This window comes from Sminthopsis crassicaudata, chromosome 5 (genome assembly GCF_048593235.1).
Source record: "Sminthopsis crassicaudata isolate SCR6 chromosome 5, ASM4859323v1, whole genome shotgun sequence".
In the NCBI taxonomy this organism is placed as follows: Eukaryota; Metazoa; Chordata; class Mammalia; order Dasyuromorphia; family Dasyuridae; genus Sminthopsis; species Sminthopsis crassicaudata.
Window position 1 is genome coordinate 150,976,330 of NC_133621.1, and position 247,351 is coordinate 151,223,680.

Consider the following 247,351-nt stretch of genomic DNA (forward strand, 5'->3'; position numbering starts at 1 on the left):
CCAAATATTATGATTATGTTATATTATGTTATAGCCTAGTATATCATATATTATACTATTATCAGAAAATATTAAAATTATGTATAATTCATATTTTAAATACCTTCATTTTTATGTTACATGCCACTAATTTAGAGAGAGGAAATAAGAGAGAAAGAGAGATCTGATTACAGAATCAGAGACTAAAATCTGGAAAGAATCTTCATTGAGTCTAATCTCATTTTACAAATGAAGAAACTGTCAAGATAAGAAAAGTCAAATGAGTACAGAGAGGAAGACACAGCATAATATATACAGATGCCTAGAAACAAGTCAGACATAAATTTTCATGGAAATATAAATTTGTAGTGGAACATAAATTCACAAGCACCCACAATGAAATTAAAATAGTTCTACAATAAAGGAAAAAAAGGAAAACATAGTCATGAAGATATGCTTTTATGGAATAATATGCCCATCTGGTGGCCTTTTAGAATATTACTGCTAATGGATTGCTAAAAGATGTTGCATTTTTACACCTACTGTATAAACAGAGAGGGAAATGTCAGTTTTTTATCTCTGCCCTGTACCCTGGTAAAATGAAGCTGAGTCCTAAATTCAGGAGGAAATTCCTGAACCATGCTTTAAATTAGACATTCAAGTTTCAATTAGAATCACTTCAAGGAGCCAAGGTGACTGGTCAAGTAAATAGCAAATTGCTGTAATTCTCTCACATCCACTTCAAAACTACCATAAAATAATATCTCAAAACAAATTCTGGAACAGCAGAAGCAGCAAAAAGATGGAAAGAAACAATCTTTGAGACCAAGAAACCTGAAAATTGACATGAAACATCTGTCTAGGTAAAAGGGAAGCAAAATCCAAGAGTCAAACTCCACCTTGTTTCAGTGTAGAACCAAGAAAATAGGTAAATACTAACTCTATTAGTGCCTAAGCAGATGGGCATTCACAAGCATCTAGTCCCTATGGCATGCTTTAGTATATACCTGGGAAAATAGGCAGCTGTCAGCAGCCAAACCATCAAGTACTTCAATGTAGTAGTCTAGGAAATCCAAAAATACCTCACCAGCCTCTGCACATTCCAGGACTGCAGCTCAGTACTAGTTAAAACTACCAGACTCCTATAGCTTCTGGTGGCACCAGCTACTCCCATCACACTTCCATAACCCAATACCAGACACAAGGGTGTCTTAGAGACTCACAGCAACATCAATGAAGCACTAATAAACAGTCAATGCCTATGGCTCATGGCCCAAGAACCCTGAGACTGGGGCCCTTTCACACTGGGGAATTTAAAAGAAAATTTAATTTAAATTAAAAAAAAAAAAAAAAAAAAAAAAAAAAAAAAACAATCTAATCAGAAAAGTGACCAAGAAATTAGAAAGCTGATTGAGGAAAACATCTCCTTAAAAATTAAAATTAGGGAAGTGGAAGTTCATGACTCTATGAAACATGAAGAATCAATCAAACAAATTCAAAAAAATTAAACATGGAAGAAAATGTAAAATTCTTCATGAGGAAAACAGCTCACCTAGAAAATAGATCCAGGAGAAAAAAAAAGTCAGAATCATTGGAATACCTAAAAGCCATAATTAGAAGGAATATATGGATAGCATCTTTCAAGAAAGTATTAAAAAAACAAAGAAACAAACTATCTCAAAATAAAAATTCAAAGGAACATTATAGCCACATGTTAGAATTATTGGGCAAAGAAAAAAATACTACAAATGGCCTGAAAGAATAAAAAGATCAAATATTGGGGAGCCACAATCAGAATTATACAGGACTTGGCAATTGCAACTTTGAAATATCAGAGATCATGGAAAATAATATTCCAAAAGGTAAAAAAGCTAAACTACAATCAAGAATCACTTATCCAGTAAAATTAAACATGACACATCAAGGCAAAAAAATAGATATTCAATGAAATAGAAGGATTTTAAGCTTTCATATGAAGATAGAACTTAACCAAAAATTCAAACTCCATATCAATACCCAAGAGAAACATGAACAAATAAATAGGAATAAGAAAACATAAAAGAATCTAGAGTTAAACTGTTTACATCCCTACATGATACTTGTAATGAAGATGACGCTTGTATCTTAAAAACTGTCACTAACATTATAGCTAAAAGAAATATACATAGAAAGTTGAGTAAAAAATGAATTTGAGGTAGTGACAAAAATAATTAAAGGATGAAAAGGAGGAGTACCCTGAGTACAGATAGAAGGGAAAAATAGAATGGAAGCAAACTATTTCACATAAAGTGGCATGAAAGACCTATTACAGTGAAAGCAAAATAGGAAGGTAGTTGATGGGCATTGGTTGAGCCTTACTCTCATCAGAATGGAAATAATATATTCAATAAATTGAATATAGAACTCTATCTTATACAATAAGAAAGTAGTGATTATGTAAAGAGTGGTATGGACTGACAGAAGGAAGGTCAGAATGGAGGAAGGTGGGGACTGAATGGAGGAAGGTGGAAGCTAAGCACTGTGGTGGAGGGAAGGGGTGAAAGAGAGAAAGAGAAAAAAACAGGAAGAATAATAGGATATGGGTAATACACAGGTAATTACAACCATAACTGTGAATGTGAATGGAATGAACTCTCCCATAAAAAAGAAAGCAGTTAGCAGAGTGGATCAAAAAATACAGAATCCTACTATATGTTGCTTACAAGAAACATACTTGAAGCCAAGAGATACACAGAAAGGAAAGTTAATGGATCAGGAATTTATAATACTTCAGCTGAAGTTAAAAAAAAAAAAAAAGCTGAGGAAGCAATCTTGATCTCAGATAAACAAAAATAAAAATAGATCTGACTAAAGAGATAAGGAAGAAAACTACACATTGATAAAAAGTACCATATAAAATGAAACAATATCAATACTTAACATATATGGACCAAGTGGTATAAGATCCAGATTCCCAAAGACTTATAGGAAGAAATAGACCACAAAATTGTACTAATGGGAGACATCAACTGTTCCCTCTTAGAGCATCTCAGAATCCAACAAAAAATAAACAAAAATGAACTTAATGAGATAAACAGAATATTAGAAAACTTAGGGCAAAACCTTGGAGAAAACTGAATGGGAACAGAAAAGAACATACTTTTATTTTTTCTCAGTAGCACATGGCACATAAAAAGGGCCACAAAAACTTCAAATTCAAATGTCAAAAGCAGAAATATTAAATGTATTATTTTTAGATGATAATGCAATTCACCAAAAAGGAGTGGAAAAAATAGATTGAACCTTAATGGGAAACTGATTTAATCCCAAAGAATAAGTAAGTCAAAGAACAAATCATAAAAATAATAATTTCATTAAAAAGAATGAAAATGAGACAATGTATTGAAATTTATGAGATAGAGTCAAAGAAGTATTTTAGGAAAAATTTTATTTTTCTGAATTCTTACATCAACAAAATATAAAAAGACCAGATCAATAAACTAGAAATAATACTAAAAGAAAATAGAAAAAGAACAAATTTAAAAACCCTAATTGAACACCACAATGGGAATCCTGAAAATCAAAGGTGAGATTAATAAAATTAGAAAAATAAACTATTGAGCTAATAAATAAATCTAGGACCTGGCTTTTTGAAAAAAGCAATAAGATAGATAAACCATTGTTAATCTGATTTAAAATAAAAAAAGAAGAAAACCAAAAATCCAGTATTAAAATGAAAAAGGTAAAATCACCATGAATGAAGAGAAGATTAAAATAACCACTGGGAAATATTTTGCCCAATTATATGCCATTAAATCTGACAAAATGAGTGAGTAAAATCAATGAATATTTACAAAAATATAGATTACTTTGATTAATAGACCAAGAAACAGAATGCCTTAATTACCATATTTTAGAAACATAAATTGAACAAGCCATTATTGAGCACCCTAGAAAAAAATCCACAGGGCTAGGTGGGTTCACAAATGAATTCTTCAAAATTTAAAGAACAGTTCATTCCAATATTGTATAAATTATTTAGAAAAATAAATAAGAATTCCTACCAAACTCCTTATGACACAAATATGGTGCTGATAATAACCAAGAAGAACTAAAATGGAGGGCAAAAATTATAGACCCCATCTTTCTAATAAATATTAATGCAATTTTTTTTGTTTGTTTCAGAATCATTATCACCTTTATTTTTTTTTTATTTTTTTTTTTGGGGGGGATAAAGTAGATTGTTGTTGTTGTTGTTGTTGTTGTTGTTGCTGCTGCTGCAAAGGAAGGATTGTATTCGCAAGGTAAAAATAATCTGGGAAGAGAAACAAAACAAACAAACAAAAAAAAAAAAACAATGCTCACAGTTTACCCTCATTTCCCAGTGTTCCTTTTCTGGGTGTAGCTGATTCTGTCCATCATTGATCAATTGGAATTGGATTAGCTCTTCTCTATGTTGAAGATATCCACTTCCATCAGAATACATCCTCATACAGTATCATATCAGTATACATTGCAGTGTATAATGATCCCCTAGTTCTGCTCATTTCACTCAGTGTCAGTTGATGTAAGTCTCTCCAAGCCTCTCTGTATTCCTTCTGTTGGTCATTTCTTACAGAACAATAATATTCCATAACATTCATATACCATAATTTGCCCAACCATTCTCCAATTGATGGACATTCATTCATTTTCCAGTTTCTAGCCACTATGAAAAGGGCTGCCACAAACATTTTGGCACATACAGGTCTCTTTCCCTTCTTTAGTATTTCCTTGGGATATAAGCCCAGTAGTAGTATGGCTGGGTCAAAGGGTATGCACATTTTGATAACTTTTTTTGGCATAATTCCAGATTGCTCTCCAGAATGGTTGGATTCTTTCACAACTCCACCAACGATGCATCAGTGTCCCAGTTTTCCCACATCCCCTCCAACATTCATCGTTATTTGTTCCTGTCATCTTAGCCAATCTGACAGGTGTGTAGTGATATCTCAGAGTTGTCTTAATTTGCATTTCTCTGATCGATAGTGATTTGGAACACTCTTTCATATGAGTGGAAATAGTTTTAATTTCATCATCTGAAAATTGTCTGTTCATATCCTTTGACCATTTATCAATTGGAGAATGGCTTGATTTCTTATAAATTAAAGTCAATTCTCTGTATATTTTGGATTAATGCAAATTTTAACAAAATATTAGCAAGGTAATTATATCAATAAGTTATAATGATTGTTTACTATGACAAAGTGGGATTTATACCAGGAATGAAGGGTTCATTCAATATTAGGAAAAATGTCAACTGACCATTTCAGTAACAAAAACAATAGAAATCATATGATTGTTTTAATAGAAAACACATGTAAGAATTCATGACTAAACATGAGGGTACTGCAAAATGTAAAATATCTATAAGTAGCCTCTTACATAGTGAGAAAATATTGGAAACTGAAAATATGCCTGTCCATTAAATGTGGCTAAACAAGCTGAGGTATATCAATATAACTATGCAACAAGAAATATTGAATAGTTAAATTTCAGAAAAACCTGGAAAGAATTTGTACAAACTGATACAAAGTGAAAAGAGCAAAACCAGAAAAACATTGTACACAGTAACAGTGACATTGTGTGATGATCATCTATGACTGACTTAAATCTTTTCAGCCACACAATAATTCAAGACAAGTCCAAAGGACTCATAAAGGAAAATTCTATACACATCTACTGACAAACTCTGAATGCAAATTGAAATTTTTTTTTTTCACCTACTTCATTCTTTTTTGTTAGGATTCTTACAAGGTACTTATGCACTTAGTTCACACCTTTAAAGAAGTTCAAACCATTAAAGGAGTTTAAACCTTTAAAGGAGTTTGCTCATTGGTCCACACATTAGACTCACACCTTTAGAGAGCACATAAAAGCCCACTCTCTGGGAGGAGGAATCAAGATTTCATTCCAACTTTGACTTTTGTGCTGACTAGAAACACTCGGACCAGAGCTCTCGGGAACCAAAGAGATAGGAAGGCCTCCATTGAAGCTAGCGGAGCCCCAAGGGAAGGAGACAAGACTTGAAGGAGAAAAAAAAGGATCTGGAGATAAGATTTGGAAAGAGACAATAAAGGACTTTAACCCCTGGCTGCATTTTGGGGTGATGAAACTGAACTGAAGCCAAGGCTGCCTCCAGAAGCTCCCCAAGAGAAACCTCCTCCCAGACAAGGATTACAATTTAGAGAAAACAGAACATCACACTTTTTCCTTGTTTTTCCCTCCTTTTTATCTGTTTCTTCTTTTACAACTGACTAATATAGAAATATATTTTTTATGAAAATTCATGTATAGCTTATATCAAATTGCCAACCATTTTTTTGAAAAAGTGGGAAAGAATTAAAATGTCAGAATCAAATCTTGTTAAAATCAATCCTAAAAATTGTCTTGACGTAATTGGGGAATAATAAAATACAATTTAAAATACATAAAATAGCAAATCTAAAGAAGAGGCTAGAATGAAGGAGATTTTTTTTTCTTTTTCTGCTGAGAACTGTTGGGGTTAAGGAACATTTGAGAACTTCTATATTGAAATTATCATTTCTCTAGGGCTTTTGAGGTACCAGAGATTAAGGTGCTATTTTCTATCTGCTTTAAATAACAGAGCTTTCCACCTGCTTACTCTGAAATGACTTTGAACCACAGTTATTCATATCTATGCTCTTACTGCTCCCTAGAGAAATGTGCTTCTGTCGACACTGCTCAGAGATAATTTTGAAAATTAGACGCTAACTCTAAACTAGGATGGAAGAACTTAATTCTTGACAGAAGGGAAAATGGAAGTTTTTAATATAATTTTTTTTTTTTTACCTTGGATAAATAGCACAAGACCAAGTCCCAAGAGAATGGGCAAGAAGGATACTTCAAAAGTTGCTAAGAAAGTAATGTTCAAGGTAATGTGATGAAAATCGAGAGCTGAAAATATCTAGACAACAGCATCAAATTCAGTGTCAAAAAGATCAAGAGAATCCAAATTGCAAAGGGTTTAGGAGCAAGTGGGTAGAGAGCTTTTTCTTAGGATAAGTTAGTGGAAGAAGTTTTCTGGGCAATTACCAATCAGGAGCTCTCTATTTTGACTAATTAATATTAAACTGGAGGAAAATGAGGTATTTCCCTGCACTTTTCCAGTCTGGGGGAATGGCTATAGAATTATCAACCCCCTAACCCTACTCAGGCAATGCAGATCAATAGGCAAGGTGATGAAACAGATATTATGAATTTGATAACCAGATTAGTGTGAGTAGGAAATAAAGAGCTCACAACTCTTAAAAGATAAAGCTGATAATTATTATCTTTTAAGATTTGTGAGCTCTTTATTTGCTACTCACATTAATCTGGTTATCAAATTCATAGTATGTAAGGGGCCTTTAAATGGGCGGCGCCACAGTGCATCAGGAGATTGAGGCCCGGAAGTAATTTCTGTGGATATTAGGACTGCCCTTGGGCGGGATCCTGGCCATATTGAGATAGCTTCCTAATGGGTGACTCTCTCGCTGATTGGCTGTGTGTGTGACCTCACAGGCCCTATGTAAGCCCACTGCAGGCAGCAAGCGTCCTCTTTAATCTGACGCTCTTTAATCTGGCGTTCTTGACCTTGGCTTCCTAGCCTGGGTGGCCAAGCCAAGATGGATAGCCCAAAGAGGTAAGGGTTTTGGTAGTGAACACATGGGTCTTCTGACCAGGTGTTCACTCGGGAACCAACAAGTCAGGGCATCAATTAGGGCATTATGTGAGTAGGTATAATAAAGGCTTTTAAGATTACACGTGGTTGTTCTTGAGTGCGCTACCGGTTATTAAACTATAGATTCCAGAGATTGTGGCCAGAGACCTTTGAAGGCCTCAGAGGAGGCGAGCCAGGTAGAGTTCACACTGCAGAGGACAGTGGTCAAAGGTACTCTGGTGGGTCTAGGACAGACTAGTAATTGTAACTGCCAGGAGAGCACATTACAATAGTATCTGTTTCTCTTCCTATCCTTGTATTACTCAGTCACTTTGTAGATCATTACAAGTAAGCTTTGTCTAATCACCATATTTCATTCACTCATCCCCATCTTCCTTAACCTATGCTACTTATGCATCACACTAAACTTCTAAACCTTCACTATACTTTCTGGAATTCCCATTTCATGGTCAATCTATAAGGACTGATTAAATGTCTCCTTTATGTCAGACAAGGCTAAGTGTCAGGGATATAAAGACAAGCTTCCCTTCTTTCTAAACCTTTTTCTTATAAACTTCTTCTATCTACTTTAGTGAGAACTACATTTCCTCCAACTACATTGAATTCTTGGCCATTTTCCAACACTTTCTTATATTCCCAAAACTTTCTAGAAGGGAAGTTGAAATGTTCTGTACTCCCTACTACTATCAGCTTCTAGACTCTCCCTTGATTATTATCATTCAGCATCCTTTCATCTTCTTAAATAACATTTATTACCATTTTAAATATTATGCATATCATGGTGACTATTATATACTGGTCCAGAGATCATTTCCCCACTTCTTTCTAGCTGTTTTACTGTTGTCTTCATCACCATCCTCACTCTAATATATTAAGGTGCTTTCAACATTCATGTGAATGCTTCTTAAAATCTCCCATTTCTTTTATTTCTTCAAAATCGTGTGATCAACTCTTTCATTCTACCCAAGTTATACAAGAATGATCATACCTAAGATTTCACCATTATTACCCACAAATGTTGCCCTTAGTGCAACTTAGTAAAAACATTGGCATTTTTCTAGCTGGTCATTTCTCCTCATGTCTAATACATCCTGAATACATTTTTCAACTGTATCATATAAAGCAATACTTTTAAACTTTCTCATGCCATTACTGCACATATAACTTTACTTTTTTCCCCTTTCAGTCTCAATCCCTGAGTTAGCAAATTCAGGAGTACATTGTCCTCTATTATTAAATTCTTCCATTTGATTGTATTGATTGTCCAATCATTGATTATTCTTTGCCAGACTCTAATCTTCGATTCCCCCAACAACAGATATTTCTCTTCCTCTCCTAATCATGAATGGATGGAAATGTGGGTAGAAAAAATTGCAAATATGATGACTAGGTAGATTAAAATTCATTTCATCCATTTTCAAATGTAACTTTGAAACAAGGCAATATTTTTTTTTTTCTTTCTTGATTGACATAATCTTGTTCCTCATAGAATCTCTTATTCCTCCTTTATTTCTTTCCCACTTCCTTCCTTCAGATGAGCCGGCTGAGATCTCTTTTTTTGAGAAAATGCAAATAATTATTCATAACCTTCCTCTTCTTACCCTTTCTTTATCTTAAAATCTCTCAAAATTATTTTCTATCTTTCCTCCTTTCCCTAATATCTGATAATAAGTCAATCCTTTTTAAGTCTAGCCCTTCTATATGTGCCTTGTTCATATCTGCTTCTATGTTTTTCAGAGATTGTTCCCTCATTCATACATTCTCTCTCTCTCTCTCTCTCTCTCTCTCTCTCTCTCTCTCTCTCTCTCTCTCTCTCTCTCTCTCTCTCTCTCTCTCTCTCTCTCTCTCTCTCTCTCTCTCTCTCTCTCTCTCTCTCTCTCTCTCTCTCTCTCTCTCTCTCTCTCTCTCTCTCTCTCTCGTAATCTTCTATTGGTTCTCTCCTTACTTCCTTCAAACACATGAGTCCCTTCCAAAAAGAAGGCTATCAGTAAACTGAAGTAACATTTTCCAAGTCATCAGTGATTTTGTAATTACCAATCTTTGTCTTTCTTGGCTCCTGCTCCTTCTTGACCGTTTTGACACTGCATTTGATGCTATTGTCTGGATATTTGTGTCTGATTTTCATCACATTACCTTGAACATTGCTTTCTTAGCAGTTTCTGAAGTTTTCTTCTTGTTAATTCTCTTGGTAGTTGGTCTTGTGCTATTTATTCAAGGTAGGAAAATTATCAAATCAGTTACCAAATATTGTCATTTCTACCTCCACAACATCTCTTTCTATACCCACACAGAGATAACCTTTATTTATTTAGGCCCTTACTACCTCTGACCTACATTGTTTCAATTTCCTTTTAATTGGTTTCCCTGTCTCAATTTTCTTCTCCTTCCATTTCATCCTCCTCAAAGTTAAGGAGAATTGCTTTAACTAGAGATCTTACCATATAATTATCCTATTCAATAATCTTCAGCAGCCACCTTTTCCCCTAGGATAAAATATGAACTCATTTGCTTATCTCCGAAATCCTTCAAAAAATTTTCTAGCTTCATTTTGTAATGGCTCAGTTGCCACATAGAGTGTTCTTACTAGATTTTGTGTGTGTGTGTGCGTGTGTGTGTGTGTTTTTAATAACTGATATGCTATCTCCCATCCATATCTTTGCCTTTTTCATCTTCCATATCTAGAATAACTCTGTCCTCACTTTTGCCATATAACATTTCCATCTCCTTTTGACAATTCAGTTTGAGAACTACTTTATACATTGCCTTTTCTAAATCCCACTACATTGCTCCTTGTATTTGTTTGAATTTGCTATTTTCAATTTCTGGCACAATGGATAAAGTGTTAGGCTGAGTAAGGAACATTTCTCTTTATGAGTTTCAAATCTGGCCTCACATACTTACTAAGTATGACACCTGGACAAGTCATTTAACCCTGTTTAGGTCTGTTTCCTCATCTATAAAATGAGCAGGAGTAGAAAATAGCAAATCACACTAGTATCTTTACCAAGAAAATTCCAAATCTAGTTAAAGATGGTTGAAAACAACTGGCCTGAACTGAGTTTTTTTCTCCGCTATTATAATGTAAGGTCCTTGAGAAGCAACTAGTTTATTCATTATATTTATACACTCAGAACTTCAACACATTATCTATTATATAGTAAGCACTTAATGAATGCTGGTCAATTAATTAACAGATACTATAAATTCAGTTATTTCTATATTATTTAAGGACTGCATATGTTTTAAGTTTCTTCTAGGCACATTGAGGTAAAGCATAAATTGTTTTACCTTAGATATGACTGATAGTAATGGTTTCTATTCAATTTTGGCAAGTAATTTTCTTTCAGAAACTGAAGGTATTGACTATACTCTTTAAGGACTTGGGTGTTTTGGACTCTGGATACCTTAGTGATCACCTTTATCCTTGTGTACTCTCAAGATAATTGTGATGAACCTGCAAACCTCTCTTAATGGTTCTCAAATATGTACTTCTGGGACTCAACAGTAGAACCTTTTCTCTAGGGTACTATTGCCAGGCAGGACTTCCAGAGAGTTCTTTGATCTTTAGGGAATAATATAAGACATTTATTCCCTCTTTTAAGTCAGTCTATTCAGATCATGTACTGATTTTAAATTGTATTAGGAGGTTTTAAAATGCTTTTAATGCTAATATGTTGTTTTAAATATGTTTTAATTCCTTGATATTTTTCATAACTTTAAACCAAAAAAGACTAGATTTATTTGATCTTAGTGTTTTATAGTGTTAGATAATTAAAATAAAATTAAATCTGGATTTTTAAAAGGCATTTGAAAAAAGTTTCTTGGATACCTAGGTTGGAGGTGATAGGGAAAAAACAAAAACAAAAACAAAAACAAAAACAAAAACAAAAACATGGACTAGATGATAGGTTAGGTTAGTGGATTCCAAACTAGCTAAACAACCAAATCTAATGAGTGTTTGTTTATGGATGGAAGTAAACATGGAGAGAGATCTCCTGAGAAATAATACAGAGCTCTATCCTTGGCACTGTTCTGCTAAACTTGTTTTTCAATGACTTGGTTATAAAGGCTTAGTTTAGGAAGCGTCCAATGATATAGAGGCAGGAGGGTTAGTTAATACATTGAAAGCCTGAATTGTGATTTTTAAAAATCTTAAGTCTGTAAGGATGGGCCAAATGTAACAAAATATAACCTGATAAAGGAACAAAAAATAGAGAGGAAACAAAATCCAACTGAGATATATCATCAAAAACCACTTATTAATAAAACTACAAGAACAAAATATTTAAAACTAACCAAAGAGAAGATATAACTGAAATATACAATGTACAGCTGATTGCTATTATTTAAATTGCTATAATAATTTCTCTATGAAGTCTTTGTGTTAATAGTAATAGCAAGTATTAATATATCACTTTGATGATTCTAAGATGCATTATAAATAATTTATGACTTTTTTTATTCTCACAACTACTCTGTGAAGTAGATGCTATTATTATCCCCATTTCTTAGGTGAGAAAACTGAGATAGTGATTTGCTAGTGTCACATAGCTAGTAAATTTCTAAAGTTAGATCTTAATTCAGATTTTCTTGACTCTAGATTCAACTTTCTAACCATTATACTACCTGGCTTCCTCTAGTAGTGAGTAGTGAGATAATAAGTGTTGAGGTGTAATAGAAAAAAAGGAGATCTTCAAGATGATACATCAACCCACAAGATTTTCCTGCCCAAACTCTCAATTTTTCAAGAACTAGGAGTTTAAGAAAACATGTTATATATTTGTACAGAGTAGTTGCACACATATATAGGCATATATATTCATATGGGTACATATACATATATATTTATATTTTATTACTGTATTTCAATATAATTGGTTTCCTTTATAAAGGTATGGCATTTTTTACATTAAAAATATAATTTTTAGAAGAGGTCCATAGGTTTTACCAAATAATTAAGGGTTCATGACACTCAAAAATCCTATTAACTTCTAACATGGAAAATGTGATTATAAAATATTTCTCTCCTAATAAGAAAATTAAGGGAAATTTCTGTCCATTCCTCATCTGTGACTCAGATAGTTCTAAAATAGGTCTAGCCTCATCCCTCTAATTTATTTAAACAGATAATCCCCCCTTTTCCTAAATCTCTATCTCTCTGAGCATTGATAACTCAAATAGTTGCTAACTTTTTCCTTTACAACCAGTCACATGGACCTATATGTTAAGTATGAAAGGTGATATAAACAAAATGAAGAAAGAAGGCAAAGGAATTTACTTCGATTAATAGGTATAATTACTTTAATCTCAAATGTTTGATGGATATTTTTCCTCTTTGAGAACCTTCAAAAGGTCCTTATTCCTTATACAATATAGTCAAAATGTTATTAATCATTCATTCATTTTCCAGCACAACTTGATTCCTTTGTGGTGTGATGAAAAGAACATTGTCTTGAACAACAGAAAACCTGGGTTTTCGTCCTGACTTTATCTATCTACTCATATATATTGTATCTATGCATTCATGTAAGCTCTATGGGATAGTTTCATTATCTGTAAAATTAAGAATTCTAATTAGATGGAATGTAGCATTCTTCCTTGCTTAATATAATTCTATGAAACCTCTGATCCAAACTATATATTCTATGAATTATCCCTGGAAAAGCTCAATCCTATTTTTGTTTAAAGGCAGCAAGTTGGTGTAGTGGATATAGTGATAAACCTGAAGTCAAGAAAACTTGTCTTTGAGTCCAATATCAAGAACTTAGAAGTCACATGACTCTGTGCAATTCATTTAACTTTTATCTGTCTCAATTTCCTAATCAATAAAATAAGTATAATAATAGCACCTGCCTCCTAGGATTATTGTACTGATTAAATGAAATAATCTTTGTAAAGTACTTTGTAAACCTTAAAGCCCACTGGCTCTTTTTATTATTTGTTTGTTCCAAACTAGCTTTCTTGCCATTCATTACAAATAACACTGCATCTCTCATCTTCATGCCTTTGCAAAGGTTGTCCAGAATAACTGGAAAGTATTAATTGTCCTTAGATTCCTGGAATCTCTTAATTCCATCAAGAACAAAATTCTGCATGGCATCCTACTAATGCCCTAAATTCCTAATGTCCCCTTTTTCTTCCCAAATTCTTCACAGAATGCATACATATATACATATACGTGTGTACACAAGTACACACATGCATGTCATATATGCATGCATGTACACACATATAGGATGACACAATAAATAGAACATTGAGGATGGAATCAAAAAGATTCATCTTTTTGAGTTCAAATCCATCCTCAGACATTTACTAATTCTATGAGCAAATGATTTAACCATGTTTGTCTCAATTCCTATCTGTAACAAATCAGCTAGAGAAAGAAATGGCAAATCACTTCAATGTCTTTGCCAGGACAAAATCAAAATAAAGTCATAAAGAGTCAGATGCAACTAAAATGATCAATAATAACATATATAATCAAATGCATATATACACATCCATCTATTTATCTATCTTTCTGAGTGCAAAATACACATGAACATCTCATTTTCTCTGGTTAGAATTTAATTTGCCCTGTATCAGGGCAGAAATGCATTTTATCTTTGTATTTCCAGGCACTTAGCATAGTTCTGAGCTTATGGTAGGTGCTTAATAAATTCTTGATGATTGATTGATCAATCAATTCACACCCGTGCATGCGGGCACACACACACATTTTAAACATAATTTTACCTCTTTTCCACTCTAAAACATGCTGAAGTTGTTTCTTTAAGATCCAGACCATATTCCTTGCATCCCTTCCCCTCTTCTAAGCATCCCTGTTCTCACTGATCATTCCTTTCTCTTAACTTCTTATTAACTTGTACCATTTTTAAAAAATATCATTAGCAAGGAAACTCCTTGATAGCAGGGACTATTTTTATTTATATTTGTATTCACAATATGTAGTTTTCAGATGGAGTGTAGCACTTAGTAAATACAAGTTGATTGATTGTGAACATATTTGTGTAAAAATTCTTTCTTCAGAAATAGACCATAAACTTCTTAATCACAGGTAGCATTTTTTAAAAATGGGATCATCTGTACATAATACAGTGCCCTGAACATATACTTACATATCTATTCTTTGGATTTTTCTTTTGTATTTTTTTCTATTATGATGAAAAGCATGGCAAACTCTTTTTAGTCATAATTTTTTTCTCATTTTGTAGAATTAGTGCTTTTGTAATGATATTGTATGTATGCTACTTTATGCTACTTTTCCTTTTCCCCTTTTCATGGTCATAGTGTAATTTTAAATCCTAGTTTTTTGCCTCTTTTCCCTTGCCTAACTTTCCTATCCTGCATTTTCTATCTTGTGCTAGACCTAAAGTCAGAAAGAGTTGCTTACAGATGGAGTTTTGGACACTTTTTGTGGCACTGGGAAAGTCATTTAACCTCTGTTTGCTCAAAGTAAAAAAGGTAACAATAGCACTTACATATTGGTATTGATTGTGAGGATAAAAGAAGATAATATCTGTAAAGTGTTTTGCAAACCTTACAGTGGCATATAAACATTATCTCAGTAGAAACTAAGGGAAGTAGGGATTATTTAGATTTTTATCCTAGTTCCCATGTATTCCAGCCAATGAGAAAACTGGCTTTTGATGCCAGTGCTCATATTCACAACTACTTTAATACATGTTTAAAATATAAGCATATGTCTCATTGATGGAAAGCAACAATGAAGAAAATATTAAGATCTTGATTCTTTGCTTTCAGAAAGTGACAAGTTTCCTTCAGATGAATCAACCTCAATAGATGCTTCTATCTCATATCTGTTTTTGGATAACTCATCCTTCCCCTCCCAGCTCCTGCATATTATTGCTGTGCTTTTGTTTTTCTCTTCTTTATTTAGCTCCTTTCCTTTTCTTTGAAGAATCCACTGATGCATAAGTCTATATATACTGAATTGAGAAATGGAAGAGGGACTAGAAATCCTCTTATCTAACTCTTGTAATTTACAGATGGAGCATTGAGGTTCAATAAACTTGTGATTTTCCCTTTCCTTTGCTTAATTCAGTTAATTAATGGAAAAAATGAAAATGGAAACAGATTCCATTTGTGCTACTAAATGAATCTTAACAACCTTAAAATTCTTGCTGTGAGTAATTAGAAAGCAAAAATTAACATTTATTAAGTACATATTCTCTACATATCCTATGCTAAATACTTCAAAATATTATCTCATTTGATCCTCCCAACAATCCTGAAAGAATATCATTATCTTCATTTGAGAGCTGCAGAAACTGAAAGAGAAAGAGTTTAAGTGATGCTTCCATAGTCAAACAGTACTAAGTATCTGAGAAACATGGATCATATTTTCTCCTTAGAGAGGCAAATAAAAGAAGTTTTATTTTGTGAGGAAGTATCAACATGGCATCAGAGATTCAAGGAAGAATAAAACACATTATATAGCCTCCCCCCCCCCTTTTTTTTTTTCTCTAATTATAAAGGCAGTAACTTGACACTCTGGAGTAAGTAGAACTAACTTGTTAGATAGGCAGGGGATGGGAGAATGTAAGGAAAAAAGAATAAAGTTAAAAAGTGCACAGCAGTGAACAAAAGAACAACCTACAAGGAATCAAAGAAAAATGAACACTAATCAATATTATTTCTTCTACTATTATATATCATTTCTTGAACTGGTAATTATTATATATTTTGAATCCTCCCTGATATTCTGTTGGGCTTATGACAATGTTATGTTTTGTTCTGTTTTCCTTTAATGCTTTTCATTTATCTATTCAGTTTTTTTTATTTAAAAAAGGAAAATTTCTCAGTATGTGTATAAGCCACTTATATGTGTATATAATATATATGTGTGGATGAAAATATACACATATGTGTACATGACATGTATATATGTATGCATACATGATATATATATCTGTATGAATATAGGTGTATAATATATGCATATATTGTGTGTATATGTATCATATAAACATGTATCCCTAGAGCTTAATCAACTCTAAGACTTAACAATTAGATTTAGGAAAAATGTTTTGTTAACTTTGTTGCTGCATTTGGTCTGTTTATTGTATCTATTTTCTATGGAATGTGTAAGGTACAATGCTTTGTAAAGGCTTTTTATTTGCTTGTTCATTTAATCAAGATATCTTGAGTACTTGCTACAAAGGAACCATGATAGGTCCTGTGGGAGATATAAACACTGTAAGTTAATTTAGCTTGTAATTCTTTCTCTGGGTATATATGTGATTTTTTATGAGCTTTGGGATAGTGATTTCACACTGAATCTCAGTTTGGAAATTACAAGGGAAGATTATGACTTTTTTTTAACCTTTTAAAAGTATTACTCTCTCATTTGGAATAGGATTGGAAGACATATTTGTTATTCCCAAAACAAATTCATATAAGGAACAAAACCAAGTATCAAAAATGAACAAGATTCATGCATAAGTTCAGTTAGGAGATTTACCAAAAATATAAGAACCGTAGAATGAAATGAATACTGAATGTGGAAAATGGTGGCCTTGTTTTTAGGCTTCTTTCTCTTCTTAAATCCTCAGTCTTCTTAAATATCAACAAGAAGAAGCTAGATTTGACAAGCTCCAAGTACTTTCCAGCTCAAAATCCAGTCCTGTGTGTGCAAAGGATGATCTTCAGGGAAGATTCTTATTAGGAACATCTCTAACCATGTTGAACCGCAGATCCTGAAGAGTCCAATCCATTTTTACATAAAAGATAAGACTATCATTTTCAATTTTTAACAAAAATAAATTACTAAATTTCTATTTATTTCATATTTACATAAATGTTGCATTGCATGAATTTCTACCTTAGACCACAATTTAATCTGGGGCAAGACTTTGAAATTAGTTAACATCCTTGATAGTATGGTTTCAGAACTCTTTTCCTAAGTAAAGAGCATTGCATTAAATATTTACTATGAGAGATTTTCTTAAAGCTTGGACCTCTGTTTAAAAAAAATGGTGGTGTGTGTTTGTCAGACACAGATGGCTTATTACTGGCAGAAGAAAGTAGCATGTTCTGAGAAATACCTTGGTCCTGCACTGACATAAACAAGCCAAAAAATAAAATAAAATAGCCTTCCAATTTTTTCTCTACTGCTCTTATTTGATTTTCAAAATTGCTTTTGATCTCTTCTGTGTCCTGAGACCAATTCCTATTTTTCTTGAAGGCTTTGGATGTAGGACATTTCACTTGGTTAGCTTCTTCTGGGTGTGTTTTTTGATCTTCCCTTGTCACCAAAGTAACTTTTTTATGGTCAGAATATTTTTCCATTGTTTGCTCATTTCCCCAACCTTTTATCAGCTTTTCACTCTTTGCTAAAACAGGATTCTATTTCAAGAGTGGAGGATGTAATGTCCCAAGCTTAAGAAGTTTTGTGCAACTGTTTTCAGGGATCCTTATAGGGACCCTGACATTTTCATTTCTTCCAAAGTGATATGATTCAAAGAGAAGTGTTTTTAAAAGACTACAGGGATTCTTTTCTGTCCGGGAACTGTGAGGAGGGTCCCTGCTCCATTTATGACCATAAATTCTAGAGTACTAATGTGACAAAGTCCTTCCTTACTGCAAGCTAGTCCTTCCTCCTTATGATCAGCAGTTTGACCTCCTTATCCCTTAGTCTGTGGACTTTTACCTCCAGAATTCATTACAGCTGCTCCTGGTACTGCTGCCACTGCTATTGTAGCAACTGCTGATTCAGTGACTCTTAAGGTTCACTCTTAGTTTGCTGGTTTTGCAAGGTCTTCTATAGAACCTCAGTGGGATAAACTTTTCTAGCCAACCTTCCAAGTTGTTACTGGTGTCTATGGCCTGAGATGTACAGAAACTACTAGTGCTGCCACTGATTCAGATGCCCTAAGGTTCTTTCTTAGTTTGCTGGAGCCTGGGCTGTGTTGACCCTGAAGCTATCCTGGATTCCTATATTGGTGCTTTTCCTTTCCTGCTAATCTTCTGTGTTGTCTTCAGCTGGAAAAATGTTGCACACCATCATTTTGTGGGTTCTGACACTGGTTAAATGAGAAGAAAAGGCAGATCTCCAACAACTTATATGAAAACAAAAATGCTTTAAATTTATATTGATAAGAGAAATTCAAATTAAAGCAGCCTTAAAATATAATTTTACACTTATCAGATTAAGTAAAATGATAGAAGAGGAAAGTTACAAATGTTGATGGGGATGATTGGGACACTAATTCATTGTTGAAAGAATTATGAATTGCCAGGATAGATACAATTTCTGAAGTGTCTTCAGAGATGTTATATTAATTCAAGCTGTTGTTATTGTAGTTGTAATCCCTTGATTCTGGACATTTTTTTCTTATTCTGAATTATGCAAACATTTTCTTTTCTTTTCTTTTCTTTTTTTTTTTTTTTTTTTTTTCTGAGGCTGGGGTTAAGTGACTTGCCCGGGGTCACACAGCTAGGAAGTGTTAAGTGTCTGAGACCAGATTTGAATGCTGGTCCTCCTGAATTCAGGGCTTGTGCACTATCCACTGCGCCACCTAGCTGCCCATATGCAAACATTTTCAACAAAAATAATAATGAGTTTAGTCCTAACATTAAGTCCTATGTGTCCAGAATGTTCTATTTTTTAGATAGTTGACCTTGAGAGTTATGTGCAACTAACTCCCTTGCAGTTTGACAGATATTAATTAGGCTCATAGAGTTAGAATTAGGAGAAATCTTAGATATTATTAAGCTTGCAACAATGTTTAATGTATTATTTGCATTCTCATATGTTTTTCTATGTGTGTGGAAAGTAAAATTCTAGTAAAATTCCAAAAATTTATCATTTCAATGTTGTCTCTTAAATATAATTTTAATTAGCACTTATTTAATTCCCTTAGAGAAAAGTTGTTTTCTTAAATAACATGTTTTCTTTTTCTGGTCTTGTATGTTATGGTTTGGAAGATGGGAAGTCAAAGAGAAGAATGTTTCTTTCAACATTTAATTTTTCCCTCAGTTATTACTAAGAATGCTTGGCAATTGCTCCTTGTCCATTTTCACTATATACCAGCAATCTAATAATCTATTTCCTTTCTACATCCACTACAATATGCTATTGTACATAAAATCATCAAAGATGAGGTCACCTACAGCCCTGAGTGATTCAAATGTCACCAAAAATGATTCCAACCCAGAAATATCACCTGAAGCTAACCTGAATGTCTGCAATTTTCACTGTTAGCAAATATTCCTGGAAATCTATAGTCACATTCCTTGTTGCTGTTATTTTCCTTAGCTACAATATCACAAATACTTGGAGAGAGGAGAGATGATTCAGGAAGAAAGGAAAGCAAATGGCCTTAATTTGGAGGGATATGAAGTATGAAGAAAGAACTTCAGCTAAGAAAATAGAAGATAGAAAAGAGAAATTTGATAAGAGGTTTCCAACAACTTTGGAGAGTGAGATAGTAAACTGCTAAATAAAGAATAGAATGATTATCTTGCTATAAATTTGATGATATAAATTTCTATTGCAACCAGTCAATATGATTTCATGATTTTTTTCAGTTTAATAGTGTATAATAGAAGGCAAAGAAGTATTATTATTATTATAAGGAGTAATCTAGGGTTGGGTTTAGCAAGCTGTGATTGGCAGCATGAAGGGTCAAAGGAATTGAGAGTAGTAAATAGTGTAAAGTTGAACTGATTCACCAAGGGGTAAAAATAGAGAGCAGAACTGAATGTAGCAAATGCAGAGGCAATAGCCTGGGGGAAAAAAAAAGATGGGTCGAAACAGTGAGTCACTATCAGAATGAAGAACATGATTAGGTGTCATAAGGCAGAAATAAATGCTATCCTGCTAAAAATTATGATTTGACAAAGAGTTTTTGAATGTGGAAGTAGAACACTTGTGGGTAATGGAAGATCAAAAGTATGACTACCTCATCTACTCACAAAGTTGGTCAAAATAAAATTGCTGAGTTGTGGTGGGAGAGAATCTAGAAGTAATAAAGGAGCTCAAGGGATATTCTGACTATACCATCATGACCAGAGAGTTGTTCATATGAGGGAAAGTATAGCCAGAACTAGAAAATATTTTTAGGGAGGCAATGTCATCAGGGAGGAATCAGGTTTGGTGAGCATCAGAAGATGAAAGTAGTACAAGAAAAGAAAAGAAAGAAAGAAAAAAAAAAAAAAGAACCATAAGATGGGGAAGTTTGTCACTTATGGAGTAGGCTTTTCAGAATGAATAGTGGAAGTAGTTTCAAACTTCAAGAAGGATATTTGATGATTATGATTAGGATGCATAATGGAACAAGGAATGAGGTTTGTACCTCCACAGACACAGGGGTCATAATCATTGTGATAGGGAGAGTATTAGAGGTGTAATAACCAATGAGAAATATATCCAAGCAGTGTTTCAATGTTTAGAGAGAAATCCATTAAGGAAGCATATGACTGAAGTCTTCCCTTGTGGCAGATGTTGATGTTCTAATAGTGTTAGATCCTAAAAGGCCCACCACATAGGAGGCAGGAGGCAGCGAAAGCTAGTCAGAAGTTATAATGCCTTGTCTTCAATAGAAAAAGCATTGGGTGTGAGAGAAATCAATTTAGTAGGTAGATGAGATGAAACAAGTCAAGCTCCCTTGTTTGAGTTTAAATTTCTTGGTCTAAGGGGGCAGCTAGGTGGTTCAGTGGATAGAGCACCAGCCTTGAATTCAGGAGGACCCCAGTTCAAATCTGGTCTCAGACACTTAACACTTCCTAGCTGTGTGACCCTGGGCAAGTCACTTAACTCCAGCTTGGGGAGGGGGGGGGAATTTCTTGGTCTAGATGAATTATATAAATGAATACTGGAGGAAACAGACGTGCTGTGTCATTCTCAATGTTTTCTGAAATTTTTCAAAAAAATGGAAATTTTTTTGTATTATAGCATTGGTCCTCTTTATAGAAAAGGAAGATAATGGAGTATAAAATGTACTAGTACCAGATTATTATTGACTATCCTGCAGAAGGTAAACTGACAGTCTTAAGATTCTAAAAATTCTAAACTGCCCCAGTACTTTCAGTAATTAGCTATAGAATTCTCAAAGTTTTAGATTATGAAATGAAGGCCTAAGCTCAACTAACAGAACTAATAATAGCACAAATAAAGAGGTTAACCTCATCTACATGAGGTCCTGGGTCAGTAGGTTTAAGCTAAGTTTCAGTCTTTCAAAAGACAGTCAGGTCTCCAACTCAAGTGATTTCACTATATCACACTGTTATCAGAGCCAAAGATAGAGTGAGGAGGAGATTTGGGAATCTTTGATAAGAAAATCTTTGCTTGTCCTATTATTACTCTTAAAAAGGATAATGTTTCCACAGAAAGAACAAGGAAGAGAATTTTTACAACTAAAGAACTAGAAAGCTGCAAGAGAAGTTCAAATAGCAACATGATAAGTCATTGAAGCAATACATATGGAAGACATGGTCTAATGAGATTCCTTACACAATAGACTTTTACACATTTGGGAAGCTCACTTCAGATTTTTATTATTGAAAAGCCAGATGAATCAGTATGTGTATTACCTGTAGTTTGATCTCAGTCTCCTTTTTAGTTGGACAAGAAGAGAAATTGTTTCTATAAAGATAAATTTCCATTCTAATCCACTTCCTAATACAGAACTTCATAGGAGGGAAAGAAATTCCAAAAAAAAAAAAAAAATGATTTTACAGATTTTATGTATGCACTCTCACCTGCCACATCCTGTGACCAGCATGATTTTAGAACAATTAGATCTCACTTCCAGGGTGAAGAACCTGAATGGCTTTCAAGTTTAGATATGGATCTCCCTAGAAACACAACTACACAGGTGTAGGCTGACCAACTGGTGAAATATGAATGGGAGCCTTGGCCTAGGTAAATACTAGCATCATCAAAGTAGGAGTTTTGTGACTGGGGGAAGAAAGCACCTAAGGGTAGATAGAGGGTGATGACACTCAATGTTAAAAGAGAGCTTTGGTTGTGATTTCTGAAAAGAGTCTATGAGTTGGCAATTAATAGCCAGTGTATAATGTTTTTTTGTAAAAATACTATGAAATTAAGTACCAAGACTGTAGGAGACCTCTAGCCCCATCAAAATCCAAGGCACATTCTAGTCTCTACCCCACTTGAATGGAAGGAAGAATTAGAGAGATAGAATAGGAGAGAAAAGAAATAAAGGGAAGGACTATCTTGAGTGCTTGAAAATCAGCATCTAGTCCTGTGTAAGTTATTTACCCTTTGTAGAGTAGGACCAATTGGAAACTCTTGGAAATTCCCAAACCATCTCATGTAGATAACATCAAATAAGACAAGGCCCTTTGGGATCAGTGAGAAAACAGTGAAACAGTCCAGGATGAAGAATATGACTTTATTCACTATTTGAATGCTTATTTCTCTAGTTGTATGATTGATATAATTTAGATACTGCTTTTACCTGGGAAGGGATATGTTATACTTTCATATACTTTTCCCAAGGTCAAATAAAAAAGGTCAGAGACTTTTTGCATCACCCGACCTGGCTATTCCAATGGCTTCTTATTTACTTTTCAAGTAAAGGTCCACAGATATACCAAGAGACCATGAGTATCTACATATTCCTCTGGTGATGAGACACATTTAAAATGCCATATATTAGATATAATTAGGTGTTGCAGTAGATAAAGTACTAGAATCAGTAAGAGCTGAATTCAGATTCAATCTCAGGCATTAACTGTGTGAATCCAAGCAAGTCATTTAACATTTGTCTGCCTCAGTTTCCTCATCTTTAAAATAATGATAACATTAGCATCTGTTTTCCAGAGTTGTTAAGAGGATAAAATATTAAGAAATAATATTTGTAGGGCACCCTTCATATTTCCATCATAGACAACCAGGTCTAAGCCAAGAACTAGAAGAAATCAGTTTAATATCCCTTTTATATCATGGCTAAGTAAGCCATTTTTTTGAATGTTGAATTACCTATAATCAAGGTCGAGGGTGTGTGACATGATCAGACTTGTGATCTAGAAAGATCAGTTTGAGTCACAGTTGGATGTGAGGAGATGGAGTGAGAAGAGATAAAGTAGGGCAACTCACTAGAAGGCTATTGCAATAGTACAATTGGGAAGTGTTTGGGGAGTGTCAGGGAAGAAAAGGAGACATATGGGAGAGATGATAAAAATAAAGTAATATCAACAATACTTGAAAACAGATTTTATATAGGGGAGATGGGTGGAGAGAGAATGAAGAGTCAAAGTTTACACAAGTTATCAGTTTAGATTATTTAGAGGATGGAGGTACTATCAACAGTGATAGGAAAAGTAGTAAGTTGGAAGGGTATTGGGAAAAGACAATGAGTTCAGTTTTGAACTTATTGAGACAGTAGTCAATTGGGAATGTAAGACTGGACATCAGAGATGTTAGAACTGAATAAATATATTGGATTATCATCTTCCCAGAGTTGACAATGAAATCTAATGAGAAAAAAAAGCCAAGAAAAGCAGAGAAATGAGGTAATATAAGGGTCATTTAAAATTATTATTATAAACACAAAAATAGCATATACAACCATATATTTAAATATTAAGTATAACTAATGCGAGAATTATTTTCCTATTTTAAAGAAGAGAAAATTAAGGTTCAGAGGAATGACTTCAAATCCAAGAGAGAGGGAATTGGTTGGTTTGTACCTTTCTTCAAAAGTTTAGTGATTTAGTTTCCTTGCGCCTCAGTTTCCTGATTTGTAAAATACAGTTTAGAGTAGTTGGTTTCTCAGGTTCCTTCTAGATCTCTATTTCTATAATTTTTTTTTTCATATCCATTTATTGATATAATAAAAGTCACTACATTTTTCAAGTTTATAAATAGTGAATTCTTACCACCTGTATGCATTTTTAACCTTATTTGTTGTCAGTGTGAAAGGGAGTTGCCTTTTGGATAAAACCCAACACCCCTGACCTATAATTTACAACATTTACTTAATGGCACAAAAGAAAACAACAAAAGAACATTCCTAAATGTCCTCTGAGACTTTCCCTATTAACATCCTATTCCAGATTGTTTCGATTCCTGCTTAAGGAGACATCCCTTTGTACCTGTCATTTCCTACACCACCTCCCCTGCAAGTGAGTAGGCAATGGTGAAATACCTAATCATTTCAACCTTTCCCTTGGAAATGTAATTAGCATGAGAGAAAATAAACACTTTTTTTTTTTTTTAAATCTACTACTCTACAGGATACATCCTTTCTTTCCCCATTAATGAACAAGTTCCTGATAACTACCTAAAATAGTAAACTGTTCAGTCAGCTTGGCTCCTAAATGCAACAGGGGAAATATATATTATAAATGGAAGAAGGCTATGTTAAAGAAAGAACCAAAAGACCAAAACACCAATCATTCTTATAGATAGGACTTAGTAGTTATTTTTTCCTTGGGTCATAAGATCACATTCACTATGTTAGTACTGCTTTCTGGCATATGCCGAAAAGGGAAAATGTTTTTCTGTCAATCACCAAAATGTGATAGATTCAGTTTGAGAGCCAGGGTTCCAACACTATTTTCTGAATATCTATTCAAAACTCTTAAACTAACAATAGAAAGGGAAATTAAGGAGGGTGGGGGTAAAGGGGTGGGGATGGATAAAATCCCATTTCTGCTTTGCATTGTTACTACTCCTCCCTAGAAAGTGAGAGAAAGGTGAATTCAGGCAGATGACCTGGAACTTCAGGGGGTTTTTTTGTTGTTTTTTTTTTAAATGAATGAAGGGCACATTGCATGAAAGCCCCTGTCCTAATTTTATTTAAAATTCATTTTTACTTCCAAAAGAGCAGAACTTATTCTTTTCTCCTTCTTAAACAACAGGAAAAATGCAACAAGTTTAGAAAATCATATCAGTGTATTACATCTGGAAGTTTACATGTTTTATAATACTTAATCTCTTTCACTTCTAAATGATTCTGGTTCTTTTGATGGATAATTATAATTTATAAAACAAATTCACTTGAATTGAAAGAACTGCCACTTTTGTAGTAGCCGCTAGTTTAATAAACACTATCATAGGAGAAAGGTTTGGTATCTTGGTTTAAAATGTTGTTGATATGTAAGATATCAACATGGAATTGTGGAGGCTGGATTTGGAGACATAAACTAGGTAAAATCTATTACCTGTGTGATCTTCAGAAAATTGTTTAAACTCTCTGGGCCTGTTTTCTCACCTACAATATGATGCCTTTTGATTTCCCACCTTCTTAAACTGTGATCCTTGACTCCCATATGGGGTGTCACAAAAGTGACATGTGAATGTGGGGGGGGTCACAAAATTATGATTTATTATGATATATTATAACATATTAAATATTTGATTTGTATACCTATTTTATATACTTAGATATCCAGGTCCACAGAAAAATTTCTCAGATGAAGAAGGTTTGGGGATGGAAAAAAAAAACTTAAGAAGCCCTGTAGTAGATAATCTCTAATATTTGTTCTGGTTTTAAATCTATTATCATTAAGTGTGAACAAATATTGTGTGATAAACACAATGCCCAACACATAGCAGGTGCTTAATAAATGCCAATTGAATGATTACCTCATTCTCTGCTATGTAGGTAAAAGGTATTGAGCTTGACACTGGGGATAGTTTCAAGTTGTTTTGAAAATGAAATATTTTCTGAACTCAAAAAACTTACATTGGTTTGTGTTTATAGGATACAATGAATTCTCAAATGAGTAAATGCAATAATACTTTTCCTTTTCCATTCAAATAATTTGATTTGCAAAATAACCTTTTCTTTAATATGATTGAATTGGATTTCATCCAATGATTCCATATTAAGTTTTCCTTGAAAAACACATGTTCAACATATTTTATAAATAGATGAAAACATGTACATATACATGTTAGAAATCACATATTGAGGAAGCATTTCTTTAAATATCTACTATATGCAAGGTACTGTGCTAGGCACCCAGGATACTTGAAAATACAAAATAAAGTTATTTGGTCCAGGCAACTGCTCTTCTTACTGTTCTTCAAATAGCTTTCAATAATATACACCACATTAAGCCTTCTGTTACCAGAGAATAGTATTCATGTTTTAAAATGTAAAGAGGAGGAACAGAGTAAAATAATAGTTTTCCCCACTTATGCAGTTATATGTATGTATGTATGTATGTTGTATATGCGTATAACTGATTCTCTGTTTAGTGGCTATTTCTGCCAACTTCAAGATCTGTCCTTAATTGTTTATTTTCTTCCCTCTCTAATGGACACAGGATAATTTGATTTAACTGAGTTATCTCATCTCCCATCTTTATCACTTTTCCTGATTGACTCTTTATATATTTATTGATTGTTATCTATAGTAAGGATTCATGTCAAAGAATTGAAAAATAAGTATAGCATTGTAAAGGTCTGAAACTCTGAATAGGTGCCCTGGAATCGGACAACCAAGGACTTAAGGCTAATTACCTATTGGACAATACTCTATTAGCCATGTGCTTGGAAAATGGCCCTTCTCACTATTCTGTGCTGGCTCAATCTTTTGGTGTATACAGATAATTGTAGGAGGGATTAGGGGGTGGAGTAAGACAAGCCAGAGTCACTTCTGAGGAGGAGAAAGAGGAGAAGGGAGGTTGGTGGGGAGCTTGTGGAGGTTTGTCTGTCTCCTTTACTTCTCCCCCTAAAAAGTAAGGACTTTTGCTGATCCTGACTTTGGCTGATCGTGATGTCAACAAGGAGCTAACTGGGACCTCACATAGCATAGTACTCCTGACTATCCATTTGTTTTACCTCTAGTCACATGATAAGAAAATTAAAGGAGAGTGGGAGAAGGTGACTTTCACAACTATTGAAGAGTTAGGGTGCACAGATTTTTTTAGTCAAAGGGTGATTAAAATCACAAAAAAACTATCAAAAAATATTTAGGATTGGGTGACTCATTAATCCCTGTAGATACTGGCCAAAAAAACCCAAAAAACAAAACATATAACCTCCCATTTTCTCTATATTTCCTGTTAAAATATGAAAAGGAAAACCAGATGCTTAGAAAATAGAAATGAAGGAAAATTACATACATGTTGAACACTCATGTTTCTCAGGACAATCTTACACACTCCCTTAGGTGAGAGTACACTTCATGTCTGGGTCTGTAATTGACAACTTGTAAACATGAAACTTGGGAACAAATCAAGAGGAAAGGTCACCCTGCTGTTTCCTGACTCCCTGCGAGGTTTTGGATCTCTCAAGATTATTATGGTGGATAGAGGTGGACCTGCCCTTGTCTTCCTGTTCCTAGACCAACTTTAGCCCACATTTTAGTAACCTCTAGATAACCTTTTCCCCCCCTACATTTCTCCATCATCACTAGATTAGTAGGCATTTTAACTGCAGAGTTCCAATCTCTCATGTATCTGGAGCACAAATGAGAGAGTTTCCATTGCACTTGTATTCTGGCTATATATAAACGAGTTATTTCTTCTAAGTAATAAGGAGAGGAAAATATTTATCCTGGCAGTCCTGCATTCTTCCAGCTGTGTACTGGAAAGGACCTAGAAATCTAATCCAAACAAGTAGGCTAAGTTCAGGCCACTTAATGACTGTGTAAACTTGGGCAAATCACTTGAATTTTATGAACCACAGTTGCCTCATCTGTAAAATGTTCAATATAAAAAATAGTGTTGGAAGAAGAAACACTTTCTAAAAGGCATATAAGATTATTTACGTGCATTAAATGTATATATCTAATGGAGCGCTATGCTTATTTTGCTTGGATTTGACACCTAAGAGAGAAGCAAGGGTATGCAGAAACTATCGCACTTCATTTTCTTATTTTTTTACTAACTACTCTCTCTCTTTTTGTGGACTTCCTGTCTCAGTCTTTTTTTCTCCCATATCTTTACTTGTTGTTCCTTACATATATTCCATTTTCACTCTTTATGCAATCACCTTGACTATCCTTCATGTTTAAAATGTTCTCCCTCTTTATCTCTACTTCTTTGAATCCCCTACCTTCCTCTAACATTCAGCTCATGTGACACATTTTTCATGAAGCCTTTTATGGTGTCTCCAGATACTAACTTTTCCTTATAGAAACTATTTTATATTATTTTTTTAAAAATTATATGTATATATATGTATATGTGTATATATATATATATGTATGTATATGTATATATATGTATGTATAATTTCATATGTGTTAGGTGACTGGTAAGACCAATAGAGCTTTTAGTCATCTAATGTACCAGAAAATTGTTTTTAACAATTTTCCCTTCATCTGGGCAAAAATTTCCTGATAATTCACTTTTCTTTCCAAATTACTCACCACTCTTTAGGAGTATAATTCATTTTTTCTTTTTTCCTCTTTTCTTAATGTGGCCAGTTTTATTTTTTTCTTTTTAATAGTTTTGATTTTTCCTTAATTATAATATTTAGAATTGCAATTTTTTTCTTTTTCCCTTCCTCCAACCCTTTTTCTTAAAATGTAGGTAGTTTTAGATTATGCTTGTAGTATAATGTAAAACTTATTTCCAAATTATCCAGTTATGAAATAAAAAACATATCAAAAGGGAAAAAAACCAAAAGAATGAAGAGAAAATATGTTTTGATTTGCATTCAGAATTCATAAGTTTTTTATCTGTATATGGATAGTATTTTTGTTTATGAGTTCTTTGTATTTGTCTTAGATCATTATGTTGCTGAGAAGAGCTGAGTCATTAACAGCTGATCGTCATATAATGCTGTTGATGTTATGTACAATATTTTCCTGGTTCTTCTCCTTTCATTGTGTATCAGCTCTTAAAAGCATTTTATGAGCTGATAAAAGTCTTTCTAAGTTTTTCTGAAATCTATCTGTTCATCATTTCTTATTATGTAATACTAATTAGTATACCACGGCTTATTTAACCATTCCCCAATAAATGGTCATTTCCTCAGTTTCAATATTTTTCTACCAGGAAAGGAATTATTATAAATATTTTTGCACATGTAGGTCCTTTTTTTCTTTTTTATGATTTTTTATGATTTCTTTGGGATACAATCCTAATAATGTCTACAAATTGGTTGCCCTTTGGGTATAGTTCCAATTTGGTCTCCAGAATGGTTGGATAAGTTCACAACTCTACCAACAATGATTTTAGTGTTCCAATTTTCTCTCATCTTTGCTATCATTAATAATTTTCCCCTTTTTTATCATATTAGCAGATCAAATTGGTATGAGGTCAATGTAATCAATTTTAAAGAGAATTAATTATCTAGGATAAAAATCACATTTCTATTTGTGCAGAAAGTGATAAAGTGCAATGTTTATACACTCTTTTCCCTCTGCATCATTCAAGTATTAAGAATACCTATGTTCACACAATGGCTACTCAGTCTTAGCTACAAATTAGCTACAAATCTTTCAATTTTGAAAATTATATGAAACATTCTCTTCTGTTGTATTTGATCGTCCTGTTAAATGGCAGGTCCAGGAGAGGCATCTCCACATAAAACTACTATACCATCTGCGAATGTACCAAGTATGCTTTATGGAATGCTCCTTCTATTCTGGTACAATTTAATAATGATGGACTTGTAGATTTTCAATTCTTTTTCCTCTCAGTGGCATTCTTCCTTCCAAGCATTCTGGTTTCTATTTAGCCAGTTGATTATTTCATTACATTTATCAAGGATATTTTGTTTACCATCATGATGAATTTTTACTCACAGTTTCCTATTCTTCATTGTAGCCTTCATATTGAAAATATTAGATCAAAATGAGTTCTTCGAAGACACTTTGTATCACTGATTCTAATTTTTAGCCTTATATTTTTCAGCTTCATAAACCATATAGGCCATTTTTCCTTTCTCAGATACCCTTAATGTTTTGTAATAGTGATTTTGAAAAAAAGGACCACATAAAAAGTATCTGAAAACAGGTGAATTCTGGAATGGAAGGAGACTGATTATTCTGGGCATCTTTCTTAAATAGACATTCTAAAATGAATCCTTCGAGCGGATGGAGAGATCACAGAGTTAGAGATTATTTTTAATGTATAAATTCCTTGGCTGTATTGAGACTTCATTTATGATGAAGAGCTGGAGTAAGCTAGATTAATCCAGAGTAGAAAGTAAAAAAATCATATATATTGAACAAAGAAATTACAAAGAAGTAGATGAATTGGACAGCCAGAAGTGTAGTGCCTTCTATGCATTTCAAGGTTTTGATTCAGGATAGACCAAGAGTGGTGAGAAAAAAAAAAAAAAAAAAAAAAAAAAAAGTCAAGGATATAGAGAAATCCAAAGAACACCATGGAAGAACTTAGTGAAGAGAGGTGAATTAGATCATGGAATGAGCAAGATGGAATGAGATTCTTTTTTTCTTTTTTTAATTGTAGTAAGTTTATTTATTTTCAGTACACATTGCTTTATGAATCATGTTGGGAGAGAAAAATCAGAGCAAAAGGGAAAAAAACATGATAGAGAAAAACAAACAAACAAAAAAAAAGAAATGAACATAGCAAGTATTGATTTATATTCAGTCTCCTTAGATTTTTGTCTGGATGCAAATGCCATTTTCTATCTAAAGTTTATTGGGATTGCTTTGGATCACTGAACTACTTAGAAGAACCTAGCCTTTCATAGCTGATCATTGCACATTCTTGCTGTTATTGTGTACAATGTATTTCTAGCTCTGCTTGTTTTGCTCAGCATCAGTTAATGTAAATCTTTCCAGTCCTTTCTATAATCATCTTGGCAATCATTTTTTATAGGACAATAATATTCCATTATCTTCATGTACCACAACTTGTTCAGTCATTCCCCAATTGATGGGAATCTACTTCTTTTCCAATTATTTGCTACCATAAAAAGAGCTGCTACAAACATTTTTGCACATATGAGTCCTTTCCTTTATGATTTCCTGGGTCAAAAGATATGCACAGTTTTATATGCCTTTGGACATAGTTCCAGATTGCTCTTCAGAATGATTGGATCATTCACAACTCCATCGACTATGCAATAGTATCCCAGTTTTCCCATATCCCTCCAACATTTATCATTATCTTTTCCTGTTATCTTAGCCAATCTGAGAGGTATAAAGTAGTACTTCAGAGTTGTTTTAATTTGCATTTCTCTAGTCAATAGTGATTTAGAGTAATTTTTTCATATAACTATAAAAGGCTTTAATTTCATCAACTAAAAATAGTCTGTATCCTTTGACCATTTATCAGTTGGGAAAGATAGAATGAGATTCTAAGAAGAATCACAGAAAAGGGATTTTTATTTTTTTATATTAGGGTTATTGTTCAGGATAACAGATAATGATAACATGGGAGATGCTGAAACAGAATGGCCCAACATGGTATGCCCTCATGTTCTCTATGAGCAAAGCAGAATTGAATTACCCCAAAAGAAATATGAGATACACAAAATTACAGAAGTACCTCAAATGTTCAATGGGTTTTATTTGTGGCAGGACATTCTGAACTCATATTGGTTTGATCAGCCACAATCAGACACACTGTAACTTGACTCTCACATAGTAATGTCCTTTTTTGAGAATGAAGGATTACAATCAACCAGTTTAGGATGATGGTTCATGATGAGAGATTTAGAAATACTGTAGTTGGAAAGAAATAGGATACTCTAGTGAATGGAGAACTGGTTTTTGTTCCAAAAGACCTCTTAGATAATTTACCCTTATGACCCTGGACAGGTCATTTAACCTCTCTACACTGTAGGCTAGAGGATATGATCCTTGTATCCTAATGTTCACAAGTGACCCACAAAACTCCCCAATGTAGCCCAATCAAATAAAAATCCAACTGGAAAATGTTTTGTTTTTGTTTTTGTTTTTGTTTTTAATAAATAAAAATACAAGGCAACATAGATAATTCTAATTTGAGGTTTTTTAAGTCAGTGTACTGCTACCAGGATCAGTTTCTATTCAAGTATGACTCCATGGCTTCAGATTAATTTCTAAGACTCTCAGATATAAAAAATGAGCCAAACTACATTATTAGTGAAATTTTCCTCAATTGGGATTTTGGTATCAATTGCACCACAAATTAAGCCCCTAAAAAAGCAATTTGGAGGGGAAATGATGGCAGATGAGTGGCTAAGTGAATAGAGTACCAGACTCGAGACAGAAAGATTCATGTGTATGAGTTGAAATCCAGCCACTGATAGGTATAAGCTGTGTGAACTTGGGCAAGTCACTTAATCCAGTTAGCCAGTTCCTCATCTGTAAAAGAAGAGAGGGTAAAGTAAATACCAAATCACACTAGCATTTTTCTCAAGAAATTTCCAAATGGGGTCAGTAAGAGTAGGACATAACTGAAAACACCTGAGCAACAAAACAATCCAATTATAATTGCAGAGTTCAGTAGGATTGGGAGGACAAAGAGGAATGTAGTTGGGGCTTCTATGAATCATCTTCTCTCCCCAGGTAGTCATGGAGACATTCTAAAAGAAGTTTTCAGAGGATGATTGCAACAGCATTCAGATGTTCTGATTGGACTGAAAATAATCATGGCCTGTACTCTATCTTCTCTACTGGACAAAAGAATTGACAGAGCAGAACCCAATCCTTCCTGTCCAAGGATGACCTGCAGCGCTCTGTCTGTAAGATCCCCCAACCCCCAAGGACTAAAAAAAAAAAAAAAAAACTACAGGATGGGAACTTTTCAAACTCATTCTATTTACAGATCATCTAATCCTAATTCATAGAAATTAGAAAAAAGAGTAAGCATTTTCTTTGGCTATGAAATCCATAAAAGCATCTACTATGACTTATAGGACCATAGCACACAAGAAAGATTTAGCACAGTATTGAATTCATGCTTTTTTATTTTGTGCAGTGTTTTTTTCGGGAAAAAAAAATGTTCATTATGTACACAGAACCAGGTTTCCACAATTACTTTCATGAGCATTTCTATATCATCTTCACTCTGTCCATTATCCTTACCCCTCCTCTAATGGGAACCATGGGATTGACCCTTATTGAAAGCTGAGGCTTTATTTATCTCATCTAGAAACATGCTTCCCTGTTATTCCCTGGCCATCTATGTACCAAGCTGCAGAGTGAGAATCCTTACCCCTTGTTAGTTTTCCTTTATATGTAGCCTGAAGAAAATAAATTCCTTATTGTGTTGTATTTCTATCCTCAGACTTAGAAAAGAGCACAGAGTAAATGCTTAGTATCTATCCATGTATCTCTCTCTCTCTGTGTCTTTTTCTCTCCCTCAACCTGCAGTCTCTCTGTCTGCCATCTACTGTACTCTAAAGAGACAAAAACAATAGAACAAGTATTCTCTGACCTCATGGAGCTTAAATTCTAATAAAGGAAGACAAACACTATCTAGAGTAGTAATCATCTAGGAGTATTTTGATCAGGGATGTTTGAAAAATTGGTTATTAGAATTCAGGGGTAAATACTTGACATGTTCTTACTAGAAACTATAGTATTGATCTGATAATGATTTCGAAGCTGGAGATGGAAAAGGTTGAGAGTAGAGTTTTGATATTAAGTGCAATAAAGGGAATGTTCACCAATCAGAACTCACTTATCATCACAGTGATGTGAAGAAGGTCTTAGAGATAGGAAAATGAAAGACATATTCTTAAGATATTTATTTGGAATTTATTAGTGCACTTAATAACTAATATCAGAGCCTTTCCTTTGAGCAGGATTTAACAGTGAACAGAAAGGAAGTAGGAGTGGAGTCTGAGTATATACTGATTTTTGGTGAAGGTTGGGTTTAAAAGTAGACTTGTTTAAATGGAGGGAAAGACACAAAGAGATTAGTCCATAAAAATAAAATTTCTAGAGAAATTCCTTGGATGTTTTATAATTTTGCCTTTTATTTCCCATGATAACTTGATCTTCTTCAAAACATCTTCATATACTCTTATTTGATCTTCACAACAATCTTATAAGAAAGCAAGATAGATGTATCTGAACCAAAGATAATTAGCCAATCTGAGAGATATATAAATAGAAATAGAAACTTGAATCCAGATTCCAAATATCTATCCCTAAACTTCTTTCAGCATTAATTGGCTAAAGAGAATATTAACTATTATTCAAATTTCCATCAAATTAGGAATAAATTAACTGAATATTGTGTTCTTTCTTTGGCTATTTTCATTTTCTTTATCAATACATAATTACATGTGAATGAAATGAAGTGAGATCTTTCAAGACAGTTGTGAAAATCAAATAAGGCTTCATCTACTTCAGAGTTTGAGTAGGCCTAAAAGTCTTTTGAGCATTTATTCAAGGGTATACATAAGTCACCTTCCTGCTATACTCCCATGACATCATTTCCTCCTTATTTCAATCAATGGGCAACTATGTACTTATTGGTCAAGTTCTATTTCTTGGGTAGTTCCCCGTTTACAATGTAAGACCCTCAGCCAATGAGGATGAGGATCAGTGGTGGGAAGGGTATTTGAGTTAGGGATTATTTAAGTTTCAAACCTGTCCTACTCCAAAGGTGGGACACAATTTGATTCTCTGGAGAGTATAATAAACTTTTGCTTTGCTCCTAGAGATCTCTACAACTTTTTTTTTTTTTTTTTCCTTAATGGTGATCCCTCACCATTTCTGAGCCACACAATGCTATATGTTCTCTAGCTGCATGAGAACTGGAGTTCAGTATATTCAATTATAAAATTAGAGAATTGAACTAATTAGCTCCAAGGTCATTTACAGCTTGAAAAATGAATGATTCCAAAGATTTCTCAGTCATATTTTACTTTTTCCAGCATTTAATTTTTCTAGAGAAACTTTCCTTACAAAAGTCTTAGTATTGTATACATTGGTACATCATTTAAATTAAAACAAAACAAAACAAAACAAAAAACTTACTATTCAGTGCCCAGATAGCTGATGGGAGAGTTAATAAGCCCGTCAGCCAGGATATATGCAGAAAATTGTAAAACTGTCTGAGGTATACTAGGAAGTAAGGTGGAAACAGAATATGGGGAACACACACAAACAAATACCAAAGGGAAAAAGGAGCAGAGAGCAGAAAAAGTTTCCATATTAAGGGTTCTTTCTGACAACACAATATAATATTTTTGATATAAACTGTGCCCTCTTTGGGGGAAAAGGTCAGAAAGGTGTTCCTGACCTCCAACTCTCCTGGCCTCTGGGAAGGGCCACACTCATTCATGAGGGTAATTCCCAGTTAAGTAATCTCATTCAACTGGAAATTGACCTGGGGCATGGTCAACTCCCCTGTTTAAGTTGAAGATTAAGTTCCAATCCAGGACAAACCAATAAAATCTAAGGCCTATTAATCCATCTCTGCTAATTCCTATTCAGGAGTTTGCCCACTAAGAAAACTGTTTTCTAAACATAAATAAACCCATTCTTGGCACAAACCTCTCGCCTGTATTCCTTGGGGTTAGCGAATTCTTTTACAAAGCCTGCCACAAGACAAGGGGGATCCCATTGCTGTCAGGGGATCTCTCAACCCTCAATTCTCATACGCCATCATTTTCAGTTTAAGTTTATGAAGCTGTACAGAGCTCAGACTGTCAATGAAATCAAATGCAACACAAACTGTACTGGCATTCTCTTTGTTGTTTGGTGAGATTCAAGATGGGATTAGTCACAGGGAAGGTTAGATTTAGATACCAGTTTGTTTATCTTTGTGCTTTGGTCTTTATTTGCCACCAAGGTAATTTATGATTCTTTATTGGGCTTTTTTTTTTTTTTTTTTGAAGTAGCAAAAAAAAAAAAGAAGATAATTCTTAGACAAACAATATATGATGATAAGAATGCTTTTCTTAGATTTAGAAGTTCTGTTTGGATTTGAGTTCTACCCCTGAAACATACTAGATAAATGACTTTGTAGGCATATTATTGAAAATACATGCTACCTGACTCATGGAATTGTTAAAAATATTACTCTGTGAATCTGAAATGAGTTCATCCAGAAGGTGGATATCTTCTGATGTTGATTCCTAAGAGACTGTTTTTTCTTGTCAATTTCAAAAATAATGCCCTTTCCTCAGATTTACTTTTTTTTTTTTTTTTTTCCCCAGAGTGAATGCTTTCAGATTTGTTTTCTCTTGCATTTGGGCATATAGGGGCCTAAAGGCATAAAGTAGTACCTTAGATTTGTTGCGTTTCTCTAATCAATAGTGATTTAGAACATTTTTTCTATACACCTGGAGGGGACATTTGAAATTATTTCATTTGATACTCTCATTTTACAGAAGAAAAAATGAGAGATGGAGAAATCACCTGATGTAACCTGTGGTACTAAGTCGTTGAACTAGGTTTTTGTTTCAGGTTCTGGACTCCAAGCTAACTTCTTCCATTGCACTGCCCCCCCTGCAGCATATATGAGATCATTTCCCCTTAAAAATCTTCCTCCTCTAGTCCAATTTATTCAGAAGCCTGTTCTCAGCCAAGCTTGCCCAAAGTACTCTAAATGGGTGGGGCACAGGTGTTCCTAATAGAGCAAAGATAAGATGAGTATCTGAAAATGTTCTTACATTTCTGTCTACTCCACCTGAACTTTAACCTTATGCACTCTTTGAAACCCTTGTTCAAACTGTCCTTTCAAAACCTTTGAGGTTGTCTATTTTTTTCAAAGTTTTTGTTGCACCCTTGTAAAAATGCCTTATGGAAATATGATGCAGGAGAGGCATTTTAATTTCACAAGATTAAGGATGTTAGCTCATTCTGCTTAGTTTGCTGCCAAGTTCTAAGGAGGAAGGATATTTCCTTCCTCTCTTTCAGTGAGGTCTCAGGTAAGAGTTCATATACTAATTCATTCTGTCCTACCACTCCTTATGATATTATTTAATGTTTCACAAATCCCAGAATCAGCAGTAGCTCTTAGGAAACCAAAAAATTAATGATATAGGAAAAATAAAGGATAAATTGCCAATTCTTGATCTAAGACAATGACTTGAAATGTACTTCTTTGCTGCCACTCTGAATCTTTAGGGAGAATTAAACCTCTATTTTCTCAGAGTGAACCTATTATGTATATAGAAACGAAGGCAAAGAGGGCAATACTAAGACAGGTAACTTTTTTAAATCTAGCTATATAAAGTAGGCAAAACAAAACAAAACAATAAAAATCTTTGTTAAATAGAAGATGTTGTGCCCTAGTTCCCTTTTATAGTCCTGACTCAGTTTCCCTAATTGTCCTGCCTCTGTTTCACTGAATTGTTCTGCCTTAGTTCTTAATTGTTCTGCTCAGTCCTACAACACTACCCCTTCCTCCTAACCATGAAGATCCAGATAAGGAGAAAGACTTTCTATCTTAGACATTATCAGAATGTTGGGTGCCTCTCCCCATTCTGTATTCCCAATTTATGTATTTTTGCAAATTGTAAAGTACTATGAAAACAATATAACTACTATTAATATATCATCACTATCATCTGAGTCAAAGTAATATCTGACCTCAACATTCTAAAGTCTCCTGAAGATAGCTCAGAATCTAACACTAACTGTTCTTAAAAGATTATCTAGCAACACTCAATTTTTTCTGAGAAAACTAGTTGAGATAATCTAGAAAAAAAAAGTTACTAGTTGATTCATAAGCCATTTATATTTCATTCAGAATCTCAGTTTAAAAAAAAAAAAAAAAAGGAGGTGAGAGAACTGTCTTCCAGAGTAGAAAAGAAGGATGGATTTTCATTCAGGCTCAGATTATCCTAAGAAATATTTGCTTGCTTTACTGATAGTAAAAGAGAACCATCTTCTTCCCTACATATCTTAACTTGGTTGTAGTGCTAGAGAAGCAACAGATCAACATTCTCAGATAAAACAATAACAAGTCTTATTACCTTAGTAGAGAAAGTTGCTCAATCAGAGCATGCTTGCTCATATATCTGCCCTCCATTTGCCATCTTCTTCAGCCACTGAATTTTCAACCCCAGCTTCTCCATAATTTGACATAACCCTGACAGAAGATGTGACAGGGCCCTAACTCTGTTGTTTAGTTAGTTTTTTCAAGTTTCCCACATTCTGAGGCTATGAATATTGTCTAACATTTGCAGACAATAGCAGTATTCTGGTAAGACGGGAAAGTCAGGGAGAAAAAGCTATCATTTCATGAATTTTTTTTTTCTCTCCATAGTTCTAACTATTACTGCTTTCACACTATATACAAGCAATTTTCAGTAGTCCCTTTATCAGCATTTAATCTTATTTCACATGAGCCTAAGAAATCCTGCCTGGTAGCTTGATAAGAGCTAAACTGTTCAGTTAATAATGATGATCATCACTTACATTTGTAAAGAACTTCAAGGTTTATAAAATTCTGCACATATTTTGTTTCAATTAATCCTTATAACAATCTAGGTAGATGGGTACTATATATATTTCTAATTTTACAGATGAGGAAATTGAATCTAGGAAGGATTAGGTGAATAATTCTATCTAGCTAGTAACTGTGAGAGTTGGAATTTCATTCCCACTATTTATAGACTACATGCCCAGAACTCTTTACTGAATACATTTTAAGATTAACTCGGTTGAATAAATATATTCTCAATTTTCCTAGTTATCTCTACTAAATGAGCTGCTATTCAGTGTCAGTTGGATGATTGTTACATGGAATTTAGCTTCATTTCCAAATGTTGAGTAGGCTACTGTAATGTCACTATCAAAATTCTTAGAATTTTGAGTCTTGAGAGACAACATGGACTAGAGGATAGAGGAGGACAATTATGGAATCAGGAGAATTGGAATTCAAGCTGTGCCTCTGGTACATCCAGCTTTTTGATATTTGGCAAGTTGTTTTTTTGTTTGTTTGTTTGTTTGTCTTTCTCTTTTAACTTCTTAGTAATCAAGATAAATGTGACTTTAAATTTTGAATAAATTTTCAATCTGTATTGATGCAGGGAATTTCTATTCTGAAAGTGTCCCACATTATGGTATGTCACAAATGGTATGTCCCCAACATCCCCTACTCTCACTTAAGAAATTTTAGATCAAAAAATAAATAACTACATTCCTTAGATACATATCATATAAATATCTAAAATGAAATTCATCTAACAAAATAAAGAAACAGCAAAACATGAGCTTCAGTGACTCATTGGTACCCATAGGATACTAAAACAATGCAAGGAAAGTCACTGGTTAGATCTTTGAAGGCAAGAATCACACAAAATAAAAAGGATATAATTTCTGTACCACTTGAGGATTAACTAATCCCACATAACCTAAACTATCTAATTTCTAAAGTATTATTAGAAAAGGTTCTTTGGGATTTACAAAGTTGAAGAGTGCCTATTCTCGTTCCTAAGGGAATTTGTGTATATTTACAGATATTTTGTCAAGGACCATCTGCTCTGCCATTGTTTTCTAAGGTCCTCAGAGCTTTGCCATCTGCCCTACTGATTTGCCTGGCAGACCCTAAGTAGGACCTGGCTTTTTCACTTGTCATGAAACTGAACCTTCCTTCATGTGTTGTCACACCCCATTAAAATAGGAGTGCCTTGAAAGTGGAGACTATTCCTTTTCTATTTGTATTCCTAGTACTTATCACAGTGCTTAACACATAGTAACTGCTAAGTAACCATTTTTCTACTCCATTTCATTTCACTTAACTTAAATACAGCCAACTATGAGCAAAGCTTTATGGTAGAAATTAAGGGGCAGAAAATGTATACTGCATGTCTTTTACACTGATGGAACTAACTTAAAGTCTAGCTGAAAAAGCAGGAATATACGTGTCAAAATAATTAATAATTCAAATCAGCACATTTTAATATTCAAATGAGCAGGATGTCCTCTCAGAGGACAGATAGGTTGCTATTGGCTTAGGCAATCAGAATAGCTACACAGAAAGGTGGAGCTAACACTGGCTCTTTAAGGATGAGCAGGAGTTATATTTTGATGTTAACTTTTCCAGATTGCAAGTTTCTAGGATGCTAAATAAAAGCTAAAAAATGAAAGTTCTTCCTTAGTAAGAGTCATCTGGGGGTATTCTCTAGATCTATTTTTTGATTTCACTCTTGTCACATATGCAGCTCATTCATTATTTATTACATTTTAGCTTTTTAAGAGGTTGGAATAGGAATCAAATATAAATAGAGACATATTCACTGTTATTTCCTGAACAGATTTCACATCTGCCTTTTTGAAAAGTCATGCTTTGGAAAATGTAGTGGAAAATTACAGGGACTAATCCAAACTTCGGGGAATGAACACTAAAATACTCACTTTTTTTAGGAAGGAAGCTTCTGGGATTCACCCTTCACATGATAAATCTGGGAGTTGTTGTTACTCATTTGCTTTTAAAAATCACTCAAACTCTTTTCAGATTCAAAGAGTAAAATGGTCTAAAAATATGTATAAATTGAATTTTTCATGATTCACAATAAATAAAAACAGCAAAACAAGACCAAAAATTAAAACCTTAGCAAAGCAGCTTTTTTTTTTTTTTTTTTTTTTTTTTTTTTTTTTAATACTTTCCACCTGTTCCTGATAAAAAATATAATCATGAAATCAGTGTGGTCAGCTTTTGGAATTAATTCCAATTAATGGAAGCATTGAAACTTGTGAAAAAGAGTGCTCTTGTCCTGCTAATAATAAATATTAATTCATTAAAAGATATCTAAAGCACATATTATTTGTTCCTAAGTGAAATGTAGGACATTAAATATTTCTGGATACACATATATATGTATATATATGCATATGCATTATCCATATGATGTTGGATAAGTCACTTTAGTTCTCTAAATTTTCTTTCTTATCAATAAAATGAAGATATTGGACTTAATGATTTTATAGGTCCATTCTGTCTCTGTGGTCCTACTTTTAACGAAACATAATTTTAAGATATCTTCAATTATACCAAATTGAGTAGTTCCTTAATCTCTTGATTACTGACCCAAAATGGGAATATTAATTCAGTCTATCAATCAAAAAGCTCTTCTTAAGTGCTTACCACATTCTAGGTATTGCTCTACATGCTTGGGATACAAATACAGAGAAATAAAAAAAAATCTTATCCTGGAGAAACTTAGTCCTCACAAAATATACACATATGCATGTATATGCATATACACATATGTGTGCATATTTATATGTATATACACATATATTTAATATGTATTAATATATATTATCCATGGTTCTGAGTCTCTCTCACTCTTGCTCTGGTAAGTGCACACAAAATCACAATGACAATACACACATATCCCTCCCTCCCTTTGGATATGTCTCACTTTCCTGCTTGAGGTATCAAGTATTCTTACCTTTTATCTTATTTCCCTCTCACAGAGAAAAAGAAGAAGACAGTATGGGAGAATAGCATTGCTGCTTGGCAGAATGGTAATGGACAATGAAGAAAATGAAAAATGAAAAACTACTTGTCTCATTTTGAGTAGTATCATCATGAGAGCGAATATATATGTCATTAGAATCTAAGATGAAAAGGTAAGCCAGAAGTTGTTCAGAGAGATGTTTGGGGCAATGAAATCATATTAAAGTGATTTAAGTGAAAATAAGAAAATGCAATATGGAATTACTATGCCAAAGGTTTCTCTACATTCTCATTGAGATTATTCCTTTATGAGCTCTCATTTACCAATGAACTGACCTACTAAAATATCCTCCTAAAAGTCATTTCTACTTCCCCCCTCTCCTTTCCCATTCATATTTCACATTACCACCAGACTTATCTCCCTCTGCATACTTCTGGTCATGGCATTCTTCTGCTAAAAATAACTCAGTGACTTCCTATTGTCTACAGAGTAAAGTTCAAGTTCCTTTAGTTGAAATTTGAGGCCTTCCACAAACACACTTCCCTATTATTTTTCTTCATCCTCTTGCCCTTTCATCCTTCTCTTATTATTTTCATTCATGTAATCAGCCCCCTGTCAAAATAAACTGCTTATGCTCTGCATCTCCAAATGCCAAATTTTTTTTTCTGTCAATTTGCTCATGTTACTCCTTATATTTGTAAACTCTATCCTTTCCTATCAAATAAATCCCTACTTAGCCTTATAGTCCAGATCAAATGCTACCTCTTCTATTCCTAATCAGGTACCTTGATTCCCTTTTCTGGCTAATGAGATTTTCCCTTCAAACCTTAAAAAATAATTTGCTTATATGGCTGATATGATTATATGATCTGTATAATCTATATAATCATACACATATGTATATATGTATACATATATAAAATCTGGCACACTACCTTTGACAAATCTCCATAAAGCCCAGGACAAGGATTGTTCTTTTTTTTTTTTTTTTTTAATTTAAATCCCCATTCCCCACTCCTTTCCCACACATACTTGATGTCTAACTAGCACACATTTGTTCTGCAGACATTTGTTTAACTACACTACATTCAGAAGCTAACACTGAAAGACTGCCAATTATGAGAGTGGTTTCATGTGATGAGTTAAAGAAAATCTAGGTCAAAAGTGAATAAATTTCTGATGTATTCCAAGAAGGGCAAAAAAATTTGATTTCAAGATCACGAGATGTGAATGTGTGTCCTTGCTAATCTGGAGAATTAAGAAATTTGAAAGATACAAAATAAGGAACTACTTTTGTGTGGAAATGCCTTCTTTCCCCTCAAAAAAAAAAACAAAAAAAAAAACTTTCTCCTATTTTGCTGATTACTTAAATTCCTTTGTTGATTTTTTTTTTTTTTAATCAAAGCTTAAACAACATAGGACTTTATTTTCTGCTATAATTTAAATATAGAGTTAACAATTAGGGAAATAAGCATTATTAGTTATTTATTGTTCAAAGTGAATATGTTTCTAGCATCCTTTACATACATTATTTGTTCTTGCTCAAGGTGAATATGTTTCTAGCATCCTTTGCTAAAATTTGGTTTGAAGGTTAAGGATCCTAAGATTCTAAAAGAAGAAAGGAAACCAAGGGAGGTTAGGGGAGTATAAAAGTTAATTAGTGTTAGATCCCAATGATTGAATCCCTGATCTTTATTATCTATCTTTCAAGTCTCTTACAAAAAGATATTGAGCTCCATTTAGTCATTTATTTTAAAAGCTCCTAAATATATTCTTTATCACATATTTGTTTTTAGGCCAAGTATTTAAAAGTGATTTGTAAACATTTTCTTTCTAGATATCAAGAGGGTGTTCCAGCTTTACAGGAAGAGGTATGATTACAGGAAATCAATAAGTAAAACCAGTGTTTTTATAAGACTTAGCAAGGTTTCCTTAGCCACAAGAATTAGCTCCCTTCTGTATGAACATACATAATATTGCCCCCCTAATGACTTTTTTCATTACATTTCAGTCATTGAACATTTACTAAAAAATTAGAATATGCAGAACACTGAGCTAGTGCTAGAGAAGACTGAAAGTTTAATTCTATCAAAAGACCAAATTGTGGCATAGTCCAAAGCCTGGAATAAGTGCCTTCTCATTTACATGGGATTGCCAGCACCAATGTGTTTGGACCAGTTTTTATCTGTCAGTGAGTCTAATCTATAAAGGGGATGGGATTGGCTTCTATTCTTGCTCTGTTTAACTCTTGAATCTGGAGCTCTGGGGAGAATCACAAAGTTTGGCTTATATATAGGTGTACACCTGAATGATAGAGAAAGATAGAGAAAGCACAGTAATAGAGTGCTGGATCTTGAATTAGGAAGGCTTAAGTTAAAATTCTCTGTCAATTATTAGTTATTTGACACTGGACAAGTCAATTAACCTTTTCTACCTCAGTATTCTCATCTATAAAACAGGGATAATAATAGTTTCTACCTCCAGAGATGGTAGGAAAAAAAATGAGATTATATTTATAATTTATTTTGTAAACATTAGAGGATTATGTATTAGCTTCTATTGTTATTGTTATTACTTTTTGTTAGATGGAGACAGGAGCCCTGGGAGTGATGGCATCATTGAGACCTTTGGTCCTTCTTCTAGTTCTGTCCCTACACACATAATTAAAGAAAGAAATCATTGCGGGAAAAGGGATCATCTTCATTATCTCTACCAGCAATATAAAGAATTTGCACTTACCAGGGAAGTCAAAACACCACAGTCATCTTGATCACTATCTGCCATCAGATCCTAATAGAAACAAGTCAGGACCCTGTCCACAACAGCCTGGGAACAACCAAATGTTCAATCTACAGCCCTTGGCCATCATCCTGGGAAACAACACTTCGATGGAAACTGCTTATGCAGATGTTACAGGCAAGCTAGGGAAGACCCAGAAAAGAAAGTTCTTCTCACTAAAGTCCTTGGCATTGTCAAATAGTTCTATAGCCAACCTAGTATTATTTTTTAGGGTAACAATATTATATTAGTATTAAATATCTGTTTTGCTGATGCACCTTAAGGGAAATGAAGCTTTTTCATATGATTGCTGAAACCTTCTATATGTATTGTTTCTTTCCCTCCTTAGAAAGAAAACTCTTGAGAGCAGGAATTGTTTACCTTTTCTATTTATATTCCTAGTATTTTGTATATAATAAGTGCTTAATAAATAATTCAATCAATAAATAATTTTTAAAATTTTACTTTATTTTATTTTATATATAAATATTCCCTAATTATGTTTAAAAATTTCTAACATTCATTTAAACTATTTTTAGTTCCAAATTCTCTCCCTCCTTTTATACTTAGCCCTCCTTGAGAAGGCAAATAATTTAAATATTGATAACATACATGAAGTACTAATAAGTTAATTTGATATTAGTTATGTTGCAAGATAAAGCAGACAAAAACACAAGACAAATAAAGAAAAATGTATTCTTAAGACTACTTGCAGAGTTCATCAGTTTTCTCTTTGAAAGTAGATAACATTTTTCATAATGAGTCCATTGGAATTATCTTAGATTGTTGTCTTTATCAGAATATCTTTCTTTCACAATTGATCATCTTTATGATATTGCTGCTGCTCTTATCCTGATCCTGCTCACTTTTTTTCATGACTTCATACAAATTTTACTAATTTTTTCTGAAAATGCCCCTTTAGGCATATTTCCAAATCATTCTCCAGAAAGGTTGGAATAATTAACAAATCCACCAATAATGCATTAGTAACCTATTTTTTTCCTACATGCCCTCTAACATGTCATTTTCTTTTTATGTCATTTTATCCAATTATGTCTCAGAGTTGTTTTAATTTGCATTTCCCTAATTAGTAATGACAACACATTTTTTTCTTATGACTATTCACAGCTTAAATTTATTATTCTGAAAACTTCCTGGTCATTTCTTTGACCATTTATCAGTGGAGATGACTGGGGAATGACTTTTATTTTCATATTGAATCAGTTTCCTATATATTTGAGAGGTAAGGCTTTTAGAGGGAGCTAGGTGGTACAGTAGATAGAGCACCAGCCCTGAATTCAGGAGGACCTGAGTTCAAATATGTCTTCAGACACTTAACACTTCCTAGCTGCATGACCCTGGGAAAGTCACTTAACCCCAATTACCTCAGAGGGGAAAAAAAAGAGATAAAACTTTTATCATAGAAACTTACTATAAAATATTACCCAATTTTTTGTTCTTCTAATTTGTTTGTCTACATTAGTTTTGTGTGCACCAAAACTTTTTAATTTAATATAATCAAAATTATCCATTTAATTTCTTGTGATCCACTCTATCACTTGTTTATCATAAAGTCTTCCCTTATCCTAGATTATGCTCCTCTGATTTACTTATATCATCCTTTAAGTCTAAATTATTTATCTATTTTCACCTTGTCTTGTTATACAATGTGAGCTATTGTTCTATACCAAGTTTCTGCCAAACTGCTTTACAATTTCCCCAATAATTTTTGTAAACTGTGAGCCCTTAAAGAACAGATATTTGTGTTTATCAAACATTAGATTACTATCCTCATTTACCACTGTGTACTGTGGACCTAATCTATTCCACTGATCTACCACTCTATTTCTTTTTAGCCAATACCTGATTGTTTTAATGATTATCATTTTGTAATATAATTTGAAATTTGGAACTCCAGGGTATCTTCCTTTGAATTTTTTTCATTGATTCTTTTGGTATTCATTATTCCAAATTTGAATTGAGTTGTTATTTTTTCCTAGATTTATAAAGTAATTCTTTGGTAGTTTGATTTCTGTGGCACTGAATAAGTAAATTAACTTAGGGAGAATTATAATTTTTATAATATTGACTCAGCCTACCCATAAGGAATTAATGGTTTCTCTAATGGTTTACATCTGTTTTCATTGGTGTGGAAAGTATTTTATAATACTGTTCATATAGTTCCTCAAATTGTCATGGTGAGTACATTATCAAGTTATTTTATTTTAATACTGCAATTATTTTTAACGGAATTTCTCTTACTGCAAGGTTGCAGTGTATAGAAATGCTTATGATTTGTGTATGTTTCATTTTTTATTCTACAACTTTGCTAAAGTTGTTAATAGTTTCAACTAATTTTTTGTTGATCTCTAGTTTTCTATAAGTATACCATATTATCATCTGCAAAGCATGATAGTTTTTCTCCCTCATTCCTTTAATTTTTTTTTTCTTTTCTTATTACTAAAGCTAATATATCTAGTACAAACAATTCCAGTACAATGTCCTTTATTACATTTTTGCTTCATCCCTAGTCCTATTGGAAAGGCTTCAAATTTATTCTCATTACAGATAATGCTTACTTTTGATTTTAGATAGATAGTATTTATGATTTTAATAAAGACATCATTTATTCCTATGCTTTCTAATGTTTTAGTAGGAATGGGTGTGTTAGTTTTTCAGACTTTCCCTGTACCTATTGACATAATAATACATTTTTTTTTGTTATTGATATCTATTATACTTATATTTTTCCTAATACTGAAAGAGTCCTTGTAATGTTTTCAGTTTTAGTTTTCTTGGGGTCTCTGGAAGCAGCCTTCGTTTCAGTTCAATAATCACCACACCAGTAGCGAGGGGTTAAAGTCCAAACCCTTTATTATCTCTTTCAAAGTCCCATCTCCTTCACTTGGGGCTGAGCTAGCTTTCTTAGAGGCCTACCTCTTTCCTTGGTTCTGAGAGCTTTAGCTCCCATTTGTCTTCTCTGTCCTCTGCATCTCTCCGAATGAATCCTGGCTAAGGCTCCTAGCTTATAGGCTCTACACTGAGTGTAAACTAATCATTATATCACTAGGAAAGCATTATTTGTTGTAAGATTAAATCAATCATACTGAACTTATAGAACATCATGCTAAACTAGATAACTATTGTCTCTATCAATTAATTCCACTGACTTAGAACCTTGTAAGAATCCTTTGTTTCAAGTTCAGAATTCTGGCCCATAACAAGTCCTAATACTGATTTGAACTAACTTAAGTTCCTTCTGGTCATAGTATATGATCTTTATAATGTACTGCTTTAATCTCCTTGCTAGTATTTTACAAAAATAATAATAATAATAATTAGATTACTATTCATTAGGGAAGGTGGTCTATTGCTTTCTCTTTTTGCTCTTCACAATTTGGGTATGAAAACCATATTTGCAAACCTAAAGGAATTTGCTAGAACTCCTTTACCTATTTGTATAAATAGTTAATATATTATTAGAAATAATTGTTCCTTAAATGTTTGGTAGAATTCACTTGTCAATCCATATAGTCCTGGAGATTTTATCTTAATGAGCACATTGATGGCTTGGTCAATTTCTTATTCTAAGATAGTGTTATTTATTCTATTTCCTCTTCGAATAATCTAGGTCCTTAAGATTTTTTGAATGCTCATCCATTTTACTTAGATTATAAGTATTATAAGATTATAAAGGAACTGGTAATTTGATTTCCTTGTTTCACTTTTTAAAAAAGCCATTTACCTATGAGTTATATATTTTATTTAATTTTTTCACTAAACATCTTATTTTATTTTTTAGTTCAATGGATATTTTAGCTTTCAATTTTCTTAATCTTGCTTTTGATTTCAGGATTTACATTTTGGCATTTAATTGAGGATTATAAGGTGTACTTTTTTCTAGTTTTTTAATTACATGTTCAATTACTTAATCTCTTCTTTCTACCTTTTATTGATGTATACATTAGAGATATAAAATTTCCCCCCTAAGTATTGTTTTGACTGCATTCCATTTTTTTGTATATTGTTTAATTACTACAATTCTCTTTAATGGCATTATTGATTGTCTCTATGATTTTCTCTTCTACCTAAATATTCTTTAGGATTAGATTTTATATTACCATTATTAATCTATGCTTACATGGCCCTTGATTTAATATGTTTTATTAATTATTGTTTGAAAAGGCTGCATTTACTATTTCTCTTTACCTACATTTGATTATAAGGTTTTGATTCCCTAATACATCATTGATTTTTTGAAAGTGTCAGGTATAGCTGAGAAAAAAATACACTTCTTTTTATTCCCAACTACTGCTAGTACAGGAGTCACTCATATTCTCTTTCTGAACAGCTGACAGGTCCCTTTAATTTCTGTGGCTTAAGAGCCCCCAAAGTGCTGCTGTTTCTTTCATGGACACCTAATCCAATCGCTGGTGTTTCATCTACGTGCGCTCTGGCCCACCTCAACCCCTATGTTACAGATCTCTTTTTCTAATCTTTTAAATATTCCTGGACTAGAAGAATATCTCACCCTGACCCTTTGATGGCATTAAAACGCCAGAAAATTGATATGAAGTGTTATTTTAATATTATTTAGAGGACAATGGTGAAAAAGTTTAGCTGAATGCTTCCTCTATATTACCTTCTCTGTTCTGTCTCCAGAAATACTTAATCAACAAATTACTATGTTATGATCTATGCTAAACACCAGGGATACAAAAAGGAAGAATGAATAGGAAGTAATTAAAAGAAAGAAAACACTTAAACTAAGAGGGATGAGGGAAGACTTCTTATAGAAAGTGGGATTGAAGTATTCTCCCCTAATTCTGACTTTATTTGTTCAATATGAAATGTTTGAAACACAAAAGGCCTTTAAGAAGGTTGATAAAGACTTTAATGTGGGAAAGTCAAGTATAACTTCTATTGTACTCTCTAAGGAGGTAGACATATTACAAACAAAACATGAGACATTTTATGAGACTAAATTTATTTTTTGTCTACCTCAGTACTACCTTGTTCAAATGACTTTCTCAAGATAGTCTTTTAGCAAATTGGCCAGGGATTAATTCTCCCTTTCTTCCTTTAGTTATCTTCTCTGAGAAATAGTAGCTGTATGATATACTTTCAGGATTATAATTAAGAAACCCAGAAATTCCAAATTCTTGAATTCACATGGCTACTTTTTCCAACAATATAAATATGTATCTCATATGTCTGCCATTTGTCATATGCCTGTATTCAGGGAAAGAAATACAAAGTAATAAAGACAGTTTAGTAAGGTTCTGGTACATAAGTAGTACATTTGTTTAAAAGTTATAATAATCACCTGATATGGGGAGAGTGCACAGGAAGTCCTAGCAAGAGCAACATTCCAAACAAGAACAATATAAGAAAATTCTAGATGTCTTTCATTTTAAAGTCTAAAGAATATATTTTTTCTACTTCAATGGCCAGTTCTTTTTGATGTAATCCCCTTTCCTCCTCCCTGGGTCCCAAATCATATCAAAGTATCAAATGTTTTAGTGCTCAATCATTCAATGTGACCATCTGGAAAATACAGTGAAAATGTGTCTTTGTTTTTTTACCTCCAAAGAAGGCAGAAGTGGCACAGGATGGAGCCTAGCCATAGATGTGTTCAATGGGCTGTTTTCAAAGACATTCAGTGGATATAACAAATGGTCCTTGTTTTCATAAGGTTTGTACTCTAATAAGAGAAGTTAGCAACACAGAATGCTGCATGAGATATTACTTATCAAACAAGTTCTATTTATGATAAATATATCAGAGAAGTTAAATATAAAGTTCTATGTAATCATCTTCAGAAAGTTGTAATTCATAGTGGGGATTAGAGTAGACTACATGGCAGAGATGGTTTTTATCTTTGGCTTTAAAGGAAAGGAAGAAATTTAAAGATAAAAATAGGAAAGAAGGTAATCCAGAATTATGGAAAAATACAAAGTCACAGAGTTGGGAAAATTCATTCTTTGCTTGGGAAGGAAGAATAGTTTGACTTGCTAGTGTGTAGTGTACTGATAGTATTTTGAATATGTGCTTTGAAGAAAAATCAAGTAATATGAAATAGGGTTGGAAAGGGAGGGCAGTGCTAGTTTGAATGCCTGGAAAAGGGATTAAATTTTATTTGCTAAGTAATAAGAAGCCATAAAAATGTTTTTTGATGAAAGGAGTAATGACATCTGATCTATATAAAAGGCAATTAATCTAATATGAAGACTTTTTGAAAGACTAATGATCTAGGGTAGGTCTTTATAAACTTTCTCCATTCATGACCCTTTTCACCCAAGAAATGTTTACATGATCACAAATACATAAGTTTATAAAATGGGTAAACAAATCAATCATTTATCAATAAAAAAATAGTAATTTCACAATCCCCAAATTCAGTTATATGATCCTATAAGGGGACATGATCCACATTTTAGGGAGCTTTGAACTAAACTAAGCAAATTGTAAGGAGATTATCTACTAGACTGATAGTGATAGCATTACAAAAGTGAAAAGAAATCATAAGTTGTTGCTGAGGTAGAATTTGTAGAAGTGAGATAAAGGGAAAAGGTAGAAATGGCAACAGTTTCATAGAAAGAATATTGTCTCATGCCACTAATGGAAATAAGTGAATTTAGAAAGTTGAGTATATTTAGAACAATAATTGTTTTTCAGATATACTAAGTTTAAGGAACCAAGTGGCTATTAATGTGGGCATGTCCTGTTGGCATTTGGAGATTTGGATATGCAGCACAAAGTTAAGGTCAAGGTTGGAGATAAAGATTGTGTGAATTGCCTAAGGAGGTAATAGGAGAAGAGAATAGGAGAAGTGATGGGAATGAATGAGATTACCAAGAGAAAGAACATAGAGAAAAAAGGAAAGAGGACCAAATACAGTAGGTAGGGAAGAACACATCTAAATGTATCAGAAAAACAAAATGAAGTCGGGAGAATAAACAGAGAAAAAGTAGTTAGGTGAACCAAGATGAACCAAGGAAAATAAAGTCTGAAATCTCGAAAGCTGGCAGAATGGTGTTGTCTTTGATAGAAATAGTGAAAATTTGGAGGGAAATAAAGAATTCTATTTTGAAAATATTTTATATTTTTAAGCATGACAAATTATTATAGCTTGACAATTTTTTTCCTGCCTGGCATTTCTTCTGCTTTGATCCTTTGCTCACTACCTGTAATGTCTATCCAAAAGCAATAGTTTCTCTTAAGGTCCTACTCATTTCCTGATGATACACATTTTTATGTATTTTCAAGCAAATTTACTTTTTTATCTTCATAATATAATATTAGCTCTGATTTCACTGATTTTTAAAGTCATGTAACTGGAATTCCAATAATTACCCTCCTCCATTCTTCAAAATTTCTCATGTTATTCAATACTTATTTGTTCTTCTCTCTGATCACAAAAGAGTCATTCCTACCTCTCACCTGATTCCTTGATTCTATTCTCTTCCACCAACTTGAGGACTTTGGTAGGGCATTATTCCCTCTTTAAAACATTTTAAATTTATTGCTCCCCTTTGATCTTTCCTATCTGCCTTTTAATATGAAGTGTTGTCTCTTTAGTTTTGAATTTGATAATTATGTGATCATCAATGAGATTGACACGGAAAGTTCCATTGATTTGAGCTAACTTCTAATTTTTCATCTCCAGCTGCTTTTGGAAATCCCAAGCTATACTTCTAGTAGAAATACTAAACTTAGCTTGTGTAAAACAAAATTCATTATCTTTCCACTAAACTCTCTCCCATATCTAAACTACCCTACTATCTTCAAAGTTGCTGCCATTCTTCTACTCCCCCAAACTTAGGTGCCATCCTCAGATACTACTAGATCTCCTCTTTCATGTGTCATGACCTTTGATTTCACCTTTGCAGCACATCTCAAATATTCCCCATTCAGGTGCTAAGGTGATTATTTTTTTAAAGCACACTTTGACTATGTTACCCAATTAGTCAATAAATTCCAATGGCTTCCTACAACTTCACTATCAAATACAAAGTCCTCTATTTGTCTTTCAAAGCCATGCTTAAGCTTTCTGCCTCCCACCATTTTCAGTCTTCTTATACTTTATTGTCCATGACATACTCATTAATCCAGTGACACTGACCTCCTTACTCTTCTGTGAACAAGCCTATCTCTAGGCTCCAGAAAGTTTCTCTGGTTGTCATCTATGCCTGGTATGCTTTCCCTCCTCAATTCCACCAAAATCCTATCTTTTATACAAATACTTTGCCAACTCCTCTTAATGTTAATGATTCCCTTTAGCTAATTACTTTCTATTGATCCTTTATATAGCTTGTTTGTATATACATGTTTCCTTAATGTGTCTCCCATTAGACTTTGCCACCTTGAGAGGAGGAACTGTTTTTGCTTTTTATTATTATTATTTTTTTTAAAGTCTAGCTCTTAGCTCAGTGCTTTGCACATAATAGGTACTTGATAGATGTTTATTGACTAATAATAATAGAGACCTATGTTCAAATCCTGTTTCTGAAATGCCACTTATCAGATAATGATCTAGCTATGTAATATCTCAGCGTATTAGCTCATAGTGTAAACTGCAAAAAAGTTTGCTGAAGTGAATTAATGGAGAGGATTTCTGCATTGGCAAACATCACATTCACAAAGTCATAGGTAAAAACAATAAAAAAACAAAAAAAAACAAAAAAACAAAACAAGAATAGGTCAGGAAGGGATATGGACTGAGAAAATTGGGATAGGTGTAAGGACTAAATGCCATAGATAAGAGAGGGTAGTAGGCTTAATAAGAATGAAAGACAAAGGATATAAGAAGAGAAGGCTGTGATCAAGAAGTAAAATTGTCCTTGGAAAGTGCCTTGTCCATGATCACATAAGAAGTCAAATCTGAACCACATCTACTATCTCAAAAGTCAGTCCTCTTTCTACTGCACCCTTTAAAAACCATGATTTTAAAAGTTATGCATCTCCAAGAAATGGTGAACTTTGCTCCTAAAAGGAATATAACTAGTGTTATGCTGGAACTAACTCAAACTAGCTCACAAGAACTGATCATTAAATTGATTAGTGTAAGCATTTGTACATCAGTGGCAAATGGTATAAATCAAAACATGATTTATTGTTTTATTGATTTTCTAGACATAAGAATATGATTTGGAATGTGTTGATAATGTAGATTAAATTTTAAATTGTATCATGGGTACATTGTCTACACCTCAACAATAGAGCTGGTTGTTAAACATTTAGTATATTGCTTATATGATAGTGAGCAGCAGAAGAAAGTTGAAGAAATAGGACATAGAAGTTAAAAAGACTGACCGTTATAATACATAGAAATAATCATTTTATCTCCTATATCTAAAATTTAAGCTTGAACATCTGCCAAATCCAAATATTTAAGCAAACAGCTAAGCCCACCTATCCCTACCTCATGTTCATTGCTGAGGTCTTAAAATCACATTTCTTGGGGTTTGTTTTTAGCATGTCACTAATGCTAACTACCAGATGTTTCCTTTTTACTAGGTTAGCCACTCTTACTGGCTTCCCTTCTTGTCTCTTTTACAATTTATGTATGTCTTTACCATTCTCCATGGTGTAATTGACTGGGGAACATTGTAGTGCTTAGTCCTTGAGCTGGGTTGCAGGAACATTGTCTCAGGGACAAGCACTGAGGAAGGAAGCTTTTAGAGGAAAGATCTAAAACAACAAATGGATTTGCCATATGTGTTAACAAACCACCACCCTCCAAAATCAGGAAAGAATTTTATTTTTAAAAATGTAACTATTAAAAATACTACTACTTAGGATAAAACCTAGACATTCAATTTCATTAACATAGAAATCCATGGATGAGTTCAACTTTATTTTCTTAATTGGATAGAGCATTGTGAAAGCAAGATACTTGCTTAGAGTCATATATTCAGTTTATAAAAGAGGTAGAAACAGAATGTTGTATTTGCTAGGACCAAAGCACTTCATAAATACTATGATAACCAACATTATCATCCCCACCACCACTGCTACTCTAAACTTCTGCTAAAATTAATCTTTCAAAGGCAGAAACTAGGCATGGACCCACATTTAACACCACATACTAAGATAAGATCAAAATGGGTCCAAGATTTAGGCATAAAGAATGAAATCATAAATAAATTAGAGGAACATAGGATAGTTTACTTCTCAGACTTGTGGAAGAGGAAGGAATTTGTGTCCAAAGGAGAACTAGAGAACATTATTGATCACAAAATAGAAAACTTTGATTATACCAAATTAAAAAGTTTCTGCACAAACAAAACTAATGCAAACAAGATTAGAAGGGAAGTAACAAATTGGGAAAACATTTTTACAGGTAAAGGTTCTGATAAAGGCCTCAGCTCCAAAATATACAGAGAATTGACTCTAATTTTAAGAAATCAAGCCATTCTCCAATTGATAAATGGTCAAAGGATATGAACAGACAATTTTCAGATGATGAAATTAAAACTATTTTCACTCATATGAAAGAGTGTTCCAAATCACTATCGATCAGAGAAATGCAAATTAAGACAACTCTGAGATATCATTACACACCTGTAAGATTGGCTAAGATGACAGGAACAAATAACGATGAATGTTGGAAGGGCTGTGGGAAAACTGGAACACTGATGCATTGTTGGTGGAGTTGTGAAAGAATCCAACCATTCTGGAGAGCAATCTAGAATTATGCCAAAAAAAGTTATCAAAATGTGCATACCCTTTGACCCAGCAGTGCTACTATTGGGCTTATATCCCAAGGAACTACTAAAGAAGGGAAAGGGACCTGTATGTGCCAAAATGTTTGTGGCAGCCCTTTTTATAGTGTCTAGAAACTGGAAAATGAATGGATGTCCATCAGTTGGAGAATGGTTGGGTAAATTAAGATATATGAATGTTATGGAATATTATTGTTCTGTAAGAAATGACCAACAGAAGGAATACAGAGAGGCTTGGAGAGACGTACATCAACTAATGCTGAGTGAAACAAGCAGAACTAGGAGATCATTATACACTTCAACAATGATACTGTATGAGGATGTATTCTGAGGGAAGTGGATATCTTCAACATAGAGAAGAGCTAATCCAATTCCAATTGATCAATGATGGACAGAATCAGCTACATCCAGAAAAGGAACACTGGGAAATGAGTGTAAACTGTGCGCATTGTTTTTTTTTTTTTGTTTTGTTTTTTTGTTTTGTTTTGTTTTGTTTTGTTTTGTTTCTCTTCCCAGATTATTTTTACCTTTCGAATACAATCATTCCTTTGCAACAACAACAACAACAAAATTCAGTTCTGCACATATATATTGTACCTAGGATATACTATAAGATATTTAATATGTATGGGAATACCTGTCATCTTGGGGAAGGGGTGGAGGGAAGGAGGGGAAAAATTTGGAACAGAAGGGAGTACAAGGGATAATGTTGTAAAAAAAAATTACCTATGCATATGTACTGTCAAAAAAAAAGTTATAATTATAAAAATTAATAAAAAAATAAATAAAATTAAGCTTTCATTTAGGTAAATAGTCTCCAATTTTCTATTGAATTAAGATGAAATCCCTCAGCCCACAACATAAATATTTATTATACACCTAGGCTATATGCAGAGAACTGGTAGGTAGTGATAGTGATATTATAAAACATATTATCAGCCCTGACAAAAGGCATTGAGGTAAAGTGCATAAAGAGCTAACCATGGAAATAGGAAAAGCTGGTCTCATTCTACCTCTGATACATACTATTATATGATCTTAAGTCTATAGCTGGTTTCTCAAGCTACTTTGCTAAATTATCAAATATCTCCTCATTAATTTTGAGATTAAGCAAATTTTTCTTTCCATTATTCCATGTTATTATTATAATACAGAAATAATATTGGTTTTGAGGATTTATTTTGTAGTTTGCAATTTTACTGAAACTATTGTCTCAATTAATATATCTATTTTTCTCCTAAGTTTTTCAAAGTAAATCATCATATCAGCAAAAAACAAGGGCAGTTTTACCTTCTCTTTATTTTTCTTTATTCTTTTAATTCCATTGTCTTGTCTTATTATTATCACTGGTATTTCCAGAATGATATCAGGTAATAGGAAGAATAATTATCTTGCTTCCCTCCTATATTTCTGGGAAAGATTCTAGTGTATTTACTTTTCATATATTGCTTGGTGTTGATTTAAGATAGATTTTTTAAGATGACAGTAAAAATGGTCCCTCTACATCTGTATTTTGTTAATTTTCAATTATGGAAGTGCAGATTAGTGGTGAAACTAAGATGAAGGAAAGAAGGCAGGAAGTTTCCTGAAATTTCCCAGTTTCTCTCTGAAACAGTCTAAATTCAACCATCTGAACAAATCTTGAAGTGAGAGAACTTACAAATAAATAGAGTGAAACAACTTTGCAGTTTAAGATAGATTGGAAAGATTCAGGAAAGGCCAGTCTCACTTGAGTGAAAGAAACATGTAGCTCAGGACAGATGGTATACAGTCAAACCAGCAAGAGCTCTTAGTCACAGCACAGATAAGGAATGGAGATCTCCCTCAGTTCTGGCTCAATAGTCCAGTGGCACAGTTGGTCAATGGTTGTTCAAATTGAGCACAGAAGGCAAATTGACACCTTCAGAACCCTGACACAACAGGTGTGACTTGGCTGAGCCAGTCCAGTGCAGTAAATAAGTCACCAAAAACCTAAGGTCCCAATGCTAAAAGCCAGTGACCCAACCTTTGAACTCCAGCCCAAGAAAATTGGAGAAGAGCTCAATCTTAAAAGCCATGAAATAGGCCAAAAAATAAGCAAGAAACAAAAAAAGAATCTTAATTATAGAAGGCTACTATGGTGATAAGGAAGATAAAAACACTGACTCAGAAGAGTCTGTATGCCTACATGAACATGCAAAACCTCAAAGATACAAGTTGGTCTCATTCCCCAAATCCTTCTTGGAAGCACTCAAAAAAAATTTAAAAAATCAAATAATAGAGATAGAAAAATGGGAAAAGAAATTAGAGGTATGCAAGGAAGTCAACATCCTGGAAAAAGAAGGACAAAATTTGACTAAATAAAGAAATTCCTTTAAAAATAAATTGAGAAATGAAAAAAAAAATACTGAAAAAAACCCAACTCTTTTAAAAGTACAATTAACTAAATGAAAAAAGGAGGTACAAAAGCTGACTGAAGAAAATTATACCTTAAAAATTAAGATTTGGGCAAATGGAAACTAATGATTCTATGAGACATGAGGAACAGAGCAAACAAAATTAAAAGGAAGAAAAAATAGAAGAAAATGTAAAATATCTCATTGGAAAATTCCTGGAAAATTTATCCAGTTGAGATAATTTAAGAATTCTTAGCTATCTAAAAACCAATTTTTAAAAGAGCCTTTGGCAGCATTTTTCAAAAAATCATCAAAGAAAACTATCCTGATATCCTTGAAGAAAAGGCAAAAATAGTCATTGAAAGAATCCATCAATCACCTGAGGAAATGGATTTCAAAATGAAAACTCCAAGGAATATTGTGGCCAAATTACAGAATTATCAGATTAAAAAAAAAAAATTAACTATCAAGAAGCCACTATCAGGATCCAGCAGCTTCAGGACTTAGAACTTAGCAGCTTCTTCATTAAAGGATCAGAGGGCCTGGGAGATGATATTTAGGAAGGCAAAGGGAAAGGGAAAGGAGAGAGAAGAGAATGGACAGAGAAGACAGAAGTAATAGGGGGAAATGGAAAGAGAAGAGAAGAGGGGTTTTAGGAGGGAAGGAAAATTGAGGGAGAAGATGATCAGAAGCAAAACAATAGTGAGGAATAATAAGTTGAAAAGAGAGAAAAAGTATAAACAGGGAAGAAAATAGCAACATATTACCAGGATAATACACTATGACCAGGTGGAATTTATACCAGAAATGTAGGACTGATCCAATATTAGGAAAACTATTAACACCATGGACCACAACGAAAACTAAAGCAACAGAAATCATATGATTATCTCAATAGATGTAGAAAAAGTCTTTTATTAAATATAGTACCTATTCCTATTATAAACACAAGAAAGCATGGGGATAAATGGGGTTTTCCTCAAAAATTATAACCAGTATCTATCTAAAGCAACCATCAAGCATTATATGTGATGGGAATAAGCTATAAACCTTCTCGATAGGATCAGAGGTGAAGTCAGACTGCCTGTTATCACAATTATTCAATATAGTACTAAAAATGTTACCTTTAGAAATGTGAATAAAAAGAATGTGAATTAATTAGAATAAACCATGAAGAATTAAAACTATCATTTTTTGCAGATGATACAATGATATCTTAGAGAATCCTAGAAAATCAATTAAAAAGCTACTTGAAATAATTAACGATTTTAGCAAATTTGAAGCATATAAACACATAACTATTGGCATTTCTAAATATTACTAACAAAGTACAACAACAAGAGATAGAAAAATACATTTAAAATTATGGTAGACAATATAAAATATTTGGCTGTTTACCTCCCAAGATAAACCCAGAAACTGTATAAATTAAATTACAAAAGAATTTTCACACCTATAAATTTGGATCTAAATAATTGGAAAAAATATTAGTTACTCATGAGTAAGTCAAACTAATATAATAAAAATGACAATTCTACCTAAATTAATTTACTTATCTAGTGTCATATTTATCAGCTTGCCAATAAATTATTTTATACATCTAGAAAAAATAACAATTCATCTAGAAGAACATCTACCCACCCATTTGCCAAATTTAATTGGGTCTCAAACCATGAGGGTTCTTCCCTGGAGAGAACATAGGAACATGGAAAGGAAGGCAAGCTGTACAGGTTTTTAACTATGCTCCTAGCTTCCTCTTTTGTTATCCCAAATTGCAAACGAGCAGCCTGATTATATTTAAAATGAGATTCTTGGACTGCTTGAAATAAAGGAGTATTGGCTAACATTGTTAGAAGTCTATCTGTCTTTAAATTTCCATAAAAATAGGACCTGGAAGTCCACAATGAGAGTGTACATACAAGATATAAATCTTACCTTGACACTTTACTTGCTCCTGAAGTTCCTTAAAGAGCTGATATATATATATATATATATATATATATATATATATATATATATATATATATATATATATATATATATATATATACAAATGTTATGTTTGGATGCTTCTGGTCCTTTAAGAGAAACCTTAGAAACCTTTTCTTCAAAGAATCCATTGCCAATTATGTAATAGCCAGGTTATATTTAATGAAGATCTGTGTGTAAAATTTGGAGCTGTGGCCAATAAAATTTGTCACTCTGGGATGGTTTCACAGCATATATTAATTTGTGCCTTAGTATAAAAGGTCTTATCCCAGATAATTGTACTACTTGCTTAATGGTCTTTAATAAAATTCTAGCCACAAGCACTGGGTAAGGAGTAAGGTTTTGTTCTGGTTGTGTTGGGATGTTGGGAGGGTCATCCACTCTATCACACTGTGTCCTTGATGAAGGACTGCTGTGGGTACCTCTTGTGTAGCAAAAACTGATATTTCCAAAGGTTTTTGAGTAACTCTTTCAACCACATCTATACCTAATGTCACAGTCACTAATACAGCTAGACAATGTGTGACTTATCACCCAGGAGAAGTAGTAGCATCAGGTTTACTGATACAGACTCCTAATAAGCAATCTGGTGATAGTTGCCCAGATTTTGAATCCCAACAACAGAATCTAGGAATACTCTGGACTGCAGCTGTTACAATTGACCCTCCTATGCTCACTATCTATGTAAGTGGCATACCACTGGAAGGGTTGGGACATGGGTACAGATTGTACAGTCATTAGAGATGCCAATTGGCCCAGTCACTGGCCAAAGATAAAGGCAGACACCGATATGATGCCTGACATAAAATGATTAGTAGCAGCTGAAGTTAGTGCTACCCCTTTGAAATGGATATTTGAAGGTGAAACAGGAGTTTTTACTCCTTTTGTAGTTGAAAAGATCCCCATCAATCTATGGGGAAGAGACATTCTATCTTTGACCATCCTTCTGTTGTCTCTCCTGCCTCCTTTACTAAGAACAAACTGGGTCAGACTATGACAGAGTCAGATTGCTGCAGAATACTGTGTCAGACTCAGACTGTGACAGACACAGACTGTGAAGGAAAGAATAAAGACTTTAGATTCTATTCCTGTCCATCCTCGTGGTTACTATCCTGCTGAAACCAAAACCTGTCTGGACTACCTCCAGAAAGCTAGTTCAAACATTACACACATTGGATAAAGCCAGTTCAACTTCTCTCAAAGCCTCTTGAGCTTCTTTTGTAAGCTGGTGTGGTAAGTTTAAAGCAGTATCTCCCCTTAAAATGTCATATAATGATTGTAATTGATGAGTAGTTAAGCCTAACACTGGATGCATGCATTAGATATCTCCTATATCTGAAAGTCATTTAAGGTGTTCAACTGCTCTGTTCTTAAAGAAAGTTTTTGTACTATAAGAACCTTGGGATTTCATATCCTAAATATTGAAAAGGAGCATGCCTTTGAATATTTTCTGGTACTATATGCAATTTGTAGTTCCTTAATGTTTCTATGCTCTTTTTTGTAGACATGCTTCTAACATTTGCTCCTCAGGTGCACACCCCAAGATATCATCCATATAATGTAACAACATAACTTTTCAAAAATGCTTTTCTTACTGGACCGAGAGCAGCAGCAACATACATTTGACACATAATAGAACTATTTTTCACTCCCTGTGGCAAAACTGTCCATTCATATCTTTTATAAAGCTCAGCTAAATTAACACTGAGCACTGAAAAGGCAAATCTTTTCATATCCTCCTTGTCTAGAGGGATAGAATAGAAACAATCCTTAATATCTATAATCCAAAGAGGCCATTCTCTAGGCAATTGAGTAGGAGAGGGAAGTCCAGGCTGAAGAGTTCCCATAGTTTCCATCTGTTCATTTACTTTTCTTAAATCAGTCAACATCCTCCACTTTCCAGATTTATTTTTTACAGGAAATACAGGGGAATTTTGAGGACTTAGAGAAGGTTGTACATGTCCTTGGTCAAGTTGCTACTCAATTGCAGTGAGCATAGGACAATTAGCTATAATAGCTGCAGTCCAGAATATTCTTGGATTCTGTTGTTGGGAGTCAAAATCTGGAAAATATCATCAAATTGCTTATAAGGTCAAGAATGCCAAGAAAATTATGGAAAAAATGTAAAGGAAGGGGTCTTAAATGTATCTGATCTAAAACTATTATAAAGAGGCAAAATTGATTGGTACTAGCTAAGAAACAGTGGTGGATCATGGGAATAAGTTAGGTATGAAAGACACAATAAGCAATGTCTATAGTAAACTACTGTTTGATAAACCCAAAGACTATATAGCTTCTTGGTTAAGAACTTATTATTTGACAAAAACTGCTGGGAAAACTGGAAAGTATTATGAAAGAAACTAGATATTTACCAACATCTCACACTGTCTACTAAGTTAAGGGCTAAGTGGGTACAGGATTTAGATGTAAAGGGTAATACCATAAGCAAATTAGGAGAGAAAGGAATAGTATACCTGTCAGGTATAAGGAGAAAGAAAGAATTTGTGATTAATCAAGAGATAGAGAACATTATGAGATGCAAAATGGATAATTAAAAGGTTTTGTATAAACAAAACCAATTCAACCAACATTAGAAAGAAAACAGAAAGCTGGGAAGCATTCTTTGCAAACTGTTTTTGATAAAGGCCTCATTTCTCAAATATATAGATAAGCGAGTAAAATTAACAAGAATACTAGCCATTGCCCAAATGATAAGTGATCAAAGCATATGGACAATTTTCAGATGCAGAAATTTAAGCCATCTATAATCACATAAAAAATACTTCAAATTACTACTGATTTGGATCTGTACCATTTATTTGTTCATAGTTTTTAAACCTATTACTATTTTATTGCTTTATGGTATATAAAGGAAATATGAACTCTTCCTGCCTTTTTAGATTTGTTTCTAATATGTGCTAATCAGTGCTAAGGCCCTGATTCCTCAGCCCACCATTGTTCTATACCTTCCATTGGTCACCTTTCTCCTCACCTTTTGCCCCACACTCTCCTCTGTAGATCCAGGTTTTTCTATTCCCTCAAGTGCCAGTTCTCAAGAATTTCATCCCATCCCACAAAGTTAAGACAAGTAGATTTTTTTCATGTCTCAAATGCCCCAGGCCATTACCTACAGTCACAGAACAACTCTTTTTTACCTGTAGGATTATTCATTATTGGAAACTCCTCTTACTGGCCCCTGTCTTTATCCTCCTTTATTACTTTCTCCCAAACTCCTCTCCCATTCTCCTTTAGGTTTTTTTTTTTTTTTTCTGAGACCATAAAAATTCATCTTCATCTCATTTCTAGATTTGATATTGGCACATTTCATTTCTATTCTATTGAATTCCCTTCTATTTCCCTTCTATTCCCTCTTTTCATGTACCCAATCATGTTTTAATGTAGTCAAACACACATACACACACACACACACACACACACACACACACACACACACACACAAGCACACCCCACACAGATTAATTTGTTTGCAAAGTGTCTTCAGGGTCTGAATGTAATGACCTAAATCCACCTCTTTCCAGTTACCTCCATGCAAATTCTACTATTATCTCTGTCTCTTTGTGTAAATTTAGAAAGAAGTTTTTTGTTTGTTTGTTTGTTTGTTTTTTATTAGTCTCTCTATTGTCACTCTTTTTTTTGTTGTTGTTTTTGATTAATGCAATTATTTACTCCTGAATATCTGTTGTTTGAAATAGTCAAGAAGGAAATAATATATATTTTTTTATATTTTCTTTTTAACTTGATTTTCTTTTTAATGTCTTTTAATGTCATAAAATGCCTTTTTATTTAGATGAACATCCTTTTTTTCATGTAGGGTGAAGCTCAGAATTTTAGGATAAGACATTTTGTACTGCATCTGAGCTCCATTGTTATTCAGAACACATTATTCTCTCCTTCCTATATTTTTAGTGAGTGCAGAATAGTGATACATTATTTGAATTTCTTTTCTTTTGTATTTGAAAGTCTTTATCCTATTAAATGTAACCACAATGTATCTTGGAGTTTGCACCTTGTATATATATATATATATATATATATATATATATATATATATATATATATATATATATTTTTTTTTTTTTTTTTTTTTTTTTTTTTTTTTCCTGATGGTGATGTATGGATTCTTTTTGCATTTAATTTTCTCTCTTTAGAAGTTCTAGGCAATTACTCTTCTAATATTAAGGTTTTTTGGTCCTGGAATATTTTTCTGGGAGACCTTTGGTTCTTAGGCTATCTGTTCATCCTATATTTAAGAGCTAAATGTTTTCATTTCATAATAAGCACATTTCCTTTTTAATTTTTTCTCATCTAGATTTTCCTTCAGATCTAGATAGCTGCTATTCAGAACACTTTATTTTTCTCTCCTATATTTTTGGTGAGTACAAAATAGTGATACATTATTTGAATTTCCTCTCTTTTACATTTGAAGGTCTTTTTCATATTAAATTTAACCAATATGTGTCTTAGATCTTTAGATCAAAATTGCATTTGTAATTTTTCATCATAGATTCCAAGTTTTATTTTTTAGTTCTTCCTGTTATTTTTAATGTGCAGGCCAAAAATTCTTTCTCAGTTCTCATTCCTTTTTATAACTACTCAGCAGGAATAGTATGTTGTGTTTCCATGTCCTTCTCACATTCTCTATGAGTCTCTGTCTGGTTCTCTATGTCTCTGTGTGGAATCACTTGTTTTTGTTTCACATTATTTATTTGTAAATTCTTAAACTAATTTACTAGAACTAGGGCTACATTTTCTTTTGTTTTTAGTGTTTTCCCTATTGATCTATGTGTGTAGATTATTCCTTTTATCTCTGATAATTTCAGTCTTTTTTTTTTTTTCTCCCTCCTTATCCTCCTGTATTACTTACCTTTTCATTCTCTCCCTTCTGAATATGCTTTATTTGGTGACTATAGATCAAAGTGTCTCAAACTCCTCCCATGCTGAACATTTCATACTTCACTAGCCTAGGTCTCTGTGCCAATTACTTTTAGGTGGTCAGAAGTGCTATATAGTTTTCCCCTTTCCCCTCCACTATTTAGTATTGCCCACTGTTGGGTCCTGCTTTTTTCTTAGATCTGCAATATTCTTATGGGGTTATGGCCTCCAGAAGGCTTTTACTCATAAAAGGCTATCTCTTATTATTGCCTGAGCAAATTCCTAGGCTGAATTATCTGAAGAACCAAAGAGGAAGGCTGTGGAGTTTGAAATTATCTGTTTGTTTTTGCAAATATAGATTCTTATGGTAGATGTTTGTCTATCTTAGGGCAATCTCATTACTGCCCTAGTATAATTGAAACATGTAAGGATGGAGTGCACAGTGTTCAGAATCAGTGAGAATCACTTCACATGTTTTGTTTGTATTTTTTTTTATTTGGTGTATTCCAGAACATGGAGACAGTGTGTTTCTTTATTAGCTCTGCTGAATAATTTCTGATTTGAAGAGGTTTGTGAGGTCATGGGAGCAGAGAAAATGTCTTATCATCTGTCATGTCACTCACCAGACTCAGCAACTATCTGCAATAAACTTTCTACTGATTTTCTTGTTTATAATTTCTCCTCTTTCTAATTCTTCTTTCTCAAATTGATAATTCTTTTTTTTTTTTTTTTTTTTTTTTTTTTTTGACAATCAAATCTCAAGTACAATTTTATTCACTGTTACAATAACTTCTCTTTCTGGGGACACATTATCTCCAAGTGAAACTTTCCTTCAGGAACCCTTTCTTAGTTTCCTTAAAAGCATAGTTCACCTTCAAGTGTTATATGAAGAAAATCTGGTGTTAGAAAATACATTCTCTGTGTATAGTCTGGTTGCTGGTGTTAGGAAGGGTTTGTCTACTACTCTAGTGTTCTCTTCCCAGTTCCTATATCCTAAGCTTTCTTCTATCACAGTAGATAGTCAAAGATGTTACCATAAGCTTTTATTAATAGCTAGAAAGACCTAGCTCTACTATAATTATCTAGAACCTAGATCCCACAGCTAGTAAAACTTTTGTTACGTGTCTGAAATCCAATTTGAATTCAGGTCCTCTTGACCCCAGAATCAAATTCTATATACTACACCATCTACTTTATCCAATATATTTTTTTTAATTGTAAGTACTGTGTGTTTTTGAACATTCTTTTTTTTTTAATTTTTATTTTATTTTGTAATTATAACATTTTTTTTGACAGTACATATGCATGGGCAATTTTTTTACAACATTATCCCTTGCACTTACTTCTATTCAGATTTTTTCCCTTCCTCCCTCAACCCCCTCCCCCAGATGGCAAGCAGTCTTATATATGTTAAATATATTACAGTATATTCTAGATACAATATATGTGTATAGAACTGAATTTTTTGTTGCACAGGAAGAATTGAATTCAGAAGGTAAAAATAACAGTTTACATTCATTTCCCAGTGTTCCTTTTCTGGATGTAGCTGGTTCTGTCCATCATTAATCAATTGGAATTGGATTAGCTCTTCTCTATGTTGAAGAAATCCACTTCCATCAGCATACATCCTCGTATAGTATCATTGTTGAAGTGTATAATGATCTTCTGGTTCTGCTCGTTTCACTCAGCATCAGTTGATGTAAGTCTCTCCAAGCCTCTCTGTATTTCTCCTGTTGGTCATTTCTTACAGAACAATAATATTCCATAACATTCATATACCATAGTTTACCCAATCATTCTCCAATTGATGGACATCCATTCATCTTCCAGCTTCTAGCCACTATGAAAAGGGCTGCCACAAACATTTTGGCACATACAGGTCCCTTTCCCTTCTTTAGTAGTTCCTTGGGGTATAAGCCCAGTAGTAGTATGGCTGGGTCAAAGGATATGCACATTTTGATAACTTTTTGGGCATAATTCCAGATTGCTCTCCAGAATGGTTGGATTCTTTCACAACTCCACCAACAATGCATCAGTGTCCCAGTGTTCCCACAGCCCCTCCAACATTTATCGTTATTTGTTCCTGCCATCTTAGCCAATCTGACAGGTGTGTAATGATACCTCAGAGTTGTCTTAATTTGCATTTCTCTGATTAATAGTGATTTGGAACACTCTTTCATATGAGTGGAAACAGTTTTAATTTCATCATCTGAAAATTGTCTGTTCATATCCTTTGATCAAATTGATAATTCTAAAGTGAAAAAATAATCTTTTTTTTTTTTTGGTTACTTTGTTGCCACTGAATCCTTAAGTAGCTTACTATAAATTCTATAATAAAAAATTCTATGATGAATTCCCACAGGGATATTGCAGATCTATGGAGAAAGCAGGACTCAATATCAGGCAGTACTAAATAGTGGAGGGGAAATGGGAAAACTCCCTAAGACTGAGGGAAAGTGCATAGTATATAGTTGTGACTAGTTTTGACCACCCAAAAGTAATTGGCACACAGACTTAGGCTGGTGAAGTATGAAAAGTCCATCAAGGGAGGAGTTGTAATCACCAAGGAAAGCACATTCAGAAGGGAGAAAGTAAAAAGGTGAGGACAAGTAGGGAGAAATTTATTATAGAATTCTCTGGCATTTAAAAACCTCCCTTTCCTGACTTCTTTCAGATTATATTCCTTCAAATACTCTGCATTACAGCCAAACTGACCTACCAGCTATTCCTTGAATAAAGCTAAAATTGTTTATGCTGTTCTACAGGCTGGACCCCAAAACTGGACTGCACTACCCCTATTATCATTTTCTTTTTAGGCTCTACTCAGGTATCAACCTGGATATGTAGTTTTCTTTGATGCTACCCATTATGTATGTCTTACTTCCTGACTAACTTTATTTTTATTCCTCTGTATATATCCCAAGTAGAAGGTAAGTTCCCCAAGACAATGAGTGTTTCATATTTACATTATGTACCCAGTACCTTTTTACGTAGTAGGCAGTTAATAGTTTACTACCATAGTGTGATAAGCGTGTTACCCATATCTGGATTTTTCTACAGAGAAGCACGAAATAGTTTGATGACATCCCATATAATTTACATATATAATCTCAGAACTTTAAAATATAATAATCTCAAAGATCATCTATTCCAAACTATATCTAGACAGGACACTTTTTCAAAGTGTTAGTCAATAAGTAGTCATCCAGCCTTTTACTCAACAAGTAGTCATCCAGCTTTTATTTAACAGCCTTTAATGAGGAGAATATGACTACCCTTTGAGGCAGTCTATTTCAGTTTGATTTAGTCTTATTATAACCAAACTATTGTCTTATTCTTTTTGTTAAATACTATCTTTCCACAAGTTGTTCCTAAGGTTACTTCTTCAGTCATAATTTTACTTAATTGCACCTTATCTATTCCATTCTAATTATTTGTCACTGGCAATATTATCATTTACGCAGTTCATTTTTATATATTTTATTTTTTTACTGACATTAAGAGATTTAAAAAAGAAGCAATACAGACATTAGACTTTGCTGCATATTCTTTGGAAAACACTAGCCTAGAATACTTGAAGTAATTATCTACAAACTTTCTACATAATTATGAACATGAATTGTTGAAATGCACAAATAAGAAAATAAGTAGTAAATCATGGGATGATACTTAGAAGATTTGTCATGACAACATTGAAGGAAATGAAAATCATGGATTGTCCCATCTAGCAAAACTATATTCAAGGTCAAAAATATTCATGAGAAATAGAGAACTGAAAGTAGTTATTTTTTGATACTCCCATATAAATTTTTTTATACATATCACATGCTCATTGAAGAACTAACTAAAAAGATGGTAACTCAGAAAGCTAGAAAAATTTCACAAGCTTCTTCCCTCCTTCCCTTCCTCTTTCCCTCTCTTTTTTCTTCCTTACCTTTCTTTCTTCCCTCCTCCTTTCTTCCTTCTTTTTTTCCTTCCTTCTTTCCCTTTTTCTTCTCCTTCTGTCCATATAGGGAATCATGGCCTTCCCTGAAAATGCTTTGCCCAAAGGAATATAAGTTTTGATTGATAAAATCTTGGAGTTTATCTATAAGATTTCTTACTTAAGGACTAGGCCTTAAACCAAAATCATTCTGGCTCTTATTGATTGGTAAATAATAGGTCCCAGACCAAGTTTCATTTGGTCATTGCCTGACTCCTGATGGCTCAAAATAAGTATACATAATAATTGTTTTTGTTTTGGCCAGAAAGCCTGGGATTCTTCCCTCTAAGATTGAGGGTTGTTGTTTATTGCTTGTTTTGTTTTTTTGGGGGTTTTTTGACTGGGTAAAAGATACTGTTCTTTTCTTCATTTCTACTCTTAATACTGAATTGGTATTATCTTAGTCAGATTGAGACTTAGGGAAGACCTTAGCTTAAAAAAGGCAAAATCTTCCATGAAGCTCAGCCATTTCCAGTCAATCTGATCAATAGTTTATCCAGTGGACCCAGATAGTTCTGGCAGAAAGAATGTGGTTAGTGACTTTGCAGTCTTCCCTACCTTAAACCCAATTCACTTGCAAGTCATGGCATCACTTTCTTTCAACATGGTCTTCTTTAGAATGAAAGACAAAAAATATTATTCAGCAAAATTTATTCAAACCTTTACACATGCCTTTTCTGATTCCCCTTTAGGTGAATGAGACAATGATAATTTGTTATGTAAGGTTTGTGGAGTACTTTGGACTTTAAATTACATGCCAAGAAATAGTTATGTAATGATATAATCTTATTGCTGATCTTGTACTTCATGAAAGATATACCTTTTCATTTCTAATAAGTGAAAAATCTCTTATGTACTTGCTTATCTTTTGTTACTATTTTCTTTTTATATGCTGAGTCAAGGATTACATGTGGACATGATTACTGTCCAATTTAATACCTGGATTTAATGATAAATTTTCTTTTGATGAGGCACTTCCCTTGTTGATTGCACAAACTATTCCTGATTCTGAACCACTTAATTCTACCCCACACTTCCAAACAAACAAATTACCTATTTCAGAATCTTTATTAAACCCTATATATTCCCAATACTAGGTTGTTCACAGTAAATGTTAGTTGCCAGAGATGTGAGGTAGGAGTAAAAGGGAAGAAAAACATGGAATTTTAAAGGCATGAGGAACTTCAGTGTCTTAATAGTTCAAAACTTTTATTATATATATATGTATATGTATATGTATATGTATGCATGTATGTGTATACACACATATATACCTATAAGTCCTCTATAGCTTTAATCTTCTGTTCTCTCTACCATATGACTATATAAACTTGTGTAGAACTATATGGAGCACATATGCACAGATATATAGATATATATATATATATGTATGCATAGTATATATAATATGTATGTTCATTGTACATGTACATATTCTAACATATTAAAAGCCAAGATATAATGAGACATGTGAATGTTTTATTTTAAAGAATAAAATGAAAAGAGTAGGAAGAGAGAATATAATTAGAAATACTAACTAATCAAAAAAAAATCTGAAAATATATAAAGTGTTCCATAGTTGGTTGATTGTTGTCCTTCCTTTTCAAAGAGAACCAAAATGATATCATGTAGAGGGCTGAAATTACAAAAAAAATATGCTTGAATCAGACAACCAAGCACTTAAGGCTAATTGCCTATTCCATGTGAGACAATGGCTCTATATACATATTTAGATGAGATGGTGATGTGATAGCTCTCCTCACCATTGGTGCTTACTGAATGTTTGGTGTGGAGATAATCTCAGGCAAGGATTGGAGGGTGGAGGGAGAGAGGCCAGAATCATTTGGCAGCAGGATGAGGAGGAGGAGGAGAGAGGCTGGAGGCTCTGGACTCCAAAATCTAGGAGAGATCTTTGGCAAGCCTCATGGCAGCTTGCTTGCCTCCTTCACTTCTCCCTCTAAAGACCAAGGACTTTGATTTATCCTGATTCTGACTGACCCTGAGGCCCTCCAGGGAGGTAGCCTGTGCTTTACAATATCACTATTTTAGAATCCGGTTACAGTGTGTCAGTCTATAGCTGGTCAGACCAATTCAAGCTCCCAATGCTCTACCACAGCCTGAACACAAATAGTCCATGTGAACACTTGGGGATTCATCTTGAATTTCTTTTGAGCTACTTCAATTCTGCTTTGCCCATAGAGCACAGTATCATCTCTGATCAGGAAACACTATGCTGGGCAGAGCTGTGTCATGTCTCCCCTGTCACACAAACAGTTCCAAACTTTTAAAAGAGACCTTGAGAGGGTCCTTATAGTGTTATTTTCTGACCATTATGTGAATGTTTGTGTGAATTCACCATAAAATAGTCTTTTTTTGGCAAGTGTACATTTGACATTTGATCAACATGGCTAGGCCAAAGAGAGTCTGAATGCTTGGCAGTTTAGGTTGAGAAAATACCTCAGTGTCTGGTATCTTATCCTATCAGATGATCTTCAGAATCTTCTTGAGACAATTCAAATTGAAGTGATTCTGTTTCCTTGCAAGGCACTGATAAACTGTCCATGTTTCACAGACATATAGCAATAAGGTTAACACATTTAGCTCTGTAGAGCTTCATTTTGTCAGTTAATCTAATTCATCTTCTCTCCCACACTTTCTTTCAGAGCCTCTTAAATATTGAGAAATCTCTAGCAATGAATGTGTCAGCCTCATTATCAATGTGTATATTCCTGAAAAGTATACTGCCAAGGTAAGTAAACTTGTCCACAGTATTCAAAACTTCCTCATTTTTTGTAACTGATGGTTCCACATATGGATGGTATGGCAGTGGCTGATGGAGGACATAAGTTTTCTTGGTGTTAATCATTAGTCCAAAATTAGCACAAACAGTAGAAAATTGATCCACCCTTTGTGGCATCTCATCTTTGAAGATTACATTGATGGCACAATGATCTGCAAGCAAAAAGTCATGCACCAACCCTTCCCACTTTAGTCTTTGTTGCAATCTTTTCGAATTGAAGAATTTGCCATCTATGTGGTTCCTGACCTTGATGTCTTGTTTGTACTCATTGAAGATGTGTACCATGGCTGAAAACATCATGCTAAAAAGCATGGGATCAAGCACATAGCCTTATTTCACTCAATTAATGACAGAAAATATGCGATGAGCATTTTCCAGGTAATCCAAAAAAGCTGATTTGGGACATGATGTGTGTGAGATGACATTAAAAAAAAAAAAAGTATCCAGACATTTGGAGATGAAGCTGCCTAGTTAGAAGAAATGATTCTGTGTCCATTTTTACTGAATCCTGAGGAGGTGATGGGAGGGGATGAATCAGAACTATTCTCTTTGTTAATTCCCAATCATTATCAATATGAGAGAGAAAGCAAAAACCCTTAAAGGTAAAGGAAATGCAACAGAGGCAAAAGCTGAAACCAAGAATAACTTTGGCAAAGCCTCATTTGGAAAAAAACAAAAACACAACAATTAAACAAAAGTTACAGTAATAGAACTCACTTTCATGATTTGAGTGCATAATCAGAGTAAATATATGTGTGTGTGTGTGTTGTGTGTGTGTGTGTGTGTGTGTGTGTGTGTGTGTGTGTACATACAACAAGCTGAATTCAAACTACCAGAAAAACTGGTTGATCTGTAAAGGCACAGGATGTTCAGAAAGATAAGAGGAAAGTCAGAGATGTGAAACAGGTTGCTTTAGCACAATTATATGCCTGCTCATATCTACTGTTTATTGTATATCTATCATGCTCTTTAAAGATATTTACTTATCAGAAGAGAGGAGCCAGCTAATAATATGACTATGTATATTCATATTGATTTTTTTGTAATTTATATTTTTAATTTTTAGCCAGTCATTTCTCAAATGAACTTTTCATATCCCTCACATCTTCGGTAACAATCCAGCTACCAAAATGACTATATGTGTCAGTATGGGCAACATATCATTTGTCCTCTGGAACTGATATCAATTATCAATTTTCACTTTAATTAATCTTTTTAGTATTTTTAATTATTAACATCATCATAGCAATTATAGGAAGGCAGTATAATATAATGGGTAGAAGGCCAACTATCAAGATAGGAAGACCTCACTTTTCATCTTGTCTTTGACTCATATTAACTACATGAGCTATCGACTTGATCATGATAAAGCTACTGATTTTCTTGTTCTCCAGGCAATTCTCCAAGACTCTAAGTTACAAAGGGTAGCAGGAGGTATAGTGGATATAGCATTCTGATTGTAAAGTGCTGAATTCTAATCTGGCCACAGACATTTACTAGCCATGTGATCCTGGGCAAGTCACTTAATTCTGTTTGCCTCAATTCCTCATGTGTAAATAAAATGACTATAGAATAAAATGGCAAAACACTCCAATATCTTTACCAAAAATCCCAAATAGAGTCAAGAAGAATCAGACACAACTGAAATGCTTAAACTGCAACAGAAATAACTTATAAATGATGGTGATTAGCATTAAGAATTTATGTATCTACATTAAATCACTGAAACAAGAAAAAAACAATCAGGATAAATATATATTCCTGATTCTTTATTGCATTCATTTATGTTTCTTTGACATCTTCATTTCAGTTGTTTGTTATAGCAAAAACATTTTGCTATATTGACTTACACAATTTATATGGTCATTCTTCAATGAGACATATTTAGAGTTTGAAAAGACATCAAACATTACCTAGTTTTACATCCTCATTCTCCAGATGAGGAATGGGCCATTTTTGTTTTTAGATTTTAATACTAAGAAAGTTCTGCTTTTAATATTCTGCTAAATATAAGTGCTTTCTCTCCTATTCCACAAGGTTATAGGAACATCCACAGTCTGGCATGCTAAGGATTCTCAGAGACAGGAATGAAAGGAAAGATTTCTCTATAGTCCTATTTAAAAACATGGAGCTGAGAGATGGATTGTCAGGTTAACTGAATTGTAAAGTAAATAAAAGAATAGCTGCAAAAGTGGCGCCTTTCCCATCTTCTGAATATCAAACTCTATTTCATATGTAGGTAATTTAATTATATGCAGCCTCCTTTCTTCTGAAAAATCACAGAGAAATCATAATGAAGTCTCAATATAGGACCCAGTAACCAACTGAAGAATGTATCAGTCTTAGTCAAAATCATAAGTTCTTAAATAATATTCTTCAAATAATATTTCAAAGTGTCTAAAATAAAACATAGGGTTCCAAAGGAAAGCAATTATACTATGATAACGATGTTTTTTTTTTTGTTGTTGTTGTTTTTTTTTTTTTTTTTTTTTTTTTTTTTTTTTTTTTTTTTTATCGAACTTCACAGATCCCTTGAAATCCCACATTAAAGACTTTTGATCTTAATTCTTGACAAAACTCTATGAATGGGATAATCAAAGCCATCTTAAAAAAAGCTAAGGCTATTAAGGTATAAAAGTGTCAAAGATATTAATGGCTTCCAAAATGTCAGAGAATTATTCAGGCTTTCTGTGTATGCAAATAAGCATCTCAGATTCCTTTAGCAAATCAGCCCTGCAGTCAGGCTCTGGAATCTGTAATTCAGGCTGATGCCTCTAGTCCCACTGACCTTGACTCTTGTGCTACATACCAAGCACAACTGTAGGTCAGTCTTAAAATATACTAGAAAATATAAGCACATGTTCTCATCCTTAAGTGCCCTAGCTAAATGTAACACTCTCCATCTGAAATGTCAACAACATCACTTTCAAAGTAGTTCTACACACACACACACACACACACACACACACACACACACACACAGAGTTCATTTAGTTCTCCAAAATTTGTAATACAAAAATAATTTCTTCCATTCCTCATTCTCTACCCTAAGAAAAGTAAGTGCAGATTTTCCAGATTCCAGGCCTAGAATTCTATTTTTTGCATCACCAGAGGAAGGGCTATCAAGCTAGAGCTCTGGGGATCTCAGAGACCATATAGTCTGTCCTCTTATTTAGAGATAAAGAAACTTAATCACAAGAAGTTGAAATTTACCTGAGTTCAAAACTAGTGTGAATTAGAGATTGAATTTTAACTCAAGTTCTTTGAATCAAAAATGAATCTTTTTCCTCTGAACTACATTGCTTCTAATAAGTCAGACTTATATGTATGTGTATATGATGTATGTATATATACATAAATATAATATTGATATATAAATAGGAATATCTTACATACACACATATATTTATGGTGCAGTGGATAAAATATCAGGCCAGGAGTGAAGAAGACCTGAATTCAAATCTGGTCTCAAACATTTACAAGGTGTATGACTCCAGGCAAGTCACTTAACCCTGTTTGCCTTTTTTCTTCACCTATCAAATTAGCTAGAGAAGGAAATGGCAAACCACTACAAATATCTTTGCCAAGAAAACCTCAAATGAGGTCAGAGAGTCAGACACAACTGAAAAAATGACTGAACAATATTATATGCCTGTATATGTATATAATGTATATGTAGATATAGCTATATATGTATGTATGCTATTATACAGCAGTTAAGAATTAAGTTAGTACATAGGGTCATTTCCACAAAATATATCCAAGGCAGATCATCAAAGAAATTTTTAAGAAAAATTAATTTTGGGGAGAGGAGACAGCTTGGAGTGAGATCTCTGATCTCAAAACACAGGGTCCTATGGAGAAAAAGACCATGAAACACAATATCACATTAGGAGCAAAGACATAGACAAGACTATTTGGAGTGATAATCCTTCCTTTGAGAAAACACTAAGGCTGCACCAAGCCATAATGAGATATACATATTATTAATGCCCTCCTAATTTCACTGTCTTGGGGAAAGGCTTATTTACCTAGCTTTAGAAATGACTCTGTCTTTAGATAAACAGTTTTTAACATTTAAGGCCTCAAAAAAGCTATATTGTAAGAACATGTATGATCCAATCATATTTCACCTTCTGGCTCTGATAATGAAAGCTTTGCTTTTTGCTTATTCCCCTGTAATTTCCCCTTTTTTACAAGCTTCAACCAATATCAGTTTTTCAGTAAGCATTATGTGCATACTATGTGCAGAGTTTTATATATAGAACCAGTCAGTCTTTTCCTAATTTGGCCTCACTACTGCTGATAAATTAAATTCTTGGTTCTCATCTCACCTGGGTGCCTAGATGACAGATCATCATAGATTTTTTTGGAGAGACCTGAAGATCTATGATTTCATTCAAATAGGAAACTTTAGTCCTGAAATTCCAATGTAAATGAGCATTTCCTATGCAATTTTTGGCTTTAGAGAGTTGCTTAGGCCACTGAGGAGAATTTAAGGGTCATACCTACCAACCCATAGCAATTATGTTAAAAATCTACTCCTTGGAATACAGAGAGGCTTGGAGAGACTTAAATCAACTGTTGCTGAGTGAAATGATCAGAACTAGGGGATCTTTATACACTTCAACAACAATACTGTATGAAGATGTATTCTGATGGAAGTGGAAATCTTCAACATAAAGAAGATCCAACTCACTTCCAGTTGATCAATGATGGACAGAAATAACTACACCCAGAGAAGGAACACTGGGAAGCGAATGTAAATTGTTAGCACTACTGTCTATCTACCCAGGTTACTTATACCTTTGGAAGCTAATAATTAATGTGCAACAAGAAAATGGTATTTACACACATATATTGTATCTAGGTTATATTGTAACACATGTAAAATGTATGGGATTACCTGCCATCGGGGGGAAGGAGTGGAGGGAGGGAGGGGATAATTTGGAAAAATGAATAAAAAAAATAAAATAAAATAAATGGGAAGTTTAAAAAAAAAAAAAAAAGCTACTCCTTGTTCCAAGATGACTGTTTTATCCACCACACCAGGAAACTTCTGCTAGTATCATTGTTGCAATCATTCAGATAGTGCTTTAGCATTTTAAGGCTTTTCATATGTCATTTCATGTGAAACTTATACCAACTTTGTAAGTAGAAAGATAATGTTAAAATCCATCCAAGAATACATAGTTATAGAGAAGTTATAAGTTGTAGAGAAGGTACTGACCTGAATATATTAAAAAGGAATTTTTGTTTTGGATGGGGAATTCTTTTATCAATGAAATGACAGCTCCACTATCCTATCCCTCTTCTTTCATATTAAATCTGTTTAAGATTTGTAGCATTAGAAAGATTTCCTTTTTATTTCATTGATTTTTTTTTGTTTTTGATAGAGAAATTCAATATACTTGTAATAATAATCATAATTATTAAAATTTATCTATCCTGTACCAAGACTCTTCTTCAACTCAAATGAGTTTTTCTTGGTAAAGATACTATAATGGCCTGCTGTTTCCTTCTCTAGCTCATTTTACAGATGAGAAAAGTGAACCAAATAAGATTACATGATTTGCCCAGCATCACCTGGTTAGTAAAGTTTGAAGTCAGATTTGAACACATTTTCCTGACTTCAGGCCAATTGGCTCTATCCACTATATTACTTACTTGCCTTCCTGATCTTCTCAAATCAATTTTTTTTTCCCCCAAGCCAATCATTTTCCATTTCATACTGGCAGCTCCCCTTTTGACATGTTCTGGTCTATCAGTGCCCTTCAAATGAAATCTCCAGAATTGAAAATAGTCATGCTACTGTTGCCTTGTCAAGGTTATTTATGGCTGGATTATTACTAACTATAGATATCCAGTTGAGCAGTGGATGAAGCTAAGGGTCTTGACCCAGGAAGACCTGCATTTGAATCCAGTCTCAGAAGCTTAGTAGTTTTATGACACTGGCAATTGGCTTGTCTTCTGTCTCAGTTTCCTCAACTTTATAATGGTAATAATAATAAGACCAGAGATGTTGTGATGACCAAATGAGAAAATATTTATAATGTATTTAGCACAGTTCCTGTCACATAATAGGATCATAATAAATGCTCATTTCCTTTCTTCCTCATTAGCTATACTTTTCTGGATACTATCCCTTTTTTAATTGATCATTAAGTTAAAGTAACTTTTTTAGCTGCCATGTCACACTGTTCACTCATATTTAATTTGAAATAAATCTCCAGTTTTTCCCGATAAATTGTTATCTCTTTAGTCCTGTGCTTCTAAAAATAGATTTTTGGGGAGCTCAGCTGTCCAACTTTAGTTGTAAAACTACTAAATTTTATATTATCAGGTGTTGATCATCAATTTAGTCTTCCTTGCTTTTATCTTCAAAATATGACTTCATGACTCACCTGTGAATTCATAAAGGACAAACACATGGGTTTCATGTGTCATGCTAAGGAATAAGCCAAGAATATCTCCTCAAAAACCAGGAAGAATTCTTCCAATTTTTTTCTCTATTGGTACAAGGTCTTTCATGAAACATAGTACACTAGAGTAAATTCTCAGTAAAAATTTAACTACCAAATTAGCACCACCAAGTTTTAATGTTAAGATCTAATTGTGGATGTCTTTTAATTCCCTGATTATTTTTCCACATCTTTTAAAACCTAATACAGTCCCAAGATGGTGACGTGGTTCTGATAAACAGCCTCTTTCTTTGATTTGTACAATGAGCTGGGATGGATTTGTGTTGCTATTTCCTGATTACTATATTTTGTCATCATCCTTCAGTCTAATGGGTATGAAACAAAGGGGTAAATCTAACAAAGACCATGATAACTAAATAAATTCTTTCTCTGAATTGTTAGGGATGTATTCCCACATCTTTCCTGTCCACTTAATGAAAACATATTTCCATAAGATATTGATTGATATACCACATAAGAGGTCTGTGAGACTTTTAATCACATGACAGGAACAGTTTCCTTTCTTGCTAATGATTTCCTGTTTTATATTAATACTCTGGAAATTCCTTCCATCATCCTCAGTGAATAGATCCAAGTTGTAGGGCTTAAGTAAGTCATGTATCAATTTAGAATGGTCTTGTGTTAAGAAGGGACAACTTATTGTGGGAAGTATCAAGTCTCAGCCAAGTCCTTTTTCTGAAAGCAATATCTCTGATGTGGCCATGTTGAAAATCTTCAGCAACAAGCCTTTCTCATGTTATTCTCCTTCTCAGATATTTAATCTCTGAGGGGAAACATCTAATATAACACTTAGCTTCCTCTTGAATGCCACTGTTCCATTGTGAGTCATTTAAAAAATAAACTTTCATTGGAAAAGAACCTATTTATAATGGCTCTAGGTATAGAAGTTCTTATTTAGGTAAAGAGGTCTATAAAGATATTTTTTCAGCCTAGTATCCTAGTATTTTTATGATTCTATTTTAGTATAATTCATATTCTCTATAATAATTTTACTTTATGTATTTGATTATTTTTTCTGAGAAAGGATCCATAGGCTAAATGATGCTGCCAAAGAAGCCTGAAAGACAGACAAACAGACACACACACACACACACACACACACATACTTTAAGAATGTCTTCTCCAAGAGCTAATCCAATTCCAGTTGATCAATGATGGACAGAATCAGATATACCCAGAAAAGGAATACTGGGAAATGAATGTAAACTCTGAGCATTTTTTTGTTTTTGTTTTTCTTCCCAGATTATTTTTACCTTCTGAATACAATTCTTCCTTTGCAACAACAACAACAACAACAACAAAATTCGGTTCTGCACCTACATATATATAGTACCTAGGATATACTATAAGATATTTAATATGTATGGGAATGCCTGCCATCTAGGGGAGGGGGTGGAGGGAAGGAGGGGAAAAATTCGGAACAAAAAAGAGTACAAGGGAAATTGTTGTTAAAAAAAAAAAATTACCTATGCATATGCACTGTCAAAAAAAAGTTGTAATTATAAAATTAATTTAAAAAAAAAAGAATCTCTTCTCCAGGAGATATAAAATAGCCTATGCCAAACTGAGAAAAGAAGGGGAAAAGATGGCTGAGTTGAATTATGGGATACTGTGAAATAGTTTAAATCATGAGTTTTTCCACAAACTAAAAATCCATTATTAACATAAAGTTACTTCTGAAATTCTATATGGTGGTGAATTGTTAAACATCACCATCTCCAAAGAAGCCAAGTTGTAGATCAGTGCAAGCTAGACAGTCTATAAATAGGCTATATGGCATCTTACTCACATAATACTTATAACAGCTAACATTTACAGAACATTTACTATATGCCAGACACTTTACAATGATTATTTTATTTGCTCCTCATAATAATCTTTGGAGGTGGATGCTATTATTATCCCCATATTACATATGAGGAAACTGAGGCAAACGGGGGTTACTTCACTTACCCAGGATCAAAAAACTAGAATGTGTGTGAGGTCAGATTTGAAGTCTATTCTTCATGGACTCAGAAAGACATGCTGCATTCATTCACAGCTGCTTAAGATTAAAGGACATAGCAAAAGTTTCCCAAGACATTAGCTGGTTCTCCTTCCTCCCTTTGAAGGATTTATGGGAAGTCAAGAACAAAAAGTTGAACAGGTAGAGAAGGCTGGAGTGATTTTGCTTCACTATGAATATCTTTACAAAATTATTTTTCTTTTTCCAAGGAGCAAAAGGAGAAAAAAGTTTGAATTTATTTAAATTAATTAACTAAAATGTAAATTACATTAAAAATTCTTAATTGAAACTTGATAAGTCATGACAGGAATAGGCCTTTGGGATGTTGTCTTTCATATATTCTTTTTTACTCTTTACCCAAAGTTCTATTCATCCAAGAGGAATGAGGTCCCTTTACCATTTACCAGAAAGCAAACCTTTCATCATGCATAAGACTTTCAGTATGTGTAGCTTTAGATATCTAATAGGCAGCTTCTTTGAAATGGGCCTGTGTCAGGAAGCCCCGAGCTCAAATTTGATTTTAGACATTTACTCACTCTGTGATCCTGAATAAGTCACTTTACCCTATTTGCTTCACTTTACTTATATGTAAAATGGGGTATTTATAGCACCCACTTCCCAGGGTTATCGTAATAATAACATGAAGTAATAATTCTAAAGAACTTAGCATAATATCTGACACACAATAGTATTAAATATTAGCTATGATCATGTTAATATTTGGGAGACAATTTTATGAAGTGCTCTTATATGACAACACCTAAGATCAGCAAATTAGGTACTTTCCAGGAGCTCAGGAAAACAATCCTTTTTACATTCAGTATAATTCTGATAAACTTGGCATCACCCTAATTTCTCACATTTTATTGGCTGGACCTTTTACTTATTTGCCAACATATTACAAAAGTCTTTTGGCTCAGTGCAAATTTAACTACTGAACAAGAGGGGAACAAGCTAAAAACCACAGATCCTCCCTTTCTAGTGACTGTGAGACAGTATAAACTTCAATTAATACAATATTTAGGGTCATTAGTTTAGGGCAAGTCAGGAAATGACTAGAAATCAATAAGATAAATAAACATCTGATACAGTAGAAGAACTTTTGATTAGCTCTTCCTACAACTAGAGGATTTGTGGATGATAACATGTGACTTGTTTTATGGCTATAACAATTACCTTTTTTCTAAGCTCTTTTGTAATCATTTTATAGTACCTCATAGTCTAGTTTATATATTAATACCAAAATTTACAAATCAAATAATCAACAATTACTTAGAGATGGAAGTGGGAATGTAAGTGGGGGACATTCACATACAAAAGCAAACAGACTGGACTTGAAGTGAACCTGCTTTCCCAGTATCTTTAGTATATAGAGTCACAACATGTTTTCCATTTTATTTAGATGAACATACAAAACAGAAACAAAGTCCATAGAATCAGATAGATAGTGTAGGAATATATCTTTTTAATTTGGATAGGGATAATTCTAATAACAGGCACCAAAGTGTAGTGGATAGGAGCCCTGCCTTTAGTCAGAAATATTTGGGTTTGAGTACAGCATTTGCTATATACTGGATGTCTGTAACAATTAGCCTTTCAGTAGTAGAGGTAATGCTCTAGACTAAGATTTAAATTGCAGAACAGCTAGTGTTCTGTATTGACAGAAGTTTCTTCATGACGAGATCCCTATACTCAAGAAATAACAGGTCTGGATAGCCAATGATATTTTTAAAACTCTTACCTTATATAATAGTTCAGATTTACCAAGTTTCCTAATATCCCTGATATTACCCAAGCTTCACAACAACCCTGTGAGGAGGATTTAAAGATATTAAGACTCAAGAATATGAACTAGAACTGTGAGGGAGTTCTCAAGGAAGTACTTTGTCTTACAATGCTTGATCGCACCTTATTGGAAAATTTCTTATCTTAGAGAGTTTCCTGAAGGCTTGAGAGTTTGGGTAATTTTCCCAAAATCACACGTACCATATATAACAGAAGCTAACCTTGAATTCAGACTTTCCTTGTTTCTGGGATAGTTCTATAACAACTACCCTATACTTCTGCATCTCTCTGTAAATGCCATCATTCCCATTTTGTTAATGAGGAAATAGAATCTCAAAGATTAAATCCCTTCTCCAAGATACACAGGAATTGAATGCTAAGGACAGAATGTGAACCTAGACATCTCTTAAATTTGAGTAAAACATTTCTTCTTCTTCTTCTTCTTCTTCTTCTTCTTCTTCTTCTTCTTCTTCTTCTTCTTCTTCTTCTTCTTCTTCTTCTTCTTCTTCTCCTTCTTCTCCTTCTTCTTCTTCTTCTTCTTCTTCTTCTTCTTCTTCTTCTTCTTCTTCTTCTTCTTCTTCTTCTTCTTCTTCTTCTTCTTCTTCTTCTTCTTCTTCTTCTTCTTCTCCTTCTTCTTCTTCTTCTTCTCCTTCTCCTTCTCCTTCTCCTTCTCCTTCTTCTCCTTCTCCTTCTCCTTCTCCTTCTCCTTCTCCTTCTCCTTCTCCTTCTCCTTCTCCTTCTCCTTCTCCTTCTCCTTCTCCTTCTCCTTCTCCTTCTCCTTCTCCTTCTCCTTCTCCTTCTCCTTCTCCTTCTCCTTCTCCTTCTCCTTCTCCTTCTCCTTCTCCTTCTCCTTCTCCTTCTCCTTCTCCTTCTCCTTCTCCTTCTCCTTCTCCTTCTCCTTCTCCTTCTCCTTCTCCTTCTCCTTCTCCTTCTCCTTCTCCTTCTTCTTCTTCTTCTTCTTCTTCTTCTTCTTCTTCTTCTTCTTCTTCTTCTTCTTCTTCTTCTTCTTCTTCTTCTTCTTCTTCTTCTTCTTCTTCTTCTTCTTCTTTTTTGCTGAGGCAATCAGGGTTAAGTGACTTGCCCAGGATCACACAACCAGGATAGTGTTAAGTGTCTGAGACCAAATTTGTACTCAGCTTGTCTTGACTTCAGGGCTGGTGCTCTATCCACTGTACCACCTAGTTGCCTCTATAACATTCTTTCAAGAATGCTTTTCTGCAGATTTTTGGAGCAATGTTGAACGAAATTGATCTAAAACATGGGGGTAATGTAAAAGTTCCTCTTTAATATCTCTATCACTCCAAAAAAAAAATCATGATTCCAAATTTTTGAATATACCATCTCTGAACAATTGCCATTTACAAATATCTGTTTTATATTTTAAAACTATTCAGAAACAAGGAGTTGGCAAGCAGAGATTAATAGTGGGTGGTGACAGTTTATTCTATGAGAGCTCAAAGGCTACTGGTTTCTCTGCCACAGATCTCTCTTGAGTTTTAACCTTGTAGAAAAAAATCTTGCTTTTCCTTTTCTTCTCTTCAATAAAACTAACTGCAGAGATTGATTTGTGAAAGAGCTTACAAAAAGGTAACAGCAAAATTTACACATATGTTTTGATAGTCCCTTATGGTGAAAAGACATTTTGGAGTCTTAAGATACTGCACATATGAAAATAAGAATTAAACATGCTCAGGGCTCCAAATCTGGGTGTACACTTGATTTAAAAACCAGTGGGACATTGGCTTGGCTGCTATTGTAATTGGCTTCCATCCTGTTATTTTGTTATTTTAACTACTCTGACGGCTGGGAGAAGGACTTTATGTCCTGTGGATATTATTTGCTCTTACTCCAGAGGGACCCACATTTTCCATTAGATTACAACATGCACGTGGCTTGCAGAGCTAGACACACAAAAGACTTGCAACTAGTAGAGTTTCTAGAAGTCACTTATTTTATATGTTTAAAGTTATATGCTTTATATTTCCTTTTCCCTTTTTAAAATTACTTAGTCACTTCCTTGCCTGCTATATTGTTCCCCAGTCACTCAGGCTTAGGGCCATCTCTACCACTATCTAGTGAGATTTTTCATTATAAAATCAATCAGTTGGCAATCATTTAACAAGAAATCTAGAAAATTGCTGGCTATGGTGGACACAAAGACAAAAATGAAACATCTCATTTCCTCAAGAAACAAATAATCTTGCCAAGGGAAAAAATATGCACATAGTATAATCAATCCAAACAATTGTCCTTCTTACTTTTTCATTCCTGACACTACATCTTCACCCTTTCTATTTACTGGCTAGGTTACATGTTTGAAATGCACTCCATCTTCCCCTTAGAGTCTTTGTCTTCTTTCTAGATATAGCTCAGAGATCAACTACTACATGTTGCTAGTTCCTTTTCTCTGAAGTCCTTCTGTCTCTCTTTTGTGTGTGTATGTGTGACACACATATATACACACATAAATACATATGTATGTATATAATATATAAACATACCTATAATCTATGTATATATTACATGTATTATATCTGTATATATATAAACATGCATATAAAATAAACACATAGACACAATGGATATTACATGTTTTGCCATATACAATTGATGTAGTATGATTTGAGGAAAAAACTCTAGAAACTGATAGAATCAGAAAAATCAGATCGCTCCTGAGCCTAGCCAAGGGTTCTAAGGGGAGGAAGTAATGAATTCCAAACACAGAAATCAGTCAGTATAAAGCCACACAGGCAAAAGATGGAGTGTCAATTTGAGAAGCATCAAAAATGTTGATTTATTGGATAGAAGTGTGAATGGGTAAGGAGTAACATACAATACATCAGGAAAGGTCATTTGGCTACAGAAGACAGCACATGAAATTATATCAATTGTTCGAGAATTGATTTACCACAACCATACTCTAAGGGTTAGGTAACACATAATGGCCATTAAGATTACTCTTTAGTCATAAGTTTACTTTATGGGTTGAGAAAAATGCTCTTCTCTTATTGCTCCCCTTCTGTTTTATATTTCCTTCACACACACACACACACACACACACACACACACACACACACACACACAAACACCATACTCCATGACCTTTCAAGAGTGTCATCCTGTTAATATTCAGTGTGAATTCTTATAAAAAGTATTTTGTGGATTCAGAAATGGAGAGAAAGGAGGTAACTTCAAGGTCCTCTACTCTAACACCAACTTTATAATTAATGAACATAAGACCCAAATCATCAAAATGTTCTTCTTCCATCACCCAGGAGAGTTGAGATTCAATCTAGGGTGCTTCTCTCTAAGTCTCATATCTTTCTACTTTCTCTGATTTTTGTTTTCATTATCTAGATGGCATCCACACCCTTGAAGATAACATACTCTAAGAAGCTAGGAGCCATGTGGCATTAAACTGTTGAAATGGGCTTGTCAAGGTTGATGTTTTTGCACAAATAGAAAAATGATGGCAAGTCAAGTTACTATAAGGATCTCTTCTTTCATCTTCAGTGGTTTTCATCAATTCATGAAGACAAATATATTGTTTGCAAAAATATATTTCTGTGAAGTCAGCAGTCAGCATCCTGTATATATACCCATGCTTTAGCAGACCATCAAATTACTCTCTCAGAAATGAACTGCAGTAATTGCTTGATTGCAGGAGTAAAGACATGTATCTAGTCAGCTGTAGAATCCTGTCATTTAAATCTCCACAAGAGAATGGGCTATGGTACTAGCTGCTGGATTCTCTTAAGTGAGAATTTTAGTAATATATCACAATCCCATGAGCATAGTTCTGTAAATATTGATACTACATAGTATGACTTCTACTTTTAAGCTAGTTCCCTGATTACTCTCTCTTAAGTTATAATACCTCACAGACTCGACTTCTTCCCACCAAATACTAGTTATACAAAAGATCATCACCAAAACAAAAACAAAACCCCACAATTATCCAAATAGTGGATAGTAATTAGGGAGATTATGCAGATTAAAATACATGAGAAAATGCAATGGTTAGTTATCATTTGAGAGGAAGCTGAGGTATTTAAGTTTAACTTAGAGAGATGACAATCTTACCTTAGGTGAAATCCCCTAAATTCTCTAGGGAGATAGCTAAAAATCAGGGACATGTTGAAAAACCAGCTTTTCCCTATGTGTTGGCCTTCTAAAATCTACCTTTCTCTTTTTTATGCAAGAATGAAGGATTTTTCTACTTTCCAAAACTACCAACTCTCCCCTCACACACTACAGAGTCATCACTTTCTCCACCAATTAGGAGGAATAATTAAGCTTAAGCAGCCACTTGCCAAATGTCCTAAGTTTGAAATCTGGATTCCATTAAAAAAAGGTAATTAAAAAAAGTAGTTAGTAAAAAAGATTATTGAAGGAAATGATACAAAAATTTTACAAATATATATCAATTAAAGTGGAAATTACTTAAAATGAATAAAATTTCTGTAGCTTTGTGTGGGAAACATATGGATAGAAAGTTGCAATTTAGATTAAAAAGGTGGGGGTGGTGAAGTTGCTTTGAAGCTGAAATAGATCATGAAATCAAAGGAACATAGGCTGAGAACAGAAGAAATATTAAACATATTAGAATCCAACCTCTCATTTTACAGATGAGGAAATAGATCTAGAGAGGTGAAATTGGTTGCAGAAAATTGTGTGGGTAACAAGTAGAGCTGTGTTTCTATGGTAGACAAGACAATTCTAAAAAGAGTACAAATGGAATGACCCATTTGTTTTCAAAATGCACAACAGACTTTTCCAATTTTGTGTTCCTCTTCCCCACTTTAATTTTCTCTTATGTGCTATCTTTAATCATTAGAATATAAGTTTTTTGAGGTTATACATTTTCATTCCATTTGAATTTATATTCCTAGTGCTTAGTACTGCATGTTTGCTTTTGATTAATATGTTTTTTATATTATTATGAATAACTGCATAGTCGTTCAATTTAATTATCCTTTGGTGATTCTTTTTTCTACTTGAAAAAAGACAAAAGAGATAGCATAACACAGATTCTGACACACTACATTAGTTACTAAGGGTGAGACTTTTTAGTGCGAAGTCATTCTCTAAAATGATATATTTTTCCCCTCCTTCTGTTCCTCCTTCTCTCTTGTAAATTACATATTATGCATATGCATACAAAATGACTATGTGTGTATATGTGTGTGTGTGTGTGTGTGTGTGTTTTTGTGTACACCTTGCTGATCTATATAGCAGAGGAAGTTTTACCACACTAGGAATTCCATACACTGAGAAAAATCACAGATTTAGGCAAACAAATGATAGCAATAAACCTCTAGTCCTGAGATGAAACAAATACTCTCCTAGTCACCTTTTCAATATTCCTCTCAGCAGATGGACAAATGAAGAATTTTTATTAATGGAAAGCTTTGCTAGAAAGATGGCACACCAAGCCTTCTGCAATTGCATGATTTTCCATATGTACCCTTGCCAGCGGCGCACTACCTCAGATACTGCTCCACTGCCCAATACATCAGGAACAGCTCTCCCTGCCTTGCTACTCCATATCAGAGGTAGAGACAAACTTGCTACCCAATGGATGTCCAAAGGGAAAACTAAAAAGGAAATTCCAAACAACCAGCCACATGATCAAGATTATGCTTTAAATAGATTGTTTTCAAATGAGGGTATTACTATAGAAAAACATAAAACTGAAGGTATCTGGAAATTATACCCCCAATGCCTTCCACAAGGCCATACTACCTTATTTTCTCACACAGAAAAAAAAAATAGTGCTATTGTTCACAAGAAAAGAACAAAGAAAAAAAAAACATAGAAAAAATATAAGCACATGGTCTAGATCTATTGCACACCTGGGAAGAATATTCCTATTCACTCCTGCTGATGGAGACATACTATTTTCATATGCATGTTAAAATATAAATATATATCTCAAAAATTGATTGTGTTGACTTCCTCAGTTTCACAACTGCTGCCATTGTCTGTAAATACCCACTTGATATCAAGTTTTAGAAAAGAATTATTATTTTTTTTCTTAATAAAAGGATTAAGTGTCTTTTTTTTTTTTTTTTTTTTTTATTCCTTTCATCTGAGGCACAAAATAAGAGAGATTACCAAGCTAACTTTCATTTAGTGCAGTTCAGGTATCAGGTGTCTGGGTCTATATTTAGCTAGCTTTAGGCACGAGTTAGAAGTGTTGGACTCCCTGGATGTCAATGGCTTTCAAATGGCAGGGTACCCTTGAAACTAGATGAATATCCAGGACCCTCTACCTACTTTCTCAGTGTTCAGCTGTTGTGCTTTGGAAATCAGATGCTTGCTTAATAAATCTACTTGTGAGCAGTCTTTCAAAACTCAGTACTGAGAGGCTACATCTGGGAAATGAGTGTTCTGTAAGAGTCGGTGAGCAGATTTTATTTTGGGGGCACAATGCTGGGGGTGGTTAGAATTATATATTTTTTAATTTGGAAATTTTTAAAAGATTAAAGACTAAATCTAATAGTGATTATGAAAATAAGCATTTCAAAAGAATTCAAACAAGAAAAACTATTAAAATTCTAAAGTATTAAGCACATTTTCAAAATACATAAAGTCACTGATGCCTTATTTGACATGTAAATGGCATTCTTCAAATACTTAGGTTTTCATTTAAAATTTATTTTTTTTTAATTATTGTCTTTGTTTCTACATTTACTGTAAAATTTGCCTTTTTCCTTCCTTTCTTTAGATGGGATTTTGCATGTTTTTTTGACTTTTCTATATCTAAATTTAATTTAACTTAGCTATTTGTGCATTTTTGAGGCTAAGTTGGCATGTCTTTAAAAAAAATTTTAAAAATTAAAAAAAAAGCTTACTACCTGTTTCCTCTCTGCATCTCTCCCTCACTCTATGTATATATGTGTACATATATATACATACATATATACACATATATGTATGTATGTATATATACATATATGCATATACAACAATTTTATTTTAGAAAAAAAATTCTCCCTGAATTTGATCAATTATGATAATGATTTATTGTGGAATTTTTTGGTCAGATTGGAATAAAATATTTAAAAGAATAGGATCCAAGTAACCCTGATTTTGCAGGTTTAATAATGGCTTTCTTGGTTTTCTATCAAGTTCAAATGAAATACGTTTAAGAAAAATACTGAAATATGCCTAATTCCTTTTATTCTATCAACTTCTCTACCATTTAGAAGAAAATTTAGTAATTCTACACAAAAGGATTTTCTCCAAATTTCATCTCTATCAGTTATGGAAGATATATATTACTAGTACTCACATTACATGAATGTAATATGTCTTTTATTAAAGTATTTTATTTAAAATGTATACAATAATATAACTGACTTACCTGCAATACTTATGTAAAACAATAAGAGCCATTTAAAATGTGATATACAAGTTAAATGATCTAGAAAATGGACTTATGTGCAGACTTATCTGAAATAACATTCACTCACACATTCACACACACACACACACACACACACACACACACACACACACACACACACACACACAAAGCACACACAAACTTGTTGGAAGAAATCAATCCTTTTTTGTCAGTATGCCCATATAAAACTTTGAAATGAATTATCAGCAAACTTGTACTTGAAAGTTTTTCTCTGTGTTTCTATATATCTGTCTCTGTGTGTCAGGGTTTATGTTTCTCTAATATCTCCTCTCTGATTCACATGGGTACACATGTGTGTGCACAAACACATGCACACACACATACACACCTTTAACTTACTCTTCTCCAAATCTTTAGAAAATGACTGGATCTAGGCAAAATCTTGAGTTTGACACAGAGACACAGATATTTGCACTTTGGGAAAGATATTCTGGAATGGAAATTCTTAGGAATTTAAGATTGTCCTGCCTTCTCCTTCTCCTGTAAGTACATATACTTGTTCCTAACAATTAGGTCACAGATCTAAAGATAAAAACCACCTTCAAGACCATCCAGTTTTATAGTTTAAAGAAACTGAAGCCCAGAAAAATCAAGGTCCCAAAAGCAGTAGGCATCAGAGGCAGGATCTGAACACAGGTGGTCTTTCTCCAGAACCATGTGTTTTCATTGTACAATGCTGTTTTTTTTATATAGGAATCCTGCTCTTCCTAGGACAGGAATATGATTTTACAATAAATTTAGATTAGTTGGGTTACATTCTCTAAACTTTAATATAGCTGGTTTAAACTTCTTTGTATTACATTCTGAACCATTATCCCAGGCAAATCTGGGTGAATAATAAACATAGCCCTTGTGGGAAAATATGTGAGATGCTAACAGACCTGAAAAGCCAGGGAAATAAATCCAAATGATAGACAACATGAGCACCAATTAGTTGCAATTGGAGCCGCCTGTTAGGGACAGTGATTACTTAATAATGAACTGGTTTGAGGATTTAAGTAAGAAAGAAAACTGAGCAGTTCTGGGGATAACAGAACAATTTAACTAAAAGGAAAAGACAAGCTGTCAACCTCAGAGGAAGCAGTTCCAACCAGTAAAAGACATATGCTTAATATATTGATAAACAAAAAGCAAACAGTATGGTTACAGTTAATGCTTTATAAATTAAAGATACATATTGGCCTTATTGAATAGAGACAAATAAATGTTATATTGCTATTAAAACAATGAGTTATGTTTCTGATTGTTGAGCTAATTATTTGTTTATTTTGTTTGATAAATGCTACAATTAATTCATTCATAAATTATTTATTGTACTAGGTACCACATGCCAAGTACTGTACCAGTTGCTTGTGATTTAGATCAGAGTTATCAAATTCTGATAGGGAAAACTAGAAAATATCTGGGAATTTTTAACATTGGGAAATGTTTAACAAATTAATTGAAAATATAACACATGAAAAATTCTAATTTGTGTTTTTAAGTGAATATGCTATCCAGGACAGGAATCTGTTTCTCTATGAATCTGCCAACACTGGTTTAGACTATTAATTCACTGAAGTTTTTTGTATTTAGAATTTTCACAAAATTATTTAAAAATGAATGGGAAAGGAATGAACTGATTTTTGCTTTCCTTAGTCATTTTTATATTAAATATTCATCATGAAAAGAACACATTACCTTACTAAAAGGAATCATAAAGATTTGTTACAGGTTGATCAATGCATAAATATTGAAAGTAAAAGCAAGGGTATGACTAAAGTAATGAGAGATGGGCCTCATCATATTTTACCATCATCATATTTTACAACAAAATGAACAAGCTACATTTTCAATCTTATGTTAAAGATTATGATTTCCTTCAAACAGATGTCTACATCAGAAAGCACTATACATTTTTAATCAGTAAAATAAAATATTCTTTAGAGCTGGTAAAAGGCCTTAGACATTAAGACACATAAATTAGGATAGTGCCTGACACAAAGTAGTTTATTCCTTTTTCTTCCCCTGACTCCTTTTCCCCCAGGTTCTTTGTACTTCAAAACCATATTATCTGCATTTATAGAAAACAATTACATGCTAATTAAGGATAACAAAAATAAAAATTATAACATTAAAAATGAGTTTTGTTACTGTTTTTAAAATGATATAGTATTAATAAGAATTTTGATCATTTTCTTATAATCAGTCAATAAGCATTTACTAAGCAATGTGTTCCCTCAAAAATAGCAAGACCTTAATAACTGCTTGTTGACTGACTGCTCTACATTATGCTAGACATTGAGGGAATTGCAATGTGTTTTAGAACCTTGTGTTCTAAACAGGAGGAAATAGCATTTCCATACAACAATATGTGAAATCTCAACCAAGTAAATGTGCAGAAGGGTTTTTAAACAGTAATATGGATTTTAGGTTACAGAAAATTGCATAGTAAATGAGAATGTTAGTTTTGAATGTGTGTTTCGAGATAGTCCTCCAAATTCTTTAAGATAGTTTAAAACATGAATGGAGGCAATTTGTCACATGGTTGCCTGTGACAGAAAATTAGACCTAATTTATAGACAGGATAATGTTACTTCTCAATACGGATACAGAGACAGATTTCTCCTGACATGGAAAGAATTATGAACATTTTAATGCTTGAGAAAAAATAATTATTAAATAATTAATAATTATTAAAAATCTCTTCAAGACATCCTTTAAGAGATATCCTTAAAATGGATCTTGAAGAATTTTTTCCCCTGACAATTTAATTCATTTAAATTCCAACTTTATCCATGACATCAGATGAATGCAAAACTTAGCTTAGTCAAATGTTATAGCACGAATGAACTGAAATGACTAAAAGCCAGCAAGATTCCTATTATAATCTTGAAATTCTTTCAAATACTTTCCATAATAAGAATCCAAATATTGTTATTTGGTAGATCATTCTAAGTTTCCTTGAACCAAAAACATAAAACAAAACAAATAACCATCTTTGTTCATAACCCATATGTCAGGTTTATATCTTAAGTGATATCTTTGTGATAGCAAACAATATGAAAATGAGAAGGGAAAAATTCCACTGATTCTAAGTGGTAAACATGAAGACAAATTCTGATTCCCTTAACTGTTACTGTTCTCTCTGCCAAACAATGTTATTACTTTATATATATTTGCATTTATTTGCTTTCTGTTGTTTTATTTAATTTTTTTCTTCTGCAATAGAATATAAGCTCCTTGTGAATACGGCATTTATTCTTGCATATTTAAAAAATTCAATTAATAAATATCTAGTTTTTCTCCCTCTTATCTCCCTTCCACTTCAAGGAAAAAAGAAAAAAAATCCTCGTAATAAATATGCATAGTTGAGCAAAACTAATTCCCTCATTAGCTATGCCCTCCAAATAATTATGTTTTAGCATTAATTGAGTTTATTTTCTCTCTTTTAAAAATTAAGAAGCATGTTTCATCATGTATATTCTGGAATTCTGGTTGTTCACTGTGCTTGTTAGAACTTTCATTTCAAAAATTGCTTGGTTTTACATTGTTATTGAATTCATTGTTCTGGTTCAATTCATTCACCTTATTTTGGGAAAATTTATTCAAATTTTCCTGCTTTTTTTCTCCTGAAATTATATCTCTCATCATTTTTTCATGAAATACTGTTACTCAGTTACATTATATGTTCAGCTGTACTATGATTGGTAGGCATGCTTTATGTTTCTTTTTCTTTGGAACCATAAAAATTGTTATTGTAAATGTTTTTATGTGTTCTTTCCCTCTATACTTGAATTACTTTGTAGATTTGATCTAGTTGTTTTATTACTGAAGCAAATACATATTATAGTGACTTTTTAGGAGCTTAGGGTCAAATTACTTTTCCAAATGACCTCACCAAATTAAATGACTTCTCACTATCCTTAAATGTATCTATTTTCACACAGCCCCTCTAGTATTTGTTACTTTTCTTATTTGTCCATTTTTCCAATCTTAGGGATATAAGACAGAACTTCAGAGTAGCATCAATTCATGTTTTTTTTTTAATTGTTAGTAGTAGTTTGGATCATATTTTCTTACAACTATTAATAGCTTGGATTTTTTTCCTTAGAAAACTGCCTGTTCAAAGTGGCTTTAACTATTTATCAAATGATAAATGGTTTTTATAACTTTAATAATAAGTATTATATCAAGTGATTCACACAACAAACCTGGGAGATACAATTAGAATCTCCACTTTAGAAATAAGAACATTGAATTAAATAAGGTTGAAGTGACCTGCCCTGGGTTAAAATAATGAATGAATTTGCGTATTTCAGACACCAGGCTTGATTCCTTATCCACTGCACTATCTAGCACCACTAATTCCTTACACAGTGAGTTCCCTCCACTCTCAAGATTTGTGTTTTAATAGCACTCATGCTTAAAAGTACCTAAGACTTTTGGAGCATCCAGTAAATTTTAAAAATAAAAACCTTATCAGATACTTGTTATAAATATAATTTTTCCTCCCACTGTATTTGCTTTCCTTCTAATTTTAATTGCATCTGTTTTGTCTGGGAATAAAAGTTTAGTTTTATTGGTCAAAATTGTCCAATTTTATTATCTGTCATTCAATTCATCATTTCTTTTTTTTTTAATTAAAACTTTTTATTTTTCAAAACATATGCATGGACAATTCTTCATAATAGCCCTTGCAAAACTTTGTATTCCAAATTTCCCTCCCCTAGACAGCAAATAGTCCAATATATGTTGGCTTTCTTTTTTTTTTTTTTCCCCTGAGGCAATTGGGATTGTGACTTGCCCAGGGACACACAGCTAGGTAAGTGTTAAGTGTATGAGGTCACATTTGAACTCAGGTCCTACTGACTTTAGGACTGGTGCTCTATCTACTGCACCACCTAGCTACCCCTAGTCCAATATATATTTTTTTAATTAAAGTTTTTTATTTACAAAACATATGCATGAGTAATTTTTTCAACATTGATCCTTGCAAAACCTTTTATTCCAAATATTCCCTTCCTTCCTGCAACCTCCTCCCCTAGTTGAAAAGTAGTCCAATACATGTTAAATATATTTAAAAACATGTTATATTCAATATATGTATACATATTTATACAGTTATCTTGCTGCACAAGAAAAATCAGAACAAGAAGGAAGAAAAGGAAAAACTGAAAAAGAAAACAAAATACAAGCAAATAACAACAGAGAGAGTGAGAATGATATGTTGTGGTCTAAACTCTGGTCCCACAGTCCTCTCTCTGGATGTAGATGGCTTGTTTCATCACTGCATAAATAGAAATGATGAATCATCTCATTATTAAAGAAAGCTACATTCATCAGAATTGATCATCATATAATCTTGTTGCTGCTGTATAATGATCTCCTAGATTCTGCTCATTTCACTTAGTACCAGTTCATGTAGATCTTTCCAAGCCTCTCTGAAAAAATATTGCTGGTTGTTTTTTACAGAACAATAATATTCCATGACATTCATGTACCATAATTTATTCAGCCATTGATGGGCATCCACTCAATTTTGCGTTTCTTGCTACAAAGAGGGCTACCACAAATATTTTTGCACATGTGGGCGCCTTTCCCTCCTTTAAGATGTCTTTGGGATATAAGCTCAAACACTGCTGAATCAAAGGATATGCAGAGTTTGATAACTTTTTGAGCAAAGTTCCAAATTGCTCTCCAGAATGGCTGGATCCATTCACAATTCCACCAACAATGTATCAATGTCCCAGTTTTCCCACATCACCTCCAACATTCATCATTATCATTTCCTGTCATCTTAACCAATCTGAAGTGTGTGTAGTGGTATCTCAGAGTGTCTTAATTTGCATTTCTCTGATCTCTAATGATTTGGAGCAATTTTTCATGTGACTACAATGGTTTCAATTTCCTCATCTGAAAATTATCTGTTCATATCCTTTGACCATTTATCAGTTGGAGTATGGCTTGAGCTGTTATAAATATATAAATTTGATTCATTTTTCTATATATTTGAGAAATGAGGCCTTTATCAGAAACTTTGGATGTAAAAAAGTTTTCTCAGTTTGTTGTTTCCCTTCTAATCTTTTTTGCATTAGTTTTGTTTGTACAAAACCTTTAACTAAATATGATCAAAATTATCTATTTTGTGATCAATACTGATCTCTAGTTCTTCTGTAGTCACAAATTCCTTCCTCCTCCTCAGATCTAAGAAATAAACTATCTTATGTTCTTATAATTTGTTTATAATATCATTTTTTATGTCTACATCATGAATCCATTTTGATCTTATCTTGGTATATCGTGTTTGGTGTTCATAAATACCTAGTTTCTGCCATACTAGTTTCCAATTTCCCCAGCAGTTTTTGTCAAATAGTGAATTCCTATCCCCAAAACTGGGGTCTTTGGGTTTGTCAATTACTAGATTGCTGTAGTCATTGACTATTTTGTTCTGTGAATCTAACCATTGAACAACTCCCATTTTATGGGAGAGTTCACCCCACTCACATTTACAGTTAAAACTACTAATTCTGTATTTCCTACCATCTTATTAACCCCAAATTATACTTTTGTCTTTCCTTTTCCCCTTTTTCTCCTCTCCAATATTTTACTTATAAGCACTGCTTGCCTCAAGCAGTCCTCCCCCTTTAGAGACTCTTCCCCTTTCTTATACCTTTCCCCTACTATTTCTGTTTTTCCTTATATTTAATCTTCACCTTCCCTTTTCCCCTTTCCCCTTCCCACTTTTCTATAAGGTGAGAGAATTTTCTAGGTGAAACCATATATATCTAATATTCTTTCTTTGAGCCAAATCTAATGAGAGTAAGATTCACACAATATTCATCTCCCTTCATTCTTTCCCTCAATTATAATAGATTTTCTTTGCCTCTTCATGAGAACTAATTTCCCTTATTTTACCTCCACTTTTCTCTTTTTCTGGTACCATTCCTTTTCCACCTCTAATTTATTTTTTATATTATAACAATAAAATCAGATTATACATATAGTCCCTATGTATACTCATAACAGAAATACAATTCTCAAGAGATTTTTTTAAAACCTTTTTTATGCTTCTTTTGTGTTTCTATACTTGAAGTCAACTTTTTTGTTTAGCTCTGGTCTTTTCATCAAAAATACATGGAATTCGTCAGTTTCATTGCATGTCCACCTTCTTCCTGGAAAAAAAAAAATCAGTTTAGCAGGGTAATTTATTCTTGGCTGTACTCCAAGTTCGTTCACCTTTTAGTCCTTTACAATGGAAGCTGCTAGGTCCTGAGTACTCCTTATTGCAGCTCTTTGTTATTTGAATTGTTTCTTTGGGCTGCTTATAATATTTTTCTCCTTGGTCTAATAGTTCTGAAATTTAGCCACAATATTCCTTGGGGTTTTAATTTTGGGGTCTCTTTCAGGAGCTGTTCAGTGAATTCTTTCAATGGTTATTTTACTTTCTGATTGTTTGATATCTGGGCAGTACTTTTTGATGATTTACTGAAAAATCCCTTTTTTTTCATCATGGTTTTCAGGGAGTCCAAAAATCCTTATATTGTCTTTCCTAGATCTATTTTCCAGGTCTGTTGTTTTCCCAATTAGGTATTTTACATTTTTTTCCTATTTTTTTCTTTTTTTGGGGGGGTGTGAAGGTTGCTTGACTGATTCTTGTTGTTTCATTGAGTCATACATTTCCATTTATTAAGTTCTGAATTTTAGTGAATTATATTCTTCATTTACTTTTTTTTAAACTTCTTTTTCTTTTTGTCCAATTGAATTTTTAAATGAGTTTTTTTGTTCTATGGTATTTTTTTCCCTATTTCACAAATTCTGTTTTTAAGGAGTTATTTTCTTTTTCTGTTTTTGTGGAAGTTGTTTTCCATTTTTATCAAGTCTATCTTTTAATGGGTAATATACCTTTTTCAAACCTTCTTGCAAAGTTTTCATTTCCTCTCCCCATTTTTCTTCTGGCTCTCTTTTAAGATCCTTTTAAATTTCTTCTAGGAGAGCCTTGTGTGATGGGGACCAGATTACATCACCTTTTGGAGCTTCATCTGGAGATGATCTGCTTTTAGTCTCTTCAGGATTTGAAATCTGTTTTTGTTTGTTTGTTTGTTTGTTTGTTTCCATAAATGCTGTCTATGGTCAGAGTTTTCTTTACCTTTTTATTCATTTTTTTAAAATGTTTTGGGACTTTTAGGGCATGGGAGATTTTTCCAAGTTTCCTCTACAAGCAGCAGCTTCCTCTATAAGTGGGTACAGTTGTGCTGGGTTAATGCTGACTCACTCCCAGTTCTGGGTGGGCACGACCAGGTCTTTGAGACTTTGGTATTTTGGGGTTCACTATTTACCTTTTATTTTTGTGTTTGATGTTTTATAACTTCTCTGCTGATCTATTGGCTTGTAGTCAGAGCAGAGTGGCCAATACTGCTGCTGTAGATTCGCCCCATTAGATTCTCTGCCACATGAAGTCCATACCACCCCTGGATTCTGCAGTGTCTGTGCTGGAGTCTATGCTCAGCCTGCATGCACTGGCTGCCTCCCTTACGTTTCCAATTGAAACAGACATTTTCTGGCAATCTTCAAAATTATTTTCAGCTGGTAATTTGTTTCATTCCCAATATTCATGGATTCTGCTGGTGCAGAGCTAATTCAGAGGCTTAATTTGCTAATTGTTCTGAGGGTTGTAGGAGATGATCAGAAAGAAACATGTGTCCTCTCTGCCATCTTGACTCTGCTCCCAGGTGGCTTGTCCAATATATGTTACATGGTAGAGATATATGCTAAATCTAATATATGCATATATGTATATGTATATGTATATGTATATATATATATATATATACATATGTATATATATATATATATAATTATTGTGCTTCACAAGGAAAATCAAATCAAATCAATAAAAAAAAGAAAAAAGAAGCAAAATAAAATGCAAGCAAGCAATAGCAAAAAGAGGGAAAATGCTATCTTTTGAACCACATTCATTTCCCACAGTCCTCTCTGACTATAGATGGCTCTCTTCATCATTGAACAATTGGAACTGGTTTGAATCATCTCATTGTTGAAGAGAGCCACGTCCATCAGAATTGATCATTGTATAATCTTGTGGTGGTGGTGTATAATGATCTCCTGTTTCTGCTTATTTCACTTAATATCAGTTCATGTAGGTCTCTCCAGGCCACTCTGAAATTATCCTGCTGGTCATTTCATATAGAACAATAATATTCCATAACATTCATAATACTATAATTTATTCAGCCATTCTCCATCAATTCATTGCTTCATCATGAATTCTTTATTCAGAGATCTCTGAACAGTAACTTTAATATTCTCACTACTCTAATTTGTTTATGGTATAATCTAAATCTAAATCTATGTCTGCTATGAATTTTTAAGGCACTTTCTATGGTATAGGTGGTTGTTAAGTCCAAGCTAGCTCTCTGCAGGTATCAGGATCAGCTAGAGTCAGGATAAGTAAAAAGTCCTTGGTCATTAGGGGAAGAAGTGAAAGAAGCAGGCAAACTGCCAGGAGTTTTGCCAAAGATTTCTTCTAAGTTCTGGAGTCCAGAATCTTCACCTTTCTTTTCCTTGTCCTGCTGCCAAGTAACTCTGGCCTGTCTCTCCCCACCCTCTAATCTTGCCTATGATTAGCCAAACATTGAGCCAGCACTGATCAGCACAGAACAGTGAGAAGAGCCATTTATCCAAGTATATACTTGGTTATCATAATTAGCCTTAAGTGCTCAGTTGTCTGATTCAAGTACACCTTTTCATAGTTTCAGACCTTTACAGTTGGTTGTTTAATAGAAGAAATTATATTCATGAGTGTCCATCTTTTCTTTGTTTCAGTTTCTTTTTCAAAATTTATTTTATTATAGATTTTTATTTACAAAAAATGTGCATGAATAGTTGTTAAACACTGACCCTTGCAAAACCTTCTGTTCCAAATTTCCTCCCCTTTCCCCCTACCCCCTCCCATTGATGGCAGGTAGTCCAATGCATGTTAAATATTTTAAAATATATGTTAAATCCAATATATGTGTACATATTTATACAGTTATCTTGCTGCACAAGAAAAATTGGATCAAGAAGAAAAAAAAAAAAAAAAAAAAAAAAACCTGAGAAAGAAAACAAAAAATGCAAGCAAACAATAACAGAGTGAAAATGCTATGTTGTGTTCCACATTTATTTCCCATAGTTCTCTTTCTGGGTGTAGATGGCTCTCTTCATTACTAAACAATTGGAACTTGTTTGAATTATCTCATTGTTGAAGAGAGCCATCTCCATTAGAATTGATCATCGTATAGTCTTGTTGTTGCTATGTATTATGATCTCCTGGTTCTGTTCATTTTAATGAGGGAAAGGAAAGTGGGAACCCCATTTCTCGGCGCATAGATCCCATGAGGTGCAGTGTCCCCTATAAAATGAATTTACAGGCCCGAAAACCTAGATTGAGAAATAAAAGGTTTATTGTAGGAATTTTGAAGTAAAGCTCAGTTAGAAAGACACCAGGGCCAAAGGTGGCCGTTGGCAGCAGGGACCCTTACATGGCTGGAAGGATATCATGTGTTGGCTGGGAGGGCTCCTGCAATGAGGGTGTTACAGCTTGTTTCTTTTATACCCAAAAGATGATGGGCGGTACCCAGTTCTGGCGGGCTTTTCAGTTAGCCCAGATCAGGTGAGGGCTGGGGGAAGCTGAGCTGAGAGTGGGGGGCTGGGCCCGGATATTCAAAGGGTGCCTTTGACCAGAATTTGTGAATCAAGGTGAGTCATGGGTTGGGCAATTAGGAATCTTAAAGGGACCCCAACCCTCATCAATTTCACTTAATATTAGTTCATGTAAGTATCTCCAAGTCTCTCTGAAATCATCCTGCTGGTAATTTCTTACAGAGAAATAATATTCCATAACATTCACATACCATAATTTATTCAGCCATTCTCCCATTGATGGGCATCCATTCAGTTTCCAATTTCTTGCCACTACAAAGAGGGCTACCACAAACCTTTTTTGCACATGTAGTTCCCTTTTTCTCTTTTAAGATCTCTTTGGGATATAATCCCAGTAGAAACACTGCTGAATCAAAGGTTTGCAGAGTTTGATAACTTTTTGAGCAAAGTTCCAAATTGTTCTCCAGAATGGCTGGATCCATTCACAATTCCATCAGCAATGTATCAGTGTCCCAGTTTTCCCACAATCCCCTCCAACATTGGTCATTATCATTTCCTGTCATCTTAGCCAATCTGACAGGTGTGTAGTGGTATCTAAGAGTTGTCTTAATTTTCATTTCTCTAATCAACAGTGATTTGGAGCACTTTTTCATGTGACTACAAATAGTTTCTATTTCTTTATCTGAAAATTGTCTGTCTGCTCATATCCTTTGAGTGTCTTTTCTTAACTTTCTTGTAAATTGTTCTTTTTTTTCTGCTGATTTCAATGCCTTCTTGGTTTCTAACCCTCTGGGGGAGGGGTAGTCTGATCTAATTATTTCACACTTATATATGTTGGTGTTAATAAAATGTTATCTTTCCCCCAAAAAATTTCCCTTAGTTTATTTTTGCTCCATTTTTACTTACTTTTACTTTACAATATCCTGTAGTTATTTTATATTGAATTTATTTTTATTATATTTTCTTGCTAAGTTTTTTGGTGTTACGTAGGAATGCTGATGTTTTCAGTGGCTTTGTTTTTGCGCCAGACAACTTTGTTGAAATTATTTAATTAATTTGTGATTGATTTCCTGGAATTCTTTAAGTATACTAACCATCATATCATTTGCAGAAGGTATTATTTGATTTATACATTTCTATTCTTATTCCTTAAATTATTTTTTCTTACATATTTATATCACATTTATTTTACCTAAATAAATACTTTAGATAGAATTATCATGTCTTTTATATATCTTAGCTGATCCATGAGCAATATATATTTTTTTGAATTGTTCATATTTGGCTTTATTTGTGTGTTTTGTAATGGTGTTCATATAGTTCCAGGCTTTGTCTTGGCAAGGCTCTCATACATTTTATATTATCTATAGCTTTTCAAGATAGTTTTTTTTTTCTATCTCATTTTACTGAGTTTTGTTCATAACATATAGAAATACTAATGATTTGTGTGAATTTATTTTATATCCTGCAACTTTGCAATAGTTGTTGTTTCAAGTAGCTTTTGGTTGATTCCCTAGGATGGTCTAAGTAAAACATTTCATCATCTGCAAATAGTGATCATTTTCTTTCCTACTCTAATTCCTTCTGCTTCTTTATCTTTTCTTATTGCTAGAATCAACCTTGAATAATAATGGTGATAATGAGTATCCTTGTTTTACCCCTGATCTTACCTGGAAAGTTTCTGGCTTTTCCTCATTGCATATAATGCTTGCGAATGGTTTTTGATACTCTGCTTATCATGTTAAAGAAAACTCCATTTATTTTTATGCTCTTCAGTGTTTTTAAAAGGAATGAGTGCTGTATTTTGTCAAAAGCTTTTTCTGCTTAATCATATGATTTCTGGTTTTTTTTTTTTTTTTTTTTTTGGTTTTTTTGGTTTTTTTGTTGTTGTTGTTGATATAGTCAATTATGCTAATACTTTCTTTATATTGAATCTGCTCTGCATTCCTGGTATAAATCCCACTTGGTCACTGCATCATCTTGCTGATAACTGTGGTAATTTCTTTACTAATATTATATTTAAATGTTTTGCATCAATATTCATTAGGGAGATTGGGCTGTAATTTTCTGGGTTTGGCTTTTCTTCATTTGGGTATCAGTACCATATTTGTGTTTTAAAAGAATGTGTCAGGACTCCTTTGTTTATTTTTCCAAATAGTTTATATGATATTAGAATTAATTGTTCTTTAAATGTTTGGTAAAATTCACTTGTAAGTCCATCTGGCCCTAAAATTTTTTTCTTAGCGAGTTCATTGTTGGCTTGGTCAAGTTCTTTTTTTCTAAAATGGGTCTATTTAAGTATTTTATTTCATGTTCTATTAATTTGGGTAATTTTTTTTATTTTTGTAGATATTCATCAACTTTGCTTACATTGTCAGATTTGTTACCATACAGTTGGACAAAATAATTCCTAATTACTGATTTAATTTTGCTTTATTTGTTTTAAGTTCATTTTCATTTTTTGATGCAGGTAATTTGGTTTCCTTCTTTTCTTTTTCTAATCGAAGTTATTTATTTTTTAAAAATACAACCAACTTAGTTTAGTTTATTATTTCAATAGTTTTCTTACTTTCAATTTTATTAATCTCTCCTTTGATTTTCAGGGTTTCTAATTTGGTATTTAATTGGAGAGGTGCTTTTTTTTTTTTTTTTTCTTTTTCTACCTTTTTTAGATGCACTCCCAATTCATTGATGTACTCTATCTTTGTTTTATTCATTTAAGTTTTTAGAAATATAAAACTTCCCCTAAGAACTATTTTGGCTGCACCCCATAAGTTTTGATATGTTGTCTCATTACTGTCATTCTTTTTGATGAAATTATTGATTGTTTCTAAGATTTCTTGATTGATCCACTCTATTTAATTTCCAATTGATCTTTACTCTATCTTTCCTTGGCCTCTTCTTGAGCATTCTTTTTATTACATCATGATCTGAAGAGAATGCACTTATTATTTCTGTCTTTCTTCACTTGATTATGAGATTTTCATACATTAATACATGGCTATTTTTTTTATGTTGGTGCCATGTACCACTGATGAAAAAGTTTATTCCTTTCTCTATCCCTATTCAATTTTCTGCAGACTTTTATCATATCCAAGGTTTCTAAGATTCTATTTCTTTCTTTGTTTTAAGAATCTAATTTATTTATTGTTTATTTTGTGGTTGTCCTTACCTAATTCTGAGAAGAGAGGAGCCTAAGGACTCCCACTAGTATAGTTTTGCTGTGTAATTCCTCCTAAAATTTACAAACTTTCCTTTAAAAATGTGGCTGCTACACCATTTGGTATCTATGCATGTATATAGCATAGACCTTTTAACAAGATGAAGCTTCCTTCTTTACTTCTTTTAATTAGATCTAGTTTTAATTTTGCTTGACTGAGATCAGAAATGCTAATTCTGAATTTTTTTCCTTCAGCTGAAGCATATTATATTCTGCTCCAGACTTTTACCTTTATTCTGAGTATATTTCTCTCTTTCAAATGTGTTTCTCCTAAACAACATATTGAAGATTGTTTTTTTAATCTTCTCTGCTTTCTGTTTCCATTGTATGGGAGAGTTTATCCCATTCACATTCACAATTGTAATTACCAGATGTGCATTTACCTACAGCTTAGTTCTCTCCTACATATACTTTTTTCTCCTTTCCACCCTGTGCTTCCTCCTTAATATTTTGTTTCTGACTAATTCCTCCCTCAACCAGCTCTCCCTTCTGTCATTCTTTCTTTCTCTTACCCCTTTCTCCTACTGTTTCTGCCCTCCCTTCTATACAGCCTCTCCCTTTTCTTTGTCCATTCTCCTTCTACTTAGAATAAGATAAATTTCTGTATTCTTCTGAGTGTATATGTAATTCCCTCTTTGAACCAAAACTAATGATGTTAAGCTTCAGACAATGCTCATCCTCCTCCCTTCTTTCTGTCTACTCTAATAGATCTTTTCTGCCTTTTCATGTAATTTAATTTATCCCATTAAATTTCCCCTTTCCTCTTCTCCCATTACTATCTTTTCTCCACCCCTTAATGTCATATACATACATACACATACACACACACATACACACACACATCATCATCATCATCATTATCATCACATAAGAGTCAAATTTTGTTCATATTCTCTATTTATATATACCCCTTCTAACTGATCTAATAAAATGTATGGTTCTCAAGATTTACAAATATTATTTTCTTATGTAGGGATATAAACAGGTTAACCTGCAAATAATACAGTTTTTTTTTCTTTTTTCACTATTTTTTTTAATGTTTCTCTTGACTTTTGGATTTGTAGATCAAATCTTCTGTTTAATCCTGGTCTTTTAAATAAAAATTATGGTAAATTCCCTACTTTGGTGAAGGTCCACCTCCTCTCCTGAATGGTGATTCTCAGTTTCATTGGGTAATTGATTCTTGGTTGTAATTGAAGTTCCTTTGTCTTTTGGATTTATGGTATTCCAGGCCCACTGATCCTTTAGTGTAGACACTGGAAATTCTAGGTAATACTGATTGTAGATCCTTGATATTTGAATTGTTTTATAATTTTTTTTTCTGCCAATCTGATTTTTTTGAGCTTATAATTCTGTAATTTTATAACAATTTTTGTTGTTTTCCTTGTGAGATCTACCTCAGGAGGTAATTAATGAATTCTTTCAATGATTATTTTGCCCTCTGGTTCTAGTATATCAGTGCAGTTTTCCTTGATGATTTCTTGTAGAATGCTGTCCAGACTCTTTTTTGGTTTTGTTTATAACTTTCAAATAGTTCAATGATTTTTAAATATTCTCTCCTGGATCTATTTTCAGGTCAATTCCTTTCTTCCAATGAGATATTTTGCCTTTGCTTCTATTTTTTTCATTGATTTTTAGTTATCTTACCTGATTTTTACTGTCTCATAGATTAGCTTCCATTTGCCAAGTTCTAGTTTTTAATACATGATTTTCTTCAGTTGGCTTTTATATCTTCTTTTCCATTTGGTTAGTTCTATTTTAAAGGTGTTTACTCAATGGACTTGTTTTTCATTTGGATAATTGTATTTTTTTTAAGGAATTGTTGTCCTTTTCCAAGCTGTTGATTCTCTCTCACGTACCTATTGTTTCGTTTCCCATTTTTTCCCATAACTCTCTTATTTATTATTAAAATCCTTTATAAGATTTTCCAAGATGACTCTTTGAGCTTGGACCAATTCATATAATTCTTTGAGATTTTACATGTGGGCATTTTGTCCTCTTTTTAGTTGGTTTTTTGACCTTCTCTGTCACCATAGTAGTATTCTATGCTTAAGGTTCTCTTTTTTTTTTTTTCCTTTTTGCCCCTCTCCTTTCTTTCCTCCCTCCCTTCCCCCACTTTCTTATTTCCCCCCTTTCCTTTCTCTTTCCTTTCTCCACCCATACTCCATCTTACTCTCCCTCCCTTTTCCTCCTTCCCCACTTACCTTCACACAGACACACACACACACACCCCTTCCTTCTTTCCTTCCTTCTTTCCTTCCTTCCTTCTTTCCTTCCTTCCTTCCTTCCTTCCTTCCTTCCTTCCTTCCTTCCTTCCTTCCTTCCTTCCTTCCTTCCTTCCTTCCTTCCTTCCTTCCTTCCTTCCTTCCTTCCTTCCTTCCTTCCTTCCTATCTTTTTCTTTCTGTCTCTTTGTGTGTGTGTGTCTCTGTGTGTGTGTGTGTGTGTGTGTGTCTATCTCTGTCTGCCTCTCTATTTCTCTCTCTCTTGTTACTTTTAAAGTTGGGCTCTGCTCTTGGGACACAGGTTCTACTGTCCCAAACTTCCTGTGCAATGCAGTTTGAGCCTTGGTTTTGAGCATAGGATACCTTTATGTTTGATGTCTTTTAAAAAATTTTATTATATAGCTTTTAATTTACAAGATATATACTTGGGTAATTTTACAGTATTGACAGTTGCAAAACCTTTTGTTCCAACTTTTCCCTTCCTTCCTCCCACTCTCTCCCCCAGATGGCAAGTTGACCAAAACATGTTAAATATGTTAAAATATAAGTCAAATACAATATATGTATACATGTCCATACAATTATTTTGCTGTAAAAAAGAATCAGACTTTGAAATAGTGTACAATTAGCCTGTGAAGGAAATAAAAAATGCAGGCAGACAAAAATAGAGGGATTGGGAATTCTATCTAGTGGTTCATAGTCGTCTCCTAGAGTTCTTTTGCTGGGTGTAGCTAGTCCAATTCATTACTGCTCTATTGGAAATGATTTGGTTCATATCATTGTTGAAGAGGGCCACGTCCATCAGAATTGATCATCATATGCTGAGTGAAATGAGCAGAATCAGAAGATCACTATACACTTCAACAACAATACTGTATGAAGATGTATTCTGATGGAAGTGCATATCTTCAACATAAAGAACATCCAACTCACTTCCAGCTGATCAATGATGGACAGAAACAGCTACACCCAGAGAAGGAACCCTGGGAATTGAATGTAAAATATTAGCACTATTGTCTATCTATCCAGGTTACTTATGCCTTCGGAATCCAATACTTAACTTGCAACAAGAAAATTGGGTTTACACACATATATTTAGGTTATACTGTAACACATGTAAAATGTATGGGATTGCCTGTCATCTAGGGGAAGGAGTAGAGGGAGGGAGGGGAAAATCTGGAAAAATGAATACAAGGGATAATGTTATAAAAAAAAATTACTCATGCATATATACTGTCAAAAGTATAATTATAAAATTAATAAGAAAGAAAGAAAGAAAGAAAGAAAGAAAGAAAGAAAGAAAGAAAGAAAGAAAGAAAGAAAGAAAGAAAGAAAGAAAGAAAGAAAGAAAGAAAGAAAGAAAGAATTGATCATCATATAGTATTGTTGTTGAAGTATATAATGATCTCCTGGTCCTGCTCATTTCACTCAGCATCCGTTCATGTAAGTCACTACAGGCCTTTCTGAAATCATCCTGCTGGTCAATTTTTTACAGAGCAATAATATTCACAATTTATTCAGCCATTCTCCAATTGATGGGCATCCACTCAATTTCCAGTTTCTGACCACCACAAAGAGGGCTGCCACAAACATTCTTGCACATATAGGTCCCTTTCCCTTCTTTAGAATGTCTTTGGGATATAAGCCCAGTAGTAACACTGCTGAATCAAAGGGTATCCACAGTTTGATAACTTTTTGAGCATAGTTCCAAATCGGTCTCCAGAATGGTTGAATGTATTCACAATTCCACCTTTGTTTGGTGTTTTACTCACAGTACTGGGGATAGCTGGCCTAATCTTGACTCTTTTTGCCTGATTGAGCCAGGATCAAGGGAGGCTCCCATTTGTTGATCCACTCATTTTCTTCAATACCGTCTGAGTTGTGCTGTGTCCTTTTGATACAAGAGAGACTGACTTTTCTTGTAGTTCTTCCAACTTATTTTTGGCTGGAAAATTGTTTCATTCTGCTTCTTCATAGACTCTGTCATTCCAAACCCAGTAAAGTCTTGGTTTCCTATGGTTTTTAAGGGAAACTTAGAGAGCTTGAGCAGCTTCCTGACTTCACTCCATCACCAGAAGTTCCCAATTAGGTTTTTGAGTTGATTCTATGGATTTTTTATGTATAGGATTCTATCCTCTTCAAAGAGTGATGTTTTTTCCTCTCATTGACTATTTTTATTCTTTATTTCTTGTTTTTTCATTGCTACTTATCTAGCATTTTAGTACAGAGTGAATAACAGTAGTAATAATGGAAATTCTTACTTCCTTGTTGATCTTATTGGAAAAATCTTCAAAAAAAATCTTCCTTTATAATTATTATTTGCTCTTGTTTTTAGATGAATACTAGTTATAATTTTAGGAAGAATTTCCTTGATTCTTATGCTTTCTAATGATTTTAATAAGAATGGATATTGAATTTTGTCAAAGGCTTTTTCTACATCTACTGGTATATGATTTTTATTGTTTTTGTTATTGAGGTGGTCAATTAAGTTGGCAGGATTCAGGACTGGTTCAGTGTTGGGAAAGCTATCTGTTTATAATGATATATTGCTATAATTTTATTGCTAGTAGTATATTTTATATTGATATTTATTAAGAAAATTGGTGTGTAATTTTCTTTCTCAGTTTTTTCTCTCTCTGGTTTCAGTACCAAAACAATATTTGTGTAATAAAAAAATTCAGGACTCCTTTTTTATCTATCTTTTAAATTATGTTATTGGGTTTAATCTGTCTCATTAAGTATTTGGTAAAATTCATTTGTCAATCCATCAGATATTTGAAATTTTTTTTATTAATGAGCTTGATGGTTTATTGAATGCCTTTCTCTAAAACAGGGTTATTTAATAGTCTATTTCCTATTCAATAATCTGGGTTATATTTTTGTAAATATTCATCCATTTCACTTAGATTGTCAGTTTTACTGGTATTTCATTGGGCAAAATAATTCCTTGCAAATACTTTAGTTTTAGCTTAATTAGCAGTGCTCTCACCCTGGTTTTCTTGTCTCTTTTTAAAAATTAAATTTCAGAATAATATATTTCAAACTCTTCAATTCTTTAATATGGTGCTAAATCTTGTGTGAAACTGACTATAGCTGTTCAATTGTCTCATTTCTTTCTGACTGTGTGATCCTATTTAGGGTTTTCTTCTTAAATATATTAGACTGGTTTGCCATTTTCTTCTTCTACTTATTTTACAGATAAAAAAAAAATTGAGGCTTGACCTAAGTCATACCACTAGTTAGTATCTGTCACTGAATTTGAATTCAGTTTTTCCTGACTCATCACTGTATCTACTTAGCCACCTGCCTCCCTTTGATCTTGACTGTGAGGTAAAAATATTTGAATGATGCCTTTATGGCTGCTTAAAGGATTTTTTTCCCCCTTGATCTGGGAGCTCTAGAATTTGGCTATGCTATCTCTGGGAATGTTCAATTTTTGATTGGTAGATGCTTTCTATTTCTATTTTACCCATTGTTTCTAGAATATCAAAGCAGTTTTCATTAACAATTTCTTTAAAGATGATCCCGATACTTTTATTTGATCATGGCTTTTAGATAAGCCAATACTTCTTCTTTTCTTTTTTTTTCAATTTTTATTTTTATTTTTTCTTTTATTTATTTATTTTTATTAATTTTATAATTATAACATTTTTGACAGTATATATGCATAGGTATTTTTTTTTACAACATTATCCCTTGTACTCCCTTCTGTTCCAAATTTTTCCCCTCCTTCCCTTCACCCCCTCCCCTAGATGGCAGGCATTCCCATATATATTAAATATCTTATAATATATCCTAGATACAATATATATGTGCAGAACCAAATTTTGTTGTTGTTGCAAAGGAAGAAAGAATTGTATTTGGAAGGTAAAAATAATCTGGGAAGAAAAACAAAAAAAAAAAAATGCTCACAATTTACACTCATTTCCCAGTGTTCCTTTTCTGGGTGTAGCTGTTTCTGTCCATCATTGATCAATTGGAATTGGTAGCTCTTCTCTGTGTTGAAGATATCCACTTCCATCAGAATACATCCTCATATAGTATCATATCAGTTTACATTGCAGTGTATAATGATCCCCTAGTTCTGCTCGTTTCACTCAGTATCAGTTGATGTCTTTCCAAGCCTCTCTGTATTCTTCCTGTTGGTCATTTCTTATAGAACAATAATATTCCATAACATTCATATACCATAATTTACCCAACCATTCTCCAATTGATGGACATCTATTCATTTTCCAGTTTCTAGCCACTACAAAAAAGGGCTGCCACAAACATTAGGACAATACTTCTTAAATGATCTCCCTTCAATCTTTTTTTTAGGCTAGTTTTTCCCTGATATGCTATTTCACAATTTTTTTCCATTCTTTGATTATTTTATTATTTTCTTTTCTGTCCCCTTTTCTGGTAATTATTTTATTCATTTTAAATTTAATTATAAAACAACAACAAAAAAAAGAGCATTTCCAGGTATACGGATAACATAAGAGATAATACAATAAACATGAAAATTTTCCATTTCAAGTAAACCTATGTAATAAAAACTACACATTGTTTTCAAAATTATCTAGATTTTCTTTGCTTCCTTTTATGGTTTTTTTGTTCCCTGCTGTGCATTGTATACTTTATTTTTGCCACTCTCTCCCCAACCAACCCAAGAGAATGTTGTAATTAAATATAGATATTCAAACATACATGCATATAGACATATGCATATATATTCATACACATATATGTAAGAATGTACTATAGCTATTTCCACTTGCCATCTCTTTTTTTGTAGATAGATAGTATCTTCCTTCATAGGTCCAAGACTTTCCATTTTTTTTTTAATTTTTCCTAAATCAACTGATTTATCATTTCCTGTACCAAAACAGTATTCCATCATATCTTATGTGAGAGATTGTCTATGTCTATGAATGTTTTAAACCAATATCATAAATTCCTTTTATTCTTGGTTACTTTGGTTTTATTTATACAAGAAAAATTTTATTTATAATATCCAAATGATCCATTTTATGCTTCAATAATGTTCTCATCTTAAAATATAATTTAAGATCTCACATTATTTAGTATCCTTCCTTTAAATTTCCCCCCTGAGTTTCTTTGAAATTCCTTATCTTTTATTCTTCCAGATGAATCTTGCTATTATTTTTTCTAACTCAATAATTATTTTTAGTAATTTAATTGAGATGACAAATAAATAGATTAATTAAGTAAAAAAAATTACATTGGCTTTACCTACTGTTGAACAATAAATGACATTTCATTTATTTACATCTGACTTTATTTGTATAAAAAGCATTTTATATTCATATTCATTCATTTCTGTTTGTTTTTTGATGTCTCATGGTGTCATTAGCTTTCACTTGCCCAATAATAATTTTTATGTCATTATTTTCTCCACTGAATTTTTGTGCCTCTTATTCCTTTGACCCATTCTGGATTTTAGGATATTATTTTTAAAATATTTTTCTGTCTCTTTTACTGACATGTTTATTGTGTTTTCATAATTGTTGAGTAGGAGAGTACCAAGATCAGACCTGCATCCAAAGAAAACCTTGTAGTTGTGTGGAGGGGCTTAATCAAGAGAGAATTTTGAAGTAGTGATTATGAAGTTACTGTAATAGTATAAGTGATGAAGGTTTATAATAGAGTGACGGTTATATGAGCAAAGAGATAAGGATATGTGTGAAAATAATATGGCTATACAAACATGAAACTATGGGAACAGATTAGATATATGGGATGAGAGAGTGAAGAACAAGAGGACTATGTCAAAACTATAAACTCTGTGAAGACAATATGTGTCTTTGTTACATATGTAACTTTAATGCTAAGTACCATTTTCTGAACCAAAGGACAAAAACCAAGGGATAATATAGGGAACTCTCAGAAAAGGAAAGACTTGTATAAATCAGTCAGGACAGACTGACATTTTACTGTAACATAATTTTGGAGAGTTTCTAGCTCTATTTGTGCAAATTGGCTTTAAAGGCAAGACTTGAACTCATTCCTCCTTGCTCCAAGACTGAGTCTCTATCCATTATCCTCTGTTAGGTGCTTAATAAATGTTTGCTCATGCCAGGGTAGTGAAATAGAAAAGGCACTTTGCCTTTGAGATAATTGACCTAAATGCCTGGAATTTCTTAAAACCTTTCTTCAACTCTATCTTGTATAATTCCTTGTTTCATTTATGTTACATGTATCTATAGATATATATTTTGTCTCCACTAATTTGATATATACTTTGTCTCCACTAAAGCAAGTACCTTGAGGACAGGGGATGTTTGTCTTCTGTCTTTGTACCTTCAGAGCCTAACATGGTGACTGTCACTAAATAAATGCATTTTGGTTGATTAATTAGCATAGAAATTATCCTGCATCTTTTAAGCCATCCATTAAATGTTCAAAAATATGTGTCCTCTAAGTAACTGAAGATACTCACTAAATAGATAAAAGTCTCTTGGGATGAGGAATTGATTGTCTGTATTCTGCACCACTAGAAAGACAACCTACATTGATATCACAGACTCAATAAAGTATAAATGTCATCAAACTATGCTAGAGAGTAGTCTATCCTCATCACCTTTCTATCCTTGACTCCATTAACTCTTCAAACCCCTTTTAAATAAGTTCCCAACAATGCTTCTTTACTGAAATTACTTTTTCTTTAATGTTAACCAGTCATCTCTTAACCTGAGACTGATGGCCTTTCACTATCTGTTTCCCTTATTTGAATTTACCATATATATTTATTTATATATTTGTTATCATTTATATTACTTATCAGTTTGATCATCTGAGCTAATTAGTATGTGAGTGAAGCAAAGTTCTACAGAAATTTTAGATATTATAATTATTAATATTAATCCATTTGGTTATTTTCTATATAAACTGTTGGGCTGAAATCTTTTAAGTCCTTTTGAACTTCACTGAGGACCTTCTAAAATACTCTGAGGTTTCACATAATCAGCATTACTTCACTTTCAAACTATAACATCTTAAAGACTTCTCCATCTTCAACAGATTGTTCTTCTGCACTATAACATAGTTCCCTGTTTCCCCTCAATTAATTTTAGTATCAGAGCATTGAACAAAGATTCCTCTGTAGTTATATTCATAGTAAGATCCTATAAGATCCAAATATATGCAATAGAGATATCTTGTTGGGGCAGAACCTTTAAAATTAAATTTTCTCAGAATTTAAAAAGTTGATTGCTTGGGATAATGTTTAAACATTTCTTTTTTTCTTTTTTTGGTTATTCTGTATATGGGAAAGAATAATATAGCTTTTTTCCTTTTAAATTACAACTATATCATGTTATTTTAAAATAAGCTTATTGATATATTGTTTTAATATCATTTAAATTTCTCCCTATATTTTCTCCCTGTTACTCTCTCTCTCTGATTTCACAGAGAGCAATCTCCTAAGGATATATTGTTAGTCCAATCTCTCTCATTTTACTGGTAAGGAGACTAAAGACCAAGAGAGCCACTAAGAAACACACATTCTAATAATTATGAGTCACAGTTTATAACTTATGTCTCCTAGCCCTTCTATCCAGTGTTTATATAAAAATGGAAAGAAAGTTCTCATACAGCTGAGGAGGAATGTTCATAACTATTGCATTTATTCAAGAATGATCACAAATCATTGATTTTTCCATTAGCGACACACACACATTTCCTTACTTAAGAATATCTAGAAAATTATTATAAAATAGATTCTTGTCACTTAGAGCATATATTGATGTATATACTTATATATATGAATATGTATATACACACATATATATGTATATGTATGTAATATTTCTCTTCCTCCCCATTTCTTTCCTTGAGTAATTAAGGAAAATAATGTTTTTTCCCAAGATCTATTCATGGACTAGTATTTGAAAAAGAAGATCAAAGGATGAGAAGTCAAAAAGATTATGGAAATAGGGGTATAATATTTGCTGCCAGGATAGAAAAAAGGGAACCACAATGTTTTCTTTGTCATTATATTGTGCCTTGGAGAGAGAGATAAAACAACTGTATAGTGACACCCAGAATTGGATTGGGAAACTGAAAAACTAAGTTGCTGTGCTATGCAGCCATTAGTAGTATCCAGCAAAAGGAGAGAAAGATATCAAGAAATATTACTCTCTAGTTTGAGTGGAAAATAATTTATGACTAAAGCCCTTTAGCAAAGCAATCCTTGTATTCAGAACTTTAAGTAACCCTTCAGATTTACATAGATCTTTGGAATTAATGTTTATTAATTCAAGAAACTATCTTGCTTTCCTCTTTTTAAAGTAAACTTTTATTTATAATCTCATGCATTATGCATCTATAAATGGGGGGGGGGGTTGGAATCTGAACACCAGAGGTACCAAATATATTATCCTTAGTTTCATAAATACTGGCTACATTAGTCAAAATTATGGGGAAAAAAAGGCTCAAAGAGTGACTGGGTCCTTCAAGTCATGAGCAAGTATATAAGATAACATTTTATTGATATCATCCTACAGCATACTTATTTAAGCATATATCTAGCTCAAACTGGTCAATTTGGATAGTTCCTTTTGCCAGTATTATGGCTTGGATTAGAGGGTATTATACTTTTGTGTACTGGAGTGTGATCATGAGGTGTGGAAATGGTTTCTCAGTTGTTAGAAAATTAATGCATAATGCAGTAAGGACTCTACTTAAAACTTAGCTCTGTTAATAATATTAACAGATTTTGAAGACATTTTTAAAGGAAATTGAAAAACGGGAGTTTCTGGGCAAGCCAACTTTTTCTTTTTTTTTTTTTTTTCTTTTTTCTTTTTCTTTTTTTGGTCTAGGCTTAGGATTTATCCATCTGAGAATGACATTTTATGGAAAACTCTATCTACTGATATAGACCAAATACACCTGAAAGTTACAGTCAGGGGTCCTCAAACTATGGCCCTCAGGCTAGATGCGGCCTGCTGAAGACATTTATGCAGCCCGCCTATGGCAAAATCAGACCCAAAGTGATATTCGACCTAAACTCACGTTAGCAATGCACACTTCTGGCACTGGGCTGAGGTGGCAGAGACAGTGTGAGGTGCTCCAACAATCTGAGGGACAGTAAACTGGCCCTCAATTTAAAAAGTTTGAAGACCACTGGTTACAGTCTTAGAGTTGCCCCTGGCATTAAGAATTTAGATAGTTTTCCCATGTTCCCACAGCTGTGTGTGTGTGTGTGTGCGCGTGTGTGTGCGCGCATTAGAGAGAGAGAGAGAGAGAGAGAGAGAGAGAGAGAGAGAGAGAGAGAGAGAGAGAGAGAGAGAAGAGGCAGAGACAGAAAGAGGCAGAACCTGAGGCTATATATTTCTGAAACTAAAGCTTGTACTCTATTCAATATGCAATAAAGTTTCTTTTACAGCTCTGTGAAAGGATAAATATGAATTAGATATGAGAGGTAAAATTTGGACCCAAATTATCCTGGGCTCTAAGAGTAGCTTTTTAGACATGAGACAGACAGGAAATAATGATAAAACCCCCTCCATCAAACTGGTTTGGAAGAGATTGAACTTCTCAGCTAAAGGAAAAACCCATAATAATAGACAGTATTTCTCTAGTTCCAAAGATAGAAATTTTAGCAGAATGAATATAATTACTTAGTCAAGTACTGAGACAGCTTATGAATGGATGCTTACAAAAATTTCCCATTATTCTCAGGAGAGGTTGATCCAGGAGAGGAGAAATTTGAGCCCTCTGTGCTACTGAGATTAAATAGATAGATGTCAGACAAGAAAAAGTAAGCACATTTACTCAAAAGCCTCAAGGTACCTATATTTGATGACTTGCATAGCTTAAAAGTGGAAAATATGAATTGCAGTAGGTGAATTCTTTAGGGTACTCAGTAGTCTCTTTGGAGGGATGGGGAATTTTGAGAACTTGCTTTGCAAGGTCTTAGCTACAGCTAAATACAGGGTGAAAAAGTTTCTGGAGATATAGAGAAGTTGACAAAAGTCCCTTTGAAAATGATGATTAAAAGTTCTTAACATTAAAGAGAATGAATTATGTTAGGCTTGTAGGGTTCAAGGGACCTTAAATGATAGACTATTGATGTATCAGATATTGTCATCTGAAAAGCAACACCAGCCTTCCAGTTACAGACCTTTGATTCAAAATTGATAAATAAAAAAGAGCAAGAAAAAGTCATTAAAAATAGTTGTTGAAAGAAATAAAAAATAGTTCAAAAGATTCCCTTGTTTTCAAATCAGATATTGATTACCAGTATGAAATAGGAACTGAAATAAGTTCAGGTTTGAAAGGTTAAAATTCAGAGGAATTTTTCAAAGTCAATTGTCAAGATCAAGTCTTGAAATTGTAATAAAGAAACATGCTAGAAGTTAGACTAGAGTTGACTAATCTTGTGGGCAGAATGGTCACTATGTCCTGAGGACTAATTCTTGCTATACACTGGGAACTACAAATCATGGTTGTAAAGAACAAAAGGCCAAAGATACCCAAAGGATGACATCAGAAAAAGAACCTACCAGTCTGCATTTTTTCCTGGACCCATACCTCCAGAATTCAAGAATCCACAAACTGAAACTACCATGAAGACTGAAAGGATTGAAGATTTGGTTGTATTTTGTAGCAACCGACAATTAACTTTTATATTTCTATTAGACCTGTTTTATAATCAAACTTCAGGCTTTTTGAGCCTTTGAAGCTATAGAAATTCCAGGCCTCTATGGAGTCAGTCAAAAAGACTACCCATATCAAAATTGAAATTCCCAGTGGATCTCAGGAGTATGAGCAAAGAGGTGAATAGAGATAATTGTTGATGACAAGATTAAGAGGTATTTCCAGGATTACCATTATAACTTTTAAAAATTCAAGTCTCTTTAAAATTATTGCTAAATACTACAGGTAGAAAGCAAGAGTTAAATACTTAAATACTCTCACCATTCTTTTCTTTCATGCAGACTTTTATAAGAAGTTGGAAAACTGTTGGTAAGATATATAGAGGTTCTCTGCAACCCAATAAAATATGTTTGTACTGTCTAAGTCAACAGAATCACTGATAGATTCTGACAGATTTAATATACCAGACCCCTAGAACTTGGTGGATATAAAGATTATCTAAGGAAGAAACTAAAAACTAGGAGTAGAGGGCCATTACACAGTAATCACCTCTATGACTCCTGACTATTCAAAAAAACAGTATTTAAAAATTTCTCTTTCTGAGATTAGGGATCTAAAGAACTACCTGAAAAAAGCTTCTGTTAGTAGTATTTTTATGAATCTTCTTGTCTTGATTCTTTGAAATGGCATGGCATAATGAATAGTCATGGCTTATGTTCTGTTTTTGAAATATGTTGGCTATTTAATTTCTCAGTTCTCAAGGTATTGACACTGAAAGTTCCAGAGAAAATGCTAACTTGCATTCTTAGGGGTAGTTTTCTTCTTTATATTAATGATCAAAAGGAAACTGTTTTTTTTTTTTTTTTTGTCTATTTTAGTTTTATACATTTGAATGTTTTTCAGTAGATCATAAGAAAATTTGATGTGTTTTAGAAACTAATTGTGTACCTGAATTCTCTAATTGTGTTTCAAAAGAATGGGACAAAAGATTACTAAAAATGTTAGAGAGATTTGGGACTGTGGGTCTAAATCTATCTATTTACAATTGTCAGGGTTTTTTCTGACTTATCTTTCAAATATGTGAACCAGTCCCGGCCAAGATGGCGGTGTGGAGGCAGACAGCTGCTTGAGCTCTGTGTTTTCTCTCAGGACTTACTTCATGACAAGCCTCAGAGTTAATGCTTGACTGGAAAAGAAACCCAGAAATAATCACCAACAGAAGACATCCTTGAAATTCGCCAGAGAAGGTCTGTGTTTGCTCAGGGGAGGGTCGAACAGACTGGGTGCAGACTGAGGGAAGGCAAGCCAGAGCAAGACAGGCAGCTCACACAGTTCAGACCAGAGTGGGGAGGGGTATGATCTCTGCCGTTTCTGTAAAAAGACTTTTACCCCATCTTGGGAGCAAGCCAGGAGCAGCAGAGAGGGTGTAAACACCAGAGGTGAAGAATAAAACCCTGGAAAGCTAGTGTCTCTCCGAACCCGGCCACCCCAACCCCCACCTGGAGTGACTCTGAGTTCTCAGAGCCTCAGAGTGCAGACTCAGCACAGCCATCGCTGTCCTGTTAATGGCTCTCTGCTGCCCTACCCCCAGTCTGTACAGGAAGCCCATTAACACCATCCAGCCGCATTCTCCCCCAAAACAGACCTATTGTTTCTCTTGTCAATTTATTTTCTTCGATTCCGCTCTTGACAACATGAACAAAAAATTCAAAAGGGCTCTAACCATTGACAGCTTCTGTATGGAGAGAGAGCAGACTTCAAATACTGAGGAGACTAAAAACAGACTGTCCCCAAAGGAATTCCCTAAGGGGGATAGGATCTGCTCCTCAATACAAAAGAATCTCATAGAGGAAATCAAAAAGGCTCTCACAAGAGAGCTAGAAGAGAAATTGGAAAAGGAATGGGAAGCTTGGAAAGAGAGCCTGGAGAAGTTAGCCAGAGTGGATAAAGAGATCAAATCATTGAGAAACAAAATTAGTGAATTGGAAAAGGTAAACAACTCCAAGGAAAACAGGAGTAGTGAGCTAGATAAAGAAATCAGCTCTCTAAAAAATAAAATTAATAAAATGGGAAAAAATTCCATAGAAGAAAAAAACTCACTTAAAAACACAATTGGACAATTACAAAAAGATATAAAAAAAGTGAGTGAAGAAAATACATCATTGAAAATTAGACTCGAACAAGTAGAAATGAATGACTCAAGGAGAAACCAAGAAGTAGTCAAGCAAAACCAGAGAAATGAAACAATTGAAAAGAATGTCAAGTACCTTATGAGAAAGACAACAGACCTGGAAAACAGATCCAGGAAAGGGAATTTGAGAATAATTGGACTCCCTGAAAAATGTGAGGAAAAAAAGAGCTTGGACACTATTTTCGAGGAAATTATCAAAGAGAACTGCCCAGACGTTTTGGAAACAGAGGGTAAAATAGACATTGAAAAAATTCATCAATCACCTACTGAAAGGGACCCTAAAATCAAAACACCAAGAAATATAGTGGCCAAGTTCAAGAACCATCAGACAAAGGGAAAAAATATTGGAAGCTGCTAGAAAATAGCAATTCAGATATGGAGGAGCCACAATAAGGATAACCCAGGATCTAGCAGCTTCCACATTAAAAGAATGAAGGGCCTGAAACATGATATTCTGAAAGGCTAAGGAACTTGGTATGCAGCCAAGAATAACTTACCCAGCAAAAATGAGCATCGTTTTCCAGGGAAGAAGATGGACATTTAACGAAATAAATGAATTCCATCTATTCTTGATGAAAAAACCAGACCTACATAAAAGGTTTGATCATCAAATACAGAACTCAAGAGATTTCTGAAAAGGTAAAAAGAAATCTTGAGAACTACACTTCTGCCATAAAAATATGTAAAGAACATATGTATAATTTGTCCTAGAAACTAGAGGTGAAAAGGAAATTATATCATAAAAAAGTGGTACTACATCTCGTGAAGAGGCAAAGGTAACCTATTATATCTGAGAGAAAGAAAGGAGGGAGATGAACATAGTGTGTATCAATAGACATATTCGATTTATGGTGAAACTTCTTCCACTTCATTGAAAAGTGAGAGGGAAGGAGTAAGCTAAGGGGAAGGGAATACAGAAATTGTGAGGAAAAGGGGTAAAATAAGGGGAGGAACTTTAAGGTGAGGGAGGGATACTAAAAAAGGAGGGCTGTGAAAAGCAAGTGGTGTTCACAAGTTTAATACTGGGTAGGAGGGTAAGAGGGAAGGAAAGGGGAAAAGCATAAGTAGGGGTTAACAGGATGGCAAGCAATATAGAATTAGTCATTCTAACCATAAATGTGAATGGGGCAAACTGCCTCATAAAGAGGAAGCAGTTAGCAGACTGGATTAAAAGTCAGAATCCTACTATATGTTGTTTACAGAAAACACATCTGAAACAGGGTGATACATTCAAACTAAAAGTAAAAGTGTGGAGCAGAATCTACTATGCTTCAGGCAAAGCCAAAAAAGCAGGTGTAGCCATCCTCATCTCAGATCAAGCAAAAACAAAAATTGATCTAATTAAAAGAGATAAGGAAGGGCATTATATCCTGCTAAAGGGTAGCATCAATAATGAAGCAGTATCAATATTAAACATATATGCACCAAGTGGTGCAGCATCTAAATTCTTAAAAGAGAAATTAAGAGAGCAGCAAAACTATAATAGTGGGAGATCTCAACCTTGCACTCTCAGAATTAGATAAATCAAACCACAAAATAAATAAGAAAGAAGTCAAAGAGGTAAATAGAATACTAGAAAAGTTTGATATGATAGATCTTTGGCGAAAGCTAAATGGAGGCAAAAAGGAGTATACTTTCTTCTCAGCAGTTCATGGAACCTATACAAAAATTGATCATATACTAGGGCATAAAAACCTCAAAATCAAATGCAGTAAGGCAGAAATAGTAAATGCATCCTTTTCAGACCCCAATGCAATCAAAATTACATTTAATAAAAAGCCAGGGGAAAATAGACCAAAAAATAATTGGAAACTAAATAATCTTATACTAAAGAATGATTGGGTAAAACAGCAAATCATAGACACAATTCATAACTTCACCCAAGAAAATGACAATAATGAGACATCATACCAAAATGTGTGGGATGCAGCCAAAGCAGTAATAGGGGAAGTTTTATATCTCTACAGGCCTACTTGCATAAAATAGTGAAAGAGAGGGCCAACGAATTGGGCTTACAACTAAAATTGCTAGAAAAGGAACAAATTAAAAACCCCCAGACAAACATAAAACTTGAAATTCAAAAAATAAAAGGTGAGATTAATAAAATTGAAAGTAAAAAAACTATTTAATTAATTAATAAAACTAAAAGTTGGTTCTATGAAAAAATCAACAAAATAGGCAAACCCTTAGTAAACCTGATTAAAAAAAGGAAAGAGAAAAAGCAAATTGTTAGTCTTGAAAATGAAAAGGGAGAACTCGCCACTAATGAAGAGGAAATTAGAACAATAATTAGGAGCTATTTTGTTCAACTTTATGACAATAAATTTGATAACTTAAATGAAATGGAAGAATACCTTCAAAAATATAGCTTGCCCAGATTAACAGAGGAAGAAGTAAGTAGTCTAAATAGTCCCATCTCAGAAAAAGAAATAGAACAAGCTATTAACCAACTTCCTAAGAAAAAATCCCCAGGACCAGATGGATTTACATGTGAATTCTACCAAACATTTAAAGAACAACTAACTCCAATGCTATATAAACTATTTAAAAAAATAGGGATTGAAGGAGTCCTACCAAATTCCTTTTATGACACAGACATGATACTGATACCTAAATGAGGTAGATTGAAAACTGAGAAATAAAATTATAGACCAATTTCCTTAATGAATATTTATGATAAAATCTTAAATAAGATATTAGCAAAAAGACTTCAGAAAATCATCCCCAGGATAATACACTATGACCAAGTGGGATTTATACCAGGAATGCAGGGCTGGTTTAATATTAGGAAAAGTATTAGTATAATTGACCATATTAATAATCAAATTAATAAAAACAATATGATCATCTCAATAGATGCAGAAAAAGCATTTGATAAAATCCAACATCCATTCCTACTAAAAACACTTGAGACTATAGGAATAAATGGACTATTCCTTAAAATAATAACAAGCATATATTTAAAAACTTCAGTAAACATCATATGTAATGGCGATAAACTAGAACCTTTCCCTGTAAGATCAGGAGTGAAACAAGGTTGCCCACTATCACCATTACTATTCAATATAGTACTAGAAACTCTAGCCTTGGCAATAAGAGCCGAGAAAGAGATTCAAGGAATTAGAGTAGGAAATGAGGAAATCAAATTTCACTCTTTGCAGATAACATGATGGTATACTTAGAGAACCCCAAAGACTTTGCTAAGGAGCTATTAGAAATAATTCAGAATTTTAGCAAAGTTGCAGGATACAAAATAAATCCACATAAATCTTCAGCATTTTTATACATTACCAACACAATCCAACAGCAAGAGATACAAAGAGAAATTCCATTCAAAATAATGGTCAATAGTATAAAATATTTGGAAATATATGTACCAAAGGAGAGTCAGAAATTATATGAGCAAAATTACGAAACACTTGCCACAAAAATAAAGTCAGATTTAAATAATTGGAAAGAAATTCAGTGCTCTTGGATAGGCCAAGCAAATATAATAAAGATGACAATACTCCCTAAACTAACGCTTTCTCTCAGAACTTACTTCATGACAAGCCTCAGAGTTAATGCTTGACCAGAAAAGAAACCCACAAATAATCACCAAGAGAAGACATCCTTGAAATTCGCCAGAGAAGGTCTGTGTTTGCTAAGATGACAGGAACAAATAACGATGAATGTTGGAAGGGCTATGGGAAAACTGGGACACTGATGCATTGTTGGTGGAGTTGTGAAAGAATCCAACAATTCTGGAGAGCAATCTGGAATTATGCCAAAAAAAGTTATCAAAATGTGCATACCCTTTGACCCAGCAGTGCTACTACTGGGCTTATCTCCTAAGGAAATACTAAAGAAGGGAAAGAGACCTGTATGTGCCAAAATGTTTGTGGCAGCCCTTTTTGTAGTGGCTAGAAACTGGAAAATGAATGGATGTCCATCAGTTGGAGAATGGTTGGGTAAATTATGGTATATGAATGTTATGGAATATTATTGTTCTGTAAGAAATGACCAGCAGGAGGAATACAGAGAGGCTTGGAGAGACATCAACTGATGCTGAGTGAAACGAGCAGAACTAGGGGATCATTATACACTTCAACAATGATACTGTATGAGGATGTATTCTGATGGAAGTGAATATCTTCAACATAGAGAAGAGCTAATCCAATTCCAATTGATCAATGATGGACAGAATCAGCTATATCCAGAAAAGGAGCACTGGGAAATGAGTGTAAACTGTGAGCATTGTTTTTTTTGTTTGTTTGTTTGTTTTTTGTTTTTGTTTTGTTTCTCTTCCCAGATTATTTTTACCTTGTGAATACAATCCTTCCTTTGCAACAACAACAACAACAAAATTCGGTTCTGCACATATATATTGTACTTAAGATATACTATAAGATATTTAATATGTATGGGAATGCCTGCCATCCAGGGGAGGGGGTGGAGGGAAGGAGGGGAAAAACTTGGAACAGAAGGGAGTACAAGGGATAATGTTTAAAACAATAAATTACCTATGCATATGTACTGCTAAAGAAAATGTTATAATTATAAAAATTAATTAAAAAATGCTTAATAAAAAAATTTAAAAAATAAATTTAAAAAAAGAAAAGAAAAGAAAATTAGAATTGGCCAAGGGGAAGCCAGTGAAGCTAATAGAAACAAAGAAATACTTTTTAAAAAAAACTATAAATAATGATAAAATAGAAGTGTATATCAAACATCTCATAAGAAAAACAACAGAGCTAGAGAACAGAACAAGAAAAAATAAGAATAATTGGACTGCCAGAAAGTTGTAAACAAAAAGAGAACCTTGACAAAATAATGCAGGAAATAATCATAGAAATTTTGTTTTGTTTATTTATTTTTTTTAGTGTAGTAAATTTATTTTTAACACATGTTCTTTTTTGAATCATGTTAGGAGAGAAAAATCAAGAGAGAAAAAAAACACGGGAGAGATTAAAAAAAAACAACACAAAAAAAGAAGTGAAAATAGCATGTGTTAATTTACATTCAGTCTCTTTAGCTCTTTTTCTGGATGCAGATGGCATTTTCTGTCCAAAGTCTAAGGGGATTATTTTGGATCATTGAACTCTACTTACTGAGAAGTCAGTTCTTATTCTAGTAGCTGGAGTAGGGGGGTTATCAAAATAATCCTAGAAAATTGTCTTAGTGTGATAGAACATGAGGGGAAAGTAGAAATTTTAAAAATCCACTGATCACCATCTGTAGAGATCTGTGTAGAAAACACATAGGGATGTTAACAATTTTCAAAATCCCCAAATCAAAAAAAAATTTTTGCAGGAATCAAGAAGAAAACACTTTAAATATGCTGGAGTTAAAATTGTGCAAAACTTATCAGCAGCTACGATAAAAGACTTCAGGTCTTGGAATCATAACTACAGACCAGCAAAGAAAGTGGGTATGTAGTCAGAAATATATCCAGCAAAGTTATCTATATTTTTAAATGAGAAAAAAAGGGCATTCAATGAAATTGTAGATTTTCAGGATTTTCTATCAGCCAAACTCAAACTTAAGAGAAAATTTATTATATAAGAGCCATATTAAAGAGCAATTTTTAAGGAACTCAACATGAGAAAAAGAGAATATTTATACAATGACAACAATGTGTAAAGGAAGACAACTCTGAAAAACATCAGAAATCTGATTACTAGTATGAGCAATGTAGAACACTAATAATGCAATGTGGCTCTAACTTTCTATGAGAGGTGATAAAGTGGGGAGGTATAGAATGATGTAAAAATTTTATTTTGGCAATTTCCTCCAGTTTCCTTCTCCTCTCCTCCCAGAGAGTTTTGTATAACATTTGTTTAAAAACAAAAAAAGAAAAATACAGCAACATTGACTAATATGTCAAAAAAAAGTCTGAAAATATATGCAAGTATACCACATTCATCTGCTCTGGGTGAGATGTACATTGTCAAACACTACTGTTGAAACACAAATTATTTTGATCAACAATACTTTGTGGTTATTGGGGAGAATTCTTATTTGAGGAGGAAAAAAAGAGAGTTGAGCAAGTAGTGATAGTGATGAAAATAAAGTGAAACATTTTAAAATACACAACAGAAAGTTCAGAAGGGGAAAGAGACAGACAGGTCAGTATAAGTACTACTCTGTAAAAGTTTATATATGTGTGTATGTATGTGTGTGTGTATATATATGTATATATATATATATATATATATATATATATATATATATATATATATATATATATGTTAAAATATACAGTAATATTGATTTATAATTTTATATAAAATTCCAGTTTCCTAATCTTCTTTGTATGTGAGATGTTCATGTTGGTCAGTGATTTTCTAGTTCCATACAAAGCAGTGGAGAAAAGAGAAAATGGGGAAAGGTTGAAAGATACTTCCCCACTCAATCCCAGCTTAAGAAAAATAAATTATAAGGAAATAATAAACCAAGATCTATCATGTGGGAAAGATACCAAAAATTGATTCTGGGGATTTCCATAATCTGTAACTCAAATTGTTGCTCATTCAAGGACTTCTGTTTTCTTTAGTTCTGAAACATTGTAAATTGCAGAAATGAGAATTCAATCTCTTCATACTGAGAGGTATCAAATGTGCCTTGGCTCAGGTTTCCTAAGTAGCTGTTAGGAACTATTAATTAAGAGAGTGAATACATTTTTCCTAATTGATGTGTGCATATATATATGTTTAAAAATACATGCAGTAGAGGTGATCTTTTTATTTTAGAAGTTCTTTTACACATAGGAATCAATTCTGAATAACATTCTGAATATGAATTTCACAGACTTTTAAAAAAATTCCTCAAAGAAAACAGAAATGATTTATATTTGTCATTTCCTCTATTCTCTGACTCTAAACAGAATTTTTTTTTTCAACTGAGCTTTTATTTTTCTTTGAAGAGATTTGGCAAAGAAAGGTTACATACTCATTTTCTTCCTATGGCTGATATTTCTTCATTCTTTGGTTTTATATTCATTTTTTCTCAGTAAATTTTATCTTCATTTTTTCAAAATAAGTTATTGATTACTTGAAATGAACTATTGATATGATTTCAAATTATAGTTAATTTAATGGAATCATTAAAGAGCACCAGTTAAACATTTCCAGAGTAGATAAGGTAGCTGAACATATCAATGAGCAGACAAGCCCTGGTTATGGAGCTCATTTTTGTGCTATGTAGTCAAACTCCATGACAGGGATTTCACATAACCAGGACAGGATTCGTATTTTTCTGATCTAAATGCTAATATTTTACATTTACATTTCAAATGAAACCATGGCTAGTCAATCTTAAGAATATGGACATTGAATAAAGAAAACTGTACCCAGAAATTTGTTCATAGAGAGTACTGCATGTGCTTGGCTGCTGTGCTCTTGGCTCTGCATATTCTTTAATTGTCAGTATCATATGTTGTCTGTGACAGTCCCACATTTTGATGTCACAGACCTACCTACAGCTTTAATTACTAGTGCAATCATTTGCTCTTTTATGGTCTTTGAGAAAGATTTTAACATTGTGATTTGTTCAGGGACAGATAAGTACTTAGAAATAAAAACACATAAGAATAAGATCAGCGAACTGATGTAATTCAGGATTATGTCAGATATATATTAACAATCTTACGCAATTAAACAGTAACCAAACCCAGTATTAATTGGGTCCTGACTTGTGATACAATGTCTTTCAATAATAATTTCTATAACTCATTTACCCTTGGCCATGCTTTTATTCTGGAAAAATAAAAAATAAATAAATTATCTACTCTATCATATGATAGCCATGGTAATAATCCTTGGAAATATAAAGACAAAAATGAAAATGGTCCCTTTCCTCAAGGAGCTTATGTCCTACAAAATGTACACAGATAAAGAAACAGAATTTGGGGAGTTGCTATGATTTTATAATTATGGATTGACCCTAATAAGGAAATCTCTTCTATCAATGTAGATCTGGAGCTTTTTCCCAACATAGAGTCCCAGAGAGTTGCCTGGGAACACTGAGAAGATAAATTTAGTGTCCAGAGTCATACATCCAGGAGATGTCAGAGGTAGGAGTTGAGCCTGTGTCATCATGACTTCAAAGATGGCTTTCCTATCCAGGGTATTAGGAAAGGCAATTACTAATTAAGAGGATCAGGAAGGACTTTAATGGGGAGTGTGATTCCAAGAGATGGAGGTAAAGGGAAACAAAATTCTACGGTTTGCTAACAACTAGCATGTACAAAGACACAAAGAAAGATAAAATATTATGAAACAGGAATAGAAAATAGCTGTTTTATTTTAAAATGGTAAAATGGCATGAATCTTTTGATTCATGAATAAACTGTATTTACTTGAGGCAAAGTTGCACGAAATCTTTAGTCTCACTCTTTCTTCTAAAGCAGCTATTATCCAGTGGCAGGACAGAATCAAGATGATGGTGATGATTCAAGATGCAGTGGATAACCTTGGGGTCTTCAATGTTCACCCAAGCTCTAAGCACTCCATAATAGCTGCTTCACCTGCCTTCATGGCCATTGGAATAAATTGTTCTTATCCATTTATTCCACCAGGTGAAAATTTTTTTTTTATTTTCATAATGTAAAAGATAGTGCAACATTCACTCTTTCAAAATGTTTTGTTCCAAAATTTTCTCACTCTTTTGTCCCGTTCCCTCCTCTAAACAATAAGTGATCCAATGTATGTTAAACATGTACAATTCTTTTATAACATAAGGGATGCCTTTATATACCTGGAGAATACATCCCCTTAATTCACCATAGAGTACAAGACTCTTTAGTTACCCTCAAACTGGTTAGCCTATCTGATAAAACAGTTTGTGACCTCTATACATGCTACAGCTTCTTGAAGCCAAAGTTGAGAGTTAGGTGGATCAGGTGGACATTGAAGATGGAAAGCAACGTTGAAAAGGGTTCATCAGTCTTTATATCAGAAGTACTAGTGTTCCCTGAATACACGCTACACCCCTATTTGAAAATGTAGATGAAAGGATATAATAGATAGTCAGCTGTGAAAGGATGGTGGGAATCAAGTTATGGTAACATTTAATGCTATGAAGTATAATTTTATTTTATTATCTACTAGCAAGAAGAGATAGCATTTCAATATCACTTTAAGTATTTTATAAATATTTTATTTGTAAATTAAATTTGTAAAACTTTTCTCATTTTCTCCTCATAACCCTGAGAGGCATGGACTATTTTTCTCCCCATTTTACAGATGAGAAACTAAAACAAAAATTAAGTGACTAACCCAAAGTTACACTAGCAAGGTTCTGACTGAATTTGATCAGTTCTTCCTGATTTCACATATAGCAGTATCCATTGTGCGGCCTAGAAAATTGCTCTCACCTTGTCAGTGAAACTTTTTGAACAAAAGAATTATCTTTTCCTAAGACATTTCATGTTAGGAGCTCTCTCTGGAAAGGATGGATTTTTTAAAAAAGTGACGATTTGTTTTAGCTCAAATCACAAAGTCTTACATTCCGTTTATTACTTGGCCAACGAGCAATTTGTTATAAAACAAATTTTATTTAAAGGAACAAAAGAAATACAGAAGTATTTTGTTATGCACAGTCTCCTTGAAGTGTCCTACCTCAGTTCTTCTGCCCCAATCCCCAGGCTGCAAAGCTACTCTTCTTTCTTATTCATCAGGATGTCTGATAAGGATAAAGATCTTTTATCTTAGCATCAGAATGTCCTGTGCTTCTCCCCTTCCCAACTTATCAGAATGTCAGCCTTTCCCCATTTTGCCATCCCAGCTTATCAGAATGTCCAGTGCCTCCCCCATTCTGTCATTGTTCTTATTAATCATCAAAACCCTATAAAGAATCTTTGAATCTCACATTCAATCCTGGATACTTGGAGACCAGAGTCTGATCTGGCCAATTAACTAAACTCTCCAATAAGTTAAATTATTATAACTCTAATCTTTATCCTGCTTCATTTTCTTTAGCATTATATTTTCATACTTCATCTCCCTTTTAGGCATGAAAACTTTGCTTTTTGGAAGGCATGAAATAATGACGTCTTTAAAAAGTTCCCACCTTTTTCCTGAACCTACAACGTTCATGTGAAACATGATACTGGTGAATGGCTAGATGTAAGTTGTTCTTTAGTGCACGTCGTTCCCTTCTATACTGTTCTTCCTTCCTTTTGGAGATGACCAGCTAGTGAGGTCCACCTTTTCTCCAGTTGGACTTTCTATATCTTTGCTTCCTCTTCCTCTTGTAGAGGTTCCAAATACATTTTCTCTTTTTACTTGAGATATTGTCTCTCTTTCTACAGCTCTATTTGATGGTGTGTTCTTTAGCACATTTGGTTTCTTGTAGGAAATTCACAGATAGGCAAGCCATTCCTCAGATCTATATGTGGCCTGACAACTGTGCCTTTATTCAATAAATATCATTTCATGCTAGCTAGTAAATCTATATCTATGAGTCAATCTGTCTCCTCTTACATCCCATAAACCAGCTTATGTTTTCTTGCAACTAGGAAGTTGTGAAGTTGCATCAATAAAAGAACAAAGGCCTGGGGCAATGAGGATTGAGAACAAGGAAAATATGCACCTTGTACGCAGAAGATAATAGAGAAGGGAGGGGTTGCTAGGCATGCAAAATAAACACATTTTAATTGTCAAGTATTTGTATGTATGAGCAATTTAAAACTGATGTAAGATCAGAAGGTATAGCTCTTCTTAAGCCTGGGTTTCTAGTATAATATTTTTTTTAATTATATTTTGTTCAGAATTCTTAGTTAGTCATTTGGGAAAGAAGAAAGGAGAAAGTCCTGGTAATAACAATAAGGTCTTGAGGTAGATTCAGAAGGCAGTTCAGTTTCTCCAGAATATGAGTATGTGAGCAATAGTAAAAATGAAAAGGTATAAAAAATTCAGAACAACTAAGATATAAAGAGTCTTGAATGTCAGATTCAGGTTTTGCAATTTTACCCTGCAGAGGAATAAAGAGCCAGTGAAGGGTGCTGAATGATATGATAAAATAGTGCAAAAGAAAGATAAGTCTAGGAAATATGAAGATGTTACACAGTGTTGAGACAGGAGAAGACTAGTAAAGCCTGAACTGAAGAAGTCAAGAAGAATGAGGAATGGGAGAAAACTATTGGAGTTGTCAATTCAAAAAATTCTGCTAACTTAGCAATAATATTTGTGATATAGGCAGATATTTGAATTCAAGGAAGTGTGATCTTGTGAAAAAACTATTAAACTGAGAGTGAAAAGAGTTTAAATGTGACTCCTGGATCCAATACTTTTTGGTAATTTAATGTAACCTTATATTAAGGCATGTTAGGATGTTATTTATAATATTCTATGCCATTTGAAAATGACTTGTACTGGGATGCCAGTGGAAGTATAAAAAAAAATGATTACATAGATGCAAATTCATATAGCCTTTCATTTTGGTTTGGATCTTTTTTTGGGAGGGGGAGACTTCATGTTTTCCACTGAATGTCTCCAAATTCTTTTGGGCCATATCTTCCTCCCAATCCTGGGGGGAACCAACTGGTATGATTATGATATTTCCTCTTTGAATCCATAACTATCTATTTTTATCTCTGTGAATTTTGCTTTTTCAGCACTAGAAAAATACACATTACTCATAAAATGATGAGACTATATATCTTAAAGGTAATTTATATGATAGCTATTTGTCTTCTGTTACTCTCTTTCTTAGGTTACTATCATAGATCTTACTGAAAGCCTTAAAGCAAGGAAAATAAATGTTACTTAGAAATGGTTATACAGAAGAATCTTAAGACTGTTCTGAAGGAGCTCTATGAATAATGTTTTGTTTTGTTTTTTGTGGTGGGTGATTAACTGCCCATAGAGCACTAATCTACTTGCCTAATTCTCTTTTAATATTCCAAGGAAGTAGCAATGAAATCCTACTACCCACTCCTTTCCTCATTTGGTTTGTACAGGACTGGCCTTAAGGACCAAACTGAGACATCCATACACAGTGTGATTTCAGAAGTACAATGTTTCCTCTTTAATGTCATGAGACATGGTTGTGTTTCCTTCCTACTGGGTGAATGTCATAATTAAGCGTCAACTAAAGCTGATAACCATTGACCTGAGCTTAGTCCTTAAGTTCCACATAAACTCAGGTAATTGTATATTTTGCCCAATGCCATACTGAGAAGTCTCTGCAGGGTAAGTTGTCAATAATTCTCAGAGAATTTCCAATTCTCAACTTGATTCCTTTCTAGTCAACCATGTTGAAGTCTAATGTATGTAAGTAATATAATTTTACCTAATTAAGCCATTTATACTTTCGAACCTCATAGAAACTTTTGGCTCTTCCCAGAATCTGTTCAATTTTGCCAACTCTAAATCATATGATCATTTTATAGTGACTTCTGCCAGAGAGGTAGAAAAATAAGCTTACCTATTTAGAGTATGTTTATTCATAGGCATATAATCAAGTTTCATTCCTTTACAAAGCAAAAATGCTGAATGTAAAACATTCATATCCTCCTTTAATAGAACAACTTGAAATAAGACTTAACTTAATTGATAATGTCTATTAAAATATGCTAGCAGGAATAACGGATAATTGATTAGTCTATTTGTATCTCAGTTTGGCTTTGCATTGTCCAGTAATTCCAGATGGTAAAACAATTAGGCCTAGGACAAAACTTTGGTCAGTTACCATCCTCTTCAGGATAGAAGCTCTCTATGACAAATACCACCTTGAACTCATTGTACTCAAGGCCTCCTTTTCAACCTACAAGACTACCTTTAAGCCCAAACATGGCTCCCTGAGGGATAGTGATCTATTATTTTTTTCAGGGAAGGAAAAAAAATCAGAAAAACAAACCAGAGACCTGGGCACACACACACTTGAGTAAAGCTATACTATGGGGTTGACAGAAAAGTGCAAAAGAATCTCTCTTTTCATAACTCTCATGATCAGTTTAGAGTCAATGTGTAACTTGTCACATAGCAGGGAGTTTGAGCAAAAAGAACTCACCTGAAAATATCTTCTCTTTTCACTGATACAATGCCTGACCCTATTGCCCCTGTTTCAGTGAAGGGAACAAAGTATGGAACCACTTAAGTCTTGCCATATCATAGAAAAATGCCAAGTCCTTTTAGCCTTGGTTCCCCATGTGGCCAGAGGCAATTGATTGAACCCAATTCTAAGTGATACATATCACTGACCAGAAGTTTCAGGGAATATATTTGCATGCTCTGTACAACCTATGTTATTCTACCATAATATTCCTCTCCATTTCTACCTTGTTAAAAATGAACCAGATATATTTCTGAAAGCATAATTATTCTAACAGTCAATGGTTACTATGTCAATAATTCTTCAGAGTTTGAAATTTCTTTTAAAATATTTATTGATGAGAAGGTAGAGCCAAGATGGCAGAGTAAAGTCAGGGACTTACCCTAGCTCCATTCAAACCTCTCCAAATACCTTTAAATAATGACTGTAAATAAATTTTAGAGCATCAAAACTTATAAAAAGATGAAGTGATTTTTTTTTCCAGCCAGAGATAACTTGGAAAGTCAACAGGAAAGAAGCTTCCAGTGGTTTCCAGAGGTCTCACACACAGATGGTAAAGGGGCCAAATAGCTAGTCAGAAAAATATTAGAGTTATCTCTTTGCTAGTATGTGAGGCATGACCCTGTTGCTTTGCCCATACTCAGATCCAGGATGCTGTCTTGGCTTACACTCCCATGGTGAAAAGGAGCACTAGTAGATTAGAGTTTACTGCCATAGATGAGCAAGAACCCTCCTCACAATTAGTGAGCAAAAAAGATTGCTTATGGTCTCCCACAGACCAAAGCACAGGCCAGGAGAGTAGTAAAGACACTTCTCCTTGAATTACAGTATATGAAAAGAACTGAAAATTTGCAGGTTCCTAGAAAAGAACTACACACACCTCTGGAAATTTGGGACATTATATGTTCCCCCTCACCCTGGAAATAGAGCCCTACTTTAACAAAGAATTAAGCCAAATCACAGGCTGGGAAAATAAGCAAACACTAAAAATTCCTGACTATAGAAAGTTACTATTGTGACAAGGAAGATCAAAATATTCACTCAGAAGATAAAAAAGACAAAGCTTCTATGACAAAAGCTGCCAAACACAATAAGAATTAATCTCAGGCCATGGAAGAACCCAAAAAGTATTTTAAAAATCAAGTGAAAGAGAGGAATAGGAAGAGAAATTAGATTGATTCAAAAGGAAGGACAATGAGAAGAATTAAATTAAAAAATTAAATTAAAAAATTAAATTGGTCAAATGGAAAAGGGAAAAGCTCACTGAGGAAAGTTATTCTTTAAAATTAGAATTGAGCAAAGATAAAACTATGTAAAATATCTCCTTGTGGGAAAACATATATATAGTATTATATTATATATGTAATATATATATATATATATATATATTATATATGTAATATATGTTATATGATATATTACATATATTTATACATATATAATACATGCCTGTGCCTTTATGTAACATCAAAAATTATTGATTAATTTTATTTTTATGTCACTCATTTCTCAGTACTCCCTACTATTTTCTATCCCATAGAACTACCTTTTGTAGCAAAGAATTAAAAAGAGGGGAAAGAAGCATTTCAGCAAAATAAAACAACACAGATTTGTTAAGATTTCACAAAAAGATACAATAGTTTGGTGAAAACATTGCTGTTAGGACTTCATTTGTCTCAGTGTTTCATTTTGGAGAATTCTTAGACAAGAAAATTCAAGATTATCTTCTAATAACTAGAATATAGCACAGATGCAATACATTCTTGCTGATAATTATTTAAGGTGCCCTTTGAAGACCAGCAACAGTTTTTTAAACTATCCCAAATTTACAATTATGTACCTCTAGAGAGGTTATTACAATAATCCAGAGCAATGGCAGTGTCCAAGGAGAAATGGGATAAGTAAAATAGATGTTGTCCAGGTAGAATCAATAGGACTTGGCAGCAAGTAAGATAATGGAAGTGAGAGAAAGTAAAAAGGTTAGGGGGATTCTTTGGTTCTGCACCTTTGGTGACTGGGAGTATGGTTATATCTAAATAGTAATAGGGTAATGCAGAAAAGTGGAGGATTATTTTGCTTCACTTTATTTTGATTTTTAAGGGACATTTATTTGTCTGATGCCTCAGGAAAAATTGAGACAAAATTTTATATCCAACATTTACAGTAAAATGATGAAAATTAATAAGATTAATAATTTCTAATAAATGATTAAATGAAAACATGCAATTATGAGTTCATTTTTGGACACATTGTGTTTTATGATGATGGCTGATGGAGAGTTTCAAATATAAAATTGGAGAGGGGTTAGGGCTGTATAAATAGATTTGAGAATCATCTACATAGAAATAATAATTTAATCCATGGAAGACAAAAGTACCAATTTTAAAAATTATTTTAAAATAATAAGTGAAGAATCTTGGGATTTACCAATAATTAGAAGACTTGAGCTGGATAAAGATCCAGCAAAGACTGAATAAGAGTCATCAGATAGGCAGGACTAGAACCAGGAGAGAGCAGTGTTATAGCCTAGAGAAAAGTGAGAACAAAGAACAGGAAATCAACAGCTGAAAAGAGTTCATGCAGGATCAGAAATGGGAAAAAAAAAAAATCATTGAAGTTAACAATTAAGAAAACATTACTAACTCTCAATAATGTTCATGACATAAACAGAAAATTAAGTTTAAAAAAGTGTGTGTTTATGTCAAGAATGTTCAGCTGAAAGTGAAAAGAGCTTGAACATGAGCTCTGGGTCCAACACTTATTGGCAATTTGATTCCTTTCTCATTTGTTAAATGGGAATCATTTTCCACTATAAAGATCACATGTCTTTGAGGGGGTTGCTATGTAATGCTTAAAGCAATGTAAATTGTGAACCAGTAATATTAGTTAATTCACTGAAACACAAACATATAATAGAAACAGGAGTACATGCAAAGTTTAAATCAGACATAATTCTTATAATTTTAGTGTTTGCCAGTAGCTAATATGCATACCAAAAAAGATCTAACAAATAAATATTTAAATGGAGTGGGGGGGGGGGAGGAACATGAAAAAGAAGGTAAGTGGATGCAGAGAGACTTCACAGACAAGGAGGTATTTTGAATTGGGCTTTAAGGAGTAGAAAGGAATTTAACAGAAAAACACATAGGAGTGATTTTAAGAACATAAGTAAATTTGATCAAAGGCCCAGAAGTAGTAGAGCAAAGGGTGCATGAACAAACAAATGATGGAACAATGATCACTTATTACTACAATATGCATTAAAAATATAAAGATAACTCTGGCAGTAATGATTCCTTTTTTCAAAGATAGTCTCTGCGCTTCTAACCACTTCCTGGAGGAGTTTTAAATATAATTTTATTGTAATGTTCTTAAGGCATTTATTAAGACTGAATACTATCCCATTATATAAGTTACACTCACTATTGTTTTAGCAAAGTTACTTACCACTCCAGGAGGCTAAATAATTAATGAAGAATACATTACAAATACCAGTTATTTTTTTTAGATATTTATCACACTTTTTTCCCTGAAGAAAAAGTACATTTGTTTCAATAATTTCAAGGAACTATCACCAATTTCTTTTTCTTTTCAAAGCCTGGGGGGGTTAATAAATTAATGACAAAAGAAGAGGGAATGAAGCTAAGATCAGATGAATGCCATGCTAGTACTCTAAACAACAGGGCCAGTAGGGATGTAGGGTTATTGTTTTATTTTGCTTCACTTTATTTTGATTTTTAAGGGACATTTATTTGTCTGATGCCTCAGGAAAAATTGAGACAAAATTTTATATCCAACATTTACAGTAAAATGATGAAAATTAATAAGATTAATAATTTCTAATAAATGATTAAATGAAAACATGCAATTATCAAAAGAAGAAATATAAAATTTAAGTAACCATTTGAAAAAAAAAGATAAACTCACTATTGGAGAAAAGCAAATTGAAGCAACTCTAACCTTTTACTCATCAAATGGGAATAATTTGCTGGTAGTTGGAGATGTAGAACAAAAAAGAGGTTAAAATACTTGCTCCAAACTATATTGCAATCATTTTAGTCAATGAATAACTCTTTGTGATGGAACGGAGAGGCCCATCCCAAAGCTAATGGGAGAATGGCAGATGTGTAATGATGGCTATGTAGGAAGGACATAGCTAGCATGTGTCTATCATTTGACTGAGTTGCTCTGGGGGAGTTAGAATATATGTAAGAATATTAAACTATCAGCTGATTGTCTTCTTTTAAACAAATTTCCAGCAAGAAACACCTACTGAAACACTATATATATATTATGTGTACTTCAAAATGCATAATAATTTAAAAGAAGCAGTCAGTAAAAGATTCTAAAAATTCATATTTTAAAAAAATAACTTAAATGTTACCCTTTCTTTCTATCACTAATCTGGAAGTCTTGGCAACCCCTCCAGGTACTTCTGAGATTCTAGGATGATCCTGAAATTCTAGGAAATATTAATAATGATCTGTGTATTCTCTTTTTGTCTCTTTTATTTTGAATTCCTAGTACTTTTTCCCCCTGGACTGTATGAGTTATGACTTTCAAAACAGTAGTATGAATTTTAGTCAGTCAGCATTTATTAATCACTTACTGTGTGCTAATCTTTTGATAATATCTAGAAACACAAAGAAAAGCAAAGGAAAAATATGTGATCTTAAGGAGCTCACATTCTAATGGTGGAAAATAAGGGAGAGTGAAGACACAAGAAACTATGTATGAACAAAATATATAGTGTATAAGTTGGAGATAATCACTGAGGAAATAAGGGAGAGTGAAGACACAAGAAACTATGTATGAACAAAATATATAGTGTATAAGTTGGAGATAATCACTGAGGGAAGGCACAGGAGTCAAGAAATCTGGAAAGATATGCTAAAAGTGAAATTTTAGGTAAGTTTTGATTTAAAGCATGGAAGTCAGGAAGCTGAGAAAAGGAGGGAGAGCATGAAAAATATGTGAGACAGCATGTATTGTGTAAGTTACAACAAGGAGGCATGTGCCACTTGATCATAGAGTATGTGGAAGAGGATATATGAGACTAGAAAAGAAGAAAGGGACCAGATAATAAGGAATTTTAAAAGGCAGAAGATTTTATATAGACAAGTAATGTAGTTATTGAGTATAGGGTGACATCACAGATCTACATTCATCACAAATCACTTTGAAAGCTTAGTGAAAAATTAGCTGGAAATAGGACAGTTTTGGAATAGTCAGAACAGCCAGGAAGGTTTTATGGTTGTTGTTATTGTTGTTCATCCTTCATTCTCTAAGATGATCAATGACATTGTGAGGGTGATATCTTGACTTTTGTATGAATTATATTTAAGTGAGGCAGAGCTGCCCCAAAACCTCAGTCTCATTCTTTCCTCCAGATTCATTGAAATCCAATGGCAAAACAAAGTCCAGTTGGTTAGTGATGGCCTAGAATGCAATGGCTTACCTTGGCCTTTATAAATTAAAGTTTTTCCCAAGTCTCAGTTTGTCTGTGGCAAGCCCACTCAATGACTAGGACTCAACTCAGTAGGTACTGAGACAAAAGATTATTTAATTTACCATCACAAAATTATCATTCTGGGTTGGGAAGATCCTCCAAGTTAATAGCTACAACAGAAAATACTTGCTATTTACATTTATTTTAGGACACCAAAATATTCTTTTACATTAATTTTGAACAAATTGTTTCAGTCATTTTGCAATTTGCAGTGTCATCATTATATTTTCAGGTCAAAATGACTTCTTTGCCAACATATACAACATTTTGCACCCATAGATCCTTTCTTCACAGAACAGAGGGAAATATTTAATCATTTATTCTCTGGAGCCAATTTTAGTTATTCCAATTAATCTGACTCTTACATGACCAAAAATAAATAAATAAATAAATGAAGACATCTCAGAATTGTTTAACATAGCTTAAGATTTAACATATAGCATGGAGATGAGGTGTAGTAAGTATCAGAGACAATATTTGAACCCAAGGCTTTCTGATTCATCTCATTACTCAATCTGTTAAAACTATGATATATCTAAGATAAATTACTTCATAGACTTCTTTTAATTTTTTGCTAGCATATATATGTTTTAAAAATTGAAAACACAAAGATATTCATTATTGAATTAATTGAAATTCTTGAAATTGAAAGCCTATAATATTTTAGTTCCTTGTGAACATGTGTACATTGAACTTACTCCAAACATGTTGACCATAAACTATCTTGCCACCATCATTAATTTATATTGCTTAGGATCCTTTAAAATTAGGTAGTTTTTTTGGAAATATTGACAAGAAATCATTACTTTAAAGAGGTTAAATGTTGTTTATTTGGAAAGGAGAGAGTTTTAACAGTAAAGAACTCATTGCTTACTTATTAGATTATACAGGAGAGTAACAGAATATAATTAAAAGTTTCTAAACCTAGTTCTAAGAATAAATTGTTGAGAATGGGAACAGATTCCAAGCTTCAAGTTGTCTATTGCTTCCGATAAGGTTAGTAATGATTTAAAAGAACATTAATATAGGGCAGCTAGGCGGTGCAGTAGATAGAGTATCAGCCCTGAAGTCAGGAGGACCTAAATTCAAATCTGGCCTCATACAATTAATACTTCCAAACTGTTGTGTGACCCTGGGCAAGTCACTTAACCCTAATTCCCTCAGCAAAAGAACACTAATAGTTTGGGTGTTAAAATTATTTTTAAATTTAGATAAGAAAAGAACTGAGATAAGAAAAAGATGCAGGACATTAAAGGCTAAGATTTCTAAACCATAATTTTGATATTAAGTTCAGAAATAAATAGAAATATAAATGCCCACATCTTGCCAGGAGATTTGATATAATGGAAAATGGAAGAACTAGAAGAATTTTAAAAATAAATGCAATGATGTTTATATTAAACAAGTATAATGACTGTCTGATTATTTATTTTATAAACAGATTCAGACTTTTGAGGTATATATTGATTAACCTAATTAATTAATATATATAATTAAATAAAATTAATTTGTTAATTTTAATATTGATATATTTTTATATATTTTATTTGGTTAATATTGATATATTTTTAAACTTCTAGGCCTGCATTTAGGGAAGAAGAAACTGAGGCCTAGAAGTTTAAAAAATTGAATTTTCCAAAAACATAGTCTTAATTAGAGCCAGATCTAGGAATTAGATGTCACCTAATATCAGTAATCCCAATTCCAAAGTTAGTGCTCATTCCATGATGCCATACTACCTCTAAAGGGCTACCATATGGAAACAGGATTAAACTTGTTCTATCTACAGAGGGGAGAACAGGGAATTTCCAAGGGGACATATTTGGGGAATGGTTAAAGGAAGAACATTATAATGAAACTTATCTAAAATATAATGGTTTGTTCCATTAGGTAGAAAGTTATATCACTAGATTTGATAAATCAAAAACAAATTTGTTCAAGATATTCTAGAAGCAATGCATGTATGCAGCAGAAAGTTAGACTGGGTACTTCTCAGCTCTTTTTAGCAAGGCATTTTATGTTTCTAAAGATGATTATTTACTACTTCATCTCTAGGTAACTAATTCACTCTGACTTTTTCCTGAAAATTAGGAACTGGATGTTTTCTCACTGTAAGAAGATGTGTTTAGGGCCTGTCTAAAATATACAAAATTTACTTTAATTTCCTTTAGAAAAATCCAATGAAGCAATATTTGCTGTAAATATTATTTAGTTACATTTAGCTAATCACGTGTACTTGTAGATCTTAATCTACTGAAATAGATCAAAAGTCATGTATTGCCTTTAATTGCTTCCTTGTAACTTTAATAACAAATTTGTAGAGTATGTAAGATTTAAGAAAGATTGACATATGGGTAAATATAATCACATGACTAGGAAAAATAGGAATATTCATGAATATTTTGAAGAAAAAAAGTTTTAATCACCAACTTACTTTTTTTTCCTTTTTTTTTTTTTTTTTTTGCTAAGGCAATTGGGATTAAGTGACTTACACAAAGTCACACAGCTAGGAAGTGTTAAGTTTCTGAGACTAGATTTGAACTCAGATCTTCCTGACTACTTCAGGGCTGGTTCTCTATCCACTGCAGCACCTAGCTGCCCTTACCCACTTATTTTTCAAAGTGTAAGAGAAAGTAGCACATTTATTAGCAAATATAGACATCTTTATTTTGCAATATGTGCAAGATGCTCTATAAATTTGGTTTTTTTTTTGTTTTTTTTTTATTTAATTTTTATTTTATTTTATAATTATAACTTTTTTTTGACAATACATATGCATGGGTAATTTTTTATAACATTATCTCTTGCACATACTTCTGTTCAGATTTTTTTCCCTTCTTCCCCCAACCCCCTCCCCCAGATGGCAGGCAATCTTATACATGTTAAATATATTACAATATATTCTAGATACAATATATGTGTGTAGAACCAAATTTCTTGTTGCACAGGAAGAATTGGATTCAGAAGGTAAAAATAACAGTTTACACTCATTTCCCAGTGTTCCTTTTCTAGATATAGCTGATTCTGTCCATCATTAATCAATTGGAATTGGATTAGCTCTTCTCTATGTTGAAGAAATCCACTTCCATCAGAATACATCTTCATACAGTATCATTGTTGAAGTGTATAATAATCTTCTGGTTCTGCTCGTTTCACTTAGCATCAGTTGATGTAAGTCTCTCCAAGCCTCTCTGTATTTCTCCTGTTGGTCATTTCTTACAGAACAATAATATTCCATAACATTCATATACCATAATTTTCCCAACCATTCTCCAATTGATGGACATCCATTCATCTTCCAGCTTCTAGCCACTATGAAAAGGGCTGCCACAAACATTTTGGCACATACAGGTCCCTTTCCCTTCTTTAGTATTTCCTTGGGATATAAGCCCAGTAGTAGCACTGGTGGGTCAAAGGGTATGCACATTTTGATAACTTTTTGGGCATAATTCCAGATTGCTCTCCAGAATGGTTGGATTCTTTCACAACTCCACCAACAATGCATCAGTGTCCCAGTTTTCTCACAGCCCCTCCAACATTGATGCTCTATAAATTTGGGCTATTATAATTTCATTTTATTGATTGTACAGTAATTTTAAATTCTTGTTACACAATTTTTATTATATTTCTTTTAACTTCTATTTTCAACTTCAATGTTATTTATTTATTTTTTTTGAAGGAACATTTCCATCTATCATTTCACTGATTAAGGGATTTCCTAGTAAGAAAACTCCTTCTCCCAATGTAAATTCATGGTCTTATATTTAACTTCTTAGATAATTGTCTGGAACATTGGAAAGATAAATCACTTGTCCAGGATCTTGTAGCCAGAATATCTTAGGGAACAATGCAATTATAGGACTGATAGACAGAAAGAGACACACACACAGAGAAATAGACAAACAGAAAGAGAGGAAGACAGACAGCTAGACACTGAGAGACAGAGACAGAGAAACAGGCAGATGGAGAGATCTTTAAAAAATAATGTCCTAACGCATTTGTTATTGTTTTTGTTCAGTACAAATGGCAAAAATCTAAGAAAATATTGGGTATTGTAGTCTTTGTCTAACTAAACTGAATGAAAAAACACTTTAAAATCTTTATTGTATTTATAATTTGAAATACACAACCGGGAAAAGTGTGGAGAAACTGGAATAAGTAGTTGAGAAAAGAAAAGGCAATAAAGCAAATATTAGACAAGGAAATAATGAAAAAACAATGGAAAATTGTATCTCTACATCTATATATATCACTCTCTTTATCCAAAGATATTCTTTTTAGGGGAGGCATTTGGGGTTAAGTGACTTTTTTTTTTCCTTTTATTTCTGAGGCTGGGGTTAAGTGACTTGCCCAGGGTCACACAGCTAGTTAGTGTTAAGCATCTGAGACCGGATTTGAACTCAGTTCCTCCTAAATTCAAGGCTGGTGCTCTATCCACTGTTCTACCTAGCTGTCCCTAGTGGGTTAAATGACTTGCCAAGTGACATACAACTAAAAAATCTTGTGTCTGAGGCCTGATTCAAACTCAAGTTCTACTGAGTCCAAGGCTAATGCTCTATCCACTGACCTGACTGCCTCGGTCTACAGGTATTCTAACAAAGTTTCCCTCTTCTTACTTTGTTATCAACCATGTTCATGTACTGCATTTCCTCAAATGTTTTATGTTTTATTTTAGCTTTGTAGGGGTCAAAATGATTATTACCCAATTAAACTTCATGAATCAGGCTTGTTACAGAAAAGTTAATTCAGAAAAATAAGAAAACAATTTTTTTTAATGCAAAGAATGTGATTATTTTTTAACGCTTTTTTAAAAAAGCAAATCAAAGGAAACACTACATGAATTAGATATGAAGCAGAAGCAGAGATAGCTAGATGGTATAGTGGCTAAAACAGTGGAATCAGAAGGACCTTAATTCAAATTTAGCCTCATAAACATAACAGTGAGTAGCTGTGTGACCCTGAGCAAGTAACAATACCAATTGCCTTGCTAAAAAAAAAAAAGGAAGCGTATAAGTATGAAAAAATTGAAATTATTTTGACATATATTTATACATATGCCAATTCTTTTTACATATATATGTGTGTTTATGTGTGTGTTAGTTACTATAAGAGAAAATATGACAAGCAAATATAACAGAAAAAATTGAAAGAGACAAAAAAGAGTTGAGAAAAGAACTGGAAAAGAATTGAGATTAGCAAATGGAAAGATAAGAGTTAAAACAAAAACAGGATAAATTACATTGGAATTAGGATAGACAGAAAGCATGAGGAAAGGTGCATTGTTATCTAAGTGAAACACTAATGACAGAGCCTAGAGTAATGAAGAGTGAAGTGAGAAGATGAGCATGAAATGAGATGTTAGTCAAAAAAAAGAAAAAAGAAATCTTGAAATATGTGGGAATAATCATCTATATCTGTAAATAATTAGATATGAGAAATCATAGAAGTCTAGGATATTAGACCTTGAAGGGGCTTTACAAGTCATTTAATCTTATTTTCTCATTTTATAATGAAGGAACATGAGACTTGCTAGTGAGAGGCAAAGTTGTGTCTCAAAGCTAAGCATTCTAATTTCAAGTCATTTTTTCTTTCATGTGGAGAACACAGGTTTCCACAGATAATTTTTTTATAGGAAATAAGACTTCATTATTAATATGTATGCAGCAAAACAATTACCAAAATTTATCCTGATGCAGAATTCCAGAGAAATCAATACACACATTTGGTTTTTGTATACATATATGTGTGTTTAATGTTATAAAATACATTAATTTTCTTTTAAAGTGTTGAAAGTCTAGAAAGGGCCCTCTCACTTTTACCTTCCTCTCTAGCTTCTAATAAAACAGAAAGGCTGCAATCAACTCTCTCTACTCTTGGAAGGCCAATAACTATGTTGTTGTATGGTTCCTAAGAGAGCTGGAAAAGGTATAGGCTAGGACACAGGATGAAAAGAGACCAGGGAATTAATGTAAAGGAGCAAGTTGTGAAATCCCTGAAGACAGAAGCCACTGCTGTGTTCTTTTAAAAGTTGCAGTGTAATTGTTTTAAAAAGGAAAGAACTGTCATGAAGAGTTTGGCAATCGCTGATTTGAGAGATTAAATTGACCTGGGCATTGCACAGGCTAGTTTGAGTGTTAATCAAATTCAGCAGCCATTCTTGACCATGTGAAGGAGGAGCTGACTGATAAACAGCAGGCTTTAGCTCTGGACACAGGTCAAAAAAAAATGAGAGCCTACGATGTTAGTCATGTAGTCTTCTAACTGCAATTTCAATGACCGATTCACATTGGTGACCTTGCTTCTGCACTTCTTATTGGTAAATGTATGCATTTTATAGATCTCTCTGAGGGTTATGCTCTAATGACTTATGAATTTAAGTCTAGATTGCTATAATAAAATTTTAGAGTTCATGCTGTCTTGAAATGTATTGGTTTGGATTTTGTATAGTTTTGTTGTTGTTGTTGCTGTTGTTGAATGCAGATTTTGTTGTCTATTAAAAGTAGGACAGAATTAGGCATCCTGATGGGTGAATGGGTGAGTCTGACAGCATTATCCTGCATACTCCTTCTGGAACTGCTGGGGAAAAGAAAGTGAAAGGCTTTTTGCCTTCAAATATGTTGACTTTAATCATCAACTTAGAGGCCATTCTTCAAATACTTGTTTACATAGCACATTGTAATAGGTGATTATAAAGGTTTAAAAAAACTAGAACATATAGTCTGAGCTCTCAAATGATACATTTTTTGAGAATAAGGACTATCATATCTATATCTCTATTCCTATTACCTAGTACTGTGCCTTGAATGTAGTATTAAATTAATGTTTATAAAATCAGGAGGAGAAAGGTGGTATAATGCACACTAAAATCTGATAGAAGATAGTGACTTCTTTTCTATCCAGTAAATCAATGTTAAATTGATGACAATTATTTTTAATTTTCCATACAAAAGTATTCCAGTAAAGGATTTGTGTTTGTGTTAGTCATCTTTAGCTGATATAAAAAGGCACTTATTTATCACAGAAACTTTTAATTTATCATTCTCTGCTGTTTCACCTTTCCTATAAACTTATTCTAATGTAACTTGTGTTCTTTGTTTTATCTTACCATGGAATTATAAACTCTTTTGAAGGCAGGATCTATGTAATAAAACAACAAAAACAAACAAAACTGTTTTGCCTCCAGAAACTAGCACAGTAAGGCTTACACAATTGTTGCTTAAAATATTTTTTTTTAATTTAATTTATAGCTAATGTATTAAAAGGAAGAATCCATCAGTCTATACTTATTAAGTATCCATTATGTGACAGGCATTGTGTGTAGAAAAAAAGCAAACAAGCATACAAATTTAGTTCACCCTCCCTACTCCTCTTCATGATGAATACAAGTGAGTTCTTCCCTTTTCTTACATGATAATTTATTCAAATGGTAATATAGAAGAAAATAGTTCATAGAATTTCCACATGCAGACATTTTTGGAGTGTTTGTAATTCAGAGATTATCATTGTTAATTATATGGTGTTTCTCTTTGCTCTTATTCAGCACTTCTATATTTTATCCTCAGATCTTGGATTAATTGATGAGTAATTGAAAGAAATATGCTTGGTGCCAAGACTATTGTAAGTTTTTGACTTGGGCAACCAAGTGTTTAATCTGGCAATATGAGCAGAAAAAATAATAATTGAAGTAACTATGAGGAGTCCATTTCTGGTTAATTCTTTGAGTTTCCATAGCTTTAGGAATTGAAAAGATTTCTTTCCTTTATGATGGAAATAGGAATAGTTGACAAATCATTTGATTCCTCCCATCCTATTTCCTCATCTGTAAAATGATGTGATTATCTATCTATTTTTTTTTTCTAGTTCTGAAACTATGAATAGAAGAATATGGCTACAAATCTCACTTGGCTGTGTACTTCACAGACTGTGATATTATTCTTTCTACTGTGCCCTGATAAAACAGAGCTCTACTTCAACATCTTGTTCAGGAACATTCCAGAGTTTAAGTGTATCTTGATTATATTATAATATTATCTTAAATTGTTGAAGACAATAAATGTCTGAACATAAAGTGAATTCATCACTCTGTACTTTCCACTTACTTCCCCCCAACATACTAGTATGCTTATAATGGTGAGGCAAAAGGAAGGGATACCAACAGAACTAAAGCCAAAATATGAGAGGTTCCATGGACACTTCATTCAATTGTTTATTGCCTTTGGGACCAACTTCTAATTACCCCCTTCCGGACTCCACTTTTTTTCCTCTATGCAAACTTGAGGTTCGCATATACCATACTTTTTCATGATACTATTAGCGTTGTGAAAAATAATGAAGTTCTCTGAAATACTAAGCATGTCAGACAAAGACAAGCATTTACTTATCTCCAGTTTCCTCAATTGTTGTTTACAAAATATGTTTGTTTTAGACTGTGGCATATCTCATGAAATTAAATTTTAAATTAGGGTGCAGCTGACCAATTTTATGCAAATACATTTACCAGTCCTTTTTAAACATGAATTTAAGTAGAATTTCCTCTTTGACATTAACAGCTTTCCATAGCAATAGGTCTTAATTTTACCTTATGCAGATAAAAAAATGTCATGCTAAATGCAGGCACAAAAAAAATGTTAAGATGTCTAGCTTTGAATTTGTTTATCTCATATTCAGCTTATAAAAGCTGTTAAAAAAAAACCCACAAATGCACATTTATATCAACATATTTTTGTCTTTTCTTTTTAAGAAGGAAAACTGTTTTCTAAGATATTTAATTCTTGTTTTCTTTTCCCCTATTTTTTGGTGCATCCATTTTTATATTGTTTGATACAGTGACTTCCCCAATTTAAAAAAAAATGATAAAATTGACATTGTGGGAAATTTGGTGCCAGGATGTTTCTGAAGTTCTTACTTATTGGGTGATGAAAGATTTGTGGACTCAGAAGTATTGGGCAGCTGTGGAGTCTTAGGTTGCTAAGAAACTTAGTGACTATGGAATTGCTATGGTAACCCAATTTATCAGTGAATGCAAAACTAACTTACCTGGCATTTCTCCAATTTTCCTTAATCTGCTGGAAAGATATTTAGAGCAATTCTTCCATCAAACAGGTATGTAACAAATTACAAAATTCTATATGACTAAAGAATAATATATCATGAATCAAGCTTGATTGGGTCAGGAGAGTGGAGAGATTGTTTATAAGACTCATAGATTAGGTTTTGCATGCCAGAGGGCAATTATAGGAAAAATTATTTCATTTGATATTACTATGTATACAAACAGTAAAAATTTTTATTTTAAGATGTTATTGTCACCCTTCATTCCACTGAATACTAAGTAAAGAGATAATTGTAGCAATAAGATAATTAATAGTATTTAAATTAGTTTTCTATAAGTAAATGTATTTCTTGGCACAACAGAGTAATGCTTTGAAATGATTTTTAATTGGTAAAGATTCAACTCAACATTTATTGACATGTTATCTTTTAAAATCTTTACCGAAACAAAAATTTTAAGACAAATGTGGTTTTTTTGCATTTTAAATTATTTAATTAAATTAGTTATATAATGATTATACTACTGAGCTAAGAAACTAAATTTTCTGCTTTTTTGTTAGCCTGTGCTAAACAAATATATTCAATTTTCATAATATTCTAACATATTCTACTAATCATAGCAGAAAAATAAATCAGTTTAAATTCATTATTGTAAAAAAAAAAATTAAAAAAAGATACATCGGATCATTATCTTATCCCTAGGGTTGGGTATATCATTTTCCACTCCAATATCTCTTTGTATTGTTTCACCCAACCTAATTGTAACTATGTTTTGCTAAATTTTCATCTCTTCCTTTCAATTAATGTAGCTATACACAATCAATATGATGTATGGGCACATGAACAAGCACATTTGTGAATTATATGTGTATCTGTGTTTTCTGTTTTGAAAGCAGCATTTTCTATGCATACTGCATTTGGGATCCTACAAAGAGCCAGAGATTCCCCTTGAGATAAAATTACTAGGTTTTATTTAGTTTCCTTTTCCCTGTGGTTTTGGAGTTTCTACTTTTTATCTTCTTGTTTATAAGCAAATTCGTAAAAATGATATAGTTGATTATTTAGGGAATATTTCAAGATAAAGGTCTTCCACATTATAGATATTGAAAATCATTGTGTCAAAAGAGCCTGGATTGCATTTTCAGATTTTCTTTCTACCTCACTTCTTTCCATACATCTTTTTCTAATTTATCAAAGGAACTTTCTCAATTATTTATCAGTTTAGTTTGATAATATTCCTGTGAGACCAGTAATATCAGTCATTTCACAGCTGGGGGTGTGATGTGTTGAGGGAAGAGGGAAGCTGGCAGAATTTAAGTAATTTTCCTGGGATTCACTTCTGAGAATTAGGTTTCTTCTCCTGATGGGATCCACAGCCTATGGTCTAGTCATACAGTTAAATGAAAAGATAGTATAATTTAAATTTCAAATAGAAATCTGACTCTATGCCAATGCAATTCTGCATTATACAAAGTTTTAAAAATATATTTATTTTAGGAAGGCAGTTTAGCATAGGGGAAAGAATAGCATACTGGGAGTATAGTGACCTAAGTTTGTCTATTCTAAATACTTTCATTAACTAATTGTGAGACTTTAGGAAAGTCACTTATACTTTCTGTGCTATGTGGTTCTAGCATATTATAGAAAGGGATTGGACAAACTGGCTGCTATGACTACTCAGAGTTTTAATATATTTAATTCTGATATAGTTATGTGGCAAAAGTTACAAATGCTTTATAGTCTTTCTAAGGACAAGGTATAAAACTAACCATCTATTCCTATTTGAACCAAGAGAATTTCACATGTCAAATTCCTATTTTCTAATATATGAAACCTTTTATATAGGAGAGGAAGATAAGGTAGCTTTAATCATTATAAGAATTAAATTCACTTTCTCATTAATCTATCAATTAGAAAATCCCAAATTTCTTGATGTATTATTAAGAAAGTAGAATCTCCAAAGGGAATTTTAACCATAAAGTAAGTCTATGAACTTAATAAACAGGATAAATTTAATTCTTCTTGTTGTTTCTTGGACTTCTTGTTCTATGATTATATATATATATATATACATACATATATATATATATATGTATGTATATATATATATATGTATATGTGTATATATATGTATATGTGTATATATATGTATATGTGTATATATACACACGTACATATTTGTGTATCACTAAATTTAATTAGTATCTTTTACTACATGTCAGCTTCATTAAATAATCCTTGCCTCCTTTCCAATATAACTAGCCAGTGTCTTAAAAAAAAAAAATAAAATAATAAGGAGGAAAAAAGCTACTTTAACAAAACAAACCAGTCTGACTATACTTTCAGTATTCCAAATTCCAAACTCAAGGTCTCCTACCTCTTCAAATAAAAAAGGAATATTGATTTGCTTTTAATTTCTTTTAAATATTGGTTTTTATTGATATATTTTGCTTTTAAGATCATAAAATGTTATGTTTTTTCACCTTTTCTTGCTGAACTGAATATTGCTTATATATTGTCGGGCTATCTATGTATCTATCTATCTCTCCAATATTCAGTTCTTTCTGTTGTATTTGAGGGAAATTTTCCTTGTATTTATTTGGGGCAATTATAAGTACAAACATAAAAGCACACTCTTCTTTAATTTCTACCCTTGCTGATGTTCTCACAATTTTACATGCTTTGCCACGAAGTCAGATTAAAGGAGGCACATCAAAAGCAGAATAAACGAAAGAATATTGGCTTTAACCAAGATATAAATGAAAAGTGGAAGGTGAAAAGAAAAAAATAGGCTCTAACATGACAATCACTTTAGATTACCATTTAAAAGAAGGACTTAATTGCTTCATGAGAGATAATGATATAAAAAACAGACCATCTAATATGGGATGGATATCAGACTTCAAGGACTTATTTTCCTTCATAGGACATCTCCTTTGCCCCTTAATAGTACTCTTCCTTTTCCATGCAGTGATTATACAGTCAGTATTCCCCGATGAAGCACAGAGAATAAGGAGGAAAACAGGCTCAGAAATTTTCTTGGGTCATGTGCAGAAAACACTTTAGATCTTATATTACAATAAGGATCTTGTCAGAAGCCTTGTAATATGGAAAACACTGATGTTCTTAGTCTATTCACAGTGAACAGGAAAGCCCTGTTTACAACAATAAGAATATTGCACATTGACACTGAAACATACTCAACCCACATATGCACCTTTACCCACAGGCCTAAGACTTTGCAGGGTAGGAAGGTTTATGCATCCTAGGCTATTGAATTCAGAAACTGAGGAACAAGTGATCTCAGAAACCAAATACTGATTATTAAAAGAAAGTTATTCTTCCTTTTAAATCCTTAAGATCATGTTGATGTGTAAGTCATAATATTGATAAATCCTCTTGATTGGATTGGGGTTCAGGAAGATTAGAAGGAATAAGATTTGGAAATTCAATTGTCCCCATGCTGTATCTGTTGCTGACTATTTATATAACCCCAGGTTGTAGCAATACATATGTGAACAGATTGCATGACTTTACTGCTAAGACTATAAAGACAGACATAAAAGTTGTGGGCATGATAGGACTTGGAAACAGTATGAAAGGTATTTGAGGTGGACAAAAATCATGATGCTATTTGGTGGTGGCAAGAACAAAATGTGAACAAGGTGAGCTTACATATTTCATTCTTGCTTCTCCTTTTCCTACTTCCTCTACTCTATCCCATTAAAATCAATTTCAGAGGTTTTGGGGAAGAGTAGAATCATAAGGAGCTCAATCATAAAGAGTTCATTATATTAGAGACTTCAGACATAATCTTGAAATCATTTAATTAGTTTTTTGAAATGGTGTTGTTGATAGAAATATTTATCTATTCTAGGTAAGTTGCCCATGTTAAACCTAGTTATGAAAATTATAATTTTGATTACAGTAAGATACTTTAATAGATCATTTTCCTATGATGTTCTAAATGCAAAAGGCTTTTTCCCTCAACTATGCCAAAAATATTTGCTGAGTAAATGGAAGTTCACAAAAAAGTCAAGGAGTACTTATTTGTATTTTGAAATTTAAATGTGGACCAAATCCCAAGGGCCAAATCTTAAGAATCTTTTACAAATCTTGGACTATATGGGTACAAATTACACTATGAAAGCAATCTCCATTGTGAAAAGCATTGATTGTGCCATGCTCTTATTTCCAAATCTGTTTTAAATTGCCAAAAAAACTCATCTTAGATTTTCATAGGATTTTTGATTATTCAAAATTAACCTTCAGAAAATGTGGATTTTTTAAATGGAATGAGATTTTTTTTTTTCTATTTCTTTTTCTATTGCCACATGTTATGTTTTAATCATTTCCATAGTTTCATAGGTAAGGTAAGGCAAATGCTCTTTGAGATCCCTTACAATTTTAAAAATCAGATATCTGTTACTTTTGTTTTTTTCTTCCAACCTAATAATTTGGATCATCTGTTGCTATTTTTAAAATTGTATTTGACTGTGACGCTGTTTTGAGGTTTTCTTGGCAAAGATGCTGGAATGGTTTGCTAGTTCCTTTTCCAATTTATTTTATAAATGAGAAACTGAAGTAAATAAGGTTAAGTGACTTTCCCAGGGTCATACATCTAGTAATTGTCTGAGGATTGATTTGATTGATTATGAAGATGAGTCTTACTGATTCTGAGCCCAGTGCTCTATCTACTGTAGCACCTAGCCATCTGCAATTTGGATCATATCAGAAGACTATTTAGCTATTTCAAAAGATTGCTCATCTCAATTAGTGAATTTGTAATTAATGAGAGGATAAAGGAATAAAGCAATTTTCCCTGGAAAATGATCCACAAAATAGTCTAAGTACTCACATTAGTTGTTATGTGACCTTGAGCACATTAACTTTATCTTTAAACATCACTTTATTTGTAAAATGATAGCAAGATGGTCTCAAGATCCCTTCTGGGCAAGATTTTCAGTGGGAGCTTTAATGTCTCACACATTTTAAAATGCTACAAATGATGATTCCATATATTGTTTTGTCAGTTTTCTAGACTTAAGAATGTAATGGAGGATAAGACAATAATGAAGATTAACTTAATATCTTGTGAGTCCCTCTTTGCCCTGGAGATCTGATCATTAAACATTTATTACCATCTCACTGCTTCTGGGTCTAAAATTCAGTTCTGGAATAGACTATGTTTGATTTTTAAGAGATTATTGATTTCTGAATAGAAAAAACAGTTTTCTAATTTGTAATGGTTCAGTGGATAACCTGCAATCAGGAAAACTCATCTTGCTGCATTCATATTTGAACTCAAATACTTACTAGCTATATGACTCTGGGCAAATTGGTTAATTCTGTTTGCCTCAAATTCCTCATCTTTAAAATGAACTAGAGAAGTAAAAGATAACCATTTTATTTTCTTTGCAAAGAAAATCCCAAACACAGTCATGGAAAGCTGGATATGACTGGAAGAAAAATGGATTCTGAGAATGTCATAGTTAGCTGCAACATTAGTGACCATCTCATCCAGTTTAAACCTGAACAAATTTTTTGAACAACATATTCAATCAGTAATCATTCAGTTTTTGCTTATCGTTTTCTATCAAGAAAGCATAACAATAATCACTACATTATAGCATTTAGATCATTTTACATAATTCAGTACAAATAACACACAATGTTACAACTAAGTTCAAATCTTGCCCTGACAGAGTGCCTGTGTCACTTTAGGTCAGTCTACCTCAATGAGCCTAAATTGTTTTACCCACAAAATGAGAAGATACATAAGGTTATTTCCACTTTCTGATTTTTTGATCCTAGAATTCATTTAATCCTCAAAATAATCCAATGAGATAGGTAGCTACTAGCCTTGTCTGTATTTTATAGAAAGGGAAATTGAGAACCAGGCTAATTGGATTGCTGAGAATCATATAGCTAATAAGTATTTGAGGTTTGATTTTTAAGTCTTATTAAATAAAAAAGACCTATCAAATATATAATACTGTAGTTGATTCAAATATAGTAAAGCACAGTAGGATAATTTTTCTCTTTATCTTGTTTCAATTTGCATCTTTGCCATTCCTTTCTTTCTGTTCTTTTTTTTTTTTTTCTTTCTTTCTTTTTTCAGTTACTTAGCATTAAGTGAATTGTCCAAGGTCATATAGTTAGTATCTGAGTCTGAATTTGAACTCAGATCTCTGTATTTCTTCTGGTCATTGCTTCTGAGTCTGTCTTCCAATATCAAGCAAAACAAGTCTATTTCCTCTTCTAAATGAAAACCACCCAAATATTTAGAGGGATTTATTGTGTCCTCTCTGAATCTTTTTTTTTTTTTTTTTTAAACAAACCCCTATTTCCTTTAATCAATCTTCAAAAGACATCACATTTGATTTACATCATGCAAAGGGTACGACTTGATTCACTATCCTGGATGCCTTCCTTTCAATCTATCTATTATTTTCATTTCCTTGTCACCAAAATAATTCAAACTTTCATTACCTTTTATCTACTACTATTATCTACTATAATTATCTCCTAAAGAGTGTTGCCAGTGCCAGGCTCTGGCACCACAATCTGCCATATACTGTGCTGCTGAAGAAAATTTCTTTGCCTGAAGCACAACTTTTGTCATGCAACTCCTTTGCTTAGAAATCTTCAATGGCAGCTGAAGAGGGAAAGTCCAAATTTTCTTCTATTTGGTCTTGGATTGTTTTATATAAAATAAAATGGGTTCACTATAGGACTTATATTAATCTGGAAGCTAAATTTGGGTTACCAGAATTCTTAAAACTATAAATACTTATATCTATTTAGTAATCCCCAAGACTAGATTAGCAGTTTATTTCAAGACAGTCTTAGAGGTCTATTCTATAAAATAGATATTCCTGGTTGTTGTAAAAATCAAGGTGATCCTAAAGGTCCAGCAGTGGCTTAAGAATTGGGTGACCTTGAAAAAGGTTGTTTCAAAAGGTAATAGCAAGGATTTTGGGGGGATTATCAACAGACCCATTGGTGTATATATATACCCACTTATGTATATATGTATACATATAGGTCTATAGTTGTATACAAATGACATAGATCATCTTTAAGGGTCAGAGGAGTCAAACAAGTTGTCAGGCAAGTCAATATGGAGAAATAACACAACTTTGACAAGATTCTCTTTTCTTCTCTTTCTTTTCCATAGGGCCAAAATTTCTTTGTAAAAATTATGGATTTTTATATTTTGAGAGAGATGATTTATTGATATATTCGGGTTATTATTATACATTTTATCCTAACAATCACTGATATTATTATTTAGTTATTAAATAGATTACGGTGTTAGAAGTTTCCAATTCATTTGATTCAACTTGCTTAGAAACATGCTAACCAGATAGAGTAGGGCTACTCCAGTGCAAAAAGCAAACCAATAGACAAAAACTTGGCAATGCATTTCTCTCAGTTTAGTTTTCAATATTTACATGGTTGGATATTGAAAACTAAACTGATGGTAAAGTTGAGACACTCTTAACTGCTTTCCTTACCTTACTAGCTAAGTAGGTCATGTGGTTGTGACAAATTATGTATTCTGTTTGTTTGTTTTTTTCCCTGCCTTCATGTCTAATTTGTTGTGCTTCCTGTACTACCTCTTCATTTTTTTTTTCTATAAGAAAACTATCTTAAAATTATTACAACAAGAAAAATAATAAAGACTCTGGGTTTAAAACTTTTGAAAGAGTAATATATGAGATTTTTTTTTTTTTCATCCAAAAGTTACTATGAAGAAGTATTTCTGGGGGAACAAGAGGGAGAGAAAGAGAGAGAGAAAGAGAGAGAGATATTGACTTCTTCCTCTAGATATGTATGTATATTAATATTTGTGGATGTGATGTGGGTTAAGATTCCTTTCTGATTCCCAACCCCCATGAATTCCAATGGGAGATATTGGGCTCTCCCAGCCCCCATTCTAATGATCTGCTCTGGTTTCCCAACCCCCACCCCAAGCACAAACAGTTTCTTATCTAAAAACCCATTGAATTCTATTCAAATTCTAATTTTGGCTGAAGCCCTAGCCAGAGGCCAACATGGGACTCCACCCAGGAGACCCTTCAGATTACCAAAAGCCCCCTCTAAAATAAAAGGGATAAAACTGGAGTCCACTTTTGCAGAAGTCCCAAAATGGCATACTTACACTGGCCATGTCAAGGATTTCTGCCCACTGGTATCAGTCCTGGCTCTGGTGTCTTTCTACCTTTTAACTTACTTCCAAACCCCACAATAAACCTCTTTTATCAATCTAGGTTTTTGGGTCTGTAAATTCCTTTACAGAGGACTCTTGTGTGCTATCAGACCTCATTTTACTTTGTATCCTTGCGCCAAATCCAAAGGGGTTACAGGGGAGCTCTATTTGACTTGTACCCCAAACTTGCCACTAGACCTCAATTTCCTAATTTCATTTAGATACTGCTTATGTAATTCTCATCAGATGGATGTATGGATGCATTCTCTTCCTGTTGTCAAAATGCTAGCAAATCACTCATGGAAAACCTTTTCTGCCTATTCCTGGAGATTTTCTTACTTCAATTTTGCTTTTCTTGAGGTACATTTTGAGATGAAGTGTTTTCTGTTCTTTTCTGTTGCTTTCCCAAATATTTTTCAGTATAATCAGGAGCAAAATTTGAGAATTTACCAAAGATTACAACAGACTGAAAGGAAGGAATCATTCAGAAGTTCAGATAGGGAGTTAGGGGAGGGATAAAGATGTGAAGGTAATTTATTAATTGTATTTCTTAGGGTATATTATGTTCAAAAAAGTTGGCTTCTAAGGAATTTATTTTCCTTTTGAAGTGGATGAATGATTTCACTGCCTTGGTAAAGGAATTCTTGTAATCCAATGCTACATTTCACTTCAACTTGTGTTTGTTTAGAATTGCCAGGAGGCACTAAGAAAGTTTAAAAAAAAAAAAAAATTCCTCAGAGTCACTTATTAGAATGTGATGCAGGCAGAATTTGAACTCGTTTCCCTAACTACAAGAAGTACTTTCTATGTACAACAGTTTACAAGGCATACAAAGACCAAAATGAAATAGTCTTTGTATCTAAAAAGTTTATACTTTATCCATGATAAAGAAAGATACAATAAGTACATATGTAAGTGTAAGTTAAAAAGTGATCGGTGTTTTAGGAATACTGGAAGAGGGAAGAAATACTATTGCCTGGAGAATACCAGGAGGGATTGAAATTAAAAGGGGAGCAGGCATAATGTTTCACACATGTAATCTCTATGACTGGAACACAGGCTGGCAGATCTCTTGAATTCTGAGATTCTGAGCTACAGTAGGCTCAACTGTTTAAATGTAAAGCATTTTTTTACTAAATATTTTATTCTTCTCAAATTTAATGTAAAACAATTTTTTAAAAAAATTGTTTTAAACAAATGCATAAAGAAAGGAGATGGCAAATATGCACATTTTAGGAAAGATTGTACTCTACTGTGGTAAGATTGTAGACTCTAGCTAGAATCACTAGAAATTAGCCCAGAAGGTAGATTAGAGCTAGGTTAAAGACTGATTTAAAAAGGTCAGGCTAAGGGATTAGTAATTTATAATTGAATCAGTAGAGGGGTACTTGAGACCTTTGAAAGGGAGAATGACTGTGACTTCCTGCTTTAGGAAAATTATTTTTATGGTTGTTGAAAGATGAATAGGGAATTAAAGTGGTAGAGTGGATCCAGTTTTGGAGCTTTTAAAATCTCAATTCAAATCTACCCACCTAGTAAACCTGAGCTTCATTTAATCCTTTGTTAACCTCTACTTACCCCATTTCCTTATCTGTGATATTGACAATGCCTATCTCCCAGAGTTATTCTAAAGATAAAATTAGTCAATACCTAGGAGGAACAATTTAAACTCTAGTATTATGATTATTAATTAATTGGAAGAGATAAGAGAGGAATAATCCTGGGACAGAGATGCCAAAAAAAAAAAAAAAAATAGATATCCATGGCATCAAGAGGATCTAGAAGATCTAAATCACTTAAAGGCCATTAAAATTCATTTTCCTCATTTTACAAATGAGATAAGTGAGGCCCCAGGGCTCACTTCCTCAAAGTCATATAAATGATGTTAAATACAAGGTTTAAATCCAGGTCTTCTGATTCCATATCCAACATTTCAAATTGAATGGCTTATCTGTTGTCATCAAGATCTCACAATTATCATCCCTAATATTTATATAGTTCCTATTATGTGTCAATCACTGAGCTAAGGGTTTTTCATATATCATTTATTTTATCATCACTATATGCTAATATCCCCATTTTACAGATGAGACAATAGAGATAATGACTTGCCCAGCCAGTCACCTAGCTAATATGTGTGATAATAGATTTGAAGTCACATATTCCTGGTTCTAGGATCTGCACTCTGGAAAGTCATCTCACTGGAAAGACTGACAAGGAAGACAGAAAAAGCTTCCCAGAGGAAAATCACATTTGAGCTGAGTTTTAAAGGAAGGAAAGTAGGCAGCAGAGAATTGATAAATCTGGAGAGAGAGGAGAGTAGAGAGAAATCAGTTAATTGTTGGGAGAGGTAAGTATGGTATCATGGGTCCATTTAGAGAATTTGGCCTTGATTAACATAAGAGCTGCCTTTTACTAAGGGAATGGAACAAGAAAAAGAGTGATGAAAGATGAGGAGGAAGGGAGGTGATATCAAGGGATTTTGAGAAGTAGAATAAAGTAGAAATTTTTGAGAAGTAAAGTTTATGGTAGCTATTTTCTGGATGATGCAGACCCAGGTGATCCAAGAGATAGTGGGGAGGAGGAGGATAGAAAGCAAGAGAAATGAAAATTGGAAGCAGGGTTCTGGGAAAATGATATAAAATAAAAGCAAGAGGATTATGTTGAAGCAGGTTTGAAAGACTGGGAAAAGAAAAGATCTTAATTGAAGGTGAAAGCTTGTTAGAAATGTTCTTGGGTCTGGAAGGTCATAGTGGAGGGGGGATAAAGGAGAAGAGGAACTGATAAAAGCTAGAGTTAAAGTAGGTAATGATGAAAGTTACTGGGTAAATAATAGGATAAAGAAGCTTTCAAGCTTTAGCTTTCAAGATAACCATTTTGATTTCCATGTATTAGAGAGGAGAGATAGATACAGACATTAAACAGGGGGAGACAAACTTAGATAAGTCAGTTCAAGCCCCAAAGGTCTAACTATATAACTAGTGTGGACATCATTTCTAAGGTGATGTCTAAGGTGACATCATTTCAGCAGATCAAAAGAGAGACCAAAGAGTCTATTGTAATAATAGTCATGAAGTCATATATTGAAAGGTCTTTCTTACTTCTCCACAATAAATCCTGGGATAGTAGGAAAGAAGGAATGAAAAATAAAAGCAAGAAGTCATATTGATAAGGTCAGTAAAAGAGATAGTTCAAGATAAAAATAATTAACAGGAAATTCTTGTCTGAGGAGAGGTTAAAGGAGATAATTTGAGATATAAATGATTAAGAGAAATTCCTGTCTTATTTACAAATATCTCCAGAACCTCTTGGATAACATCTCTGTGCAAACGTTGTTTTGATTGAGCCTAGTTATGTGTAAAAGGAAGTTCTAAAAAATGGAATCCTTGCACTTGGTGCACACCAGCCTTGTGCCCGCCAACTGGCATCCCCTTGCCAGGCAACTTGGCTTTCCTGGAGGCCAAATGTCTGTCTATCCCTTTACAATCAATAAAGACTTTGTTTTCATACAGCATTGAGTAGCGAATTCATTCACTACCAAACCTGCCCTTGGTTACTTTGGGGAAGGAGAGAGAGATAATCAGACCCAGGAGGAGAAGAGTTGATCCATCTCAATTTAGAGCCACAATTTACTCCTCATCATTATAATGGTACTTTTTAAGCTTAATCTCCTTCCATAATATTATAATCTTTAAACATCCTATAATTCTATAACTTTTGAAAATGAAGCTATAAACACATGCATCATATAAGAAAATGAAATTTACTCTACTAAACTGAGACTTATAGAGGAAGTTATTCATTTAGCCCAACTCCCTCTGATTATATCAAATGGAAACATTAAGTGAATTTCCAATGTCACAAAAGTAGCACTAGTCAAGCAAACGTCAAGTAAAAATCAAGCTATAAATCCAGACACTCAGTCTCTAAACCTACATTGGTCTTGAAGAACTACAAAGAGATCTTTGAATGCTCAGGTTAAAAATCATTATGCCACAGTGATTAAGCTTGAGGTTACCATTTAAAAAATCACATACTCCTGAATTCTCAATTTGAAAATTCACTCATAACAGCAAATCTTAACTTTTGGTAATCTGGTAAAGTCAGTAAAGGCCCGCTCAGAATAGTGTTTATAAGTGCATAAAAGATTAAAAAACAAAACAAAACAGAATTTTGAAGGAAATTAACTAAATCAAAAAACAAGTATTAAAACATTTTTTAAAATATTGGTCCCAAGTTTATGATTCATGATAAGCTTAACCCTTTCCAACCTGACTGAATTAAATGTTAACACCTATTAAACTCTCTAAAAGCACACATTCTGTATCTTGATTTTATTCTAAAAGAGAATCATTTAAATTTAAGTCACCAAATTGGTAAGACAATATTGGAGGATCTTTCATATTATCATGCTTAAGATTTAGAGGCTTGTTTTTCTCTTTTAAATCCTTTGGATTTCTTTATAATTTCACATTTCTTTCTTTGATAAACTCTTAGCCCAAAGAAATTTCAAATCTATTGTTAATTCTTTTCAAATCATATTTTTAATTGTTATTTGGCATTGGCTAACTACATATTATTATGTCCCTCTACTTCCCCACAGAATTCTTTGAGATAGGATGATTCGTCTTTGTCTGTCTGAGTTTTTCATTCTCCCACTAATAAATTCCTATCCACAGAATGTTTATACATTTTCCTTGTAAATGTTCAAATTTCTTAGTATTTCCTTACATTTTGAATCACTTCCTTTACCTTTTACTCTTTACAATTCTTCTTTATTATTGAGCCTTACACATGGCTTTAAAAAAGTGGTCAAGTTTGCCAAACACTGAAGGCATAAACATTCATAAATTAATCCATACCTACAAAATAATACATATTTTGAAGCTACTCTTCTGTTTGAAGCATTCTCTTCTATTTTTTCCCAGAAATTTCATCATGGTTATTTATAACTTTTTAATCTATTTGACCTTTGTTCAACTAATATATGTTCTTTTCATCTTTATTTTTTTTTAACATGTCTTTGCAAAGTAACCACTTATTTCAATTTTCTATCTTCACCAAACTTTGCAAGTATTTTCACATACTATCCCTCTTTTATAGTTTAATCCTATTTTTAAAATTTTAATTATATACCAATCTAGTATAAATTTGCATGGATGTAAGGATAAAAACTTTTATTCCCTTTTTCTTCAATTTATTAAAATTAATTTTGATATACCATATATTCTCAATTTTCCTATTCATTTTTTGTAAGTCATATAAAGATAAAATTCATTTAAATGTGTCCCATGCAACTTTACATTTATAACAAAAGCTGTAAGCAAATTTCCAAGTATTAATGGGTGATTTTTCTTTCTTCTTTCTCAGATTCCACAAATCCAGTCTTTTAATTATAAAATGCCTCATCCATAGTGCTTTCATTCTTTGCTGCTAATCTTTTTTTTAAAAATCCATTCCTTTTAAAATAAACTTTATGTACTATTATTTTTAGCCAACTTTTGCATCCATAAACTTTTGAAAATTGGAGAATTAGCTTGAGCATCACAACTATATCTCATTTAATGTGATAGACATGTTTTTGAAAGCATCTTTCTTTGTAAATTATATCTTCTAATTGGAATCAGGTTATAAATATATTTAAAATTATTTTAAGCCACAAATTCCCTTGTTTTGAATTATTTTTGAAGTTAATACTGAGCTCTGATTTATCTTTTCTGTAATTATATATTTTTGCCAGCCAATGTTTTCAGGTTCCTTACTAGCTACTGCCCAAATAGACAAAATAAGTTCATAAACACACACACACACACACACACACACACACACACACACACACACACACACACACACACACACACAGAGTGTTTTTCTTGGGTCTTTATTCTTTACTCCTGAAATATAGGACTCAGAAAGAGTAGCAAAAGCACAGATGTGTTTGTCACCAAATAGTTTTGGATAATATCAGGGAAAAATAGAGAAGAAAACAAGAAATACCAAATGCCTACTTTTTTTGAAGGAAAGTGAATGTCCTTCAGCATAGTTATTTATACCAGACCAAAGAAAAAACAGGATATTCTTTATCAGTCAGTTAATTAACATTAGTAAAAGTCCTTTCTCTTTACTTTGTGGGACAGGAAAGATAAAGGAATGGGTATTCTGGACCTATGGAGATACTATGGGTTTTATAATGATAAAAATTTTAGGGGGAAGGCATACATACCAAAGAGGCATCAAAAGGAAAATAAAATTAAAAATGGAGCCAATTATGTTCTACTCAAATTCTACTTTCAATAATGTTCTGTTAAGGTATAAATTACATGAGTTATTGCCAAAAGGTATACAGTATGTACTTCATCTTTTTCACAACTTTATTTGAAGTTATTAAGAAATGCAGAACTAAGAAAATTTGTGAATACTTTGTTTTATTGCTTTTATAAGTTGTGATTGTTTTCCCCAAACCCTTCTCTTTGGTTTATAACAAGGATAATCTCCAAATTTTTACACCTCAGAAATTGCCAAATTCTTCAACCCAGGGTTTGATTTGTTGTTTTTTGGATTCTAGAGACTTAAAAGTGATTGAGGAAAGGTTAAAAATCCAAATTCAGTTTGGAAATATGTCTTTCTTTTTTCTTTTCTTTTCTTTTTCTTTTTTTTTTCCCTGAGCCAATTAGGGTTAAGTGACTTGTCTACGATCACACAATTAGGTAGAGTTAAATGTCTGAGGCCAAATTTAAACTCAGTCCTCCTGACTTCAGGGCTGGTGCTCTATCCACATTTTTTTTTTTTTTTCCTTAGAAGCAAAGATTTAAGTCACCTCTGAAAGGAGAATATATTGATGTGCATTACTCTCATTTTTGAAACATAAAATTTTTGTACATTATCAAGTAAGATATGATTCCCTTCCTCTTTTTTATTATCAAAAAATTCATTCTCTGTTCAGATCTAAACTACCAATTAAATGCTTCCTGATAGAGACTTTGTTCAGTCATTTTTAGTCATGTCTAATTCTTTGTGATCTCATTTGGAGTTTTCTTGGCAAAGATGCTAGAGTGTTTTGCCAATATAAACAGGGTTGAGTTACTTGCCTAGGGTCACATAACTATTAAATTTCTGAGGCCAAATTTGAACTCAAAAAGGTGAGTCTTCTTGACTCCAAGGCTGGAACTATCCATTGAGCCACCAAACTGCTGCACCAATAGAGCTTTTATGCTACTTTTAATTTTTGAATTAATTTCTTATTTCTTATTTTATTTGATCATTACATTAAGACCAGCAATATACAGTAAAAAAAATGTATTAGAGAGGAAGCCAGGTTTAGATTCTGAACTTTATTCTGTCTCTGTAACCTCTGTGTGATATTGAGCAAGAGATAATTCCTTTTCACCTCTAGAAACTAAACTGATGGGAATGCTACTGTGAAAATTAACCTTATTTGGTGTATTAAGAAATTTAGAGATTGAGAAATGCCATACCGTACCCAAGCTAGATAGTAATAAATTGTGAATAGAAGGACCCAGACTGGTCTAGTTAAGTTTTTATACCCTCTCATGACTTTTAAATACATGTACATATACATGGAGACAGAGAGACAAAGCAAACAAACTAATGCAACGTTTTTCTGAATTACTCAACTCTTTATATTCTCTTATTTCAGTTTATAGGTCTGAAGCCTCTGAATTGCCTTCTGTGGAAAGTATTGCTATCATATATGGGCTAAGCTTCTTACTTGCTCCAAATTTTCAATTCATTTTTCAAAAACAATCATTTAAATTGGACTTAATAGTTTTATCTTACTTTGATCTTGGATTGGAAACCACACCTTTCAAAGGTTCTAAGAATAGTTTTGAAATACCTGATAATATCTCTTCCATCTTTTTTCCCCCTTTCCCTTTTTTTTTTTTTTTTTTTTAACCTATGTATGCAAAATGACGCAGGCTCTCTAAGGAGAATGAAATACTGGTTTTGTTATTGCTGTTACTATAAATTCTATGGGCTAATTCATAATATGGGGCAGTGATCTGTTTCTGTAGATAGAACTCAAAGCTTGGCATTAGGAAGCTTCAACTTCCTGAATTCAAAGCTAGCACCATATTTGTTAGCTGGGTGGCTCTGAGTCTGTTTGACTCAGTTTCCTTATCTGTAAAATGAGTCGGAGAATGAAATAATAAACCTTGCCAATGTTTTTGTCAAGAAAATCCCAAAAGGGATCACAAATAATTAAATATAATTGAAATAGCATAATAATAGCATAATCTCTTATTTGCAGCAGACTTACTTCAAATGAAAGCTCAGTTTACCAATTCACCAAAGACTTGCCATCAAACAGATTTAATGAACTTTGCTCTTGGATAATATGGACTATTAAAAAGAGACTTTCTTGTAACCTACAAAGCACAGATAAGCTTGATAATTCAATAGTGAAGACAATTTAAATTAATTTTTAAAAAACATTTTAAAGTAACTATTGAAAATCAGAAATATTTGAAGTAAAAATGTATGAAATTACTTTTTTTTTTAAATCATAGGATGTTAAAGATATTAAATTACAGAATGTTCAGATTGATTTTTTTTTTTCCTGTGGGCAGGAAATGGTTATTGTTTCTGGTGCTGCTGTACAGTACCAGGAACAAAAGGGAGATGAAGGTGCTGATCTTCCTGACCATTCACTTTATGATTGTAGTTAACTCATATGAAAAAGAATGAGATACAGAATCAATGATACAGAAAGAGACTTTACTCTTAAATGTAGTGTAGGGAAGGTTATCAATATATGTGTTTACATTTTTTTTTTTTAATAATTCCAAGTAGTAGACATGTATGGTAATACTCTCAACCTGTGCTACAATCCAAAATAATTAGGGCCATATATTGTCAGTTTCTTGGAAGTGAACTGGGTGGATACAGTTCTTTCACTGTTTTAAACACTTCTGTCTTAGGGTTAATGTAGGTTTTTCCCTTCTCATCTCCAGTAAGAAGAGTCTTCATACTTTTCAATGATCCTTGAAGCAAAGATCCACACTTATTGAATCCAGAATTAATACCAGAGTAATTGAGCAATTCAAAATATACTTTAATGTGATAGATTTAGAATTAAGGGCTGGTTTGAATATTTTGCTTATTAATTTACCAGCATACTTTTACCTGTTTTCAAAATCAGTATTTAAATGCTTTAGGGAAATTCATAATTGAAAAAAAAATCTTATAATAAATTTTTTGCACCATAATTTCCATCTCTTTACCAAACTCCCCAACTTCCTTGTATCTATGTGGTATAAGAGCTAAGGCCTAGTCAGTCCTATAATTTCATCAGAATATGAAATTCCCTTGAACAAAAAAGATCTGGGGAGGGAATAAATATTTATATAGCAAATGCCCACACAGTGACAAGCACTGATATCTCATTTGTCCTCACAATTCCATAAGGCAGATGCTGTTATCATCTCCATTTTACAGATGAGGAAACTGAGGCACACAGACTTTTGAGACCAAATTTGATCCCAGAACTTTCTGATTCCAGTGATCCAGTGGATAATGCCTAACCTAGATTAAGTAAAATCTGAGTTCAAATCTGGATATATGACATGGGGCAAGTCACTTAACCCTGTTTACCTCAGTTTCCTCATCAGTATAATAGACTAGAAAAGGAAAAAGCAAGCCTCTCTAGTTTGTTTGTCAAGAAAACCCTAAAAAGGGTCATGAAGAGTTAGATAGAAAATAACCAATCAAGCAAAGCTTCTTGTCTCCAAGCCCAGCTCAAACCATTATATCCCTTAGCTACTTTAACTATCATTTTTGTTTGTTTGTTTGTTTGTTTTTGGTCATTTATACCTTTGATGAATTGTGTGAGCCACTGACAGGGTAACTGACTTACTCAGGATCACTTGACCAGTATGTTTAGCAAATGGGGATTCAACCTAGGTCTATTTACCTTATTTAAAGCAAAGTACAACTGCACACAGATATCTCTGTTGAACTATTTTGTTAATTTTTTACTTTTTCCACTATTGTGTCATTGAGGTCTTTACAGACTTTTAGCAATTAATTTTAAGAAAAGGAATCAATCAAAAAATACTACAATTCTATTAAGAAATAAATAAAGAACCCTGAATTTGGATAGAACCTAAATAGCTATGTATGTTCAATATCTTAGACAATATATTTGGAAAGACAAGTTTGTTTCTTTGATTTTGAAGTCTCTTTTTTTAGATTCTTAGGATAGTCAATCCTTTAATTGCATGAAAAATTTAAAGTACATGAGGGAAACCTTGATCTATCTACAATCCAAGGTCAGAAGAAAGGAATGGTTAATACAGTGATAATGAGTAGTTTTAAAATAGTTTAATAAACTAAAATTCTGCATGTTGACTTAATTCAGGATTTAGGGATCCTCTATTTAAAATGACTATTTTATTCCTCTTAGGACTCTTTCTAGAGAAATACTATGAGTTTCTTTTATTTTAAGATCTTTCTACTACAATCTCCATATCTTTATATCTGGGTAATATAAATTCAAATGAGCAATTTTTCTAAATTACCCATCAATATATTTGTATTATCCTTAAAAGGTCTTTATTTTTTAATTATTTTATTTTAACATCACTTGATGGTAGTAAAATGTCAGAAATAAATCAACCTAGAATTTAGTACTGTCTGAACATGAGAATACAATAAAACCCAGATAATAATATCTTGGCTTAAGTTTTTGAAGGACATTTTTGCAGATTGCATTGTGATTTTTAGTTTTTATGAAACAAACAAAAACTTGATAAATAAGGACTTCTAGCTAGAACAATAGATCATTTCCTTTTTTTTTTTTTTTTTTTTTTAAGGTCTGTATTTAATCCTTGCTGATTGACAGTATCTTTTAAGTTATTAAAAAAAAAATCTTTTAACTAAACCAGTCTTGATTTCTGAAATTGTAATAATGCATTTTAATGGATAAAAAACATGCCAATTCCATAATAGACATCTCATCATCTTCATGACACAGGCTTTGAAAAGAAAATTTATAAATAAGGAAGTAAGTGATGACTCTTTTTTTTCACACCCCCAGCTTCTGCATTTGAACTTATAACTGTATAGCAGAACAGATTATTTAATGGCAGCTGAGTAACTAAGTTCCCCTTTGTCTGCCTGGCCCCTGACTTACTTGGATTGGAATTTTACCAAAAGGGAAAAAAGTGCCACTCAGTATTTACCATGAGATATAGGTAATAGGTCTTTGTCAGACCATAGCAATACAAATCTTTTTTTTTTTTTTTTTTTTTTTTTTTTTTTTTTTTCCTGGCAACAAACTACACACTGGGATCTGACGTCTTCTTGAATATTTAAACTCTCTCACAGTCTTTAGTGGAAGTTTTTTCAGTGAGGATTTAACTACAGATGCTACTTGACCCTAATGAGCACTGTATGACAAAACACTGGAATAATCAATAGAAATTTCATTCTCAGCTTTTCAAAGGTAAGTCATAGGTTACTATATATAAATCATTTAAGAAAGGGATTTCCCATCTTCCAGCAGAAAGTGGGACATAAAGTGTCCCTGTAAATGCTACAAATTTAAGTTATTTCTTTCTTCTAAATCTCTAAGTTTGAAAGACACATTGCACATTTTTTGCAGTGTCCAATATTTATTCCTACTTTTCTGAAGAAAAGGAGCTATTTTGCAATGTACTACAAATCTTTTCACAGTATATAATAAGGAATTGAATGCTTTGGTGGGGGTCAGTAGCCAATCATATTTCACATTTTTATGATTTAATATTCTTTATCCATGTATGTAAATAGCAAAGCAAATATTTGATCTTAATGTTAGATACTAATATGATTTTCTAAGTAATGCAATTTGATAAATACATTCTGCAAAATATGCAATAGAAATGTTTTAATAAAAATACTTTAACTTCAGTCAAAGGAATGGGATTCCAGCTGACTTTGTAAATTCTTATGTAACATGGGTAAATCAGTTTAGTTTTCTAGGCCTCAGTTTCCTTCTCTGTAAATTGAGATTTTATTAAATGACCATCCATCGGTGTTAATCTATGATCCCGTGTGTTAATAGTTTAATGTATTTCTTGATTTAAATTTTCATCAACATATATCTATTATGCAGAATAAACAGCCTATGTGCTATTGCTTAGTTTTATATATTACTTGTTTACTCATATTGATTACAATATATCAACCTACAGCATGTGATTTTTTTAATGCTTGACATCAGCAATAGATTATTAATCTATTTGAATTGCATAACTCTAGGAGGAATGGACTCTGATGAGATAACTAATGTAATGTGTGCTTGAGTATGTTTTTCTCATAGTTAAGCATTAATAAGTGACCAGAAGCAGTACTTATTTTTAATACTAGTAGCATTTATAAAAATCTGTGTAAATTTAACTTTTTGTATAACTATATTCACCAAGCTGAACAAAATAAATAAATTATATGTTTCTCTTGGAGTTTATGTTTTCCTTCTGTAAGTCTTTAAAAAAAAGATATTAAGTTTGAACAAAGGTAACGCCACATCAAAAGAATAATTTAGGAAACAGCAATAAGTATTGTCATCCCAGTATTGCTTTCACACTACAGTTATCATGAAGTAGATTCTAGAATAGCTAATTTCAGATACCTTGATAGATACATAAATTCATCTTGATTAGTCATTCTATGTGATTTTGGATCACATTTGGATCCTATTACATAAATGGAACTCAATTTTTAACCTAATAGAGTAGCTATATAAATTCTGATTTAATTTTTTAAAAATACACATTTCAACTTCCAAATTAAAGGTTGAAAATAGTGGCTATGTATGGTACACAATGGAGAGTGAAAGTGATCATGGAAAATTCATGTATTCTTACTTAGCTTGCTAGATCACTTATTTATGATATTGCTACTCTTCCCTGTCTCCTCTCCTCACTCCCCCATCAATCACATTTAATAACAAGTAGCAAGGGAGGGATTATTGTTTAGCCACAGTTGTATTTGGACAAAATGTACAATCATTACTGATATTTTTCAAGAAAGTTGAAGTTAATAATCATATTTGTGTGCGTATTTTCGTAATTCGATTTCAAACTTTGTTTTAAATTCTTGCCCTAGAATCTTTTAATGATATTCCTTTATATTCTGTTCAAATTTTAAAAAGATTTCCCCTTTCTCCTGCCATACTATGTAAGATGTTAATATGAATATTCTGACAGAGCACCTGTATATTAAGGTATTAGTTGTTTTATTGAATTTTATTTTATTTTCCACAAATATTTTATAATACAAAAGCATATAGATGTGTAGATTCAGTTATTTTTCTTCTTTTATGATGTTAAAATACTCACAATGATATGTCAACTTTATTCAGCAATAAGTCCTGCTATCATTCTAGATAAGATTGTGGAGCTCTTTCTAGCCTAAGACTCCTAACCTGAAGACTGGGTATAATACCAATTAGACTAGAGTGTACCACCTATCTCCATTGAAGATCTAGCTGAGCTTTGGTAAGGATCTCCCATTTTAACCAAAGTTATAGAGGGAAAAGCTATCATTCTCCATGGTATAAAAGTGGCCTGAACTTTATGTTTGGAGTCAGGTTACTTGGCTTTGGATAACTTTTTCTTAAACTAAGTGTTAACTCTTTTTTAATGAACTCATCTTTGGCTAAAGCTAATATTAGAATGCAGGTCTGATTCCTAACTTAGCCTTTTCCCATCATACTTTTATTGCCTTTCAGAAGTAAAGTCAACATATATGGACTATATAAACAGGTACATACTGAGGTTTGCAATAAAGGAACAGAAGAAGAGAAACTGATACAAAACATTTTAATAAATTATTTTCAATATATTGAATGCCAACCCCAGTTTGAATAACCTCAATCTAGCTATTTTTTTTCAAAATAACCAGTTATTTGATTTAAGTATAAATTTTCAAATGGATTGGATATGTCAAGATGGTCTTGAAGTATTTAAAACAGAAAAGAGATTGGAGAGAAATCAGAAAGACCAAATGAATGTATAGATCAGAGGATATTATATTTTATTATTCTTTTTGCAGGGAACAAAAAAAAAATAAATGAATGTGGGTAGATGAAGATCTGAGTCCCATGACTTCTCTTCAGTCAGAAAACATCCAGAATTTGTCATTCATTTGTTCTAAGAGTCTTTTGGAAGACTGGAACTGATTTTGTTGTCCAGCCTTAAGTTTATATCCCAGGAAATGTCTCTTTTGGGTTATCCCTCTTCTGGGTGGGGTTTCCCAAGTCATAGCATGTAGCCACATATGAGAATAATTATAGGTTCTCTAGAAAACTAGGTTCTGTGATATCCTGGCACATAGGAGGAGTTTCTTAGAGTACAGCCTACAACAGGATTTGTCAGTAAGTTAGCTTCTCACTTTCCACCACATTGTCATGTCAACTTAGTAGTCAAAAATTCTATCCTTAAAAAAAAAAATCTATGGATTAAAAAACCAGAAGAGTTCATCAGTTGCTCTTATTTGTGTGTGTGTGATGGTTCCCCAAGAAATGCCTGAGGGATTAGAAAGGGGTTTTCTTTGTTTTTAAGTGGAAAAAATAGAAGAATATAAAATCATAAAGTGTTGAAGATTGAGGAAAAAAGCCATCTAATCTACCTTTGGAATCATTGAAGGTATGTAATCAGGGAGAAGTTTTAACAATGCAGTTTATTTTTCTCCTCTTGTTTTCTACACCTTAGCTATTTCTATCTTTCTCATTTTCTGTTCATCTATTCTATCCTCCTCTATAATTAAAAAAAAACACAAAACTTTAAAGCCTGTTTAAAAATATGTGTTCTATTCTGGATATCACTGTCACAATTTATTTTTTTGAAAATGGAAATCATTAAGAATGAAAACTGTATCTTAAGTCAATACTTTTGAGAGTAAGAGAAATTCAGTTTGTCTATCTCTTATGTCATGAGTCAAAAGAATGTTAAGTTTACAAGGCATTCATCTTGCATTTCAAGAATAACAACATCTGAAATGTCAAATTAGAAGGTTCTCTGACAGTTGGAACAGGGTGAATTGCCATATGGTATGGCAAGATGACTTTTTTCTGTACTCAGCCCCAAGACATAATTTGTACTTTTGAACTCTCCTTTGCCTCAGGTCCTCCATAGGGGAAAAAAAAATAATGAGGATGATGATGGTCAAATTTGCTGAGATAGATATGTTATAGAAATGTAAAGCATAATCATTATAATTCTCTTTGGGGCATCAAAGCATGTAAATAATAAAGTAATATTCATTTTTGTAAAATAAAGATAGAGGGATAGATGGATGAATGGATGTTCCTTTAAGATCAAAAAATATTTATTTCATAGTTGAAAAACAAAAAACTTCTTTGAAAAAATGTGACATAATAAATGGTATTACATTCAACCAATTAATGTCTTCATATATAAATTCTAACAATATAATAGAGTTAGACTACTATTTCAGAAGAATTACATATCTAGATCAGCAGAGAATATATTTAAGTAAAGAAGACAGAAAGGTTGAGGATGTGGCTGGATAAGGAAATTGAGGGTATGCTGGTAAAGTTGATTGCCTTGAAATAGGGAATTAAGACACTTCTTTAGGATAACCTTGGTATAACTTATCTTGTTTAAGTTAGCTTATACAAAGTTTATATGCATCAGCCTTGTAGCTGGGACATTGTGAGTCATAGGAAGAATCATAATGAGAGTGCAGCTTAAGATATGTGGGTATGTATATATATATATATATATATATATATATACACATATACATATACATATCTATACAACTGAACAATGTATATATTCATTGTATATATACACTATATAGATATATACATATACATATACATATATATACATATACACACATACATATCTATACAACTGCACAATGTATATATTCATTGTATATATACATAATATATATATATATACATATACATATATATATATATACATACATATATATACACACACACACACATATATATATAGATATATATATATATACATATATATATCTATATATATATACATACACAAAAATGGACATACACACACTCGCATATACGCATTGCCACAGAGCTAGCATGGCTCCTAACATTTCTTTGGTAGATTTTTATTGCTTTGCTAGACTACTTGTTATTTTGAGCATTGACTGATATGTGGAACCCAAAGAGGCACATTTTGTTCTAAATTTTCAGTGTTTGATATTTCTCCTTCCACCTCATCCGATCATTCCAACCATCGATTTAAGGGAAAAAGCACAATTATAGCATAGTCTTTTTTCTTTGCCTTTACAGCTCTACTGTTTTCTTTTCCAACCACTTGTGAAAATGTTATTCAAAAGGATAGTAATAGCAGCTGTAGTAATAGTAGTGGTAGTAATTGTTATGGTTGTTTTTGGAGATGTTCTGAAACAGTGGAAAGAGCACTGGCTCTCTAGTCAGAAGATTTTGCTTTAAGTTACAATTCTGATGCTACCTGTAGAATCTTGGATAAGTTATAATAATAGCTAGAAATTATGTAGAGCTTCCCAAGTGACAAGCACTGTTCTAAGTGCTTGTCATTTTCTTATTCTCACAATAATCTTTGAAAGCAGGTGCTCTTATCATTCTCATTTTACAGTTAAGGAAACTGAAGCATATAGAGGTCAAGTGACTTGTCTAAGGTCACACAGCTAGTACTTGTCTGAGCTGGATCACAATTCATTCTTCCTGACTTCAGACCCAGTATTCTATCCATTGCAACATCGATCTGTCTCTGCAAGTCCGATCATATTCATGGAACTTAGTTTTCCTGATTTGCAGGAGTGAATCAGACTCTGGAGTTTCTTCTAACTCTAGACCTAAAACTTTCCCAAAGCAATTAATGATAACAACAGAACATCTCTTTGTCATACATCTAAATCTCCAAATATTAAGCCAAATGATAAAGGAAAGTCAATGAGAAAATTTCAATTAGTGAAGGATTCTAGTGTCTTCTGTTGATAATATCTTCATTTTTTTTCACCTAGCATTCACTAATTCTATCTTTATTCAAAGGAAATAAAGAAATTACCAAAGTCAGACTAAGGTGAGGATTATAAAATAATACTATTATTTAACATAAGAATATTTAAAGAATACTATTCATTTCAAGAGCAATCATAAGTTACACTGGCTTAGCAAATTAACTTTCCTAGAAAATGTATTGCCTCCTTTTACTTAAAGAATAATTAAGTACTAGGGAGCTTCCAGATCTTCTCTAAAGAGTGTATAATAATAAAAAAAAAAAACAAAAAGTGGGAAATTTATAGAGGATAATTTCCAGAGTTTATAGCAAATGCCCAAAATAACTGGAATAATTTTGTTTGGGAATTTTTAGTGCAATCTTCCCAAGGGAGGCATTATGTCCCATAGATAGGATGTCAGTGAGATTCTTCTTGAGTATATTAGAGAATTGCCAGACATTGGAAATAGAGATTAAAGATATGACTGTATTGACTCTTCAAGATCATATCAAAAGGTACCCATCTGAATATAATTGAGATAGGAGTATTATAAGTGAATTTTTCAGCTTTTTTTTTTTTTTCTCTTCAAAAGGTAAATGAGATTTTTTAAAATGATAGACTTCATTTTCTAGAATAAAGAGAGTTTAATAATGATTTGGCATAGGAAATGAATGTGTGTGAAAGTCTTTAATTTTAAAGACTCCATAAAGGGGGCAGTTCATTGGTGTAGCAGATAAAACACCAGCCCTGAGTTCAAATCTACCCTCAAACACTTAATACTTCCTGGTTGTGTGACCCTGGTCAAGTTACTTAACCCCAATTACCTCAGGAAAAAAAAAAAAAAAGACTTCATAAAAAGGTAGAGTTCTTGAATATCGATCTTTGTACATAGAGATTTTAAAAAAAGAAAAATGTACTTTTGAAAAAAAAACTAGTTAATATTGTGACTCTCCCAATATATTTCTACATAATAGAAGAATCTGTATTATTTTGTAATTAATTTTTAATTAGAAATGGAATGGAAAAATAGGACTACAGAAGAAACTGAATTTATTTCTTTGGTCTATGCTTCATTTTCATAGATCTAGTGTCATAACATTTTAGACATGACTTTTAGAGGTCATATCACTAGGCTAAGTGTCTGGCTTCCTAGGTTCATTCAAGTTCTAAAATTCTGCACATCAGACCCTGTCTCAAGTCCTGGTTGGATAAATTTACAAAACAAACAAACAAAAAAAACAACAACAGCAAACTCTCTTCCTTATCCTGGCATTTAAAACCCTATGTAGTATTGTCCCACCTACCTTTCTAATCTTATTTTATACACTACATTTAAATCCCTCTATGCTACTTCCAATTCCATGTTTTTGAAATGCTTTCCTCATCCATGCTTTGAACAATCCTAGGTAATATTGCTTCCAAGGAGAACAATAATGCCAAAAGTGGACATTTACATTTACATATTATTCTTACATTATGAAAAGACACTTATAACAAAGTAAAACCGTAAAATTAATAACTATTGTTTTGTCATGTCTGATTCTTTATGACTTTGAGGTTTTCTTGGCAAAAATACTGGAGGTTTATGTCATTTCCTTCTAGAGCTCACTTTACATATGAGAAAACTGAGGCAAACAGAGTTAAGTACCTTGCCCAGGGTCACACAGCTAGTAAGTGCCTGAAACCAGTCTAGAACTCAGAAAGGTAAGCCTTCTAGTCTCCAGCTTTAGTATACTATCCATGGCACCACCTAGCTGCCCCTAAGATTATTAATACAATGACTTCATCAGAAAGTACATGCAGCATAGCACCTCCTATCTCTCTGTTAGAAAAACAAAAGAAATCTATATTCTCTCTTTTCTGTCCAAACTCATTTTAAAAAAGTAATTTCTTGTAGTCAATATAGATAGTGAAAGAACACAAATTCCCTAAATGATTGTATACAAAATATATACATTTCATTCTGCAACCTTCCTATAATGAATAGCATTTTTCATCACAGGTCCTCTTAAATCATGAAAGGCAGTTTTATTGGCCATAGTTCTTAAAGCTTTCAAAGTTGTTTGTTTTTACGGTTTTTATGGGATTTTTACAGTGTTGTTATTATATAAATTGGTCTCCTGTTTCTTCATATTTTATTGTTCACAGATTTGCAAAACTGCTCAAAATTGATTCTTTTTATAATATTGTTATTGTCATAAAATGATACACATTGGAGATACCCTTGGGAAACCAAGTAGATTGATGTAGTCTTGAAACAAGTGAATAGTAAAACCATTCTGAAAAGCAATTTTGGATTATGCACAGGTTACCAATTAATAACTAATGAGGCCATTTGATCTAGATATATCACTGCTAAGGCCATACCTAAAAGAAATCAAAGAAAGAGATAAGGGTCTCTTCTATACAAATATACACATGCATGTGTTTATATATATATATAGATATATACTGTATAGTATATATAGATGTACACTTTATGTATAGATATGTGTGTATATATATAATATGTATATACATATATATGTATATATACATATATGTATATGTATATACACACACACATACACACACACATATATGTGTATATATATATATATATATATATATATATGTATATAATGAGAGAGAGAGAGAGAGAGAGAGAGAGAGAGAGAGAGAAGCATTAATTAGCTCTGAGGTAGAGTGCCATGCCTGGAGTTAGAAAGAATTATCTTCTTGAGTTCAAACTAGTTTCAGATACTTGCTAGCTATGTGACCCAGGATAAGGCACTTAACTCAGTTTGCCTCAGTTTCTCATCTGTAAAATGAGCTAGAGAAGGAAATGTCAATTTACTCCAATATCTTTGTCAAAAAATCCCAAAATGGGGCATGAAGAATCAAACATGAGTAAAACATAACTAAACAATATATACGTGTATAATATGGATGTATATAATATATAAATGGATATACATCATATATGTGTGGGGCTGTACATACATACATGAACTTATTTATTTATTTATTTTGCCTTTTATTTTCCTCCTGTATTGTCTTTCTCTCCCATCCAGCCCTATACTATAATATTCTGTGAACATTATAAGCATAGGGACTGGTTTGCCACTGTTTGTTTCATAAATCTTTTAAATGAAATTGTCATTCTCAACCCTGTTATAATAAATACCATTACAACCAGAATTTCTTGTGAAAATGTCTCAAAATTTCAATCTATAATATTTTTACTATATATTCTATAATTCTAAAGTATTTTATCTATATTAACTCATATCCTTTTAACAAAATTCTACAGTATTTATCTCAATGTTCCCAACTTGTGTGTATGTGTATTGTGTGTATATATGCACATGTGTACATATGTACTGTGTGTGCATATAAATATGAGTCAATGTACAAAATGAGCCAAAACATTTAGTGCTTTGTACCTAATTAATGAGACCTAGAACTTGAATTTAGCTCTTGTGTTTTGCATCCCAGTGTACTTTAAGCTATACTATGCAGATCCATTATAATGCTATTTTGTCAATTTTTGTCAAATTTGTCAAATACCAAAAAAAATTCATTAATATAAATAAAAATTACTTCAATCATTGATTAATCCCACTTAGCACATGATTCTGTCCATAACATTGATTCCAAAGTTGCTTGCTAATGTCTTCCAGAGCTTTTATCATCTTATAAAAGACTAGTTTTGTTTATAATAGACATTAGTTCAAAAGGAGAAACATTCTGTTCATTAACTACAAAAAATATATAAGTGTCACTTTGTCATAAAAAGAAATCTTAATTTGTAGCTCTAAATGATAAGGAGAACAAAATCAAAGGCTATTTTTCATTAAAAATAAAAACTGAAAGCAATGGTAGTTGATTCAGTTTGTTTAGTCAATTTTTTTCTATTTTATATACCATCACAAAGAAAAAATATTGCATTTGATTGCTTGTCATAAGGATATATTAATAATATTTGAACTAATTAAATTATGGAGCTTTTATTTACTTTGACATTCAATTCTCTGTAGTTAGATTTAATACATAACAGTAATTGTCATAATAACTAATATTAGAATTAATTCTTTGGCAAGTGTCAACATGGTATCACTGCAATGAAAGGTCACTGAATTCAGAGTCACTGTGGTTTGAGTGACTGTTAAGGTGAGGTGAGACCTGTTCAATTTATTTAGCTTCATATAATCTTAATTTTTCTCATCTGTAAAATGGGGATAATGATACCTGATTTATAAAATTCCCATACAAAAAGTGATCTATATATTTTAAAATGACATATAAATGTTTACTGTGTTATTATCATCATTATTATAACGAAATATTTGTTTTTGAGCATTTTGTTTTCAATCCTATCTCAGTTTATTGTGTAATTGTTTGTTTTTGTAGATTTCAAATGATTGGAAGAATTACCTATTTTGTAAAATAAATCATCTCCAAAGCTCTGTATAACTTCCCTCCTGCTGCTATTCCTGAAGAAGGTATGAGGAAGCAGATTATTGAACTATTATTTTTAGTAATATTTTGATTTATGGAGACATCAAAACAAAAACCTATTGACCTTAAAAAAAACCAAAAACAAACAAACAAACAAACAAAAAAAAAACAAAAAAAAAAAAACAAAAAAAAAACTATGAGGGTGTGGATATGACTGAGTTGGGAAACCAGGGAGTTTACAAAGGTATTACCGGGGAGGGGGGAATGAGGTATGTGAGCTTGATAACATTATGTATGAGTATTATCTGTCATGCTAAATATCCTAGGAAAAAAAAGAACAGAACAGTTTATAGGATATACTTGAACCATTTATATTCTAATATTATGTTTGTAAAAGGAAAAGGGTGGGAAACCCTAAAGTCTAGATTAGAAGCATAAATGAATAGATACAAGCTTGCGTTTATTTACGAGTAGCACAATTATCTTCCCATCAGTATTCATTGCTTGTTTTTTGTACTTTGATCTTTTTGAACTGATATTTAGCTTCTGCTTTATGATGTTTCTAGTAATAGGATCAAGTACCTTGAACATTCAGCTTGAGAAACCTGAAGAGTAAAAAAGAACCTGGTGCCAAGCCCTAAGTGGTTCCTTAAACAGGAAAAATGGGCTGTGATCGGAACTGTGGGCTCATCACAGGTGCTGTCATAGGTGGAGTGCTGGCTGTACTGGGAGGCATACTAATGCCTGTTGGAGATATGATTATTCAGAACACCATTAAAAAGGTACATATCAGTCTGGAAGAAATTTTCCGTGACTGACTTTCCTTTGCTTATTTTCCATTTTTTTTTTTCTATTAAGAAGGCAACATAATTGTTCCTAAATATTTGCAGTATAACAGGATACTGTGCTAGAATGGAACACTGAAGACTATATGGAAGAGGGGAAAAAAAAATTGCTGTTGTTTTCCTCAGTTAATTTAATATTGCATTGATATATGTAAATGTCTTATTTTCTTAATTTGCTATAACTCATTTCATATATCTTAGTATGATAGAAATATAATTGTGATTTCAAGCCAATTATATAATATATTGATTTGACTTGAATTATATGGAAAAGGGTCCTCAGTATATGTTTCAATTGCAACAAATATAAAATCTGGAAAAGGCTGCCTATAGGTCTCCATTTCAGTAGCAAGACAATATGTGTATATGTGTGTGTGTGTTTGTATGTATTTTATCAATTCCTATGATAAGGGTTTAGTAAAGAGCCAAGGAATTATCCTGGTATGTTACAGAACTAAACCTGATGAGCAAATTTAATTTTTAAATAGGATGATGAGATTTATAGCTGTGTGCTTTAGATCTTTATCTAATCCAGTCCTTCCATTTAATATATTTGGAAATTAACTACTTTACAATAGGTACTCTTAACACATTTGTGCAAAATGGTAAAGCCAATGGTCTTCTTAGAATAATTTTTCAGTATATAAAATATATCAGATTCTAAAAGATGTAATTGAGCAAAAATAGTAAGTATGTATGTTTAAAGGCATAATTTTATATGCATGTGCATATTTATGTCTATACACTTAAATACATATGTATGTGGGTATATATGCATACCTGAGCATATAAATCAAGTTAATAGATTCTAGAGAATCACACAGGTTTATCCAAAGTAACACAGATTAAAATAGCAGAGCTAAGCTTGGAAACCTAGGCTTAGAATCAAGTGCTATGCACAGTAACTAAAACTATTTCCTATTGCTTATTATTGAATGGCAAAACAGCTAAATTAAGCCAATTTCTTCAACATTTAAAAATGTAAATGATCATATCAAGTTGAAGTGTTCTTCCTCAAAAATAGTTCATGGTCCTTGAAGTTTTCAATTGTGACACAAACAAAATAGCAGTACCAGGCAGTCAAGGCTGTTGGTAATTCTCTCTAGAGCTCTTTAGTCTAGCAAGGCGGTGCTAAGAGGACAAATACAGTCCTTTACTTGACCTCAGTAAAAGCCACTATGTCTCTTAAAGCTTATACTTTGGAAATAAAGCCTTTGAGTTACAGTCACTTCAAAACAATGGAGAAACATCTAAATAGGACTTTCAAGGAATACATATTGGTCCCATAGTTCAAAAGGACAATTCAGACTATTGCTTTAAAATCGATGAGTGACTTATGGGCCTCTTTGATGTATTTCAGAATTATTGTTTATACTTATTATATTTTGAGCACTTACTGTATGAATAGCACAGTTATGAACTAGTAGGTAAGGTATCCAAAGTTAATAAAAGAAATCAATCTGTTTTCTAGAAACTTAACAAACATGTTAGGCATTTAAATAGGTTACACACTTGAAATAAGTTATGCATTCTGAAAAGGCCCATTTTGGAGTTTTAAGTGTTAAGAAATGTTTCATCTAGCAAGCCTATAACTGCTTCCCTACAACTTAGATAGATTTAGTTCCCTCATTTTACAGAAAAGGAAACTGAGGCTCAGTGAAATTTAGTGACCTGGAAGAGGATCACTTCTACCCATTGTTCTTAATTTTTTATTCTGATTCCATAGGTTAGCCCTACATATATTTGAAAACGTCTTATTTCTACATCTTACCTTTCCCAGATTAAAACATCTTCATTTCCTTCTATCTACCACCATATAGTAAAATCCCCATTCTCATATATCCTTAACAAAAATAAATTTATTGATATATCACAAGTATATTTTTATATAATAGTCCAGGGTGAATTCTCCATGTGCTACATTCTCACATTTCATCTATTTCATATTGCATATTGTAAATTGACAAAGAGGAAATTTTACTTTTTAGTGCAAATTACAGTCTTCAATTTCAAATTCAAAGGTTGAATGGTGTCCAGTACAGGCTCCTTAATTAAGAACAGCCTAGAGATCTTCATCTGCAAGTCATTCTCTATGTTTCCAAAACAACTGATTTAACTGTCCTCTAAAGACCTTGTAAGGCTATGATCTATAGTGGTAGAAGGCATTTCCATGTCAAAGGACCATAAATCTTTAGTAATATTAAAGTAATTAGCATGAATGTTGTTTTTTTTTTTTTTTCTTCTATACTCATTTACATGAAAAAAAAAAAAAAAGTCAAAGTCCCCAAACCTTATTCTAATAATTGGATATTAGGGGAGGAAAGCTATATTTTCCAATTTTCATTTATACTTGTGAAGGCAACGAGGACTAAATAAAGTATGGTAGTAGTGAAAAGAAGGAGACAGGAAGCCAAAACTTGAGCTTGATTTCCTTTGAGGATGACATAGGGAACAATCACTTGGCCTCTGTTTTTCTTTTGTAAAATGTGGGGACTGGGTTGGGTGACTCCTGAGATTCCTTCTATCACTAGGTTAATGGTCCTAGGACTCTAAAATATAAGTTGAATAATATATATACTAGGAGCTTATTCTTCACTATAAGATCAATAATCATGTATTTTAGACCCAAATTCAGAACATACTGTCTGATACATTCCTTTTTAAAGGAATTTTCTTCTCCCTCAAATTATTTGTGAATTGGAACATCTAAGATGGATATTTTCTTTGCCTATATTACCAAAGATGTTTGTGTTGTACACCAGCAGAGGGAATCAAATTAAAATCTACATTATACTTTCTTCCTTGTCACTTTATTGTAATCATTTTGAGCATAAGAGATTAGTGAGGGATGTCTTGAGAAATTTTAGACCCAGAAGAAAAGAATTTACAGAGAACAAAAGAATTCTCTCTGTGCAGACTCTCTGGCAACCTGGAAGGTCAGCTAATTGCATAATAATTGTTGAATAAGAGATGTCTGCGTTTGCTCTATTCAGCAAAAGTTGTTAACTCTCTAAACAACTGTCAAAATAACTTGCTACCAGTTTATGGAAGGATCAGGAGCTCTTTAAGATAATGCAGTAGAGTCCCAATAAGAACCAATTGGTTTTGTTAGTTGATTGGTTGTTATCCTTCATGCTCAAAGAGGATCAAAATGATGTCTATCACTAGTTTGGGGTCAATGTATCTAACTATGGTTGATCAATCCAATACAAGTTGGGAAAACTCTACCATTGACTGGATACAAATAATTCACTTAAAAATTTGGAGTGAAAATGTTCCTAAATTTGTACATCTCACATTTCTTTACTTTTTAGAAAATCTGAAAATTGATAATATCCAATTCCCTCATTAAGAAGACTATATCTTCTAAAATATGTGATATAGAAATTATGACATCTGAATTCTCTCCCTTAAATAATAACATGATGGTTAGATGAAAGACATACTGACTTTACCTGAAAAAAAAAATAGACTTATTAGGGACAGCTATGGCACTGTAAGATAGAGGGCTAACATACAAGTCAAAAAACCTGGAGCTGAAATTCCACCTTTGACACTGATTGACTGTGATCCTGGAAATTTTGTTAATCAGGCAATTCTCTGAATAATTTAATATGAATAGAACACATCTAATCTAAAAGATATTTATTAAATATCTAAAATAGATATAGTAAAAAATTAAAAACAGTGTCATCCTTCAAAGACTATATATTATACAGATAAATATAGCATGTAAATGGAAATATGGAAACATATATACATATATGTGTGTGTATACACACACACACACACCTATATGTGTGAGTGTTTGATAATTTGTGGTAGGTGAGAGTAATATTGCCTAGGAGGATTCAGCAAAAACTTTCTTTAGGATATGACATAGGAAACTAAGAATTCTGGCCTTCTCCCTAGCTAGGATTCTTCTTTTTGAAATGACTTTCCATTGAATATAGATAGATAGTATCTCCACCTATAAATACTATCTGTAGCTATAGCTAAATAATTTGTATATATGTTTAATGCTGCCTTTCCCTCAGAGAATATAAATTTCATGAAGGGAAAAGTCTTTTTTATTTTATTTCTTTGAACCCTCAACACAATAATATTTATTATACTTATTATACTTAATATAAAAATATTCATAATAAACTACTTGTTAAATAAAAATACTTAGTAAATGTTTGTTGACTGTGGACAGAAAAGAGTCTTCAAGGGATGGGGAGCTAGGAATGGTTATAGTGAAATAGCCTACACAAAGGCAAAAAGGAAGAAAATGAATTCCAGAGCTCAAGGTATAGCAAACAGAAAACTTTGCCTCACAGGTAGAACAAATAAAGAGGTATATGTTGAGTTGGTGGGGATGAAGGGAAGAGAATTATAAAGTCAAGCATAGAAAGGAAGGCTATGATTATCAATGGCACTGATGGCTCTTGAGCAGTGAAATGAGATGATTTGTGGTTTAGGAATATCATGACAACAGTTCTTTGGTGTTTAGATTGAAAGGGGAGAGACAATGAACCAGGAGTCCAATTATTACTGTAGTAGTTCAAATGAGTAGTAATGAGACTCGAAATTATAGGGTGGTATCATTATTGTGAGAGGTAATAATCGGAGTAAACAAAATAGGACTGTTAACTGATTGGGACTTAAGGTTAGAGTAAGGGAGAAGGAATTGAGAATGACTGGATCCAAGATTGATTGAACATTTGTAACAAGTGGGCAGATAATTTTTCTACTGAAATAAAGGGGGTGGTAGAAGGGATAAATTTAGTGAAGCTGAGTTATGTTTTAGACTTTTGTTTGAAATGCCTCCAGGACATCTAGCTGGAGATATATAAAACATAATTTTTGTATTCTCATACAAATCCCGAGGAAGATTAGGACTAATTATATAGATTTAGTAATTATCTGTATAGAAATGGTTGAATCCATGCTATACCCAAGATAGAAAGGATAAAAAGAAAAAAAAGAAGATCCATGTCTGAACTTTGACAAACACGTACAGTTAGAAACTGAAAATGAAAGGAGGCTCTGGATATCAAGTCATAGCCATCTTCATTTTATAACTGAGGAAATTGAGACCTAGAGACATTAAATAATTTACCCAATATTATCAACATAACTTTAAATCAGAATGGAGCCAGATGATCTGACAGAATGTTTTTTTTTCCCCCTATATATGTTGCTTCCCATGAATAATGGGTGTTTTGGTGGCATAATAGTGTACAGAACTCTGGTCCTAAATTTAAGAAGAACAGAGTTCGAATATGGCCTCATATGCTTACCAGCTGTCACCCTTGGCAAGTCACCTAATCCTGTTGGCCTCAGTTGGATCACAAAGCATAAAATGTGATGGAAAACAACTGAAAATTGACAATGGCTGAATAATAAAACAATCCTTTGAGTAAAAGGACAAACAGGAGAGAGTAGTGTCAAGGAAAAGGAGGAAGAAGAGACAGAATGATCATCAGTGTTGCAGGCTGCAGGAAATTCCAAGGAGAGTTTCAGTTGAGTTTTAAAGTCAGACAGATGCAAGAATGCAAGAGGTTGAAGTATGGAATACAAGGGGAAAAAAGAGCAATAAAAGCAAGATTCTTCCTTTTTCCAAAAGCATTGAGAGTGGAGTGAAGTGTTGCACTGATTCAGATGTATTTTCTTTTGTTCTTTTTCAAATGGATAGGTTAACCATCCACTCTGTGACCTTGAAAGATTGATTTTCTTTATGGTCAATTTACTTTAATAACTTATGAAAATGGCAGTTCTTAGTATTATTAAGATCATGAAATGGAAAAATCGCTGGGCTAGAATTCAAGAAAGTCTCAACTGTTAATATTTCTTTGATTTTTGGAAAGTCACTAAAGACCTGGATGTGGATTTCCTACATGTGAAATAAAAAGTGTCAACTAGCTTTCTTTTGGTTCCAAAATCTTGGACTTCAATATTTGCCTAAAACTAGAAAATTATCTTTAGATGAAAACTCTAGACCCAGAGTCAATAAGACTTGATTTTAAATTTATTTAGCAAGGTTCCCTCAACTGTAAAACAGAGATAATGTTAGTAAATAAATCATCTCCCGTGTATATTGTGAGAATCAATGAAATATTTTTATAGCTTTTAACATAATGTCTGGTGCTCAGTAACTACTGTACAAATGCTAGTTATTATTGTGATTAGGTGAATATAGGGTCTCATCTTTAAAATAGGAATTTTACTTGTAATACTTATCTCAGAGGGTGATAAGTCTCAAGTAAAATAATATTTAAGCTTCAAATAATATATGTGAAACGTTCTGCATTCTATAAGGAAAAAGTCATTTCATCAATAATAAATTTTCATTAAATGATTTTAATGCCATGTTTCTCACTAGAATTACAAATATAAGTATCACAATAAATCACCAAATTATTAATAATAACAATTATGGGGGTTGCTTTTACTTTGGAAATAAATTTTTGTACAATGTTGATTGAGCAAAACTACAAAAAATGGAACAGCATAGAGAACAACATAATCTATTTACTTGCAAGTTATCCTTACTCAGTAGAGTGAAAGTTTTATTGACACGGATATTCACTATCTCCCCAAACTCTATAGGGGTTAGAAGCAGCTAAGGATTCAGCTATTTTATGAGCTATCAGAATACATCAGAAGTGGATGCTGACCTAAAAGATTCAAATTGATGAAAAATTCCGGATCTTTCATTATCAAATTCCATTAAAATTTACTGGATTATACACAGTAGGCTAGATATCTTATTTGAAATGCCTGAGACTCAAGGGGGAAAAAAATCAAACCTCCCTTCTATTCCTTTGTCAAACAGCTATCTTATATCTGTTTTGAAAGCAGGAAATGCACATGATTTTATATCTCATCATGTCAGAATAGGAAAAAGTTGAAAACTGACATTTCTTGTGCATAAAATATCGGAATCATCAGGAAGACTTTAGTTCCTGTTTTATCTCATTCATCATTCCTTAAGTGACCTTTGAACAAGCTCCAATGTAGGAGGAAGAGTATTAGGCTAGAAATTAAAAAGAGTTCCAGAACTGGCTCTCCCACTTATTAGGCCATGTGATCTTGAACAAGTTAAGAAATATCTGTAGTACATAATTTCCTTTTTTGCAAGAGGTTAAGATCTTTTCCAGGTATGACTGCTCATTTCACTTGAATTTATAAGAAAGATGCATCTCAGGTAGTGATTATTATAGTAAGAATGGCAATGTTTGTAAACACATACAGAGTTAAATAAAAGGTGGCCTGTTCTTCATTTCATGGTTGACATCATAGGCAACCAATGCTATCAACTCAATTCCACATATTATATAATATAATTCTTTAAGTGTAAACTTTTAGAATAAGCTCATGATTATGCTTAGATGACAAGGAAGGTAAAAGAAGGAAAATACAACTATGCCCTGAAGGGGTCCCATTTATTTGAATTTATACTATTTGAAGTTATAATTATGTAAACTATGGCAAGTGATTCCAACCTAGAAGAACTATATAGTGCATATTGAAATATGTGTTAGCTCCTTCATTAGTTCATTATTCAAACTAATTAAAATCTAGCTGTAGGTTTAAAAAATAGTACCCTCTAATCTTAGCTTATAAAAGGCATCAGAGCCTTTTGAAGGGAAATAAACTCACTAAAAAGAACTCCCTCCTGATATTACAGCTTTTACTGAAAGTTTTAGCAAGAATAATTGTCTTCTCTTTAAATTGTTTGCATATTAATTTCTATGAACTGCTTTCTGTTTTTGTTTTTTACAAATTTATGTATTTCTACTAGAATTATGAGTGTTTATCTTCTTAGATACTAAAGGGGAAAAAAATCATTTCCATGAATAATGCTCTTGTGTAAAAAGAAGTAGTTTTTGCTTTATCATAATGAAATTGATTTGTTACCAGTTTGGGACTAGTGTGAGACTACTAATAAAGACCACCACCCTTAAGGGTTTACTAGAAAAGTATGTTGGAATTGTTTGGATCAGAGAGGTTCAGTTTCCTAGATTCAGACAGTTAATAAATATGAAAGACTGGATTTCAACCAAAGTCTTCTGGTGTCTACCCATGACTATCCATGATTATTTTGGTGGGTTTAGTAAACTTTGGGATAAGTATTTCTGCATAATCTTAGAACATTTTCAAGGCTATAATCATGCAATAGAACCAGTATGTGATACAGTTGTGATATCACAAGGTCACAGATTTGAATATTCCAACATCTATTTGCTGAGTGTTACCTTAGAAAAGTAACCCCAAATCACTTGAATTGGCATTGTGTGTGGTAGATAGTCAATTAAGCTTGGAGTCAAAAGGATCTGAGTCCAAATCTTCCATCAGACATTTATTAGCTATATTATTCTAGAAATGTTATTTAATCATCAGCCTCTCTCCTCATTTGTTGGTATCAACTTTGTTTCTGCTAAGATCAAATGAAATAATTCAAATTTGGTCTTGTTCTCATTTTTCTCCTGTTCTCACTATCTTTGTATCTCTCTCTGAATCTCCTCCTCTCTTTCTTCTCATATCTGTCTTATATGTATATGTCTCTCTCATCCCTTCCTGACTTTCTTCTTTTTTCTATTTTTATATTGTGTTAGCTACTATCACCACCACCACCACCAGCAACAACAACATTCATTATCATTATTGTCATCAATCTCATCATCAGAATTTTTACAGTGGTTACCTGGAAAATACTCACTTACCTTAGGAATATATATGAGGGGATGAGCATGTTTTGTAAAAAAAAAAAAAAATGTAAATTAAATTACCATGCCAGTAATAAGAATAATAATGCCTTATATTTATAAATTGTTTATGATCTGCAAATACTTTCTTCATAAAAATCCTTTTCAGGAAGGTAGTGCAAGTATACTTTTCTTTTCTTTTTTTATAATATATATATTTTTTATTTACAAGATATATGCATGGGGATTTTTTCAGCATTGACCCTTGTAAAAACTTTTGTTCCAATTTTTCCTCTCCTTCCCCCCATCCCCTCCCCCAGATAGCAGGTAGACCAATAATGTTAAATACGTTAAAGTATATATTAAATACAATATATGTATACATATCCATACAGTTATTTTGCTGCTCAAGAAGAATTAGACTTTAAAATAATGTAAAATTAATCTGAGAAAAAAAATGCAAGCAGACAAAAACAGAGGGATTTGAAATTCTATGTAGCAGTTCACACTCATTTCCCAGAGTTCTTTTGCTGGGTGTAGCTGATTCTATTCATTATTAAACAAATGGAACTGATTTGGTTCATTTTATTGTTGAAGAGAGCCACATGCAAGTATTATTTTCATTTTATAGAAAAAGAAAAAATATGACACTGGTAAAAAAATTCATACTTTAGTCTTTTATTTTTGTTTTCTTGTATTCATCTCTTTTCTATTTTATGTCATATTTTTGGATGATTATAGCTGGTCAGTTCTAAATAGATCAAAACTATAAGATTTTTTAAAAGTATTGTCAACTGAAATCTGCAGCCAGTTTTTCTTCTAAAAAATGCCTTTGTCTCACCTGTTAAATGACGTATTGAAGTACAAAGAGTAAAAAATGAGGAGGAATGTAGAAGTTTGGATATTAGCAACCCATAGGGAAAGGCCAATTCAAAAACTATTTCTCTTTCTATGACTCTTTTCAGGTCGAATCTTTCTTACCAATGAAATCACAATTCTTTGAACTTTCAAAGTAAATGATTAACTCTCTCCAGAGATTCTCAAAGACTTTTGAGTTACCTATTTAAAATTGTAGAATGTTGTTTTTTTTTTTCTTTATTCAAAATTTATTTTCCTCAGTTACATATTAAACATTTTTTTGTTATCTATGTACACTTTTTTTTTTAACATATTTTGTTATGAATCAGAACAAAAGGGAAAAACCATGAGAGAAAAAAAATGAACATACCATAATGTTCAGTCTTCATAGTTCTCTCTGTGTATTTGGATGGAGTTTTCCATTCAGAATTTATTGGAATTGTCATGGGTGATTGAACTGCTAAGAAGGAAGTCCATCATAGTTGATCAATGCACAATCTTGCTGTTGCTGTGTAAATGTTTTTCTGATTGTGCTTGTTTCATTCAGCATTAATTCATGTAAATCTTTCCAAGCCATTCTAAAATCAGCATGTTAATCATTTTTTAATAAAACAATAATATTCCATTACTTCCATATAACATAATTTATTTATATTGGTTATTTGGCTTTTCCCCAATTGATGGACATCTTTTCATTTTCTAATTCCTTGTTATCACACACACACACACACACACACACACACACACCAAAAAAAAAAAAAAAAAGCTGCTACAAATATTTTTGCACATGTGGGTAATTTTCCTTCTTTTTTGATTTCCCTGGGATATGATCCAAAAGTGGCACTGCTAGATCAAAGGGTATGCACAGTTTTATAGCCCTGTGGGAATAGTTCCATATTGCTCTTCATAATAGTTGGATCATTTTACAACTCCACCAACAATGCATTCGTGTTCTAGTTTTCCCACATTGCCTCCAATGTTTATCATTATCTTTTCCTATCATCTTAGCCAATCTGAGAGGTGTGAGGTAGTGTCTCAAAATTGTTTAAATTTTCATTTCTCTAATCAATAATGAATTAGAATATTTTTATATGACTATAGGTGGCTTTGTGTTATTTTTTTTTTCTTTAAGGAAATATCTTTTAAATATTTCTGTATTTTTGTTCTTATTGTGGTTTGACATTAAGTAATATGGCAGCTCTTTCACTGCAATGAAATTCTCATTATAATATTCAAAATTTGCTTAATATTTTATTGCTAAATTTTGCAATAATATTGCTCAAGGGTTAATCTTGTACTTGACAATCATTTCCTTGAAATCACAGAAAGTAGTCTGCACTACTGCAGATTAGTCTTCTGACAGAAGGCTAACTTGAAAAGGTTCCGATAATACTTTAAAACAAATTCTGTTGCAAGTATGTGGCAACATTGCAAGGTGATGTTTTTTTTTTTTTTTTTTTGTAACAAGGTTACTCTAGGTGTTTGTTTTCCATTTGGGTGATGAAATGTTATGAACTCCCACTGCTGTAATCAACTTTTCCCCCCTGCAAACTCATACAAATTTTCTGTTTTGTTTTGTTTTTTCCTTCCATAGCAATGTGTCATTGAAGAAGGTACAATTGCTTATAAAAATTGGGTTAAAAACAGGCACAGAAGTTTACAGACAATTTTGGATATTTGATGTGCAAAATCCAGAAGAGGTGATGGTTAATAGTACCAATATTAAAGTTAAACAAAGAGGCCCTTATACATACAGGTAGGTGAAGATCTAACCAAATAAATGTTTCCTGAATGACAAAGGCTGTCATAGCCAATACAACCACTTCACTAAGCATGTATTTATAAATCCATTGTTTTACAAAATGAAATATACTATGTTTCTTCTTGGGATGAAAGAAATAGATACCCAAAAGAAGTAGGCCTGCTGGTTTCCTCAATAATTTAATCAGTAGCAGAAAAAAATACCATATAGGTTCTAATATCCTATGAACTTAATCAAATTCTGGTTAACTCCAAATATCTTTCATGACATTGTCATTTATATAGTTATTAGCAAGAAATTCATTATTCTATTTTTCAGAGTCCATATTTTTATTATGTTTCCCTGATAGTTTGATGATGGGATGTATGTGCTAAGTTGAAAAATCTTTTCAAGGACTTAAAAATAAAAATCAATTTTGCCAACACTAAGTACATGCTAATTCCTTATAGGTCACTATACAAAGTTTATGCAGTATAGTTTCTAAGGTTTCCCTTCAAAGAAATAAACTTGTCCACAGGTTGAAATCATTAAAAAATATTTCATGTATTTCTGGTTTTAGAGTTAAAAAATCCAAAGCCTTCCATTATTTTTCCCTGCTTTTCTCCAATAATTTAACTTCTAAAATTTATTTCTTAGCTCTCTGAATAAATGAATACAGTTTTTGAGTTAGAAATATATCTTAGAGGTTATATAATCTAAAATCTGCATTTTACAGAGTAGGAAACTGAGGCTGGGGGGAAGTACATAACTTAAGCAAGGGATACAAGGAATGCAATAGAAGAGTATCAATTGTCATTTTAGCTTTCTAACTTCCAGTTTGTTTTTTCTTTCTGATATAACTTGCTGTTACTTATTTCAATGAGAACTTAATTTTACATTAAATAAAATGACCTTAATTCATACATTATCTAAGTGTAAAAGCATACAAAGAGAGGACAGGAGCTTGAATTTAAAAAAAAAAAAAAAAAAAGACACGATTTAAGAATGTTATATTTCTGATTCCTAAGCTAATCATGCCAGATTATCTGATAGGAGCCAGTGGGGACTTTCAAATTGGTAATCGAAGCATTTGAGTTCAAATATAAACTCTGCTGTATAGTACATATGTAATCTTTGGCAAATGAAATAATTGCTGCAAATCTATTTCCTCATCTACAGACTGAGGTGATTGGAAAGCTGAAAGGTGCCTTCTATCTCTCAATCTATGTATGATTCCATGATCTCCCCTCTCCATGGATGTTTACATGCCTGTCAAAATAATTTATAATTTATATCTGTCCTAACTACTCCCCTAGTTAACATCTTATTTGCCCTTGGTTATTGGTCACATTAAAATTCTACTTTTCCTTTTTTTTTTTTTGGGGGGGGGGAGTAAAAATTGAAGACCATATTAGAGTATATGTATAGAGTAGTTCCTTTAGAATGAGAGTTGGGTTTTTATTCTTTCTTTCCCCTGCTCTCCCTCTTTTTTGTCCTACTACTTAGCACAGTGCTTTACACTTAGCAGGTAATTAACAAATAAACAATCTCACTCAGAAAAAAAGTATAAGACTTTTTACATTATTTGGGATACCTCCTCTTTTTCTTCCTTTTCCTTCTCTTTTTCCTTTCTCAACTCCTCATCATGTCCTTCTTCTTTATTTTCCTTTTCCTCCCCTTCCTTTGCCTTTTCCCTTTTCTACTCCTGCTCTCTAAAATTATATCCCAGAGAAATATGAATGACTGTTTAATTAGTGAATAGCTGTTCCTACTATGTTGGTAAAAGTAGCCATTAGTTTTTCTTTATTTTCCTGAAGTAAAATAAATAAACAAAGTAAAAAAGAAAAAAAAAAAACACAATGATTTTTCCACAGACCAATCTTGCAAGGATAGGAACTTTCTTTCTCTTACTAGAAATATGTCTTCTAGCTAGGTGACAATATTTAAGATTAGGAAAAAAGTCATTCTTCTTCATATATTTGCCTTCAAATCATCATTACATGTAGGCCCAGAAAGATACACTTTTGTAAACCTCTTAAGATCCTCTAACATCTATTTCATAATTTAGTTTTTATGAAATTTTTTATAAAATTCAAATCCTCTCTAAGGTAATCTAACTTTGAAACAAAAAATTAAAAGCAATGATTTGCATTTGGACAATACTTATCATTTCCTTTTGAACTCATATTTTGACAAAATATAGATAAAATGCATATTAGCCTTCAAATTCATATAATTCAATTACATTTTTTTTCCCCAGAAACTAGAAGTTAGGAAAAACTGTTTCATTCCAGCATTTTCTTTTAAAGAGTGCCATCTGTTGGCTAGATTTTGTAATTATAAAAACAGTAAACAGCCATATTAGAGTATAAATCATTAGTGTTATGAAAGTGTTCTTTTAAAAAGCATGTAAAAAAATGATCATGGATATCACAATATTCATAGCCACTTATAATGCTATTCAATAACAATTACATGTATATGATTCTCAAAAAATCCAAGTAATCCTGGAACGAAGCAAAGACTAAGCATGATCTAGTTTTAAATAATTTATAGAAATTCTAATAAGGAAATATTAAATATATTATCTTTATTAGTTGATTTTTCAAAGTCTTAGATAGTATATAATTCTATTATATTATAATTTTAGTGAATAATGAGGCTTTGATGCCTTAGGCATGAACCCCACAAACTTTGAGTATTGATAGGTCTAGAATAATCACTTTCTCAATAAAGTAGATGTCATGATAGCCATGACAATCTAGTTAATTTATTTTGTGCTTTATGGTCAAACACAAAATATTTTTTTTTTTCTCCAAGAAACTTTTTTTTTCATTTTGCAATAATCTTATAAGAATAAGAAAAATAAGGGACTTGCAAGTTCTCACTCATAAAATTTAACTCAATATGTGAAAATTTCCTTTGGTCTTCAATCTCTCCCCTCCTATACTTAACCACATACATATTTTCCTTTGATATCCCCCTTCATTTTCTATTTTTGAAGGGACTAGTCAAGTTGTGTATAAATAAAGTGTGAACAAAGATCATTTTCATCCCCATCTTTTTAAAATAAACCTGGGAATAGGAGTTACCTTGTATATAGTTATAGCTTAGAGATATGATCACACTCTCCTTTCTTTTTCAATTAGCTATATCCAGACAAAAAAAGAGAAGAAATATGAACTTATAAAAGTCTGTCTTTTCACTTGGCCTAATCCTTGATGTATATTTTCTCTCATAAAAGTATTACCAGATTTACCATGTAGGCAACCAGGTATTTATGTGAAACAAATCTGATAAATATTTAAGTTAATCTGTGATTAGATGATGAACTCTTTATAAATTGCTTTAATTTTAAATTTGCTTTTTTAGGGTTAACTAAGAAATGAAACCAGAAATTCATTAAATCTACTAAATTATTATTAATTAATTGTTCACTCTGTGTAAGTTACCTCTCCTGAGTCTCAACATATATCTAAAAAAATTCATTTAAGTACATAATTAATCTTCAAAGTTGTCTTTTATTCAATTATAAATTTATATAAAAAGTTTATTTTTTTATCCTTGGTATTACTCTATATGTAAAATAGATAATTATTTACAATCTTAACAGTTCATAACATTGCATTTATTCTAATTTGTGCTTATAAAACTATTTTAGGTTTTTATCTTATTTTTCAGGGTTCGCTATCTAGCCAAGGAAAATCTAACTCAGAATGCTGATAACACAGTTTCGTTTGTTCAGCCCAATGGTGCCATCTTTGAACGTGGACTGTCAGTTGGATCAGAAGATGACAGCTTCACTGTCCTCAATCTTGCTGTGGCAGTACGTGTGTTGGGATGGGGCAGTGTGTGTGTGTGTGTGTGTGTGTGTGTGTGTGTGTGTGTGTGTGTGTATGTGTGTGTATGTGATGTAGCAATGAATAATAATACAATTTGTTTCCAAATCCTCCAAGACTCCATTAAAGTCAGTTTGTCAAAATATTTAAGTATTTAGGAATTTCACTGATATTGTGGTAACTTTGGGCAAGTCATTTAATTTCTTTGGGCCTTGGCCCTTAGATGTTACATCCCAGGATGTAACAATGAGGTGGTTGAACAAGATGATCAATTGAAGCTTTGCAAGTATTAATTTGTGACATCAAGATTTTATAAAATTTAGCCAGTGCATATTTTGACAGGGAAGCATCATGGGATTTTGAAATAGATTTTGAAAGAATGGAAATATGACTAAGCCTAAAAACAACAACAACAACAATATAAGAACATTTGCATGATGTGTTTAGATTCTGGGGTAGATTTAAAGGCTCAAATGAAACAGTAGTAGAAGATGAGATTGCATAAAATATGTGCAGTTTTGGAGAATATTAAATGCTAGGATCAGGAGTTATGATCTAATTCTATAAAACTTATAATACACTTTAAATTAAGGTAAAATTATGAAAATAGAAAGAAGAATAACAGCTTTATTAATTATCCTTTTGGAGTTAGTATGAGGAATAGATCAAAAGACAAAGACAATAAATGCCAATTGCAAGGTTATTGTAATATAGAATGAGATAATAGTCAGGGTAAGGATAAGACTGTCTATAGCTTCTACTCTCTCCAAGGAGAGGGAACTTATTTCCTTTGTCTTTTTGTGATTTCTACTGGGTTATAATATATTAATCTCAATATTTAGTCTAACAGTTAACATACTTGGTCTGTATCTTGAGTTCTCTAATTTGGAACATTAAGCAAATCATGATTTAGCTCAGCATCTATCTAATCAATTTAATCTATCTAGCATAAAATCCTAAAATCAAAAGGAATCTTAGATTCCTGGTCACACTCCTCCCACCATTTATCCCCAAATGAATCCCTTCCTAATCATGTCTGACAAGTGAGCATCTTGTTTTTGTTTGGGAAATTATAATGATGGGTGAATTCAATATCCAAAAAGAGGGGGTATTCCATTTGGAAGTTATATTACTTTATTAAAATTGTTTTTCTCTATTAAGCCCCAATCTACTTTCTTATTAATTCTGCGCATTACTTTTAGTCCTCTTTGGACAAACAAACAATAAATCTAATTCTCTCTCTTACGAGATAGCTCTTTCTATTTTTGGAAAAAAAAAAGTTAAGTCATGTTCTCTCCTCAAGGTTTTGATAAGATGAGTATTATCTGCAGATATTATTTCTCTTGATTCAAAGGTTATTTCTATGTAGGGAAGAAGTTACTCCCCCCCTTCCCTAATGTCTTAATTATATAAGTTTAATTCTAATGTCTCTGTGAGTTATAAAATATTATCTAACTCTTGATGTGATAATGTGCTGGAATTCCTTTCAAGAAAGTGCAGAGTAGGCAATATCAATGTCTATAATATCAAAATTTGGTTGTTTAGTTGAGTTTTATCATAAATACCAATGCATGGAATCATAGATAATAAAGAACTGTCTCATTTTACAAAGAAAGAAATTGATGCCTAAAGAGGATAATGATTCTTATATAAAGCTGTATAAGTAGGAAGTAGCAGAAAATGAATTCAATTTCCCTTCTCTTATTTCCAAATCAAAACTGTTGATTTTGTTTGTTGTTGTTATTGTTGTTTTTATGATCATTTGGGGGCATGCATATCACCAGAACAGTCATATCATCACCAGCTGGATATATCAGCATTGAATAGTACTGACTGGAGTAAACAGTGATAAATAACTGAGGTTAAAATATTCTGCTTTCTTGTTAGTTATGTTTATTCAAACAGCCCTGGTTTCAATGGATTTGGCAATTTAAATCTTTTGCTCTTGGCAAGATTTGTCAGTAGTCTTAAACAAAGGCTGCCAGTTCCATTAAAGTTTATTGTAACATGCTTTGTTGGATTTTTTTTTTTTTTTTACAGGCTGCACCCATTCTGTATCCAAATGCTTTTGTCCAGATGGTATTAAACTCATTTATCAAAAAATCCAAATCTTCTATGTTCCAAGTCAGAACCTTGAAAGAACTATTGTGGGGCTATACAGATCCATTCCTAAGTTTGGTTCCCTACCCTATTGATACCACAGTTGGTGTCTTCTATCCTGTAAGTAACAAATATTCAGCGTTCATATGCCTTTTGGATGGTTAAAGAAAACTGATAGATATTTTCTTTTTTTACTTGTAATTTTATATTATTAAGAGAACTAATACCATAAATATTTTAAGACCTCTTAGAAAAATGTATTGTTAAAATAATGAAAATGGACACGAAACCAGGAAAATTATCAGTTATGCTGGTATTTGCAAGTGAATCTTTTGCTTTAGCAGTGAATATAGTCATTATCATGTATTGAAACCATCTTGATTATAATTTGGTCATTTTCTTCTATTATTTCATTTCAACTGTTAATTCAACAATTTCCCTCTCAATTTTTATTATTTACTGCCTCTTTGACAGTTCTATTTCCTCCTTTTTTCTAGTAAACAACTAGTTTTGTTTTCCAAACTAAAAAAAGGTTATTTAATTTTCAAATCTTAGTTTTTTCAAGGTTGTTAGAATGTTATGTTTAAATTAAATAGCCCATGGACCTTGAATCTTAAATTGAATATCAAGTAAAAAAGTTACTATTATGATTAAAACGATTCCTATCATTATACAGCTTTTAAAAATGACTCCTTGCAGAAACAGCTATCTCTTTTTGTTTGTTTGTTTGTTTTGCAGTACAACAATACAGTAGATGGAGTTTACAAAGTTTTCAGTGGAAAAGATGACATAAGCAAAGTTGCCATAATTGACACTTATAAAGACAAAAAGTATGTAGTTTTTCATTGATTTCGGGTTTTTTTCTTGTTATTTTTACTTGTGTGTATCTAAAACATTTTGAGAGGCATTTTAAGTTGGGAAGTTTTAAAGCTAATCTTTTTTTCTAAATATATACTTAATTTTGGGGCTGAACCTAATTGTTTTTATTATTATTTTACCACAATAGCCAAGTAAATAAGATAAATTGAATGGAATAGAAAATTTTATTTTATGTAAAAAAGCTAGTGAATTGGTTTAAACTTTGTTTAGGTTACCATAAAAAAATTAGGATATATCCGTTGGTATTAAAGCCAACTTGAATGTGATTAAACATGATTGAGTGAATTACCCTTGTTTCTTAAATAGAATACTACCACTGAGAAACCATTTAAAGTTATTCTTCCTTAAGAATTGGATTTGTACAACCAAAGATGACTGACAGGTTAGATTTGCCTATCAAGTGATCCTCCTCTCTGTATTTAAGAGAAAATGTATGAAATGCCATTCTTTGGGCTTCTTCCTATTGCCTGATGTGTCCAAAAAGAATAGGGAAAGTTTATAAAGTTCAATTATGAGAAAGTGATCTAATATTACGATATTAATAAGGCAATATCTTCTTTTGACAGAACAAAAATAGAATTAATATGAAAAGGGGTTAGGAATTATAAGCACATTTGTAATCTCTCTCTCTATATATATTAATTTAACTTTGGAGGTAAAAAACACAGCTCTATTTTCTTATCTTATATTTAGCTAAGAAATATAACTCTAAGAAGGAAATTGGTCACTTAATTGTTCCATATTTTCTACTCCATTGGCTGAATGTTTTAATTATACATATTCATACATATATTCTTATATATGTATATATTCCAGAGAAATATATATATATATATATATATATATATATATATATATATATATATATATATATATATATATATATATATATATATATATATATATATGTTTTAACACTGTTGTTTTAAGTTCATATAAGAAAAATCTGGGAAAGAGAGGTATTTAGTGTACTGAAAGCTTATATGCCTCAGCAATGTATCGTGATAAGCAAACCAAACAACAACAAAATATAAACCCTACTTAGAGTTTAGTCCAAATTAAGAGGAATATGGAGCTCAGTATGCAGAAGATTATTGTCTTGCTGTACTTTGACCTGGTCAGACCACAAATGGAATATCATGTTCAGTTTTGGATATCACATTTAAGTGTACTTAAGTTGTATAAGTAAATATAAAGAATATGTTGAAAAGTTCAGGGACGACAGTGTTACCTATGTCTAGAATCTTGCCTCTATATCTGGAAGGGATATTTTAATTGTTTTCTCAAAAGTGACATAAAAAAGGGGTCTAAAGATGACTTCTTTCTTCTCCTGTGAGAGAGGGAATACCAGAATAGAATTTTACTGTTTGCTTACTTAAACCTCCTTAGTATGGGACACTTTCCTGACCACCATTTCTTAAGGAAAAAGACACCTAAACCTTTTATCTGCATGTCAGATGCCTTTTTACCAAATGAGTGTTCAAACAAAAACTTCAGAAATAGTAAATAGTCAATAGATTTATTTGAGCAGATTTCAAACAAAAGGGGAAAAATACTAGAGATTAGTATATACCATCAAGGGGTAGCTAGGTGGCACAGTAGATAGAGCACCAGCCTTGAATTCAGGAGGACCAGAGTTCAAATATGGTATCAGACACTTAACACTTTCTAGCTGTGTGACCCTGGGCAAGTCACTTAACCCCAGCCTCAGGGGGGGGGGGGAATATACCATCAAATATACAAGTGTAAATGAGCTATTCAAATGGAAGCAAAAATCGCATTCATTTAAAAAGAGCCTAATTTCAGCCAAAGAAAAATTATACAGCCTTTAAGGAGGCAAGGTAGAAATCAGGGTAGTGATGAGGAATTGGTCTCCACTGTATGGCCACATGAGCCTTTTTCTTTCTCTCCCCATTTGTCAGTAATCCTTTAAAAAAAAAAGTCTCTCCTCTTAGCTCTTTTGACAACTAACTCTATCCTTCACAAAGGCATAAAGAATCATAACATTCTTTCTAACAGTTAGCAGAGTCTCAGGCAAAATTTTCCTGATTTCACTGGAAATTTGAGTTACATTAGAAAGGATATTAGCCAATAAGGAAGCATCCTTGTGAAGACTCCCAAGTTTTCATGTAATGATTTGTTAAGACTAGAATAAATAAAATTTAGGGGAAGCAGGGAACATAACATGGGCACATTCACTTATTAGAAAGATCTCGATATGGAAGAGAAATTAAACTTATGCTTACACATTGAAGAACTAGACACAAAAAGAAGATACAGTGACATAAGATTAGATTCAAATTTCCTTGCAACTTCTTGTTGTTCAATTGTTTTAGTGACATTTGAGTCTTCATGATCTCAGTTGGAATTTTCTTCACAAAGATGCTGGAATGGTTTGCCTATTTCTTTCTAGCTAATTTTATAGAGGAAACGGAGGCAAATAGAGTTAAATTGCCCAGGGTCACACAGCTAGAAAGTGTCTGAGGTTGGTTTTGAATTCAGGTCTTTCTGTTCCCAGACCCAACATTCTATCCACTGAGCTACCTAACTGTCCCTCTAAACAATTTGCCCCTGCTCAATAGATCATTATAGCTAGTTAGAAAAATTGTTTCTGAAAATAAAATATGGAATAAAAATGAGTAAGAAAATAATTTCGCATGTGTAAGTAATCACCAATCTAAATTCATCTTTTTCCCTCACCCCTTAAATTACTATTTTAATAGTCAATTATCTAGTTCTTGATCCTACCTGAACCTGCCTTGAAGGCAGAGAGTCCTTTGCATTGTGCTCATCATGGGGAAATAGCCTCATGAATTTTATTCAATAAATAGCAAATAATTTGTGGAGGAATTTTGAAAGTAAAGCAAAAGAATATCCAGAAATTAGAAAATGTTTGGACTCCTTTTAAAAATAAGGATATATTTTCAATTTCAGATATTAAAATAAATTTAATTCATTAATGAGTAAGGTGGAAAATATTGTTTTAAACATCATGGAATCAAGAAAATTTTGATCCATTAAATGACTTATATAAGGGTCAATAGACTAAGATACTATAACAAAAATGGGACCAAACTTTTGTCTACTCAATGTGACTTTGTCATCACTGAAAAATATTTTTTTCAGATAGTATGCTTTCATATTTGATAGTGCTTATCAAGTGATCAATTTTTGCTACATACATTGATATTAGTCTTATTTATGGTGTTAATATCTCAGAGAAATAAGATAATATGAGCTTTGTTATCACTGGATAAGCCCATTAACTTCCCTGGGCCTCAGTGTCCTCATTTACTAAAAAGGAAGGATTGCATTAAACAAATGGGAAAACTCAGATCTCTAAGATTTCTCCTATCTCTGAATCTTATATTCAATGTTAGGAAAATTAAAGGAATATAGGGGAAAAGAGCAATGTTATGTGGTAGAGAACTGTCCTAGGTTCAAGTCCTGATTCCCTTTATTTTATTTAATTTAATTTATTTTTTTTTTTGTTTTTTAGATTGCCATCTAAGACTTTAAGTTCAAAAGTGGTATCTTATCTTCATTGATAGAGAAAATTTTCTCTCTATCAGTAGAATTAGTAGATCTGACCAAAGGAAACAAAAGTGGATATGTAATACATAAAGCATTGCACTTATGTTCAAATAAAGTCTCTATATTGTGCATGTCCTTTTATTTTATATAAGTACAAAATAATTCTCTGTTTTATCTGCAAACCATCCCAGTTAAAATAGTGGTTAGAAAAAAGAAACAGTAGAAATGTGTACTTTATAGCTTCACTGTGAGGTTAAAAAAAAAAAAGAAAGAAAGAATAGTAAGAATGTACTTTGTAGCTTCACTTTGAAAAACTTAGTTTGTCTAATTTTTTCCACTTTGGTTTATAACAGATTCAATTTGCTTTCACATCTTTTACTCATATTTTCAACTGTAATTGAAAATGCAAGTAACAACCATTTCACAAATCTTCCTGCTTATTCTATTATGTGTTCTAACCAATTAAAATTCTGTAGTCTGCCACCCACAGATCTCCCCACTGAGTATGAAATAGTTTTGCAAAAGAAATGCACACAAGTTAACTATGTCAACTCATTAGAATATCTTCTGTTTTAGGAATCTCTCATATTGGCCAGGTTACTGTGACATGATCAATGGCACAGGTAAGGATGAATATCCATGACAAGAATTTTATTATTTTAATATTTTGGCCATCCAATGATGACATACAAAGGCTCAAACCTATATGAACACACAGGTTTACCTGAATCCTTAAAAAAAAAAAGTGAGAGAATCCTCTAATAACAATAATATAGAATGTTGAAGTGTTAGAGTAGATGACTAATTTCTGTTCATATCTCTTGCAAAAACTTAAGAAACAATAACATGGGCTTGAAAAAGTAGAAATGATAATTATTGAAAGGTAAGCATGTTTCTACCTGAACTTTGAAATGAAGGAAAAATGAATGAAATGGCAAAAGAAGGTACATGGGAAAGGGAATGAGTAAAATGTAGAGAAATATATTTCCAATATTGTAATTGTTTAATCCAATAAGAGATATATTAAAACTGGACATTCAAAACTATCTTCAACTCCTCTGTCAACAGGGAAGTCAGATACTTAGTAACAGAAAGTGTGAGTTGATAGCTGGAAGTAACAATTGTATAAGGCAATAGGAACTAGAAAAAAATTTTCAGTTCTGGGAAAATTAGTGGGTATTATTGCTAAAGAAATTAACATCCAAGATTTATTCATAATAAGGGAGTTATCAGGGTTCAATGTGAATTATATTCATTCTGTAGTCAGCAATCCTGGGATCAGAGTTTGCCTCTCTTGCTTAATTCAATAACTTCCCTACTCTGAGCTTTAGTGTTTGTTTCTTTCAAATGAGAGGCTTTGAAATTTCTTTGTTATAAATCTCATCCTATAAGTGTGTAGTCATTGTAAAGTAAGAGACGAGAGAGCAAAGAAAGAACAAAGTTATTCAATTTCTAAGCAGAGGCAACATGATAGAGAGGTGGCCTTGGAGACAGAAAGATCCAACTTTAAGTTCCAGAACATATCTTTTTTTGCAACTTTTTGACTTAAAAACTTCAGAGAAGGTGTCAACCTATATTGTTAGGAGTTCCTTAGACCAATGAAATTTTTTTTAACTCAATTGAAACAAAATAAGAATAAGGAAGTGCTGATATTACTTCCTCAAAACACTTGTTTTTTCTCTGCTTTGTAGACAGCAACAACTTCAATTCCTGGTTTTCAGAAGTTTTTGATTTTCTGAATAATGATTCTGGTTTCTCTTGCCAGTTTTCCTTGTCTCAATTATTCATACCCTCCTAATGAATAAACATATCGATCTAGCCCTTATAGTCAATCTATAGGCAACCTATTACAATAAATACCAATAAACATTCTGAGTTTTGGTTCAAGTTGTCATGGTAAATGAAATTTGCAGTGTCCCAGTATGACTGACTAGAAGCATTTAAATTATATTTCTTCAAATATAAAAATAGAAAGTATCCTGCATTATCTTTAAATAGCATAGCATAGCATTTTTTTCTTTTTTTCCTAAAGAATAAAACTTCCATTAATAACAAAACAAAACAAAACAAAACAAAACAAGATACATTTTTTTTTCCATGTTGAGGGGCACTTTGACTTTATTAAATATGGATTGACTGAAGTACTAGAAAAGGCAAGGGGAATAATTCATAAATATCCCTACTAGAAAAAATATATTTAAGAGAAAAATATAAGGATAACATGAGAAAGATGCAGAGATAAATGGGGCCAGAACAGAGGACCAAGACTAAGTCCCTGAAGGATTTTTTCTAAGTAACAACACTTAGGGGATCAGAACCTAGGAAAACAAGTTTTCAGCAACCATTCTTGCACTGAAGACATTTACCCTTGTCCTCTTCAATGAGTTTAAAATAATGTGAAAAGTCAATGATCAAATGTGATAAGAATCTTTTTAGAGATTTAGTATGCTGTTTCCTTAGTATACGATTCTTCCTATATCATAACAGTGAAATTTGTTTTTACTAATTAGGCATAGTTATTGAGAAGTCCATTATATAACTCTATTCCCCAAAGTGTCCTGAAAAAGTACAAATCACAAAGCATTTCTAATTGTTTCCTATTGTGCCAAAGAATCATTTACTTTAATATTTTCCAAACATTGGAGTGAAGATAAAAAAGGGAGAGAGAGAGGAAAGAGCAAGACTAATGGTCAATGTTTCTTTAACCGTGGCCATTAAATAGTGTTCAATCTTGGTGATAGCATTATATTAAGTGGAAGATTGATTTCTTGGGTCAAAAATAATGAATAGATTCTCCTATGCTGTGTATAATTTTATATGAGTTCGTACATATGTAAGCATGTGTATCCACTTTATAAACAGTTCCTTGGATATGGTAAGTTGTCAATAAATATCTAAATTACTGCTTAGGAGTGAATGTATAGACTCCTCTGTTTGTTTGTTTTTTTTTTTTTTTTTTTTTTTTGTTGTTGTTGTTGTTGTTTGTTTGTTTATTTGTTTTCTCCTTTTCTCATGAAATTTCTCAAATTTTCAACAGGAAATTTGAATTTAGTGAATGTTTTATACCTATTTCCAAAAATCGTATAATAGCTTCTAGCAAACAATAATATGTAGTAGCTCTAAGGTAAAACCTGAGGCAGCCAAAATGCTTATTCAGTGAACCAATAACTGTAAAACAAATTTTCCTTCTCCATCACAAACTTAGGTGCCCAGCAATCCATTTCTTTTTTTTTTTTATTTAATAGTTTTTATTTACCAAATATATGCATGGGTAATTTTACAACATTGACAATTGCCAAACCTTTTGTTCTAATTTTTCCCCTCCTTCCCCCCCCCAAGATGGCAGGTTGACCAATATATGTTAAATGTGTTAAAGTATCCAGCAGTCCATTTCTTTAAAAAATTAAATTAAAAAGGGGGAAGCTAGGTGGTGCAGTGGATAAAGCATCAGTGTTAGAGTCAGGAGGACCTGAGTTCAAATCTGATCTCAGATACTTAACACTTCCTAGCTATGTCACCTTGGACAATTACCTCAGGAAAAAAAAAATAGAGGAGCAATTTTCTGAATTATAAAACGTTTATTAGGTACATTTTAGGGACTAACTATAGGTGGGGAGGGGGGGAGGAAAATGAAAATGATATTTATTCACACATGGGAAACATATGAATTTAGGTTTTGTCTGTAACAGGATTTTTTCTAACCTGGACATAATATTATGCCCAGGAAAAAAATCTGATTAGTTTTACATTTTATCTTTCTATTGTTTTAAAAACAGATGCAGCCTCATTTCCTCCTTTTGTGGAGAAGACCAGGATATTGAGATTCTTTTCCTCTGATATTTGCAGGTAAGACTGAATTTCATTTCAAAATTACATTCAATTTTCCCTCAGGTAATTGATATAAAGTTAAAGATACCATATTAATAGTTCACATTTAAAGAAACATATTATAATTATACTTTTCTGCTAGATTGCTGTAAGCAAGTTTGTTGTTAGGGGCATGTTGAATATGGTTTTCTGGATATAGATCTAGAGAGTGGCCAATGGGTAGTTAGATGAGGATTTGGAAATCACTTGAAAAGAGTGATATTTAGAGTAAATGAGAACAGATGAGATTTCCAAAGGAGTACTATATAAAGAAAAAGGAGTGGAGAGAAAGGAATAAGCAAAAAAAAGCTTCAGTATTAGGGGGTAAGAAGAAGAAGAAGGAAATATGAACAAATGAAATAATAAAGTAGTAAGGGAGGCAGATGGAAACTTGGTATCATGCAGCACCATGGAAACAAGATAGGAATTTATCAACAAGAAGAGCTTGATCAGCAGGGTCAAATACCTCTGGAAAGTAGAAGAGAAAAGGGACTGATAAAACTAACATGAGATTATTGACCTTTGGGAGCACAATTTCACTTTAGTGATAAGATTGGAAGCTAGATATTAAGGAACTAATTGTAAAGTAAATGGTGATGAACATGGAATAATGTTCTCAAGAAATGTTGGCAATGAAAGCAGAAAAATAAAGGCTAGGTTTTTAGGATGAGGGAAACATAAGCATATTTGTAAATGGAGGGGAAAGAGACTATGAAGATGGAGAAATTGACTAAAGCATGAGAGAGAAGAATTGTTACAATCTAATCCTGTAGATGGAATCTATTATTGAGGGTGAGGTAATAACACTAACTAAGGATATATTCTTCCCTATAGATAAGAAAAATGGGTAAAAACATATTCTGTTATATAGAGGAAGAGAGCTGAAGGAGTTTAAGATGGATTATGTGGATTTCAACAGTAGGAATGTTATTTGCTGACAGTTTAAAAGAAAATTACTTTCTCTTTTCTTAACCTACCATTATTATTATTATTATTTAAATTTAACACTAACTGTCCAAAAACATGCTTTTTAAAGGTACCTCAGAGGATTTTTCATAAATGTTGAGGAACTATGCTAAACTGTTTGCTGGCATTATAGTACAGATTTTTTATTGCTTTAAAAGAAAATCAGCACTTTCCCCTGAACATATACATTAAAATAATGTGCTCATTATATAGACAAAAGTATAAAAATTCCTACCAGAATTCTAATCCAGAATTTTGAAATGTCCTCTCTTATTTGATAAGAAGTAAGAAAGATAGTTCATTTTCAGGTTCTCAGTCTTAATAAGGCTGTACCATTTCATAACTACATTTTATCATCACTGGGTAAGGCAAAGCTTAAAAATTTCACAAGAGAACTTTATTACCCTAAGCAAGGGTCAAGGGTATGAAGAAATAGAAGAACATCTGCAAAGTGAATTTCAAATGTGTCTGGTACAAAGCAATATGTTTTCTACTTTTAGGTCAATCTATGCTGAATTTGAAACTGAGATCAATCTGAAAGGGATCCCGGTCTACCGATTTATCCTTCCATCTAAGGCATTTGCATCTCCTGTTGTAAATCCAGATAATGATTGCTTTTGCACCGAAAGAGTTATCTCAAAGAACTGCACATCAGCTGGTGTTCTAGACATTAGCAGTTGCAAAGGCAGTGAGTGAAATATTACTGTTATAAATCAATAGCACTATTCATCCATAACTTACTTTTTTGTTCTCAGAATATCTAAAATTTCCAAAATTTAATGGGATGAAAGGATTTTAAAAAATACAGAGAATAGTACTTACAATATTTGTTTGAAGGCAAGTTTCTACAAATAAAATTAGATTCCAAAGTTCTATGAAAATGAGTAGTTAATATTAGGTAAATAGTTGTCTGTTCCTTTTAGGATGAGAGTAAAATGAAAGTAACTCTTTGAATAATGTCTTATTCTTCCTGGGTTGCCTTTTTCATTTGAGTTATTTCTTTATCTTTTTCTCCTGCCCCTCCCACTCTGTTAATTCTTTAAACTATAATCCCATGGATCATTTAGACTTAAAACTATTTTTAAAATTAGCTTCATTTTTGAGAGTATTGCAGTTTATCATATTTGAATACTGATATCTCTTTCCCTAGAGTGCTAAATAAGAAAGTAACCAGGACTTTGGGGGAAAAAAATAAAATTAGTTAGAAAAGTTAAGAAAATGATATGATTTAGAGCATTAAGAGATAAATTTTCAGAATTCATGTAAAAGGGGAAAATGTCAAATGATATAATAAAATACCTCAGACTTACTATTTTAATTGCATAGTGACTAATTTTCTTACTTCAATAAAATCATCATAAGAATGATAACATGATGATCTACTTATGTAAACTGATATCCTTGATTGAAAATAAGAAGGAAATGGGGATTTCCTATATCGGACCAGATCATCAGAGTCCAACATTGTCCTGAAAGAGTTGAGAATACATTTCATTGTATTATTGATGTTAGCAGCTCAGTGGCTCAGTGGAAGAGTTCTTGGCTTGGAGTCAAGAATATTTAGTTTGAATCTATCCTTAGACCCTGGATGGGTACTTAATCATATTTGCCTCAGTTTCCTCATCTATAAAATGACCTGCAGAGGCAAATAACAAACCATTACCAAAAAAGTCAGACATGACTGAAAAAAAATTACAAGAGGCAGATAAGTTTCATAGGGAATATAGCCCTGGTCTAGGAGTTATAAGACCTGAGCTGAAATCTGGCCTCAAATATTTTTTCATGTTGTGAAACTGACATCTGTTTGCTTTAATTTCCACATCTGTAAAATGAAATAATCCCAGGATTGTTGTGAAGATAAGGTAATGCTTGTAAAATTTTTTATAAACCTTAAAATATTGTATATATTAGTAGGATATTTTTATTTAAAAAACATTTGACAAGCAAATGTCCTCAAGGCTCTCTCTCCTAATAATGTCTCTTTCCATATACAAAATTCTTTCAAAACCATAGTTATTGAAATAATTGTTCACTGAAAATTTGAATATGGTGTCAAGCAAAGTGTCAAAGTAGGATAAACATTCTCAGCTTAAGTTTACATTGTTGTAATTTACAATGAAAGATGGGCAGTTTAAATGGAAGAGATAGATTGCATTGCATCAACTATATCAATTCCTAAAATGCTTATGAGATCCACTACTACAGGAAGATGTCAGCCTAATAATATACAGACGAAAGGAAAATTGATGAAGAACAATTTTCCTGGACTAATGTGTGTGATTAGAGTCTCTCCCTTGAATTAGTACATTAGTGCATCTATCTAGGAAAAAAATGCTAAAAATGGTCAATGAATTGAGTCCAAAATGGAATAGGGGAAGAGGAGATAATTAAAATGTTTCCCAACTTCCTAATCCTATCTCCAGGTGCCTTAAAACAACATTTTCCCATTGAAAATCATGGGAAAGAATGAAATGGCATAGATAGATCATTGTACTTTCCAAGTGCCTTTGAAAGAGAGTATTTACAAAGACGAGATTGTAGATACAGTGAAATATCATCAGTTCCCTTCTTGTATAAAGACCTTTTCTTTATTTGACCAGATATGTGAATTTATCCATGTAGAGGGCTACAAATGTAAATTAGCATGACCTCTGCAACTTTCTGTCTTAGAGTTCCCTAAAGATTCTAAGAGCTTAAGTAACTTGCCCAGGGATCCTTATATTCTAGGCATGAAATATACGACTTCAACCCACTTAAGTTTTCTTGACTCAGAGAACAGTATTCTACCTACTCTATAATATTTGGTCTTAGTATGACACTTTTAAATTGATGCAATATTTATGTTTTACTTTTTTTTCTGTTGGTTTAACCTTAGAAGGAAAAGCATATTTCCCATTTCAACTATTTATTTTGTGACAGCTTTTGTGGATGTTTAAAAAGGCTTTGTGAATGGGCTTTTTTTTTTTACCTTTTCTTCCAGAAAAGCCAGTGTACATTTCACTTCCTCACTTTCTACATGCAAGCCCTGATGTGCCAGAACCTATAGATGGGCTAAATCCAAATGAAGAAGAGCATCGGACATACCTGGATGTTGAACCTGTAAGAAAAAGGATAATGATCGTGTGATTAGAATAATATTCAAAAACCCATTTTTACTCATAAACATATACTTCACTCTTACCTGTAATTCATTTCAAGCCTTTCCCTGCTCTCCAATTCTAAATTTACAAAGTTTTCTTTATGATCCCCTTTTGAGAATCAACCTGCTATAATAGGAAAGACAATGGACCTGAAGACAGATCTGAGTTTGATTAGCCTTGTAAGCTTGAGAAAGGCAGTTAACATCTCTGAACCTACTGAGTTCATTAGTAAGATGGAGATTCTAATACTTTTGATATTTATATTATTTTGAGAATCAAAGGATATTATGGTTCTAAAATACTTTTTAAAAGCTTTAGAAAGGATTGGAATAGCAACTGGGTATGTGATTTCATTAGTATTCACATAGCCAGATTATATTAGAAGTAGGACCTTAAACCAAGTCTTCTTGGCACCAAAATTAGTTCTCTCTCTAATATTGTGCCTTTTTTCCTTCTGTAAAATGTAAATTAATATAATTACTAATAATGAACTATGATTTTCTACATAGTACAAAGGAGTTAAAGGATCTGTATTCAAATCCTACCTTTAATACTTGAGCAAGTCAATAAACTTTCCAGGAATTATTTTCTCATTTGTAAAATCAAATGACCTCTGAAGTCTCTTGTAGTCCTCTATCTCTATTATCTAGGATGAACTTATAAAAAGTATCAAGACAATCTCATCTTAATTTGTAAGTAGAAAAACTTTTTCAAGACAGTTCTTTTGGTTCAAATAGAAATAACATTTTCCTTAAAATTTCAAGAATTTCAGCAACATAGGCACATGATCCAACAATGCAAATCACCAGCCTTCTACTTTACCATTATTTCCAACCTTTCAATTTCTCTTTCAAAGCTTTGTAGGAATTAGTCATGTTATTTTGCTATTTTTAATGACCCAATTTGTGATGCAATTTATGAAACGCAAAATTATTGAATAATATTTACTGTTATAATCATGTATGCTGATTTGTTCTCCGAGTATGAATACACATATATTGATATATATGTGAATACATGTATATATATAGAGAGAATGTATATATGTAAACATGTATGACTATAAATGTATGTATGTATGTATGTAAATATACACATTTATGCATATTGGATTATTATGATAGAATACTGAACTTGATGACTTGAGGACAAATCCTGGCTCAGAATTACTAGTATGAACTTTTGGGCAATTCAAAGTCCCCTTTGATAGTCTCATTTTGTTCATCTGTAAAATAGGCAATTTTATAATAGGTTATAATATGTGAGATAATACATGTAAAGAGCTTTGGAAATTCTAAATTATCATTATTATCATTTTAAAAATCTAGTCATGTATTCTAGATGGTCAATGTCTAAATGTAGATGGGTAATTTTATTTCATTCTTATTTCATTTTAGATCACTGGATTTACTTTGCAATTTGCAAAACGACTACAAGTTAACATACTCGTTAAACCAGTAAAAAAAATTGAGTAAGTTTTCTGTATCTGATTTAGAATTTTAGCATGAATAAAAAACAATCTCTTGTAATTAGACCAAATGGAACTAGAGCATTAAACCTATAAAAAAGGTCAAACTTCAAATGTAATGCAGTTTAAAACCAAAATATCTATTTTTTGCTTATTTTGCTAATGGTTTTCACTTAGTAATTCAATATTAGTTGCATTAAGGACATAAATGACACATTTCAAACTTTTGAAACAGGAAAGTTAGATGGTATAGTGTATCCCCAACCAGAGTATCAAACCTGGAGTCAGGTAGACTCATCTTCCTGAGTTCAAATCCTTCCTCAAACACTTACTAATTATGTGACCCTGGGGAAATCACTTAACACCATTTGCTTTGGTTTCCTCATCTATAAAATGGGTTGAAGAAGGAAATGGCAAACCACTTTACTAAGAAAACTCCAAGTGAAGTCATGAAGAGTCAGAGAAGACTGAAAAACAATTGAAACAAATAATTGAGACGTACAGGTATGATGATCAATAAATGGAAATTAAACAAGGAATATTTAAACTACTGGATTTTGAAAAATCTACATAACCCCTTTTAAGCATATTATTCTTGTACCTTTCACTTCCTGTTGAGCATCTCCACCTGAACTTCTTGCCATCCTATGAAATTTTTTGTTTTATGTAATTGACCTCTTCTCCTCTCTTAAACTTCTTCCTACTCCTACTCCTATACATCTATTAATGGCACTGCAAAACTCTCAGTCACCTAGGCAAGAAACTTTTAATTCCTTCTCCTCCTGCACCTTTCTCACACATTTTGTTACCTTACACTACTTCTGCAATGTAGCTTTCATTTTACTTCTCATGTTTTCTCATACTACAACCACCATGATTCAAGCCTTCATTACTTTTGCTCTGGAGCAGTCTCTCTACCAGTAGTCTCTCCTCTCTCTAGTCATCCTTCATAACACTGCCAAAATAATATTCTTAATGAATAGATACCTTCTTCCCTCCTCTACTCAAAACCTTCAATAAATGCCTAATGCCAAGAAGGTAAACGTCAAACTTCTTTAGAAGTTAAGACTCTCCATTATCAGGCTCTCGTCTTCCCAGACCTAGTTTAGGTTAGTCACCTAATTATTTGGACAGGTAATAAGCAAGGGCAGGAGCTGCCTACTCCCTAAAAGCTTAAAGCTGGCTCTTTTTTAAGCTGACTAATTCACTGTCTGGCCTTTCATCTTACATTAAAGATGCATTCATGAGGTTGTCTCCTCCCTCTCACTGGGCTAAGCTTTCAACTTGTGACTCAACAATAAGTGAAAGCTCCTAAAATAGTTTTGTATACCAAAATTCTTGTTGACTCATATGATTGAAAGACATCCAGACACCTATAGCCCATTAATCTAAAGATGCTTTTTCTCTCCAGCCCATGAATCTCCTTATGATTTCTGGGATTATTTCTATTAGACTCAGATAACCTTGCAAAGGAAAGTTATGATGAAAGAACACCAGAACTATCTCTTTGACAATGGTCCCAGCCTAGCATCGCTAAGTAAAAAAAAAAAAAAATACATATATATATATATATATATATATATATATATATATACACACACATATGTGTATATATATGTATATATATATATATATATTGTATTTTTAAGAATCATCTTTATAAGTAGAAATTCATCCTTCTCATTACAAATAATTCATATGATAACAAAATTTAAATTAGCATTAAAAGATTTATATAAGGATCTTTACTAACATTAAAACTCTGGTGTCAGAGGCTTTCCTAGCTTCTATGGAAGGCAAGATAAAATAACAGGGAGTTAAGGCTATTTTTTGGTTGGTTTCTTTTTGTCCTTGTTATTGCTGTTTGTTTTCTAAGGTGGGGGAGGAGGACAAGAAAATAGGGACGAAGGGTAAGGTATTGACAGTGATTGAATTGAATATTATCTTTTAGTTCTCAAAGAAGGGCTAGGAAGTTGTCACATAGCAGAGGTCTCCTACAGATTCTGGTCATAGGTCACCATCTATAGTTTTCCTGAATTGAGCCTTAGTCAGCAATTCGAATGATGTCCCAACTTTAACTTTTGAACTAAATAGTCTGAATGTCTCCTCTATCCTCTCCTACTAGTAAGCACAGACTGTGACTGATAGTTCTTCCTTCCCCTAAAGCCTCATGGGATAGCATTTCTTTCTCTTCTCAGTCAGCACAAAGTCAAGAACAAGATCACAAGAACTTGGGAAATGTTTGGTAACCCTATAAGACAAAACAAATAAGTACCAGGTCCCTAAGATTTTCATATCAATGTCTCTATAGTCTGAGTCAAGCTTATTAAACTTGTTTATATACTCTATCTTCTAGAAAAATAAATTATTAGTTGTTCTCTGAAATTCACATACCATTTTGTGCCTCTGGGTAGTCAGTCTTTTGAAATCTTTCTCTTCCTTCCATTTATAAGTCAGGTACTACCTCTTTTAAGAGGTTTTCCCTACCCTTTAACTATTCTCCTCAGATTTGCTGAAGATACTGTGTCCAGATCTCTCATTTATCTGTCTTATACTATACCTTGTTTTACTCTTAGTTTTAGTGTACAGATTATAATTCACAAAGAAGATGGTAGGCTCTTTGTGGATAAGAACTGTGGTTTTCATCTGTGTAGTCTTAATACAATTTGTTACATATAAAGGTAGTTAATAAATGGTTGAACCAAATATGTAATTCAGTTTTTAAAAATCTATGTTTTTCATTGTTTCACAGAACTTTAAGTAAACTGAAACGAAACTACCTTGTCCCAATTCTTTGGCTTAATGAAGTAAGTATTTTGAATATATTAATTACTAAAGATCAGAAAAATTTTTCTTTGTAAAGAAGTCTTTTAATGACAGTTTTCTTTGTGAGCTTAATCCTTCCCCAAACCTTCCTTTTCTCTTCCTATAGTTGCTTCAAAATATGTTCTTTGTTTATTATGTGCTTAGGGTTTGGGATTGGATATGTTTTATTATTTTTGGATGTTTTTGTATGCTAATGAATTTAGGTAGTATTGATCATCTGTGGGTGTTCATATGCACATGTGTGCATGTGTTTGTTTTTCTTTTTCTTTTTCACCTAATTAATTAATTTATTTATTCTCCAGAATGGTTGGTTCATGTGACAACCCCACAAATAATGCATTAATGTCTCAATTTTTCCTACATCATCTCCTATATTTATCATTATTTTTTTTCCTGTCATCTTGGCCAATCTGAGAGATTGAGGTGTTACCTCAGAGTTGTTTTAGTTTGTATTTCTCTAATCAATAGTGATTTGGAAAATTTTTTCATATGACTATAGATGGCTTTAATTTCATCATCTGAAAATAGCCTGTTCATATTCTTTGACCATTTATTAATTGGGGAATGACATGTATTCTTATAAATTTGGCACAGTTCTTTATATATTTTAGAAATGAGACTTTTATCAGAAACACTGACTATAAAAAATTCCCAGCTTTGTACTTTCCTTTTAATTTTATGTTGATTTGGTTTGTACAAAACCTTTTTAATTTAATGTAATCAAAGTTTTTCAATTTGCCTTTCATATTAATTTCTAGTTCTTCTTTGGTCATAAATTCCTTCATTCTTCAATGATCTGATAAATAAATTTTCCCTTGCTTTCCTAATTTGCTTATGATATCACCCTTTATGCCCAAATCATGTACCCATTTTGATATTTTGGGGGGACATGTGGTGTGAAATGTAGATCTATGCCAAGTTTCCAACATTATTTTCCAGTACCACTCTATCTTTCAACCAGTATCAAATGCTTTTGATGATATATTTCATAATATAGTTTTAAGTCTGGTATTGCTAAGCTGCCATCCTTTGTAATTTTTTTTTTCATTAATTCCCTTGGCATTCTTGACCTTTTGTTCTTTCCAGTTAATTTTGTTATTATTTTTTCTAGTTATATAAAATAATTTTTGGCAGATAGATTGGTATGGAACTGAACAAGTAGACCAATTTAGGTGTAATTGTCATTTTTATTATATTAGTTCGGTCTACTCAGGAGCAATGGATGTTTTCCAAAGTTTTTAGATCTAATTTTATTTGTATAAGAAGTATTTTGTAATTGTGTTCATATAGTACATGTGTTTGTCTTGGCAGGTAGACACCCAAATATTTTGTTTTGTCAATAGTTATTTTAAATGAAATTTATTTTTGTGTCTCTTGCTGCTGAGTGCCTGTGTTTTTCTATTTTAATAAATGACCAAAATGGACAGCAACATAAATGTTCCTTCACCCTTACCAAACAAGAATATGTTCTGCCAATCAGCACCATTAATATTATCTTAAACCATTATGTCAAACATCTGCTTATATAGGGTTTTGCAATAGGCAACAGCCCTAAGCAAATTCTACATTTTTCATAGTGTAGTTCTTTGGTCATACTGAAGCACATTTTGTGTGTTAATGTCAAGTCAAGGACAAGTTTACAAATATCATGGGACAGATTGCTGCTAAAAGACTTGAATACCATCTTGTTAATCATTCAAGACAACTAGTCACAGAGCTAATAAATACTTTGGGCCCCAGGATTGGAAATGAACAAAAATTCTTTGAACTTTCTTTCTAATAGTGGTGAACAAATGGCTACGGACAGTTTGGTACAACTAGCTGATCAGTCTTCCTAGTGGCTAGACTCTTAGGCAATCATCAGTCACTATTATTATCAAAGTGCCTTACTGGGAAGGAAAGATTAAGGAAATCAAACATGAAGAATGGTTATAATTCACTAATTTTCAGTGTTTATGCTCTAGTCCAAATCTAATCATTCAGTCCTGACCTTGTTTGTAAAAAAGAAGAGAACTGGGCAGAGTTTTGAGGAAGTTGCTACTTGCAAAAGGGGAAAGATTATTGGAAAGGAAAAAGCAAATGGGATGAAAAAAATGAAGCCACCTAAGTGATTCAGTGTACTTTGCATGTATTTTTATCCCAAGTCTACCTTGATCCACAAAGAGAAGAACTTTTACTAGGTAAAACCTAGGGCATGGATATAAGATTTCCTCTTAACCTAGGGATTCATTTGATCATAATTCTCTCTTTTTTGTTTTTTTGTTTTGTTTTGTTTTGTTTTGGGCTGTTAGCCCCAGATAAATTCTAATTATTAATCACATTTTTTTAAGCTTTTCAGTCATACCTTTGTTTGTTAAAATATACAAACACAAGAATCCAAGAGAGGAATATCTGTCAAATGTTCATTATTTTGTTTTATTTCTTTAAAAGTAATTGTACTTTGTGTTGATTTCAGACTGGTACTATTGGTGACGAAAAAGCTGAAATGTTCAGAAAACAAGTAACTGGCAAAATAAACCTCTTGGGTATGGTAGAAATGGTTTTACTTGCCGTTGGTCTGGTGACCTTTGTTGCATCCATGATTGCATATTGTGTATGCAGGTCAAAAAAAATAAAATAAGTAAGTATTCTCAAAAATCAAACAAATGTAAAAGTGTTGTTGCCTTAGCATAGTTACTCACTTTCAATGTTTTCATTGAAGTCTCATACCCTTAATAGTGTGAATATTTCTGTGTGAAAATACACCATTCAATTATTCTACAACTTTGATGGGCTTTTAGATAAAAAAAGTAAGTAGTAGAGAAGGCATAGTTTCATAGATTCTTAGAGTTGGAAAGTTGGAATACATTTTAGTGGTCCTGTAGGATAATCCCAATATAAATATTCCTGTTCTATGATATCATAGTTACTAGCCATCCAACTTCTGCTTGAAAATTTCTACTGACAAAGAACTTACTATATTGCAATGTTATTAAGATCAAATGAGATAATTTATTTAATCATCCTTATACATTTTACATTAAGATATTACTAGTTGTTGTTAGCTAATAAAATGGCTATGTGGTGCAGCCTGGAAGATCTGAGGTCCAGTCTCTTCTCAAACCCTTATTAACTATGATTCTGGGCAAGTCACTTAACTTTTCAATTTACTCAACTGTAAAATAGAAATAATAGTATATATTCCCCAAGATTATCCTGAGGATTCAAATGAGATAATACTCATGAAGTACTTTACAACTTTCTGTGACTTCTAACTTTATAGATTTGGCTGGGTTATGGAACGATTGAATCAAGTGGTCAGCATCACATGGTTTTGATATGTGAAGAAGTAAAATTTAAACACAAAATGTTGAGATGTTGAGTGACTTCTCCAGGATCAAATGGTCACCATATGTTAGATATGGTGTTATACTTGGGAGGCAGCTCACTCTCTCTTTATCTCATCCAAAGACAAAAGACTCAAATATATAAACCTACTAAGTAAAGGCCCTTCATTACCATTGTATTCATTTTCCACTGAGCCATTAAAGTGATTTTCTTAAAATGCAGGCTTGATCATGTCATCTCTTTATTCAGTAAACCTCAGGGCCTACTTACTGCCACTGGCAGCACATATAAAATGCTTTCATAACTAAACCGTCTCCAACTTTTTTAGTCTTGTTAATACCTAACTCTCTAATACTTACTCTTCACAGACAATAGCCTACTAGGTCCTCCATGAAAAATCCCTCCATCCCTCCATTCCAGACATTTTCTCTGTCTGTTCCACTTCACTGACATCTACTATCACTACTGACAACCTTGTTTTCTTTTAAGTGCTAACTAAAATATCACCTTTTACTGAAAACTTTCCCCAACTCTTCTTAATTCCAGTGTTCTCCTTATGTTGTTTCTGATTTGACCTGTATATAGTAAACTGCTTTGCTTATATTTATTTGGATGTGATTCTTCTATTAGACTTTAAGCTCATTGAGGGCAGAAATTATCTTTTACCTTCATTTGTATACCCCTAATGCTCAGTCCGATGCTTGGCATTTAACAAATGTTTATTGAATTGAATTGAATGATAATTTCATAAAATTATATCATATTACCTCCATTTATGTCTGATGTTATATCATGAAATTAATCTTCTATTCATTAAGTTGTGTTTCTTCTAAGACTTTTAGAAAGATTAGGGTACATATCAGCCTGATATCTTCACTTTACTTGTTAGCATTCAGACTAAATAGTGATAAGATGAAGTTTTCTTTTGACTACTACTTAGAAAACACATTTTTTTGTCCTAGAGGATTTTTTTTTCTATAAATTTTTCGGTAGCCCAAAGGTTGGAGAATTAGCAACCCACCCCAAAAAAGGTATACTAGCTCTTAGAGACTTAGTATTTACTACCAACCTATTTATTTTATACTCTGAGAAAAAAACAAAAACAAAAACAAAAACAAAAAAAAACTCTTAACTTTTAAAAGAATATAACTTGCTAATAATTTTTCACTTCCTTTTACAGGTAGCAAGAAACAATCTGGATACAGAGGATAGCTGTGTCATAATCAGGATCTTTAGTAACATTGACTCAAATAAAGGATATAGTTTGTATGCACAAACTATACTAAAGAAAAGCTGAGACATTGATCTTAAAACTAATCAGATATATATATTACTTTTTTTTTTTCTTGAAGGACTACTATTAGATTGCCATTGCATTAAATAAATTACCATATCCCTATCATACTTTAAAAAATGGATCATGAATATGTTGGTTGCAAAATCTAGAAAACACAATTATACATGGATAAATTGTTCCTATCACTAGTACTATCTGGTAAGAGATTCAGTACAAATACTGAAGTTTGCACAGGCCACACGGATTGAGATTTCCAATGTTCTATGGGAAAAGAGCTATAACCAATCATGTTGTCTATAGTCAATATTAATAAAGTATTTTTCCCCTTTCTCAAAAGCTATCAGTCCAACACTTCACGAGAAAAAATAATTTGAAAGGTCAATAAGGGCTGTATGATTATTGGCCCCACTATTTCTACCTTAGCCCATTGAGAAACATGCAATGTATCATTTACTTTTTGCCTAAATATAGACCCTGTTCTTCTTGATCCTGTGCTCAGAAAAATGAAAACCCTTCAATCTCCTGTCTTTTCCTTTTCACTGATACAATTTTGGATATTTTCCCTAAGCTTTTCAGTTGTTCAGGAAGTTTGTGAGAATAGTCCTTCATCCTTTCATTCATCCAAGATTTAAGGCTGGTTACTTCAGAATGCTGAAATGTCATCAGAGATATGAATCATAAGTATTGTTTTTTTATGAACTATGTTAAATCATACAATGTGTATATTGATAAAGTTAATGGTGACATTATAACTGAGGATTACATAGTCCTAAAAGGATTGATTTAAAATTCAAATTAATTAGTTCTCTTTTATATTATTTTACTCTACTATATCTTCATTTTCATATAGAACATATCTTTATTTTTTGTTCTCCCAACATGTGAATATTTTAAGGTGTCTTTTCTTCATCCAGATTCTACCTAAGTTTCTCTGACATTTAAGCTACAATATCTTGATTTGTTTAACCTAATTTTTTTTCTGAAGAATTGGGGAAGGAAAGACTGAAACATGCTGAGTCCCTTCTCTGTTTCTTTATTTTAAAAATAGATATTGATGTACTCTTGATAGAGTTCCTCCATCCTCCACATTGGTAGAGGCCTGTTTCTTCTAGGGCCATTGATGACACCAGTGTATGATAGAAGAAAAATTCACTTTTCTCAGAAAGAAGAGTATACTTCATGTTTCATGTACAGAAAAAGGAAAACAATTACATTTTTTACACTAAATACAAATCCAAGAACCAGAACATTAATCATTTTTAAAATATTTAAATTGGGAACATGTTAGGATCTCAACAAGTACCATAGCATGTCTGAGAAAAAAAAATCTCCTTTGAGAATTCAGAGATCTAACAAAATTTGTTAATTTGATATATATTTTTTCAGTGTACTAAATATTTATTAGTTTATTATGATGTACAAAATCTATTTTCAGATATTAACCAATCAATAAAATAACCAAAAACTTAGATGACTACTTAAGTTAGAAAATAACTTATGTTCATTCAGCCTTCAAGAAATCTCATTTAAGACAAAAAGTTTAGATGTACTTGCTGTGGTGGAAATATTTTATCTTTTATACTTATTTAGAAGATAATACAAAAAACCCCCCAAAACATCTTTATGTCCTAGGGAAGATCCAGGGTTCAAGAACTAGGCTAACATAGTTTTGGGACAGGAAACATAATCTACCTCCAGTCTCCAATACTTTCATAAATATTACTTCCTAAAGCAAAGCTAAACCTGGGTTCCATGGGGTTGTATTGCTAGAACTTAATGACATTTATAATGGATCCTAAGCCCTGAGTCAGGCATTTACAAACCAGGAAAGTGAAATGGGATGCTTTATTTTCCCTCATGCATTGAATGTTTAAATGCAGCTTTAACTTCACAGCACTCCTTTTATATTTTAGGCATTGCATTTCAATTTTTAAAATTCTTCATATGATTGTCAAAAACTGAACATTATCATGCAAATTGTATTGAAAATATTTCACAGAAAACTAAATATTGTTTCACTTTTGAAAGGACAATATAAAATAGACGAGGGTATATCTTTCACATAGAAAAAAAGATAGGTGAATATTTTATAGTTTTATTTTTTGTTATTTGTGCAAAAATAGTGTTGTTTTTTTCTAATGAATGGCTAGTTTTCAATGGGGTTAAATGTTTGAGGATTTGTAATTATAAGTGGGTGAAATGCATGATTTTTTAAAATCCAAAACTATACAGAGCAATCACCCATAACCTTAATTACAAAAAATCATGAAAATCCTTTGAAATAGTTTTTCTTGCATAAATTTTGTCATTTAAAAAAACATCTAGTTTTTTCAGACAAAATAAATGCTTCTTACTGTTAGTATATGAACTGAGAAACAATATAAATTGTATTGTGCTTGGATTCTCAGGAAAAATGTATATTATATATATGATATATATATTTAGCACTGCTTGTGAAAGCAATAGACATAGTTATATACAGCCTGTTTCTATACAAAAATTTAACTTTGTAAAAGGGCTGAATGCTTGTTGATGTATATGTGTGCAATAATTTCTCAATTATTTTCTGTGTTATTTACCCATGATAAATATCAAACTATACACAAAGTTTTGCTTTTCCTATTAGAGCTTAATTTGGAGGATATGATAAATCACTTTTCTATTTGAAGTCACTCAAAGGAGAAGAAGAATAGTAAATGATCTTTTTTTTTCCCCTTTTCCCCTAAAACGTGGAAATCTTGGAGGTTTGGTATCATCCTAACTATATTCTGTATACTTTTATAACTCTTTTCTCTTTTCATATGTATTCACAGAATTACACTGCCTGTTTCCCCATAAATACCTTCACTCTTATTTGTTTTGCAGTATAATTGGACTAATAATTTCCCAATGAGTTGTTATATTTGTATTAAAGATACAGAACATTCTGCCTTTCAATTTATGGCCCTAAAATTGCACCATTTTCAAATGTATGTAAAAATAAATAAGCTTTCATCATAAAAAATAAATAAATAATAGTGAGTATTTTCTGCTTCCTTCCTCCTTTTCTGCATAGCTCTTACTATTTTGCATACTTGTAATTATATTTTAACTATATAGATGTTCTTTTTAAATGGTGTGGATCCATCATTTTATGCCTCCATTCCTATTTAATTTTCAGTTAATATTTAAACACATTATCTCATTGTAGGATGACGGAATTAGATCAGTAAGAGGCTTTGACAACATAGTCCAGTACTCTGAATTTACAAATGAGGAAACAGAGGCCCAGGGAGTTAAGTGACATATGTAATATGTTAGAATTCAGATTTTAACTCAAATCCTCTGGTTCTAAAGCAAGAATTCTTTTCACTAAATTATGTGTGCTGCTTTCCAAAGTATTCTCATGTGAAAAAACTCAAGGAATCAATTCTATTTATACATAGTTCTATAGGACAGATAATATAATTCTGTGGTGATTTTAAAAAAATTTCTATGTAACCTTGGAATGAGTTTTATGATTACTTTGTTGCTTAATGATAACATCACTTTGATTCTAGGTATATTTCCCATCCAAATGAAGTGGGGACACAAAGGACTCTATCTAGTGTGAACAGCATGTGTCAATAACCCACTTAAGGAATTATAAACACAGATGCTTTGAAACTCTTAATATTTCTACTATCACTTTGAGATTAGAAAAATAAAGTTAATCCATAAAATAGTGTAACTTGAGTTGGCACACTATGTAATTTTATCATCTTCCATATGGCATTTTTAATGACAGTAAAAGAATAATTGCAATTTCAGGATCAAGTGTTTATTTTTCTTCAATATAGGAACAATAATGCCAACATATTTGCATTTAATTCTTCAATAATCCAATAACTTCCTCAAAGTTAATTATTGTTCCAGACAACGTATCAGGTGAGGTGATGATTTCATAAGTAAATGTCCTATAAAAGTTCCAAATACAACTGAAAAATATCGTATATTTCCCTGCCCCCATGTAGGTAAGATGTTTTATGCAGATTAGAACTTTTCTTTTATGTTTGGCCTCTGTCCTCTAATTATTGCACTGTATGACAGTGAATTACACTGTTCAAATTTATGGTTTGATAAGAATTATCAACCTTTTCTGATCAGCTCAGTAGCATAGAGTCTTCTGTTCAGAACTAAATTTGATATGATTTCCTGATATAGACCTGAAAGGGACCTTCAATGCTATCTAATTCAATAGATTCATTTTACATAAAAGATCATGAAAGTTAAATGATTTATTCATGTTTACCATAGCTTCAGAATAGATTTTGAAAATCTCCTCCAACCCCAATACAGTGATAGATATCAAGCTAGAAGGAATTGCAGAACATTCTCTGTTTTTCTGTCAGTATCTCTCAATCTGTCTCTCTCTGTCTCTATCTCTCCATCTGTGTGTCTCTCTTGTCCTGCACCAGCACCCTACATTAAGGTGCTACACAAAATCTGGTACATTACTGTGATCATTCTGTTATTGTTTTACAGGATGAAATATTTTTCCCATAATAGGTTTAATCCGAACAACTGCAATCCCTCTCAAAATACTTCCACCAACGATCAAATGTTTTAAAAGATTATTTTTACTATATAAAAAATAAAGCACAAAACATGCCATTTTTCAGCCTAAATATTAGAATCATCTTGACTACATTTGTTTCCAAGTATTTCATGAATCTTCCATCATTCTGCAATAGAATACCCATGTAATTTGGAATCAATTCCTTGTTGTCCCCATCTTCTCATACCACAGAATATTTTTTGTGTCATTCAGGCTTTATGTTTTTGCTGTCTAAATTTTTCTTTTTATGCCTGAACTTCCATTTTACCCTCTTTTTTTTTTAATCACTGCTTTACTATACTTTAGAATTCTCAAAATGAGAATATGTAAGCTAGAAATTTTGCATATTTAATAGAACAATGAATTAAAATAACATCGTGAAATACCAGAAAACTTTGTCTTTCAATAGATGCTAGAGGAAGAAATAGCAAGCAAGATTCCAACTCCATGTCAACCTACTTCATCTCTTATCCACTGGGTTTTTAACATATTCCTAAAATAGCCACTAGGTGGCAGACGCAGATCTAAAGAAAACCACAGAGGAGGAAATATATAAAGTTTTTTTTGTTTGTTTATTTTTACCTGTTTATTTGATAGAATTAGAATGGGAGTCTAGCACTGATATTTTCTTTACATGCATTAGTAACTAACTATTATTCTGCACTATATTTATGAATATGATGGAATGGCTTGGAAAGTTATCATAATACACAGTAAAGAATGATGGACTTGGATTCAGAAGACCAAGGTTCTATTCCTATGACTTATTACTTATGTAGCTTGAGCTAGTCATTGAAACTTTAAAATGGTCTAGATTCCTCCAAGGTCTTTCCCCCTGTAAACCTTTATCCTAAAGGAAAGAACTTTGGATAGGGAATTAAAGACCTAGGTTCTGTTCCCAGCTCTGAAATTAAGTCAATATTTGATGTTGTTTGTTGTTTATTAACTGTATCTAATTCTTTGTGACCCTATTTGGGGTTTTCTTGGCAAAGATACTGAAGTGACTGACCATTTCCTTTTCCAGCTCATTTTTCAGATAAGGAAATGGAGGGAAATACGGTTAAGATATTTAATCTGCAGTAAATGTATAAGGTCAAATTTGAACTTAGGTTCTCCTGCTTCAGGACAGCTATCCATTGAGCCACCTGATTGCCTGTGACAGTGGGTAAATCTTAACCTCTCTAGCCCTCTGAATGTTCTATATAATAAAGGGTTTGCAATAAATTGTATTTAAGATTCTTTTTAGCTCTAAAATTATTTATACTTTATTAAGAACTTTTTGTTTTGCACACAAAAAATGTTCAAGTATTTGGAATTATATCCTTGCCTTTTTAAATAAAAGATACTTATCCTTATTCTTAACCATGCCCTCTGTTAGAAATCTTTGGAGATGAAGGAGGGGAGGTTAGAGTGCCCTGAAGCTTTTTTCTCTTTTTTTTTTTTTTTCCTTTGGTAGCACACAAAGAATATTTCTCTTTGCTTTTTACATGATTTCTAGCATATGGAATTGGCCAACTTCAGATGACCCACTATTCTAGGGCAATAAGCTGATGCTTCTTTTCTTTTTCTCATTGGCTTTGGCTGTGAATGAGATTTAGATGTAACTAATGTGTGTCTCCCGGGGGAAGAAAGCCTGAAATAATACAGATAATAGTTTAAGGTAAAAATTTCAGATATTGAATGGTAGAAGGAGATTCTGTAGTTTTTCTCCATTAAATTATTGAAATCTCAGCATTAGCTATTGACAGCTTTTACATGTATAAGGTCATTGTTGTTTAATATAAATCCAATGCTTTTTGTTAGTTTGTTAGTTTTGTTTGTTTGTTTGTTTATTTGTTTTGTTTGTTTTGATGAGGTAATTGGGGTAAAGTGACTTACCCAAGATCACACAGCTAGGACTTGTTAAGTGCTTGAAGCCAGATTTGAGTTCAGATCCTCCTGACTTCAGGGCTGGTGCTCTATCACTACAACACCTAACTGCCTCAAAATCCAATGTTTTAAATTAAAGAATAATCACGTATTTATGTCCAGTTGGAGAATAGCAGTGAAATAAATATAAAGATTGTAAGTAAAGTGAGCACAGAAGTATTTCCAAATTTGCAAAAATTGCAAGCATATTTAATCCCAAACAAGTAAGATTCATTATAGGATTAGATACTTGAAGATCTCACCCACTGTTGTGGGGGTACACACACACACACACACACACACACACACACACACACACACACAAGCACACAGAGGTATCCTCAAGGGATGGTCTTATTTTCTTTTTTCTCTTTTTTATTAAAGCTTTTTATTTTCAAAACATATACATGAATAATTTTTCAACATTTACCCTTGCAAAAACCTTGGGTTCCAAAATTTTCCCTCCCTTTCTCCCACCCCTTCCCCTAGATGGCAAGTAATGCATTATATGTTAAACATGTTAAAAATATAATTAAATCCAATATATATATTTATACAATTATTGTGCTGCACAAGAAAAATCAGATCAAAAAGGAAAAAAAATGAGAAAGAAAACAAAATTCAAGCAAACAAAAAAAGTTAAAATGCTGTCTTGTGATCCATACTCAGTTGCCACAGTCCTCTCTCTGGGTGTAGATGGCTCTCCATTACAAGACCATTGGAACTGGCTTCAATCATTTCATTGTTGGAGAGTCACGTCCATTATAATTGGTCATCGTATAATCTTAGTATTGCTATATATAATGACCTCCTGGTCCTGTTCATTTCACTTAGCATTAGTTCATGTAAGTCTCTTAGGCCTCTCTAACATCATCCTGCTGATTATTTCTTATAGAACAATAATATTCCATAACATTCCATAACTTGTTCACCCATTCTCCAATTGTTGGGCATACATTCAATTTCCAGTTTCTTGCCACTACAAAAAGGATTGCCACAAATATTTTTATACATGAGTCCCTTTCCCTTCTTTAAGATCTTTAAGACCAAAGGGTCTGTAGATTTTGATAGTCATTTGGGTATAATTCTAAATTGCTCTCCAGAATGATTGGATCAGTTCACAACCTTGCCAACAATATATTAGTGTCCCAGTTTTCCAGCATCCCCTCCAATATTCATCATTATTTTTTCCTGTCATCTTAGCCAATATGAGAGGTGTGCAGTGGTACCTCAGAGTTGTCTTAATTTGCATTTCTCTGTCAATAGTGATTTGAAGCAACTTTTCCTATGACTAGAAATGGTTTCAATTTTTTCATCTGAAAATTGTCCATATCCTTTGACTATTTATCAATTAGAGAATGGCTTGAATTCTTATAAATTTGAGCCAATTCTCTCTATATATTTTAGAAATGAGGTCTTCACCAGAAACCTTGAATGTTAGAAAAACAAAAAAAACAAACAAAAAAAACAACTTTTCCCAGTGTATTGCTTCCTTTTTAATCTTGTAATCTTGTCTGTATTGGTTATGTTTGTACAAAAGCTTTTTAACTTAATATAATCAAAATTACCTATTTTGTGTTCAATAATATACTCCAGTTATTTTTGTAATGGCCTTATTTTCAATATAGAAATATTGACGGTGTCCATGAAGGATATTTGGCTTGTTCCTGACTCAACTCACTCTCTGAATAACTCTATTTCCACTCCAGTGTCCTTGCCTTTACAAAGGAAAAGCCACCCTGAGGCTTGCTCTTCTGATTGTTGACTCTAGCCAGTACCACCATATTATTGTTTTTGAGATACAAAAAGTATGAAAGGTCAGTTACTTTAGGATTTTACAATCATCTTGCTTATTGCATTCCAAAATCTTTAAAACACTTCTCCACTAGTTAACCCAACAGTGTGATACCAACTCCCACTGGAAGTATGGAAGACAATGCATTTATCAAAAGACAAATTCCACCTAAGCTTAACCATTTTTAAATTTACAGATTACTTTATAAAAGATACTTTGAATATTGAAGAAAGCTGATATAAAATCAGAATACAAATTTATCTATATATTTATAATATACAATTCTAGAAAATTATAATTATAAGTATCTCTTCTTGTAGGGGAGCTAGTAGGTACAGTGAATAGAGCACCGGATCTGGAATCGGGAAGATTCATCTCCCTGAATTCAAATTTAGTCTCTGGCACTTACTACCTGTATAAATCTGGGCAAGGCATTTAAGCTTGTTTGCCTCATTTTTGATCAGTAAAATGAGTTGGAAAAGAAAATAGCGAATTAAAAGTTTACAGTGTTGTTGGGAGGACAAGATAAAGAGAAGGAGTAGGATAACAAAAGAAACCACTGGGTTTATAGTCAAAGCAGCACTGTTCTAATTCATTTCTTTTTTTTTTTTTTTTTTTTCTTCTTTTTTTTTTTTATTTATTTTCATATGCATGGGTAATTTTTTACAACATTATCCCTTGCATTTACTTCTATTCAGATTTTTTCCCTTCCTCCCCCAACCCCCTCCCTCTGATGGCAAGCAGTCTTATATATGTTAAATATATTACAGTATAATTTAGATACAATATATGTGTGTAGAACCGAATTTTTTGTTGCACAGGAAGAATTGGATTCAGAAGGTAAAAATAACAGTTTACATTCATTTCCCAGTCCTTTTCTGGATGTAGCTGGTTCTGTCCATCATTAATCAATTGGAATTGGATTAGCTCTTCTCTATGTTGAAGAAATCCACTTCCATCAGCATACATCCTCGTACAGTATCATTGTTGAAGTGTATAATGATCTTCTGGTTCTGCTCGTTTCACTCAGCATCAGTTGATGTAAGTCTCTCCAAGCCTCTCTGTATTTCTCCTGTTGGTCATTTCTTATAGAACAGTAATATTCCATAACATTCATATACCATAGTTTACCCAACCATTCTCCAATTGATGGACATCCATTCATCTTCCAGCTTCTAGCCACTATGAAAAGGGCTGCCACAAACATTTTGGCACATACAGGACCCTTTCCCTTCTCTAGTAGTTCCTTGGGGTATAAGCCCAGTAGTAGTATGGCTGGGTCAAAGGGTATGCACATTTTGATAACTTTTTGGGCATAATTCCAGATTGCTCTCCAGAATGGTTGGATTCTTTCACAACTCCACCAACAATGCATCAGTGTCCCAGTTTTCCCACAGCCCCTCCAACATTCATCGTTATTTGTTCCTGTCATCTTAGCCAATCTGACAGGTGTGTAATGATATCTCAGAGTTGTCTTAATTTGCATTTCTCTGATCAATAGTGATTTGGAACACTCTTTCATATGAGTGGAAATAGTTTTAATTTCATCATCTGAAAATTGTCTGTTCATATCCTTTGACCATTTATCAATTGGAGAATGGCTTGATTTCTTATAAATTAAAGTCAATTCTCTGTATATTTTGGAGATGAGGCCTTTATCAGAACCTTTAACTGTAAAAATTTTTTCCCAATTTGTTACTTCCCTTCTAATCTTGTTTGCATTAGTTTTGTTTGTGCAGAAACTTTTTAATTTGGTGTAATCAAAATGTTCTATTTTGTGATCAATAATGGTCTCTAGTTCTCCCTTGGACACAAACTCCTTCCTCCTCCACAAGTCTGAGAGGTAAACCATCCCATGTTCCTCCAATTTATTTATGATTTCGTTCTTTATGCCTAAATCTTGGACCCATTTTGATCTAATCTTAGTATGTGGTGTTAAATGTGGGTCCATGCCTAGTTTCTGCCATACTAATTTCCAGTTTTCCCAGCAGTTTTTGTTAAATAATGAATTCTTATCCCAAAATTTGGGATCTTTGGGTTTGTCAAAGATTAGATTGCTATTTTTATTCACTATCTTGTCCTGTGAACCTAACCTATGCCACTGATCAACTAGTCTATTTCTTAGCCAATACCAAATGGTTTTGGTGACTGTTGCTTTATAATATAGCTTTAAATCAGGTACACTTAGACCACCTTCCTCTGACTTTTTTTTCATTAGTTCCCTTGCAATTCTCGACCTTTTATTCTTCCATATGAATTTTGTTGTTATTTTTTCTAGGTCATTAAAATAGTTTCTTGGGAGTCTGATTGGTATAGCACTAAATAAATAGATTAGTTTGGGGAGTATTGTCATCTTTATTATATTCGCTCGGCCTATCCAAGAACACTGAATGTCTTTCCAATTATTTAAATCTGACTTTATTTTTGTGGCAAGTGTTTTGTAATTTTGCTCATATAATTCCTGACTCTCCTTTGGTAGATATATTCCCAAATATTTGATACTATCGACTGTTATTTTGAATGGAATTTCTCTTTGTATCTCTTGCTGTTGGATTGTGTTGGTAATGTATAAAAATCCTGAGGATTTATGTGGATTTATTTTGTATCCTGCGACTTTGCTAAAATTCTGAATTATTTCTAATAGCTTTTTAGCAGAGTCTTTGGGGTTCTCTAAGTATACCATCATGTCATCTGCGAAAAGTGACAATTTGATTTCTTCATTTCCTACTCTAATTCCTTGGATCTCTTTCTCGGCTCTTATTGCCAAGGCTAGAGTTTCTAGTACTATATTGAATAGTAATGGTGATAGTGGGCAACCTTGTTTCACTCCTGATCTTACAGGGAAAGGTTCTAGTTTATCACCATTACATATGATGTTTACTGAAGGTTTTAAATATATGCTCCTTATTATTTTAAGGAATAGTCCATTTATTCCTATACTCTCAAGCGTTTTTAGTAGGAATGGATGTTGGATTTTATCAAATGCCTTTTCTGCATCTATTGAGATGATCATATGGTTTTTATTAATTTGATTATTAATATGGTCAATTATACTAATAGTTTTCCTAATATTAAACCAGCCCTGCATTCCTGGTATAAATCCCACTTGGTCATAGTGTATTATCCTGGGGATGATTTTCTGAAGTCTATTTGCTAATATCTTATTTAAGATTTTAGCATCAATATTCATTAAGGAAATTGGTCTATAGTTTTCTTTCTCAGTTTTCGATCTACCTGGTTTAGGTATCAGTACCATGTCTGTGTCATAGAAGGAATTTGGTAGGACTCCTTCAATCCCTATTTTTTCAAATAGTTTACATAGCATTGGAGTTAGTTGTTCTTTAAATGTTTGGTAGAATTCACCTGTAAATCCATCTGGTCCTGGGGACTTTTTCTTAGGAAGTTGGTTAATAGCTTGGTCTATTTCTCTTTCTGAGATGGGACTATTTAAACTACTTACTTCTTCCTCTGTTAATCTGGGCAAGCTATATTTTTGAAGGTATTCTTCCATTTCATTTAAGTTATCGAATTGATTGGCATAAAGTTGAGCAAAGTAGCTCCTAACTATTGTTCTAATTTCCTCTTCATTAGTGGTGAGTTCACCCTTTTCATTTTCAAGACTATCAATTTGCTTTTTCTCTTTCCTTTTTTTAATCAGGTTTACTAAGGGTTTGTCTATTTTGTTGGTTTTTTCATAAAACCAACTCTTAGTTTTATTAATTAATTCAATAGTTTTTTTACTTTCAATTTTATTAATCTCACCTTTTATTTTTTGAATTTCAAGTTTTGTGTTTGTCTGGGGGTTTTTAATTTGTTCCTTTTCTAGCAATTTTAGTTGTAAACCCAATTCGTTGGCCCTCTCTTTCTCTATTTTATGCAGGTAGGCCTGTAGAGATATAAAACTTCCCCTAATTACTGCTTTGGCTGTATCCCACACATTTTGGTATGATGTCTCATTATTGTCATTTTCTTGGGTGAAGTTATTAATTATGTCTATGATTTGCTGTTTTACCCAATCATTCTTTAGTATAAGATTATTTAGTTTCCAATTATTTTTTGGTCTATTTTCCCCTGGCTTTTTATTAAATGTTATTTTGATTGCATTATGGTCTGAAAAGGATGCATTTACTATTTCTGCCTTACTGCATTTGATTTTGAGGTTTTTATGCCCTAGTATATGATCAATTTTTGTATAGGTTCCATGAACTGCTGAGAAGAAAGTATATTCCTTTCTGTCTCCATTTAGCTTTCGCCAAAGATCTATCATATCAAACTTTTCTAGTATTCTATTTACCTCTTTGACTTCTTTCTTATTTATTTTGTGGTTTGATTTATCTAATTCTGAGAGTGCAAGGTTGAGATCTCCCGCTATTATAGTTTTGCTATCTATTTCCTCTTGCAGCTCTCTTAATTTCTCTTTTAAGAATTTAGATGCTGCACCACTTGGTGCATACATGTTTAATATTGATACTGCTTCACTATTGATGCTTCCCTTTAGCAGGATATAATGCCCTTCCTTATCTCTTTTAATTAGATCAATTTTTGTTTTTACTTGATCTGAGATGAGGATGGCTACTCCTGCTTTTTTGGTTTTGCCTGAAGCATAATAGATTCTGCTCCACCCTTTTACTTTTAGTTTGAATGTCTCATCCTGTTTCAGGTGTGTTTCCTGTAAACAACATATAGTAGGATTCTGACTTTTAATCCAGTCTGCTAACTGCTTCCTCTTTATGAGGCAGTTTGCCCCATTCACATTTATGGTTAGAAGGACTAATTCTATATTGCTTGCCATCCTATTAACCCCTGCTTATGCTTTTCCCCTTTCCTTCCCTTTTACCCTCCTATCCAGTATTAAACTGGTAAACACCACTTGCTTTTCACAGCCCTCCCTTTTTAGGATCCCTCCCCCACCTTAAAGATCCTCCCCTTATTTTACCCCTTTTCCTCGAAATTACTGTATTCCCTTCCCCTTAGCTTACTCCTTCCCTTTCACTTTTCAATGAAGTGGAAGAAGTTTCACCATAAATCGAATATGTCTATTGATACACGCTATGTTCATCTCCCTCCTTTCTTTCTCTCAGATATAATAGGTTACCTTTGCCTCTTCATGAGATGTAGTACCACCACTTTGTACTTTTTTTATGATATAATCTCCTTTCCACCTCTATTTTCTAAGACAAATTGTACATATGTTCTTTACATATTTTTTTGACAGAAGTATAGTTCTCAAGATTTCTTTTTACCTTTTTTAGAAGTCTCTTGAGTTCTGTATTTGAAGATCAAACCTCTTATGTAGGTCTGGTTTTTTCATCAAAAATAGATGGAATTCATTTATTTCATTAAATGTCCATCTTCTTCCCTGGAAAACGATGCTCATTCTTGCTGGGTAAGTTATTCTTGGCTGCATACCAAGTTCCTTAGCCTTTCGGAATATCATGTTCCAGGCCCTGCGTTCTTTTAATGTGGATGCTGCTAGATCCTGTGTTATCCTTATTGTGGATCCTCCATATCTGAATTGTTTTTTTCTAGCAGCTTCCAATATCTTTTCCTTTGTCTGATAGTTCTTGAACTTGGCCACTATATTTCTTGGCGTTTTGATTTTAGGGTCCCTTTCAGTAGGTGATCGATGAATTTTCTCAATGTCTATTTTACCCTCTGTTTCCAAAACGTCTGGGCAGTTCTCTTTGATAATTTCCTCGAAAATGGTGTCCAAGCTCTTTTTTTCCTCCCATTTTTCAGGGAGTCCGATTATTCTCAAATTGTCTCTCCTGGATCTGTTTTCCAGGTCTGTTGTCTTTCTGGTAAGGTACTTGACAGTCTTTTCAATTGTTTCATTTCTCTGGTTTTGCTTGACTCCCTCTTGGTTTCTCCTTGAGTCATTCATTTCTACTTGTTCCAGTCTAATTTTCAATGATGTATTTTCTTCACTCACTTTTTTTATATCTCTTTGTAATTGTCCAATTGAGTTTTTATCTTCTATGGAATTTTTTTCCATTTTATCCATTTTATTTTTTAGAGAGCTGATTTCTTTTTCCAGCTCTCTAATCCTGTTTTCCTTGGAGTTGTTTACCTTTTCCAGCTCACTAATCCTGTTTTCCTTGGAGTTGTTTACCTTTTCCAACTCACTAATCTTGTTTCTCAATGATTTGATTTCTTTATCCATTCTGTCTTTGAATGCATGGGATGACTTCTCCAGGCTCTCTTGCCAAGCTTCCCTTTCCTTTTCCCATTTCTCTTCCAGCTCTCTTGTGAGAGCCTTTTTGATTTCCTCTATGAGGTTCTTTTGTATTGAGGAGCAGCTTATATCCCTCCCAGGGGATACATCTGGGGACATTCTGTTCCTAGTCTCCTCAGCATTTGAAGTCTGCTCCCTCTCCACACAAAAGCTGTCAATGGTTAGAGCCCTTTTGAATTTTTTATTCATTTTGTCAGAATCAAAGAAAACAAACTGACAAGAGAAGCAATTGGTCTGTTTTGCGGGGGATAGGGCTGGATGTTATTAATGGGCTTCCTCTACAGACTGGGGATAGGGCAGCAGAGAGCCACTAACAGAACAGCAATGACTGTACTGAGTCTGCGCTCTGAGGCTCTGAGAACGCACCGAGTCAGTCCAGGTGGGGGTTGGGGGTGGCCAGGCTCTGAGAGACGCTGGCTTTCTGGGGTTTTAATCTTCACCTCCGGTGTTTACACCCTCTCTGCTGCTCCTGGCTTGCTGCCAAGACGGAGCATCCACACTGGGGCAAAAGCCCTTTCACAGAAACGGCAGAGATCACACCCCTCCCCCTCCGGTCTGAGCTGTGTGAGCTGCCTGTCTTGCTCTGGCTGCCTGCCCTCAGTCTGCGCCCAGTCTGATTGACCCTCCCCCAAGCAAACACAGACCTTCTCTGGCGACTTTCAAGGATGTCTTCTCTTGGTGATAATTTGTGGATTTCTTTCTGGGTCAAGCATTAAGTCAGAGGCTTGTCATGAAGTAAGTTCTGAGAGAAAGCGAGGAGCTCAAGCAGCTGTCTGCCTCCACGCCGCCATCTTAGCCGGAAGTCTCTGTTCTAATTCATTTCTGCTGCTTACTTCTTGTGTGATCTTGGATACAACTTCAATTTCTAGGATTTGGTTTCCTTATCTATAAAAGGAATACATTAGAATTAAACATATTTAATATCACATAAAATCAATGTACAGAGTTTATAAATGCAAACACAAGGAAATTATAAGTAAAGGAGTAAAGAAAGGAGCAATTCAAATCAATCTTTTAGATCATAGGAGGCTTGAAGCTCTATGAGGGCAGAGAACATTGTTTAGCCTATTTCTTGTGTATTAAGAGAGAGATGCATTCCTATATTACAAGAAGATCAAGAGGGAAGGGGTCCATATAAAAAAGACATTTTAGAAACTCTAGAATGGAACTGGTAATTGAGTGAGTACCCATCAACAGAAGAAAGATTTACAGTATCTGAATATAATGGAATATTATTGAGCTGTAAGAAATGATGAAAAAGATGATTTCAGAAAAAAACCTTGGCAGATTTATATGCATTCATGTATCAAAATGAGAAGAAATACAAATAGAACAATATTGAAAATTACGTATTGAATTTTACACATTTAAAGGAAAAGCAAACTATAATAGAGATTCATGGTCTCACGTGAAATTCTTTTTATTCTACTTTGCTTATGTAATTCTCAGTTTATTTGGTTTTTAGATTTAGAATGAGCAAAATTAAAAGAGGCATACCTTTCAAGGAGATAAGATTTCTATTATACTACATTCTTATTAGACAACCTATAGAATCTTGTGTTCATTTCCATAACTAGCACAAAGAAGACTGATTTGGGGTACTACAATTTAGGAAGAACACTAAGTGGGAAAAGATCCAGAAGAAAGCAATCAGGATGACAAAGGGCCTTGATTCTACCACATATTTATGGAGTGGTTGAAGATATTAAATATGTTTAACCTGGAGAAAATTTGGGAAGGATATGATGACTGTGTTCATTCATTTGAGGAACTGTCTTGTGGAAAAGGGAATAAATCTGCTTTCTTTGTCTCTATAGAACAAAACTAGAATGATGACTAAAACTTACAAAGAGGAGAATTAAAGTTTGATGCTTGGGGATGCTGGGGGGAGGGAAATTTGCCAATAATGAGAGCTATCTATAAGTTAAACAAGCTACTTCTGGAGATAATAGACTCTTCCTTGATTTAAGTCTTGAGGAAGAACATGAATGTGGGATATTAAAAAGACAAATCATGCTGGTGTAGTTTGTGGCTTGACCTGAATGCTTATGTGTTATTTTCATAAAATGATTATTTATTGAACTTCATGCCATCAAATAAGGCTTCAGATTAGAATATTATGATTAAGTTAAATTCATTTAAGACTTCAATTATACACTAAGTGCTTATGTTCACAGGCCTACTTTGTTCATCATAAATATATTGACTTTTAATAGTATTAGTTTTAAAATAACATCAGGATCTGCAGACAGAACTTGGCCAAGAACAATGGGATTCACTGTTACAATTCATTAAAAAATAAATAAATCCTGATTATTTAGAACTAGTTTGAAGGGAAAAAATTGCGTTAGTGCTAATATTTAGGGCACTTACCTGCTTAGGTCTATCACAGAAGAATAAACTTGCAAAGAGGAGAATTAAAGTTTGATGCTTGGGGATGCTGGGGAGAGGGAAACTTGCTAATAATGAGAGCTATCTAAAAGATAAATAAGATATTTCTGGAGATAATAGACTCTCCCTTGATTTAAGTTTTGAGAAAGAACATGAATGTGGGATATTAAAAAGACAAAGTAGTGATATCATACTGACTGGAAGAAAATAAAGTTCTCCGCCATTTTATGACCCTGAATCCACCAAAATTTAAATCAGTTGGTGTTCTTTTGTCTTTTAGCTTGTAGAAATCTGAATGGAAAAATCCAGAGTCAATATGTGAATATGTGTGAAGGAGATTTACATAGGTAAAGGGAGATTTAAGAGAACGAGATTAAAAAAAAGATAGAGATAGGGAAGTAAAATGATCTTATCTATATAGATCTCCTTATTTTATATAATAGATACATATTTATGTATATATATATATATATTACCAGATAAGTTTTAGTTATTATAACAGTACAGTTATCTCAGAAAACTGAAAGATGATTAGACATATAAAGGAGCAACATCAATAATGGCAGTTTCAATCTGAGACATATGAAGTCTTAGAGGAAATAGTAGAATCTGTCCTTGTTTTTTTCTTCAAAGGTATCCACATTTTTTATGAGGTTCATTAAAACAAACTATTTCAGAAGTAGCATTTTCTTGCAGTAGCTTGCTGTTGTGCCATCTCATAAAGGATTCTGGAGTCCTTCCAATCTTCTAATCTTTAAGGGGTCACAGAGATGTGAGGACTCTCTCAGAGTCTTTGAGTAGTCTAAAGTCTCTATGTCTATTTTTCAATCTGACTTCCTTCCTATCTTTTGTTATATATATTTGTACTTTTCTTTGGTGTCTCTATTTCTTTTTAGTACCATTTACATTAGTTTCAAAGGCAGTGTGAGAAGTATAGAAAGGAATTAATAAGGCAAAAAACAATGATAAAAAGTGCTTTTACTAAAAGACAGTCAATAAGCACATATAGGTGCAGCTCTCCATGTCACAATTCATTCAGACTTATCCCGATTAATAACAACAACAGCCCACACAGGAATAAATATTTTGTCAAATTCAAAAAAGCTATCTCTCCTCACAAAAAGGCCTATCTTTTCTGCATTTCATGAATAATGGCTAAACATGCTTACAACCATTCTATATAGCCTAATCTGCCTCTTGTAACGCAAAGTTTAATAATTCACGTGGCAAAAGCTTAAACCCAAGAGCTACCTGACTTGTGGATTGAGTCATCAACTAAGAGATCCTTGCTGCCCCTAGCATCAACAATAAAGAATATTTCCTTATCAAACTACCAAAACATTATTTCAGAGAACTAGAAAAAATAATAACAAAATTCATCTAGAAGAATAAAAGGTCAAGAATATCAAAAGAATTAATGAAAAAAAATACAAAAGATGGTGGCTTAGCAGTACCAAATCTAAAACTATATTATAAAGCAGGAGCCATCAAAACCATTTGGCTAAGAAGTAGAATGTTGGATGTGTGGAATAGATTAGATATATATGACACAATAATTAAGGCCTATAGCAATCTTGTATTTGATAAACTCCAAAACTTCAGCTTCTAGAATATGAACTCACTATTTGACAAAAAACTTGGGGGAAAACTGGAAAATAATATGTCAGAAAGTGAGCATAGATCTACATCTACATCCCATACCAAAATAAGGTCAAAATGGATTCATCATTTGGCCATAAAGGATGATAGCATAAACAAATTAGGAGAACAAGGGAGTACTTATCTATCAGATTTTGGACAAGGGAGGAATTTATGACCAAAGAAGAATGAGAGAACATTATTAAAGGTAAAATAGACAACTTTGATTACAATAAATTAATAAGGCTTTGAACCGAGAAAACCAAGAGAAACAAGATTAAAAGGGAAGTACCAAGCTGGGAAAAATCTTTACAATTAATATTTCTTATAAGGGTCTAATTTCTAAAATATATAAAGAATACAAATCATTCCCCAATTGATAAATGATCAAAGGATATGAACAGATAATTTTCACATGATGAAATTTAAACCATCTATAAGTCATATGAAAAAATGCTCTAAATCACTACTGATTAGAGAAATGCAAATTAAAACAACTCTGAAGTTACACCTCACACTTCTCAGATTAGCCAAGATGACCAGAAAAAATAATGATAACTATGGGAGGTGGTGGGGAAAAATTGGGACATTAATGCATTGTTGGTGGGATTGTCACATGAACCAGCCATTATGGAGAGCAATTTGAACCTATGTCCAAAGGGCTATAAAACTGTACATATCCTTTTGTCCAACAATGCCATTACTTGATCTATATCCCAAGGAAATCATAAAAGAGGGAAAAGGATCCACATGTTCAAAAATGTTTGTAACAGCTCTTCTTTTGGTAGCAGAGAGTTGGAAAATGAGTAGATGCCCATCAATTGGGGAGTAACTAAACAAATTGTGATATATAAAAGTTATGGAATTTTATTGTTCTATTAAAAAAATAATGAACAAGATGATTATAGAAAGGCCTGGAAAGATTTATATAATCTGATGCTGAGTGAAACAAGTAGAACCAGGAATACATTGTACACAATAACAGCAAGAATGTACAATGATCAACTATGAAAGGCTTGGTTCTTCTCAGTGGTTCAGTGATCCAAGGCAGCCTCAATAGACTTTGGAAAGAAAATGCTATCTGCATCAAGAAAAAGAACTAAGGAGATTGAATATAAATCAACACATTCTATGCTCACTTCTTTTTCTGTTATTTTTTAAAAATCTCACATGGTTTTTCCCTTTTGCTCTGATTTTCTTCTCCCAACATGATTCATAAAGCAATGTGTTAAAATAAACAAACTAATTAATAAAAAAGAAAAATAAAAAATAAGCCATAATTTGTACCTTTTCTAGGAAGTATTCCTATAGCCTTCCAATGGTTCTGCCTGTCTCATCTCTCTCTCTATTTAGATTACTCAATAACTTTCCTTAAGCACAAACCTAATCATGTCACTCCCCTACTCAATAAACTTAAGTGATTCTCTTTTATTTCTGTGATCAAGTTTAAACACTTCTGTTTGATTTTCAAAGTCTAGGACCAAAAATATTTTCAGTCTCACAATACATTATATGAATCATTTGATTCCAACTTGTGGCAAAAACTTCCAAGCTCATGTTGGTCTGATTAGCCACAGTTAGACCCCAAAATTGTGATGCCATTTTATGCTGTTTAAGAAAGAACAATCAACAAATATTATTCCCTCTCCCACATCTACTCAAAATGGACCTTTCTTTCTTATAAATGAAGATGCATTTCTCCTCTCTCTATGCCTTTTCAATACTTTACATACCTAGAATGTTTCCTCTTTCATAAGATTTCTCTTTTATTCAAGTCATAACTCATGCAACACTACTTACAGAAGGCCTTTCTTGATACCCTCAAGTATTAGTGCCCTCCATTCCAAATTACCTTGCATCCATTCCAAAAGTATTTACAAATACATATAAGAAAATAGATTTAGAATTGAATGAGCACTTGGATATTGATTCCAACCCTTTTATTTTACAGTTTAAAAAGTGAGGTCCATAGAAGTTAAAAAATATTCTCAGGGTCACATGGCTATAATACATAGCTAGCCTGAGTCTCCTTATTCCAACTCCAGCAGCTATTTCCTGCACATTTTATGATGGCCACTCTGAAATGTAAGTTCTTTGAGAAGAGGAGCTTAGCACTTTTAATTAGCACTCTCAGGACCTAGTACTGTGCCTGGAACACATGAAACATTTAATAAATGTTGATTGACTTATTCTACTCAGGAAACAGTAGGGAATGCTTTTCTTCACAAACAAAATCCCAAAAACAAGATTGAGTTCTTTCTTCAGATTTTTGATCCCTAAAGGAAGCTAGGTGGCACAAAGTCTGGCTCAGAGACAGGAAGTTTTATTGTTGTTCAGTCACATTTGACTCTTATCTCCTTGACACCATGGAACATACTGTCCCTAGGATTTTCTTAGTAAAAATACATCCTTCTTCAGTGGATTAAGGCAAACAGAGGTTAAATGACTTGCCCTAATGTCTCATAGATATTAAGTTTCTGAGGTTGCAACTAATCTCAGATCTTCCTGTCTCTAGGCCACTGAGCCACTAAGCTCCCTCATTAGTCAGGAAGACCTGAGTTCAAATATGGACTCAAGATACTAACCACATACCTAATTTTGATCTGCCTCAATTTTCTTAATTGCAAGTAAGGATAATAATAGCACTTATCTCTTAGGGTTGCTAGTATCGGATGAATAGTATTTCTAAAGAGCTTAATATAGTGCTTAAAACATATTAAGTGCTTAAGTTTTATAATTGAGTGTTTCCTTCTTCTTTACTTTCCCCTTCCCTTTCTCCTTCTATAAACTTGAGAATGTTCTTGTTTAAATTAGGAAGTTTTCTTCTTTAATTTTCTCCCCCCACTCCCCCTGAACTAAGCTGCTCAGAATCCAGGCACTAAATAACATATAAAAATAATTATATGTGGCTATAATGACATGCATTTGCATCCTAGGAAGGTATATCTTAAAACTCCACCCTCAAGTCAATGCCAAATTATACTTTGTTGTTACTCTTTTAACCAGCATAGACCAAATATTCAAATGCAATTTGAACTATTTTCTGAAAGCTGAAAGGGAAGACATTTCTTACAAGATATATTAGAAGAAGTAAAACAGCCAGGTGACAGAGTTGGAAAAATAATCATTTCTAGTCTCAATTGGTATTTTCCATGCTATTTATACGTGTTCTCAAAATGGATCTCAGGATCCATACTTTAATGGGGTTTGTTGTTAGTTTTTACCATTAGCCAGCAGCTTTCTGCTGCAATAGTAATCTCCCATTGATCTGACTGTCCTCTCCTACTCCTACTCCTACTCAGCACAGCTACGTTCATTCCCTCAAGATTCCTCTATTCCCTTTGGTGTTCAACAACCAGATGCTCTTTCTGTGGTTCATTTAGTTCATGGAGTTTTGCACTGACAGGCACACCCTTTCAGACATTTCCCCTTTTCCCTCTTGCATCTCTTACATGAGACTGCTGTCAGCCCTCTTCATCATCTTCCTTAGTTTCTGCTCCCAGTAGGTCTTGCACCTGGTTGAAGGAAATAATGGTAGAAGACTTTGGGGAGATGGAATGGGGCCTTGAATTCCTGGATATGCTCACTTTCTAAATGGACTTTGTCACTTTGGCTGGTTGCATTTATTCAGCTTACAGTGTTCTCAAATCATCTGGCATACACTATAGAGGGCCAGTGCTCTGTTTGACCAAGAAAAAGAGCTAAAAAATGTCTTAAATCCCTAAATGCATAATTGCAAGGAATTAAGATGTAGGATTCCTGAATTTGAATGCTAATTCTGTTTCACTGGGCCTATCAATTATCTTTGCATTTCCTTTTTCCTGGTTTACAATTTTAAAATTATTAGCTCAACCTATGATCCAGTCATGTTACACTTGTTCCTTGTGCATTAAAAAAAAAAAAGATAATTGGATATTTACTATGGGAAAGAGTTTTTAAGACTTGATCCTTAAAAATATTTTGAAATCACATATTTAAGAATGTTCTATTATATTTAATAATGTTAATAACAACGGATTTAACTTAAAAACTAATATTTACAGCAGGCTCTCATGTTCAGGAATAGTCAGCTAACAAATACTAGTACAATAAGACTAAATTTTTCATAGAAACACAGAATTTTGAACAAATAAAAGGGGTGTTATCTAGAACTGAAGTATTAAACATAAGGCCAGCACACACACACATTTATACATATATACATACATATATACACATATGAATATGTGTATGTGAAGACAAGACATCCTCCTCTTTTTCAAAACAATTCTGGGTCCTTTAATTTAGAACATTACCTAAAATATTGGCTTATATTCTCATATTGATTTTTTAAAAAAATTTCTCTCTGCCTCTGTCTCTGCCTCTATTTGTCTATCTTTGTCTCTGTATCTATGTCTTTGTCTTTCTGTCTCTCTGTCTTTGTCCCTGTCTCTTTCTTTCTATTATATATATATATATATATATATACATATATATATATATATATACACTCACACAGTTATATTAATATATATTATAAGTTATTTGTTATAAGGAATAGATCCCTGAGAGGTGCAGTATAGAGTGAATGGTGCTCCAGACCTCAAAAATAGCATGAGCAAAGACAGAAGCAGAAAGAATTAAGCATGACTCAAAAATAGTGTTATATAATTTTACCAAAACTACAAGGTACAGAAGCAACAGCAAGAGCACAGTGGATATGGATTCAAACAAGACCTGGATAATAGTAAAATCAATATTAATATTAATAAATAGTAATTGCTGGGCACTATAAGGTTTAAAAAATATTTTACCTTGCTAACCTACTTGATCCTCATAAGAAGCTTGCATGAAAGAGGGAATCTTATCACACTCAATTTACAGATAAGAAAACTGATGGTTAAGTAATCTACCTTATGTAACATGGCTACTAAGTTTGGGGCAGAATTGTAACTCAGTTCTTTCTAAATCTAAGTCTTATGTTTTATCTACTGTACCACCTAGAAAATATAAATAAAATACTTCTTGCAAACCTTAAAGAATTATTTTATTGTCATCTATTACATGGGAAGAAATAAAACTGAAAAGTCATGAGAGATCAAATTGTATAAAGCCTTGAATGCCAGCCAGACCAAATAGCTTGAATTTTATGCAGGAGACACTGGGGAATTGTTTAGTGGTCAATTAAAGGAGTGGCTCTTCTTTAAGTTTTATCTGGCAAGGGGATGCCTTAGGAGGATAACAAAAATACATTGAAAGTTTAATAAGAAAAAATTATAATATTTTAAGCAAAAAGTTATGGGGACTGACCCAAATTAGAAGGAGTAGCAGTGATAATGGGAACAATATAGAACCAACTTCTCATTAACTGTTCAACATTCATCAGCCATAGCCAAAAGTGACTTTGAGGTTCCAAATGTGGGTGACTAGGAGGACAGTTATCAAACCAGAGGGAGTAGCCCATTGGTGGAGAGAAATTATTGAGCATGGTTTTAGGGAAAGTTACTTTGAGCTAGCCAACTGGATCATTGCATTTTTGGAGAGAAATCAGAGATAGAAATATAGATTCCAGAGCCATGAATCTATGGGAGTAGAGGAATGAAAATAGAGCCCTAAGGAGAATTATGCCTCTATTTCCCCATGTATAAAGTAGGGCTGATACCATTATTCACAATTCCTTTTTAATTCATGAATTAAATTGACTAGGAAGAAGTATTTGCAAATTAGAGTAGCAGTTAAAAATTCTAGAATTCTTTTCTCTATCTTAGCACTTCTATGAATCTCAAAAGTTAAGTTACATGCCAATAACCAAAATGAAAGCAGAAATTGGCAAATGAAGCTAAAGTGGGAGGGATATATCTGAGTTCATTCACAAAGTTGTTATATAATTCAATGAATCAATGATATCTTTTTGACTGTAAGGATTGGGTTTCCCATGGGAAGCTATGTGGGCAGAAAAGTAGATAAAATGTCAGAATTGCAGCCAAGAAAATTAGAGTCTGTGACTTGAACCTGCTGGACCATCCATGCACATTTTTCTAGACTGCCACGGGCATGCATACCAGTTAGGGATATCCTGGATACACAGGAAGATGAGCTAATCTTGAGGTGCAAAACAGCCTTTACTGGTAATCTCGTAGGGATTCGCAGGAAGCAATAGTAAGAGAGTGCAAGAGCAAGTGTGCCTATGTATATCTGCATCTCTCTCTGAGTTTGACTCAAAGCTAGTTATTTATATTTATTTTCTTCCTGCATTACTCTGTATCTATCCCACTCAGTACTGAATAGGTGGGTCCATAGAAGGGAGACACCTGGAGTTAGTGCTGCATCCTAGATGGAGATCTAGCAAGAGGACACACTCCTTGCCATCTCAAGGAACCTAGTAGTAGTTCCTTTAACATCTGCAAGACACAACCTCCTGCCTGAGAGGCCAAACCCCTTTTTACTTCCTGGGCCCGCCCTACTAGCTGACATGGCATACATGGCAATTCTCAAAGAGAGAGAAACATCCCTAACACTGAACAAGTTACTTAACATTTTAGCCTCAATTTCCTTATTAGTAAAATAGCAACTATGTCTGAATAGTTACAAGGATCAAATAAGATAGTCTAGGTAAAATAATTTGGAATAGTTAAGTATTATTTCATGTTATATTTGGTTATCATTAAAATAATAACCAAAGTAGTATAGAACTAATGAAAAATACTTGCAAAATATATCATCATAAAAATAATTGCAGCTTTCATTACAAAATCAGGTACTAAGGACAACATGGTGGAAAAAATTATGAAGAACTGGATAAGAATCTCTACATAAAAACAACATACATACACTTTCATACTTGGTGATTTTCAGTGAAAAAGTGGGGAGAGAGAAGGATAGGAAGTAATATGTGAGAAAAATAACAAAGGAAAAAGAATTGAGAAATTATAGAGAAGCCTCATAGTCTATATCATGAATATTGCCTTCACCAAAAGTACAGGCACTGTACATGATGAATACTGAACAGTATCACAAAGAATAAAATTAATGATATTTTAGGATTTTTCTCCCTGTCTCAAACCTCTCTCTCTACCTCTAGTTCATATTACTGTCAGTCATCAAAGTGATCTTGCTAAAATGTCACCTCATTATTCAATTAACTCTGGTACCACTCTGTTACATCTGGGATCAAATGTAAAATCCCCTGGGTTTGAAAAGTACTTCCTGATTTATCAGTCTTCCTTATTACCTTATTACCATTACAATCTCAGGAAACTGGCATCAGTGTTGTTACTAGCACAGAACCTTTCATTTCTTATCTCCGAGCAGTTTTTTTTGTTTGTTTGTTTGTTTTGTTTTGTTTTGTTTTGTTTTGTTTTGTTTTGGTTTGGTTTAACTGGGGTGTCTTCCATACCTAGAATTCTATTCCCATTTATCTCTTGGTTTCCTTAAGGCATCAGCTAAAATTTTACTATCTGCAAGAAGACTTTCCTGGTACCCCTTAATTAATTAGTACCTTACCTCTTAAATTTTCTTTAATTAATCCTGTATATATAGTCTGGAATATGTTATCTTCCCAGTTAATTGTAAGTTCTTTGAGGGATGGAACTATTTTTGCCCCAGGCATTAAAATATGAAAACAGAAAGTTGATTGTAAGGAAGAGAACAAAGGCAAAAAAAAAAAAAAAAAAAAAAAGGAAAAAAGAAAAAAGAAAAATAATTATAACAAAACATTTTCTCCATCAATAATTGTGGAACTGTCATACTTAGATCCAAGCATCACAGTCTCTGAAATTTCTTTCTTTCTCCAAGAAAATAGAAAGGACATCAAATGGAACCATGATAAGAAAACAAACAAAAAAACAAAACAAAACTAGAATCAACCAAAAATATCTGAAGAAGAAACATAGTTAAGGTAATACAATTGTCAGCATATTGAAGGAGTAAATTACAAGGTATCTAAAGGAAAACTAAATAAAAATTATCAAAGGTATGAAGTACATCTCAGACCCATACTAATTAATTTTTAAAATATATTTAAATTCCCATTCTTTCATCTATGCAAATATTTATTAAAATCATGTGTATATGAATTTATCCAAAATGAAATTATTGAGAGAAAATTCTAATAATAATTCTAATCAAACTTTTTTAGATTTAACTATGGAGTGCATCTTTTTCCTTAAATAAGTGGCTGAATATTATCAAGAATTTAAGATTATATTATGCTTATTATTAGTTGATTATGGAAATGAATCTAGTCAATTATCTTCCTTTAATAAGTGAGTTATAAAACAGAAAGATATATATACATATACATATATATATATATATATATGTATTTAAGAAGTCTCCAAACTGATGGTGGTAATTTATACAATGTAGGTCTAGAATGTAATCCATTTGTATGGTGAAGACTTGTAGATTATCCTATTTGTGGATGATATTCCAATGATTGTATTAAGTCATAAGACATTTTAAGAGACTCCTGGAAGATATCTGTAACCTCTCCAAGTAATTTGATTATCAATTCACATAAGAAAATAGATGTCAACATGTATCTGAAAGAACAATAGTTTGTCCCTATGTGTATATAGGACATACAATGCTGATGAACAATGAATGACCTGAGTCAAAGGACTAGGAGAGTGGAAAATATGACTTTTCTGACCTCAAACTTTCTAAAACAGCAAAGTCTTTTTAATACAAGAATTTAACTAACATTGCTCTCAAGTGAAAAACACAGAACACAACTAGTTCCAATGAATTAAAGGCAAGTGTCACATAGGGAATTGGGTGATTTGTGATTGTGAGTAGACTACAATATATAGGTTTTGAAAAAACTTCAAAGAAAAACATAAAGAATGCTGTCAAAGAACTGTACAACAAAAGAGAAGTACAGTTGGTCATGTGGAGGAAGTGAGAGATACCCAAAGGAGAGCCAAAATATATCACTATTACCCTTTCAGAAGAAAACCAACAAAACCTTCACTATAGTCAATGATCTCCTGTAACAGACATTTGAAAGAACAAAATTTAGAGCTAAATAGGGTAGGCAGACATAGATGGATTGTAATATACATTACTGAAGGGACCTTTCAAACCAGTGAGACTACAGATGTGTTTGAATATTACATATAATAGTGTGCTGTGCTAACCAAAACACTGCCAGGCTAACATAACCTGTCTAATTCTCTCCTCTTGGATCTTAAAGATATCTTTAAAAGATATTCTTTAAAGATACAGTAGTCTCTGGAGGGTAAAAATATTTATACAAAGGAATAAATAAACTAGCCTCTCCCCAAACTCACTTAGGGAGGGAAGAAAATGGAAAAGAATTCTTGCAGGGAATCAAACAGGCTAATGGGATTTAGCATTGAACAGGATCTTAGAAGTTACCTAAACAAACCCTGGCTAGGGGGAGAATTGTCTATAATATTTCTGACAAGTGGGTATATGGCTGTGTTTTAAAAATCTCTAGGGAAGAGAAATTGTCCTCTTCACCAGGCATTTCAATCCACTTTTGTAGAGCTCTAGTTGACAGGAAGTTTTGTTTCCCACACATGCTGCCTAAATTCAACCCTTCTCTTCAGGTTATACAGGATCTGCATATATCACTATCTTAACCAGATCCCCAGCTCAAAACAAAGACAATAAGTACAATCCCTTTTCCTTATAATAGCCTATCAAATATATTTGGATTTCTAAACATGAATATATGTATTATCCCTGTTATATATATTTTATTTCCCTTTGTAGAATAAAATGGATTAGTGGATAAAGGACCAGTTTTAGACTCAAGCACATTTAGGTTGAAGTGCTGTCCCTGGCACAAATTATTATGTGACTATGATCAAGTCCCTTAATTGCCCAATACTCAAGGCAGCGCTAAGTTATTAACCTAATACCCATACTCTATTACATACAGGTATATTAGATCAATTATATTTTATGCAGTCTTTTATCACCTGATCATTCAAAACACTTTTTTTAGTAATGCCCTAGAAATTTGTTTTTACACATTTGAACTTTTATCTTCTATTTTATCCTAATTTTTATTCTCTAATTTTTACTTTACAATTATGACTATTTTTGGTGATGTATTATACAGCTAATGATCATGATTCCACACATTTCTATAATTACAACATAGTATTTTCAATACCATAATTTTGTGGACACAATAGAACTTCTCCAAGTTAGAAGACTGGGGAACATTACGGTTTCAGCAAGCTTCTTAATTTATCCCAGCCTTCACACTTTATCCCTATAACTATGAAAATATACTGTATGATTTTTTTTGTGGCAAGTTGGCAACTGTGAGATGAAATATGGAGTATATCTGATTATTTTGTATGTCCATGACATTTTCATGAATTCAAACTAAAGTCAAACACATTATTGATGATATAAAGACAAAATTTACCTTTCATAATAGAATTCACCTTCTATCCTGTGACATGGGGGAAAGGAAGGCTGCAAATTTCTATGTGTTATTATCCCAAAAGCCCATGAAAGTCTGTTTAATTAGATTTAATTGCTATGGATTCTATCTACTGTAATTTTGAAGTTTTCTTTCCAGAATATTGGGTTAGGGGAAAAGAGGGAAACAGGTCCTACATGTCAAAAATCTTCCAAATGTCTCTGCCTCTGAATTCCTCTTCTCAGCATGTTTTGTGAGAGCCTCAGGCATAAAAAATTAACAAGTATTAGGGATTCAAAGGAGGGAGAGATCACTATGGCGCTGAGAGCTAAACAAAAACTCAGTATAAACTATGATACTATCAAGTTTTAAATATAGACAAAGTGTATGAGTTCAGAAGAACATCAATGGCAGTGAAGAACAAAAGAGAAAGGAATCAAGGAGAAAAAAAGAAAAGAAGAAAGAGGAGCAAGTAGCAGTTGGGGTCAGAATATCATAATATATAAATATTGGAATGTCATAAATTTTTAGGATCAGAAATCTAGAACTGGAAAGCTCAGAGGGTATCTAATCCAACCCCTTCATTTTTTGAGGAGAAAACTGAAGCCTAGATAGGTTATATAACTTGCTCATGGTAACATTATTAATAAGTATCAAAGGCAATATTTGATTCAAGATCTTCTTATGCAATAGCTAGTATTACTCCCAATAGATCATGTTCATAAATCCAAGATGATTTGTAGACTGGAGTCTGAAAATTGATGTTCTATTAGCAGATTCTTCCATTATTTTACCATGTGACTGTGGACAGCTGCTTAGTTTCTAAATTCCAGCTTCTTCCTTTATTAAATGGAGGCTTAGGTTTCATGATTTCAAAAATGTTTCTTTGAGAGAATTCGCTGATTCTATGAAATGCTATGTGTGAAACCAGGTGTCCATAGAGTGAGGCGTAGTGGAATTCAAAATCATTATTTTTACATTCTAAACACATACTCAAGGGTCCATTGTAGCATTTGAAGAGGTTCTTGAAATGCATCTATAGAAAATACCAAAAGTTAAGCTATAGTTCGGACTTTATTTAAATGTTCTTCCTTTGTGAACTTCTTTTTGTCCCCTACTAAGAGTTCTGGGCCTAAAAAGGCCACATGGGAAATATTTCCCAAGTGTTCAGTCTGTTTTGTTGGGATGCCTTGGAAAGCTTCCTTACTTTATCAGTTGGTAGCTGCCTGCTCAGAAGAGCTGATCTCCATTTTGCTTTCACTGGCCTACACTAGCATCTTAAATTATACTTTACCTTAGTGTGTAGAGGGAGAGATACTGCTATAATTATTCTGTGTTAGCTGAAAAGCAGTGTGATTCAAGGTTTAGCCAACTACAAAATACACCAGCTTTTAGCATCTGGAAGGAAGCAAAGCCAAGATAAATTGTAGACTGCACATATTATTTAGACCTAATGTGGTCATCTGATTCCTGAGAAATGACCATATTTCTAATATGTAGGACAAACTTTTAACCTCCCAAATGACAATTTAGTAAACTCCAGCTGCATAGCCCTTTGGCCAGGGGAACTGTAACAACTTAAATAAAATAAATTGTGTTTACAGCTGCATTAACACTTTGAAGCACCACTCTTTCTCCATTTACAAATGAAAAAAAAGAAGAAGAAAAAAAAAACTATAGAAGTTGGGCCTCCATTGGGAAACTTAAATCATTACAGTGAGAGATTGTGATAAAAATCAGTTTGTCTTACAATGTTCCACTGGCCTTAATCTGGAACATCAGCTCTGCCCATTGATTTTTCCAAGGCAAGGAATCTGTGCAGTTGAAATGAAATATAACTACACTGGGTGCTTTTGTCTACTCATTGATTGAGACTGCAGATTCAGTTACAGAAAATACTTTGTGGTCTTTTTCCTAATTACTTAATGCAGTCCCTGTGGGTCACAGACATTTCTGCACTAAAATGGATGGTATAAATATGTGCATAATCAGCCTGGCAAAGGCAATTTTTATAAAAGGTGCTTTGCCTGAGTGAAAGTTGTTTCTTTATTTAGATAAGTAGCTCTTTTTAATATGAATGATGCATTATCCTAAAAGCTACTTTAAGGATGAGTTTTAACTGTCATGGATCAAATAGTAAACTGGACAAGTTAAAGTGATAACTGAGCAGAAGGGGAGTTACTTGTCCTTAGAGTGATTTTCCTTTTACATTGAGATTGAGAGATTGATGTCTAGAAGATACTTGAACCAAGAGGACAAGATAATAAGAAGAGTACCATGTATTGCTCCTAAAGGCTTATTTTGTGTCACCTATCAATGAGAGATATGTATGCCTAATTCCTTTGGTGTCTAAGAATGACATAGAAAGTAAAAATTCTATGTTTAATTATTACCTCTTCCATTGTCATGTGGCTAGAAATATTATAATCTGTCAGAAATTTTCAATCCTTTGTTCACTGGGCCCTTCTCAATAGAATTCTGTTTTTGTGCTATAAGAAATGACAAGCAGCATGATTTCAGAAAAACTTGAAAGGACTCTCATGAACAGATGCACAGTAAAGTGAAGAGAACCAACAATATATTATACACAGTAATAGACATTTTGTCTGCTGAAGAACTATGAATGACAACTATTCTCAGCAATACAATGATTCAAGACAATTGCAAATAACTCATGATGAAGCATACTATTCAGCCCCAGAGAAAGAACTGATATTGATTGAATATAGCTTCATGACAATTTTTTATTTTCTTTCTTTTTTTAAAAAATTCATGTTCTTGTACAAAATTATCAATATGGAAATGTTTTACATAATTCCATATTTATAACCTTAATCTGATTACTTACTGTTTCAGGGAGAGAGGAGGCAGGGGATGAAGAATAGAATTTGGAACTCAAAAATTTTAAATAAAAATGTTGAAAAATGGGGGGGTTCTATTTTTAATGATTTCAGAATCACAGATTCAAGAAAACTATGTTTACAGAATTTCTTACCCCCCAAATATTTGTTATATGATTTTTAAAAATGAAAAACTTAAGCATAATAAAAAACATGAGAATTTAATAACTTCTCAGTTCTCATTGAAGGGAGTCATCAATATGAGTAATATAAAATAACTATGCTTTGTAGTGTCCAGGCACTGTCATTTTAGCTACTTGAAAACCTTTCGACCTTATTATATGAAACACTACTGAACCCTTAGAATTTCTGGGCCTTTTTATTTGCCCTATTATTGGACTTTCTTTTATGAGTTGCCTCCTCAAGCTAGAGTGTAAAATCATTAAAAACACAGATTGTTTAGTTTGTTTCTATCTCTATTCCAGGGTGAGACAGCTAGCTGACACAATAAATGGAGTGTTGGTCCTGGAAATAGGAAGATTCATCTTCATGAATTAAAATCTGGCCTTAGACCACATCAGTTGTGAACTGATCCAGAGTGAATCATTTACCCCTATTTGCCTCAGTTCTTCATCTGTAAAATAAGCTGAAGAAGAAAATGACAAATTACCACACTTTTTGCCAAGAAAATCCCAAAACAAAAGAAATGACCCAACAATTTCAAGATTTAGTATAGAGTAGAACAGAATGTTTTATTCATTTAATCACACAATTACATGGAAATGCTTAGCAATAGATTTCCTTTTCTTGTCACTGATCAATTGTCTAATTTTGGGCAACAAATTTCCCCACTCATAGTTTTCTCATGTATGAAATATGGATAAGGATAACTATGATGTTATCTTTCCAGAGTTATTATGGG

General features: G+C 32.8%; 1 protein-coding gene across 1 annotated transcript; it reads left to right on the forward strand.

Annotated features, from left to right (window-relative positions):
* Positions 1-88,013: 88,013 nt before the first annotated feature.
* CD36 (CD36 molecule (CD36 blood group)) lies at positions 88,014-217,686 on the forward strand. Its single transcript, XM_074268485.1, is given in 16 exon segments — positions 88,014-88,133; positions 175,235-175,326; positions 175,849-176,064; positions 187,273-187,317; positions 187,319-187,434; positions 191,101-191,245; positions 193,299-193,478; positions 194,097-194,188; positions 198,348-198,394; positions 201,548-201,617; positions 203,105-203,292; positions 205,585-205,703; positions 207,142-207,215; positions 209,965-210,019; positions 212,494-212,658; positions 214,546-217,686. Coding segments are annotated over 13 exon segments (1,416 nt in total). The 5' UTR covers positions 88,014-88,133; positions 175,235-175,326; positions 175,849-175,944; the 3' UTR covers positions 214,546-217,686.
* Positions 217,687-247,351: the final 29,665 nt, after the last annotated feature.